The 288,358-nt window shown below is 39.6% G+C and overlaps 12 protein-coding genes and 3 long non-coding RNA genes across 29 annotated transcripts in view; 8 read left to right on the top strand and 7 right to left on the bottom strand.

The window, feature by feature from the left end:
- The window catches only part of kcnd3 (potassium voltage-gated channel, Shal-related subfamily, member 3), a 142,373-nt gene extending 115,011 nt beyond the window's left edge, over positions 1-27,362 (top strand). For 2 of the 3 annotated variants that reach the window (XM_012876502.3, XM_036138509.1), the window contains exons 4-8: positions 17,023-17,124; positions 21,219-21,251; positions 21,374-21,466; positions 23,228-23,490; positions 25,696-27,362. In XM_012876502.3, coding sequence (XP_012731956.2) covers positions 17,023-17,124; positions 21,219-21,251; positions 21,374-21,466; positions 23,228-23,490; positions 25,696-25,870 — 666 coding nt within the window. In that variant the 3' untranslated portion in view covers positions 25,871-27,362. The remainder of the gene's footprint in view (positions 1-17,022; positions 17,125-21,218; positions 21,252-21,373; positions 21,467-23,227; positions 23,491-25,695) is intronic. The other variant, XM_021323532.2, reaches the window with a different exon arrangement.
- Positions 27,363-34,401: 7,039 nt separating this feature from the next.
- ddx20 (DEAD (Asp-Glu-Ala-Asp) box polypeptide 20) lies at positions 34,402-45,389 on the bottom strand. The gene is made up of 11 exons (XM_036138522.1): positions 45,161-45,389; positions 44,486-44,580; positions 42,087-42,255; positions 41,886-42,000; positions 41,660-41,802; positions 41,422-41,560; positions 41,274-41,332; positions 39,469-39,551; positions 39,244-39,349; positions 36,713-36,814; positions 34,402-36,615 (listed from the first exon to the last, which is right to left on the bottom strand). Exons 1-11 carry the CDS (start codon positions 45,354-45,356, stop codon positions 35,513-35,515), a joined length of 2,310 nt encoding a protein of 769 aa, XP_035994415.1. The 5' UTR covers positions 45,357-45,389; the 3' UTR covers positions 34,402-35,512.
- A 2,235-nt stretch (positions 45,390-47,624) lies between these two features.
- Positions 47,625-50,557, top strand: parapinopsina (parapinopsin a). Its single transcript, XM_012876455.3, has 5 exons — positions 47,625-47,952; positions 49,501-49,591; positions 49,689-49,926; positions 50,009-50,251; positions 50,334-50,557. Exons 1-5 carry the CDS (start codon positions 47,625-47,627, stop codon positions 50,466-50,468), a joined length of 1,035 nt encoding a protein of 344 aa, XP_012731909.3. The 3' UTR covers positions 50,469-50,557.
- Positions 50,558-51,532: 975 nt separating this feature from the next.
- Positions 51,533-110,671, bottom strand: LOC105935881 (cyclin-dependent kinase 17). 8 transcript variants are annotated; one of them, XM_036138542.1, is made up of 18 exons: positions 110,241-110,671; positions 96,896-97,051; positions 92,710-92,871; positions 74,624-74,757; positions 68,933-69,058; positions 62,627-62,683; positions 62,426-62,540; positions 62,173-62,267; positions 62,031-62,093; positions 61,550-61,673; positions 60,828-60,948; positions 60,042-60,139; positions 59,828-59,933; positions 59,622-59,664; positions 59,430-59,520; positions 59,273-59,350; positions 56,863-56,909; positions 51,533-54,455 (listed from the first exon to the last, which is right to left on the bottom strand). In XM_036138542.1, the coding sequence occupies exons 2-17, from the start codon at positions 97,023-97,025 to the stop codon at positions 56,878-56,880; spliced, it is 1,575 nt and encodes a 524-aa protein (XP_035994435.1). In that variant the 5' UTR covers positions 97,026-97,051; positions 110,241-110,671; the 3' UTR covers positions 51,533-54,455; positions 56,863-56,877. The 8 variants fall into 8 exon arrangements, with proteins under 8 accessions (XP_035994435.1, XP_012731936.2, XP_012731937.2 ...); XM_012876482.3 differs by lacking the exon at positions 56,863-56,909 and adding an exon at positions 57,326-57,447; XM_036138533.1 differs by lacking the exon at positions 51,533-54,455 and adding an exon at positions 57,326-57,447.
- A 1,840-nt stretch (positions 110,672-112,511) lies between these two features.
- Positions 112,512-128,554, top strand: LOC105935882 (transmembrane prolyl 4-hydroxylase). Its single transcript, XM_021323552.2, has 10 exons — positions 112,512-112,624; positions 112,833-113,279; positions 113,567-113,648; positions 120,058-120,254; positions 120,679-120,769; positions 122,129-122,291; positions 122,404-122,589; positions 122,754-122,844; positions 124,228-124,351; positions 126,642-128,554. The coding sequence occupies exons 2-10, from the start codon at positions 112,914-112,916 to the stop codon at positions 126,854-126,856; spliced, it is 1,515 nt and encodes a 504-aa protein (XP_021179227.2). The 5' UTR covers positions 112,512-112,624; positions 112,833-112,913; the 3' UTR covers positions 126,857-128,554.
- Positions 114,719-117,467, bottom strand: LOC105935883 (secreted frizzled-related protein 5). The gene is made up of 4 exons (XM_012876485.3): positions 116,046-117,467; positions 115,425-115,600; positions 115,224-115,310; positions 114,719-115,085 (listed from the first exon to the last, which is right to left on the bottom strand). Exons 1-4 carry the CDS (start codon positions 116,582-116,584, stop codon positions 114,766-114,768), a joined length of 1,122 nt encoding a protein of 373 aa, XP_012731939.2. The 5' UTR covers positions 116,585-117,467; the 3' UTR covers positions 114,719-114,765.
- A 3,369-nt stretch (positions 128,555-131,923) lies between the features above and the next one.
- On the top strand, positions 131,924-153,683 carry si:ch211-117c9.5 (sodium- and chloride-dependent creatine transporter 1). Its single transcript, XM_012876466.3, has 14 exons — positions 131,924-132,530; positions 133,735-134,037; positions 139,738-139,869; positions 139,948-140,272; positions 140,583-140,715; positions 143,338-143,472; positions 143,616-143,719; positions 146,651-146,775; positions 146,864-146,976; positions 151,564-151,704; positions 151,913-152,015; positions 152,106-152,206; positions 152,285-152,455; positions 152,610-153,683. The coding sequence occupies exons 1-14, from the start codon at positions 132,500-132,502 to the stop codon at positions 152,736-152,738; spliced, it is 2,046 nt and encodes a 681-aa protein (XP_012731920.1). The 5' UTR covers positions 131,924-132,499; the 3' UTR covers positions 152,739-153,683.
- Positions 153,684-155,609: 1,926 nt separating this feature from the next.
- On the bottom strand, positions 155,610-180,921 carry si:ch211-117c9.2 (solute carrier family 26 member 6). 3 transcript variants are annotated; one of them, XM_036138601.1, is made up of 19 exons: positions 180,814-180,921; positions 164,834-164,973; positions 164,591-164,701; positions 164,324-164,496; positions 164,076-164,240; positions 163,732-163,884; positions 163,407-163,489; positions 162,986-163,133; positions 160,394-160,507; positions 159,982-160,059; positions 158,802-158,897; positions 158,612-158,718; positions 158,430-158,499; positions 157,402-157,494; positions 157,147-157,257; positions 156,779-157,054; positions 156,619-156,673; positions 156,165-156,298; positions 155,875-156,030 (listed from the first exon to the last, which is right to left on the bottom strand). In XM_036138601.1, the coding sequence occupies exons 2-19, from the start codon at positions 164,847-164,849 to the stop codon at positions 156,004-156,006; spliced, it is 2,010 nt and encodes a 669-aa protein (XP_035994494.1). In that variant the 5' UTR covers positions 164,850-164,973; positions 180,814-180,921; the 3' UTR covers positions 155,875-156,003. The 3 variants fall into 3 exon arrangements, with proteins under 3 accessions (XP_035994489.1, XP_035994494.1, XP_035994485.1); XM_036138592.1 differs by lacking the exon at positions 180,814-180,921 and adding an exon at positions 165,588-165,927; XM_036138596.1 differs by lacking the exons at positions 156,619-156,673; positions 156,779-157,054; positions 180,814-180,921 and adding an exon at positions 165,588-165,933 and having other exon boundaries at positions 155,610-156,030.
- LOC105935856 (kelch repeat and BTB domain-containing protein 12) lies at positions 174,045-185,532 on the top strand. Of its 2 annotated transcripts, none has more exons than XM_021323535.2 (10): positions 174,045-174,179; positions 179,966-180,163; positions 180,300-180,481; positions 180,583-180,715; positions 180,875-181,108; positions 181,217-181,575; positions 182,777-183,047; positions 183,661-183,808; positions 184,488-184,685; positions 184,824-185,532. In XM_021323535.2, the coding sequence occupies exons 2-10, from the start codon at positions 179,993-179,995 to the stop codon at positions 184,970-184,972; spliced, it is 1,845 nt and encodes a 614-aa protein (XP_021179210.2). In that variant the 5' UTR covers positions 174,045-174,179; positions 179,966-179,992; the 3' UTR covers positions 184,973-185,532. The 2 variants fall into 2 exon arrangements, with proteins under 2 accessions (XP_021179210.2, XP_021179211.2); XM_021323536.2 differs by having other exon boundaries at positions 184,793-184,898.
- Positions 185,533-185,574: 42 nt separating this feature from the next.
- Positions 185,575-196,530, top strand: LOC105935861 (bone morphogenetic protein receptor type-2). Of its 3 annotated transcripts, XM_021323538.2 has the most exons (12): positions 185,575-186,936; positions 188,431-188,625; positions 188,749-188,913; positions 189,410-189,514; positions 190,739-190,762; positions 191,259-191,329; positions 191,459-191,680; positions 193,607-193,721; positions 194,243-194,400; positions 194,578-194,734; positions 196,095-196,216; positions 196,323-196,530. In XM_021323538.2, the coding sequence occupies exons 1-12, from the start codon at positions 186,906-186,908 to the stop codon at positions 196,419-196,421; spliced, it is 1,464 nt and encodes a 487-aa protein (XP_021179213.2). In that variant the 5' UTR covers positions 185,575-186,905; the 3' UTR covers positions 196,422-196,530. The 3 variants fall into 3 exon arrangements, with proteins under 3 accessions (XP_021179213.2, XP_035994519.1, XP_035994523.1); XM_036138626.1 differs by having other exon boundaries at positions 185,575-188,625; XM_036138630.1 differs by having other exon boundaries at positions 185,575-188,625; positions 191,292-191,329.
- A 2,203-nt stretch (positions 196,531-198,733) lies between these two features.
- LOC105935890 (NUAK family SNF1-like kinase 1) lies at positions 198,734-212,960 on the top strand. The gene is made up of 7 exons (XM_012876492.3): positions 198,734-199,331; positions 204,533-204,653; positions 205,471-205,622; positions 206,691-206,756; positions 208,702-208,821; positions 210,234-210,366; positions 210,474-212,960. Exons 1-7 carry the CDS (start codon positions 198,987-198,989, stop codon positions 211,640-211,642), a joined length of 2,106 nt encoding a protein of 701 aa, XP_012731946.2. The 5' UTR covers positions 198,734-198,986; the 3' UTR covers positions 211,643-212,960.
- LOC118563515 lies at positions 211,479-215,032 on the bottom strand. Its single transcript, XR_004931271.1, has 3 exons — positions 214,892-215,032; positions 213,094-213,193; positions 211,479-211,579 (listed from the first exon to the last, which is right to left on the bottom strand). It is a non-coding gene; the product is annotated as an uncharacterized LOC118563515 (long non-coding RNA).
- A 1,293-nt stretch (positions 215,033-216,325) lies between these two features.
- On the bottom strand, positions 216,326-229,077 carry samhd1 (SAM domain and HD domain 1). The gene is made up of 16 exons (XM_012876489.2): positions 228,737-229,077; positions 228,575-228,641; positions 228,364-228,436; positions 227,814-227,974; positions 226,854-226,969; positions 226,146-226,216; positions 224,663-224,821; positions 223,054-223,154; positions 222,844-222,952; positions 222,658-222,749; positions 222,440-222,555; positions 219,641-219,780; positions 218,774-218,869; positions 218,547-218,651; positions 217,396-217,533; positions 216,326-217,151 (listed from the first exon to the last, which is right to left on the bottom strand). Exons 1-16 carry the CDS (start codon positions 228,921-228,923, stop codon positions 217,002-217,004), a joined length of 1,881 nt encoding a protein of 626 aa, XP_012731943.2. The 5' UTR covers positions 228,924-229,077; the 3' UTR covers positions 216,326-217,001.
- Positions 229,078-255,178: 26,101 nt separating this feature from the next.
- Positions 255,179-255,722, bottom strand: LOC118563593. The gene is made up of 2 exons (XR_004931290.1): positions 255,621-255,722; positions 255,179-255,480 (listed from the first exon to the last, which is right to left on the bottom strand). It is a non-coding gene; the product is annotated as an uncharacterized LOC118563593 (long non-coding RNA).
- A 26,891-nt stretch (positions 255,723-282,613) lies between these two features.
- LOC118563589 lies at positions 282,614-283,257 on the top strand. The gene is made up of 3 exons (XR_004931287.1): positions 282,614-282,704; positions 282,778-283,114; positions 283,187-283,257. It is a non-coding gene; the product is annotated as an uncharacterized LOC118563589 (long non-coding RNA).
- Positions 283,258-288,358: the final 5,101 nt, after the last annotated feature.

The raw sequence follows: 288,358 nt of genomic DNA on the forward strand, positions 1-288,358 counted from the left end.
CTCTGGGAAATCTCATAAGATTGTCTGAAGAACCAGGAAGTAAACGCGTGCTACAGTCCGAACCGAAGTAGTTCAGGACCGTACCTCTAGGTTTGAAAGGAGAAAAGCATGACTCAGACATTGTTGATGAAGAGAACCAATTGTTTATAGGGAATGTTACTTCTATCCTGGGTGATAAATGAGAATGATTTTGGTTGATTTTACAGTAAATATATTACTTATAGCTCCTTTAAGCCTCTTAAGACCCCTCCCTTTTCTTTCAACATTTTTGCTCAAAATAACATGCTTAAATCTAATCACGCATTATTCACCAATTACAGACTCCGGTTAAAAAGTCTTGGTTTAATCTTAGATAATCTGTGAATACCAAAGAACATTTTTAACAAGATTCAACATATAGTAAAGAGCCTGGAAAAAAAATAACCTTCAATCTCTCCCTCAGTACTGGGGTAATAATGATGGTTGGTGCTCCTTTACTTTCCACACCATGACTGGAGGCAAGAGACACTTCATGTATCCTTACAGCAACAGTTTCTCTGAAATAAAATATCAAATCTAATCGCAAATAAAAACTTTGAACCTTAGGAAAAGATGGAATGGAAAATCTTAGTAGTTTTGAAACTATAAAAAATTTTAAACCTTGGTACCAGTAAATGTCCCCTACCTTCTCGAGACAATTGTAACATGGACCATGAATTTGTAAAAATTCAAGGTCTTCTTTTAGCTGTCCTACTGTACTGTCGTATCAGGCTCATTGCATTGCTATCTTAAACCACAATTTAATAGAGTTGATTATTTTGTTCATGGTCTGGCCTTTTAGACCAGTTCATGATAGTGTTTGTGGATCAGTTAAAATATTTTTGTTTTATTTATTGATTTTTTTATTTGTTTGTGTATGTTATCCGTTCAGGTAGTTCAGTGGGGAGCGAGAATCATGATTTTCCACTGGCTTAAGTCCAGCTTTGCTGTTGTTCTGTTCTGCTCCAAGTATCACTTAGCCAGGTGTCTTGAACAACCAGAGGCAAGGTATAATTTGCTATTCATTATTAAAGCTCTGCAGACATTGATGCAAGACAAACGTTTTTCTTTTCTCTCTAATCTTAAATTGTTTCTGTCGTTAACAGAACCGATTTAAGATTGCCAAGTAAAATATATACAAGAGGAAATATAATTCACTTCTAGTTGAAAAAGAATAATCACCAGGTTAGCCAAGACCCTTCTCCCTTAAACAGAAAAAAGGTAAACAGAGAATTTTTCTGCATCCTTAGACACGTCTGTGTTTCTTCCATTTCTCTAAGGACATTTTATGTGCTCCCAGGGCAGCTAAGGGATGTAATCCCTCAAGTGAGCTCTAGGTCTGCCCTGAGGCACTCATTAGATCCTTTAAAAAGCCTCAGCTGGTATGTTTCAGCATGAAGAAATGGCAGCTTTGTTTTCTCATCTTTCTTTTTCTTCCGTGGCTCAGTCCAGTCATCATACAAGGGAACCTCAATTCAGCCTTTTGCTGCCATCCTTTCACTTCTTCTGTCCCTACACACAACTTCTGGCCATGTTGTGAACATTGCTTAGCAGGAAAATTGAAAGCCTTACCTTGGACCACACAGCTTCTGTGGGAGAAGATAAACCATGTTGCATTTATTTTTTTAAAGGATTATCTACATTTAAAATCCCATTTTCATCAAGTAGGAAAGATAAACATGTGCCAAAGGGATTTTCCACCACGCGATAATCCATAACCCATTTGGTACAAAGGGATTTATTAACATTAATGAAGTCTCTCGATACACATTTCAAAGACAGACAGACGATCTCAATATTACAGCAAATACGGATAAAAAAAACAGCTATTCCTTCAGGTTGCAGGAACACTCAATAGAATCTGAACTAATTAGGCAGACTGTTCAATTAGAATATTTGGGCCAAAAGTGTTAATTAATCAGAAAAATACAATAACATTCAGGAGTTTCAGGTTTCTATATTTACAAAGAAACATTTTGCCAATGTTTTGTTAATTCTGTTGTCTGTTCATGAAGACTTTCAGTAACATCTCTTGCTCTTACAGCTGTCTGTACCAAAATCTGACTCGTAATTCACTTATTTCCCCTTTTTCCAATATTTCTATGATTTATATTTTAGGTGTTTTATTCATTCAAGCATGGCAACATGTTATAGTTGAAATTAGATATTTGAATACACTGTACAAAAAGACACCTAACCTTTTTTTCTCACTGTCTGATATTAAATCAGACTAAACCTTGCTGGATTTAGCAATGATAGGATTACCAAATATTATTAATATTGCTAATCGAAACAGTAATTTTATATAACAATACAAACTGGTGCTTTTCACATTTGTAGGAAAAAGAGGGGGCTAAATAGATATTGATTCTAAATGAAAATAATTAGCTACAAAGTAGCTTAAAGACAACAAAGTAAATGTTTAAAGTGTCCATCACAAAGCATTGATCAATCCTGTAGAACGTTTGTGGAGAGAGCTGAAAAGGTGTGAGCAATCTAGGCGTCCTACAAACCTGACTCACTTGTACCAGCTTTGACCAGCGCAGTGGGCCAGGATTCCAGCAAACTACAGAGAGAATCTTGTGGATGATTACTAAAATGTTAGATGGTGGTTTAAATGCAATACTCCCAAATGCTATGCAATGTATGTGAACATCTGGATTTAATTGTACACAGACAAATTTTCCACAAGATTGATAAACTTTATTTTGAAAGAATGTGAGATTTCAGTATTCTGTTCTCCTTCTGGTATATGGCACTGCCTTTAAATCATTAAAACCTCGCTTTCTTGTTGCGTTCAAGAGCCAAAAACGAGTAGTAGCATCAGCTGGCTTTCATACTAAACTGAGCTGGTAATCATAGTTTCAGGGCAGGCCTGACAGTTTTTGTACACCCGAGATGGATAGTGTGTTTGCTCGGAGCTGGCAGACGTGCACACGCAGACACATATTTTCAGAGTCCATCCTTCTCGCTCATCACTGCCATTCACATCTCTTCCAAACAAGGCTCCCCCCCCCCCCCTTGCTCATCTTCTTCCCTCATTCATGCTCCTCTGCCTCCATCAGCTGCTGCACTTCTCGCCCCTCCTCACCCCCATTTCTCTCTCACCATTCCTGTGATTAATGCCATCCATCTCTGGACATTTTCTCTGGTTGCAGTTTAAATCTGTTTAAAGTCCTGCAACTGTGACCTGACCGCAGCCCCAGTCTTAACTGAGCGTAACCTTGTCTGCTGAACAAGACTCTTTTGTAACATAGCCAACTGCTCAGGGAGGAAAAGTTGAGGGAATTATCTAGATGGAAAGTGGTTTGAAATGAGATATAAGGAATTAGATGGAGACAAACGAGAGGAAACGGAGTGATACAAGAAAGGCCAGAGGGAAGGAGTGAGCAGACGAGGCAGAGGGAGCATAGACATGGGATGGAGCTGGAGGCAGTGCATGTCCTGATGTTGTGTTCTTTCCTGAAATAGCGATCACCCAGATGAGGTGCTGGCTGGAAGGAAAGTTTATGTCTGTAGGCCTGTTTATATGTGCATATGCATCTGTTGAGTGAAAATCCCCATCTGCACCCGATGGAGGGGTGCATCTGTGCAGAGTGGTAGCTGTATGTTTTTGTTATTGGTTCAGTCTTGACCTTCTCTGTATCGCCTTCCCATGTGCGTTCCCTGAGCCGCGGTGTTGTGCAGTGTCCCAAAACAGTGCCACAGTGCCAGACACCCACCGACACTTCACCGACCACCAATGAACCGCTGTAGCTTGGTGCTGCAGATCTCATTAACCAGCACTAAATGACTCTCTTCAGGCACTCTGATGTCTCTTTGGCTTGCCTGCGGTGAGGTCAGGGATTTGCTTCAAGCGCCAGGATATCCAGTGGATTGCTTTCCTCCCTTTCATAACACGATGACTAAAACACCTTATCACCGCTTTCATGATAATGTTGCACCTGGATGCTTTGATCTTCAAAAGAGTTATTATGATGGCAAATGAAGGTCTAAGTGCCATGGATGATGGGAGATTTGCAAATGTGATATTTCAGGTCGTTCAGATTTAATCTGTGCCATTTCCAACTTTAATTATCCAGCATGATTAGGTGTTGCCACTATCCAGGAGACCTGTTCAGTGCGCTCTAAATATGGTGTTGCCCTATGGTAAAGCAAGCTTTGAGAATTGGTTTTGATAGACATTTCCAACCGCTGGATGTCTAAAACTTTGTTATTTTAAACTGTGGTTTGCCATTGTTCCATTTAGGTTAGTTTTAAAATATAATTCATAATATAAATAACCTAACTTTTATTGAGTTAATGAATGCATCTGCCTTACTGAAATGCCTTAATCCTCTTCGCTTTGTACAACTACACCTTGCCGGGGATTACACAGTCATATTCAATAAATTTGAATATTATTGAAAAGTACATTTATTTCAGTAACTTTTTTCCACTAAGGGAACACATTATACAGATTAACACAGACTGACGATGTTTTAAAGCCTTTAATTCTGTGAATTATGTTTTTTTCCCTCACCTCCAGCTAATAAAAGCAGCATCTAAGATTACAATATTGCATCGGACCAATAAAAAGGCAATACCTTTCATGCAGAAATAGGAGCTTAATAAAAATTATGTTTAATAACGTTTTAAAGGTTGTTGTTTTTCTAAAGGTACTTTTAAACTGATGAACAAACTAAACTTAGACATACATATTCTAATTTCTTGAGTAGGACTTTATTTGTGTGGCTGTTGAAGGAATTCAAGTATTCCCTGTTAATGTATACACTTTAAATAAAACTATGTCTAGCTCTCTTACACCATGATCTGATTCCAACTTTATTCTGACATAAAACGTTTGATGGCTAAAGACAGAGTAAAAAAAAAATGACCTATTCCAGGTACCCACAAAGGCATCAGCTCATCATCTATGAAAACTCACCAAATTAAATACAGGAATATGCTGATTAAAATCTTCTTGATTTTTAGACATTTCCCCCTGTTGTTAATAAATGAATATAAACTCCTTTAGATAGTGCTGACCTTTTGGACTTAAGTCTGTATTATTAGATGTTGCATAACTTAAGTCTGTTATTTATTTTTTATTTTGGAGCAGTGAGTTGGCGGACAAGAGTCTCTGCTTGCCTCTAAATATGATGGAGCCCTTATCCATTCACTGTCTGCCTTTTCACTGCTAATGACAGCTGTGATTCTTAATGCCCCTCCAGAACCATGAATCACTCAGGCATGCCATAGTCTTCAACACCCCATTACTGCCCTCAGCAGAACATGTAGTGTTTTTTTAATGCTCAATAACCTAAATGACATACGACCTTCCCTGTTATTAAACCAACCATTTGCAAGTGCCACTAGTCATTTACCATAGCAAAAACGTCATTTTCTTCACACTTCTCACTAACAATTGGTTATGTTTCGCGGAAAATTCTTTCCTCCCGAGGTGATTTCTTAGAATAAGTCAAGGTTCAACTGAGAGCTAAATCTGAAAGCAATTTTTAGATTGCCTTTCACTTTATTGAAATGACGAAAGGAGAACAGATGGGACAAAAGGGAGGAGGAATTATTGAGGGGAGGATGTGCAGCATTAGTCCCCCAGCATTTTCCTGCCTCCTCTCCATCTCTCTCCCATCCCTTTTTTTTGCCTCCTCATCACACAAGTCTTACCGTCCTTCCCACCGCCACCCCCCACCCCTCCCCTGCTCACATCAATCTTCATTCAGGTCTAATTGTTAGCTGTGAGCCGAGCTCCCCTTACAATTAACCATCCATCTGGGTGGCGGTGAAGAGACAGCCCCTGATCTATCTCACTGCACAGAGAACAGCTACATGAGGATGCCACCAGTTGCTGAATCCGTCAAGGGGAGCAAACACAGCAGAGGTGTACTCTCGACTCTGCCTCCCATAGTCTATAGAACAAATGTGTTCTTTTCTCCATCTTTATTGAAACAATTTTAGCTGCAATACAATCACTTTTGCCTAAGTTGAATAATTGTGCAAAGTTTATTTTGGAAAAGATGGTTTTAAATGTACAGGTGAAAAGGGCAAGTGTTACCAAATAATAATAATAATGATAAAAGAAAAACATCTAAATGAACTGCAGTTTAAAAAGTGAGCCACAAATGGGACTCCTAGATCTGTTGTGCTATTATAGCTGCAGGTAAAGTTAATTTACGTTTATGCTTGAACTGAATGTGGATCATGCCTAAAAACTACATGGTCTTTATCTTTATTGAAAAAAAACTGAACTGGACGCATTCCATATTTGTTTATACTTATGATATTTACAGCCAGAGTAGCAGGTGTCCAGTTAGGGGGCCAGTGTAGTTAAAACATTTAGTTATGTAAGACATTAATACTACAATAAATAATAAGTTAATAATACACTACACAGCCAAAAGTATTCGCTCACCCAACCAAATAATCAAAATCTGGGGTTCGGATCACTTCCAGGGCCACAAGTGTATAAAATCAAGCACCTAGGCACGCAGACTGTTTCTACAAACATTTGTGAAAGAATTGGTTGCTCTCAGGAGTCTGTGAATCCCAGCGTGGTTCTGTGATAGGATGCCACCTGTGCAACAAGTCCAGTCGTGTTATTTCCTCAAATATTCCCAGGTGATTATCAATGGTATTACATGGAAGTGATTGGAAACAACAGCAACTCATCCATGAAGTGGTAGGCCACATAAACTGATGGGGCGGTGGCAGCGGTTACTGCATGGTGCATAGAGGTCACCAATGTTTTGCAGAGTCAGTCGCTACAGACCTCCAAGTTTCATGTGGTCTTCAGATTAGCTCAAAAGCAGTGCACAGATAGTTTCACTGAATGGGTTTTCATGGTCCAGCAGCTGCATCCAAGCCATACATCCACTGTCACTGCATGCATGGTCAGCTTGAGGGATTGCTGCAAAGTCAGTGACAATGCAGCCCACTGTCCACTGTGGCTACATGCTCAACCAGGAGGAGAGAATGCTGCAAGTCAATGAGTCAATGCAATCTGTTGGGTTTCTTTAGATAGAAAACTTTCTAATCACTCTGTCTGTATGATTTGATTGAATCGACTTTTTAAAGTGCCTTGAGATGACGTGTTGGGAATTTGTGCTATATAAATAAAACTGAATCAAATGGATTATTCCCTATTGCAATGCAAACTGTCAGGTGCAGTGATGTAAAGCGCACCGCCACTGGACTCTAGCACAGAGGTACATTCTCTGGAGTGACTGCTCTCGCTTCTCCATCTGGCAATCTGATGGACAGGTCTGGGTTTGGCAGTTGCCTAGAGAATGGTACTTGTCTGGGAGTATTGGACCAAGTATAAAGTTTGATGGAGGGGGGATTCTGGTGTCTGTTTGTTTTTCAGGAGTGTTCAGCAGTGCCAGCCCCTTAGTTCTAGTGAAAGGAACTCTGAATGCCTCAGCATAGCTAGAGATTTGTAAATGGTCTCCTCCTCTCCTAACTTGAATCTCCATCAGTGCACGAAGCTCTTGTCCTCAAAGATTAGGCCTGGACAGAGTCCTGACCTCAACCTGATAGATCACATTTGAGATGAGGGTGGAGAATGAGTGGAGACTGAGAGCCAGGCCTTCTCATCCAACATCAGTGTCTGATCTCACAAGTGTGCTTCTATAAGAATGGTCAAAAATCCCATTAACACTGTCCAGAACCTTGTGGACAGCGTTTCTAGATGAGCTGAAGTTGTTTTAACAGCAAAGGGTGGACCACTGTCATATGGATTAAAATGGGATGGCACTTAAGTTCGCATGCGAGTAAAGGCAAGTGAGAAAATACTTTTGGCAATATAGTGCACCTTAGCTGATTGAATTTGTGTTAAAGTAAAATTCTTCAGTTCTTTTTATTAAAAGATAATTTACTTTCAGTGTTTCAATTTTTTAGCTAAATCCTTTACAAGCAAAGAAAGAAGAGTTCCTATCTCTCTCTACTGCCTTTCTCCTCTTCTCACTGTTTTCTCCAAATCACATGACTATTTTTTTGGCCTTCGCTCCGAAGGCTCAAGTCAAAAGTTGAGGTGACCTTTTTCTGAGAATGTGTGTTGGCTTTCTAGACAATCAATGAAGTTGTTGGTGTGTTGCAATAAGATAGACCAAAAGAAAAAAGGAGGCAGGGAGGCAAGGACGCATTGACGGGCGGCTTTGTCGAGTACAGGGTCAAGAGAAACGACAAAGAGAGAAAACAAGACCATCTAGCAGACAGGGGTGTACTTTTATATATGAAGGAGAGCCAATCCTTAGACAAATGTTACTTTGAAGTCAAGCTGTCCGCAGGCCAATAGTGTCACCAGACACAATTTCCTTAAAATCAATCTTACTATTGTGCAGCGGTTCCAATCTGCTCCCAATTGGCCTAACACTGTATTCCTGTTTCCCCCTTATACTGTATGTGCACAGAATAGTGCACATAAATGGTGTAAGTACAGGTGCACGGCAACTCATGTGACGTTGTTTAGAACTATTTTCTTTTGTCAGTCTGTATAAAAGCAACTCTTAAGATGAGTGGCAGCTGCCTGACAATATAGGCTCTCTCACAGTATTTATGTGAGGTTGTGTAGGTGCTCTTCCTCATCCGATGGCCTCTTCTTTTATGTGCATGGTACTGAGGCAGGCCTGAGGCAAGACCTAAACTCGCCTTAAAGCCTAATTACCTTACTTTTCATGTAGCCAGATCCTACGCACAAACTGTTGCACCACCCCACAATGTGCCATGAATTTTTTACCTTTCTTTGGACCAAAAGAAATTGCTTCTAATATAGTACATATTTTTGTAAATTACATCCAGGGTCAATACAATTCCATTCTTAAAGAACAGTGATGTATATGACAAGCAAATCACAAAATAAATATGATCTCCTGAAAGTTGGAGCAAATTTTGAGGCAGGAGAAGAAAATCAGGGGGGGAATTATTTGCTGTACTGCTGGCTTTAGAAAAAATAGGTGATGGAAATCATCCTTACTCCCAGTAAGGTGGGCTGGAGAGTATTGCATAAGATTGTATAAATTTAACTGTCAAAGCTGTGTTTAAAAGCCACTTGTTGGTTTTTCCTGATTCCGTGTTTTGGAACATTTGAAAATGGTTTTGCATGAAGAGGTTATTGAATAGATCTCAAATCTGTAAATAAGGTCCATCCTCATTTCACAATGATGGCAAGGCGACCTGAAGAATCTTTCCACTGGTGTTGAGCTATTTAATTAAAGTAACAGGATGTAGTTGTTTAAAGGAAAGCACAAGTTTTTCTTTTTAACGCCGCAAACATATCACATATTGTTACAGTGCAAAACATTTCATTGACCAAATGTTATAATTCTGCATGCTGCATTCTCTCCCTTTTATCTCCTGATTCTTTCACCTCTACTCTTTTTTTTCTTTTGTTTCTCTTTCACTTCTTGTTCTTCCTTTACTCTCCCATTGTCATGTCCATATAATTTGAAATTCTCCCTGCAGGAATCACAATAAAGCTATTTACAAGCATAAATCAAGTGGAGCACTATGGCGAAAGCTGTTCGCTCCACTTGTAAAAGCAAAATCTGTCGAGCTCTATCTGGCATTGAGACATCAATTCCTATTGCCACATTGCTAGACAGGACACTGGGGGAAAAAAAATAAAATAATAATAATAATAATTCTGCATGCTTTTTTTCTAACCTCATTCGTTTTTTTTTTTTTTTTTTTTTTTTTTTTTTTTTTTTTTTTAAGGAATTAGTTAAATTAAGGGAAAAATAGTTTGCATCTACTGGGCTTATTTGCATATGTTTATATTTAGTGGAGCCTGATTCATGGCTATAGTGGTGAAGTGACACAGGAAGTATGCACAAAGCATAGGAAAAAAAATTAAAAGAAAAAGAACTTGGCACTGGGACCAACCTTCATTGAGAATACACTGGTTGCCGAAGTCAGTTGCTGGTCATGAAACTTAATGTAAATTTACATGGCTCTTTTTAATAGGCTGGCACTGTCCTTACTCTTCAGCACTTCTGTTAACAACATACCCTCTTTCCTTGCTTAAAAATTATAGCACAAGGTTGTTTGCTGGTCCCCAGCTGGTGGGCTGTGCGCCAGCTGGGGACCAATCAAATACAGAAACTTGATGTTGCCCTCCAGGCAAAAAAAGAAGAGGAAAATAACATTCTTAATTTTTCTTCAAAAATATTTATGTCACTTGTACTACAAAGAAACAAACGTTAACTGCACTTCTACGATTTATGATTACAGTGGTGACTATTTTTCCTCCTCCATTACAGCAATCAGACAGCTTTTGTTATCAAAACCATCTATTTCATTTATTTTAGCTACTTTTATGTGATGACTTTTCCTGGCTTTCTTCTGTAAATCTCTTTCTTAGGGAAAATGCTGATCGATCTCTAAAGGATTATTTTCATTTCTCAACAAATGTTTTTTCAAGGTTCCCACACAGTGGTGGAAAAGAATTTTTCAATTTCTGGAGATTTTTCAATTTCTGGAGATATCCAGTATGATAATGCAGAAAATAGAATCCCCTTGTATAAAAAAGCACACCCTTTTATCCATCCAGCACTGTCTAGTTTTTGCAGTTTTCATATTTGAGATGTGAAACTTTAAATAAAATACCAGTTGTAAATTCATCATGAAGTTCTGTAAACATACTGCAGAAATTTGCTGAAATACAAGCAGAGCACTGGAAATTTAAACCTGTAAGCCCTGGAAAAAACTGTTTCTTATCTGAATATAATAATATAACTCAAGCACACACCCTGAAAGTAGAACAGGAAAAAAAAACTTTAATAAAATGACTTAGAAAGTAAGTGAAAGATAAATTCAAGTTTGTAACTAATAAGTAAGGATTCCTTTTTCCAATGAACAGGTTCATAAATGAGATTAAACTTGTAATCTCTCGTAACGGGATGACCTCTTAGTGTAGACATGGGAGTGAGCAAGGTTTTAATACCAATGATATTGCCTATTCCTCAACATGACAGAGATTTTTTAGTAAATGAATAACCCAATATTAGTTGGTCATGCTGTTATAGTGAAACAAAACCCTGGAAATGTTCTTTTTTCATTGATCATATAATGTGCATATGTAAAACTGAATATTTTATCTTTTAATATGATGTATTATGTTCTCAAGGAATCATTGTTAACAAAAGTGAATGCCTGACAAAAGCCTTTTTCCCTAAAAAAATTAGGTTACCATCTGTTTCTGCATAGGGATATTTCATTGCATGCATTACAATTTTCATGGTTTACTGCTCATAAATTAGCTTGTTGAAGGTAGTGCTTCAGGACAGTAAGACACAGTCCAAAATCCTCCATGTGGTCTGGATTCTTTATGTCAATTGTTAAAAACCAAGATTTTATGGTGAATTAAGAGACTTTTTAAATTAGATGCATTAAAGCGTAATTGTACCTTTTTGAAAACAATACAGAAACATCAAACTCCAGCTCTCACACTTTCTGCTGTTTTCAAATGGTTGGATTCTTGAAGATCGTTTAACACTGAGCCTCAGTATGTTTACATGTCTAATCAGGGATTTACACGCCATCTTTGTGTGTTTGTGTTTGTTTGTTTGTTTGTTCTGCCATGTCCACTTGCACTAGAGAAAGTTGTTTTTGTCAGCTAACCCTCCACCTGACAAGATCGCTATATGTAGGTGTTAACTTTAACCCTCTGCACTCTTAACAACGCTTCAGCAAGAATACAGCCTCAGTGTTCCGGGTTGCAGCCTGAGACAGGACTGCCCTGGACCGTGAGGTCCCGGGAATCAATCAGAGCTGTGAAAGTGGATTTGCTCTGGCAGGACATGTTTTAAACGACCCCTCTATTACCTTGGTGCTGCCTAGCAACTATTGCTGCACTCATAGGCTGCTATTTGCATGGTGACCCCGGCTGAGACACTTCTATTGGCTGAGCAGACAGGAAGGTTATTCCAAAGTCCTTTGGGAAAGCTGTGCCAAAGCTAATGTTCATAGCGTGTGAGGTCACAGAGAGGAGACAAACCTGTCAAGGACTGCAGGAGGGATGAGATAATGATACAGGAGACGAAGAGATAATAAACAATTTCAAGAAAGGTGCTATAGGTGCTTATGTTTAGATATATGGTGACACGCACACCTGTTTGTCTTTTTTTTCTTTTTTCTCTTAGCATTTTCTCTAAATAATGCTAACATGACCTTATTTTTAATAGATGTCAAGTCAGGGTGCGACCTTGGGTTGTCATTCGTTACCATACCATTTTGCAGCAGGTAGCCTACTTACATTCATCACTGTTGTTTGGCTGTATGGGTATATTTACATATATACATATACATGCACAGGTACATCTAAAAATGTAATGTTGTAAAAAAAATATATATATATATATATTTTTTGTCAAAGTGAAATTCATTCATTATACATATTCATCATATGAAATGAAACAAATCCAATTCATTACAGATAAAGTGAAAAATCCCAAACTTCCCTTCCTGTAAATTATCTCTAGATAGATAAAAGTAAGTTTCTCTGGTTAGATAATGCTTTAATTTGAACACACATGGAAAATTATGTGTAGAGGACTACCAAAACTGAACACAACAACCCCCTCAGTTAAACATTGTGGAGCAGCGTCATTGCTGCTGGGGTCCTTTTCCTCCATTTGCAACACAGGGTAGTTGGCTGAACTAGGTGGGAAGATGGGTGACGCTAGATAAGTTGAAGTCGGAATGAAAAGCTGTTTTCATAGAGTTTTTTGTTTTCTGACCGAAAGCTGGGTTGGATGTCCACCTTCGTTCAGGAGACCAAACTTAAATGTAAAGCCAGAACTTGACTGGAAAGGTTTAGATCAAAGAAAGTCATTGTGTTAGAATGGTGCAGTTCAAGTTCAGACTCCAAAGTACAAAAGGGTGGGAATACTTTTATAAAGCTGTGTAACACTTTTAATCCTCAGAAATGCATGAGGCCCCTTGTAAAGTCATTTTCATGCCCTATATTTTACACAACTGATATTTTTTTCTTCATAACGTCCTTCACCCTAAATCCATGCATATAAAAGGCAGCAGAATGCAACCTTTGTAAATATCCTCAGTTTAACATCAAACTCTTGACTTTGATGGGAAAATGGCAGGTCTTTGAGACCTGAGTGACTCACCTCATACTTTCCCATTAGGTGATTCTGTCCATGTTACTCTACGGTTTCTTGAGAGTAGTGTTAACACTCTGTGTAAACATGCCAGCGTGCATGCTTGAAAAATTTTTTTTAATATGTTTTGTGGACAGGGACTGGCAAAGCTCACTACATTCATGCAGGAACGATTCAAAGGTCAATTCTTTTATTGGGTTCATGAGTTCCACAGTTCTTGATTGGGTGGTCCTTGCAGTATAATGGTTCTCATTTGTATAGATAATTAGAATCTCCTGGGACCCCTTCGGAGCAAACCACATGCAGTTTAAAAGTTTGTGACTATGTGGACTGAACATTTTGACTTCTATGCCCTCTAAATAATAATCTACATGAAATGTTAACATAACAGAAGCCAGAAACCTCGCAACAGCCATAAAGCGCACATTGACACGGAAATCACTAAGTCAGCATTCTGGGTGCTCAGCACCTGCACGACAATGTTACCTGCAAGCAGTGCCCTACAAAAGTGTTTTCTGCAAGACTGCATATCTTACAACAATAAATCGTGTTTATTTACACTTCTAATACTTTTAATAAATCACTAGGAAGTACTACACACAATAGAATTGCAGAACTGCATGCACAGCTAGGGAGCAAAAAGTTGTTCTCATCTGATTTGTTTAGTAGATCCAAGTTTCCAAACACTGATGCATTTTTTCAAGTTTTGCAAAATAAAGTTGTGAGTTGTGTGATATTGAGAGATGTGAAAAGATGCTATAAAAATAATAGGAAATGTCTTATACTCAATTGCAATTCAAACAACAAAGTCTTTATTCAAAGCCATAAAATACAAGCAATAATATTACCCGTCTGGGCTACTAATAGAACCAGATTATTTTAAAACACAGAACTCTGATCCTATATAATATGGATTTGTATTATAAAATAAATATGAATATGGATTTTAAAACAAAAAATAAAGAACTTTGTAAAATGGTCACAAAAGTGTGCAATATGGTGTTTTTATATGTAGTGTTGTTTCTTTGCTAAATATGTATTTTGGAATCACGGTTCAGGTTTGGTTACCTTCAACCATAAAAAAAAATTGCACACAAGGTTTGGGCTTGAAATAAAACAGGAATAAAACACATTATCATCACATGAATAACACAACCAGTTACCTGTTAGCACTTGTTTTAATATCTTTTTTGCACTAATTCTGGAGAAATGTCCACTCTCATGTCACAACTATGTCATATTTTCTCCATATGCAGATCGGTGCCCCTAACTGTGCTGTGGTATATTCATGATGCCATGGATCTTTTAGGCTTTTCCTGATACATTTGTACAATGATTAAATAATTGTGTATTATTTTGATCCTTTTTAGCTTAATTGCAAGCTACAGCTTTAAAGGATACAGAGAAGTAAATGTCAGAAAAATCCTACATGGATAGCTGAACTTTATACCAGCTTCATCCGACTAATTATAAATGATGATCAGTTTGAAAGAACACTGCATGTTGGAATTCAAATTAACAGAGTATTGGTTTAATGGTGTGAATAGGCATGCAACCAGCTTATTTCAGTTTTTAGTCCTTTTATGTTATCTTTTAGTAGATTTAAATATATTTTTGTCACGCTTTTAACATTTTGAGCCCAGTGAAACAATAACACAGAGCTATTTTAAATTAATAGAAACAAGCCCAACTAACATCTTAAAAGGGGATTGAATAGCTCAGAATTACAGTCAGTTTATGTAATTTTGTCAGTCAGTAATTTATACTCTGAACATCAGAAACCATCTTACAACTGGTGGCCATTTATTCCTCCTTATCTGTTCAAACAGTCATGTATAAACAATAAACATGTATGCATTTCCAAAGGTGTGTTACAAATGGTGACCAATTGCATCTCTGCCCTTGTGTTGGGTGTGGATCTCATGTATGTTTACCGTTTCTGCAAAAACTCAACTCAAAGAAATGTAGGTACTGTTATCAAATAGACACGAAGATCTAAACTTCATAGAATCCCTTGTCTTGTGGTGAAGACAAAAAGCGAACCATGAACACTATACCCCCTGTATGAACAATGAAAGGTTGTATAAAGTGGCATGCCACAAGTTTAAGCTGGTGTTTTAAATATATTTTATAAAATCAAGCTCAGCTTCAGAAGGGGTTAAACTTATTTATTCATGTATGGATGTTTCCTGCATAACAGCAGTGAATTTATTTTAATACAGTCTGAGGATTCTACAGTTTAGAGATTCCCAGCTTTGACAATTTTTTTTTCTGAAAGCAGTATTATAGATCACAAGTTTTCACAAATGGATTAGTAAAATTTATTTTTCATATTTGCAAAGTATTAACATAATTTATTGGATTGTCAAATGTCTGGGCAGTGAATAAGTGAACCAGTCTTTCAAACAAAGATCATTTATGTATGGAATTGCATTAAAAAGAATGGATGTAAATCAAGAACATTTTAAAAGCAGCGGATGGACAGATGGTGGAACACATTTACTGTACCCATGCAAAAGGTTTTGGATTGTTCAGAGCAATGCAACACACCCTTTTTAGGCTGTTTTCTATTTCAGCTCCGTGTGTCACTCTGAGACTTTGGCAACAATAAATAGATGAGCCCTGAAGAAGCTGTCACCAACATCACACCTGATATCTCCTCCTAGAATCAGCCTGAGGTGGCTTGTAGTTTTTTTTTTATGGAAAGAAAAATGTTTTTTAACAGCTTTCCAATAAATATTACAGTGTGTTCCAGCTTGCTATTTTTTAAATGTACAACAGTGCATACAAGGGTGTGGGATTTCAGAGAAAGTAGGTTAGAAAACATTGGCAGAAACCACGATTTAAAGCATTTCTTCTCTTGTAACTTTGGTCAACTATGGTTTGCCTCATCTTTGCTCTCTCTCTCTTACTCTCTGTATATATATATATATATATATATATATATATATATATATATATATATATATATATATATATATATATATATATATATATAGTAACGCTAATAAGGTGCAGATATTTTTCAGTGGTTGTCCTTGTAGTTTAAGCCATTAAAAAAAGACATGCATTACATTTATCTTGTTTTTTTTTTACTTCTTTTATTCTGGTTTTCTTTTTTTTGACAAAATTATTTATTAATTCAAGACTAGAAAACAACATTTTAATAATGATTCTTTCCAATACATCCATTCTTTTTGTGGTGCTAAATTAAAGACCATACTTTTAAAGATGTACTTCCTGTAAACATTATTAAAATAGTCCTTCCTGCAGGATGTTTTCACTGTCAGAGCCACCCTTGCATAAGGGCAATCCTGTCCAACTTCTTCCTTGCATCCCTTCTCTGTCTTGATCATCTCGGTTGTTTTGTGCCTAACACAGAAAAAAATTGACAGCCTGAGAGAAGGAGCTTCTTCACAAACCAGAACCTGTTAGTCTGATGACTAAACCTGCACTCAAGACAGCTCTCTCATGGAGTTGAAAAGTAGTACAGTGTGGCAACGAACTCTTACATAATTTATGTAGCTGGACAAAAAAAAAAGTTGCTAACATGCTTTGAGTACATTTTATTCATTGTTTTAAATGGTCCAAATTACAACATGAACCTTTAGGTGCCTGCTTTAGGAAGCATTTATCAACTCTGCTACCAGCTAGTGTACGATCCCCAGAAATGTTTAGTATATTTGGAGATCAGAGTGAATTTATCACTAGAGATCAAAGAGAATGCAGTAGTAGCTCATGTTTGGTGCAATCAATGAGTTCACAACCGAAATATTAAGCATGTTGAAGCTTAAGTCAGTGCAATGTCAGGGATCCACATCTATCTTGTTATTGGATGTGGTATATCCCCTCACTAACAGGTGATTTTTTTATACTCTCCTTCCCTTTGCAGAAAGCTCGCCTGGCAAGGATACGATTATCGAAAACAGGAAGCACGAGTGCCGTCCTCCACAGCAAACGCAACGGCTTATTCAATGAAGCTCTCGAGCTCACGGTAAGACTCGCCTCAGCACCACCTCATTTATTATTCCAAAATATAACCAACCACACAGGACCTACTTAAATGTGTACATATTTTATGTGGTGACACAAAAAAAAACCTTACCGGTGCTCTAGCTGAGATTCTGAACTCCAGCCTTGCGCCTCTATATCCTTTAATTATCCCAGCGTCCCATCACAGGGGCTAACTGTGTTCTCATTTGGCGAGCGGCACATTTAATGTGAGCATCTCTGAGCCCAGCTGAGGAACAGGCTGGAGGCGATGCGGCAAGAAATGTAAACACAACACAAGGATGTTCCCTGCCTCTCCAAAACCTAGTGGTTTACAAGCAAGCACTATAGTGGCCCCGGGGGCTGACAGAGCACAAAAACAAGTGTTTGGTCCACATCTCTAATTCAGTCTTGCAGCGTCTTCTTTGCTGTATCTCTCTCCAGCAGAACTGGTGAGGACACAATCAGATGGGCACCAGTGAGACTTGTTGGATAAGAAACACGACAAATTTACACCAAGGAATAGGAGACAGTAGACCCGTAACCATGTCTTGGATGTATGCTGTATGTTTTTGACTCTATTAATTAGAAGAAAGTCTCAAAAGGGTTCTAGTTATATACAAACAAGAATGCATTTTTACAGTTTAATCAGTCACAGAAAATACTGCACGTACCACAGTGGTCCTTGTGTCCCGCAAGAAAAATGTGTTTATTTTTCTTTCCTTTTGATTTACTGTTGCATAAAATTATATAACAGAGAGGGCATAATAATATTCCATGTGAGGATTACACCACTCAAGTATAAAACCTGTTACAGAAGCAAAATATCCACTGCTTCAATAGAACCCTTGTTATTGTGTATCTGTTGTATTATTCAATTGAGAAGATCTGTTGCTTTATATGTGCATAGTGCAAGTTTTGAAGTTAAATATAATTTATTTTCTTTCCCATACATGCCCTTACTATTGTCCAACATGTAAAATGAGTTATCTTGCATTTACCGCAGTTGCCTCGATAGGCTGGATTAGGCAGTTCATGACAGAGTGACTTTAGGCAAATCCTCTCGGTGTGTGTGTGGGTGTGACACGCTGAACACTCTCATCCCCCTGGCTACTTCGTTAAATCTCAGCTACAATCAATGCATTACTGAGAGAACACGGGCTAACTTCAGTATTTATAACTTTCTTACCTCAGAAGCCATCATGCTTCTAAACAAAAGACCTGTGCTGTTGCAGCTGCAGATGCTTTTCCTCTTCTCCCATGCACGTGCACAACACTGGTGTCATTTCAACTTCTCGCCAGAAGGGGCAGGCGTTTGCAAAAATCCTGGAGCCTACACTGTGCTCCTTTAAGTAAATAACACTTCGATGTTGCTTCCTGCACAATAGCAAGTGTGGCATAAACAGTTTAATTACCAACTAAGTCAGTCCCAACATTAAGGTTTTGTACATGTACAGTGACAAACATCTTCGCCTTAAAGCAAAATGTTTGTTTAGGGTGGTCTTTCTGATTTTCTAAAAAACACCTCAGTTATACCCATTCAAACTCCACAATACTGATACACATTTTAAACTAGTAGTATGACAATGCTGTGAAATTTACATTTTCTTATGTTGAAAAATGTGTAATGTGTAAATGTAACAGAATAATAACAAGGAAACAGCACTTGCTCCTGGTTCATCTTTGATTGCTTCAATTCATACCGAGAGTGGTGCACTTCTATTGTGCAAAGTTTCTGATAAGGCAGACGAAGACGAAGGTGCTCAAGCAACTCATCTATTTGCCTAGCTGCTCTTATTAGCTCTACATCACAGTTTGTGTTTGCCTCTCATGTCATTGACATCTCCTCATTGGTATCCGCTGCTAAGGCTTCTGCACCACCCTCCCCAGAGGTCTTACCCCAGCAGTTCAGGGTTGCTTTAGCAGCATGAGGGTGCTGTATACAAGGTCAGACAGATGGTTTTTCATTACTGTTTCTGATAACTGTATGAAAGTTAAACAAAATGTTAATCGCTGTCAAATGTTTAATCGTTAGGAGGCTATTTACTCACAGCATGCCCGGCACCACATAGAGCAGCACAATGTGTTTTGTCACCCGGCAGTTCAAGCTGTTTCCACTCCACAGTATGGTGGCCACCTGGGTAGTGAGGCATGGCCGCCTCCAGATATATATACTGCTGATACGCTCCTGTAGACACATGTATGGAGGGGGGGGGACAGAAATAGCTCAGGTCTAAACACCTGTGACCTATTGCTGCGTTAGCTGCAGATAAGAAATCGCGACCCAGGTGAGCCGAGGAACACTGAGTCATCAGCTCAGGAATATACCCTCTCAGCAAAGAAAGCCTCTTCTTTCAACGCCGGCGACATGCTGAACAAGAAACTGCTACTACAACTCTAAAGCCGCACTTTGCTTCCTTCTCACTGTTGCTGTGTGGTGAGGGATGAAAGCAGCACTTTCCGCTGAGCTACAGGTACTTCTGAGGAATATGGATGGAAATTATTACAATTGTGTAAGTGAAAAACAGGACAAGAACACTGATGGTGCAGTAAACTGGGGATACAGCTTTCCAGGTTCAGTGCGAAGATATTTACAGTCTCTTTTGGTCTGATAATGATTTTTTCTTTCTTTCTTTTTTTTTTGAGATGGAGATGAGTTAATTAAAAAAATGTCTTCAGGTGCATCTCAGTAAAAAATAATATGACTACCGGCTTAATTTATTTCATTAATTCAAATCAAAAGGGGAAAGTCATATATTATAGATTTGTTTCACACGGAGTAATATGTATCAACTGTTTGTTTCTGTTAATTTTGTTGATTAAGGGTTACAGCTAATAAACAATCTAACTTCAGTTTCTCAGAAAGTTACAGTATTGAAAAAGGCTGGAAGAAAAGGATTTTTTGTACAGTTTAGTAGATTCACTCAATATTTGATTGAGAGCCTTTTTGCATGAGGGACTGCCCTTTGGCACTTCTGTGCTACCTGGAATTGGTTGTTTTGAAAACAGCCTTGCACTTACATACATTGGTGGTTCTCATGTCTTTCATCTTTTACATGACAACACATAAATTCTCATGGTTTAAGTCAGTCACCTTTTTCTACAATTTTTTCCTTCCACTCAATTTTCCTTTAATTATTTAGTGATTAACTTTGTGGCTTCTTTTATAAGGTGTGCATGAGTATCTGCTGTCAAGTTATCAGTCATCCCCATGATTTTGTAGGCCATAACATGGCCATGACATAAAATGTATATAAATATATATTTATAGATAGATAGATAGATAGATAGATAGATAGATAGATAGATAGATAGATAGATAGATAGATAGATAGATAGATAGATAGATAGATAGATAGATAGATAGATAGATAGATAGATAGATAGATAGATAGATAGATAGATAGATATGAATTGAATTACTAAAATAAATGAGATTATTCAAATTGAGGGACAAATATCTTTTTCTAATGATGTAGTATTTTTTGTTTTCTTCAAAGAGGATATATTTTGTACAACCTCTATCCTTTCTCATTTTACAGACCTTTAGCATGTTCCTACGAAAAACAAAGTGAACGGGCAAAAATTAAGCGATCACTCATCAAATGTATTTAGCTGTTTTTTTCTCTTCCTCTTCATTAGTGTCTCTGACTAAGCTCAGCTCTGACCCAAACTTCCTCCAAATGTCTGCAGAGTTGGAAGTACCATCCGCCTTTTCATGCAAACTTTTTTTTTTTTACACAGACACATAAACGTCAGTTCAGCGGCATAAAGCATAGGGAATATGGTAAACAAGTCATTAGAAAGTTCCCCTGAGCGAGCACAGACAAGTAGGCAAAATGTCACAATGGAAATTTAATGTGAACTGTATACTGAGCGACTATTATGTGCCTGCAACGCGAGACATGCCACCCTCCCCACACACGTCTGTGCCCTAGATGTTAGAAAAGTTACCTCTCGGGTTTTGAATAGTAAATATTCTCTGTCTGACTGGCATCACTGCAAACCCTGACGGCTGTCTGTTCTCAGCGCCGAACTCTGAACATGAGTAAAACTCTACCTGTCTTGTTCTCCTTTTGTCTCCTTTTCCAATTCAAGAGACTTCCATACAAGATGAACTTTTCAGATCAGGTATGCAGAAGGCAGTCGGCAGTACACCTCCCACATCACATGAGCGTCTTCCACTCAGAAAGATATTAGAGTCTAACATGCGTTATGTGGGTGTGTTTGTGTGTGTTTTTGTTTTATTCCAGGGTTCCACTGGGGAGGAGAAGCATTTAAGCAAATCTGCCTCTCTAATAGAGAGCCAGCACCACCACCTGCTGCACTGTCTGGAGAAAACCACAGTGAGTGCATGCTTGTTGGAGCTTTTTAGCTAAGTATACTTTCTTATAATGGTCTTTTTTTTTTCAATTCACTCAAAATCAATCAGTGTTCCCTGTAAACTGTTATAAAAGCTGAGCATACAACCATAAAACCGACCAGCTTTGCACAGTACAGTACATTTCATTCTGGCTCACTTCATTTACCTTTTGATACACAGTTTTCTTTTTATATCTCACTAAGCACAGGTAGTGGTTCTAGCGGGCGTTGATCCACAAGAATCCAGACTCATATTTTATATATATATGATATTGTTTTGCTGTATTATTTATGAAAAAAACACACTATCCAATGATCAATAAATAAATAAAAATTTTGTTTATCTTACAGGGCAAGCATTAGCCTGAATACAGTCATTTGAGCATAGCTCAAAAGCTACATTATTTTGTTCAAAAGCAATTTTTTTTTCATTTACAGTGGCACTCAGAAGTTTCCAGTCACTCATCATTGTCCTAAATGTCACATTCTTTGGGTCTTCTAATGGACTGATTTTACATAACCCTGATGAACCACATTTTAGTGGTTTCTTTATTGCGTTATAGAGAAAATACTTTCATACTGTTTGTAGCCATCAAGAAACTTGGACAAATGTGTCCAAGTTTCTTATCAGAAACCATAGAGCTCTTTCAAATTGCTTGGCTTATGGCACCAACTCAGCTTTTAAGCTTACTAAATACATTTTCAGTTGGGTGGGGTCGGATCCATTCTAGAAGCCCAGTGTTAATGTTATATTGTCCGTTTTAAAACCGGTTTTAATATGTATTATATATATTATTGCCCCTGTTCTGTCCAAGTTTGAACACTGTTTTAAAGTTGAAGAATGCAGAGGTAGTCTTCTACTCAGTACCACTGTCCACTACAAACAACCCCCATAGCTTAATGGTATTACCACCATGCTCGACATTTTACATTATGTTCTTATGTCTGAAAGGCTCACTTTGGCTTCGACGGTCTTTCTTCTTGTCACTGTGGACAAAAAAACTCAATCTTTGACCATCAAACATTTCTCCAGAAGACTGGCCGTTTGTCTATGTGGGAAGCTGCAAAATCAAGCTGTCGTTAAACTCACTTCACTGTCCCACTGCTGTTTCCGCAGTTTCTAGATTATTATATTCTAAAGGTATACATGGTCATTCTTAAACATCCAGTTTCCTTTCATCAGACGGGGGACATATTAAACTTTAGGGATTTTGCTTAAAAGTTGGGTCAATAATCACAAACCGAGCACTTTAAAACTGTTCAGTTCAGCTGCCATTTCTGTTAAGAAGAAGGGGCAAGTATCCAGCTAAAGGTATAACCGCAGTCAAGATGCCAGCTGGAATCATACAAGTTTATGATTTTGTATATAGTTTAGTTTGTATGTATAATTTTATAACTTCAAAGTTTGTTGGTGGTAGATTAAAGAAAGATTTAAAACCATTAATAAAAGCTCAACAGTTTTGAAAATATCGCCAGTGATGAGTGTATTTAAACTTCTGACCAGAATTGTGGCTTTTAAGTGTTATTGAATAAAATAATTCTAATTTGCTGTATATTTATCACTATGATGGACCCATTTTATGTGCATACAGTTATATGCACCTTTTACAAAAAGTATTGTTTACATGTTTGTGAAAATCTCTGTTAAATATTTTAGATTATAAAATAGCCAATCACAGCTCTGCAATTTGAGGAGTCCTTGACTTAGACACAGCTCATGCATTCTTTCCGTTTTTGCTCTGCAGAACCACGAGTTTGTGGATGAGCAGTATTATCAGCAGAGCTACTTGGAGGCGGGGCTGCAGAACTATCCATCTCGAAGCCCCTCGCTGTCCAGCCAAGATGGCGTGACGGGGACGTGCTGCACCCGGCGAAGCAAGAAGAACCATCATGCCCCTTTAGCGAACGCTAATGCTGCAGCTCACATGCAGCCTTTGAAACACACGCACACACACCTACAAGGCTTGCAGGAGCTCAGCACCATCCACATCCAGCCGCTAAGTACCAGGTAAGGTCAGAGTTCCCAAAAGACCCAACAAAGAGATTCAGAAGGTGTTATTGTTTTTCTAGAAGTAAAAAAAATGTATCATACTCAGCAGTTCTGTTTCTGCTGCATTGCGTTTTATTAAGTTTGACATTTCCGACTCCGCTCATGGTCTCTTAGTTCCTCGCAAAGATGTACTCATTGTGGAGCCTGATACTGGCAGTATTTTAGAATATTTCTACTTAGAAAACATCTCATTGTTTACTATCATAAAGCAGGAAAGAATAATTAAATTTATGAATTAGCCTTTTAGTAAATTTACTGCACTTCATAATTAGATCAACATCTGAACAAAAATAATCATGAGATAATTAAGACGATGCAGTGTCTGGCAAAAATATGCATACCCCTGACTATTTCATAACGTTGTTTTAGGTCAGTTACAATTAACAACATAATTTTTTACTTATTATGAATGCCAGAATAATGAGAGAAAAACAATTTTGTTTCTTTCTTCACACTCAGAAGTTTGCCTACGCTAAATTTAAACAAATCGCTTCTGTGTGTTATGTCACTGAAAATTTAGACAAATACAACAATCTGTAAACCACCAGAAATTTGGCCTGTCCCTAGATCCAAATTCCAGATGCCTGAGCGGGTAAAACCAGAATGCAGATGTGCAGCAGTGAATGGAAGCAGCTAAAAGTTTCACTTTGCTACACTATCATGCAGTATTTTACTCATGAGGGTTGACCAACACTGCAGTGAGTTATTCTGTTAAAGAAGGTGACAGGTTTTGTGTTCCCAGAGATTGTGTGAAATCTGCAAATTCAAACCAGCACAAATAGACATATTTGAAAAATAGGCCTTGTGAATAAGTTGTCTGATGCTGGTGAGAATGTATTATTATCCACAAAGCCTAGAGCAGGGGTCACTAACACGGTGCCCCCAAGGACCAGGTATGGTGCCCACGAGCCCGCTCTAAAAACAGCTCAACCCACCAGTGAGCTGCCTCTAAAATTTTATTTTATTTCATTGCTCTTCCGTTTTAATAGCACTTGCATTTATATAGATTTAAAAATGACAATTTCTAAAAAATAAAATCTAAAAAAGCATTAAAAATGTGTTTACATAATGTTCAGGGGAGCTCGGACTCAGTACTGGTAGCCCTTTGTGTCACAGAGTACCAGTGAAGTAGCTCTCACTTTCAAAAAGGTTGGTGACTCCCTGGACTAGAGTAATGTATCGATGAGTAGGCTGAAAAGAGAGGTTCTGTATTCTGAATAAAATAGATTTGATGTGTTGTCACATTTGAAGTGGAAATTGAGGTGCTTGCAAGCCTGAGGGCATTGTCCCAACGGTGATGTACGGGCTGGCAGCATCATGAGTGTTTTGCTGCTGGAGAGGCTGATGCACTTTACAAAATAGACGGCACCATCAGCGAACAATCTTATGCTGGAACACTGAAGAAAAAACTCAATGCTTCAGCCAGAAAGTTAGTCAGGGCATAAATGGGTCTTCCAAATGGAAAATAAACATAATGATGGTGCTAGATGAGTTAAGTGGTTTAAGGATGATAAATTGTTTGGTTACCTTCACATTGCCCTGATCTTTGTCCTACAGGAAAACTGTGGTTGAAGGTATGTGCGAGAAAGGTGGCATACAAATCTGATTCCGTTCTCTCAGGCGGAAAAGGTCAAACCTCCAGCTAATCAGTGGCAGGAGCTTGTAAAAGGACACCCAAAAACATTTGACCCAAGTCATTTAAAAGTCAGTTCTAGGAAATATTAAAGAAATGTGTGCAATCATGTCAATTTGAAGAAAGTAATAAAAAACGTGTTCTTGCATTTTAGCAAGTGATCCTTTCTTTTTACACTATCTATGCCCATTTACTGCATATCTTGATTTTTTGCAATTTTTTTTTACATTTGCAAATTCAAGGAAAAGGATTCCCAGTTTGTGGGACATTAGCATTCCTTCACCTGTTATTAGTTGTTTTCATGTCTTGCTAAAAACCGCTGGAACCAATTATATGCAGCATGAAGGATGTGTGGATCTGCCAATATGGACAATAGTCAATGACTATCATTGTTCAGGACTTCAAATGGAGTCCTGAACTGGTCTTGGACAAAACCCATTCCCCTGAAGCTTTGTTGATTTATGTTAGCAAAATGTTTTCCTCAGATTGTTCTAATCCATGATTTCCCATCATCCCCCCCTCCCCAACAGCCGCTCCAGTCTAAACATGCGCGTAGAGGAGCCAGCTCCTCTGAACTGCCAGAGCAGCCAGATCACAACAGCAATCATCACCATCCCCACACCGCCAGTGACGACTCCGGAGGGCGACGCTCACCTGCCCGCCGCTCCCTCCCTTCAGAATGTCGTAAAGGTGTCTGCGCTGTGAAGGCTAGACTGCAGCAGCAGCACCGCGCAAACAGACAGAGAAAGACTCACAGAAACAGACTGAGAAGAACTCACGGTGATGGAAAGAGCTTTCAGAGACATAATGTGGCCCTGGTGGAGCCTGCCCTCTGCTGGTCATGTGTTACATTTGGCAGGGACTCCCAGTGCACATGGAAGAGTGATTCCAGAGGCAGCATCTTCATGTTGGTGGTCGGCAGATGTGTGTTCATATGTGAATGTGTGAGTAAAAGAACAAAAAAAAAAAAAAGATTAATAGGGAATCATTTAGTATGAGGACTGTGTGCCTCTACGTGTCAGAGGTAAGTACCCAGAGTTACTCGTGTCACTGTGCACAAAAGCACCTTTTTATAATTTATGCTTGAGTTTGACTCATTTTGGTCAGAAAATACAAGGGGGGAAAGAGGACAACTCAGAGGGAAGGGGGTAAGAACTAAAAAAAAAAAAAAAAAAACATCCCCCATTGTTTAATGCCTTTGAAATAGAATACTGCCCTTTTCAGCCATTTTGGTCCACTAACCTCCTTTTCAGGTCGAGTATTATTCCACTTTAGTATAAATTCTTAAAATCCCAAAAAGCAGTAGGAGTCTGTGCAATGGTGTAATCAGTGAGTGTTTGTGAAGGAGTGTTTGTAACTTTAAGATAGATTGGAAGTTGTTTTGTTTCTGAGAGGAAGTGTGTGAGTGTGTTTGTGTGTGTTTTTCTCTCAGTTGATTGAAAACTTGTATTTCAGTTCTTCTGGAAGTATCTATGGCTCAGTATATGATCTATATGACTAGCTGCCACTCCGATGGGTTCTTTGCACATACTTCTGTCAAAAAATTCTCAGCTGCCAGGGTTTCACACAGTTTGTGCTTTGTTTGCAGGACTTAAATACGGTTGGGATTTTTTTAATGTTTTGAATCACTTCCCGTTTATTTTGGCTCCAGTTGCCCAAATGGCTTCAAGAAATCCCATTTATTTTACAGACACACCAAAAAAAGCATACCTTAAATCCAAATCTCCACAATGAAAAGCACAAAGCATTTGCTGAGAATTTGCTGACAAAAATCTGCCCTGAGCCCATGACCTTTGTGAATATTGTTAATAGAATATTTTGTAATATTTGACCATGGTTTGGCAGAAGCAGTGAATCTGTCCTCTTGTTCTCGCTCTCCTCTTTACATCCTTTTCTCTCTCTCTTGTTGTTGTCCTGTTGTGTTCCTGACTTCTGTGTAAACAACAGTATGCTTTCAGTAGTTTTTATAGCTGTCAACATTTTTTTCCTTCTTCCCGAAACTCAGCGAGCATTTTTCAGAGTTGTTGAGTATATGTACGTATCCTGTGTGGTTAGCAAACTTGGTGTTTGTACTTTTTGTCCTCCTCGATGTTTTAAAGGACTTCTTATTTTTACGTTATCTTCTGGAGACTTTAAAGTAGGGAAATCTATTGTAAAAACCACAGGGACCTAAAGGATACCAGATGAACACAATTTACCAGATCTCCAAACAAAACAATATGCCCACCCACACATACACAAACAAAAATATACCTTAACATTACTCCCTGATAAAGTCGGGCCTCTTTTTCCATCTCGACTACATTTTAGTTCCGTCAGTCCTGCCTTCAGATCAATGAGATCCCTGTAGCGAGTTTGTTAAAACAGAAGAGCAGTTACAGTCGCAGCAGGATTAGTGCCCACCTCTGTTGGTTAAGGGCTTATCTCATTTTTAGACTTTTCCTTTTAAATTGCGTTTAGATTTGTAGCTCACAATAGTCATCGCATTTGTCAAGAAACATAATTATTTTTCAGTTTTTCCTTTGGGTTTGGGCTTCAAAGTTATCATAGTTTTAGTCATTTCCATTTATGAAGTTGAGAAATGTGCAGAATAACCCAACAGATGGAAAGCTTTCACAAGGCAGTTGGGCAACTAAAGCCCAGTGCACGCAATGGGCCATTGAAAAAGCTATTATTTTTCTATTTCTGCTCATACATATACATGCATTTAATTGCAATTTTTGTGCAAACACTAGTAAAAATATTAGAATATTGTGTAGTTTCCCTACCATGCTACTAATAGGCGGTATGTTCTTTGAAACTTAACAACAAGCACATGCGTAGAAACACTCCCTGCTTAAAAGTGAGCCATCACTAAGGCTACGGCTCCACCCAAATACCCTTTATAATAGCTCCTAGCTTCTGCTCCTAGCTCCTATTCTGTAATCTTTCACAGGGTCAACAGTAAGAACTCTATCGTGGGGAGGAAAGGAGCTTCGGACTGCTGAGTCAATTTCAGACAGCCTTTAACTCCGACATCATTACGTGACGGAAACACACATGGTTGATGCGAGTCAATTCCGGGCCTACAGCCTTCCAAAAACAAACTACAAAGTGCCCACTCTCTTCTCGCCGGACATTTTCATCGATTTCCGTGAGGGGGCTGTGCTTATAGGTCATGTCACACAAAGCATTGTGGGCTATCTTAAGGCTCCTTAGTGCCGGTAAGGGACGTTGTGAGGTTCCTATGCTAAATTAGCCACAGGATGAAGCACACAGGCTCCTTTTCCTACCTCCTTCCTTACTGACTGCACTGTTCGGACAGCACTTATCATGCTGACACACTTCCTCTTTGGACAAAGAGCCCTTAGTCAATAAGGGTATTTGGATGGACCCTATGTTTGAAATGTTCTAATTATAGCTCCTAGCTCCTGTTCCTTGACCTTTCATGAGATCAACTGCAAGAACTGTTGTGGATCGAAAAGGAGCTTCGGACAGCCTTTAACCCATCTAAATCATTACGCGGCGGAAACGCACATGTTATATGCTACTTAAATCTGGGCCAACAGCCTTCTGAAAAATCACTACTAAGTGTGTGCACGCCCTTCTCTTCAGAGATTTGTGTTGATTTCTGTGAGGTGGGCTGTGCTTATACGTCATGTCACGCAAAGGATTGTGGGATTCGTTATGGCTCTTCAGCACCAGTGAGGGACATCGCAAGCTCCCTTGTTCGATTCAATGAAATTTTATTTGCACAGCACCAATTCACAACACATGTCATCTCAAGGCACTTTACGAAGTCAATTCAGTCAAATCACACAGACAGGTTTTCTAGGGAAAGCCAGCTGATAGCATCAAGTCATTGACAAGCAGCATTCACTGCTCCTGAAAGAGCGTGGAGCCACAGTGGACAGCCGTCTGCATTGTCGATGGCTTTGCAGCAATCCCTCATACCTTGCATGCATGTAGCACCAGTGGAGAGGAAAACCTCCCGTTAACCAGATAAGATCTCCAACAGAACCAAGCTCAGTGTAAACGACCTTCTCCCATGATTGACTGGGGGTTTGAGAAGACAGAGCAGAGACACCAAAGGAACACAGAGGCACTGATCCACAGATACTTTCTATGGTAAAGAGGGTAATGGCAGATGATGTGCCCCCCAGGATGGCTTCACAGCTTAACAGAACAGCAGGTCAGATGTAGCTACTATGAAGATAAAAAAATAACAACGTTAAAAGTTGAAATAATAAAACAAATTATGCAAAATTGCAGAATAGTAGGATAACTCAGCAGAGTGAGAGTTACAGATCTTAATGTCCTCCAGTAGCCTAAGTTCCTATCATCGTTCTTATGCTAAAGAAACAATGTTAGGAAGCAAACAGGCTCCTTTTCCTACCTCTTTCCTCACTGACTGGACTATTCGGACATCACTTATCGAGACAAATGCTGACGCACTTCCACTTTGGCTAAAGAATCCATACCAACTATACCTTTTCTGATGCAGCCTTAGTCATACCGCACATCTACCAGGGCTTCCCCATGATGGATTCTGTTTTTCCTGCACACATGACAATAGAGACCAGGATATTTTCAAAATGTTACAATCTGAAGCCCGTTTTCATGTGGTGCCATTTTCGGAGAAAACACATGATTATGCTTTGCATGTAGTGTACATAAACAGTATAGGCAAAGCAAAACTTTTTCCCTTTTCACCATAAAAGGGCCTAAACACAGGGGCAGAAACTTTCATACACAAAATTTGTTTGTGCTATACTCATGAGAATATAGTATAGGTTAAAAAAAATTGCTGTATTCCAAGGACACCATCTGTCCTGTTACAGTTTTTCTTTTTAGTTACTATTCAGGCTTGTATCTCATCGTAGGTGTAGTAGTTTCTCTTCCTTGCCTTGAGAAATATGTTTTGAAAAGGATACCAAGAGCACAACGGAAAGTTGGCAAAACATTTGTTTAAATCTGGTGTATGTAACACCAAATTAGAAAATTAGCAAGCAGAGCAGCGGTTTTATAAAACAAAGCAGCAGTGAATGGAAGCAGCTAAAATTTTCACTTTGCTACACTATCATGCAGTATTTTACTCATGAGGGTTGACCAACACTACAGTGAGTTCACTGTCAAGACATATTAAAGTTCAAAGTTGTTGGTTTATTTTACAAGTTTATTTTTTTCCGAGAATTCCCTTCAAGATAATGCTGCACACGAGGTGGTTGAAAAGTAAATAAAATTACTGATATACAAGCTCATTCTAATTTGGCTCAGTTACATAAAAAATAGTCAGTGCTGCAGTTAATTATTTTGTTCGGAATCCAATAAAGCAGCTTGTTAATATAATAGTAAAGCAATCCATGAAAATAAGCGTCTGTTTTGTACCCACAGACAAATTTAAATCAATAGTTAAATAATGCCGTTTCTAACTATTAAGGTAGATGGTCTGGCTGCTAACTCTACCATTGCTGTCTGTCATCATGTAGCATGACCTCTCTTCCCTTGAAGCCAAGATCAGAGTTGATTCATAATACCGGGGTGAAACGTCTTTTGGTGGTTGATTAAAATATGTCCTAGTTACCCATATCATTTCCCAAGTTTTGCCAACTTTTCTTGGTAAGCAGGATCTTTGGGGAAAGTATGAGTGCTCACTCTGTTGTTTTTGTTTCCAGTAGGCAACCACACTTCCATTTGACAGATTATTAGATTTTTTTTTGTCACAAACCCATTTGTTTTCTGAGGTTTTTGAAATATTACCAACCATATGCAATGTCCTTTCGAAGGGGAGGCTCCAAAGGCTCATTTTGTTAGAAAAGTGTGCTTTTAAATTATTCATCTGCTTAAGAAAAAAAAGAAGAAGGGGACATGGTGATTGTGGTTTTGTTATGTTTCATATTTTCAAAATTTTTAAGTTTCCTGTTTATAAAATATTCTGTTTGCCCTTTAAACATGGCGATAAGAGCACACAGATTGAGCTACATATGCATCAGCGTCTGCCATTCTAAAAGCAATACTATAATTGGTGTAATGTCTGCACTTATGTAATGTTTTTGTTCTTTTTCTGCAGACATGAACTCTTTAAGATCATTAATAAGTATCATATTAGAGCATTACTTTAAGAAACTTTAAGATCATATTGACTCCTCTGTTATACTCCAGTTCTCATTCATCCAGAGGTTAGTAACAACCCAAAGAAAGCTACAAGTAATGTACAAAAATACTTTTGGTTACTTAGTACACAGTGACAACTGCCTAGCTCCACTATTTGCATTTAGTCAAAATGCGCAAATTAAAAATCACAAGCACAGAGGGGGAAATTTTTTGTTGTATTAAAAAAAATAAAAAAATAAAGATATAGAAATTGACTTTATACTAAAAAGTTTAGACCTGACTGAAACCAGCCCTGCTTTGGCTGTTGGGGAAACTTTCTTTTTTTCCTGATGCTTGTTTTCAAAAGGAGTTATTTTACGTCGGCGCTACTTTGAATTGACACAGTTTGAAATACTATGTAAGCATATAATACGCTAAAAGTGTTGAAGGGTTGCATTTTTAATTACAAACAACAAAAATAGGTCTGTGGTTGTGTTTGTCTCTGTTATGTACTCTACTTTGACTGTCTCTCCTTCTCTCTCTGGGCTCAGTCTCCCCTTACTCTTTGCTTTGCCCTCCTATGCCACCTGTCGTTGTTGAGACTACTGCTGTGCGTATCTTGTCATGTGTTGGATATTATTTATGACCTTGTCTTGTGTCCCAACTGTGAAACGCCTGATAAAAACATCTATATCTGCCACAAAAAATGTGTAGTCTGTGGGCTTTTTTTTCTTCAACTTTATATTCTGTCTATGCATCCAAGTGTAAAAAAAACAAAAAACAGGCAATGCCACGAAGACATTTACAGCTTCAGGGCTTTTTTTTCTGGCCAAAAGTGAAGAATATGTGGTGACCCACATCTTTTAATCAACGCTTTGAACCTTTAGGCTATTATTTTTAAGTGGTTTCTTTGGAAGGAGTCGGATAACCGAAAGTTCATCAAACATTTCTGGTCATTTACTTCATACAGTCGCTGCACAAAGTGAGACACACAGACACAGTGTACATGAGGAAAATTTATGTAAAGAACAAAATGTTTTAGATTTCTTGATGAAGGTGTGTAAAGGCTTTAAAAAAGAAATTAGTCTTTAACTGCAGTGCCATAATTTCACCCTAGATAAAATGGCTTTATTGGGAGGCATTTCAGGAAAAGGCTTTTTCTGTTCTGACATCACAACTGTTTGCTAAATACTAACTGGAACCATATTCTTCGTTAGGCTGAGCCAATTACCTAGCTTTTCAGAGACAAACACTCCAGCATGAAATGAACAAATATGTAGATAAGCGCCTTATAGGCTACGATTGAGGACTGATGACGCTATGGGATGGTTTCTCTTCCAAATGGCTCAGGATCCTTGCTGGTGAGGGACTATGGGCTTTACGAACTTTATGAAATGCTATAGGGGAAGAATAAACCCTGTCCTATTGTGGCCCTAGTAAATCTGCTAAGAATTATTTTGTAAATATTCTAGGTTAAAGGTTGTATTTCTTCTTTTCAAAGTCTTTTAGCCTGAGGTTAATCTTCTGTAATATTTATATTTTTATCTATTATTCACCAGAGGTACCAATAAATGTACATTATCTGCTATGGGCTTTATTGCTGTGGGCTACTGTCCTGAACATTATGATCTACATTAAGAACCACTGAAGCTCTTGTGGGTCATTTTAGAGAACGATTCCAATCGGGTAACGAAAGCTGATGTCTTCAGGTTCTGCAACATCCTGGAATAACATCAGATAAAACCATCACAAAACAAAAAAAAAGTATTTCATTGGTTTAGATTTTTACCTTGAGTTGCTAATAGTTTGTGTTTGATTTATGAAGGAAACTATTCTCAATATATACTCTTTTCTTTTTGGAAAGCACATTTGAATCTTTACAACTTTCTACTCACTCTCACCCCATGTATGAGGCTGTTGCAGTGACAGACTGATGCATCCTGGGTGCACAAAGAAGTGTTATGGTAAATGGTACAGCTTTATCAAGTCTGATGACCCCAAAGCACTTTACACTAATCAGTTATTCACCCATTGATACACACATTCACACCCTGACGATGGTGAGCTCTGGGGCAGACTGACAGAGGCGAGGCTGCCACACATCAGCACCACCGGGCCCTCTGACCACCGCCAGCAGGTAATTCAGGTTAAGTGCCTTGCCCAAGGACACAACGACTGAGAAGGTCAGACAGGGGTTTGCACGGGCAACCCGATAATTGCAAGACAAACTCCCCATCTCCTGCGCCATTGTCGCCCATTATTGTCGCAGATCCTTCCACCCAGCAGCTGATAAATTTTATAACCATCGCTGCTTCTAACAATAAGTGTTTACATCCCTGCTGTTTTTCCATATGTTGTAGTTTGTGTACAATACATAAAATATTCACATTTTTTAATTATCCTTCTCAGTTGCACATTTCTGCAAACATTAAATCTAGGCGTGCTTTTCTTATCAACTACAGATTTTTGTTTTATTATTATTTTCACCTTTGGATGAATCTGAACGGTTTTGCCTTTCACTTTCCTGCTGGAACATCTGAATTTACCCTGTGAGGGACAATAAAGAACATTTTTACTGCATAGGAGCTTTCCAGGACAAGGAAGATCATCCAGCAGCATCCCCCAAAGCAGAAGACACATTTATGTGGACCAATCGTTGTCCAGCAGGGAAGCAGCAAGCTACAGCAGCCCACATCAGACCTGGAGGAGGCCTGCTGAGATGACCCTGTTGATGAAGGAGTGGGGACACTTCCAGCCTCAGCTGGACTCCTCTTTCAACGTTGCCTTAAACCTTTGATTATGAACAGAGTGCACAACAGAAACAGAAGAGCAGTCAGCAGGATCCCTGTTTGTACATGGCTCAGTGTGTCATGAATGATATATTTAGTTACGATTTGTGTCTGTTTGCCAGACTAAATAGTTTTCTTTTGTCTCCCAATTTGTTTCTCTTTCGGAATCCTCTTTTGAGACAGCCCAAACAAACTCATAACAAAACACATCCTGTCCAAATCCATAAAACGAAAAGGACAATGGGGGACATAGAATAACATTCGGGAATCTAAGATATCATGACTAAAAGTTAAGCTGCATTGCCAAAATCCGAACCCTGGCTTTCCTTGCTCGGTTTCATAGGAAAGGGCAGTTGCTTGGAGTCGCTCCATGACGATATTCACCGCTAAGCATTTTGACACAACTTCATAGATGAAATGGTGCACGCCGGCCCCTGCCGCTCTCTCCCACAGAGCAGAAGAGAGTAGCAGCAGCGTGTCTGCGGAGCACTTCAGGAAGTTCACAGCGGCTAAGATGAACAGCAGGAACCTTCGACCCCCATCCCATTCATCACCAACAACCCGAGGATCCTTTTTGCTTGCTTGTGCACTTCAAAGATCCCGTCACATTCTAAAACGTAAATCCCTTTTTTTTTTACCTTTGCCGTCAGGGGGTCATGACAACGCGGATGCCTGACAGATAATGACATGAAAAGCACATTTATGCAGACTTTGACTTTTTAAGGCTCTGGATGCTTTTAAAAGCAGTTTTGAATAATTTCTAATTTCTTCAACTTTTAGTTTCGGTTCTTACCCCCACGGTTCTTTTTTTCTTATTGAAGCTCCATTTACAACACGGCTCTTCACTCTTTATCTATAGACAGGCTACATTTAATCCAAATTTTGCACACAATCATGACAAAATGTGGTATTGTGCGCATAAGTGTGATCATCTCTGCTTCACTTTGTGCATCCCTGACCTCTAATTCGTAATCTCTTTCACAGATTTCTAAGAAATCTCCTCCTGGTTACCGCTCACTCCTCCGCTTGGCCTGAACTTCAGAAAACATTTCGCTTTCATCTGATTTAAATCAGAAACAAATATGCTACGGCTGAAGGAATTAGCTCAAGTGTTCCTCCAGTTTATTTATTCGAGTGCTATTTGCCGTTTGTGTTGCCTAGCGCTGATTGGGTGAATTGGCACTTGGGCTGATTGGCCTGTAATCAGGGGCAGGTGGAGAAAACATGCAGAATGCCACTGTTTAATCTTGCTTTGGAAGTATTTGCCCTGCATACAAATCATACACTGATACGATGAATTCAAACGAACCTGACAGAAAAGAATAGGATCTAAAATATAGTACAGTGCAGAGTCTGGGTAATGTGTTACAAAGTGGTTGTAAATGAGTAAACCTGCTCTTTGAATCAAATACATGCAGGAAACAGCAAGAAACGAACGATGACTGAAGGCATTTTCTAACATATCAGAATGACTTGAAAAGCTGAATTAGTCTTTCATGAGTTCCTGCATGTAGACGGCATTCATGCGGTAAGCGGCCATCCAGTTGTGAGCTACGCTGTAGTAGCTCTGGTAGCCGTGCTCTGGGAAAACGGACATAGCAGAGTAGTAATCGCTCCAGGCTTCGTAGCAGGCTTTCCAGTACGCCTCAGCGCTCCTGTCCTCCTCCGTCTCCATGCACTCATCTTCATCAGTCTCCCTCTTTGGCTCTCCTTCAGTCTTGAACAACTTTCCGCTATCTCTTTTCATTTTTTGGGACTTTTCCCTGTGAGTCTGAGCAGGTGTGGTCTGCTTGGCTTGTCTACTTCTTAGAAACTCGTTGCCCTCAGGCTGAGATGGAGCTCCCCCGCTTGTTGAACTGGTTTTCTTGTCGTATATTGTGGGTTTAATGCCTTTGGGCACAGCAGATGCAGTTCCAGCCACATGTTTGATGAAAACCGCCTTTTGTTCAGCACCTGTGGACTCCTGCGAACCTCGGGATTTGGCACCAACGTCCGGATCAGAGTGGGAGGAATCAGAGATCGGTTGCAATCGTTCGCACCTTTGGTTCAAAACTACAGCGCCCTCGTCCTCCAGCGTGACGTACTCGTTGTGCCCGTTCTCGCTCTCATTCTCATCACCGCATTCCCTCCCTCTGAACTCTCTGATGATCTCCACTGTCCGGCCCAAACCTGTGGTGATGAAGGTCTGGAAGTCCAGCTCGGCCTCCTCAAACGTGACAAACTTCGGCCGGCTGCTCTTGAATGCGGTGAGGGGGGGGATCTTTGGCAGGGCGTCCTGCAGCTCCTTCCTAGTCGGCGGCACTTGTGGGGGACGACGCTGCTGACTCTCCACCCTGATGGAAGCCACCTCCCTTTCTTTTTCCTCTTCGACCTGTGGTGTCAGGGTTGCTGTTTGGGTTTTATCTGGCCTCTTCTGACCGCTGGAGTCTACAGCTTTGTTACCGATGGGATCAGACACCGGCGCTCCGGCCTTTGTACGCTTTTTCTTCACAGTTCTGGAAATCAGCTGAGATATATTGTCTGGAGCGGTGGCCTCGGAGCACACGTCCCAGTCACATTGCTCATCCATCAAAGCAGGCTCTAAGGTGGCTAAAATGAAAGTAAGCACATGGGATGAGAACCAGTTCACTTGATCTGCTTTAAATTAGCGTCTTAAAAAGTAAGGAAACGACCCGCAGGGACTCACATGGTAAAGCAGACAAACTGAGCCCACACTTCTGAGCAATGGCCATCATCTTGTTCTCCTCTTCTCCATGGCAGCAGTAGGTCACAGCCATCCCCTGAGTGCCTACAAACACAGGCAAATTATGAAGAGGAGCCCTATAATGGCAGAAGAGGGTCAAAGAACAAGTGAAGGTTGGGTAAAGAGGGACACCGACAGCGCATGTAAGCTAAGATTTAATAATGCTTCCCTCTACAGCACAGCGGTTGGGTCAGGGTAATTTTAATTAAATGCAGATTACTCAGAACCTTTTGATCTTGCTCTGCGTTTAAAACCTGCTGATACTGAAGGGAACAAAGCTAATCTTCAAAAAGAGTGTTTAATGCAGCCGCTGTGACGCGAGTCAGGCAAATTAAATTCAGAAACGTACTGCCGTCGGTCAAAATGTTTTGCAAGCAAAACAGAAAGCAAAATTAGTTCCACAAACCTGCATGTATCTTATAGGGATTTTATGTGATGGTAAATGGCAAACATAAAAATTAAACAGGAACGTTTCACACATTTCTATTCCTCTGTTCACTTACTGATACAACTAAATAAAATACAGTAAAAGCTGTTTCCTTCAGATGTCACACAACCAGTATATAGTGCAATTTAATCCAGCTGTTCTGTGAGTTCTTTTAGTTAGCAAACCGCGTCGTGAAGTTTAAAGCTCACTTTTGTAATAAAACGATGTTCAAACCTTTGAAAATTTCACATAGCACGGTTCATTTCATCCTTCAAAAATTAAACAAGTATTACACAACTGCAAGTCAAAGAAGATATGGCGCTCCAGCTAAACTAGCAGCCCAAGCAAGGAGAGCATTCATTCACGATAATTCTGGAGATCCACAACTTAGGTGTGGGAATCGCTGGACACAAAAACTATTAATTGTGCATTCTGCAATGCTGGTATTCATGGGAAAGTGGCAACAAGACCGCCAAACATGTCCCATTTGCAGTTTCCTCACAAGCCATGTAGGTGACATGTGGAGCAAGGAACTGTGAGGAGGAACCTTTTGGCCTAAATGCAAAACCTCTTACATGTGGGAGAAAACTAGAGATGCACCGATCCAGTTTTTTCCATTCCGATACCGATACCTGGGCTAAGCATATCAGGCAATACCCGATACCGATACGATACTACTGTTGAATGAATTAATCGTATACCATGCCATGTGAGTGAAGGCATCAGACTTGACGTACACATTGTTATATAAAAAAAAGGTCTGCATGTTCTTTAGCATGGTGCTTTAGGAGGTGCTTATTTAAGTTTGTGTTGTTGAATTTAACAACTTTATCACCACCCCTTGCAATTTTTATGTTGCAGATATTGCATGTTGCAGTCAGACTATCATGTCTGAAATGTTTCCAAATAGCATACTTTGCTTGGTCAGGTGCTTCCTGAATGATGCTCTGTGTTTGTTGATAACTAGCTGCTGTGCGTCCTCTGTGTGATGACATAACCAGCGTTGCAAATATAGAATTGAAGTGACTAGATCGTTGTTACTGTATTGCTGTGTATGATATTAATTTAAAGAAAATTAAATGACGGGATGGGAATGGTGGATCGGTGTCATTCATCCGATATCTGATCCAGCTAACTAGTCAATATCGGAGCTGATATCCGATCCAGGTATCAAATCGGTGCATCTCTAGATAAAACTAGCACTGTATATTACCCCAAACACACCTTCCTCATGATGGTGGTAGCATCATGCTGTGGGGACGCTTTTCTTTAGCTTGGACACTGAAGCTGGTCAAAGACGATGGGATGAGGGTTGATCCGAATACAGAGCAATCCTGAAAATAGGCTTGAAAATGGGATGGAGGTTCACCTTACAGTGGGACAATGATCCTAAATATAAAACCAGAGCTATGATGGATGGTTGAGATTATAGCATATTCATGCATTTTTAAGAACGCCAAGTCCAAGTTTACATTAACATACTATTGAAAATCTCAAGGAACACTGGACTGTTAAGCTGCTCACCATCCAATCTGACTGTGTACAATATTTTGCAAAGAAGAATGGGTACATTTGTTTTTGTCTCTAGAACTGAAACACTGGTTCTACAAATTATCAAATCATCAGAGCTGAATCCAAATTGCATGCCACCCTGTCATGATTTTTGATTGTAAAAGATGCTTCATTTTCATACAACTTGACAACTGTGCACTATTTTGTGTTGATCTATTCCATAAAATCATGATAAGATACAATAATGTTTGGGATTGTAACGCAACATAATGTAAAATGAATACAACGGGTTTGCATGTGTCTCCAAGTCACTGTAAAAGTTATGTTTCGTTTTTGCAGGTCTGCAGTGAGACAACCTGTTTCCTAAAAAAAATCTGAAACAGAGTTGTTAGTGCAGAAATGATGCAACCTCTCAGCAAACGGCCCTGTCGGCTATAACATCATTAACCACCTGGGCCGACTGGATGGATGATGTTAAAAAGCTGGAGGTCAGACAGGAAACCTTTCTGGTCCTCTTTAATTAATGGAGACATACCAAACCGCCCAGCCCGTCCGATTCTGTGCATGTAGGTTTCCCAATCCTGTGGCACATCCAGGTTGATCACCAGGTTCACTTTCTCTGCATCTATACCCCTGGAAGTCTGTATCAGGGGGAAGGAGAACAAAATCAAGGACATTCATGTTAAAAGGCAGCGCAATCTTAACTAATAGGTACAAAATCCAAAGGGGAAAGTAAGTCCTGGAAAACGGTCCGTCTCACCAGGTCGGTGGAGATGAGCACCCTGCACTGATACTGCTTCAGTTTGGACATCGCCTCAAGCCTCTGGTCCTGACTCAGACCACCTGTATGGATCATCCCTCGTGTTATAACTCATTTTACTTCACATCATGTCGGTTCTTTCATTTATTTATTATACTTTTCTTAATTTTGATCATATCTCACAGCACAGCTTCCAAATCAGCAATGTAAACAAAGGCCGGTACCCTGGGAAATGGCGACCGCATCCCACAATGCAATGCAAAATCAACTGCCCTTTCTCATCCCATAGTTTTAACTGTAATAAAATGTTTTTTTTTCTTTTTTTCCTGCTAAGATGGTAAAAATGCACGACATGGTGCAGTCAGCTGTAGATCTGTGTGTCGTCTGCTCAAATCTCCACTTCGACTTAAAGATCGACTTCTTGTGGCAAAGCGATCAAAGCTTTTGCCATTAGCAAATGTGGACCTGTCTTAATCAGCAACAAGGGATGTGACCTAAAAATACAGCCAGGTAAAAAAGAAAGCACATCCTTTATTAATTTGGGTGTTTTAATGTACAAATTATCTAATATTTATTAACTTCTACATTTATTTTAATCCAACCTTAAAAATATTATTTGCTAGACAAAGATAAAGTGAAAACAGAAACCTTAGGATTTAACTTGGTTATAACTTCTTCTTCCCTCGACAGTCTCTGGCTTTAAAAGGAGCCTTATAGTCATCCCACTTTTTTATGTTCCCATTAGGGATGGGCAATATTCTAACAGTCAATACTGTTTACAATTACATTTGATGAGGGCAATAATAAATACAATGTTCGCATTTTAAAGACCTAGACATTTGGTTTGAGTTGTCCTGTTATATTGAGAGTTTAATCACATCCTTTTGCAGCATTTATTTATATGCAACTATAAACAATATCACAAAATCCTTTTTGTAATATTGTTGATTTATAGCAGAAAATATTATTTATTTTTGCCAGATGTCAGAGAATCACAAACACAAATATTGCTCTAAGAATATACCTTACCTAAAACTAAAATCGGCTCCTTCAACACGTATATAATAGAACTTGGTTCAACTCTGCACTAATTAAGGATTCTGTTAGATCCCAGTTTGAAACATACATGTTGAATTATTTATTTTGCACGAAACCATTGAAAGAGAAACCAAGAAAAGTTTTCATGGTTTGCAAATACAAACTAAAGTTTATTAATATTATTACAGAATTATCACAATTATTTTTTTTCTCTTCTAGTATGTACAGTAAACTATGGTCCAGGCTCAAGATAGTTTAAAATTTTCCCTTTCCAAAAGGATTTTTCATTTAGCTAGCTGGTGAGTCCTCACAATAACATCAAGTGAACTGTTTACAGGAGCAGGTTTATCAAAAATAGAAATAAACAAAAGACAGAAAAGACATTTGTGTCTTCAGACAGAAGGAATAAATGCTCATGAGTCACATCAAAATGAAACAAAAGTTAGCTGGTGTTGAATAAACAATAACTTAGTTATAATCTTAGTTAAGACAGACTGTGCGTCACTTTTAAACGCGTCATTTCTTTTTATTGCCTACTTTAACCTCGTGGCTTCAACTGAAGGAAATCTTTTTTGCATTTACTAAACAGATCGCCCACCAAGGATCTGTGTCGTAATCAGTCCCTTTTAATCACCGGTCGCTTCCATAGACTAAACATTCTGACCGATATGTGAATGGACATATGCATTACTACCGGAGTAAGGAGGAGTTTTTCAATAATGAAGAAATTTTCTTCATTTTATTCACTATTACAGTTTTAACCTCACCTGAAATACAAACAGCAGGCAAGCCTTTGGAGGACAGGATGTCTGCCAGGTGCTGGGCCCTGAGGGAAAAAATCCAGCATGTCAGGAACACATCTTAATATTCAACAGCAGCTGTGAAAGGGAATATGAGGATTAAAGCTGCTGTTACCTTGTGTGCAAGTTAGAGAACACCAAGGCTTGGTTAAAAGGGACTTTACTGAACAGCTCGAGCAGGTGCTGCACTTTCTCCTCAAAAACTTTGTGAGGTAGCGGATGGGACTGCACCAGCTTGTAATACTGCTTTAGACCTAGAGCAAGGATAGCAGACAATCCTCACATCTCAATGTTTCAGAAGCTAGGGTAGAAACCCAGTAAATTTAATTTATATCAATTAAAAAGAGTCTCACCTTTCAGGCCCATGTCACTTGGATTGAGTCGGACAAAAGTCGGTTCATTCATGTAGCGGGTAAGGTGATGGGCAAGGGATTCTGGGTAGGTGGCAGAGAGCGCAAGCATTTGTTTGTTGGCCGGCAGAGAGGAGAAGATCCAGCTGGGAGAGAGCACGGAGACGGGTAAATGCATGAATAACGGGTTTCAAAATCCTAGCAGCAATCTGCTCCGTTCTGAGCTCACTTTATCTGGTCCTGAAAGCTGCCCTCCTCCAGCAGCTTGTCCGCCTCATCCAGAACAAAAAGCCTGACGCTCGCCGTCGACAACATGCCTAGCTCGATTAGCTGCTTGATGCGACCTGAGAACACAAACATGGAACAACGTCTCCAAAAGCAGCAGACATCCCCGCGACAACAACATGGGGAGATCCCTCAGGCCTCTTACCGGGGGAGCCCACGGCGATGTGGCACTTCTTCAGGTGGGCTTTGTCTTGGCTCACAGGCCTGCCCCCGATGAAAACGTGGCACTCCAGGCCTTCCATGGAGCAGCCGATGGCCATCACCACCGAGTGGATCTGCACGGCGATCTCACGTGTCGGAGCCAACACAAGAACCTGAGGGGGAAGAAAAATGATTGTGGTGGGGGGATAAGAGAAATCATTAGCAGATGCTGGATACGTCTAAAGCGGTAAGACCCCAGAGCTAATGGTTGGAGGAAAGAAGTGCAAGCTGATTCTAACCAGGTGGGCTTTCAGATTATTAAAAAGGCTTCTCTTTCATGATAAGCAGCTTATAGTCAACAGATAGAGAACTGAAATCAACGCTTAATGCCTGTAACCATCTGTCTATGGCTACAATAGCAATAAGAATTATTCCGACAGTGGAAGTGTTATTAGTTTATTTTCATCCACTAACAAAATTGGGCGAATGAGCAAAGGAGAGATCTAAAAACAAATCAATAATTTCTTTGACCACCATTTGCCTTCAACACAACATCCGTTCTTCTCGGTACACTTGCACACAGTTTTTCAAAGAAACTCGGCTGGTAGGTTGTTCCAAACATCTTTAAGAAATAACCACAGATCTTCTGTGGATACGGTCTTCCTCAAATCCTTCTGTCTCTCATGGAACCCCAGACACACTAGATGGTGTCGAAATCAGTGCTCTGGGGAGGCCATGCCATCACTTGAAAAACTCCTTGGGCTTCTTCATGATGAAAAATCAGTTCTTAATGTCCATGGCTGTATGTTTGGGTTCATTGTCCTTCTGCTTAATAGATTTGGGGTCATAAGCCTCCCTGCTGGCACTGAATCATAGATAAGTATCTACTTACATTTCTCAGCATTGAGGACACCACTAATTCTAACCAAATCTAATAATAATACATTTTATTTGTAAAGCACTTTTCATTGTTAAAAGCAATCCCAAGGTGCTACAGAGTACAACAAGTTTAAAAACACGTTTAAAAGCCAAAGTACAACAATACATTTAAGAAAAGACTTTAAAAAAAAGATAGGTTTTTAGGCTTTGCTTAATAGAGTCTGGTGTTTGAGGAGCCCTCAGGTGGTCTGGAAGGGAATTCCAGGGCTGAGGAGCAGCTGAGCAGAATGCCCGATCACCCATACTATGGAGCTTTGTCCTGGGGGGCTGTAAGGTGGCTTTGTTTTTTGAGCGGAGGTTACATTAGGAGGTTTGTGGTGTGAGGAGGTCTTTGAGGTAGGGCGGGGCATTTCTATGAATTCACTGATGGGTTGGTAAAGCAATTTTGTAGTTGATCCTGGATGAAACAGGAAGCCAGAGGAGTGAGTGAAGGATGGGTGTGATATGGTCCTATTTATGCACCCTCATCAGGACCCTAGTGGTTCTGTTCTGGATGTATTGCAGTTGTTGTGGGCTCTTGCTAGGAATCCCGATGAGGAGTGTGTTACAAAAGTCGAGCTTTGAAGAGATAAACACATGGACCAGTTGTTCTGCATCTGACAGACACTCGGTCTGTCAGATGCAGAACTACTAGTGCCTCTTCACTTGCAAATTCATCCCCAAACTTGCAAGGAACCACCTCCTTTGTGCTTCAGTGTTGCCAGCAGACACCCATTACTTACGCTCTCCAGTCCACCAGCAAACAAACTGCCTTCTGCTAGAGCCAAAGATTTCAGATTTTCACCCATCGGTTCAGATCACCTGCTGCCATTTTCTGCCCCCCAGTACCTATGTTTTTGTGCAGTGTTGAGTTGGTTGGCCTTGTTTTCATGTCTGAGGTATAGCTTTTTGGCTGCAACTCTTCCATGAAGACCACTTCTGGCCAGACTTGTCCAGACAGCAGATGGGTATACCTGGGTCCCACTGATTTCTGCCAGTTGTGAGCTGATGGCATAGCTGGACATCTTCCTATTTTGAAGGGAAATTAGCTTAACATGTTTTTCATCTGCTGCACTATTCTTTGACCCACCACTGTGTCTACGATCTTCAGCATTGTCCATTTTTCAGAAGGGATTGAACAGAGCATCCTGAAATGCAGGTCTACTTTTAAATATGTCTAGAAGAGATACCGCTGATGCAGTATGACTGCCTTGTGTGTCTTGTTGCTGTGCTCAGTCCTGCCACAGTGCTATGACCTCTGACATGAAACCATCTTCCTCAACCTCACCTTGATAGCAGAGTTTGTCTGTTACTCACCCAGCTTTAGGATGGGTGCAGGTATGAAGGCAAAGTGTGGCAACATCAAATCATTTAGATGTTTGTTTTTTCACTCACTTTGCCATTTGTTAAAAATAAGCAATTATTCTTTTCACAAAATGTTTTCATACCACCCTAAAACTTGTGCACAGTACTAATATCACTAACCTGAGTGGCAGGATTGTCCAGGACAAGAGAATCCAGGGCAATGGTGACAAACACACATGTCTTCCCTGTTCCAGACTTCGCTTGTACAATCAAATCTGAAACAAAATGAACAATTAAAAAAAAATATCAAAAGCAGTACAGAACAAAAAATTAAATAAATTACAGCTTTTTCACATAATATTTATTAAATGTGACTAGGTGCATTTTTCCTCAATTTAGCACACAAACACACACGCACACACACACACATACATACATACACCATTTTATATATTTGACTCATCTGTTTGTAGAGAAAATTATAATTACAGTAAATATCAAAAGGATAATACAGGTAACCTTTAGGTTATCCATCCATCCATCCATCCACAGTATCTATCTATGCACCATAGCTACTCCTTTAACCCTTTTTATATAAAAAATATTATTACTGATTATCCAACAGGCATGAGTTTGTTGACCTTCATTTTATATCTCTAATAATCAGAGTCAGAATAATTTTCACACAAAAAAAGAAAGAATGTGGTTAGCGAGAGCCCCAAAGTATCGGCCAGGTTGGGTTCTGTAATGATTCGCAGATCAGACATACTGGATCTCAGCCTGTTTCTGATGCTGACAGATCCCCTCCTGTTTGTCATCTGCTGCACACATGCGGACGGAACCGCTTCCACCTACCGAGTCCGCAGCGGCCCAGCGGGATCGCCTTGAGCTGGATCGGGGACGGTTTCTGAAACCCCGCGGAGGACAGACCGTCTAGCACGGCCTGAGACAACAGCAGGGAGCTGAAGTCAATCCCCTCCGCCAGAAGCACATCGTCGGTCCTCTTTCGCGTTTCTATGTCGTGAGCGGCTCTCTTCATGGAAGCCGCCATGTTTGCTGTTTACCAACTGGCGATCAAGCCGAGTTAAAAAGGAGCCTCTGTCTGGCGCCCCCTAGTGTTGTGGAGGTGGGGTAAGAGGAGCCACATTCAAATAGATGCCAGCGTCACAGCTTGGCAACTGGCAAGCCAGACTGATCCTACGCCGTAAACATATCCCATAATATGACAAGCTGTGTGTTGAACACACATGGAAGTCAGTCTGGCTTGCCCAGCTACCACAGGTCAGCTACGGACGAGCTCTTTCCTCTCCTGGTCCATATGCTGGTGAAGATTTTCAGTCATCCAGGTCATGGACATGGCAAAAAATGTAAAAAAAAAACAACAAAAAAACAACTGGACTTTTTTACGAAGTTTGAAGACTTTTCGCTTCCCATCCAGAAAGCTTTCTCAATTCAAAATGTCTGGAGTATTGTGGGGTTCCACACTACTGAGCGGAGTGGTGAATGCAGTTCAGTGCAGTGAGGAATATTCTGATCTTTATATTGGAGAAACCAAACAACTTCTCCACAGACGCATGGCTCAACACAGGAGAGCTACCTCCTCTGGACAGGACTCTGCTGTCCACCTACACCTTAAGGACAAAGGACACTCTTGTTCACATTTTGGACAAAGAAGAAAGATTGTATTGAAAATGGTATTTGTATGTGTGTTTTGATTGGAGAAAAAAAAGTTTTACAAATCTTCTATAGTCCTTAAAATAATCTTTGTTTTGTGTAGAACTATCCAGTTAAGCTCTGGCCAGTCTCTGTATTTAAGAATTTGAACTAGAGGTACTCAAATGCAATCCAGATGCCATATAACAAACACCACTCATTTAGCCCTTTAATCTACCGAGTCATGTTTTATCCAATTAGTTATCTTATAGTTATGTGTCTTCAGTCAGAGGCTTTTTCAAATTTGTTGCAATACAGAACACTACAAGAGATCTTTCCTGCCAACAGCCATCACTGTCTACAATAACTCTTTGAAGAATTTGGATCAATAGGAGTTACAACATTTAATTTACCTTTGAGATCAATAAAGTATATTTGAAATGAATGGAAATTATCAGCCTCAGTCATATCAGTCACATGCTGTGTACAGCTTTATATTTTACACTGTGTGCATACAACTGGGGGCATCTATTTCCACAGACTCTAAATACAAACAAGAAATAGAAAAGTTTTTTTCTGCATGGTTACCTGGTTGTAAAACAATGTAGCCCATTCTCAAATACTCCCACTGATTTTATTTTACAAATTAGATTTTTCTTGTTAGTTTTTTTTTGTGCCTTTCCAAACTGTATCCTAACTATCCTAATTATTTATGTATATTTAACTAAAAGCCTGTTTGGTTACCAGATGTTATGCTTTACCATTTGGTAAAAATCACAATAACTACACTTTGTAAGTTAAAAAGGATGTAAGACTCTCAGTCCCCATCAGCTATAAATCAACATAGGAAGAAAAACTTCACTGTTAAAGATCTTTAAGGGTAGTTATTCAAAGAAAGAAGAAAACACATATCATAAACTCTTATTATTATTCCAACACGGTTCAGGGTCTATAGCTATATATTCTGTTACCAGGCACTCTATTTTAGATAAAACAATGTGTCTGTTAACAGAAAAAAAGATTATAAACTCTTATGATTTATTATCATGTTATCATATAACTATCAATCAAAATTATTGGCTGCATGTCTGCATTTTAGCAGCCTGAAAAAATATCATCCAAACATGTTTGTTGTGAGAATGTACTAAAAAAATATTATATAAGAAAGAAAAAAATTGCATTTTTAAAACGGTGTGTTATTTGTGGGGAGAGGTTAATTTAGATTTAGATTTCCCTACACAGATAAAGTTTGTAAAAAATCTAATTGTTTGGTAGGAAAAGCCATTCTATCATAAGCTAAACCTTTGCATAATTTCCTTGCAAGCAGTTTATGGATATTGGAGTAATAATAGAAAGTGCTGTCTAAGAGGATAGGGTTATCGCTATCTTTATAATCTGGTTTTACGGATTTAATCAACAAGAATTATAGTTCATCTTATTAAAGCAGCTCTATCTCTGTATCTTTACCGAAGATGTTGCAGAGCACCTGTTGAGTAGATGATGGAGTAACAAAGAGCAGGCACTGTTATTTCTCCTTTGAGAGCCTATTTGTATTTAAAACTTCATATCTTGAAAGTTTTGGATTTGAGCTGCTGATTAACCACATATATTTCTAGTCTTGTTTTTATTTTGGGGGTTTTCATTCTGTTGAAACACCGGGTCCAAAATGGAGCACGCTACCCTCAGTGGAAACAGCTCAGCTAATAGTTTTAGCCGCTCAGAGCTCCTGCCTCAATGGGGATACACACTACTGGCCCTTATCATGGGTGTTTTCTCTTTAGGGGGGATTGTCCTCAACATCGTTGTGATTGCGGTGACAGCAGCTCACAGAAAGCTGAGGCAGCCGCTGAGCTATGCCCTGGTTAACCTTGCTGTATGTGACCTGGGCTGTGCTGTGTTTGGAGGCCTGCCCACCACGTTCAACGGCGCCATGGGACGCTTCAGCCTGGGACGTTTGGGCTGCGTGTTTGGAGGCTTTGCTGTTTCCTTTTTTGGTGAGTCTTTTTTATTTTATTTTAAGTTCCAAAATGTTATCTGCAGGTTTGTGTAACACGGATTTGATTTTAGGGAGGATGCCTAATTTGAACCATGTATTTTGATTAATAAAACAAGAATCATCGCTGTACTACATTTCATCTTGTAATCCAAATCTATTAGTCAACAAAGACGTGCATAATAATGTGTCATTTGTTACAATATCAATTGCTGTGTATTATTCTTTTATAAAGCAGATTCATAATATTATTTATCTGCCAATTCATGTTCACCAGGATAAACACATTTTTATTCACAATATATAAAGTATATAATGCATAGAAATCTTGTAACAGAATTTTAAAATACTCTTTTAGAGTAACTGTTAGCTTAAAATTATTATCATTATACACTGACCATACTGCTATTTCATTAATGTTAAAACACTTTTATTTAAGAAATAAACCAATCTTACATCTGGGGACGTATTTGGAAATACTTCAATATTTTAAAGATACTAAAGATATTAGTTGTTTTTTGTAAAGGTTAGGTTTAGTTTTTCACAGAGGTCTGACCCTAGTCCATTGACCTTTAACCTCCATGTGTTAGTACTTGTTGCCATTATACAAAATCAAAATATTAAGCGAACATTCAGATATTGATGTTCCTTGTTTATGCAATTCAGTTTCCTCCATTATCTAATTTCAAATTAAATGCTTTAAGCTGCTTCAGAATTTAACTATAATATAATGCTGAGATGGTTTTAGAAAGAAAATTTACTTAAAGGAAGGACCCCTGCCTGAAAGAGCATTAGAGTGAAGTCAAAAATATTGCTTTTGCCGTTATCAAATTGCATCGCCAACATCAAACAGAAAGATTTTAACATTTAAAAAAAACAACACAAGTAAATAAATGTTACATAAATAGTATTTTTAAAGAGACTTAAATGTTGGTTTTAATAATGTCATATATGTTAAGATCACTAAATTATAAACACAGCAGCTCTGTTTAAAAAAAGATTTGCAGAAAGATTCAAATTACCATAAAGAGTAAATTAACTGACTCTCACAAAAATATAGTATTACATTCCAACCTTTTTTTCAAGCCATCGAGTACTTAAATGTCAAAATAATGTCTTTCGAGCTTGAAAACTAACCTTGTTTGGATAATACAATGGTTTGGAATACATCAGTAAATATAACTGAATAGTTTGTGAAGTTTCAGAATTTAAGAACTTCTCATTCTTTTCTGAATGAGAATCTAAATATTTACCATTAAGATAGTCATATGAGCAATGCAGCAATGTAAGACGTTTATTATTATTATTATTATTATTATTATTATTATCCTAAAATCCTATTTAATTTTTTCTGGAAAGATCATGTCTTGTGAGTGCGTGTTTTGTGTAATTATGTGCGTTTTGAGTCGGTAACACATGATGACAATGAAGATTTTTTGATTGTTGATAAGAAGGCAAAATCACGCACGAGAAAATTTCCTTCTATGTGAATTACTGTATGGATAAATAAAGTTAAAACACGCTTTTCTTTCTCCTCCCCCACACACAGGTATATCTGCTCTCTGTACAGTGGCTGTCATTTCTGTTGAGCGGTACATTGTGGTGTGTTATCCCATGGGGGCTGTTCTTTTCCAGACCAGGTGAGATGTACTAATATACCTCAACGCACTCAACCTGCTACAAATAGAACACCGTTCCCTTTGACAGCATGTGAGATGGTGTTCTTGTCATCCGCAGGCATGCAGTCGCAGGTGTGGTCCTCTCCTGGGTGTGGTCATTTGTGTGGAACACCCCGCCTTTGTTTGGGTGGGGAAGTTATGACCTAGAAGGGGTTAAAATTTCCTGCGCACCAAACTGGTACAGCCGTGATGCTGCTAACATGTCCTATATCATCATCTACTTCTCTTTATGTTTTGCGGTGCCTTTTTCAGCCATCATGGTGTCCTACTCCAAACTCTTATGGACCCTTCATAAGGTGAGCAACGCACATTCTGCATGTGCATTTTCGCCATCCGTCCGTTCCGTCACAGTAAAAATCATCTGTCTGCTTTACGCAGGTCACTAAGCTGCAAACGTCTGAGAGTAGACGCACTTATCATGTGGAGAGGCAGGTTGCCCGCATGGTTGTGGTGATGGTTCTGGCCTTCTTGGTCACTTGGCTGCCTTATGCAGCAATGGCCCTGGCTGTCATCATGGACCCTAGTCTTTATGTAGACCCCGTCATTGCCACCATACCCGTTTATTTAGCCAAAAGCAGCACTGTCTACAACCCCATCATATACATCTTCATGAACAGACAGGTAACCCGTCATCACCATTCATGTGCGCACTCGAACGACCGCACAGAGGCAAACCGTGTACCCTGTGCCTTTTGTCTTTCAGTTTCGGGGCTGCGTTGTTCCTGTAGTTCTGTGTGGATGGAGCCCGTGGCCCGCCGAAGCCCAAATATCTGATGCTGCCACCACTGTAGCGTCAGTACACAAAAACAACAAAGTTGTAGAGGAGCCACCTTCGTAAGAATGAAAATACTTTTAAAAGCTTTTGGTTTTAATTGTAAGGTATACAGTTATACAGCACTGCAGAAAGATGTCTGGGTGGTGTATTGTGAAAGAAAGCTGTGAACAGAAACCAGTCATTTGTTTCCATGTTTTCATTCTGTTTTAAAATGTTCAGACATGAACTTGATTTTTGATCCCATTTGTACTGATGTATTTCTCTGTGCTTTGTTGCAGGGTGTATTTTATACATTGTCTGAGTCTTAAATGTTTTTCTGTGAAATTTCTTGGTGTCTTTAGATGCGTTGTTAAAGTACAGTTATTGTTAGTTTGTACCATTGTGTCCTGTCCTCACTGCTTAAGTAGAGAATGAGGTGGGTCTGGTTGCCTTGCGGTGTCAGGCCAGCTGTGCGTGACAGAAGGAGCCCCGTTTGTGCAATAAACTTTATGAAACGCATGATGGACAGCGTCTTGCTCAGGCACCGAGTGACGCACACATAAAATTAAATCAATCATTTTTTTCTTTTAAACATTTCAGATCTTCAATTCCAGAAACATTTATTTCAATCACTATGCTATTTGGCTTTTTTAACAAGTTTTAACGGCTGTAGAAAATAAAGTAACATGTTTCCTAAACAATTTTTATTTCAGAACACCACACTTTTCTGAACTTAAGATTTCTAAATTTGTTTTCAGTTTTTAAAAAATTCTGAATTTTGTGTAAACTTCAGAATTTATGTGTACTACGTAATATTTTACCTGCTTAGAGCTCATCAGTAGGTCGCAAAGACATCATGCAACGCAACTACGCTGCACTTCACTAACTTCACAATCTTTTTGTCTAGGTTGAATAAAGTTATAATTAAGAATATATACAGTATGTATAAATAAGATGTTCCAACCACTTTGGCTGATGTTATTCAATTTTAATAACATTCATCATGCTGAATAACTTTTGTCTCATTTATATGAAGTTTCACTTTGATTTTTTTTGGGTTTAGAGTGTTGAACTGGATAATAAAACCAATAAAACCTTTATCAATTCAGGAAGTCACGTTTTACCTTCTCAAATAAACACGTATGCAGTCAATTTCCATGGCTTTTTATTGATTACAGAAATATTGCTAAGACTTTTAATAAAGAAAAGCAAAAAAAAAAAAAAAAAGGAGAAAAATCTAGAATGTGAATAGCTGTATCAAACCTGTACATTTCTGTATATACAGAGTGAGGGATCATCTATGTACATGCTACATACGGTCACACTCTAGGAAAATAAGTAGTCCTTATTACAGGCAGAGGCATGGGATCAATTGACTTGAAAATGCAGAAATGACCTGAGGTCAGAGTCGGAAGCAGATGAAACCCTGTCGTACACTGACAGGCCTTCTGACCGGATACAGTACATGTTGCTATGTCAGCTAATTGCCGTGGAAAAACAGTTGTGTGCTCGGGAGGAGTGACTATGGTTGTCCAGGCTCTGGCAGCACGGAATACCAAAACGGATGAAGGAAAGAATGCAGCGCCCTCCACACTTATTGGCACCAAGTAAAAAAAAATGGAAAAACTGAGATGATTAAAGTAAATATTTTTTTTATTATTATTGCAAGGACATAATGTCTAAATGAAAAATCTGCAGCAGCTCTCCAATAGAGAGTTTTAGAGATTATGTTATCTCCCTTAATATCGATCTTGCTGTGTCTTGTGACAAGATGAACTCTGGTCCTTGTTTGTAATTTTCAGTTGTTTAATGAATAAACACCGTTAGAGTAATTTCTCTTACCTAAATGACATTATCTTGTGTTTCACATTTTTGAAAAGTGGCTAAGGGGGCCTGTGTCACCTTATATTTATAGCTCATGGAAACAGGACATCACAGATTAACAATTACTATAATTAACTTAAAAAGTGAAAAGTTGTTCCATTTACATTTTACTCATTGAAATTGCCAATATGTTTTTATATTTATTTTTGTGGGGAGTAATAAAAAATGTTTCGTCTTTCCACTAAATATGATAAATATATGATAAATAAAAAATTCTACATTTTCCAAATTTCTGAAAGATTTAATCACTGTAATAAAGACGAACATATTTGCTGTATTTTAATTAATTTTTTTATTGATTTTTCTTTTCACACATCTTTAACGAGGGGGTGGCAGGACATATGGAGGGCGCTGTGTGTTTGAGTGCCTGATTACTGTTTCTGCTGACTTAGATTTGTCATACAACACATCTGGTCCCAGTCAGGGCTTCACGGTTATTTTACACTGTGTTGTCCTTTTTATTGGGTTGTTTTTGGTACAGTCGTTAGGTTCATATTATGTGTTGTGTGGTGTAATAATCATGTCATAAAATTATGTCCCATGCAGCACTTGGAGGTATTCCTCTTCCTGCAGCAGCTATTCCACATACCAACATAAAAACACGTGTTTAATACAGAAAACATGCTTAAAAAGATGACGAGAAAGGACATAATGTAAGGTAGCGTCCAAACAACAGACTGAAATTCTTTAAATACAATATAAACCAGCATTGCAAAGGACTTCAGACCATGATTTGCTCTACTGGGGGGAGACACGCGATCACCTGCACCTCACAGCATCCACTGAAACAAAACAAGCAAAAAGTCCTGAGCTCAAGGAATGTGCAACATGCCCCCAGCTAATCACCCACTGTTAAGACTGAGAACGGCATCCTGGAATAATCATTGTTTCTTCTGAAAAAGTAAATCTCATGATCATATATACAGATTTATTTTATTTAAAAAAAAAAGTAAAATAGTAAAAAAAATAAAAGAAACAAATGAAAAGCACATAAGGTTTGACAAAAGATTAGTTTCTTAAGGATCTACTCATGAGTTAGAGGTAAAATCAGATACAAAGAGGACAGTTTAACATCAACAACTGCACATGACACAACAAATAACTTCTCAGTCAAGGCAAAAAAAGGATGAGGGGAGGGGTTTCCTGGAATCAGCAGGTGAGGATTTGTACACTTCCTTTACCTCTTCAGTGTTATCCTTCTCAAGAAAACAGCGTACTGTTCTTTACAGCATCGAGGGAATGCAGCGTGTTTTCAAATATAGAGTAGTGAAATAGTGCAAAACAACATCTTATCCATGTCCTATGATTTTAGTGGGTTCGTTTTTGGTTTTTCAATTGATTCTTGTTCAGTCATGTACGTGGCATCCTACTCTGCTGGAGCGACTGATGAGGTAACAGAAACAGCCAACCTGACCTCTGCTAGGCCATAAGGTGCAAATGTTATCTCTGTAAACTCCATTGTCCACACACTCGCCATTTTCAAGTGAGTCATCAGTGTGAGTCAGTGTGTTTTAAGATAGATATTTTAAAAAAAAAAAACAAAAAAAATAAACAGAAAGATCATTTAAGGGGTTAGGTCAAGGTTTAGGGTTGAGGTGCAATGCTTTAGAGTTTGGATTCAGGCTGAGGTGTGCTATGAAAAAAGCAAGAGTTCTACAGCTTAGTCTATGTACAGCAATAATTTGAACAGAGAGTGGACACCTCTGACTCTTTGCTTTTGATTCATCTTCACTTTGACTCCTTCCTAGAGCTCACTGATACAGCAAGTTCTGTTTCAAATCTGAGTCAGCTCACATCATAACGCTGCCCTCTTCTGGACAGCAGTGGTAGTAGCAGCAAGGAGAACCATATATTCCCCCACTTTTCTTCCAGCATCACACTTTTTTTTTGTAATTACTATTTTCATCTTAACGTGTTGAACTGAGTCTTTATCTATAAGTTAGAAATCTTCAGCCATGGTTTTGTGTGGTTTTGTTATCACATTTCCTGCATGAGTGTGCATGTGTATGTCTCTTTTCCTCTAGTAGGAGTGTGTGACTTTATGTGGCATGGTGTGCGTTGCTCCTTCAGAATGCGTGTGGCGGGGTCGGGGTTTTGATGAGACGGCTCCACGTGTCACTGTCCTCCGCATCTCACCGCCACACAAGCACTAAAACAACACACTCTGCCTCCTGTTCTTCCCCTGGCCTGAGGGAGACACAGACAGACAGAAGAGAGGGATTGATAAAAAAAAACACTGGATTAATGTTTTGACAAACAAACCACACTGCAAGTTTGCAAATTTCCCTTTAAGTCAGCAATCACACCACTATAAGGATTTTAAAGATTAATTTAGCAAACCATTTCAATTTAAAACATTTTTAAATCCCACTGGAAGGCTCATTATTCTGATTTCAGAACGCCATCACTTCCCAGTTTTTCATATTTGAATTTACAATATTGTAAAAACAACATCATTCAAGTTGTATCTCCTAAAAAAAAAAAATCAGTTGAACGAGTGATTGTCAAAACTTTATCTTGACAATTGCTGACCTTTTCTGGGAGATACCACAAGGCTTCATTCTTGGACTTCTTTTTTTTATTGCAACCGTTTTCGTTTATCAATTTGAAAATCACTGCCAAGTCTATTTTCCACTCTAGATTGTTTTGTCCAGCCTTGAATGCCCTTGTGACATCAGGGGATTGATGGCACTTAATTTTAACAAGAAACAGAAAACTCAAGTCATGCTGTATAGGCCAAGCAGGAACCAGCTGGACCCCCTTATTGACCTTTCATTTCAGACCTCATATGGGAAAGTCTATATTTCAAATCTAGGTGTAATAATGGACCATTCTCCCAAAGGTGATAATCGGGTAAACACAGAGGTAGAATATTTCTTTTTACAGCTGAAGTGATTAAGAAGGATCAAGCTTAGTTTCCCTAAAAGAAAGCTTGAAACAGCAATCCTTGCTTAGCCCTGTGTTTTAGAAAGAGTGGTGCAGTAAAAAGAAATATATTGTAGGTAATTATATACAAATACGTTCTAGAAATACATTACATTGGTGTCTTAAATAGTCATCACTCAATTACCATAGTAATTTTGTTCATATTGTAAAATATTTAAATTATCTTATACTATATAAACATGTTGTTGCCATCCCAGTCATATGCACTAACTGTATAGCATTAATACAGAATAGTGTCAACAAAAGCTGCTAACTTTATATTTGACTGCTTTCTTTGAAGTGTACCTTGTAAAATGGTAACCATTCATTTGTGTTTATTAAAGATTTTCCATTACAAAACATCAGTAATAAAACTAGACTTTCCACCGGTTTTTAACCCGGCTACTCGAGTTTGCTCAATACTTAAAAAAAAAAAAAAAAAAAAAGAGCAGTGATCATTCTAGGGGGAAAAAACTGGATCATATAAAGGTGACAAACTCTTGTTTACTTCAATCCAAATGTAGGAAATTGAAAAATGGCTAAATGCTGCCAAAACAAAACCTCACAATGGAAAGCAGACACAGTGCTTTGCAAAGGTAGGAACTTTGAACCGAGGAGAAAATTATCCATGATTCGTATTTATGAAATGATAAATACTCTAAAATCTCCAAACAGAATCCAGTGCAACCAACTGCATTTCAAAGTTTTGAAGTAGTGTGTCTGCAATCAAATCTGTGTTAAAGCTTCAGTATTTTGACAAAGGTGAGCAAACTGCATCAAGATGACAAAGGAGCACGCCAGAGAGGTCAGGCATAAAGTTTAAAGCAGGTTTAGTTTATGAAAAATATTTCACTATTTGAAAAGAGTATTCGTGAATACATCATCTGAGAATGGAAATTGTTTAATAAAACGGCAAACCTACAAAGACAACGCTGGTAATACCAGCCTTGTAATAAAAATGATACATCCATATGCTGATTGCCAAAAGAAATGCAAGAGACACAGCAAACGTGGAAGAAGACACCATGTGTGACAGAAAAATAAACCCTGATAAGAATGAGAGCTCTAACATCATTCTGTGGTAAAGCTGGGCTTGGAGGAACTATGGGAAGAGACCTAAGGCTGGGATCTAAGTTCATCATCCTGCAGGACACAAGTCCAGACCTGAGTCCAAGTCAGAATTTTTCACAAGACTTAAACTATTGTTCACAGCTCTCCATCCAATCCGACTGCAATTGAGCTATTTAGCAAAGAAAAAATGGGCAAAGATATAATGTCCAAAGGTGGTTCTGTGAACAAGCAACTTGCTAAATGCAAATGTTTACTTTTCAGATTTTAGCTGAAAAAAATTATAGAAATAAAAAAAGTATAATTTTCCATCCTCTTTAGAATTATGCTCTCCCTACAAAGACTTTGAAATCTGTGGTTGCAATCTGAGTAAATGTGGAAAAGTTCAAAGGGTATATATACTTTTGCAAAGCATTGTACTTAGCATACATGCATTACATCCACGGCAAAGAAAAGTCACTCTGTTATTATTGTCATAGTTTGCTCATAGAGTTGCTCATACTTACCAAACGTTGTTAAACACAGCAATAAAACAGTAAAACACACATTTCCATGCTGTTAAAAACAAGACAAATCCACTCGTTCTAAAATCTAAACTCACAGACTGCCGAATATGCTACATCTCCCGCTGAAGAAACCTAAACAGGACTGCAAATGAAAACAGTCAAGCAACACCCTGATCACTGATTAGTCTTTTTATACCGTGGCTTCACTGGATCCTGAAATAAACACTGCGTGTGGCTCAAAAGGGAGACACATTAAAGAGGAAGCTGAGATGATGCTTCTAGATTCAGAGCAAAATAGAGGAGAGAGGGGAAGTAAAATGGCGGAAGAAAACCTCTTTCAAGAAAACAAAAAGGTGAAACTTTAAGGTGATCAACAGCTCAGAGAATGGAATTGGGGAACAAAAATATGATGGAAAACAGTGATGCAGTGTGGTGTAAGGTGCACATGAAGTAGATATGCAACAAAGACAAGGTGCCGCAGGAAGAAGAAATGCAAAACAGTAACAGGAGAAGGGTAAGTGAATAGAAGACAGTCTGAGAGAAAGAGACAGTATTTACCAGATTGTTAGGGCCCAGTCAGCCAGTGGAAGTGGAGGAGAGATTGTGACTCTGAGCCCTGGGATTGGCTGCCTCTCTCTGGAAGTACTGCGAGGGTGCAGAGCCTAGCTTATGGGCCACCGCTTTTTTAAGGGACAGGGAACAGGGAAGGTTGGGAATATTGAGGTGTTACGGAGGAGTTTGAGGCAGGAACACAAGGGAGATTAGAGAAAGGGTTAAGGAAAAGATGAACAGAGCAGAAGAAGAGCGCATGGGTACCAAAGAGAAAAGACAGTTTACTTGAACAGGACAGAAACGGTAAAAAGAGACACACAAACAGAGACTGAGACTAAAGGACAGAAAGACTGGAGAAAATTAAAGCGAATGTTGGAGGCATTAGAAAAGTAAATGAATCAATAACACAACTTTGGTAATGTGTTTGAATGTAGTAGTTTGTTCATCTATTATCAGCGATTAGGTTTTTGGAAGTTTAATTAAGAAAATAATTGAAAAGTAGACAATGTAAGCAATCAAAACTAGCAGAAATATTGGACTAATTTTGTTTAAAGCACAGGGACAGTAATCTAATAAAAAAAGGATTTTATTTCCTGGTAGAGGGATGAAAGAAAAGGATAATTTATTTCATTGGATAAAAGGTTTCATTTAATGGCAACAAATCCCTTTGGACAATTAAAGGTTTTTTAATATCCAACTTAATGGAACAAATTTGAACACAGCAGATGCCAACACAGCTTCACTCCCACTGCAAAAATTAGGGCCAGAAAATAACAGAAAAACACACAACCCTCCAATGGATACCACTCGCAGGATTTTTGTCTCATTAAGCTTTTTATCTGAAGGATTTTTTAGCAAGATTTATAAGATGTGGGGTAGCAAGGACTAATTGGCAAGACAGTTTCAATGCCTTGCAGAAGCATTCATGTCATTGGAACTTTTTCACACTTTGTCACATTACAACCACAAGCATCAGTTTATTTAAAGTAGCACAAAGTAGGGGACATTTTTTAAGTGGAAGGAAAATTATACATTGTGTAATATTAGCTTTTTTAGTTGCACTTAATTTTATTTAGAAACATTTGATTGAAAGAGGGCTAACTAATGTATGCACACATCACACTTTTTAGAACACACTTTTTAAAATATAAATTCATTTTATTCTCCCTCCACTTCATAATTATGTACTACTCTGTGTTGGTCTTCCACCTAAACTTCAAATAGAATGCATTAAAGTTTGTGGTTGTAAACATGATTAAAAAAAGTAACAACACAAGGGGTTTGGCTACTTGTGCAAGGCACTGGAACAGATTGTCCGCCAAAAATAACTGACTATATGAAATCCCACATGTAATAAAATGGGATTCATGATATGCAAAATAAAAATTGTGTTAAAAAAAAATTTACGAAGAAAGTACAGCTGAGGCTACTGACCAAGCCTTTACATTTACTCAGTCACAATCCCAGCTCTGACTAGGACTTAATAATTAGCCTCCATCTAGATAGACAGAAGATCAATCACTAAGGTTATGGCAATGAATGTATGACAGGATATGAATCTGACAACTATATATCTCAATCCTACATGTATAGCAATGCAAGATAAATGTCAAGTTATCATCAAAGTCTAGACAAAAGCCAGGATTGTTAGAATTTGAGTTGTAGAGGACTAAATTCACAGTAACTGTCAAAGTAATAATACCCATTGCACCTATTTTGCTGTATGACTGATAAATATTGACAATTAGGGTTTGGAGAATGGAACTCATGAAGAAGAAAACTGTTTTGCGACATGACTGCAAAGTGTTTGGAGACACAACATTAAGGCAACACGTACAGAAAAGCGGGAAAGCGTAGAGGGAGAAAGACAGGGAACACGTCCTGTTGTCCTAATTAAGTAAAGGAGTCCTAAATCTTTTTCTTTCCTCCCTTAGTTTATTATGGGGGACTTACTTGACTCCGGGTGAATTGAGGACCTCTTCCCTGGATCTCTATGCAATTGGATGCCTTTTACAGAGAAGATGGAAGCAGCTAAAAACACAAATACACAGAAATGATGAGACAGTTTCCACTTTAAGGTAATTATTCAGTTCATAGTATTAGCACTCACTGTCGGGCAGCGATTGAACGTGCTCCCCTAGAGTCCTGAAATACGAGTGTCTTAGAGCCTCTTCAGCAGATACACGATCCTTTGCTTCAAACTAGAGATAAAAAGACAAAGATGTTAATTATTTATCGCGTTCTTGCGACTTCTTTTACTCTGAGGTTCTCCTCATTATTAATAAACAGAAAGGTACTTCACCTGTAAGAGCTTCAGCAACAAGTCCAGACCATCGCTGTCTATCCTGTGACACAGAGAGGAAAAGTGGTTCAGAAGAAGAATGAGTGGAGTGATTAAATCTGTACAGATAAGCCTAATTATTATGCCCTTTTAAAGAAAAATTACACTTAATAATTTTATGGTTAAAATATCACATGAACTTGAACTACAAACAGAGCACTTTGTACCTGGGTGCATGGTTGACAATGGGTTCTGCATGGTAGCGGGGGAAATTGTACGTTTTAAACTCTTCACTTGTAGCGATCCCGGGCCAAGTCTCTTCGGTGGGAGTACCTGTTTGGGGAAAGTAAAGAGGAATGGTTGAGATCAAATGCACAAAAACACATAAGCAGGACGGGTCTGCACAGAGCAAACACTCGTCCGGATCTGAGGATTTCCCACCAAGAATGCGAAATATGAGGTGCAGTTCATCCTCCACAGTTGACCCAGGGAAGAGAGGCCTGCCTGTGATCATTTCATAGAAGATGCAGCCGACACCCCTGGATGAGTAAGATAAAATGATGCAGGTAAAAATTAGAGCACGCAAACCGAAACAAACCAAACGTCACACGAGACAGCATGAAAATGTTAGGTGGGACAATTTTGTTTTAGTATTATTAAACCATTGCGAACTGACTTTATTAGATTATTATTAGAAATCCTGCAGAAAAAAAAGCCTATAAGGAACACAGTCATTCTCTGGATGGAAATGCCAAAGGAGAAGAGTTCATTAATGTTTGCATCATTGCAAAAGCTGTTTAAACAGACCTGAAAGCCTTATGAATCTTACATAATGCAATTGACTGCTGAGCGTGTTATTTTGCAACTTTTTGTAGCCTTTGTCTGTTCACAAGCACTGCGCTTCCAAACAATACAGCCTTACAATGCATCAGGGTAAAGATGTGCAACATCAACAGGAGGAGTGATGAACCTTAGATTTTGATACCAAATATGTCTACGTGCGCATCGAGTATTTGATATGAACAATGAATTTAAGGTAACCAAAAATCAATACTAATAAAACACACGTGAATGAGAAAAGTTTCCTATTTCAGCCACGTTTTCAAAACTTTAAGCCTTTAAAAAGCTTGAAATTGTTTGGCATTAGAAACAAAACAAGCATAAAAAGACATGATAAACAGCAGTATTGATTATGTCTGTATTTGTTGAGCTTATATAGTTTCTCACCACATATCAATAGGTGTGGAGTACTCAGTCGAGCCCAGGAGAACATCTGGGGGCCGGTACCATAATGTCACCACTTCATTTGAGTACGTCTTTGTGGGGACAGACTTTGCCCGAGCCAAACCTAAATAAAAACACAATTTTTAAAACATGTTAGCACAATTCACAAAAACAATGTTAATTAAGATATGTAGCGACCTTAATACAATTACTTTAAATAAGATTCCAGTTGTAACTATTTGGAGATTACTTCCAACAAATGTCCTTTAAGTCAGTATGTTATCGTTCATGTTATGCCATAGGAGGGCAGTGTTGGGTAGTTTTCTACAAGCAATTCCTTCTGAACATGGAGGACGTGAAGATACTGTAGAGGGCTGTGTTTGGGCTAACCAACTTGTCATATTAAGAAGTCCAAATTGGACTTTTCACAATAATAGTTCCAATTGTAATCTTGCAAATCATATCACCATGAAACATGGTTATTGCATCTCAATAACAAAATGTACTAATTAAGTGCAGCATTTGTTATCCTACATAGGAAGTTCAAAATTTCCAGCCACTATTCTTCACTTTTGACATTAACATTCCGGCAAAAAAATATTGGAATTACCTCTGGCAATTTAATAAAGTTACATGCGAAAATTTTATTTGAGGACTTTTCAGAAGTAAAAGTGCCGTGAGGTGAAACAGGGAGAGACCATATAGTTAGTTAGAAGATGCCTCACCAAAATCTGCCAGTTTGAGCTCTCCTTTATCATTGATGAGTAAGTTCTGGGGTTTAAGGTCTCTGTGGAGAACCTTCCTTTTGTGGCAGTAGGCTAGACCTCTGAGAAGCTGGAACAAGAAGATCTGAAGAGGCAGCAAAAGAGCATTTGACTTAATGGTGTTAGAAAAACAATCTTTTTAAGGCACAGCACAAAACGCTTGCACCGAGTGCCATTATTGCGATAAACACCGGCAGGTATCATTGCAACAGAGTCTTCAAGAAGCAAGTAATAATTTAAGTACAAATTAATGTCATTAATTTGAAACACTAGTTTATGTCACTATATTAGTAAGTTTTGTCCTTTACCTGTCATTTACACTATCATGGTAAAACCCCTGCTAACAAAAAGAAAGCTATCTTCCTTCAGTAACAGAAACATATGTTGTGGGTTTTGTTTTTATACTTTTCTGTACTGATCAGATGCAAAACTTGGAATTTACCTTCACGTTGTGAATACTCATTATGCTCCCACAGTCATCCATATATTGCTTGAGGTCTTTTTCCTGTTGTGATATACAAAGGGGTTACGAACATTACTGTATTTAAAATGTACAAACTCTTTAGGCGTTAGGAGACACTTACCAGGTACTCAAACACCAGAGTCAGGCACTTTTCAGTGTGGATGATGTCATGGAGAGTGACAATATTGGCATGTTTCAAGTCTTTCAGTAGAGACACTAAAGAGTGGAAACAAAATGCATCTTAAAAACCTCCGCTCAAATCTCTTTTAGAAAACAATGTTTCATTTTCCTATACCTTTCTCCTGACATACATTATGTATCGTATAATTTTTTATGCTGAGGGTAGCATGAAATTTTCGACTGGAGTGCAGTACCTTCTCTTATGGCTGTGCAGGGTGCGCCCTCCTCGTGCTCCAAGCGTATCTCTTTCAGAGCTACCAAATTATCAGTCAGCTTGCTTCGGCCTTTAAACACTGTGGCGTAGGTGCCCTGCACAGATGGAAAGCATGTGAGTGCATTTTGTGAAATCAAAAAAGCCGACTATTGATCGAACTCATTTTCATTATTGATCTAACCTCGCCCAGCTTGTCCAGTTTGATGTACGTCTCAAGTTTCCCAAAGCCAATTTCAGACTACAGGAGGACAGAAAACATGGGTTAAGTCAGGCCGGTTCACTGGATCTTGTCACATTGTCACTGTGCCAGTTCGGATTCGTTTTCAGCACAGCTTATTTGTCGGTAAAGGCAGCCTTTAGCAGTTCATTAAGCTAATTATCTCTTAAATTCCTCCGTGTCATGGTTGCTGGAACTATAATTCTGCTATATCTTACTTGTGGAAGGAATCTGAGTCACCTAGCCCTACTTTTTTGTGCCTAAATAAAAGCTCAACTTCTACAGGACCTGAGATCAACAGAAAATTATATTTCAGCAATATTAAAGAGATTTGTCAAACTAAAGATTCCCTGGACACTTTATTGCTAGTACTCGGTTGGAACCCTTTGTTTCAACTGCCTTAATTCTTCATGGCAAAGTGAATTGTTCTACTAGAAGAAGCAATGAAAGGAAGGCTACCACTGTGGTCTTAAAGTGATAAATATGATCAGCAACTATGTTCAGGTAAGCTGCGGCGTTTAAACTACACTTAGTTGGTACTAAGGGGACATGGTATGCCAAGAAAAGATCCTCCTCACCACTACACCGCTAGTCTGAATCATTGATACAAGGCAGGATGCTTTCATGTCGTTTACCAGGAATTAATGCCGTGCCATCTCAATGCCACAGCTGAAATCAAAATGCATTAGACCAGGCACAGTTTTCCAATCTGTTATCATCCACAGAAGTACTGCTACTATTCTCTGTACAGCATGATGATGGTTGAGTTTGAAAATCTTAGTAGATCATCAGTTTCTGAAATACTCAGATCAGTCTGTCTAGTATAAACAACCATGTCTTTCTTCACCATTATGACGCTCAGCTTCAGCTTCAGCGAGCCAACTTCACCATGTCTAGTGGCCTACATGCATTAAGTTGCAGACACACTGTATGATTGTCTGTTTCGCCATGTGCGTGAAAAAGCAATTGAACAAATGTACCTGTTAAATTTTCCAGAAAGCGTAAGTGTATTTATTCTAACACGCCTTTTGTCAGTCTTTTATATTTTAGAACAAGATCAGGTCTTCAGGCCTCACTTCTTTTTAGCTGAACAGATGCAGAAAAAAATACATTACACTATATAGATACATGTTTTCAGAACTTCATAAAATTTAATTTTCACAAACAACAACACCAAAAAGAAGATGAGAGGACTGGCACTGCATCTTTAACTTTAAAGATTTCTATAGAGACTGACAGGGTAATTTCCCCCATCTGAATAAACTCTGGATTAATCCTGTCTTTAGTTAATATCCAACAGGTTCGACTGTCACTGTATGTCACCTCTGGGTTTCCAGGGCATGAATTAATAATGGACGAAGCTAGATCAAGCTGTGACAGCCACAGGTCTGTCAGGGTGTATCCCTCTGTCTCTTGTGCTTGGTTATCTGTTGACTATAACTAGACTTTCTGAACCTATGAGTTTTGACTCTAAGCAAGCAAATTCTCTCTTTGAGTGTTGAACATCCTCTGAGAATTTGCTGCTGACTAAGGCTGCACAATATTAGAAAATCTTAAAACGGCAATAATATTGATAAATATTGCAATGAAGATATAAGTTGTGATATACGCCTATGTTCTTCTTTCCTCTCTTTCTCGTCTGTGCTTCCATCACTCTGTGACCTTTAGCATTTTGAGCAACATCATTTGTGTCCAGTGTGAACTTCTGCTGCCACCAAACTCTGTCCAACTGGCTAAACATTACATAAGCATGTAAAACTGAGGTTCTGGACACGTGGTATACATTAGCAAACAACCATTGCACTCCAAACAGTCCTTTGCAATATGAATAGTGCACACACTGATATTGTGGTGGTAAACTTTTGTGCTCTATATTTTGCAGCCCTACTACTGGAATACTTTTTACCCCTCCCTGACTCCTGTGATGAATTACAGTGGAGACTGTGAGACAGGAGTTCACTTCCAACACCAGTGTCTGACCTCACAAATGCACTCCTCAAATGTACATTCCCATAAACACACTCCTGAACCTTATGGAAAGATTTTCCAAAAGAGTTTAAGCTGTTTTTAGGTGCGAAGGCTTCTTATAAAACCTTGTGGATTAAGGATGAGATGTGAGTCAGGTTCCAGTGAATGTAAGCACAATTGACCGAATACTTTAGGCAGTATAGTGTATCTGCCACTGTCAAGAAAAAGAAGAATAGGACAAACTTTGGTGTCTGAAATGTTAATGCTGAATGAGTTGCAATGCATGTGAAATGTAGCATATTGTTTTACGTTGTTTCTAAGATCTAGACTTGTCAGACGTTTATGCCATTGATTTTAATGTTTTTAATTATTAGAACAACATCTCCGTCTGAGACTCTGTATTGGAAGAGGCCTATTCTGAGATTACAGATCGGCATCAGGGAGAAAAAAAAACAAACAGGTCTAGACATCTTTCTCTGTAGCCAACGATCGCATTTTCTAGCTTTAGTTATTATACACTATCAAATGAAATGACAAGTAGGCACAAAGAAAAACACGCTGCTCCTATCTCCCAGTCAGCAACAGTCGCTGTCAGAAACCATGCTTATACATGCCCTACCCTTTTAACCAAGTCATCTTCGGGTGCAAAGCTCATCCAAAAAGTGAAAAAAAAAAACTACATTATGACCTCAGTCTTACCCTATTCCAGCCCTATTTTATAAGTAAAAGAATATTAATACAAATAGTAAAAAAATCCACTATGCTTCTTGTCTCATTCAGGTGTCTCTAAAGAAATATCTCCCAATAAAGACTACGCTTTTTGTATGAAACCTAGTTTCTGAAAATGTTTTGCCCTCCGAGTACGTAATGCTTTGTGCACTTGCAAGCAGTATGTGAGTGAGTGTGTGTGTGAGTGTGGTTGCATATGCTTTCGATGGCAACGGGTTCATTTCTTTCTCAACGCTCCAGTGAGCTTACTCAGCAGAACTAGGTCAGAACAAGTTTTAGAGACAAAATTAAAGTAACAGGAACACAGGACGACGTGGATGTGCGTGGTTTGCATAAAGCTGTGCATAGACAGTCGAGACTGGCATATAGATGGACCTCAGGCAGGAAATGTGAGAGCTAAAATGTCTGCAGCTTTAATAAAAACGTGTACTGAGAAGAAAACTCCATTACTTCAACAAGATTTCATTTGCAATTACGGTTCTTTTATGTGCTGCTTGTAGGAAAGCTTAATGCTGTGAGAGAGACAGATTGAGAGTGTTTGAGTGGGAGAGAGAAAATGACAGTTATCTGCAAAGAGAAGTGGAGGATGGCAATGAGAGGTGGGAGTGAAGAAAAGGCCCTTTATTAACATGACGTGGCCAGGTCTCAGAGGTATAAGCAACCAAACCTGTAAACATGTTGAATTAAAGCTTTTATTCAAGTAACCACCCTGATATCGTAGAATAGTTTTAGAAATAAAGAATCAACTTCTAATCCATGTTATGGCTGTATCTTTTAGTTTTATTTTATCGAATGAAGGACAAATGGGTCAAGTTGTTTAAATTTGATCGTGGGGGGGGGGGGGGGGGGGGGGGTGTATGCTGCCCATACGATACAGTAACATTTATTGTCAACCTTGGCAGAAAACTTTAAGTCATCTTTTATTTCAGCAGCAAAATCTCAAATGACAATTTTAGTCTGAGCAGATTTTTTTTGTTGTTGTTGAAAAAACATCCCATGATAAAGAATATATATATTTTTAAATAAATTAGAAGTGCCATCATCATTTGGCACACCTAACATGTTCTATGAAATAAATGTGCTCTAACCGAACCATTTTGTTTAACTATAGTTTACTTTAAAGTTAATCAGAGTGTGTAGAAGCTTTAATTGGTAATCCACCTCATTCTGTTAGCCTGGGGTAAGAGTATAGCAAGATGGAGAGACAAATTTATTTTAGCCACTCTCAAAATGGAAAGGACAGGAGAACATGCCATTCAAATAAGGCATACTTTCATAATTCACAACATCGCTGTGAGAGCTATTCTCCTAAAACTGCTCATCTCTACAGCTGGCGCAATAAATAAAACATTTAAAGCAGCTACAAATGTGACAAAAAAGGAAAAGTAAGTACAAGTGGGCAGCAAAGCTCACAGAGAGCTGCAGGAAATAGTGGCAACTTGTGGTGTCCCCCTGACCTCCAAAAGGTTATACACTCTCCACATGCCAGTATGTTAGATAAGAGGCATGCCTGTTCTGTCCTACCATCTCATGGAGTGTGACCCACTACATGTGGCTCCAACTTTAAAAATATGAATGAATGTGTGCAAACGGATCCAAGTACGATGGAAGATCTATGATGCTGTGGGCCTGCTTCTTTGTCAAAGCCCCTGGGAATTTTAGTACAGTGCATAACAACATTGACTCTTTGAAATACCATAAGATTTCAAGTAAAAGCTCACTAGCTTCTAAAAGACAACTGAAAGCGGGGTCATCAATTGGTCCTTTAGCAGAAAGATCAGCTAAAACAAGATAAAAATGGTTCAACACAACTAAAATCAATCTTTTAATGCCTATTGCTTTTGAACAAGGCAATTTTTTACTTTGTAGAATAAATACACTCAAACTAAAGGTTTAATATTTCAAAATTTTTTTCAGTGGGAGATTATGTAGAGGAAGGAAACCTGAATTTTTTTTCAAGACTTGCTACCACTCTTAACCAGTTGCAATAGCTGTGGGAGTGCACGTTGAAATAAAACACCAAGTTATCTCTCAGCACCATGTAACACAGAATCTCCCTGCCCCGGTTTAAATTATTGATCATCTACGGGCAAAAGCTATGACCGAAAACTGATCCCAACCAAATTCACTTGCATTACACAGGAGACGGCTCTGTGATCAAAATACAACGTTTCAAATAAGGGTATCTGTTACGTGACACCAGACACATGGTGTCTGCCTTACGGTAACAGATGACAAGCACCCCAACAGCCCAACGACAATTACACCCATACTTGAAAACACAATAAAGGCTTGATTTAGAGTATGTGTTTATGTATAAAAGACCAATGATCAAGCTTTCATTGCACATTGCACAAGATCAGCAGTTGGGATAAAACTTTTTTTTTTTTTTTTTTTTAAACAGAGACATCAAAGTCTGTAAGACTTAACATTCCCCTCTCATCCCCTTTCTGTATTTTGTTTCCTCTTATCTTTGCTCAGTGGCTCACTTCAAGGTGTCCCGGAGTGAAATCCTATTCAGGAAAGGAGCTGCGGCAGATGAGTCTGACAGTGCTGCTGAATTATTGATTGATCTATTACATCACATACAGTTAACAACCCAGAGGAGCCACAGTTACACGCACAGGTAGATGAACCCAAAAAAAGTTCACATCCAAAACAGTCCAATTTTACAGCAAACTCTTGCTACTATGATCTCTCTCTACTCGCGATATTCACCTCCTGCAGGGCAGATTTTATTATTTTCCTGCAAACCTCACCTCAACTAGTCTTTTCTTTCATCTGTGCAAGAATCCGGCACAAAAGCTGCCTCGTTAAAATTGCTTAAAGGAAGGAGCCAAAGGCAGGGTAGTAGCCCAGTTTAATAATTACCGCAAATGGGATCGTTGGGGAACAAATCTTCTCAAATTTCAAGACATTTAGTAATCTGGTTTGAAGATATCCATCGGTGCAGTAGACTGAAATTGATTTAAAACACATCAAATGTGCGGTCAATAGGCTGAGTGAAACCCAGCGAGGAGCGAGGAGGGGAAACCTGAAAATGTTAACGATGGCAGAAGCATAATCTAATATAAAAACCAAGATGACAAGTACTAAAGGGATAAAAAGGCACAATGTATAGGAGCATTTTGCATATGAATACTTGTTTTTCTGTTCTTCCCATCATCCCTTGCTTTGTGCATCCAGCAGTGAACTCCTCCCCTCTAAAGCACCCCTCCCTTTATACCCACAATGCTCTTGTCCTGGATACATAATGCAGAATATCTCATTCATCCCCCCGCTGAGGCATTGTACATCCTGTAGCATAACTCAGTGTGTGTTTCAAACTGCGCTGCGCCTCTCTGCTTGCTTTCTGTGGTTATAACATAACAATGTTGGTCAACCATTACAGTGGCTCACAAACCCTTTGGAGTAGCAAATCTAACTTTATTTCCAAACAATACAGGATAATATGAAGCAGCTGACACCCGGGACAACCAACGACAATGTGTGAAGCTGGCATGTATGGACCTAAGAAGCCTCTTTTTATTTCATACACACAATAAAACGTATACAACAGTATTTTATACTGACCAGTGATGCGCGTCGAAGTCTGCGGCTCATGGGTTTGTCAAAAGGCGGGCTGTTCATGGCAAACTTCTCCAAGTAGCCCTCTGGCAGTCTGATATCAGCAGGGAGAGACAAGCGCTTGTTTATGTCCTGTGAAAAAAAAAAAAGAAAATACAAAAAGAGACAAAAAATTAAATTAAATTAAATAATTAAAATAACAAATTTATAACCTTGCAATAGTGCTTTTTGTTTTTACTGAAGAGTTTCCGTAAGGATTTGACTCCGATTACGCATTAAAACTAAAACTATGAAAACTCACAAACTATGGAATATTTTGAGCTACTTGAAATAAATAGTCAATCTTGAAATGAAGATGCAATATTCAGATTTCTGAATTAATCGTGGATGTTAACACATTACCAATAACAAAGAAAAACTTTTAATAAAAATTATAAAAACTACCATAGTGTACTTTTCTACAAGTGTACCATGTTGTCGTATAGGGATAAGAAAAATTGTACTTTAAAAAAATGTATAAAAAAAATAATTATAAAATGTATTTTGTGTTTGAAGTTTGAAAGGCTTAACCTTTTAAAAGCCAAAACAGGGATTGTCCCAATGATTATTATTATTATCATAATCAACAATAATAACAATATTAATAATAATTGAAAACTATCATGTTTGATAAATATGGTTAATATGAAGTTTACATTTGGGATTCATGAACTGGTCTTAAATGCTTTAAAAAAGGCTTTATCAAAAGAAAATAAGGGTTTCAAAGTTTATAGAAAGATTAGTTAAAAAACCTTAACAGAAACATTTTAAAGAAATTGCTGAATGCATGCCAACCACTGTAACAAATCAGAAAAGCACAGAGAAGGAATGTTATTCAGAGCATTTAGTACATCAGTAAAATTAAACTGAACCAAGATAAGATCTGTGCGTTTGGGTTTTGTAAACATTCCCCTTTTTTCTTTTATTAAAGAAGTAAACACAAGTTGATAAACTCCTGTTTTTTATCAGCACTGAAAAAAAAACAATCTCATTTGGACATTCATGGTTAAATAAAGGATAAATAAATAAATAAAATTGAGCAACATTGCATCACTGGTGTTTTAAATTGCCAAAAATTACACTCTTGAGCTAAACAAACATGTTTTATGAACTAACAAATGTTTGAACTAAACATTTCCTATTGTTTATAGATTTTAGTATGTTCTCATAATTGTTAAGGTGTTTTAATATTAACTAACAGTAGTTTTTTGGTAAATGTTACATCATGCTGTATTGTCTGTGTGCCTACCATTTGTCCTTTTACTTTACTATCAACCTGCCATGAGACTGCAGATAAAAATTAGCCCTTGTGGCAAAATCTGGTATATTTAAATGACATCTTAATGTACTCGTGTTGATTAATATGCAGTCCCTTATTAAATAAAATAAACACTGGTCAATTGTGATTTTCAGTATATTTGAGTATGACTTGTGGATTCCACTTTTGACCTATTAAGATTATTCCCCCAAACGAGTATAAAAGCTAAAAGTGAGAAATAAAAGACAGTTAGTACTTTTGAATCCAACAGAAAATAAAGTCATCAAAATTTTATCCCCATTTGTGAATCAAAGCATGTGTTTTGGACATTGATCTGATTTTCAGTAACATGAAAAAATGCACAGTAAATTGAGAGCTTTAGTTGAAGGACATGTAAACTCACAATGGTATCAGTTATCGGTTTAAATGTTTTTATTGAACAGGGGGCAAAAACACATCAAGATTAATTACAATCTGACCAACGGTTTGAATAGATCAAGGAAAAGGTTTTGATCTTCCATGAAATAATTGTTTTGTTTGCTTGTTTTGGTGTAATTTATGATGAACTACACTCTTTAACATACAGTGATCACTGCATTTGCAGAGCCCAACAATTTGGAGAACAGGGTTATACTTGATTGTTTCAGTTAAAAGGTAATTACACTGCAGAGGGGGATTGTGAGATTTCTAATTAAATGATAAATCTTTTGACCTACTTTTTATTATAAGTCAGGTCACTAGAAGTGCTCATGAATAGTCCTTGCAGCTTAAACTACTGGAAGCACTTGTGCTTTCCACAATGAATTGCCTCTTACATGTTCCCCATGTAGAACATGTTCACCAGTGCCAATCACAATTTGTTTCCATGGCAGCTGTGGCCGACTGCCCAGGTCCCAACACCCCCAAAAGCATGACTTCTTGAGCCTTCAAAACAATCCGAGTAAATTTACATGAGAACTTTAGCTTCAGGGTACATGAGTGTTTATGCATCTTTGATGATAAAATAATAGTAACAGGATTTCAGAGCTTTTTCAACTTTTATCTGAGCTGATGCAGTATTTACCAAGCACAGTAACAGCCGGCATCTAGATAGCACAGATGCATTATAGACATGCAACGGTGTCCGTGATGTATTAGCAAATGCTAAATAATTATAATAAAAAAACCACTAGATATGGTTAATACATTTTTGAACTTCAACAAACATTTTCAGGAAAACACTGAAATAGAAAAATACTACAATGTCTTTTATAATAGGTGAAGCCTTCATTCATGAAGGGGTAACAATGATCACAAGTTCACAAACGCACTGGGTTTCATACCCTCATTCACTACAGATTCAATCCCCCCCCCCCCCCCATAAACACACACACGCACAAATACACAAGTGCGTTCCCCATACTCACAATGCAGATCAGCTCTCGTAGCTCCCTCATTGTCTTCCTCAAATGTGTTTTTCAATGCACTTACACACACATGCGCTTTCAACAATGTATATGTCTGTGACCTGATACATGACTGCACACGCAGTGAGGGAGAGAGACAGAGAGAGAGAGAGAGAGAGAGGGCTGGCACAGTGGTAGTGTGCCATCCACATGCTCAAAAGAGAAGGAGGAGGGGAAAAAGGAGCAGAGGAATGGACAGATTCCTGAGGGTGAAAAGGCAGAAGAGGGGGAAGGGACAAATAAAGGAGGGGGTAATGGATATGGAGAGAAAGCAAGGCTTTTATCTGTCTTTGCCCTTCATTTCTCTATCCTCCTCTGTCATCCAAAGATCTAGACTTGTATTCCTCTGCCTGTCATCCCTATGGCAAGGAATATTCCCACATCCATAATTACTCTGTCACCCCAGCATGTTTGGTTCCCACTCTATCCCCTCCATCCACTCCCTGCCTCTCCTCGTGGTAAACATGCTCTAAATTAGTCCCTTCCACTGCTCACAGCAGTCAGAAGCTGGGCATCCAGAGGCATTTCCAGTAATACCGCTGTGCTCATCAGTCTGCGGATCCTTCAGGAAAACGCAGGCCGACTGAGGCTTGAGGGATGTGCAACATTAAAAACAAGGTTCAGAACAAGAATCTTAGCCGGACACTGTGGACTGTGCTAAATGTAAAGTCTGCATCCAAGCTTTTTATTGGTTCTGGGGTATGCATCAACATTTGAGAGAAAAATAATAAATTATGCTACTTTCTTTTTCCTAATTAAACGAACCCAATTAATACATTGCAAAAACAGAACTAAAAACAAGTAATATTTTCTTAAAATTAGTGTATCTCTCCTTGATTTGAGCAGGTAAAAAGGATGATCTGCCAATGGAATGAGATTTTTGCACTTAAAATAGGAACAACTCATCTCCATCATCTTACTTCAAGTGCAAGATGTCTAATTATCTTATTTTAGGGGTCAAAATACTCATTCCATTGGCAGATCATCTTATTTAACTACTCAAATCTAGGTCAAAAACACTAATTTTAAGAACATTTTACTTATTTTTAGGTCTGTTTTTGCAGTGTAAGTGATTTTGTCAAAGCCTTTGGCATCTTAGAAGATGTCTAGGGACATTTGTTCTTCATGTAGCAGCTGCAAAATTCTGAAAATAGCCTGCAGTTTGTCGGTGATGAAAGCAACAAGGTTCTCTTAATTTGGCTGCGAGGGTGATGTGCGAAGTCATATGATCTTAAAATGTTGCAACTTATTATTTTCTTCAATAAATGCATTTAAAATTGGCCGGAAAAACGAATTTGAGGATTTTTTCTGATGACCGGCCCATTAGAAACCTAAAAAAAAAAAAAAGAAAAAAAATGTTTTCTGGTAAGCTAGTGCTAAGAATTTGCGCTAACAACAACATTCTGCGATGCTGATGTTATTGAAGAGCGAACAATTATAGTTAACTATTATTTTCACTACAAGCAAGGTGGGTGATCAATATTCTAACGTCGGTCAATAATGTAACATTTTCCAACTAAAATAACATAATAAACTGCCAATATTTTTTGAGCCAACGTTGTAATAACAATTTAACAACCGTGTAACAAGTTATATTACTGGTGTAACTTAAAAAATGTCTTTGCAAAATGTAATAAGTGCTGCCCATAATATTATATTACACAAATAGGGCCGTATATCATATACATAAAGCATTTTCTTGCCGTTTTTGTGGAGTTTACATATTACATAAAGCATAGTGGCTATCATAATTATCATGTCCAATCATGAGTGCATACACAGTAAGCAGCACCCTACCTCTTGACAACTTAAGGTTGAAAAGCCCAATTGGAGAATTACCTATCGAATACAAAATCTTTACTAGGAATATTGTTTCATTGTTTAGTCACAAGTGTTTTATTTATTGTATGGATGAATATTTCATTATTCACTTAATACAAGTTAAGGTCATTTTGTAGTTGCTTTACTCCTTCGAATAGGCCATGATCATGTGATCTACAGGTATTACAGTTAATAAATTTTCAAAATGACAAAAAAAAAAAAAAATATGTGAGAAGCTTTAGAAAATAAAAGGCTAAGTATATTATAGCAAACTAGCCCTATTTTATCTTTTAGATCTTTCAACCTCGGTTATAAAACTTGCTATACGTGAAAATGTTTGCAACTTAGAAATAGAAATCTCAGAGTTAATGCTAGGATACACTGCTGCTGCGTGTAGTTAGTATTGCTAGCCTCTCTAATTATAATATTTTAATCCTACAGATGATGTAATACAATATAAACAAGACAGAAATGTCCACTTTGTCACCCTTTTGTTTAAAATAACAGAAAATCAGATTTACTGTGACTCCTTTTCAGGACACAGTGTCACATTGCCTCTGCTCTAATTATATAAATAATTTGTGACTGCTATAAAGAAATATGCTACAAAACTCTTATCTATGCATCTCTAATTTTTCTTTAGTTTTTGAGTCACTTTAGGATTCTATTTATTTTAATCACTAGAACCCATTTAAATTGATCACCCAATTTAAATGGGTTCTAGTTTGGCAAAATTATTGGCACTAAAAGTGCTTAATTAGGCTTAAGAACCAAACCTACTTGGTCAGGGAAGGAACAGGTTGGTAACTAAATGCTTTGTTAAGCGACAGAAGCTTAACAGAACAGTGTTAATCCATGCAGTCTAAATAACACGACTGGGTACCAAGCTAACATTAACCACACCGGTACTGTTGTGATTTATTAGTGGGCCCAAGCTCTCCATACAGCTCTGCAATCTGATACCCTTTTCAAGTTCTGTACAGAGTATAATGGATGGTGGCTTTCCTACAGCCTCTGGTGTCAAATCTCAAAATGAATAATACGTCCAGGTGTTCTTTCCTCAGGACCGATTCCTAAGAGCAGTCCGACAGGTGTAAAAACGTTAGTGTGTTTGTGTCTCCGAGCTTCATGTACCTCATTAGATATGCGCCGATGGTGATTGTTCCTCATGCGGACCCTCACTGGACTCTGAACCTCATCAGAGGATGTTCCAGATGCTTGATCACTTTCACCATCCGAACCCATCTTCACATTTTCATGGACGATACCTGCAATACACAAACGCAGGTAAAAATTAATCAGAAACAAACAAAAAATACTTTATAAACATAGACTTATAGTCTTCTCTGTTGAATTACTCATTAAAACAAGCCATTCATTGCCCACCATTATTATAATCATAAGGGGCCTTGCAAAAGAAAAGAAAAAAAAATCTATGGATGTGAAAACTTACTTATTTCTTTCTATTATGGGTATTTTATTACTTGAAAGTCCTCTTGACTCTATGTGATGTCATTGAAAACATCCGTCACACCTTTTTCTGTCATGATGCTGAGGATCCAACCTGCCCAGCCGGCCAAACCAGTAAGAACTGTACTGGCTTGATAATTTCAATGATACTGAAATATACTAATATCTCAGTATTAGTAATAGTTGCTCTATTTATCTAGTGAGCCAAATTCTATACTACCACCCATCTCCCTCCCCTCCAGCCTATCTAAAAAAAAAAAAATCTTGGTTCAGCACCACATTCTTAAAACTAAACAGTCTCAAAACTGAAATCCTCCTTATAGGAACCAATTCTGTGCTAATGGTAGTTTCCCTCTCACAGTTGACGTCTCCAAAAGTAAAAAAAAAAAAAAAAAAAAATCTATGGATTTGAATAAACAGTTTTTAATACTTTATCACATTACAAACACAATGTATTTTATTGGGATTTTACGTAATAAACCAACAACAGTGGCAAATGACTGAAGAAGAAGGAAAATAATGCAGGGTTTTATAATGCATTACCTGGAAAGTGTGGCATGTCCTTCATGCATCACATGATTCGCAAATTCAGTCCCATTTGTGTAATTTAATCGGAGTGCTAATAAAGATGTTTTATGGAGGACTCTGAGGTTTTTTTTTAGATGAATTGTCAACAAACAGCATCACGGAGACAAAGGAACCCAGCAGACGGGTCAGAGATAAAGTTGTGGGGAGGTGTATGGCAGAGTTACAAAGCTACCAGAGACAAAACCCCAAAATAGTTCTAATTGCAGCAAATTGTGGCGTTATAAAATAATTGACTCAGGATGTCTGAAAGTAAATTTATATTTTGAAAATCCTGTTCTTTCTTTCCATCTGCTTTACAATTATACTCTTCTTTGTGTATTTCTGTCAGTTAAAATCCTTAAAAAAAAAACACTTTCAAGTTTGTGGCTGAAACATGACAAAACGTGAAAAACGTTCCTGGGGTGTGTATACTTTAACAAGGCTCTGCTGAACACAGTCTTCCTTAGATTTCACTCGCCGCTCAACGAAAGCCAAAGACAAATGATTGATTGCGCCACCAGTAATAGGGATGGGTGTAAGCCAAGTGTGTATAAAATGGCACTCATCAGATGAGAGGGGGTCAGAGATCAATGCAACTGCAAGGAACGGCAGGTCTCCCGTCTCCGTTCGCCACCCCCAACACCTTCATCTGGCCTGGAATCCATCTGATTAATGAGTCACGGTGCAGCTGACAGGACCGCCTCCATCATGTTGGTTTGTTTGGGAGGTAAACGTGGGGGAAGGGACCACGCGGCCTCAGCTCCCTGTCAGAGTCTGGGTCATGTACACTGCATACGGTGTGTGTTTGACCTCTGCGCTTGGGTTTATGTTTTCACTGGGTTTATGCAAAGAAAAACAAAACTTATGCAAGAAAGGGCAAGTGTTTGAAAGCAATCTGCCGTAAACTGCTCTGTTTACCCTTGAGAGGCGAGACATGAAGACACAACTTAGGAGGTTAGGGAGAGAATGAGCATGGAGCGAAGAGGTGATTAGGGAGAAAGAAAAATAACTTCCTTGACCGACTGTGACACCTCAGCCATGGGATATGAGAACTATGGGCCAGAAAAGTAAAGCAATTTGTTTTTGGACGCTGGGCTGTCAGCTGCAGACCAGCTAAAGCTTTTTCTGGGTTATTCGTTTCTATCTATTCCTGTAATAAGGATATAAGAAAGACAAGCTGCATACTTGGTCATAGAGTTTGAGAACTGAAAATGTAGAGCAAAGCAGGAAAAGAAAAAAAAGGTTTCATCTGAACCAACGTAAAACTGTTTTAAACATCCCTCTAGCAATAATTTAATGAAGCTTTGTAGACTTTAAATCTGTCCCTTTACTCTTTACTCTTTTACTTATTTCTTTCTATTCTTGGTATCTTGTCTCTATGTGATGTCATTGAAAACATCCGTCACACCTTTTTCTGTCATGATACTGAGTATCCAACCTGCCCAGCCAGCCAAACCAGTAAGGACTGTACTGGCTTGATCATTTCAACAATACTGAGATATACTAATATCTCAGTATTAGTAATAGTTCCTCTATTTATCTAGTGAGCCAAATTCCCACCTCCGTCCCCTCCATCCTATCTGAAATAAAATCTTGGTTCAGCTCCACCTTCTTAAAACTAAAACAGTCTCAAAACTGAAATCCACCTTATAGGAACCAATTCTGTGCTATTGGTAGTTTCTCTCTCTCACTTGACGGCTCCACAGTCTCCCCTTCACCTCGAATTATTACCAAAACCCCCTCATTTCAACAGATCGCCCCAGTCGTACAGCAGATCCACTGGCTCCCGGTTAGATCAGATTAGCACCTCGCACTCCCTAACATCTCTGATCTCCCTAACGTCTCTACTCCATCCTGCATCCTTAGATCTTTCTCTTCCATTCACTTCACTGTTCCTCCTTTCTGCCTCAGCACCATGGGGAGCAGAGCGAGAGAAAGCTCTGTTCCCAAACTCCTGAACGCTCTCCCTCTGGTCATCCGCCACAACACCGATACTTTTTCTAACTTCAAGAATGCCTATGCGCTGTAATTGTCAGTTTTCTGAAACCTTTTCATGTGTTTTGTTTTTAATCATGATTTGTTGTTATTTTTGAATTCGCACAGTGTCTTTAAAAGGCACTTTCAAAAAAATGTATAAATATTATGAGTTTTATGTAATTTCTTAGTGATTAAATAATCACCGGCAGAATACAACTTTGTATTCAGGTGTGGCACGTGATAAGCTATAGCAGTGTTAACTACATTAATGTACATGAATAATCAATATCACAATCAGTCTAATATGTTATCAAAATGTACAACTTCAATATTCGTTCATTTCTTCCTAGTAAGCGATCTTATCTTATCTTATATTTACTGATTCTGTATATTTCTCAAATAAGGATTTATTTAGCATCAATCGGGCTAAATAGATGTAACCATGAAATATATTTATTATTAATCATCTACGCTATAATTCCTAATTATTTAAGTAAAAGAAACACAGGGATAACGTGTGATAATTAATTCTGCATATTTTCTGAGTAAGAATCTGTGAATGTGGTTCTAGCGTAAAGTGCATTGGGTGCTCAGTATGACTAGAAAAGTCCTACATAAATTCAGTCCATTTACCTTTTAAGCATTTTCAAAATATCTTGATGCATCAGTAGTATAACCATGATAGAAAATGGCAAGTTGTTGCTCGGACTACTACTTGATCAAAGTATTTTCTGTAGCTGGGAGTCTGTATTGTGCTGGTCTGATGTGTACAGAGTGAAAGCAAATGGTGAGAGTACGATCCCCTGTGGTGCTCCTTTGCTGCCGAATGCTTGGTTAGACATGGACGAATTTCCCCATTGTGGGACAATAAAGGATTTTTTTTTCATCTTCTTATCTCATCCTATCCAAGTCTCAAACTGTGGGCTGTCAAGTAGTTTTTGATACGTACGATTGTTGAGGGCACCCCTGAGGTTTCTGGAGTTTCTGATAAAGCAAATCAGGCTGAATTGTGTTAAATGCACTGGAGAACTCAAATAACACGATAGTCGCAGTGTTGCCCACTTTGTCCAGATGACAGTGGGGTTGTTGAAGAACTTTCATCTCCAACATATTGAGCAAACTGCAAGGGGTCCTGATAGTTGCTTGTTTGCTTACTCGGAGGCCAAGAGGAGTCTCTGTAGGACCTTCATGATGTGGGATGTCTGGGCAACAGGTCTATGGTTGTTGAGGCCTGATGGGAGAGTTTTCTTTGGTACTGGAACAAGGAAGGTGATGTTCCACAACTCTGCAACCTTCTTCTGGGTCAGGCTAAGGTTGAAGAGGTGCTGCAGAATCCCACAGAGTGCATATGCACAGGCCTTCAGGACTGTGGGGCAGAGCCCATCTGGACCTGCAATCTTATTGTAGTTCAGTCTCCCAAGGTTCCTATTCTATCTAAATTTCCACTTAGTTTAATCAAGTTTAATCTTTGTTTAACACTTCTGGAAAAAAAAGAATAGAAGTAATAATAACAGTGACAAAAGTCAAGCAACTGAGCAGCCAGTTGTTACATAATCAAGAATTAACTTTCACAACCCAGATGGTGAAACCCTAGACTGGAGGTAACAGATACCAGAGTCAAGGGAAACTGATCCTCTATATCCACAAATGAACAGAAGCCGACACAATTCCACAAGGTTGTGACAAGAGCGTATCCAAGCACTCCCAATATAACAATGAAGGCCCTCTCTTACTTTTAGAAGGCCCTGATCTGCCATGTTTGCATAAACAGTCAAGCAGATGAGGGTGAATGAGATAAGACAACAAATTTTGGGAGGAAATTTCCATCAGAATGCAAAACAACCTTAAAATCAGCTTAGGTGGTTTCACATTCGGCACAAATGTCCTCTCTCGCTCGCACACTTCTAGTTCCACCAAAACATCACGCCAAACATCTCCTGCAGCTCCCCTTGTTCCAGTTCCTCCGAAGACAAAGAGCAGACTGTAAATGTCACAAGTTGCTGCTGCGTCCCTGCATGCAGCCGGCTTGGCCTAGTTAGGGTTGCCGACTCCCTGCTAGAAGACTGAGGGCGCTACTTTTAGGACTACTTCACCCATCTCTGCAGGTGGTCCAGGAAACTGAAAACTGAAAAATGTATCCAGCACACATAAAAAGAGTTTCAACAGAGGGATGCAAAAACCTGCCTGAAACTGCAAAGTCAGTCCAATATTTGCTTAACTAACACAAATATTTGAGCTCATCTGTTTAACTCAATATTTGTATTTATTTATTGCTCCTACAGGCTTCGCAAACTTTTCAAGTGCAGGGCAGCACAAATCTCTGATTTGGCTGTGTGCGCTGAAACAAATATACAAAAATTTTAAAAGAGAACCACTTCTTCTTTAGGGGGTTAAGGATATCCCCAGGGACCACAGTGATACGGAGTAAACTATTGCGTCTTTAAAGATTATAGCATCCCTGCATATAAATTATATTGTAATTGTAACTAGTTCCATAAACTAACTTTCATTTTACGTTCCCAGCAGTAAAATTAGCCCAAACATTGCCAGCAAGGATGCAGTCAGAAGACATCTACACCTTTGGGCTGCAGAAAGACAATTCTTTACTTATACAACATTCCTCTATATTTAAAAAGATGTATACAGTTTAAACACATTCTCAGATATTGCCTTAGATTGATGGCAATGCAGGATCAGGGTCCAGTTGAACCTCTGAGTGAAAATGGACTTACCGATCCGGTTTCCTGGTGGGCGGCATGAATCCAGCATTCGAAGCATACGGAAAGGCGACAGCCTCAGTGGGGCGTCTCTCTCCCCCATTCTCATCCCCTCTCCTACCTTAGCCTCCCCCGCCTTGGGTTCTCCCATCCTGGGAGCAGGTCCAAAACACCCTTGAGGATTGTCTGACATGTCCGTTCTTGAAAAAAGACTCACGGCACTAGCGTTTGAAAATACCTTCAAATGTTCAGAAATGCATTTCACAAGGTAGAAAAACTAAATCCAGGCCTTTCAGAGAGCTGGGTTGATGTCGGATGAGTTTTTAGTCAATAGATCCAGACCAGAGTTGCTTGTAGATGATTAAAGGTCCAAGCTTTCAGTCGGACAAAAATCCAATCCACAGTATCGCTACAGGAGCTCCAAGGAGAGGCGAGCAGGTCTAAAAATTGTAAGGACAGCGCGGGGCGCACTGATCACGGCAACAACTCCCTCAGCTGCAAGTCCACTTTAACACTTTATCTCTCTTTCGGGGTGTTTTTCTGTAGGCTCGCCTTCCCTTCGCCGATCTTCCTTTCTCTCTTCTTTCTCTCTGCAGTCACACTCCTCCTGCTGACTAAGGAAGGTCAAACAGCGTGCAGATAGGTAAAATGCTGCAGATATTGCCCACCGTGTGTAAGCTCTCAGGATAACAGGTGCTCCGTCTTCATTTGTATCTTCCTGACACAAGCATGCAAACACGTGCAGAGATTCCCAACACAGTTATCTTACGCCTCCCAGGGAAAAAAACAGTTTCATCGGTCACATGCTAAACTGTCCGACACCATGGGCTAGTGATCTTCTCCTTCCCTAAATCCCCTCTTACTTTTCTTTTCCTGTGCAGTCCAGATGCCTCTTTTCCTTTATTTAATTCTCTCTCGTCGTTTCGGCTGTTTTACCTCATGTCCTCTGCGGTCCCACTCTCGTTCTGCACACCACTCTATTCAGGCTGTTATGCTGATTTCTCCCTTCCACTTCCCTCTCTCGATCACTCCCTCCTTGCCTGTGGCGCTCCTATCAGTGCTCCAGTCCTCTCGCTACCTCCCTTCACCTTGCCATTACTCCCCTCCCTCTCATGTGATAGCAGTCGCTTTCTCTCCGCCTCCTCTTGTTACCATCTTTCCCTCGCTCGCGCTGAGATCGGAGATGGTATTGAAGATCAGTCCTGTGTTTCAAGCCATGAGCTGATGACAAGATTTTCTGCATGATCAGCCTCTTTCTCAATCTCCTCCCTATTCTCCTCCTCTCTCCCAGGTTCACTGGGTTTCTGCTCTTCAGCTCCTTGTTCTTATCACTCTCTAAAAGAGAAAATGAAACCCCGAGGCTTTTTGATAGATGCCTCTGGCATCCTAGCTGCTTTTCCAGTTCGGCTCCCTGTACTTCTTTGTGGGCACTACAGCCCAGTATTCTAGCACAGAGTATCTCAGATCATGTCCTTAACAGGTCTTACGTCACATACAGAGAATGTTCATACCTAAAACAAGTCGGTCTGACTTAGTAAAGGGACAACAAAAATTTTAGGCCTGCACAATATCAACAAAACATGCAAATAAAATATAATTTCTGATGATTAGGACAATATTCAATCTTTGCAACTAAATATACGTTTAGGGATGTAATTTGTCATTTTGTCAGCCCGTACGCTTTTTGGCCCCATTTTGTGCAACCATTTTTTTTTTAAAAGATCTTGGCCTATTTTTATGCACACTGATTATAAAACTGTGCCCATTCTTTTGGTAATCTCATAAATCTATTGTTTTCCAACAGCACTTTCTTATCTTTTCAACTGTGTTTTTAGTGAAAGAGACACTTGCTTTGTACTCAGATTTCAATGTGAGGGTTGAATTTCATTGGATCTTGAGAACTTTCTGCCCCCAATTAACTGGAAAGGCAGGGAAATACGCAACGAACATGCTACGGTTAGTGTTGGACTTCAGAAAACTTAATCAGCACAACAAAAACATCAACAGATTAAACAACTCCGCAACAAATAAAGCTATAAAACTATTCCTTATATGAAGGCATGGGTCAGTTAGGATTTAAAATGGTGTGGTTACAAACCTGCTAAAATGTTTTCTTATACTTCTTCTATACTTGAAATACTAAACTGTCAGAGTAACCAGAGTTTTCTTCAACTTTATGGAGTATAGATATCCAAAGCCTGCTGTTGCCCCACTACTGCTGCACAATAACGGTCAGCTGGAAGAAAGAAGGCTTTCTCATGCTCTCTTATAAAGATAAATTTACAAACAACCAACACTAACAAACCAACCAATAAAAAAAAAACTTATGCTAAATTAACATTTTTTAATTTAATTTTAGACTGAAAAATGAAGCAAAATATGGTAAATAGAAACTCAGGGTTTCCTACACCGTATCATAAGCCTGGCGGGCCGCCAGACGGTCATTAAAGTTCCCGTCTGGGAGGAAACCTCCCAGTCAAAATAAGGTAACACTAGCTGTTATTAGCTTGACGCACACTACGGTACCCAATTAATGGGCTGCGCCCCTCCTTCGAGCGGCATGGCGCAACACTCCTCACGCTTCGCAGTCCCATTCCATGTTCCCGTGTAAATATCTTGAGAACTAATCTGTTAAAAAAACTTTTTTCTGATGAAAAATCTAATACATATACAATTGATCACAAAAAAAGAATAGTTTCGGAGGAAAGACTGGGTACCTTTTTGTCAAAAACAACTTAAATGTTCAATTTAGAAGAAGATCTTCCTGAAGGAAGTGTTTTATTTTCATTGCGGGTCGTTATGGGGGCACATATTCAAACAGAAGACTACCTGTGTGGCAGGTGTTTATATATTTTTTTGTTTTGGGAGTAGACGCCAAAATGATAGCCTCACACCCAAGGTAAGGATCTCACTACACTTTGCAGGTGTGTAATTGAGTCTTTGCAAGTAGATGTCCCTTTGGAGTACAGAGCTTCTATAATAATAATAATAAGTGTTGATGACTAAATACTCACGGGTGCTAGTTTGTTAGCTGTAAGCTCTTCTATTTCTCATATTGTCATGTATATTTCTGTCTAGGTTTTCTTTGGAAGATAGCTCCTCTATGTAACACAAGATAAGACCTTGAAGAAGTATTCAGACAAAGCAAAACATCTTGCATGGATCCTGCCTCCAAATGTCAACAAGATAAAAGTCATAAAAGACCATCTTTCCTCATAACGATTAACACTTTAAAGAGCCTATCCACAAACTGCTGGGAGACAAAGCCTCACATCCTCCTTCACGTCGGTCTTTTAAACATTAACTAAGAAAACATGCTCATGCAGAGGCTCACACACCCTGCTTGTCAACAGTGATGAACCCAATATCTATCCATTCGCAGCTGTAATAGGTTTGCTTATTGTAAATATTCGGGCTAATTCAAAGCGTTAGCTAAAATAACAGAGAACGGCATTTAATAGAAGCGTGAGCATTTTGGTGTTCGCTTTACCTAAACCTGCATGCAACGTTTCATTAGTCATACTCTTAGATTAAAGACTTAGTCAGTTCCAGTGCACTGCAAAGCAAGTGATGGTTTCTGAAGATGAATCCTTTAGCTTCAGGCTGGATAAAACATCAAGGACAAAAAGCTCGCCACTCGGCCCTTCACCCACCATTGTTTCCATGTTGCTTTATGTTCATAGACACAACATTAAGACTTGAAAGAACCTCCCCTTGAGCTGCAGCCATTCCACATAGCTTCCTACTCTCTTATAGGCCTCTTTCCCCATCATTTCTTACTGCCTCTTACCTTTAAACATTTCCATAGTCAATTTATCTTCACATAAAACAGTGTTGCTACATTTTCATTCTATAAATAATATATAACACAGCCCGTCTCTGGACTAATCCAACAATAAAAAAATCAAAGTGCATCCCTGAGGAATATGCATAAAGCAGAAACATACACACAAGCATTGGAGGGGGTGGGTGATTTTTGGACTGCGATAATTACCTCTAAACCTCTTATCCTCATCTAAGGAATCTTATTATTCAATTACTGGGACTAGAGTGCCTCCTGTAAGCTTCTAGCTCTGTTTACACTGATCCCCCAATATCCCAAACCCCCAAAGAACACACTTTTCACATTCGCCTTTGGAAATTACCAGCATTCATTAGCAACATCTTGCTTAAGCCTCAAGCGACCTTCTGCACCAACCACAGAAAAGGAGTCCATCCCATTGTTCTTATCAAATCAAACGCAAGAATGTGCGAATGGATAGCAGGGAGCTCAGAGTATGAGTGAGAGGTCTCCAGCTAATGCAATATTAATGTGTTACATTTAATCCATTTTACTGATGAGGTCTATCAAGGCGTGCAAATTGCAAGGGGGGGGGGGGACTTATTTTTTCTTTGTACTTAATATTTCAATTTATAATTTTATGTACACAGAGCATGAGAGAGAAAGAGGAAAAGAGAAGCAAAGAGGGAGAGCAGACATCTGTGACGTTATCGAAAATAGCAGCTTGCGACGGGTTTGGAGACGTGTCGGCAGCTTTCAGCGGAGTTGTTCTCTCTGTGAAACCGACAGGATGGCCGACTAATCCTCAACAGTGTAACTACAGGTTTTGAACAAACAGAAAGGCAGAGATGAGGTTGAAAACTGCATCGCTAATCGCTCCTCACTGTATGCGTGGGTGTTGCCCCATTTAGCAACAGATTAATGAAAACCTGCGAGTTGGGCACACACCTCTAAAGAACACAGCATTGCCACGAGTTCCCCGTTGTTTACAGGCCTACGCCTGTCCATACAGTCACGGTAAAATGAACACAATCTCTTTTGGTTTTAAGGCTTTATAATCGTTTTTACCCAGCCTAAAATAAGATCCATACGCATAGATGGTTAAGAACAACAGACCTTTTACACAGTGTCATTTATACTATAAGAAAAACTGCAGAAACAGCATTAAAAGCTTATCGCATTCAGTGATTTAATAAGTTGTCAAACCAGGTGCAGAAGTATTATCTTATGGGTCTTTCACAATGTCTGACTAGTTTGGTCCTCCTCTTTTTTTAAAATCTTGCTTCAGTCGATTAAACTTGACAGGCCATTATTTATGCAAAAACCCCATTGATAAATGGGATGCTGTATTCCGGATAAGCATTCCACCAAGATCTCATTTGAGAAAACGCCATGGTGCCAGAAGAATTTAAGGTTTTCTCAACGTGGGCCAGGCTTCTTTGTTCTTTAAAGGGAGAGCTATGTTCTTCCTGCTAATTCTTCAAAACGTTTTAAACAGTGCCGTCATGAAGTCTGACACAGGGTTCCGACATATTTCTTAATGTCAAAATGCCGCAATTTTTCCAGACTCAAACTTCCAGCATCGGCAGACCAGTATGAAACCTGCAATGGATGCAGACTATCATCAGCAGCAGCGGCTCTGTCTCCAAGATCACTGTTGATGTCTTTTCCCCTTTGTGTCACAGTAACACACACACACACACACACACACACCTAATGCTCCACACCTGAAATCTGCCAAAACTTCAGATTTAACAGATGATGAGGGTTGGACACGATCACTAAATCATGTGCATCTGATTAGCACCACCTGGCTGCAACCAGTTCTCCTCATTCCTATGAAAGCAGAGCGAAGTGAGGTCATAATCATTTAACATATTATAACCACGTTTTGACATGTACAACGTAGAAAAGAATGAGACTGTGCTCTCCTTTTACCTTGACTCATACAGATAAATAGAGAACGCTGGTTAAATTATGATGGAGAAAGTGAGAGACGATGAAAGGGTGGGTTATCTCCTTAGTGCAGCAGGAAAAAGAGATTGCATCATGTCGCTCAATTAAAGGATGCGGCGTGCTCTGACTGTCGATTGGCACACAGTGAGTCAGCGGGACCAACCAGTGGGCAACACACACCCACCCCATAACATTTCAAACTACACCTTATCAAGATTTTAATAATAGAGTTGCATCTATTCTAGGTTCTGAGTCACGCTCCGGGCCTTTTGGGGATTTTCTGAGCTCAGAAACAGATGTGGAGTTCAAAGTCACTCAACCAAACCAATAATCTCTGGGCTCTGGTTTATACTTGCCTTTCTGCATGAGGGTTAGCCTAACCATTAGTTTTTTGTTCCAGGACACACAGATGTAAATCATCCCTCGTAAAATATAGCTTGAGTTAATGTAAAGTGCCATGCAAAAGTATTCATACACGTTCAAATATTCCCATTCAATTTATTTTACTACAATTTAAATTGTGCTAGACCAACACAAAGTAGGGCATAGTGGTGCAGCAGAATGTACATTATACATGGTTTTAAACATATTTTACAACCTAAAACCTAAAATATGAGGCTTGCATTTTTATACTGTCCTGATTAAATACTTTGACACCAACCCTTGTTGTACATTTTGGGATATGTTTCTAAAAACGTAATTGTTCACATACTGAAAGTTTTGTCCATTCTTCTTTCCAAAATAACTCCAGCTCAGTCAGATTGAATGGATAGCACCAATATTTTGAGTTTTGCCATAGATTCTTTGCAAGATTAGGTCTGCATGAGTCACTGTAACACGTGAACACGCTTTGATCTAAACCAATCCATTGTACCTCTAACTGTGTGCTTAGTATTGTTGTCCTGCTAAAAAGGCAAACCTCCACCTCTGCCTCTGAAACGCTGTCTTCCAAAGACTGTCCTGTATTTAGCTCCCTCCATCTGCAGTATCAGTAATTTGCCACACATAGTGTTTTGCATTCAGCCTAAAACTTTGAGTTTTGGTCTCATCTGACTCGAGAACTGTCGTCCACAAGTTTGCTATGTTTACACATGGTTTGTGGGAAACTAAAGGTATTTTTGTGCTATAAAAAGCAGTTTTAAAGAATGATTATTTAATAGCTTTTCTACCAACATGATTGTCCCACCTGAGCTGTGAATCTTTGCAGCTCTTCCAGAGCTACTATGGGCCCCTTAGCTGCTTTACTGATTAAGCATCTCCTTGCGCAGCCAGGCAGTTAAGTCATACTCCGTGGGCTTGTGGTTGTCCTACATTACCATTTTTAGATGATGGATTAAACTGTGCTTCGTCAAAGAAGTCCAAAGCTTTGGATATTTTCAAAAACCAAACCATCATTTTAACATCATTCTCTGATCTATCTGGTATGTTCTTTGGTCTTCATGTTATCGTTAACAAACTCAACTGAGTATAGGGAACTGAATACAAATGTCACACTTTCCAGAGGTTTATTTTAAAAAACATTTCGAAGTCCGTTTCCTTTCGCGTTACAATTATGCACCACTTTATATTAGTCTGTCAAAAAAAATCCCAATAAACATAGATGTCCAAGTTCTATAAATGCAAGGCACTACACGTGTACAAATGACATACATTCTTTTCAACACAAAATATTTAAAAAATTATGTTAGATAACTATTGTACATAGTTTGATAGTTTTAGTATATTGGTTAAAACTGTATCATATCGAAAAGCCCTACTGTGTCTACTTTTTTGCATTTCTACACACTGTACCTTAAAAGGTTTATCAAAACTTTATTCCCATCTGGCTTTCACTAAACCCCCAAAGTGCAGAAACAGCTTTAAATGTTGGCCTGCATCTGCAGTCCATTCAGGGGATGCAAAGCAAAAAAGCCAGTATGATTTTTACGGTAGTAGATGTTGACCTCTCTCTTGCAGATCAACAGAAAGGGAGCGCCTCTTCAGCATTATCATCAGTTCTTCCATTTCTCTTCATCCTTTATTTTTATTACTGTACTCTGCCCTACTGCTCCTGACATAAGCCATCCAGCCACACTGAGAAATGAGATTACTAGGATCCATAAAGCCTAATGCAATGCAGACAGAACACAGAAGGAATGTAGACATTATGTAAGTGCTTTGAGTAATATTTGCAGGATAGTCAAGCTCTGTCACCGGCACACTGATCTATTCTGATAAGAAAAACTGAAATCATGGTGTCAGTTTTCCACCCACAGGTGGCGGTAATGTCCAAATCCCCAAAATTAAACACATGGATCAGCCACAACAATAAAAGCAATGACAGGTTTACAAAAATAGGAGTGTTTATCTCATTATGTGTTCTGCTGGGAATCCTTGGCATTGAATTTAGATATGAACACACTGTCAAATCTTAAGCAGTTCTCAGTAAATACAAACACACAAGGCTACAGAAAGGGAGTGAAATGGGGAGAAAAATGTATAAATATAGACAACGCTGAAACTGTGCGGTAACAGCTATCTGCGTGGCGGGGGAGGGTGTTAATGTCACTTTTTTTTTTTTTCCATATTTTTAGATCCAAATACCAATACCATCCAATAGCTTAATATAAGAACTATGACACTCAATATAAACATCTTACATAATGTTATTACTATAATAAAGTAACTCTTGTAGCACAAAGAACTAAAAATACAACTAAAACACAGCTGGTAAATGATAAGGGTGCAACAAAATATCATGTAAATAACTTGAGTTTGCAAATGAAAGGAACACTTTTGTTTCTAAAATGAAAGTTATCTGATTATCTGCAGGATTCAAATGTAAATGTCTCAGAAAACCTTTTGAGTAGAAAGACGTAGCACACAGCCGACTGTAAGAGTGGCTCTGTTATTTTACTTTGCAATTAGACCCGTCGCTAAACATTAATTAAGGAATGTGTCAGCAAATCAATTCACATAACTGATCAGGTGGATTTACCCTAAAATAACAACCAGTCCCATTATGAACTATTATTCCTTCTGTTTGTTAAGATATCAATTGGGTCAGTGGAGTGATCAGCTTGAAGTAGGAGCTGCATAGCACACTTAGATAGCACCGACCCAAAGATTGTCACATATCTATCAGATACCACCCCAGAGGTGACACCGTTTCTCTACTGATGTCACAGTTTGGATGTGTACACCCTTGCATGGGTGTGTACCTAGATCCCTATATAATGTTTGTGTGATGAGCAATCGGGGCTTCTTGCCGATCAAGAGCCCATCAGCGCTGATGTGTCTGTAACTGTTTCTCTGTCTAAAGTAGATAAAATATAACTATAAAAGTATACTTGTCTGTTTCATGCATCTTGCATCCAAAGTAATATGTAAGTGGGGGTCGCCTGAAGGGTACAAACGAGCTGGGTCCACCGAAGGTGTTTCACCACAGACAGGGTGCAGTAGCCTTTAACATGTTCATGCTGATACTACAGTATTTACTATAAAAGGAAATAACGTATATGCTTAATGTGTTTCATCTTGCACAAAGTTAGTCAGCGCTTAAGAACCCTTATGGTGCGTTCACACTGAACACAGTGTCCACAAAATTTTCCGCCTGCACCTCGCGGTGCTGACCGCTGTGCATTTCACATGCACAATAAGTGGCACCGGCTTCACCACTCGTCACCATGTCATCAAATAGGAGAAGCGTCTATCTGCTTGTCTGTCCAACTCAACACGGAGGACCGGGATTTTACCAAGCGAGTCACGGTGCTGCATTTAATGGGGAAAGTCGAACAACGGCGGCGGCGTCCCTGCAGTTCTACCAGATCCTCTAGAGAGGCTCCCAGTTTGTAGAGTCCCAGCGCTATGGCTGAATCACACTCTTTTCCTGCGGTGCTTTTGTCTGTCCAGGATCCAAAAGCGTTTTCCTGCTTCAGGGACGGATCACCCGTACAATAGAGGTACGAAGAGCAGGAGATCAGAGAAAGAGGGCGGACAAATGTGGCGGCTGGCCGAGGCCTCTATGGAGCTCAGACAGAAGCAGCGGGAGAGAGGCCGAGAGACAGAGCACCCAACCCGCCCGCTGGGCCAGGCCTGTTCTGGGGCTACAAGAGTATAACAAAGGATTTAACAGTCCTTTTAAAGGGGTTAAATTAAAATGGCTTTTTTCAAAGCCACCCACAAACCTCTAAAGAGCATACTTTACTTCATCCTATGTCAACATTAATTTTTCTGTCTTTTATTTTGGTTGAAAAGAGCTTTGTCTCCGCTGCCCTCCATGTGTCACAACAACAACAATCAGTCTCTGATTGGTTGCTGAGACACGATTTGACAGAAAAGTTCAGATTTTTGAATTTCAGCGAATATCACTGCTTCCCTCGTTCCAACCACACCGCTCTAACTCCGCGGATCGCACCGAGGGCCCGCTTCACCGCTCCTGATCACGCTTTTTGCATTTGGACGTGTAAATCCCCGCTCACAGCGCCTCAACCGCATTCGATGTGAACGCAGTATAAAGATGGTTGTTTAGCGGAAGTTCCCAAAGTTAGGGCCTGTGACCCCCAACAGGCAAGGCCCTCTTCAAAAATCAAATGTTACAGCGTATTTGGTAAAGTTTTAAAACTAATTTGCTTCATCTGTTTAATTGTATGTATTGTTTTAAAAAAACTCAATTAGCTGTAGATGTCGTTCGTGTTGTCATTCTACTGTTTAATTTACTTTTCAGTATACCTGACTAAAGGCTCCAACACACCAAACTCTCCGATCCGACGGACAGATGCGTGCAGATTTTTTTCCCTGACCTGCTTGCTGCATAGAGGCTCTCTTTACGGACCGCCGGACTCGCGAATCATACTGCAAATTCTGGAAATACCTCCAGCCAGGCAGTAAAAAGCTGGAAAAAGCTGAAAAAAGATTGTTGTTTCACTTTATTTGTTTTGCTGTCCCTCTGAGCTCCTACCATGGGTAAGTACACGGTTTATTAAAATGTTTTATTGACTATTTATTGAGCTGTCGCAGTTCGGCATTTTTATTTTGCATTTTACCCAAAGCAGACGTGTTTTACCTTGACGGGAAATCCATGAGTCAGGCAGGAAGAGAGACACTTTGGCAAATTGCTGTGTAGCTCCAGCCAAGACAGAGCAGGGGTCTACCTTAGTTGGAGCTACGCAGTAAAGCTGCAGAAAAAAAACACAAGCTGGTCTGCCTGGCCCCATTCACCTCAACCAGATCTAATTGCAATGACGCGATTTTCCGTCAGATCAACAGATTAGATGGTTTGGTGTGTTTCAGCCTTTATAGTCAAGGACAGGATTGGATCGCCAGTCTCTTCCACTCTAATTTTGTTGCTCGGAAGCTGAATAATTTGGAGCTCCCCGGTTTAAGAAGTTATTTTACTTTGGATGACAAAATATTGTCATGGCAAAAAAAGGCAAAAGAGTGAAGACTGACTAAGTGTGATTATCATTATCATTAGAAAGACCATCATTGAATCTGAAACACTAAACCCATTGAGAACCCTGAAACGTTGGGAAATAAAATGAGGCTGCAGCAAAAAACTGTTACAGTCGAAGCTAAACTTGATCCAACCAAAAGGTGACAGAAACCAATCCTAGCTGCACGAAAAGAAGACATCTTCATCTTACCGAACTTTAGAATATTTACTAATAAAACAGAGCGTATGACATATTATCCTCCCCAGGCAGCATATAAACTCATGAGATTTATAGATATGTATCAGCTAATCTTACGAATAGATAAAACAGGCTGTCGTACAAGCTCATGAAATAATTATGCTAGATGAATGCTGCAAGTCAATGATCCAATGCAATCCGCTGGGCTCCCTTAGATAGAAAACTCTTTAACCAATCTGTATAGATGATTCGACTGAATTGACTTTGTAAAGTGCCTTTAGATGACACGTGTTGTGAATTGCCGATATATAAATAAACTGAATTAAAAAGAAAAAAAGCTAACTCAATCGAGCCCTACTAAAAAATAGAACCCCCCCCCCCCCTTGTTAAATCATGAATTACCCGTAATTAACCACATTTTATTTTTCATTCAGTTTCACTAGCCACACCCAGACCTGATTAATACCAAACCTGTGCGCTCAATAAACCCGTTTCAGTCATATTCTGATTTGCTCCTTCGAGACCTGGACGACTTGCTGTAATTGATGGAACCACCAACTCTGCTCTTTACAGTAAAATCTTGAAGGAGAATATCCGGTCGTCCGTTAGAGATCAACATGACAATAATCTAAAGTACACTAGAAAGCCCCCCTCTGAATGGCTTAAGCAAAAAGCCTGGACACAAATCCAGATGAGATGCCGTGTCAGGAACTTAAACAAGCCATTCCTGCTCGTAGGCCCTCCAAAATGGCTGAATTAAAACAATTTTGCATAGCTGTAAGGGCCAAACTTTCTCTATAGCAATGTGTAGAATAATCCCCAGTTATTGCAAATGAAGGATGGCACCCGGTTATGAGATTTAGAGGGCATTTACTTTTTCCACATAAAGCCAGGTTTGTTTGGATTGCTTCGTTTCCTCTAACAAATTCAATCGTTACTTTAAAACTGCTCTTCACATTTACCCAGATATCAACTGTTTTTAAATGAAACATTTAAATTTGACAAAAACAGTAACAACAGAGGAAACCTGTAAGGGGGCACTGTAAAAGTAACTTAATGTGCGTGTTTACCTGTATGCTTATGTGTGTGTGTGTGTGTGTGTGTGTGTGTGTGTGTGTGTGTGTGTGTGTGTGTGTGTACCCAAAGATCCAGTCCTGTGCAGGCTCAGTAAGGCTCTTTCCCTCTCCAGCCCTCCGCCTGGCTCTCTGCGCAAGGCAGTGCGGCCCAGATGACCAGCATATTGACGCAGGAAGGAGGGAGCACTATGAGAGGCAGGGGGGTGCGCTGAGCACACCACCGGCACTGAGATGCACGACACACACAGGCAGGCATGGAAAAGAGAACGAAAAAAAAAAGGGAAAGAGAATGGAGGAGAGGAGAGAAAGAAGGAGAAATTCAAAAAGCAGGACAGGTAGAGAGGACCAGAATACAGGAAACATGAGCAGTTGGATTAAAAAAAAAAAAAAAAAACAATGTCAGAGATGACAGGAATGGGAAATAGAAAATGGGAGGAAAAAAGAGGGGAAAAAACATATGACACTAAATAACACTGAGACCAACACAGAGTCACACCGAATACAGAACACATAGGAACAGTAAACTATGGAGCAGCAGTAGGTCAAAGGCAGAGGACACGTGAAGTGGCTGTGTTCAGGTTAGAAGATCAAGCAGCAGTGGTACACAGTAACTTGAACTTGAAATGGAAAAGCGTGAGGCGTGCAAACTGGAAAAGACGTTGAGTCACAAGTGATACAGACAGATGACAAAAAAAACAAGACATGCAGACAGAGAAGCAACCCAAACACTGAAGAAAGCAGGCAGGGAAGGTGGAGCATGACAGCCACAAAAGCTACATTTAACCGACTGTTCCTCCTTGGAAAGCAAAACCCCTGAACCGCCCTATAAGATGGCATGTTTTATCATTTACACATCAGACTTCCAAGCATTAACACGTGTTTTTGGTAAATGTGAAAGCCCAAGGAACACAACTCCTACCTTCTTGCATAATTACTGCCAATAGACTCAAAATGACCACGTGATTATAAAAGAAAGATTTCTTTACAAATTCCTTTCCACCCTCCCATGGTAATTATTCCTCATCGGTTTTGCAAAGATGTAGAGATGAAATCATGTGGGAGTTTCAGCTCGTGTGGGCAGGGAGGTGTCACAGCGCTGCAATAGGCCATGCGAAGATGGCGATGTAGAGTAGTTGTTAAAGTTTAATGCCCCTTCTTTTCTCATCCTCTACATTACTTCCTCCGACCTCTTTGCACCCGCCAGCTATGCTCTCTGGAAATGAACTGACACAGCTCAAGCTCTTAAAGACCGGGGGGAGAGGCATGTAAAAATGTAAAGCTAGAGATAAGAGCAGAGGAATGGCGGTGACTCAAAAACTACCAGGTAAAGCAAATAATGCTGCAGCCTTGGAGCTCCAAATCAACATGTTTGCCTCTTAAAAAAAAAAAATCAAATAGCACAGCACAATGCAATTGTATATTCTGGCAGTGCAAAGCATGCCGCATGCCCTTTGTAGATTTTTGTAAGCGTTTAGTCCCCAATCATCCCAGGTTCTGACCCGATTTTGTGCCTGGTGCCCGGGCTAGGATGCAGACACTTACAAAAACACCCATGAAAGCCTCAGTGTGAGGTCTTGCATTTCTACAGAGCAGGAACTGTAATGCTTTAAGATGCCCAGCAGATGGCATCCAGAATTTCAAGTAAACACTGCATTCCTCAGTCTGAGCAGAGACAGTGTTTAGCTTGTGTGAAGACACAGAATATGAGGTAAAAAAATAAAATAAATAAATAAAAATACTTGGGAGACTTTTAGCCTTGATGACACAGTGAACTGAACAAAGTTAATTGTGATGAAGCTGATGAAGGCGTGGCAGGTGATGAATGGGAAGGTTGCAATCGATTAACATGGTGTTGTAAGAATATCTGCAAGTTTGTCACTCCACCTTTATGACTCCTTTAGATATACGTCACAGTTTTACAGCCACACTTTGGAGCCATAAGCACATATGAGATACCAAATTTATTATTTCCGGCAGCAATGATAAGGAAAACCTTCTCCTGTAAGATTATAATGCTTAAAACACTATCGTTTAAAACACAAACATAGCATTATACAAATTCTTACTATCCTATGAATATTTCTAAGATGTCAGATCATGAGCTTATTGAAAAAAATAAATAAAAATAAATAAAAATACCAGGGGTTTTGCTTCATACAAAACCCCTGGTAAAGATATGCAAAGAAAATTTACATTTTTCTGCAGCTCATTTAAGCTCAGTTGCATTTATTTTACAAGAATTATTAAGGGTGCCATAAGTGATTCTACACTCTATTCAAAATAAATAAATGAATAAATTATTATGTTTCTTTAATAGATTGTTATATTTTAATCTAGGATTATTTTAGTGTAAACTTTACCAGGGACACAGAAATATGTGGAGGACACTGTAAATAGAACCATATTAAATAGTAAACATGCGTGTTTCAGTTATTATTTTTTATCTGTAATGGTATGAATTTTTTTATTGTCCTGTTGTGATTAATTTTTGCAGCTGATGAATCCTGATGAGTGATTACTTTAAAGCAGTGCTGTCCCCCGCATTATAAAGCTTACAGTTATGTGAATCTTGTTTAGTTGTGCATTTCCCAGGCTTGGGTTAAATGTATGTTGGGGTAATGACAGAACCTAGGTTTGTTTGTCTTCAAGTAATCTACGTGAATTCTTAATGGGACTTTTGGAGCAACTGCACTGCTTGCAAAATTTGTTGTAATGTAACTGAACTTTTTCTTCCCTCCACAATATAATGTTTTTTAAGCAAGAGCCAAAAAGCCTTTTAGTCTAGTAGTTATTACTAGTCTTAGTAATGATCCTATTTTTAAGCTCATTAGCTGGAGATGTCCTTTTTCATCAAGTCCATCTTTTTCTCCAAACCTTCTCATTCCGGTCAAGGAGCTCTATTTTTTGCATTTGCTATCCTCGGGTCCCTCCTTTAGGTCATCTGCTTATGAGCTGGGATTTAAAGCTGCTTTTAAAGAAGCTTGGAGTAAGACATGCTGATGTTTCAGAGATCAGATCTCTTTGTTATGCAAGTAATAAAATAGATTATTTTCATTGATTTCTGTTGTTTCCATTGCCTGAAAACATAAGAAAGCAACATAACAGAGACTTTGGCTGCTTTGGAAATGTTAAGAGCTCTTCTAAAGAAGGCTGGGCTCTTTTGGAGAGCAGGAGCCACTTCTGAAGATCTCCTGCGACTCTGATGGCATCAGCCATTTTCTATGCTGTGGTTTGTTGGAGCAGCAGCTTATCTGTAGCTCAGAGGAAGTGGCTGGATGAACTAAATAGGAGGGCCAGCTCTGTCCTGAGATCCCCCCTGGATCCAGTGCTGTAGACTGTAAGAATAATAACATCACTGATGGTGCATGTCTTCCACCCCATGCCAGGAGCTGCTGCGTTGCTGGAGAGCTCTTTCAGTGGCAGACTGCTGTGCCCCAGATGACTAAAACAGCGCTTCCGCAGGTCCTTTATCCCAGCTGCTGTTAGACTTTTTAATCGCGGCTGCTCACGGCAGACTCAATAAGTGTTTGCAACATGCAAATGGTTGAAAAGGTTCTTGAGTAAGAATAATTTACATTGTCTCTCAGATGCTAATGTCCTTTAGCTTCTGCACAGTTTTTAACTTCTCTGGGAGAGTTTGTTTGCGTATTGCACAGTTTTCTTACATCGCTCTATAAATCAGCTGCTGTCATATTTCTATTTTAACTTGAACATTGCTTTTCAACCTGAATATGCCGTAGCATCAATTATTATATAATGTTTTCCCCTTTTTGATAAGTTCAGTCTCTTCTGCTTTACAACTCAACTTTAAAATAGCTTTTTTTTTATTCAAAACTACATAATCTAGCATGTAAGTTTGGTGTATCCTGTCTCTGTGTTTTTGCCATTGTCACGCCTGATTTCCCACCTGTGGGACACTAAAGCCAATTTTAAATCTATAGGATTTGCATTATAGTTGCAAACAAAATAAATTCCCCAAATAAAAGCATTGATTTAAGGAGAGCTATGATCTGCTTACATGTGCAAACTTTGGAATAACACTTCTCTCGTGTTTTCTATTCTATAATTGGTTTACGTTTTGAAGTATTTCCCCTTTTAGCCTAAATCCCTGACTCTTATTAAAAACTGTTCAAACCATTGCACTGATACAATCTAGGATTTATTTTAAACACTGCTTTCATTTTGGCATGTCAAGGTGGCAATGTTTACTGAAGTGTTTGTCTGCGTGTATCTGAGAGGACATGTCTCACCGTTGTCCCTGGCTGTGGATGGCTCATCCAGAGCCATCTGCTCTGCCAGTTCAGACAGGGAGTCATCGACAGGCCGAGCGCTTCGGAGAGACATGGAAAGCCTCCGCTTGATTATCTTCATCCTGTCCATCTTCACAGCTCCACCAGCTCCTCCACCTAAGGAAGAGGAAAAAAAAAAAAAAACAGCACCAACATCAGGATTATCCTTAAAAAAAAAAAAACATAACCAGTAACTTTTATCTAATAACAACCAATAACAGCCTGATCCTCGCCACCTTGTTCATTTTTACTGTATGGAGAAAATGCGGCAGTGGAGCTTATACACGATTTCTAAAGTTCTTTGGTGTCCTGATGATTGTGTTTGCACGTGCAGCGTGAGTTCTCATTGTTATGTATCCCAAGTGCAAACACTGCAGAATAAAAAGACAAAGACTGAGAGGCAGATGCACCCAGAGAGGGAAAGAGAACAAGAGGGAAAGAGAACAACAAACAAAAATGTAAAAAAAAAAAAAAAAAAAAAAAAAAAAATATATGTAAATGGCTGACTGTGCAGCTCAGAGATTTTAGACAACAGCACCCTTCCCAGACAAGTTGTGATTGACACACATAGGCATGGACCATTCCCTCAGCAACCAGGAGCATAGCTATAGCATACAAACTATTATCTGATGTGCTTAAAACAAAAATTAAAGCCAGTTAGTTTTTATTATTTACATTAGTAGTACAGTCTAAGCAAGGACCCGTGCAACATCACCTCAGTTACAACATGAAATAGATCTTTACTCATTTATAATACCGAATAATACAATGAATATACAGCTGCATGAGAGAAGCAACCTATTATTTAAATAATAAGCAGTGGGTAACATGTTATTTCCCAGCCATGAGCTTCATACTAGTGACCTGGAAGACAAAATATTTTTCTTACCCGAGAAAAAAAAAACATTTTTGACGTGTAACTTTGTATCTCTGACCTGTTTGGTATTTCGCTTGTTCTTCATGATGGTATTTGTTGCCAATGCTCTATGAAAAGCCTCTGAAACATTGGCTTTCTGTTCATCTTTAAATGGAAATCCTAATAAAATGCATCAATATTTCTTGGATGTGACTAAATATGAAAGGTTTAAGGAGTATAAATAGTTATTGTATGCGTCTATGCATGCATGTGTTTTGAGCTGGATGGCATATTGTCATACTCCACTACACTCAGCTTTTTTAATAACTTACAGCCTAAAGGCAGTCATGGCAGACCATTTCTGTCTCCATTCCACATCCTTTTCCCTCTATCTAATCCAAAAAATTTTCTGGTGCATGATAAACACACACACACACACACACACACACACACACACACACACACACACCAAAATACACACAAATATGTTCAGTGCCCACTGTCCTTCACTCCGAATCCATCCTCGGAGGCTTCAACAAAAGCCATTCATCCTTTCAAGCTCTGAGTCTGTCAGGCCTATTAGAGACACACAGCGCTTCGAGGGAACTCAAACATTCACCGAGGACAACTGGCTTTTCTCCGCCAGAAGACGCGCACAGGGAGAGTCTTTATTTCTAACGACATTGTCTCCGCCAGTTCAGATGACCACGGTTTGGTTTGTCAGTCCAAGACACAAAGTTTAAGAATAGAACAAAAGGAGTGAAAGCAGAACAAGCCTCCTTTATTTCACATTTTCCGTTACTTGGATTATCACGGCACCAACCTCCCTCCCCCCACTGTTTAGCATATTTTGCCAGACTCCATTAAGAAAGCAGCCTCATGCGAACTTGAAGATATCATCCACAAATTATCAGGAATAATGAGTCACATAATGAGAAACAGCTGGTACCCATGCTTTTCCTATTACCTAGGTAATACATAGAAATGTTATCATCAACACACAAGAGGTGCTCCTATTTCAGTGTACACGTACGCACACACACCATAATAACTAATTTCACAGTCTTCATCTTATCTGCATTGATATAGCACAGAGAGTAATAAGAAATCCATCCAACAGTGGGTGACATGATAAAGGAGCACCAAAGATTGCAATATTAATTGATCTGTGTGCAAATGGAGTGGTGCTGTCTAACAATCTTTAGTCATCCCTCGTTTCTTTACTTTTTGCTTCCGAGGATTTTCTGAAAGGAGGCTTTCTGGAGGTTTTCAAAGGGTCAAACTTTAGGTATGTTTTTCTATTCCACTTAATTTGGCTCAATAACTCATTCAGGCATAAAAGGGCTCATAAACTTTTTAACTTAGTTTACAAATGCACATCTCAGCAAAGCACCTTTTTTAAAAATTGCTCCCTATGCTCTTTGTTAGAAGCAGCCTGGTACAAAGATGATCATAAACTTTACTGGAAATCTAAAAAAAAACTATATAAATCAAACACTATGTACATTTAATAGACTTCTAAATATAGCAAAAAAATGTTTTAGAATTATCAACACTCCAGACATTGTATTATTAATTTATTATTCCATGCCTGACTTGTGTAGTGGTATGTGGCAATACATTTAAGACCAATACTAAACCGTCTGTGATACAAAGGAAAGCCGTGAGAATTTTATTTATGCATGTATTTTTTCAGACATAATACAATAAAAAACTAATTATAGTAATATGCAAGAGGTGTACTCAATACTAATTTGTTTCTTTTACAGAAAATATATGGGTGTCAGATATATTCTCGCCTTCCAGGCAAAATATAAATTCTCTATTTCTCCCATATTTTATTGAAATTGCCCATTTGATGTCTGTTATTAAATATCCTCATCTATGGACTACAAAGTACCAAATAGTAATTTGTCGCAATTTAAAGTTATCTACGAATTCAATATTATTTTCGATTCAATTTGGATCGAGTTCAAGAAGGTTTTGTTTTAGCCATGCGATTTTTATATCAAGTAAATGTTGGATAATATACTAAAAACTAGTTTATTCAAACAAATATCTTGAAATTAAGGGACTTGGTTAATTTAAAATTCTATTCATTATGTTTAAAGCTAAAAAGAGATTATTGCCACTTAATTTACAAAAGGTCTTTGTTTTAAGATCGAGAGATAGAAATAACAGAAGTATGATTTCAAAAGCACAGTTGTACGTACCACTTTAAAACAGGTGTTTATCAATTCAAAACACTTTATAAAGAAAAAATGTATAGATTCTTATGTACTTCCAAGTTAATAATGACGAGACCAATATTGTTTGCAACTTACACTGCAAGTTAATTTAATGTATACAGCTATGAAACTGACATTGTAACCATTAATAAAGGGGCACGGCTATACACAAGTTTTTCTTCTTACTGCTCCTTTTTTACTTATGTACAGTAAAGTATGTATGTAATTGTGACCAAATGACGACATTTGTAAAATTGAGTGCAAATTGGATAGAGAATGCATTTGCTCGACAATCGCTTCATAACGTTTCCGAAATATCATAACATTAATTTCCATTCAGAGTTGTGAATTTCTCAACAAGATCTTGTAGAAATAGTCAGACAGCTACACAAATTCTTTTTCCAGCACATCCCAAAAAGTCTCAACGGGGTCAAGATCTGGACTCTGTAGTGGCCGACCCATGTGTGGAAATGATCCTTGAACCATTCTTGCACAGCTCAACCCTGTTAAATCCTGTCAGTGTCATCTTGGACGGCGTCTGTGCCATCAGGGATGATTACATTCACTGATAGAATAACTTATACCTCATTCGCTATAGTCGTGTAGTTAGCTGACCTCTTTCTTTGGCCATATAAAGTTGCTGAACCTAGACCGAGCCAACTGCAGCAATCCCAGATCACAGAACTGCCAGAACAGGCGTGTACAGCAGACACTGTGCAGAATAGAGATATCCTTTATGGTCCCACAGTGGGGGATTCAGGTGTAACCGCAGCAAAGAGACAAGCACATGGATGTGTTCAGTATACCATGCACCTCTCTTCCAAACCTGATGTACCCATCACTCTGGAACAGGCTAGCTTGGATTCATCACACCACAGAACCTTCTTCCATTGCTCCTGAGACTAATCTTTATGCTTGTTAGCTTTTCCCTACCTGATAAGCTTCTCTGATCAGTTTAAGGAATGTTTAGGAAATTTGGTAAATCACTCCATCGGTTAAGAGTAAAATAACTGTTTGCCAACAGTAACATAATCGTTCAAGCAGTAATTATCCACTGGGTGGCTTTTAGCTATTTGCTTTGTTTCTTTGGAGAGGCAGCATATCTGCAAGTTTCACTACGTTTGTATGCCAAGAAACCAGCTTGGATTCTGAGCTCGGAAATGCTGGGGCGACCAGCTTTTAGAGTTTTTTTCCGATTTCAGGGGGCATTCTTGGGTTTCCGACAGCAAACTCTGGGAATATCATTTTTTTTAAAAGAGTGTGCTATAACAGCCTCTGTTCTGATCGTTGGATAGAAATGCATTAATATTATAAAATTATTTAGCAAATTACTAAAGCACAATAAACTTGTGCAGAGGCTGACTGAGATTTTTTTTTTCATGAAATAGAAAAATCTACAAAAATGCACTCCTCAAATATTAAATGTTCCCGTACCTCCTCATGTTTAACTGCATCCTCGTTTTGAATCCATTATTTCTTGAATATTAAATATTTCAGGCAAAATGGCCTTTTATCGGACAGGACAGAATTGAAACGAATACGCTTCTTTTTATGAGACCTGTATCTGTGGTGGTTCATGGGACATTTCAGCAATAATGAAACGATAAACATGTCCACAGGATGTTTGGTCTTGTCTGGTGCAGATGGACATCGAGAGAGTGGGGAGCTTGGCAGCGGCACGCCAACCGAGACATGTGGCTGCACACTGCCAACATGTGCAGACCACACTCACCAAACGCCGCTCAACCCACGGACGAACAGAAGAACACAACAGACGAAGGAAGTTACCTTCACTCTCTAAAACGTTCAAAGGCTCTCTGCTTTTCAGATTAGTTTAATAAGCAGCGCACCAGCAGTTCACCACTGTTAAAATACGAGCATCATGACAAAACCAAACACGGGAGATCAAAGGTCACTAGGTTAAGTGACACAAAGTAACAGGATTAAAAACCTCTTTGTACCCAACCATTCATCTGTGTCTGTTAACAGCCTGCGAACATGTGTGGCAGAGCACATGTGTGGGGTGGCTGCAAAGTTGTGGTATTTTGCCGAGTTGAATTGACACAACCCCGTGGAGGACATAGGAGAGGTAAAGGCGAATTTATTCAAGACACATACACACCATTTGGGTTGCTAGGTTACAGGCCCAGGCCGAATCTGCAGATTCAAGAAGAGAAGAAGAAGAAAAAAAAAAGAGAGAGAGATGAGAATTACTTCTCACTTTCACCTCATTCTCCCTCTTTCTCTCTCACACATACACACTTAAATGTGTTCACGTCTGCTTTAGAAACAACCCCCTTTCCAGTTCTCAGGCCTTCAAAGACCCTTGCACAATGCATTGCTGAGAACCTGCCTCCTGACCGACGGCGTGTGGGTGCCACACAAACCAAAAGCACACAGACACTATCTATATAGTCAGATTACAGGCATGCATTTCCACTGTTTTAAAGGTTGCATCTGGTTTCAGCCTTCCTACTTTTAACATTGTTCCTCCCATCTTCTGTTCTCCCCACAACCCTGCATTTTTATGTAATTCACTGACACACAAATCACACGCATGCTTGCACATACATGCAATGTGGCAGAGTGGAGCGGGCAAACTGGGGTGCTCCAAACACTGCTTTTTGAGTAGCAGCCTCGGGATGCATGAGTAATGCACAAATCTGCCCTACTACAGAATCCCACACACAAACGCACACATAGCCAGATAATCCAAACAATGGTCCATTCTTCTCGTAAGCCCATTGGCTTCTCCTCAACGTTTCTTCCCCCACTTAACCTAAATAGTTGGACATTAGATAGGAAGGAAGAAATAGTGGAGAAATCCAGCGAAAGCAAATGATATACTTGATGTTTACATAATCTTTAGACAGAAGAAAGATTTTTTTCTCTTTTAGAAAGTATACTAATTGCCACCAATATAGTTGCATTCATTTTAACACAGACATAAAAAGGCTATAACCGGGCAAGCCATACTGATAATGTGTAGCACTGCCCCTCAACAAACTGGGATTGCTCCCATAAAATCCGTTGGGGGAAAGAAGAGACATTCAGCAGAACTTTACGAGCTGATTGGACGAAGTGACACCTAGTGCCCGCCTACCAACGGTTGGTTTGAGCCAATCACAGTATCAAATGAAAATGTGATTGGCTTGCAAGGAAGGTTACAAAGGCCAAAATCTGTACCACAATATTAAAAAGGGTAAATTATGTGCCCTCATGGCTCAGGTATGGTATAGCAAATTTCAAATAACAATTTTCTTAACTTATAGTGCCTTGAAAAATATTCATACTTCTGCAGGATTTTACATTTTGTTTCATCACATTTCCCCTTCACCCCATCAGCTCTAAACTGCTTCTGACGATGAAAAAAATAAAAATAAACATCCACAAAGCATGATGCTGCCAATGCCAGGTTTCAAGATGAGTATACGGTGTGCAAGATATTATGCAGACTTAGCTTTCCTCTATATGTAGTCTTTAGCTTGTGGGCCAAAAAAATATATATATATATTTCATTCTCAACCCATCAGAACTCTCTTCAAGGAGTCTGTTGTGTCCCCTGCATGAATTATGACAAAGTGGTCTTTTTTTCTTGCCACTCTTCCATAAAGGCCAAATTTGTGGAGTGAAAAACAATCAAGTGTTTTGTGTTATTCATGCTACATGCAGTGATCAATAATGAGACCCAAGCCAGAAGCCACACATTTATATACTGCCCCCACCACTTTTCACAGATGCTCTATGGCAGTGGTGTCCAAACTTTTTGTCCCATGGGCCAAAGTAGGTCACCTTTAAAAGGGATCCATGAGTAGTTGTTGGCCTATATATGCTGTAATTTTCCTATTAACTTAAAAATTGCTGTTTGTGATCCATAAAAACTCATAATTACTTAAAAAAAAATTATATTATTATATTTTGTGATATTTTTCACCTATGGAGGTCACAGTTTTTTACCTGAGCAATGCATGCTGGGTTGACAACGTAGTTAGGTCCAACTGGACTAGAATCTACAGAGTTAACACAGGAAAGTTAACATTACCCATGTTTTTTGTCGGATTGTGTTTGACTGGTGTAAATTTAGACAATGCCACACTATATAGCTGTTGGCTGTAATTTTAAAACAAAAAAAAAAAAAAACACAACAGAAAAAGTGAGGCGAGTCTTCCACTTCCCACATGAAAAGAAGAAGAGCACTGTTGGAAGAACACAACTTCCGAAGGACCCACCTTTGTGCTCTCAACACTTCTCTCCAGAAGACGTTGAGTCATTTTTACCAACAAAATGACAACAGATGGATGTTACCCTAGCAAACTAAAACCAACTGCCGTGCCGGCTATTTCGATCCATAAAGCGCCTAAACCCTGCGGCCTTATGGACAAAAGACATTGGTAGAAACATCGGAGACAGACCTTTTAAATAATGAAGCTACTGCCAGCCGTATCGAATGCAAAATTACAAACCCAACACTTGACCGAAGGCCAGACCTTAAACAGATGTTAACAGACCGAAGACCGGACCGATCAGATCAGATCATATGTGTTATTGGACCTGACACCCGACACAGAGCCCTACTTGCTGGATCACACAGTTCTACAAGCGATACGTGATTTTATCATTCATTGTTTTATTATCATCATCATCATCATTATAATTATTATCATTATTATAATTATTATCATTATCATAATTATAATTATTATCATTATTATAATTATTACATTGTCATCAATTTCAACACGCTCCAGCTCAAACTGAAAACATTTAATGTTACTAATTGCTGTTTTCACTGGATGGAGCTAGCTAATATATGTAATTTACCCAGAATGCATTGCAGTGTAAACAACATGGCGACGTCCATGTAACAATATCTTATTTCTATTTATAAAAACTAAACAGCGTACAGTATTTTTTGCATTGTTTTTATTTCTCAAATTAAGTCCATTGTTACAACTAATCGTGGATCCCTTTAAAAACCATAAAGTTTAACATTTCCCCTAAATTCAGCTCCTGTGTATTTTCTGGAAAAATCTCCATTTCATGAGAAACGTTTTTTCTGGCACAGCATGAAGCTATTTAAAGGATCCTCTCTATATATAATGTATCAATAATCTTTGTGACACTATAAACACATACTTAAAGATCATAGCTACAACTTTTTCATCAAAACAATTCATCATTTAAAAAATAATACATCCACAGAATGCTTAGATTAGTGCAGAATAAAAGTATTAATTTTACTGAAAAATAAATATATAGTAGGCCTATATAAATAATCATTTTATAAAATTGAACATGTCCACAATATTTAAATATTTACTTCTGGTTAGAATGCAATTGATTGCTAATGATTCTGCGCCAATAGGATTAGTAGGTTGAAGTCACATGAGACGGAGCTGAACGCTGCCAGATCATAGTAGCTCTGTGGTAGTGCTGAGAAATGGTCTCTTCTCAACATTGGAAACAACAATCTACAGGAAATAAATGGTCCACATACAGGGCTTTATAAAGATATTCTTGCTTTTTAAGAATTCTTATTTTATAGTAACAACTTTGCTAGAATTTCAAACAGCATATAGTTTGGGGTTTGTCACTTCCATCTAGAGGCAAAAATTTTGTGCTATTTTTTCTTTGAAAAATAGCTCAAGCTAAGTTAGATTGGATGGAAAGCACCTGTGAACACTAACTTCTAGTCTCGCTGTAAATGTTCAATAAGATTTAAGTCTGGACTTTGACTGAGCTATTCTCACACGTGACTATGTTTTGATCCAAATCATTTCTTTTTAGACCTGGCTTTGGGGTTGCTGTCTTGGTGGAAGGTAATTATTCATCTTAAGCTCAATTCTTTTGTGCCATCTAACAAGTTTTCTTTGACAATTTTCCTGTATGTAGTTACTCCCTGTTCTCATCAACTCTGACCAACTTAACTATTGCCCCCGTTGATGAAAAACAGCACGATGCAGCCACCACCATTAATTAATTTACCTTTGGAATTACTACAGTATTTATGAATTCAACCATGTTTAAACGTTTAAAAGTTGGCGTATAAAAAGCTATACATTTTAGAGTTATCGTGTTTTTTTTTCTTTCAGCATTGCTTTTGTTTTAGGCCCTCCTCCATAGAGAATAGATTTGTTGAGTGCATGTCTAATTATTGTCCTGTCAACAAATTCTTCCTCCTGAACTTTGGATCTCTGCAGCTTCTCCAGTTACCGTAAGCCTTTTGGCTGCTTTCCTATTTAATGCTTTCCTTGCATCTAGCCAGTGAGTTTAGGGGGATGAACATGTTTTTGTAGCTGGCAGTTGTGCCATTCTCTTTCCCTTTCCAGAATATAGTTTAATAATGGTTCATAGTATATTAAATACCAGTAAAACTGAATGTTGTCTGTGTGACAAAACATGAACAATTTTTTTAAGTAGTATGAATAGTTTTCCAAGGCAGAGAGATATGCATTGTTTTATTTATTAACCTTGCTGTCAGCAGTGTGTCTGTGCTATAGAAAGACCAATTGTAAAATCATAATCTGAAGTCAAAATGTGTGTATGCTACCAACTAAAAGAAAGTTGGCATGTCTGAATATTATAAACATACTTAATGGTGGAATTCGCCAATTCAAGTTATCTGAAACAGACATGCCATTTAAATCCCATATTAAACAGGTTTCCAGGGTTTCCTTTTCCACCTCCAAAATATTTACCTGACTCCGCCGGATAGATTTGCTCCGCATATCCATCTGGAAACCTTCCGTTGAAGTAATTTTGGGAAGGGGCGAAAATACTGGTTAGCTGATTGGCCTATGTTGGTGATAGACGGGCCAAATGAACCAATCAGATTCGTCGTCGCACGTAACAGAGCGACGACGAAAACACAACCACAAGCCAAGCTGCTCTTGCTGCTGCAGGTAAAGGCTCGTTAGCTCAGCAAAGAAATACTCTGTAATTCCGATAAAACTTGCTCGATAGCCACGCTAACGCTAGTTTCATCGGCTGAAGCCACCATGTTGTTTAGACGGAACTGACGCGCTTCCCGTTGCGTCACACCTCAACCCGCCTCAAAGCCAACGCTGATTGGACGTTCGTTTGGTGAACGGCTCCAAATTTTCTTTAACGGAGAGTAGCCAGACTGATCTGCGAGTGAAACCTTGAAAGCTCGCGAGATCAGGATGGTCTCACGAGGCTACCAAAATATCACCAAAATTTGAAATATTCTGTCCAGGGGTGATGCTGAAAAACTAGTCAATGCAATTGTTACTTCAAGGCTGGACTATTGTAATTCTTTACTATCAGGAAGTCCACAAAATGAAGTTTGAAGCCTTTAGCTGATCCAAAATGCTGCAGCAAGAGTTCTGATGAAAATCAACAAGAGGGATCATATTTAATTTCAGCTGTCCGACATTGGCTTCCTTTTAAAATCAAGAATAGAATTTAAAATTCTTTAAAATTAAAGCCCTTAATAATCAAGCTCCATCATACATTAGAGACCTTGTTGAAAACTTTGCTTTTTGACAAAGCTTATAGTTAGAGTAGCTTAGGTTACCCTGAGCTATCTCTGCGGTTATGCTGCTATAGGCTTAGGCTGCTGGAGGCCATCGCAATCTATTTTTCTCACTCTGCTGAATTCTCCTACTGTTCTCTAATTTGTATTGTTTGTTGTTATTTCAGCTTTTAACTTTTTGTTCTCTCTCTTTTTTTCTCTTCATAGTAGGTACACCTGGCGTTCTGTTAGCTGTGACATCATCCAGGGAAGATAGATCACCCGTTACTACCATATAACATAGAAAAGATTCCTGGATCTATGTGTGCTTCTGTGCTTTTTGTGTCTCTGCTCTGTCTTCTCTAACCCCCAGCCGGTCGACTGGTCGAATGATCATTCACACTGGTTCCTAGGAAAACACTTCATAAATTCAACTTGAACATTTAGCTAATGTTAATATCCAGGTGCAAAACAAAGGGAACAAAAATGTTAGTCTCTTAAAGCTCAATAACATTTCATCTTAAATCTTTTAGTAGTATGGTATTATTTGGTTAACACACATATTTAATGCATGTTTGATTTCAGAAACAGCCATAATCCTTATGAGGGAAAAGACATATCTAATGTGAAACTGGAGTACAGTATAAAAAGGAGATTTGGAGGCTTTAAATGTCAGCCATTAAGTACATTTTCTTTTTTTTCTAAATAAATTAAATGTCAACAAAAGATAATAAAAAATAATAAAAGTATTCAACATGAAATTCATTACATTTATTAAAATGTCAATCAGTGATCAGATGTGGCTTTCTGATCACCCAGAAAAGCCAGGTCACTGGAGGGAATACATATCCCATCTGGCCCGGAAATGCCTTGGGATCCCTCAGAATGAGCTGAAGGATGTCGCTGAGGACTCGGAAGGTGTCTGGATTTTCCTCCTCGACTTGTTGCACCCATGACCCAATCTCGGATAGCTAAGCGTAAGGATGGAGTGATAGATGGATGAATTAAAGTCTAACAACATTAGCTAGCGTATTTTGGTAAATCATTTGCCTTGTACAGTATGTTGACCAGCAAAAAAAAAAAAAACATTAAGGCTGGTATGTTTGATGGACTCTATAACGCATGCGCATACAAACTTTGACAAATTAGGAAATGATTTGTAATTGAGAAAGTTTCGTTGTTTATTTCAACTTTAACTAGTTTAGCCCCAGGGCAGATGCTAATTTTGAGCAAGCTAAACTTCCTCTTGACCCTGAAGCATTCATCATCAATGAAAGGTGCACATTAGCTGTAGTCGGAGGAACAAAATCCACCATGCCATCCTGTTAACATACATTTAAGAAAACAAAATGTATTGCTATTCAAGCAACATTTTATACCATAATCACGCACCAGATATTTTTTTTTCTGTTTTGACGTTGAGCCAGACATCTCGACAATAAGACCGAATTTAACTTAACGTTTATTTGAGTAAGTATATTTAAATAATTAAGTTAACCGAGCAGTTAAACTCACTAAATTTACACTTACTAAACTGTTTTAAATGTGGTCAGGTAAAATTTGTGCAATACACAAGAACAAGCACAGAAAAACAACAAATGTTAGGTTTAAGATAATATGGACAAAAAAAAAAAAAAAAAAAAAAAAAAAAAAAAAAAAAAAACATAGCTCAAAGCTTTCAGAAACCGCCACTGATTATGGATTCTAGATCTAACGTGTTTGGAGGTTCAACACAAGGAGGAGTGAACTGATATTTGCGATCTGCGCCTCCCACAGTCAGTGGGGTTGATATAAATAATTTACTGCTAAGTGATACCGCCAACTCGCTTCAAAAATGTTGTTGTTTTTTTGTTTATTTATTTTTCTTTTATTTATTTATTTATATAATTTTTTTAAGTGTTTTGTTTTTGCACCGATTCAGGCAAACGGCATAATTACACCGCCCGGGTTTAGCTGACGATGTTATTGAATGAACCGCAGGACTGCAGCACCGGACGGACAGACAGACGGGCTCATTTGGAAGCGCGTGTCCCGGTGATTTCCGTGTGACACGCGACACGAGAGTAGGAAGGCAGCGCGGAAAATTAGGAGCAAAGAAGACCGAGAGAGAAACCAAACGCATCGTTTCGGGGGTGGTGGTGGTGGTGGGGGGGTTTCACTTCGGGCCAGGCTGGTGGAGATTCCTCCTCCACCTTCCAGGCCTTTTGTGCTTTCGGTCGGTCCCTCTCTCCCCGTGTTTTCCTGACGCAACTATCCGGGAGGAGGAGAGTCTAGTAGGGCGAGGGAAAAAGTTACACGGCCGCCCAACCGGTTCAGGAAGCAGGAGCAGGGAAAACCCTAACGTTGAAATATATACAGCACTTTAAAAGAGGCAAAAAAGGGGGGTCGTGCATTCAAACACAATTCCGTGGGGACTTTGGATTTTGACTGCTGTAGTAACACAGTATCGCAGTTTATCGAAATCTCTCAATGGTACGACTAATTTGACCCGATTCACGTTTCTGCTGTGATTTAGGGAGAGCCATCAAAGTATCCGCAGTAGTCACACACACATACATACAACCGCTTACGCACTGTCACACCATTAAAAAAAAAAACATTTGTTTCAGCGAGTCTTAATAATGAGCGTACACCTGCAATGTCAGTGAGGGGGGGGAGGTGGACAGAACTGGTTTCCCATCTCGTTTTGACTAGTTTTAAAAACAGGCACCGAAGGCTGGGGGCCCGATATAAACAAACCACACCGACCTGCTTTGCGTTCCTGCTGCGGGAGACTTTGCTATTGTTCCGCTTGTATGTGGTAATCCCGGACGGCAAGCTGGGACTGGAGCCACTGCGACAAGTTCTCCCAACTACTTGGCTGTAAAATAAAATAATAATAATAAATAAAAAATAAAAGACTCCGTCCGGGAATTCCTATCCGAACGTCAGCCGACGCGTGGCAGCGTCCCGTCTCCCGACAAAGTGCATCGTGAATCCGTGATAAACCATGTTTCGGGTCAAACTTTCGCTCATATGCTGCGCCGTCCCGTCCGGTGATGATCAGCCATATCGCTGCTGCTGCTGCTGCTGCTCCTGCGTGGATCCGAGGCAGTGGCGTGATCCCGGAAAACACCGCAAGGGGGTTGTATGCGTGCCACTGAGTGTGTTTGAGGGAGAGTGCACTAGATTAGACCGTTTCACGTCCTCCCCCACCTCTAACACCCCCTTTCTCATTCTTAAAAAGTGAGATCAGAAGGAAGGACTTGAAATAAATCGTCTCTATATAAAGATGCACCTATGAAAAGATTGCAAGTCAAGAATGCACTGAAAGTAGGGAAGCACTTGGATCCACAACTCGGTAGGTGCTGGCATGAGGGAGAAACAGCAGCTGCCAATTTGCGGCTGCCCCATTAAAAGCCAACTCAGACTTTAAAGTTGTTTTTTTTTGTTTGTTTGTTTTATTATGGGGCCCATATTGTACGAATGAAACCGTACACGCTAAACGAGATCTTTTATTTTATCGTGGAATCTTGATTGCACAATTTCCTTATTGCTGCTTTTGTTCCAGAGATAATTATTATGAGGATCAGCCGCAGCTCTGTGTCAACAGATTACGTCGGGATTCACAAATGACACAGCAGTCTGAGAGGTGTCTGATGCGTGTTTTTGTCGCCACCGTGTGGTCAAATAAGAGAACTCAGCTTGTCGTGTGTGTTGCATTGTTCGATAAATGACCTTAAATCTGTCTGTATGATTTGATTGACTTCACTTTTTTGTAAAGTGCCTGATAAAAATAGTAGTCGGGAATTGTCACCATTCAAATAAACTCAATTCAACTAAATGCATTCTTTGTGGTCTACTCAAAATTATTTTGAGAGTAGACCACCTATTATTATTATTAGTTGTAGTAGTAGTAGTAGTATTATATTGAATAAAACTAAATGGTTTCCTTCCCTGTAGAGCAAGGGAGGGTTGGTTGGAGTCCATGTGCTACAATATGTCATATTGAAGAATTACCATTTGAACACACTTTCAACTATATATACAGAATTAATTAGATCAGAAACAGATTATGGAAGCATTGTTTATAATTCAGCAGCAGACACAAATTTACAAAAAATAGATTGTATTCAATACCAAGCATTGAGAGTATGTAGAGGAACAATTAAAACTACTTCAACGGCATCATTATTGGGAGAAATACCATTTAAATTTTTAGATTTACATTAACATTAAACTATTGGGCTAACTTTAGAGGTCGTAGACAGGATCATCTAACCCAAAAAAAATAATAAAACCTTGCTGGGAAAATAAAATGTTATTAGAAGTTTTGGTTGGATTGTGAATAAGAAAATAACAGAATTCAAAATAATCAGGTAAATATAAGTCAAACAGTTCCAATATCAGTGATTGAGCCTTGGATAATTTCAGATGTCTTGGTAGATTTTACTTTGTTGAAAAGGAGAAATGGGGATAGGGAATTTATTTTAAATTCACATATAGTACAGAATCATATCAATAAATATTATAGCTGTGTTCAAATTTATACCGATGCTTCTAAAATGTATTAAATGCTTTCATAGCACCAGAGTTTAATATTAAAATGAAGAATAGGAAGGATAAGGAGGGAAGAAACAATAATTTTTCGTCTCAGATTTGGGCACACTGGGTTAAATAGTACTCATTTATTTTAGGGAAACAATGCAATGGTAAATGTGAATAGAGCATGTTATGTTGCACTGTAAAAAATATGAGGAAGAGAGACAGCAATTAGTTCAAATTTTAAATAGAAGTAAAGTTAAATTAGATTTAGTTGATTTATTTAGAAGTAATTCAAAAAGTAATATTTATCAGCTAATATTTCTTTATCTAAAAATAACACAGCTGTACATAGAATTTAATTCCTGAGTCATTCCGCTCCACACTCCATATCAGGAGATGGCGGTAATGCACCTATTTTGTTGTTTGCCAACCGCCAAAAATATAAAAGAAGAAGAACCTACAGTCAGTTTGGGCGGTGGCCAGTAGAGGTCGCTAACAGTTTAAGGCAGCCCCTGAACGACGGATGTCGCAGCCCATCTTGTTGTTAGGGCAGGTTGTCAGGGGCAGCGCATCTGTCAGTTAGCTAACAGAGGATTAGGGGCTTTTAGGTAATGACGACACATGTATTTATTAAAGAAACGGATCGGAGTTGCATTTGGTCAATCGGTCCCGTTTCGTTGGGCCCACACGTCAGTGTCGTTTTTTCTCCAAAATAAACTGAAGTTTGCAATGGGGCTAACTCTGTAGCTAGCTGAACAGCTCAGGTATGCTAATGTAAATAGCTAGCTAACGTGTTTTGTTTTTTTTACAACATAGGTCAAGCCTGTGTGGTTTGTGTCGTGACGTCACCCTGCAAACATCTACATTAAAACAACATTTAACTGAGTGCGGTAAACGATGGATGATCAGGAAGATTTCTTGGAACACGAAGACTCGGACATGAGCGAGAAACCGTTATCGCCGCCTTACAATGTTCCTTTTCGGTCTGCTCGGATGCAAGTCCAGAGGAGCAATGTCTGCTCTCGGGCTTATTTCGTTGTGGTCATGGTCTTCTTCCACGTTTACATCCTGAACGTCATTGCCCTGCTGCTCTACGTGCACTACAACAACGGCCCCGGGGATTTAGTTAGGGGAGACGGGGCGTCCCCTGCTTCAGTCATCAGTCCTGACAGCCGCTTGCCCCAACCCGCTCCAACGGAGAGAGAGTTGGATGTGGAGGACTACAGTCAAAGCTTCAGCCTACATCGTATGGAGGGGATACGGGTAAGAGAAGGCTGCAATATTTGATTTAAATGCACTAATCTAATGCACTCCAACACTGATCATGGACATTGCTGCCTCACAGTCATTTCGGTAATACTACTAATAGAGAACAGATCAACCAAAACACTTGCAAAATATACAGGAGATGCATCAGTTGAATAGGTCAACAGTGCAATAAATACATAAATAAATCACAAGATTAAAATAATTTGCATGCAAGGAGAGAAAACAACTGCAAGTACCCGATCACTCTTTCAGCATTAAAGCTATGTTCTCTACTCCTGCAGGTCGGACATGTTCAACACGTGTCTATTGTACCAGACAGAACACACGAGATGAAAACACTCAGTCTGAAACCTTTGCTCTTCGGTAAGTAAATTGCACTACCTGGATGAGACTCGATGTTTTCTGGGGGGGAAGAAATGGGTTGTGTGAGATATGTGTCTTTTTGTCTGATCCATAAAACTCTTGTGTGCGTGAAAACTATTTATACAGTTGATAATAGCTGTCCTGCAGCCAATTGTGACGTCTGCAAAGTAAACAAGTTATAGTAAAAAAAACAGCAGCTGTTGGAAATACGACTGACAGAACGCCTAGAAATGCTGTCGGAGTGAGCAACTTGAGTGTAGGCGGCTGCTTAGAAGCACTTGCTGCAGGATGCTGCTCAAAGAAGAATGGAATTTCCCCTGAACAGCAACAGCCTCAAACACACTTTAGATCTCAAAAAGGTTGCTGTAGGGAGCAATGCAGTTTAAAAAAAAAAAAACAAAAAAAAAAAAAAACAAGGTGTTCTTTGTGATCTGAGCCTTACATTTAACACTAATCTTAATGGGAAGGCAATGAGCTTCTGGGTAATAAATAAAGATCTATTAGCGTTTGAATAAAGTGAATGTAGAAGTTAGATTTCATGGATTTAATGGAAGGTGTTTCCAGACAACATAATTTACTTTCTCATTTGATGAAAAATTCTATAAAAAATTTAAAAGGACTATGAACCTAGTTGCCCTTTCTATTTATTTTACATTATTAAACAGAACCTATCCAAGAAATAGATAACTTTTTTGTAATTCACCTCAAACCTACAGAAACATAAAAAAAAAAAATCTGAAATGGATTGATATTTACTTTGCCTTTGTTGACTAGAAAAATACAGGTAGCAGATTTAACTGGAAAGAAAAAAACGAAACCCAGTCAGAAAATTTATTAGAGATACACAGACCAGCAATATTAAGTTAAAGTATAGAAACACAGTATGTACATTTCTTCCCTATCAAGCATCTTTCGTTTCTTTAGTGTCCACCTCTACAGCCACAGTCTCTCAGTCCTTGACGCACTAAAATGACCTATTTCAGTCCTAAACCGCTTTGAACATTTAAAAAAAAAAAGTTGAGCACATATTTACAGCTTTGTAGCTTTATTGTGAGTATCTAAACCCCCCCCCCCCCCCCCCCCCCCATAACAATGGTTGCTCTCACGCTTCAAGACGTCAGTTCCTGCATCTGTGACTTTTCCACTTGCGCACGGCTGCAGCCAGGTTTCTGTCCCGTTTTGGCCAAGCGTAAGCCTTGTTGACCACCAGCCGCTCCCCCTGGACCGTCCCCGTCACCAGGAAGGTGCCGCCCCGGGGATGCCGTCGGGTCATGTTCCGCACGCATGTGGCGTCTCTCTCCAGCCACAGCTCGATCCGTGAGCGAATGTGCCCGCCCAACAGGGGGCCCCGCTTTAAGACGTCCAGCTTAGCCGCCAGCGAGAACTGCGACAGGCTCACCGGACTGTACTTGAGCCTCGTCAGACGCAGCTTCACAACTGGGAACATAGATGAGCAAAACGGCTTTATCGACTTCTGTTTATGAAACGGCACAATATTTTTTTTTTTTTTTAGGAGAATCGTGGACAATAAAAGAAACAGAATATTTTCTGAGAAGGTGACAAGCTGATCCTCACCAAAATCACTCCGACAAAAGGTCTCCAGTGTCTCTTTAGAGGAGGAGGACTCCTCCAGCTCGCAGTCCCGGCAGCTTGCCTGAGGCACTGAAACGGTTTAAACCACCAATTGAATAATTGGTTTAATGAAGTCAACTCAGTGTGTGTGTGTGTGTGTGTGTGTGTGTGTGTGTGTGTGTGTGTGTGTGAGTAGACACTCACCTCCGCGGGCTCCCGTGTAAACAGTTGTGTTGGTGACCGAGGAGATGCACACGAGGTGGTCGGCGGGGTACTGGTCGCAGCGCAGGATTTCAGGCCAGGGGTAGCCGTAGCAGCTCATGATCGGCGCACAGCTGTCCCGCACGGATTCACACAGACTTTTGCAGGGGGAGATAAACCTGTCAAAGACGGCACGGAGAGGAAAATGGACAGCAGTGATTAGATGAAGAAAAAAATAAAATCAAGAGCACACACTACTGGATCCCCCCCCCCCCCCATCCATCCATCTGCAGCATGCTAATGTGATAAAGAGGAGATGATTGTCCTCTGATGACCTAAATTCTCTGTGTGAAACCCGAGCCGTTTCTCTGAGACTAGCACCAATTTGCATAGCTTCTAAACGGCGTTACCCTTTGATGACCCTGGTCCCATGTTTCATCGTCAGTAACATTTTTTTTACTTCAAAGCGTCGGTTTCTGTTGAAACAAGTGTCATTCTTTTCTCTCAAGAAACCCTCATTCTAGGCTGCAGGTGGCCGCGACGCCGACGGCTTTATGAAAGTTATGCCTTTTGAGTCAGCTGGTTCGACGCATTTGCATCTGTTCTTTGCGTAAAGAAACTCACCTGTCGAGGCAGATTGGCGCGAAGAGAGAGCAGAGGAAGATGCGGGCGTCAGGATGGCACTCTCTGGCGAGCAGCGGTAACCAGCTGGCGCTCTGCTGGACCGCCTCAGCTGGAGAATCGTGGCCCAGCAGGTTCGGGATCCGCATGGTGTCGTAGCCAATGTCGTGGCACAAGGCCATGCCGGAAGGGACCGGCACGCACCGAGAAGAGATGCGGGGCTCCCAAAGTTTACTGCTGATTAAATGTGTGGCTCTAGAGTTAGACGGAGTACCGGGCTCTCCCCACCCTTCTCCGTCTTTGTCCGCTGCTGTCGGCCCTCGTTTTGAAGAACGAGAATCTCCAAATCCAGTTTCTGTCCTGCCGTCCTCGCCCGTCAGGCCTCTGCCCTGTTCCCTAAGTAGAGATCGACCCGCGTCGTCTGTCCTCACGCGTCCGTCCAGCTGTGCCCGGCCTCTGCCAGGACTCGCTGGTGTGCCGGGCCCAGCGAGCAGCAGCAGGAGGAGGAGGAGGAAGAGCAAAAGAGCTAAACGGGGGGACATTATGGTTCATAAGGTCTGTGATGTAGAATATGCTGTACTAGAAATGAGAAAACGGGGAGAAATCAGGAACTCATGATGATCTCTGGGTTGGAGTGGAGGAGATGTTGTCAGAATAGATGTATTTATAGTGGGCAGTGAGCAGACTTGCATAGAAATGGGAAAGGGGAGGTGTGGAGTGCTGTAGGAAGTGGGGGCGGGGTGCCAGGAGAGAGGTGCATTAATCTATTGGGTAAATTTAATAGCCTTTGACACATTTGAGGTTTTGTAAAGTCGCTGTTTTTTTTAAACAACTTTTTAATTCTTGATTTTTTTTTTTGTTGTGTTGTTGTTGTTCACTCCTCAAATTGAGGACCAAATTCAATCGTCTGCAGAGAATTTCCTTTCTCCTTTCTAAAGGCGTTTTGCTTTTGCTCCAGACTGCCAACCAAGACGGTTTTTTAATCTGCAGAACTTTAAAGAACTGCGTTTACCCAGTGACTAAAATGCATTGGAGACATTTAGCTCCTCGGAGGTCATTATTGACCAAGGTAATACCAAGTGAACTCTGTAGGGGCAGCTCGACGTGTGTGTGTGAGCATGTGCAGAGGATATAAACAAAAACTTGTGCTGTGTCCCGCTGTGTAGCCATGGCCTGATTCCTGCTGCGACAAGCAGGTCACTTCCTTTCCGGGGGAGAAAGACAGACGGCCATGGGAGGGGAGAGGAGGAAGCCTCGGTCCCTCTTCATTCATATCAGTTCTCCACATTAATGAGGCTTGACTGGACAATGGCGGTTAACCAAGGGTACAGTGTAAACGACAAGGGTGACAAACAAGGCTCCTACTGTACGAGCATCCAACCTGCCGGAAGCCCCTTTTATATGAAGGGCTCACGACAATGGGACACAGACGGGATGTAGCAGGGAAAAGGCAAATCATTAAACAGCACATTATAACTTTGTGCAAAATTCAGCAATCATTAATATGCGTGTTTACGAGACGACTTCTAAATATTTTGGTGCAGCTTTTGGGAATTAGAACAGGGGGGGGGGAAGCTGCTTTAACGTTTAGCTTGCCTTGATTCTACATAATAAGGTAGTTGAGGTATGTGTAAAATCAAAAGGAACGTAGCAAATTAAATTACTGCGTCATGTTTGATTGATTTCAACAGTTTGTAGTTCCTTGAAGCCGGCACTGCCTTTCTCTGTGAAGATCAGTGTTGCCAGGCGTTAAAGCTGCCTGAGGGACAGGCCATACCACAAGTGACTAACTGGAGGGAGTACCCGGCTCTCATTAGACGCACAGTTCATTTACTCTGCCTTTTAGGAGGAACCTTTCTCCTAGTGATATCCAAGATCATTCTGATATTGCTTTATTTTCCCGTATCATGTTTTTTGTTTTGTTTTGGGTGGTTTTCACATAAAGTGCCAAAAGAAGCTTTTTCCTGTTTTGTTTTTTTAAAGGCGTTTGATTAAACCGTCTCAAAATGCGTCTTCAAAGCTCTTTTCAGGTACTTTAAATAATCAGTTTAGTTGTCTGACAGATCAAGTCACCGTTGACAAATTTCTTTAATCCACTTAAATCCAGGCACTCAGTTAACAGAGCAGTTCTGCAGTAAGGCTTTGGCGCCTCCACCATTTGTGAGGTTTTAATTATTATCATGCTAATTGGTTTAAGTGTTATAATACATGTTGATACTTTCTGGTTTCAGCATTGAGGCCTGTAAGGTGTGAGGCATTGGGGGGCGGCCGCAAGTCCATTAACACAATCTGCATTTTCAAGCACACTCTACAAGATTAGTAAAGCCTAATCTCCAACCTACCTCCTCCGATCCTCACTTTCTTCTCAAAAGCGAAGTCATCCATGTTTGGGCCTTGGATTATATTAGTGATCACACAAAAGTAGAGCGTGCGGGGTTAATCAGAGGGCAAACTAAAAGGGTCCAACCAGTAACTCAAGAGGAGCTGCAAAGATCTACACCTCAGGTGGGAGAATCTGCTGACACACCCACTATTAGTTGTGCCCTCCACACATCTGGGGCCACTGGGGAAGAAAAGTTCATGTCGGCATTTTGCCACAACCTGTCTAGGGATGTAACAAACACATGGGAGAAGCTGCTTTGGCCAGATCTTGCCAAAATGGAAAGTTTAGGCCTATCTGCAGGACACTGTGTGGCTGAGTCCTAACTAGGGCTGAACAATTAATCGCATTTTCGATATAATCGCGATTTAAAAAAAACGCAATTTCCGAATCGCAGAGTCTGCAATTTTTGGCTATGTAACAATTAGGGAATTAGACACGTCCATTAGGCGATGGTAAAATGTTTAAAGTGGGTTTGCCTCCACATGGAAGGGAAGACAGTTGCAGCAGTGAGATAATCTAATTTTATTACTTGTTTTAGAGTTTATATAATCATACATAGCATTAAGTTCTGGTCAATCAGTTTAATACTTAGACTTGCTTGTTGGTTGCACTTTATGTTCAACAAGGATTGATGTCCAAATCTACTAAAAGCTGTTCTCTTGAATAATATTCTGATTAATAGAAACATTAAAAATTCTTGTTTAAAATAGTCCTTGTTTACAAACATCTTTATCTAGAGGCCATTTTTGTTGCTTGTGGTTAATGCAGAGAAAAGTCAAAATTGCAATTTTGGTTGAAATATATCGTAGGCAGAACGCAATCATTTCTGCACCGAGTTTAGATGCTGTGGGTCTTTTAGCAACTAATTTGCACAGCGAGGAAACAAGTTAATTTATTGTTTGTATATGTTTAAAAGGACATGATAAATTAAACTGGGGAAAAAAATCGCATTAAATCGCAATATTAAGAAATAAAATCGCAATTATATTATTTTCCAAAATCGTTCAGCCCTAGTCCTAACACTGTACACCGGTCTGAGCGCACCATCCCCACAGGGATACATGCTGTAAGGTTGCTTTTTTTCGGATGAAACAAGGATGAGTTTAAGGAAAGACGGATGCAGATAAACACGGGACACACACACAGGCGGCCAGAACAAAGCATATTCACGTGTTAGAATGGCCCGTTCAAAGTTTGGTCCCCAAGTACGTCACAAGACTTGAAAACTCATGTCCACAGATGTTCTCCAACCAATCGGATTAACCGTAAACCATTTAGGAATAGGCAGAAATGTCTGTCTTTAAAGCCGGGAGAGTTGTACCGAAAAGACCCGCTGCTGTAAATGCAGCAAAAATGGTTCTACAAATTGTTGTCCCAAAGGTGGTAAACACAAATAAATTAGTTTATCCTGTAAACAATATATTATTAAATTAAAACATGTATGTAGTTTCCCCTCCATCTCACAATTTTGCACTACTGTACTTTATGTCTTATCAGACTAAACTTTAATACGTTGGATGAAAACATGATTGATCCTTTGGTATAAAACTTTTTGCCGGACATTGTGGCCGTATGCTTTTGCCCTTTGTGTAGCCTGATAACATTTCTTGGTGTTTTTTGCGTTTTTGACAGAGATTCCGGGTTTCCTGTCTGAGGAAGAGTGTCGCGTGGTGGTGCAGCTGGCCCAGCTCAAGGGTCTGATGGATAGCCAGGCGGCAACACCTAGCCAAGAGCAAGCGGAGTTAAACCAGCCTCTGCTTTCTCTAAGCACGGAAGAGGTCTTCGGTCTTTTGGACCTGAACCAAGACGGGTTTCTTCAGAAGCAGGAGGTGTCCATAGGATAACAGTGCACACACACACACACACACACACACACGCACGTCCTTGCTTAAAATACAGAGTGAGGACCGTGCCTTGACTTCCATAGGCTTCCATTCATTCAAGCCTTTCTATGACCTGACCCTGACCTAAACTTAATTGGCACCTTAGTGCTAAACCTAACCCCTAGCCCGGAAAAAAAGCGAGAACCAAAAAAAAAATGTCCTCACTTTACATCAGTGTTCTCACTTTGCTAGTAAAATGAGCAGAAAATGTTCTCGCTCAGCTGCCAGTACAAGAACACCCACATGCGTTCCATCCAGAGGCAGGAAGAAAACACATGTCCAAAAATGATTTGATGAATTGTAATTTTACAGTTTTCCTCTTCTTTTTTTTTTCCTCATGAAATTACAAAATATTTTGTTTTCCTTCCAGATTGTGAGTCATTCACGTTCTCGAGACGGGACCTGGTTAAGCCCAGCTAGCTTACGGCAAATACTGTCTGGTCTGGAAACCTCTCCAACAGGTCTGTCTCTCTGTCCTTCAGATACGTGCGTATAGTTGGAAGTGCTCTTAGGGACTCGGTAAAGTAAAAGCAGGATTTTATATGCACTTTCGGTTACATTTATTTGAAGGAGTGTACATTAGACTGGCATTACACTGTCATAAACATGCCATAACACCTGTTATGAACATAAATGACTCATTATGAATGTTTAGGACTGATGTCATTAATTGTCATTAGGTAAATGATGACACTATTAAAGCAAAGTTGACATTGTTTAAAATGTCTTTGTTATGACAACTTGACATTAACAGAAGGTTAAATTAAGGGCTTGACTTGGGGTTTTGTTAAGTTAAGGGCTTGTCATAACAAAGACATGTTAAACAATGTCAACTTTGCTTTAATGGTGTCATAATTTACCGAATGACAATTATTGACAAAAGTCCTAAACATTCATAATGAGACATTTACGTTCATAACAGGGGTTATGTCATGTTTATGACAGTGTAATGTCAGTCTTATGTACACCCCTTCAAATAAAGTGTTACCACACTTTCTATATGCCACTTTCTTACAGTGCTTGGTTTTTGCAAGTTCTGTTTTCAAAGCCTGACCTGAAGTTTTGTATTTAGACTTTAAAAATTGGTTTAAGAAAAGACTGAGAACTCCCTATATTTTAGTCTTAAAAATAGAAAATTGTGGCATTAAAGATGTGCGAGAACCCAGGAAAGCTTTTTGATTCCTCATTAGAACTTTAGCCTATTTGTGTCCAAATGCATCCTAGTGTCTCTGTATAAATTGTCAGAATTCTTGAAATCAGTCCATGTGTATGTGTGTTTTTGTGTGTGCCGTCCATGTTTTTGTACTAGTAAAGCTAATGTGAATAGCTGACTTGTGGCGGTGGTTGCGTGCGAGTGTTTGCGAATATTAGGGCAGGAAGAGGGGTGACACCGTTTTGACCCGTTACCATTGTGGCAGGCGTTTTCCACATCCGGAGGGGCCTCGTCCTATCTCATTAAAACCTGATTGTCTGCCAGCCCTTTCACTTAATTTTCCACCGGATAGCCTGTATTCCCCAACTCCCTCGTCCTCCAGTCACCTCTGCTCTGGCACCCCGGAGCCATTGTTGTGACTGGGACCGGGGTCTCCCGGGGGAACTCATGACAATTTTAGCTGGAAGAATCGGCACATGGTTGAACAAAGAAGAGACGAGTAAAAAAAACAACAAAAAACAAAAAAAACAGGGAAACAGGAAGGCCGTCCACTGAACAGGAATTCAGGAATACATTCCACGGAGCTGGAATCTTAGCACTACACCCTGAAAGGCTTGTTTAATAAGATCTCCATGTTTTTTTATTTTTTTTTGTATGTGCCTTGCAGCGACGCTGACTCTTGGGGAGTTTAGGCGCGTTTATGATGTGTCCCAGCGTCAGCGACAGCAGCGAAGTGGGACCCTGCACAGTCACTTTAAACAGAGAAACAGGCACACATGGCTATTTCAGGGGCCGGGATCTCACCATGTTCTGCAGACTCTCAGGAAAAGGTCACTACTCATACACGCTGCGCCATGTTCTTTTTCACGCTCACAGCTGTTATTAAAGTGGAGCGTTTTTTTATTTAATTTTTTTATTCCTTTTCTCTTGTCTTGTCCTCAGAGTAATCGCTCTGACACGTCTGCCCTCCTCACTGGTTGAGCTAAGCGAGCCACTGCAGGTATCTCGCTATGAGCACGGAGACTTCACTGACGCTCACTATGACAGCAGCTCCACTCACTCAGAGACCACCTGTGCGCACACGCGGCTGGCAGGAAACACGTCTGCTCTCACGGAGGTCTCCTGCAGGTATGCGACTAAAACCTGTGCTTTCTTTTCACATTCGGTTTGCATCTCGGATATAGGGTTTAGAAATGCGTGAGGCATTATTTAGGTTTATTTGGCTGAAAAGGTGCTCTATGTATAAAAAATTAAAAAGAAATCAGTAATCAATGCTCCTTTTGTTTTATCAGGTATCTGACGGTGCTATTCTACCTCAGCTCCGTGGAGGACGGTGGTGAAAGTACTTTTCCTGTGGCAGACAATCGTACCTACGATGAGCGGGTGAGTTTGGTTTGTGTGCTTCTGTTGGTATAAACAAGCATGATCTGCTTGCTCTGTTCACCAGTGAAATGACGATGACGTCAAGGAAACTGATACCGACGCGTTCCTAAACAGATAATTACACTCTGCGCACACATTCGGTTTGTTATACAATATTTGGCAAGGAAACATGCTAAAATAAGATTACCGTAAGTCAAAAGTCAAACATTTTCTTTTTTTTCTCCATGGTTTAGTTAAAGCTGTACTATTTTAAAAAGTAACACAGATCAGCAACATGGAAAAGTTAAGTTTACTTGAACCCGTTTAACATATACTCAAATCTATAAAATTACAAGCAGGTGTTCTAGATTAGTGTGTAAGAGATGGAGGATTTTAATTTTTTCTGATCATTATGTCATGAAGCTTGGTATTGTCGTACAAAGGGAATGTCAAAAGAGCTCTGAAAGGCCGAAGCAAAGAGGTGGGGATTATCACATCAATAAACTCTACTTGAACATAAATCCGTTCATGGTCACTTGTCTGCTGCCGGATATTTAGGTCTGGTTGGTCCGGTCCAAATTCCTTTGCCTGCTTTCTTTCTCAAGCAAAAAAAAGCCTTGTGAAATTATTAGTTTCTAAGTAAATGACTATTCTCTCCTGTCTCGTCGTTGTTGTCGTCTGATTCGTCCATTTGCGTTAAAACATCTAAATGACTTGCCTGCGCCTCCGAGTTGCCAGGGCTGTGACTGATTGGCAGGTGTCATGAATTGATCTTATTTGATGGAAGAATGAGACAAACAGCGCTTATTGGCCACGGGCTCAGAGAGCTGCACTCAGAGGGTTCAAGTAACCATTTAGAGAACAGCATGAACTCACGTGAAAATGGAAGTTTAAGATTGTACATACGTTCTCCTCTGACTGATGCCCTTCTCCATTTAAATGCGTAGGTCTACTCAAAAAAGCAAACAAATAAACCAAAATGAAATTGGAATGCTAAAACAAAAAAAAATCTGTCATTTTGAGAGAACGGATGGGATGATTACTTAATAAATGCTTTTTATTTCATGATTTATGTTTACTGTGTATACTTCATGCCTGCAGACTTGATGGGGGCGGTGAAAGGGCGCCCCCTATCAACAAGCCTCCATGGTTCTGAATGTGTGTTAAGCAAACTATGTGTAACTGAAGTCTTTTTCCACAGAAAAGATGTCTAAATTTGAAAGAGAAAAAAAAAATAAAACAGTATTTTTTTTTCCAGTGTTCAGATGTGCAACAGTTATGTTTCTTTCAAAATTATTTTAGATAGGATTTAATATATTTTTGCTGATGTTATGCCAAAAAGTCTTACATTTTTATAGAATGCAGCTAAGCTTAGACACGCTCTGTTTATCGTGTGTATTTTAGGCCCTGGTCCAGGATGGCGTTGATCTGACAGACACCCAGCAGACATGTGGCAAAGGCAATCTTAGAATGACCCCAACTGCTGGAACGGCTCTCCTCTGGTATAATCATCTCTCTGATGGCAGAGGTAAAAAAAACTGTCAACTTTTACTATATACGTAAGCTTTAAAGTATTTTGCTTTTGGTCTTTCTGTTGTATAAATCTGTCATTAGTCCGTGTTGCTCAGATTTAGACCTGAATTGAAGCAGATCCGAATATGAACAAGTTCTTTTTTGGAAATTCCTTGTGTGTATGCAGGTGGTTATCTCTCCGCACATACAAGCAATTTGCATATCATTTAAGGTCTGAATTATCCGTCTTTAACACAGTCCAGACCAGACGAATAGAAGAAATTTCTAAACTGTTGACCAAGAATGGATAATGAATGCAAGACATAGATGCCACACTTCTTGTGTCCAAATGTTCGCCTGTTATTAAAGTGTAACCCGCCCCCAGACAAATTTTAAAAACGCCATCAAAGTGGGCGGGGATACGCGGGAACTGGAGGGGAGGCAGCCGCAAGCTTGGTTTGCCACATTAAATCATGGAGAGTGAACAGAGTAATGCTGGTAGTTACGCCACGGTTCAGTCTTTGGAGGTGGAGGATTTTTTTACCCCCCCTCGTCCCCGGAGGATGAGCCCAGCAGGGCAGAGCATTATTACTTCGAGCTGTTGGCTCAAGACGCTGACTCAGTGATGCTCAAACCCAATGCTGCAGAGGCTGTGGAGGACATGATCGGTCCAGTTATATATTATATTTATTTCCCACTTTGTAATCCAGGTGGGATCACCGGCTGCTTTGTGCAGCATGATTAATTTGTAATGTGGACATGAAGCATGGTTGATGTTTTTGGTCTGACTGCAGGTGGGTTTCAATACGAGGGAAGGCAGTGACATCCAATATCCAACCTGATACTAACTTCACTGCGGTCTCACAGCAGCGCCTTTCTGGCTGCCTCAAGACACTGAGAGCAGAACAATTAGTTGCTTTCGTGTAAATTCACCAATAACACATAAAAAGTTGACAGATTGTTTCTAGTTCATTTTTTTTGAAGAAAAAGTCGCTACAGGATTTGAAAAGTGCAACAGTGCACAGAGCCATGTGGGCACAAGATGGAGCTGTGTTTTTTGTGTGGGACTGAGCTGCTTTTATTCCCCACAGCAGCAGAGCTACCTACGTCACAGTCTCCGCTCCGAATTACGTCACAGCAACCGAAAGCAATGTTAATCAGAAATCCAATGCAAGACCACCGTTTAACCCCAGGAGGGCGCCACACTGATTATTTTAGACACAAAAGCAGAATTTCAACAAATATGCACACATTTATTTTTCAAAATGATGACCAGGATAGACAATACTTAATTTACTTGTAAGCAATAAAAGTTGGGCTGTTGGGACGTCTTTCTGGACCCAAAATACACCGACACCCCCGGTGTGAAACCAAAGCAGCGTGACCCAGCGTTCTGAAGAGAGAGCGAGGAGCAGCATCTCATTTAAGTAGCTGACTGCAGGCTCTACCTGAGCTGACAGCCTTGTTAATTGACCAGTTAGTATCAATCTGTTTTACCTCCAGTGTTAATCCATAAAGAACAGAACAACACGGTATGATATTCTGCACAGTAAGAACAACAACTTGAAATCTACAATATTTAGCAAATGTTTACACTATACCTTCTAACATCAGTGGTGGGATTATTTGATTAACAAGACATTATTATTATTATACCTTTTTAATAATCCGTATGTTAAAACATTTCTAAAGCAGTGAAATTAACTGTTGCTTATCTGGTTTGAATAAAAGCAAATGTATCGTGTTGTAGATATTTTGTTTAAAGTTTTTAGGCGGTACCAGGACACTATGAAACAGTATATTGCACTGGCTTATCTGCACAATATATTGAATGCCAATTAACATTGCAATATCAAGCCGCACAATATCCCAGTCGCTATTGAATGCTTGGATACGATATTTGCTGTTGTTTGTTTTTTTTTTATTTGAAAGCACATGCAGTAATAGCCTGAATGCAGGTACGGTAATATATTTGATCAGGTCAGTAGACTCCCACTCTCCTTGATGTAAAAGCTAGAAAAAGATTTTTCTATTTCTTTTACAACTTGACTTCCTGTGCAGAAACAACTGAACTGAAGGGAATTGCTCCATTCTTGAAGAATGGTCAATTCAGCCACAAAAACACACAATTGCACTTTGAGCTTCTAAAGTGATTAAATTTTAAACTTGAGCTTCATACGGGACCTTTTTCTTCAAATATGCAGTATCTGTATTACTTACGTTTCTTCCGCTCACTGCGGCGGCTCCACCACTTAGCCGACTCCCCAGGCTGTAACGCTGCTCTTCTCTCCCTGCTGCCTTCCCAGGTTGGATGGGCGAGTTAGACGAGTACTCCCTGCACGGCGATTGTCCAGTCAGGCGAGGAGTAAAGTGGGTGGCCAACAGCTGGGTGAATGTGGACCCCGATCACCAGCAGCAGGCTCGCTACCAGAGACTAGTTGCTCAAAGGCATCAAGCTAAGTCGGCTATGGACGACCATTACCAGTCTCTGTCTCACAGTGACCTCCACCTGGATCTATAGCCAAGCCATTATTTGATTAAACATTAAACCTTTGCTTTTGAGACGCAGTCATCCCTTATAGTGAGGTCTGTTTGACATTTACACAATGTCAAATATTGTGGAGCACTTTGCAAAAGTCATGAGCCACCCTGATTATTTTATAGGTGTTGCATTCAAGGGTCGAGGCCTTCTGGTCATTTTGAAGCTGTCTTGAGCAAAGCTTGTCAGGGTTTCTGAAGGACTTTCAAGGTGCTGCTCTGGCAGTCCTTAAGTTTCGAAGTGCAACTTTTTGTCACTCAAAAGTGCCAAACATGTGTCTGACAGGCACAACAGCATTTTTGCACACAAAAAAAAAGTCTGAGTCCTAAAGAGCTAGCAGCTGAAGACTCACACAGTACACAGATTAGCTGAAGCATGGTGCATCTCTCAGATCTCCACTCTCTTTTTTCCTGAAGATGAGGTTAGCAGATGGTACTCACCTGCTTTATATCATTTTATAGGCCTTTAGCTCCTATTATGCAGATGTATGCTATAATTTGGCCCAGAGCACTTTGTGTTCATTTTTCAACTATTCACAGCTCGAGGTTGTTGGTTCTTAGTCAAGTTGTTTTGTGTGTAGGTCAAACACTAAGTCTAGATGCCTTCATTTGCTCTGATTCCCCCTATTGATGTTAAATGGATTTGTAAGATCAGAAGACATTTTCTTGACATTCCTTTCAATTTGTGTACTTAAGGTACAAGGATTAAACTGAAATGTATTTAAATCAGCCAATATTAGAAATTTTAAGATCTCTACATGATCACTCAAAAGTTATTGCTCAAGACCACTTCACATCAGAACTGACAGGTCAGGCCTTTTCTCTGCACAATTTAAGAGATAAAGGGAGGCTCTGGACTTTTGCATTGTTCTTATACTGCATGAAAATTGCACACAATAGCTTCACATATCTCTTTTTGTTAAATCTCATTTTTATTGTTATTGGGATGCATTCCCTGTAATTTAGTTCATAATTGGGAAGCAAAGACATACAATAAATATACTAGTGTAACTTTTTTTTAACCATGAAACTGCACTTTAAAGATGTATATAACATATATAGAGTGATAGGCATTTATAAACACAATGAATAAAGATGCAAAAAAAAAAAGATGCAGTCACATATAAGCGATAGGCCTGCTGACTTGCATTCTGTTTGGTTTTGTGAGGCTTCTGCACCTGCTTCAGGTCATTCTCATTTATCGGTATGAAGTTGAAGCCGTTTGCTGCGGGTCTTGTCACAACGGTTATCTGTGAATGTGTTCCTGAGGGAAAACGTCTCTCAGATCTTCTGTGTCAGCTCTGTTCTTCATCTTTGTGTCCACAGATATTGATCTTTTATCATGATGTGTTATTTAATAAGACTATGTTGTGCCTGCTGCAAACGCAGGGCTCGGGACTACACTGTGCTTTACAGAATAATACAAAGCCAGTCCTTCAGGTAAAAGTCTTTGATATGTTTTGCTGAGTGTTTATATCCGCACAACACATATTTATTTATTTATTGTCGAATCTATTTATTTATATATTTATTTATTTAATTAATTATTATTACTGCAATTTGGTCATTTTAAGTTAAAGACAGGGATATTTATAAATGGTTGACATCGCAGTCACTGTGTGTGTGTATAATGTACTTGTGTGTGTTAAGACGTTTAATGTATAAAGCTATGTTTTATGAACAGTGTTTGATTGTTCTTTTGTGATGACGTTGATGTACATTTTGGCCACTAGATGTCGTCCAACATCATCAATTATGAGGCGTGAACTTTTAAAAGCCAATTCAAAGATAACAGCTATAATACAATTAAAAAAGACTTCATAAGATACTTTTATGTTATGGACACACATTTGGCAAGGGCCTTTACTGTTATGTTACTGAAGGGTTCTGTTCAGATCTCTTAAGATAGAGGGGGTAAAAAAAAGAAAATGCTTACATTGATTATTGTGTTAAATTGTCAATGTCAGTAATAAATTATAATTGTTTAAAACCTAAAGTTGAAAATGGATGCTACCTGTTTTTGTGCTACCGTATGATAAAATATAGGTTAGTGGTCTGCAGACTCTTCAGATTCTCTCAGAACAACAGAGGAAAACTTGTGACCCTGAGTTTACCAGGATTATTACAAAGTCAACAACAAGGTTATCACTACTCTAAAACACTATTAAATACTGTTGTTTTGTTTTTCCTCTTGTTTTTAGACATTATTTTTGTCCCTCGTAATATTTCCAGCACAAATCTATCTTCTTACTGCGTTTATATTTCCTTGGGTTCCTAAAAAGGTTGTCAAGACCCCTCACTGGGACTGGTTTCCTTCCCCAACTTAGCGCAACCGCAATATTTTTAACAACTATCTGCTGAAAAATACCATGTTGACAACGTTCAAATGGTTTTCTAACATGCTTTCACCCCTATTATACAATCTCAGTGAAATAAGATATCATTTAAACGTTTCTGTTAGTAATTCAATTGAAAAAGCAAAGGCTGTATATAGATTATTTAGTGATACATTTAAAGTTTTTACTTCAATAAATTTGATGATTTGATCATTTTGATTGCAGATGAAAAGCAAAAATGCTGTTGAAAAAGACATTGTAAGAGCAAAGAAAAAAAATTCTAGAATTATTTTTTTTAACAAACACCAAAGTCTTGAGCAAGGCTGTTGATTTGGGTGACAGTGACGAGCAGGGCAACCTAGAAAATGTTCTTACTAAAAGGTTTGCTAGGTGCTGTAGGACAAGCATATTAAGGTAAGGTTCAGTGGAAGGAAAAAGTGGTAAAAATGTCCTTGATAAGTGCAGCCTTGGGAAGGTTGTGAACCGAACCATTTCCAGTATTTGGGTTTCAAAATGGCACGGACAGCGAGTGCAGGTGGTGCAATACAGCTCACCACAGACAGATGTTTCCAGGACGTGGGCTTTAACTGCTGCGCTCCTCGCAATAAACCACTCCTGAATAATAGACAATGTGAGGAGCTTCTTACCTGGGCTAAGGAAAATGACTGGACTGTTGACCAGAGTTTGTTAATTTTCTGATGAAAGTAAATTGTCCATTTCATCATGAAACCAGGCCCACACAGTGAGGAGGAAAGGTGCAGAGTGCTTCTGTATCATATGCTTCTGTTTGTCCACTGTGTTTTTATGAATTCATAAGACAGGGCAGCCATCTACTAGGACATTTTAGCCCGCTTCGCTCTACTGACAAGCTTTATGAATATACTGATTTAATTTTCCAGTGGAACTTGGCACCTGCCCACACTGCTAAAAGTACCCTGAGGGAGAAAGTAATCTCCTCCTAAAATAAGAACTAGCCTACGCCACCCTTGGCAGCAACGGCTGCCATCAAGCATTTGGGATAACCGGGACTTGTGGCCCACTAGTTTATAGCAGAAATATAGTAATACATTCACTTTAGAGCAGTGGTCTCAACCTCTAATCCCCCAGACCTGGTGTCCTGCAACTCTTAGCCGCGTCTCTGCTTCAGCACACCGGGCTCTCACATCAGCTCACCAGCAGCGCCCTGTGGAGCCTGTCTGCCTGCTAGTGAGGCCGTTTAGTCATTGAATTGAGGTGTGCGGGGCAAAGGACACATCTAAAGGGTGCAGGACACCAGCCCTGAAGGACTGGAGTTTGAGACCAATGCTTTTGAGGGTTTAACCTTCTAAAGCACCGTGATCATGTTTAAGATCCGGTCACAGGATTTCAGTTGGGTTTAAGTCCAGACTGTTATTTGGCCAATCCAAAAGACTCATTTCGGTTTTGTTTTTTCATGCATAATGTAACTGTGCTTGAGCTTAAGATCGTGAACTAATAGCTGTAGGATTCTCTGTTAAAGAGCATTGTTTAAGTCATCCGGATCCATAGGCAGCAAAGCAGCCACACCCAGACCGTAAATTATTGTTCATGTGTTAGTTTTATGTCATATATCAAGGGTCACCATCATGGTGCCCACGGGCACCAGGTAGCCCCTAAGGACCATATGTGGTGCCCACAAGCCTGTTAAAAAAAATAGCACAACCCTCCAGTGAGCTGCATCTAAAATTGTATTTCATTTAGCTGCTCTTCCTTTTTAATCATACTTGTATTTACATACATAAAAATGACAAAAACATTAAAAACACATTACGTAAAGTTAAGGTGAGCTTGGGTTTTTGTAGTTCAAAAGTCTGTACAGGTAGCCCTTCATATGACACAGTACGGATGAAGTAGCTCTCAGTTTCAAAAAGGTCGGTGACCCCTGCCACATATAATTGGACGCACACCTTCCAAAATGTTCCACCTTAGTCTTGTCACTGAACATTCTGTTATTGGCTAAACCAAATCCACTTAGCCTGGCAAGCCAGTTTTATGTGTAGCACTCTACGTTCTGATTTTCGTGTTTGTGAACGCACAAATACCACGAGAATGAAGTTTGCTGGCAAGGTTAAACATCTAAAGGTAGTCATTGTCTTACAAAAATCTCAGCAATACAACACATTATTAAAGATTGTACCAGCATTCATCCTGTTGACGTGTTAAACAACTGAGAATTAAGTGTGCATTTATTGCGAAAGTAAAAAAAATAAAAATAAAATACTGTTTATGTAGCAAATTACTCAGGTAGCCTCATCTTAATCCAGTGACCTTACAGTATTTTAGCCAGGGTGATTTAAGAGAAATGTGTGCGATTATTTTCTGTCCAAGTTCTTATGTTCGAGACACTTTTAATATAGCCATGGACTGTTTACTTGGCAACGGTTGTGTAGCTATATATAGTCTAAATAATCCCAGCTACTGTCAGTCGGAAAATTCTAACACATTTCCAGGCGCCTTGAGACACGGAACAAAGAGGAAACCAACACGAGACGGCTTCAGACTGCGCGTTGGGCTCCTATCCGCAATCATTTCCAGCGATATCAGGTCAAGGACGTAATAAACGCATCCTTGTCGTGACGCGTCCTGGCCGCGCGCCGCTGATGATGATGCTGCCGCCGCTGCTCGCTCACCGCACCGGGAACTCCCCTCAGCCAATCACGTCGACCGGCCGGCAGCGCGAGGAGGCGGGGGTAGAGCGCCCGTCACAGCTAACGGACCGTCGAGTCGAGCGGATCTCACATTCTCCAAGCCGTCTAACCGCGGCACCTCGCAGCAGAACAGGAATCATGGACATCTGACCGAGCAGCCGAATCAAACAATCAAACCAACGTACTCACCCCAAGGCGTAGTATCATTTTTCATTTAAGGGGTTATCCATGAGATTCTTCAGGCTTACCTTTAAGTGCTTCGTCGACTGCTTTTGAATCTCCTCCTTTTCAACGGCTCAACTGACCGCGGTGCTTTGTGACGTTTTTTTCCATCTCTTTCGGCTGAGCTGAGGGGTTCCGACGTGTGATTTGTATATATATATACATATATATTTAAAAAAAACTGATTTTTCTTCAGAAAGAATAAACAACAAACTCAGATAACAAGAACAATTGGAGCAGTGTAGCCTACCTTGTGGCTACATCTCTCTGTCTCCCCCCTCTGAGCCAGCCTGGTACGTTTTTGTTTTTGTTTTTGTTTTTTCTGAACCAAATATTAAAACTTAAAAGCTTCCCCTTGTCGTAACAAAAAAACAACAACAACCAGCTCACCCTTCACCTAATATGTCCCCTGAGTTGGAAGAGAACAGCCAAGGTAAGTGCCGCATGAAAAATCCTCCTTGATATGTTGTGTTTATTGATTTTAACTTTGCAGCTGATTTAACATTTAGCAGCTGGACTAACACACAGAGAGAGAGAGAGAGAAATGAATGCATCTGAGACTGAGTCACCGCTTGTGTTATATTCAGCAGGGATCAAACAGCCTCACAGCCTGCGCTCCACCGGCTTCTGCCTTTATTGCTTAATGCATCATGAGATATGACAGTAAATGTGACACATGCAACCTGCAGGCACATTGAAGCTGAATAGTTGCCCCCCCCCCCCCCTCCCCCTGAAAAGATAATATACTTGTTTGCAAAAGAAAATGCTTCATCCCTCGGCCTGGTAAGGCTTATTCTGCTTTCCCGCCTCAGCCCTCTTGAAATAGTATCTTTTTTTATTATTATTATTATTTTAAATAAACCATTGCGTCTCATTAGCTTCCCCGCCAGGCTGTTGATCTGTTGTGATAAACTGACGATACGCCGCCGGCTCCTCAGGCATCCTCTTTCCACACTGACGCTTGAATCATCCCCCGTCTATTCCTCCCGCCTCATCTGTTCACACGCCCTCGATCTGCTCCGATCTGGATCTATCTGCCCCGCTTTGCATCCATCTCAGGGCGTCTGACACATATCGTGGAATGCCGCTGACGAATGGACGTGGCCTCACACCCCCACCCCTCTCTCTCTCTATGTATAGCGGGTTATGTAAAACGGAGGAGACAAAAGCTTTACGATTATAAGAGGAGCTGCAGCGTGGTCGGCTCTGCTGGGCTTGTGTGCCGCAGCACAGCGATCACGCCGCTTGTGAGACGCAGGCGGAGGATGAACGCCGGGGGAGGGATGAGTGGAGTGGTCACAGTGCACTCAAAACACCGTACGGGTAGCATTAAAATATAAAATAGCAATATAGAAGAAGGTATGTGGTGAGAAGTGCTTTCTTTTTATTTAGGTTCTCCTGCTTAGTGATGGTGAGGGATCTTGTACTGAATGGGAAGCAAACTCCTTCAGTTTTCATTCATTGTACGTCTGTTCCAAGGAGCAGTGGTTCATCGGCGATGACGCAGAATGTGTCACAGTCCTCTCTGCCGTTTTATTTGGACGCTGATCCGTTTCAGGTCCATTCATTGTTTCACCTCACCTCCATCTCCCCATCTTTGTCATCTGACCTGCCCCCCCCCCGCTCTCTGTGTTCAGATGAAATCAGTGTCTCCCAGATGGAGGCAGGGGCCCTGTCCGAGGAGGAGGGCGGGGGGTCGGCTCGCCCCCTGGTCCCGGTTGTCGGTGGCGACCCAGGGTGTGGAGAGGGCGGAGGGGCCGGCCCACCACAGACCCAGGACGGGGCCGCGGCGGCGACCGGAAACGGGGCCGTGGCGGGACAGGAAGGCGAGCGAGAAACCTGGACCAGACAGATGGACTTCATCATGTCCTGCGTGGGATTCGCCGTCGGCTTGGGCAACGTGTGGCGGTTCCCTTACCTCTGCTACAAGAATGGGGGAGGTGAGCTTTTAAGGCCTCTATATATATATATCTCTGTATTGACTGCACCTCAAACACGCACACTGACATACAGACCTGACGAGACATGTCTGAGCCCTTCATTTACATGATGCTCAGGGTTGTTTCTTCAGAAACTAGGTGGAAGTTTGGGATTTAGACACAGGGAGATGTTTTTGGGATTTCAGATAATTCAGTATCATGCTCCGATCAGTGAGCCGGTGTTCATATGAAAGGCTCTGAGCAGTGGTCGGCAGGCCAAATAAGAACGAAAACCTCATTATTTCCTTTTCATGAAAAGCGTCAAATCTGGAAACACTTTTTAACTGTAAAACACCCACAAATGGCAAGGTCTTTGATGCACTATTTTCTTTAAGATTAGTAAAAATCAAATAAAGCTTATGGACCTACACTTCATTTATACCAATGCAATTAAATGAAGATAACGTCGTGATTTGTTCCTTTCTTCCTGCATTCAAAGTTCCTACTTCAATCAAAGAACCTGTAGCACATTTTTTCCCCTCTGTACTGGCCACAGAGGGAAAAAAATTGTGTTTTTATCTTTTAACTGTTGAGTTAGATGACATTAGTCTAAACACACAGTTTTGCCTATAGATGACGGTCCTTCAAATAAAAAAATAAAAAAAGTTATAATCGTCCACAATTAAAATCGGCAGGTCAGACATGAAAAGAGTCGGAACTTGATACGGTAAAAGCCTGATCGGTGCATCTCTAATTAAATCTAAGTATATCAAAATTTGATTGTGCACGTCTTTCTCCAATGTGAGTCTGGGACAGACTGTTTTAAAGGAAGAAAACCAGACGACTAAATGTGGAAGAGTACTTTATTAAAAGACACAGATTCTGACTCAACTCGCCCGATTATTATCATGACACGTTGAGGGTTCGCTCCCACACGGATCTGTATAATATGAAATTCATCATATGAACGCAGGCCTGTTACTACAGTGCCACAGCTTTGTTTAGAAAGGAAATTAGTTCGTATTTGTTTCACTTTTATTTATACCAGGTTGCAGTGATTGATGACGTGTTGGTTTTTAGAACAGATACACGGACTGTACTGCAATGATTATCATTTGATTATCTTGCAGAAACACCTCTTATTCCTGCAGAATTGGAAATGTCATATTAATAATCTGGGTCTGTGCTTGGACCTTTCAAATTGTTTGTATGTGTGCTCGCAGTTGATGGTAGAAACACATCCGCAATGAAGCAAGTCATGCAAATAAACCCTATTAGTTTTGATATTACATCCAGCTGGGTGCTGTATATGGAAAACGCAGCACTTGCACTTCAATTTGCTTACTTAGCAGTCGTCGCCACCTGTGTTTTCCTAATGAGAATAAACTCCTCGATGCAATTAGCACAATTCCTGATGAGCCCTGTCAGCAACTAATCTGCACCTCTTTCTGCAAGATTTTCTTCCCCATCAACCAACATCAAATTTGTAAAAAAAATATTTGGATTAAGAGTGAGTCCTTCCACAGTTAAGGTAAAAAAATATTTCACATAGGGTTTGGATTTTGAGGTTGTGATTGGTTTTTCACAAAAAAAAAACAACTTTTGGTTTTATCTTCCTTTGATAAGTAATGACATGGTGGTATCTGTGGTATGTCGGGTGTGTAGACTTGAGATTATATTTTATAACCCTCTAAACGGAGAATCATTCATTCAAAACTCCGGAATTGATATCGACAGCGTTCTGTTCATTCAGGAGTTTCCTTTTTACCGTGACTGTACGGGCAAAGGGATTCAAATATCTTTATTTGTGTATATATTCTGGTGGTTTGTGCAGCCTTGAGGGCTTATCTGGCATGTTATCTGTTTCAGTTTTAAGAATCTGGAATTCCACCCTTGTGACTTCTGCTTTGTGTCAGCGATCTCCAACTGTCTGTGTTGTCGATGAGGAAGTCTAACATAAACTGAGAAGGGACTGAACTAAGGCCTTGAACGCTAACCTAATCTACTCAATAGATGAACAACAAATCTTGACCTTTTCTGTTCTTCTAAAGTATAAAAAAACATTCATAATACAGTTTAGGCCAGAATTCTTCATACCCCAGGCAGATTTAGGTTTAAAGACTTTTTTTTTTAATTTTATTTTTATTTTAACAACATGGTCTTTTGAATGGGAGTCATGTTAAAGTTTTTGAGCGGACTAGCCAGATTCCTGGTTTCAATCGGATAGAGAATCTGTGGAGGGAGCCAAAGATTAGGGTGATGATAAGGAGACCTTCCAACCCAGAAGACTTGGAGCTCACGGCCATAGATAAATCCTCAGAATACCATTGGGAACGTGCAAAAAGCTGGTCAGCAATTCCAAGACTGCTGTAAAGGCAATAAAGTTTTCTCCTCTGGTTATTAAGAAGAGATTAAATAATTTTAATCTGCCGTTTTAAAAAAACAATCTAAATTCTACTGTCTTTTTTTATCTTTTGTGAGAGATTGTCTTGTTTCCTATGAGAAACACACTTCCTGGTTCACTCAAAATACATTTAGAGTCAAATCTACCAGGGGGATGAATAATCTTCACCCTAAGCGCATTTCCCAATATCTTAGAGCCATTTCTATTACAATGTAAAGTCAAAACCAGATGCTTAAACGCATTGTATTAAAAGACCTTACCATATTTCTCTCTTTAACTTAAATTAGACATAAAGGTTGTTTTAATTTAAGGGCAGTTAGGATTCTAATAATTATGCCTATCAGCACAATAAAATGTATACAAAAACAAAACCAAAAAAATCCTCTTTTTTGTTACTTTCATCAAAGTCAGAAGTGGCAGATACACTCAAATTTCCATGTCTTTAATCAATTTGAGAACTCCTAGCTGATTATGACATAGCATGACATAATCCCACTTGTCCCAAGTCATGTAGATCAAAAAACAATTCTGTCAAATAATAAGCAAACGTATGCAAATGTCGGAATTTAATTAGATACATTTTCGCAAATACAAAATCTCTTGCTCTTTATTCAGCCGTGTAGAAAACAGAGTTAATTTTGGTCCATTTAGGTTAGGTGTTGTTTTTATGGCGTACATAAACATCTGGTTTCAACTGTAAATTGGATATCCATTAAACATAAGTTGCTCTAAGCTGAGGTTTTATCAATAGGTGGACCTCAAACAGGGCACACAGTCTAATGCCAACACGGTGAGCTCCACTCCTGGAAGGGCAGGCGTAGAGAGGCACGCGTGCCTCTGAACACGTAGCTGCGAACCTCTGCCTCCCCACGTGATTCTCTATTTATTATAGTCATCCGCCGCTTAACAGTCAGACTTAGAACAAATAGTCCTGCTGCATTTCTCCTCTTCTCATTTGCCTATGAGGCCTTTGCCCTGCACTGTGTCTGCTTCGTAATGTCACCTTGCCCAACAGTCACCTTACCTGACTGTGACTTTTACCCTTGATTCTTCCTTATCATTGCCCTACCCACTCTTCTGGGTTTTTTTTTTTTTTTTTTTTTATGAGGCGTTTCATTGAAATAAAGCCGGATTTGAGTAAGCCCAGCCCTCCGCGCTTTCTGTGTGTGTGTGTGTCTTGTGACCGTGTTGCTCTGATACCCACCTACTGGTATCATATAACAATAGGCTGCCACAAACAGTCCACCCCCCCCCTGCGTGCCTGTCCTGCAGTCCTGAGGTGTTCTCTCCCAGCCGGCTCCTGTCCTGATAAGGAGGCATATGGATATGTTACACAATAACCCTTCTGTGATGGTGCCCGTCCGTTCGCCCTCTTAGCGTCAGCGCCGTTGTCCACCCCTACCGTCCCTTCGCCCTTGATCGACTCGGCGTACATTTTGTTACATTGCAAAGGCGCCGTGCGAAAACCTGCCCGTAAATGAAGCCAACGGGCGCTCCGCTCGAAAACAAGGAAAGACTAACTAACGCGGTGTAAAATTATATAACTAATCCCCTGCAAATCAGATGTTTGTCTGTAAATCAGCTGATGTGTCGCGTCCTCTTTAGGATTAAAGGGGATTTATTTAAGCCTGTCAGAGGCCCGTTCCGTGATAATTTGACCAATATGTGGAGATATGTCAGCGCAGGCTTTTGTCCCTTTCTCTCTCCTGCACTCCCAACCTTTTTTTTTTTTTTCCTCTCTTTGACACGCAAATGTTTCCTTATATGGCTAAAGCCCTCTTCTGTCAGAGAAAGGGCATAAAGAGAGGGAAGCTGGATCAGGCATAAGCGATCAACCAAACCCCCAAAGTTGTTTCCTCGGTGTGAGACATTTTTTTTCTTCTTCTGTTTGTTTGGTTTGTGCGTCGCTCTCGATCAGAGCTCCACGGCGATGTCCCAGTTCTCTGCCTGCCCGCCTCGTGTAATCTATCCATCTTTCCCTCCTTTCTTCTCAGCCTCTTTCTGCTCTGCGTCATCGCCGTCATGTGACTCCCGCCCATCTGCGCACTATGTTGGCATCGCTCAGCTCCGCTATTAAAAAAAAAAAAACCAAGGGGTTGAAATTCCATTTAGTGATTTGAGTTGCCCCTGCCAGGTTTCTATTGTTTTTTGTTTTTTTTCTCTCCCCTGGCTGATCAGTTCAAACTTCTGCTGCTGTATAAGAATCCAACACAGAAACCCATTAGCACAACCACGTTCTACACGTCTCTGCTTCCTGTGTTTATTGTCCTCTTATCGTCTCTGTTCCGTTGTCCTTTTTCTGCCTTCTCACCTTGCAGCTTTCAAGTTGAAGGCTGATCCCGCAGCCCGCTAACGTGTCGAAACGCTTGTAAACTGGGACACATCCAGGTTATCTCACACAGAGAACCGCGATTTTCACTTATTTTGTCCTTTCTTCCCGTTTAACCTCATATTGGTCTCTGTGCTGCTTCTGTCCCTAAAAGTTTAAACCTGACTATAGCATTCAGCGTTACGCTTCTTTCCCCGCGGATGCGTTTCTATAATGTATCTTTTTGTGGAAGAAATACACATTTAAAAGGAAAATGACAGAACTTAAGTCAGACAATAGTGATAAATCAATGATTGCTGACTAGTGTCCAATATTGGGGTTTTCTACATCTCTCAGCTGCCAAAAACTAGTTTTAACCTCCTCCAAATTTCTCTCTGTGATCTTCAGCAACCTGACAACACTCCAGATGTTTTTTTCTTGGCTTCCTGCCATGAGTGGTCAATAATTATCTATATTAAAAGAAGAGACAAGAGCAGACACTGTAAAACTGGATGTTGCTTATTAAAAAAAAGAGACCAAATAATTTGGAGAAGACATTATAAACTGCCTTTAGTATCTTATCTTTTTATTTTCATCGATATCTGGAATAAGTCTCTAAAATAAGTGCATTCCCTAAAGAGTGTAGACCCTTACTTTACCTCTGAGATTTCCAAAAGACTGCCAACATTTCCAAACCTGCCATGTTTGACTAAAGACAGTGAATGAAAGCCACACAGGTGGCGAGCAGCAACGTTTCACTTGGTTCAGCCTTGAAGTCAGATCCAGGTCAATAGGCTGCTTTGTTTCCTCAAAGTGGCTACAAGTTAACGTCCTCTTACAGACGGGGCCCTTTTCGCACCTAAAAAAGCCGGGTACAAAATGACCACAAGTACGAAATGTTAAAGGAGACAAAGTGAAGGTAAATTTATAGGGGTGAAGTCATGTTTGTGAGTTGCTGTTACCTCACACACAATGAGATGAATGTGTTTTGTTTTTGTTTTTTTTTAAGGGGTTTTCTTGATCCCTTACTTGCTGATTGTGTTCATCGGAGGAATCCCTGTCTTCTTCCTGGAGATCGCGCTGGGCCAGTTCATGAAGCAAGGAGGAGTCTCCGCGTGGAACATCGCTCCCCTCTTCAAGGGTAATTCTTTGCAATTCTCTGATGAACTCTGACACTCGGTTCAGCTCAGGAAATACCAAACTTTCCTCTCTTCCTCAGGTCTGGGACTAGCATCGATGGTGATTGTGTTTTTCTGTAATACCTACTACATCATGATACTGGTGTGGGGTCTCTACTTTTTCTTCCACTCTTTCACTGACCCACTGCCGTGGGCCACCTGCGGACACCCTTGGAACACCCCCAACTGCACGCAGGACTTTCGTCGCCCCTGCAACAACCGCAGCGCTCTGCAGCTGTCCGCTGCCAACACCTCGAACCTCCTGTCTACCCCGCCCCCGCTGAACCTGACCTCCTCCCTTCTGCTGATCAATAACAGCTGCATGGAGACTGAGGGCCTGCGCTCCCCGGTCATCGAGTTTTGGGAGTAGGTTTCGATTCTTCAGTTGAGCATGGCCAATTTTAGAAGCTAAAACACAAAGGGGAAAAAAAAAAAATCTGCATTACTAACTTGATGTATTTTGAACATTTTGATGCCTTTGTGCATTTGTCTTGCATTTGCAAAGCATTTATCTTTTTGCGTTCATCCTGAATTTACAAGCCATTTTGGTAAAAGCACACCTCAGATCTGTCAAAGTGCCTAACTTATCTCGCTTTGAGTGGGCCTTTGGTGATTTTGGAAGCATTCTGCTTTTTTTATTTGCCTCATTAGCCCACTTTCCTGCTCCTCTCCCCAGACGGAAAGTGCTTCGCATCTCTGGAGGTCTGCATGAGCCTGGTGTCATCTGCTATGAGATGGTGCTGTGTCTTATGGCCACCTGGGTCATTGTTTACTTCTGCATGTGGAAAGGAGTGAAATCTACTGGCAAGGTAATGACATATGTAGAGGCAACAGGCCAGCACCTAGCAAGCACCACATGTCTCTATGTTTATAGAAAGCAGATGAATAATATGTATCCCCTCACTGACATACTGTGTGAAAGGTGAACACAAATATATGCTCTGAATGCGAAAGGGAAAGTGACTGCAGCATTTTCTTTCCCTTTTTTAGCTCCAAATCAGCTTTAGCCTAGATGAAGGATCAACGTCTGGGTTGAACCAAAATAATCAGTTTAAACGCCCCTGTTTTCTAAGGGTGTCTGCCTATTTCTTAAGATCCGTAAGAGAACCACAATATTTAAATGATCCCCAAATCTTTTTTTCTTTTTTTTTTTATAAGATAAAGAAATATGCTCTAACCAAATCCTTAGATACGTAATTTGTTTTTCTAATTCTTACTTTGAAACATTACCATATAAACGTAATCCTCGTTTTGTAACACACAGAAATGTACATTCCTGTCTCTCCCTTGCAGCTAAAGCTCATAGAGAGAGGGTAAAAAAAATAATAAATCAGATTTAACCGGCCTGCTGTAAGCCGCTTATTACTTTTCCACTATGTACATGTTTGCAAGCTGAAAGGGGCCTTTTCCTAAGCCATGTTTACCTCACCTCAAGACAAAATGTTCTCTTTCACCAATTTATTGCCACCAGACCACTTTTACTTGGTGACTGGCAGTTTCCTCCCCAGAATAACTTGACAAAGAGTACTTTCAGAAAAGGCCTACCTAAAATACCTGCTATTGCGGGGGTTGCACATGTTTTTTTTTTGGCTTTCCATCAACAGACTACCTTTTCTCCTATCTCAATCATCCATTTACTAAAGGAATGGCCTAATGTGCCTCAGCTTGTTCCTTGAGTATTCACGAAACTGGTAATTTCCAAATCGATGAGACAAAGTAGTCAGTGGCAGTTACACAACAGCTCACAAGAAGTTAACCGGCTAAACTATCCTTCAGGGGCGGACTGGCCATCAGGAGCACCAGGAGTTTTCACGGCGGCCCGGCCCGCTCAGCAATCGTAAAGGTCCGGGCTATTAATCAAAGATAATCCATGGCATTCATGCGGCTCCTTAGGGTGTCTGCCTGACTGAAACTCCCACACACTGAAGTTGCGAAAGGGTAAAGACAAACACCCCCAACCCCCACCCCACCCCCTCCAGTCATTTTCTGAGGAGGCTGACGCTCTCTGTCACAGCAGCGCTGTTGCCAGAGACTTTTCAGACCACCGACTTATTAATTTTCCAAAAAGCAACTTCTCGTCTTTTTGTCTGTGTTATTGGCGACATTCACGTTGAAAGCGCCGTTCGTTCTCCAGTTACTCGAGGGAGCCGTGATTCCCTTTCCACTTGTGTAGTCAGTCTCACAGCCAGCTGCTGCTGCCTCGTCCTGGCTGCAAACCCCACTGTGAAGCTTCATGGCCGCCTGCAGTTGGAGCAAAGAGATCAGATGACCCACTCCACTCCCTTTGCACTTTGCAAATGTATTAAAAGCAGTGCAGACAGATGAACAGCAAGTCGCGCGCTGGACCCCTCGCAGGCCATGTAGAATGGAGCGAGAAAGACGTTTAAAAAGAAAGGAGGAGCAGAGAGGGGGAGGCTGAAGAAGAAACAAGCACTGGCCACTGATGCAGCAAAGTGCACTAAATTGACTTTTAAAAAAGAATTTAAAATAAAGGCGCAGGTAAGATGAAAACACTAGTGGCGAACCGTGAAAATGGTAACAGCCTATCCTGCACAATAGTTTAATAAGGAGGTTAGTCACACGCTGAAGAACCAAGGGGGTCGAAAGTGACTCAGTTAAACAAAGGTTTTAATGTATTGATCGTTTTAAAATATTGTTTACAAAGAGTACATGAAAATATTTAATGCTAAAATGTCCTTGAATTCGGATTTAGAGTACCCTGCATGAACTCAAATTCAAAATTCTGTAAATATGGAACTCATTGTTATGTTATTGTATTTAGCTTTAGTTAACCTGGTAAAATCCCAGAAAATATTTGCTGTTAAATGAATGTAGCCAATGCATCACATAGTCAGTTAGTAAATGTCAAGGGTCAATTCAGCGAGCAGCAGTAGTGGTGCAGGAGCTCCTGCTGGCATGGAGGAGGTGGAAAGCTGCAATAGGGAGTCAGGGCAGGAACCTTCAGGTACCGTGATAAGAGCACAAAACACACCTGTGGGGTAATAAAGTTATGCTGGTGGTGGCGTGGCCCCTGCTGTCCTTTAAATGACCAAATATATTTAAACCTCCCAATGTTCTCACCCCCTTTGAACATTTCCACATTTTGCAACCGCAAATTTTAATGCTTTTGACACTCTGAGCTAAAGTTGTTAACGCCTAAAAACCTGAAACGTGGGCTGTTCGTTCATATTCAGCCCCCTTTACCCTGATACCTTTAAAAAAAACTCCAGTGCATACAGCTGCACCGGAGGACTAATTAAATCCATGTAATGTGAGGGGTTCCTTACCTGCAACACAAGAGAATTAATAATGCTAATAATGCTAATGCTACAAATGTTACCCACCAATCAAAAGGTAGCATAAGAAAGGGTCAGATTGTAGAGAAGTGCACTTAAAGCTCTCCTATTTTTTCCTGCCTACAACTTCTTTAGGTTGTGTACTTCACAGCACTGTTCCCCTACCTGGTTCTGGTGGTTCTTCTGGCTCATGGAATCACCTTACCTGGAGCTTTGAATGGGATTGTTTTCTACCTAAAACCAGACTGGTCCAAACTGGGCGAAGCGCAGGTAAAATTCTTACATCACGCACTTTTCCTGTTTTGTTTCCCATTGCACTAAGCAAGCATCATAACAGAGTTTGAAAAAAAAAAATAGACATCTTAATAAACGAATCAGAACTGTTGGAAATAGTGTCTTAATTTTTATGATAGGTGTGGATTGATGCTGGCACTCAGATTTTCTTCTCCTATGCCATCGGACTGGGTGCCCTAACTGCGCTGGGCAGCTACAACCGCTTCCATAACAACTGTTACCAGTGAGTTTATACACAGCATAAAAAATTCCAGACACCACTGATGCTGAAAAGAGGCGAGGTCTAAGAAAAAGCCATTACCTTAATTTTCATCCCCAAATACTCTCATTTGGCTAAATATGCCAGGTTTACACTGTTCTCTGGGCACCGTAAACAATAAACTTGCAAATGCACTATAAGTATAAATGGAAGCCAGAAGGCTTCCAGACAGACTGCTCCCATTTCCTGTAAAGAAAAATTTCTTAGCGTATTAACTTTAAAGTGTGTTGGACTCCTGAAAGGTTGCGTAAAGGTCAAAGTGCTGTCCTGTTTTTAAGATAACCTCAGTTCTTTTGTTCTTTCGCCTGTTTCGGTCATGTTTCTGACATTGATGTTCTGAAGCTTTAGTTTTACGCAGCTCTGCAGAAGCACTATGGACTGCTGTGGTAAATCTCACAATGCAGCCTGCGTATCAGGAATGCTCATAAACCAAAGGATATCATAAATATTGTGTCCTTAGACATTTTCTTTTCTTCTTTAACCTTAATTGGAAGTTGCAAGATGGGGTTCTGTTATTGCAAATGTTAGCTCGCACACGATGCAGTAGGTCAGAAAATAAATACAGCGCCTTGCAAAATGATTTATCTCCATTGAGCTTTTTCACATTTTGTCACTTTACGGCAACAAACCTTTTTGTGTGTTATTGTGATCTTACCGGCCAAATCAACACAGAGCAGGGCGTAGTTGTAGAGTGGAAGGAAAAGAGAACAGATTTCCAAATAGTTTACACATAAAACCATCACTGTGCTTCTAAACACTGAAAAGTTTTCCAATTCTTTTGGTCAGATTGACAAGAATTGCATCTTTGAACAGCAAATTTTAAATCTTCCCACAGATTCTCAGTTGGATTTAGGTTTAACTTGTGACTTCCACCACATGATCTAAAATTACAGTAGCTCTGGATGTGTGTTTAGGGTTGTCCCGCTAGTCTTAGGACCTTAACAGCTTTTGATGGGGTTTTCTTCAAGGACTTACCTGAATTTATCTTCATCCATCTTCTTGTCAGCTCTGCCCAGCCACTGAATACCTCTTGAAGAAACTAGTTTCCCTCAGCATAATACTGCTATCCCCATCTACACATGCAGGATATAAGTTTACATTTTTGTCTTAATCTGACCAAAGTACCTTTTTTTTTTTTCGAAAATATTTCTTCTGTCCCATACATTGTGGCAAACTGAAAATTTGACGTTTTTTATTGTAATAATAATAATAAGCTTTATTGTCATGATATAAAAAATATTGTTATTGCATTCATTTTGTCACATCTCCATAAGCACTAGATGTTTAGGGTGCACAACGAATAGTTTTCCTGTAGTTTTCCACCTGAGCTATGAAAGTCTGCAGCTCCTCCACATATACACAGGCCTCCTTCCTGCAGCTGTGATTAATCCTGCCCTGTCAGTATAGGTGGACAGCCAGGCCTTTTTTTAGGTTTTTACCTGTGCCATTCTCTTCTCTTCCCATTGTTAGCTAATGTGTTGAACAGAGCTCCGTGAGACGTTCAAAGCTTAGGATACTGCTCTACAACCTAATTTCCCTTTAACCTTAGCACAACTTCATCCTTTACCTCTCTGCTGTCAGGAACAGGTCAGGTCTTCATGATGCTGTCTGATCGTAATGTTCTCTAATAAAACCCCGAGGCCTTCATAGGACACCTGGATCTATGCTGATATCAAATTACACTCAAACAGTGTCTGTTTACTTACTAGGCGACTTCTGCAGGCAGTTGGTTGCGGAGGATTTCATTTTCGCGTTTGAGGGTAAAAAAGGCTGAACATAATGTGAATATATTGAAAAAAAAAATCTTCCTTTTCACAGTTGAGCACTATGCTGTGCTGTTCCACCACATAAAATTGCCATAAATTAAAAAGTTCAAGGAGTATGCAATAACTACTTTTGCAAGGCAATGTAGACAAATAGAGGACAGCCATCTCCAATGCTGTGTTGGCCGTGGTGCTTCAGAAATCTAAATATTAATCGATCTATCTGTCAACACTGTTGTCCAGACTGAAGTATTCAGAATAATTTGACAGGATACCTAAAAATGGACACATTAGCTGTATTGATGGGAAGGCTGCTAATGTCCCAAGTATTTTAAAGCATGCTTTCGTTTCTTTAAAAAATCAATAAATTTCCCCGAACTAAGCTCCACTTTCCTTTAAGGAATTTCCTATATTCCTTGTTTGAATGTTGTAATAAATCAGGATTATGACAAACATTCCCTGCCAGTCTCAACTGAAAGGGATTTAAGGTGTTGGCTCCTGTTTGTTTACAGTAAATGTCACAGAAGCGCTTGTGGAACGAGCAACAAAACAGCATCGGGGAAAGAAAATCTATTCCTAGAGGTTGTTGACATTTTCCATAGAGGAGCGTGCTCCAGCACATGGCCGCGTAACAGAGTTAGAGCAGATGTTGTTTAGACATTCCTTGTTTCGGAGTGGAGATCCAGTTTGTGTGGTCCATAGTTCTACTGTAGACCTCTACGGCTGTACATAAGTCCAAAAACAAGCACACCGGTTTAATTTCACACATTCCTCAGTGTTTCCAACAACAAATGTTCGACAGTCTATAAAGAGAGCATTCTCCAGCCGTAGTCACTTGACTCAAATGACTGCTTATAAATGCAGACAAAATGAAAATATAGAATTGAAGTGCTACATGTCTGGTTGTCGGGGGCATTAGCTCTCTTTTCTACCTGCCAACAGCTAAGACAGCTACATCTTTTGGAGATGGCTATTGATCCCTCATTTACCATCCCAGTCCATCTCCTCTTTGCCTGGGTCTGTCTTGAGTATGTTACATAAGCCTCAGTTACATCATATGCTCCAGTGTATTTTCCCCACATTGTTTTTTTTCCCTTCTAGTTACATTTTTTTTTTGTTCCTTTTTCTGTAGGGATGCGTTTGTCCTGGCTCTAATCAACAGTGGAACCAGTTTTTTTGCTGGCTTCGTTGTGTTCTCTGTTCTGGGCTTCATGGCTGCAGAACAGGGAGTGGACATCAGTAAGGTGGCTGAGAGTGGTGAGTGCGCAGCCTCCACCTTGTTTGTTATGAGTCACTGTAAGTATTGAAGGGATTTATTGCTCTAACTGTGGGTCTTTGTGTGCAGGCCCAGGCCTGGCTTTCATAGCCTACCCCAAGGCTGTGACTCTGATGCCTCTGGCACCGCTTTGGGCAGCGCTGTTTTTCTTTATGTTACTCATACTGGGCCTGGACAGTCAGGTAATGCTGAGATTTAACCTTGATGAAAGTCGTTAACCCAGAAGGAACGAAGCCAAACACAGTCCCTCCATTTTACTTTACAACACCTACATTATCAAAAGTTTGCTCAGACTCACCACGGGCACAAGTGTGATAATCATTAAGTGCCTTTAAGGATGACTTTAACCTTTTCATTATCAGAGGGTGAAATTATTTAAAACAATCAGCTTCAATGAGTTTCAAAAACAAGAGCTGAGGGCACAAGTTTAAAGTCAGGAGATTTTCTCTAATTTATATAGTTGAAATGACACACACACACACCACACACACTGTGGTGTATATATATACACCACAGTGTGTGTGTATATATATATATATATATATATATATATATATATATATATATATATATATATATATATATATACACTGTGGTGAGAAAAATTATTTGTCCTCTTACAGATGTGTCACTTATAAATGTTTCAGATGATCAAACACATTTTAACGTCAGAAGATGATAACTTAAAAGTTAAAAAAAAAGAGTAAAAAAAAAACATTTTTAAATAAGGATTTCCTTTTTAAGGAAAAAAAAAGCTATCCAAACTAACCTTGCCTAACAGCATTTCTTTAGAAGATAAGATCAATTTCACTCATTGAATCAACAAGTCGGTCAAATACCTGTCTTAAGTAAGCTAACAGATCTCAACAGGCCAATGTCCAAAGAAACACTGGCCTGTTGAAGCCAGTGTTTCTGTTGAGGCCAGTGTTTCTGGTCTCTGCCAGCATTTCTGGTCAGAAACATTTTTAAACACTGAATTTTGTTTTACTTAAATAAATGTGCTCTAATCTCAAAGATTGGACTTTCCTGTCACAGTTCCAGCATTTTTTTAAATGTTTACTTATTAATACGACCGTGGATATGAATGAGTTTAGGCAAGTTACGATTTCCCAATCCCCACTCATAAAAACGTTTTTTTAAAAGGCACGGTCTCTTGTCTTTCCCATTCAAAAGTGGATGAAAAACAAACATGTTCACATCTGTCAGTCTGAAAGCTGTCTATAACATTCTTGGACTCCAGTGAACCAAGGGGAGATCCATTTTCATCAAATGGAGAAAACATGGAACAATGAACCTTCCCTTTCCAACCTCCTGGGTTTTGCTGAGGGAAACTATTTTAAGCACACCAATAAGATCACATCTAAAATACCTAAAAAAAAAAAAGAGGAAAAAGCTAAATGCAGGTTTTGGAGTTCCCCAGTTAAAGTCTGTACTTAATTCTGATTGAGTTGCTGTTACATGGCCATAAACAGACCATAGACACCCTCCAATACGGCTGAATTACAGTAACTTTACAAAGGAGAGTGGGTCAAAGAGCTACAACAATGTAAAAGATTCATTGTTAGTTATCACAAACTCTCTGCAACTAGCTACTAGATTTAGGGAAAAAACGAAGAAATGTGTAAGGTGGTATAAACTTTTTTATACCACAGTTGCAATATTAATCCTCACTAATATTTGGTCAAATAACCCTTAGAGAGATGCTCCTCAACCACATAGTTTCTGGAGCTAACAATTAGCTTCTGGCATTACTCTGTACTGATACTGGACTGCTTCTCTTGGCATATTTCATACAGTTTATTAAAATTGTTTAATTTTTCTAATATGGACAAGTTATTAATTGATTTAAGGTTGGGTGTTTGGATATGGTTTCAGAAGCTATATATGTCACTTTTATTAACAGCTCTGATTAGTCAAAAGAGCTCATTGTACTGTTGGAAAACCCAATTCTATCCCAGTTTTAACTATCTGATCTAAACTTTCAGCCTCAGATGACAGATAAATGCTTCGAATGAACGGAACTAATCCTAAAAACCACCAAAGCCTAACGTAAAGTAATTGTCACCGCCTACATTTTGAAATCACCGTGAACTGAGAAGGAGCTAACCAAGAATGAAGTTCCCTGATTCAATATTCAGGTTCTAAAGCTTGACTGAATTTTGCAGCTGTCCACATCTAATCGTTTCTAGAGAAAAAATGTATGATCAAAGGAAGAAAAGTGAGCTAATGGGCCAGTTTTGGAGGAGCCAAGGTTAGTTTGTCAAACCAAAACAGGGTTCCAACCTTCAGGCATGCTAGTGGTAGTATCATGCTCTGGGACTGTTTGGCTACCAGTGGTACTGTGAAAGCAGCAATGAGGTCTACCACCAAATTCCTCAATGTCCTCTCGACTCAACAGTTGAAACTTGGACACAATTGTTTTTTTCCAACAAGACTTTAATTTTAAACACACACCAAAACCTTTTGAGTTGATAAAGCAGACTAAAATTAAGCTTGCGAGGGGGGTCTGCGCAAAGAAACCAGTCAACTTAAAATATAATTTGCCAGTTCTGCTAATAGGGGTTAAAAATCCAGCCAGAACTGATTTAGAAATTGTTGAGAGCTCCAACCAGTATGTGGTTGAGGTGTTTGCAAAGACACATATAATCATGTTAATGGGTGTTTTTCTTGGTTTAATGAATCCACCCTGAAAAAAGATTGCTTTTTTCACACAGTGTAGCTGATGTGCTTTTTTTTTTTTTTTTTTTTACATTTCATGTATATTTCTGACTCACTTCTTTTCACACAACCAACTTAAACACACCACATCCATTTTAATCGTGGCGTTTCTTAGCACCCTCTTTGTTATGTGCCTGTTTGAACCAGTGCCTACATCTATTGTCTGACGGCCCAGAGATTTCTCAATGACCTTCTGTCTTGTTCACACAGAGAGTCTGTCTGCTCTCAGATCCATTCATTTGCTCTCACATTCCTCATTTCTTCTCCATTTGTTTTCATTTTCTCTTTCTCCTCCTGCCATTGCCACGTTACACGATAATGTGCTGCCATACCATTTATGTTCTGAAAGTCAAACTGTTTCCTGCAAGCATACTCATACATGGTTGTGCGAGGCAAGTTTATTTGTATAGCACATTTCAGTAATAAGACAATTCAAAGCGCTGCATGAACAGAACAGTAGAAAAGAAAACATTACAGAGGAAAGTACATTGCAGTGGAATAGTAGCAATAGGTCAAGATAAGTTGGACTGCAAACTTAATCTAATGACATTTCAGTGAACTGCAACAGTTTAAACCAAACATTAACATTCAAAGGCAACTCTAAACAAATATGTTTTCATCCTTGATTTTAAGGAACTCAGGCTTTCCGCACTTTTACAGTCTTCTGGAAGTTTGTTCCAGATAAGTGGAGCATAAGAACTAAATGCTGCTTCTCTGTGTTTGGTTCTGGTTCTGAGTATGCTGAGTAGGCTGGAGCCAGAAGACCTCAGTGATCTGGAGGGTTGATACACTGATAACAAGTCTGTGATGTATTTAGGTGCTAAGCCATTCAGGGATTTATAGACTAACAGGAGTATTTTAAAGTCTATTCTCTGAGATACAGGGAGCCAGTGTAAGGACTTTAGAACTGGGGTGATGTGCTCTACTTTCTTAGTCTTAGTGAGGACGCGAGCAGCAGCGTTCTGGATCAGCTGCAGCTTTCTGATCCACTTTTAAGGCAGACCTGTGAAAACACCGTTACAGTAATCAATTTGAATAAAGATAAACACATGGAATAGATATCAAGATCATGCTGAGACATTAGTTCTTTAATCCTGAAAATGTTCTTTAGTTGATAGAAGGCCGACTTTTTTATTGAAGGTTCAGCTCTGAGTCCATCACTACACCCAGATTTCGGGCCTGAGCCGTAGTTATTAGCTGAAGCAGCTGAATCTGTGTGCTAACTCTTGACCGCTCCTCTATCGGCCCAAAGATTATTACTTCAGTTTTGTTTTAATTCAAACTGAAGAAAATATTGGCACATCCATGCGTTGATTTCTTCTAAGCGTTTACTCAGCGCATGAGTGCAGGGAAACTGGACATTGAGACCATTCAAATCTCCAGTGTATAAAGCAGTTCTTCAGTTAGATTGGACATCTGCAGTCTAACAGGGAGGGTGAGCAGTGAGTGGATTCATACAGCTGTCAGCTGGAAACAAAGAACTCTATATTCACTGTAAAACTTCATATTATCTTCTTGGCAATATACTGTGAAGATTTTTTGAGTCTGCACCTGACAATGTTACTTCCAAACAGGATTGTTGTGAGAGATTCTTACTATATAATATTCCCAACGTTAGGTCAGAAAAACACTTTAGATTTATACACAAATAATTATAGCAAGCTAATTATTTTCTTGTAAAACAGTGAAGCAGCTTTTATTCCTACTGTTGTTCATATAATACAGCATCATCAGTATTACAGTTCTAATATTGTTTTCAATAATACTTAATTATTGTACTTGACTTTTATCACAGACTTTAGTAAAAAACAAAACAAAAAACAAAAAAACAAATCAACCCAAGGCAAAGTTTATATCTATCTTACATTCAAAACAATAGTTGGAACAGTTTGGCCGTTTGGAGATCTTAGCTTTGTAAGACCTTGACACGAATCTCGAACATGCTTTCCACAAGTAAAACATATCTAATTATGTTTCCATCTTCCTCTTTACCACTCTGTTGTCCATTAGATTCTCACAAATGTTTCTCTTTTCTTCTGTCTCCTGTTTAGTTTGTAGGGGTGGAAGGCCTGATAACAGGAATCATGGACATGTTGCCTCCTAAATCTGCCATTGGCTCCTTGCGACGAGAAGTAGTTGCTGCCATCTGCTGCATCATCTGCTTCTTTATTGACCTGTCCATGGTCACAGAGGTACAGAACGACGTGTTTGTGTCTTTTTAATGTATTTCTGTCACAACTTAGTATCATTGTAAGAAAGTTACACAGTTAGAACTTGGCACATATAAGTAGATTCAAATGTCTCATTATAATACTAAGACCTGACTCATAGTGTATTGGCTGTATAAGTAAATAAAGTATTTCCAGGAAAGATTTTGACCGCTTTTTCTTTTACTTTAAGGGAGGGATGTATGTGTTCCAACTTTTTGACTACTACTCCGCCAGCGGCATCACTCTGTTGTGGCAGGCCTTCTGGGAGTGCGTTGTGATCGCATGGGTTTATGGTGAGTCAATACCTCGCGCTTCCAGCAGAGTCAACAGCAACGACGCAGCGGGGCGGTTCATAGCAGCTTCCTTGTATCGCCCCTTGGCAGGCGCAGACCGTTTCATGGACGACGTGGCCCGTATGATTGGCTATCAGCCCTTGCCCTACATGAAGTGGTGCTGGTCCTACATCACGCCTTTTGTTTGCGTGGTACGTGCGGCTGTGTATCCTCACTATTTGGCTTGGCCTGTTTGTTGTTAGTTAACGGGGGCATATGTGTTTATTCAGGCCGTGTTCCTGTTCCACGTGGTGAACTACAAGCCTCTGACCTACAACACGGTGTACACCTACCCTTTATGGGGCGAGGCACTTGGGTGGGCCCTGGCTCTTTCTTCTATGCTCTGTATTCCTGTTACTGTTCTCTACAAGCTACTGCGATGCAAAGGATCTCTGCGGGAGGTGAGATGTTCCTTTTGGAACAGCAGTTCTTTCTCAGTTATTGATAAAGTAGAATAATTCTGGCACCTTGGATATAAAAAGAAGCTAGGACATTTCCCTCATTAAAAACATATATTTTTTTCTCTCTCTCTCTCTTTCTCTTTTCCTCCTGCAGCGGTGGCAGCACCTAACTACCCCCGTCTGGGGCAGACACCACCTGGAGTACTTGGCGCCGGAAAGCGAGGCCAAGCTGCTGCCCGCCGCAGAGACAAAGAGCACCCTCCTTTTCGAGAGTGTAATCTGACTAAACCCGTCAACAAGTCCACAAAGGAAACACACACATGCTACATTGGCCTTGTCTGAACTAAACACAAATCAGCACAACACTCTACACTGTTAAATTTCCAATAAACGAAAGAAAAAGATCCTGGGAAAATGGACCAAAGAAAACACTGGAGAAGAACCGAAACACACCTGCATTCATGAAGTTACACCCTCTGCTCTGTTCTTTCACTCTACCTCGATGGCTTTCTGCTCTCTTTCCGTCCCCCGTGTCCTCCCGCCTTCGTGCTGTCTCGTCCTCTCTCGTGTCGTGGATGTTATCGTGTCTGCCATAGCTGCAGTAGCTCCCCTTTCTGTCAGTATTTATGAAGCCTCGCTTGGCCCTCGAGTCAACGGGCCGATTTATTCCACATGAGCAGAATCCTCTGGTTAAAACTTTCAAGACGAAAACCCATTTAGTCCGCTGCTGAAACCCCATCGTCTTAGTGTGTGTGTGTGTTTGTGTGTTTGTGCGGCTGCATGTTTGCCCATGCCTGTGTTATCCATACATGTGTGGGCATTTGCATGTGGATGTAAGGAGCGCGCGCGTTGGACCATGGCAGTGTTATCTTCAACTACATATCACATTGCCTTTGGACAGTAATTGCTGCCAACTATATTCACTGCTTTAAGTGTAACAAAAAATACTTCCATTTGTAAAAAAGAGAAAAAAGAAAAGAAAAGATGTAATCACAACAAGACAATGCCTCACCACTTCCAGCTGTGTATTACAAACTAACTTAATTCTAATTATCTTGTGTATTGTAGGTCTGTGAATTAGTGTTATTTTTCGGAGGGGGTCTATGGTGATCATTTTCACGTTTAGAGAAGGAGAGAACCGTCCAACTGAGCTGTGTACCAAGCACGAGACAGAGTCGTGGGGATGGAACAGAGGGAAGCAATAAATGATCAGATGAAGACAGATGTACCGTGTTGTTAAGGGTCTTTATTTCCTTGTTTTCATTTTGTAAAAAAATGTACAATATATACAAACAATATACAGAAATATTGCTTTGGTTTAGTCACTGCAGGTATCTGAATGGGACAGTCTAGAAAGTGGAGGTCAGTGGATTGTTATCCTTATGATGCCAAATACAAACTTCTGAGGGCCTCTGTTTTAACAAAGTTGACATTTTCCATCAAAACCTGCGGTATCGACTCTTATGCTGGTCTTTTACCCTCTGCTGGAAGAACTGATTCTAAGATGGTGCACACCCTCTGAGAAGCAGAGTACAAAGTCTGTCTTTTTAAAACGGTAACAGGAAATAATGTAACTCTTATTAAAAAACAAAAAATCTTTAATGCAGTCGTAAGACAAAAAATATAATTTAAATGTTTTCCATAAAAACTGGCAAAAATGTGTGTATCACATGTCATACTTTACCTATTCAGGTATATCTTATGGATCAGTGTGTCCCTTGTCCTTTCAGTGGATTTCTGCTATGAATCTATTTTTCATGTATGCAGTTTATATGATTTCAGTTGGCGATAATGCGACACATTTATAATCATGAATGCCTAATGCAGACATTATGATATTAAAATAATGACAAGTCCAAGAGATACTGTTAAAAAAGTACATTTAAATGTAGAATATTCATTTTAATTCTTGTATCAGGCTTTAAAAGGTGAAGATGGCCAGATCTTCATTGTAAGTAACGTCATTGAGAAGACAGAAAGGATTGTCTTCTGAATTAAGAAGATCCATCCATTTTCTAACACACCTATCCTATATGGGGACGCAAGGGGTGCTGGTGCCTATCTCCAGCTGTCAATGGGCGGTAGGTGGGATACACCCTGGACAGGTAGCCAGTCTATTGCAGGGCAACACACCTAAGGAGAATTTAGAGAGGCCAATTAACAGTCATGTTTTTGGACCGTGGGAGGAAGCCGGAGTACCCAGAGAGAACCCACGCTTGCACTGGGAGAACATGCAAAATCCATGCAGAAAGACCCAAGGAAAGGACTCGAACCCAGGACCTTCTTGCTGCATGGGTGCACCCCCCAAAAAATGAATATGTGTGGTAAAAAAAAAAAATGACTCTTGTATGATGTCTACATAAAAATTCCTACTTAGACTAAATTGGTTGAACCATTGTTATGGTTGATCTAATGGGCTTACAAAGCCTTTTAACACCTTTGTACAACGTTTGAACTGGACTTGTGAAATAAAATAAAAAAATGCAATTGTCTATATATTTTCTGGGCTAAATAAAAAAAAAATGGTTGCCATTAAAAAGATGTCTGGATATGCAGTGTTTGGAGGTAGAATTCTGTATAAATTACTACCTAAGTGACAACATTTTTTTCTTTCTTTCTTTCTTTCTTTCTTTCTTTCTTTCTTTCTTTCTTTCTTTCTTGCTTGCAAAACCCACATTGGAACAAAGTTCTGCAAGTAAGATAGTGACTGCTGACAACTCCAGAGGATCCATTCTATACAGTTACGCTATCCTTTTATTACCTCTGCAGTTGTTTGAAAAGAAGCAACCTGTAAGTTGATCATTCATCTGACAGATGTGGCAAGGGGGGGGAAATTGTCTTGCTTAGAAGACATTCCAGATAACGTCTGATCAATGTACTTTTTTTTAAGGTACGTGCTTAATTGCACCTATTACTTCCGTGCTCACACGCGTGTTCTAAAAATAAACAAGGAAGTATATGACTCCTCTGAAGGTGAATACTGATACATGTGCTTAATGGAAGCTGCCTCTGTATTTGAGTGTAACAGCGATCAGATTTAGACTAGATGTGCTCAACGTGGTAGGATCAGTCATGATGACGGTTTATGAATGATTGGCAAATGCCGCGCTTTTCCTTTGCAAACGTGTCCGCTGATGGACAGGGACACACACGCTTTTTTTTTTTTTACACCCAGCCTTTCGCTCGTTCTCTGCTCCCTCTTCACGCATGCCATAAATACAGCCTCATTAGTCCTGTGTTACATTCTCCCACTCATCCCCCACCCTCCGCCATCTCTTACACTCCACACAGCGAGAGAGAGAGAGAGAGAGAGAGAGAGAGAGAGAGAGAGCCGCAGTGACGTATTGCTGGCCATCTCATTATACCATATCATAAAAAGCTGGTCGCCACGGCAACAGATCCCTGTGTTTCCCTGGCAACCGGCCGCCATGTCAAGGTGGCGCATTCTGCCCCGCTGAAAGGGGGAGGGGGCGGGGCGTGTGGTGGTGGGGGGGAGGGTGGAACATTGCTTGAGTTGAAGAAAGACGAAAAACCACGACTCCTGCTGGTCACATATGGGTATTGCACGAACTATCCTAAAATACAAAAATAAATCATAATTTAAAAAATAGAACAGTTAGACCTTAACAAAAATGAACATGTGAGTGTATATTGCAGCAGTGACGACAGACGTGATTTGAGGAGTGTGACGTGACGTGTATCCACTCACAAGCATGACATCCGTCTCCGGCTGCAGTGTCTGGAGAACACGAAGGACTGCATCATGAACTGAGACAAACAACCAGCTCTTGGGGATGGAGTCCGAGAAGAAGTTTGCCCTTTCCATCTGCTCCACCACACAGGCTATGTTCACAGCACATAAAGACATAGAAGGGTCCATGATTTAAAAAAATAAATAAAATGGCTGGAATGATGCTTGAATCTAAGCTTGTGTGTGTGTGTTATTTATTCATTCATTTTTACATGTTTTTTTCCTATTGACTTGTAATGTGACACATGATCATGATATACAGTAGTTCTGCTTGACTTGCATGCACCACCACCACCCGGAACAATGTGGCACCTCAGAGGCTGGGACCTTGATGCATTCACTATCAAAACCTAGTGCCTTGATTTTGCATCGACATCACCTCTGTCCCAGTTTAGTCTGCTGCATGTCTTACCTTGACAGCCAGCTAGATAGATGGCCACGCCGACTTCTCCAAAGTCCCTAAAAATCTGAAATGAGAGCAAAAACTTCACTGAATCTTTCTTGTGCTTCTTTTAATTAACTGCAAAAAGGAAATTATTCCCATATCAACTTTGTGACGTGTGCAGACATACGTTTTTCAGTGTCTTCACAGTGACCGTGTCCACAGAGCTGACCATGGAAACGTCCAGAATGATGCTGTGGGTGCCAGATCTGCAGTTGCTATGTTTCCCAAGTTCATGTTGATGTGAAACCGTTGTAATTTCCTCATACGTGTTTGAATCAGAGTCTAATGTAACTCTGTCAGGATGATAAGCCCAGTTGACCTGACCTTTATCAGGGAAGTTTGGATCTACATCTGTCATGCTCAAAACAACGCCATTCTGGCTATTCTTCCTTTCATTTAGTTTCTGCCAAAAAACAAAAAAAGGAGGGGAGGGTGGGCAGAATGATTATAAAATTACTAGCTGAGAGCATTAAGACATTAGTTAGACATCCATACATTTTTCTTTGCTTCATCCTTTTCTCTTTTTTTCTCTTTCTTTTGGTTACGCTTCTGCAGGGCCTCCCGTTTCTTCTTCTCAGTTTGCAGTTTTCCAATGTCGATCCCACTCTGTACAGAAGGTCCACGTGTCGCAATCAAGACATTCAAAGAGAAAGTGAAGCAAGAGGGGAAATAATGAAGCCAAAATGGAGACTGATGTCCCCAGCAGAAAAAAAGATTGCATCACACTTTTATAGATAGACACGTACGCACCTTCTCTTGCAGGGACTCCAAGTAACTTTCGGCATTTGTGAAGTTGATAGTGGCTGATGAGCGGAAGATTTTTATTCCTGGGATCTCTTTAGCCTATATGGGTGCGATTAAAAAAAAAAAAGAAAGAAACAACATAGTTTATAATTTTCGCTTAGTGTGTAGAGATATACAAATAAGACGGTTGAGAACATTAATCTATCGAGGGGCATCTAGATATTGGTCTCTCAAACAACCCTCTCCTGCTCATTCTGGTTAATTCTCAGGCGTTCAGTCCAGTGGTGTACTTTTAATGTTACTGTAATTTGCCCCCAAAGGAAGCTGTCCAGAGGACATCATAATGAATGACTAAACCACCTCAGTGGACTTCTCCAGATGTGGAGGAGTAGCAGCTTTGCTATGAGCTCCCCCTGGATGACAGATGTCCTCGCCCTTTCTCTAACACTGTGTCGTCCCTACAGAGGAAGTGCAATCAGACACTCGTCTCCAGGATCTCGGTCACGGGGTTAAGAACGTAATGACAATAGGAGAGGGTCAAAATCTGGATGGACAGATAACTAGCTTCCTGTGCTGACTCAGCTCCTTCTATACCATGAAAGACCAGAGCCGGACTTTATCAGCTTTCCTGATAAAGTTCTATCCTGCCATCAGTCGTGAACAAGACGCGAGGATCTTTAAGCTTCTTCGCTTGAAACACCTTTTTCTAATTTTGAAGCGTCAGATTGTGTTGAAATAATTCCATAGCTATTGATTTCAGTTTGTTAACAATAGCTAAACTGACAGTGCTACCGAGCTAATATATAGCAGAGCTGCTTTACATTTACGCCAATTTAGCTCAGTGCACCAGCAGGGTCAAGTGTAGGTGAAAGATATGTGTTTAGAAACTAAAAATGCTAAACCATTGCATAATTGTTTTGATAATTATCAATGATCATATGAATTAAGCAACATCCATTTCCAAGATTTCACAACTAAAGAGGAGTAAACTATGAGTGAAACTCAGATGATTAGTTTTGGAGCAAAGGCGTTACCTCTCTGTAGGCCTCCGTGTCCAGATACAGGTCCGTGCCCGGTACATTACCCAAGATTGAGTAGCTGGGTCTGAAATGTGTTAACACGACATGGTAAGAACAAGTATTCCCCCTGCAGTGTTGCACCAATTAAAACATTGTATGGTCTTTTTGAGTGAGTACGATCAAAGATGCGTTATTACAGTTGTGTTTTGAAGAGGACTGTGAGCATGGAAAAGCTGACAGAGACAGCCAGACCCATGTCCAGATTGAGCAGGATGGTGCTTACGAATGTAACCAGCCACACAAGCTGCATGACAGAGACATCAGCAGTTAGCAGCGTCAGCAGTTCAGCAGACAGTCATTAAACGGAGCAGGGAGAGCAAGACTCACCAAGTCAACCTTGTTGGTCCTCCACAGCATGGGCACGTCAATAAACTGCTTGAACATCCCTTTTAGATTCACAAACACGATTGTGGATAAAACGGCCTGAGGAAACGCACAACAACCCAAAGCTTTACTTGGTATGAATTCAGACGGATTACTGGTGACCATTAAAAATCTAAGTCTGTGCATAGGTTTAGCAAAACCAAAGAGTTTTGTGAAGAGCAGCGGCGTTGCTGGTAGGTGTAGATTAATTCAATCCAGGTTTGATGCGTCTTTAATTGCTGTTTGTATATTTATTTCATTCTAAGGTTGTGTTGATGCCAAAATAGAAGGACTTTCCGCTGTTGTCCATTTTAATTTAAGTATGTATGATCAAATTCAGTCTTTTTTTAAAAAAGTGAAATGGCCCTGCATCTTAAAGGTATACTATGCAACCGGGGTTGATTTTCTAGCGAGGCTCCCCCCAGAGGGCGAAAGTAAAAGTGCACTGTCATAAAGATGCTCAGCTGTTCTGGTTTCTCCGTCAAGCCAGGCGCGGTTGTTTTGAGTTTAGCAGACAGGCGAACGCAACGAAAAGTCAAAAAAACGGCAGTACAAACAATGACTAACACAGTGAAAGTATAAGCATCAGGGTTTCCCGCAGCGCTATCTGCCGTGGCCACCACGCCGCGGCCGCCGTGGTACCGCCTCGCCAACATTAAAAAAATAAATAAAAAATACTAAAAAAAATATATATATATATATATAATAATAATAATAATAATAAAACTTGATATACTTGCATGTTTATTTGACGTTAACACGCGGTTCTTTGTTGTTGCTTTCGCGCGTGCATATAGTGAATGGCAGGGAAAAAACACATGGAGTTCTCGCCGTAAAGCACGAGACTTCTGAGCCTGTGGGTGCGGGCCGAGGGCTCTTGAAATTGCAAGTACGGTATTTCCCCCACAGACCACCAGGGCGGCCGAGAAAACCTTTGTTCGACCTGAAATGACTCATTTAATCATCCAAAACGGTATGGAACACATTAATTAACTGAAAAATGTTGCATAGTATGCCTTTAATTCTGACCGGGAAACTGACCTCAAATGAGTACGTACAGCTGAGCTTTAATGTGCACTCAGAAGGGCTGTTTCAACCACAACAGAAACCACTGTTAGTGAGAGAAAAAAGTGAGCAGTAGTACCTTGGGAAGATCTTCAAAAAGAGAGCCTATTTTCAAAACTGTGATGAGCACAATAACAGAGGAGATAATCCCAGCAACCTGTGGAACAGACAAAAACCAGGATCATGTGTAAATCTGCAAGAATTATTTTCGACAAAGCACCTGATTGCTCCTCGATTCCACAAAGGAGTCTCTATTCCCAAATTATATAAGCACTGATTTTTCTGTGAGGTAGTCTAAGCCACAGACACACACATATCATATATATATATATATATATATATATATATATATATATATATATATATATATATATATATATATATATATATATATATATATATGTATAATTGTTCTTAGTTATTTAGATTTTTTTTATATTATTATTATTTTTTTTACTTTTACTTTGTGGTCAGATTAAGATAAGCCTTACTTGTGTCTTGCCCCCGGTGCTCTCCTGCACAAGACTTCGAGACAACGAGGAAGTCACAGCGTAACACCGGAAAAAACCACCAATGGTGTTACAGAGACCAGAAGCAACAAGCTCCTTGAAGAAGAAAAGCAATAAGATAGGGGGGAAAAAAACATTACTTAAACGATAATTACATTTTTGTGATCAATAATTAAAATTTTTGATCATATTGTGGTTTGCTGTAAGGCCTTTCATTTGTTTACATGAACTGCCTCCCCATAGAGTTCACAAGTTTTGTGGATCAGTTACATTAGAGTTGTTTTCATCCAGATGTCTTGGTCCGGCCGAGACATCCGTATCGCTCTGAAAGCATGTTTTTTGATCGTGTAAAGCTTGTTGAGCATGAAAGATTTAACAGGCCCATTTAGAGGTTCTGAGTGCTGCAAATCCATTTCTCTCCACAGCGGAAGATCCAGAGACCTTACATACATTAGAGTGCATGGCCATGCTGCCTTTAATGTACAAATATGATTTTGACTAAAAGGACATGGAGACAACTTGCTTAGGTGGAACAATAAGGATTTCTTCAGTAAATTAACTCAATATGATTGTTTACTTTATATGAGGAGTCAACAATGTATAAGCCCTGGTCATTGTTTAGCTTTTTGACAACCAGGCGACAGTAAAAAAAAAAAAAAAAAACTGGTATCATACCAGTTGGGAACTCGCTCTTGTCTTGTCCCATTTATAGCCACTTTATCGAATGAGCCTTCTATCTACCACTTATTCAAAGTTCATCTGTTGTCTTTTATTTAGACTAAATCACTGAAAGCATAATCTCAATTTATTCTCAGATAAATTACAACATTTATTACTTGATAGCGTTCTGAAATACGGGTTATGTAAAACAGTATTTATACAATGCAATGCTGTCCAAATGAATCCCTCCAAGGGTTTATTTTTCGTTTTTATCTAATAAATAAAAATAAAATATGTGAAGTTAAAGAATTTAGTAGTGTCAGCAACAGAAACTCCCAGGTATTTTATTGGGATTTTATATGACAGACCAACAGAAAGAAGAACCTAATGGTGAAGGCTAAGGAAATGTTTTCAGGGTTTCAATTTATTTATTTTTTGCATGCATGTGTTTACATTCTACCCCCTTTTTGTCAGATGCGCCTGGCTATGACTGTGTTGAAAGTCTGTAAATAGCCTGAAATAACAAAGTCTGTTACGTTGACTGATTGATGGGACCGATCGATGTGATGCAATATTATCTGCCCATCTAACATTATTATTTACATCAATGTAAATTCACAAAAAAAAAATAAAAAAACACTTAGAGGTATCAGGCATTTAATCAAAAACAGTATCCTTCTAATTTTAAAATAATAATCGATATGTTTGGATCGTTGGCTACAATGAAGCTCACCACCATCACTGTGAATGTGTGAGTGAATGGGTGAATGACTGACTGCAAAGTGCTTTGGGGTCTTTGGGCTTGATAAAGCACAATACAAGTACAAGCCGTTTATCATTATGCCTTATTAAAGTAAGGTGGACCTCCACACAAATTTTCCTTTATCTGCGTCTCATTCATGGGCGTAACAGATGCAAGGTACGTGTGGGACACGTCCCCCACACTTCCTGTATCTGTGCCCTGTGTCCTCGCTCCTTTTTCAGCCTGTGCTACAGTTTAATCCACTAAACGTGTGCAGTAACGTGGTTTTCCAAGCCGTCTTTAAACGCACCACGAGTGTACACATCGGTGGATGACCGACAGAAGACGTGCTACTGAGCAGTGCTGCATGGTGTGAGTCAGAATCAGGTTCAGCAAAGCAGCCACAGTCAGCAAAAGACAAAGAAGATAACATTTCTTTTCAAACAGACGGTGTAAGTTTAATTACGCTGCTGCATGCAATACTAGTGAACAAACGGCATCATAAAGACCAAAGGACACAAGAGACAGGCCAGTCAAGTAGTTTAAATCAAAGTTAGGCTGTAAAACAATATTCCAAGCATTTAACATTTTATGGAGCGCTGTGAATTTATCACTCATAAACGTAAAGAATAATGGCACAGCTGCGACCCAACCAAGAAATGGCAGTTCATCTAAAGTGGCAGGCCCAGCAGCGAAGCAGCCAAGGGCCCCATCGCACACGCTCTTCACCTAATCTGACTGAGCCTGAGCTATTTGGCAAAATAAATAAATAAATACAAATAATAATAGGCAAAACATTTGATCTCCAGTTGGGCAAAACTGGCACAGCAAATACAGCAAAACCTGGTCCCAGATTTTTCTTTTTGCACAGCACTTTGAAATACATTGCTTTCCTTTCAGTCACAACTGTGAAACGCTTTCTGTTGGTCTGTCAGATAAAATAAAGTGTGCTGTAACAGGACGAGATGTGAAAAATGTCAAGGTTTATAACCGGTTTTGCCAGGCGTTGTACACAAGTGGAGTTATTCCTGTCTCTGCTGTCAGGAAGAGGCCGGAGCAGTCATTTTTTCCACGAGTGTGACAGTCAGGAGCAACTGTGCGTGATCAGAGGGCAAACTCTAATTTCAGAGCGGTGATTCAGCATCAGTTGTCGGCTGTTATGACCTCCTCACCTGGTTGCTGTCCACCTTGTAGCCATGTTTGAGGGCGAATGTTTTGCCCAGGGAAATGTTGATGGCGTAGCCCACGATGGCCACAGCAAAAGCGTCACCTATCATCTTTGAGAAAAGAGTGGTATCAGGAGCACGAGGGGGCTTGAGCCTGAGGAAAGAATCATGTTTTTTTTTAGTTGCCTCTGTAAAATAAAGACTTGGTCACTTTTGCTTTTCATGTGGCCTTTTAGGGAAATATGCTTGTTTCGGGTTCCCCCCCAAAGTTTCATCTGAAACTACCATAGTGCATTCTCATCATCTGACCACCAGGACATGTTCAAATATTTTCATGTCTGTGCCTTTGTCTTCCCTTCTGACTTCTTCCCTCTCTCTGTTCTGCCCAAAAGGCCTCCACATTTGAAAGCCACAAACACAAACTCACCCACTGGGAATCTCTCCAACCACATCGATGAAATATTCACTGCGGAGTCCACAAAAGTAGGTTATGATAGTTGCCGCGACGATCTGATGGAAAGTAATGGCAAACAGGATGCTAGTTTAAAATTAGTATATTTAGTAAATCATTACTTTGCACACATATACACCACATCTATTTGGAAACTTTTATCGAGCCTTCAGTCCGCCCAAATTTAACAATGTACCACCCCCTAGTGGTCTTTGAAGAGAAACATCAACAGATTAAGAGAAAATGAAAGAGAAGATTTTAGCGCGGTGGGGAGGAAGGGGAGGGGGGGCTCAGTACTCACAACTATAAGCTCTATAGGGATTGGTAATGGCAGCTTCTGTCTGTAGCAGTCATTGATCTCTTTGGCAACAATGAGAACGGAAAGAGCCACCACACTGACCACCAGCTCTGGGACCCTCGTCTGGGGCAGAAGTCTGCAAATTTCCACCAGAGTCTGCGTGGAGGAGAGCAGTCAGCATAGTTAGTACAGCCCCTCAGGTTTTTGGCATATTAAAATCATCAGGTAATGACGGGATAAAGTTTGCATTAAAAATATATCACACTGGAAAAGGAGATCGAAGCACTGATTGCATCCCTGACTTCAAAGGATAAAACTTGGGATCTATTCTCATCTCTCATACTCACATAAATGAGGGAGAGAGGGCCAGCGAAGCGAGCCGGTTTGACTCCAAACAGGTATTTGAGCTGGGAGACACACACGTGGCACGCTGATGCTGTGGTGTAGCCTCGAATAAGCGGCTCAGAGAGGTAGGTGACCATGAAACCAAACCTCACCACACCCAGGAGGATCTTCAGATGGGAGACAATATCACCATACGGTTATTCCCATTGTGATGCCTGTGGTCGGACTGAACATATCCAGAAGGACTCACCTGAAAGATTCCCGTCAGCACTGTGAGGGAGCACGCTATCTGTGTTCTGGACGAGTCCCTCGCAGCGATGTTCACACTCTCTGTCCCATTGGTCCCATTTACCATAAAGTTGCTGTCTGGTGCAAGCCTCTCTGTCACACTCCCAACCATGATGCTGATCACGGCAAATGTACCTTGATACACACGCAAGCAAAAACTCAAACATGTAGGCAAGCATTTTTCACTGTGGGGTCAATAATGACTCCTCGTTCACGCGTTTCTGCTCACCCAAAGAGATGTGCCTGGAGGTGCCAAAGATAAAGTAGACCAGCACCGGGTAGAAGGAGGAGTAAAGTCCCAAAACGGGGCGTAAGGAAGCCAGAAGAGCATATGCCATACCTGATGTAACAAAAAATGAATAAAGTTTCAGAATATGCTAACCGCTATTGCTAACATTTTTTTTGCTCCTGTATCTACATATTAGAAATCAAGCATCATTTCCTTTGAGTGTGCATATGCACAGATACAAACCCTGTGGCAGATGCATGATGCCCACGCTGCAGCCAGAGATCACGTCACCAATGATATTTTCTCGAAATGAGTATTTAGGCAGCCAGGCGAGAACGGGTATCCGGGCCAGGAGTACGTCCTTCAGGCGGGGAGCAGAACACCTGCAGTAGTCAGTGCAAAAACATAGAACTTTTTCCATTGTTTTGTTTGCTTGCAGGTTATACAAAGACATAATCTTGTCTTTATTGACATGCAAGAGCATGTGCACATAAATGTTTTCTAAAGGATACAGACAAATAGGAGTTGGGAAATGCAGCACCTGCTGCGAGGTTTATCAGCTGGCCTTGGAAAACAGTGGCCTTCAGGATAAAACTTCTGCTTTTCCATTGCATTAGAGAGTACTTGCAACCTAGCTTAGTTACTGACACTTGGAAATGTATAAGCAACCCTACATAAACTCAACTATATGACTCGAAAATGACAATATTTTATGTTTCCATTCTTTTCTCAGAAAATTATGATAATGTATTTTCTTCCAATCCTGTTTCTATTTATTAGTTGTTCAATAGTAACAAACCACCTAAATACAACTAAATGCACAAGCAAATCAAACCCATTTCAGGACCCTACACTCATATTAAAGTCCTTTAGTCCAGTGGGCACTTTGACACTGCAAAGCAAAGCAGATCCTACTATCTAAAACAAATGTATCTTTTTTTCACAATGTCCTTGGAATACCTTCTCCCTCACATTTCTTCTTCTCTTTTGTTTTTACCTCAACATTTCCTTCACCCGGTCACCCACGGTTGGTTTGATGGACCACGTCCCTTTTTGTGCCACCACATCCAGACGGGACTCATCCAGAACTTCCCTTCGGACAATGTACTCCCCGGGAGACGAGTCTCCATACTCCATGTCCTCGTCCTTTTGGGTAAACTTCTGGAACTTCTGTGGAAACTGCCGCTTGTTTAAGTTTTCCGCTCTATGCTCAAGGGTCTTCGCCAGAGAAAGAGATGTGTCAAGTGTCACCATGCTTCAGTGCAGACTAATGGCGCTTGTTTCTTTTTAAACTGTGGGAGTGACTGTGACAGAGAATCTACATCGGTGTGTGGGAGTGACTGTTTCTTTCCTGTCCTCAGAGGAGAAACCAGGACTCCACACAACCCTGACACACACACACACACGCCTGTGGTAATATGTGTGTGTTTTACGTGAGCACGCATGTGTGTTACCTGATAGAAGTGGAACAATATGGCAATATGTCTGGCCTCGTGCTGCACAAGCTGTGTTTAGATCCTGTAGACGGCATCCCACAATCCCCATTGCCGTCCTCACCCCTCATGCTAAGACGTGCAGCTCCCGGACCCCGTTGTTACACACGAGGCACAGAATGCGTTCAGTTGTGGCTCTGTAAACGTTTATGAACAGATGAGTAGAAAGACCAAGTCTATTTCAACTTCCTGAGAAAGAAGAGCCATTGTTAGGCTTTCTTCACCAGTTGGGAGCTTCTCTCAGTACATGAGAGGTCTGAGGAAATAGGAATGCCCAGTGTGACCAAAATCTTATCTTCATGACGTCCTTAATTTTTTCACTCGGCAAAATAAACCAAGGTTTGCATGGCAGGAAAGTAACAGTTGGCCCACAAAATTACTCGTGAGGATTTTTCATGATGACCAAAATGCAACCAAGAAAATGGAGTCTTGGAGTCTATGTTTAACTGATTCTCTTATCAATATTCTTGCCACAGCCTTTGGTAGCCATGGGGCTATCTTTGCACAGTTTGGTGATGTTAGGATCAAATCACAGTTAATGTGTTGTGCATTCTCTCTGCTGCAGTTTTCATCAAATGTTAAATGACTTCATTCTTCTTTTTGTCAGATTTGAACCGCAGACTAACATGGATAATAGTTTTGACTTCTTTACAACCACGACAGGACTTTTTTTTTGATTATGTTCCTGCAGTTCATTTTCTGTACGCTGACTTCCTAGTAAATAAAAAAGAAACAGGTTGTTGTCCTCTAAAAGGTTTCATGTTTTTTTGGCTTGAGGCATTTTCATGTATTTTTAACAGGGATTTCATGAAACTGGTCAGTTGTGTTGACTTTAAAGCGCTCTAGTTCTTAGGGTTGCTTATTGCTAAAACATATGGAGTAAAAGTAGCTCAAAATCAGTCAGGTTTGGTAGGAAAGGATCTATAAAATTCAGATTATGCGACACATTCTCCTGTTAATGTATGTCTGGACTTTTGAATATGTCTGATCTAAACCATTCCAGTGTACCTCTGTCTGCATGTTGAAGGTTGTGCTGCGGGACAGTGAACCTTGTCTTTAGTTCTTAACAACATCTTAACACTATTTTTTTAAGGGATTATCCTGAAATGACTTTTAATTCATCTTCTCATCAGTCAGCTACCATGTCTTGCTGATGAGCAAGCCACCAGAACTGACAAAGGCTCCTGGATAGGTTTTTAAACGTTTTCAGAAATAACTTAGCGAAAGTTTGGTCGTCTTCGATTTAAGCCTGGTTGCTCTTGGTGAAGAAAAACATGCACACGTCATCATGCTGCTACCACAACCATGATTCAATGTGGGTATGGTTTGTTCAGGTTGTTGAACAGTGTTAGTTAACCCACACTCAGTTTTGCATGTGTGCCAAAAAGGTCAATGTTGCTGACATCTATCATATTGCCTATATATGTTCAGAATTAGTAGATTTCTAGTCAGTTTCTTCAATGTCTCATAAATTGACTTGTATTTTTTTGTCTGACTTCTTTATTTATTTTAGAAAAAAAAATCACTTTTCTAATTTTTTATCATCTTCTTACTAAACTATATACAATGTGAAAGGATTTCATTAAGGACAATCATTTGGATAAAAGTTGAAAATTGAAACAAGTGGCATCTCTCTGACTAGCTCATACATTCAGGAAAAACGGAAATAGTGAAATAAAATGCTGGAAATGCCTATTGTTAATCTCAGAGCAAAGATTATTGATTTTATTTAATTTTTTGCTGATTTTTGCACTTAAAGAGTGTGTGCAACCTAAATTTGTTGATTCTTTTGATTTAGGGATCAGTTTAACAAAAAGAATGACAATTGATAGCATTGCTAAAAGACTACTTTAAAATATGTAGCTTCAACTCAGTAATAATATATATTGAGAAATTAGGCGTTTGACAAATGTACAGAGGTTTTGATTGAGATTAATTTTGTTATTTAAACGGGCCTATTCATGTACTATGACTTCACGATTTTCTACACCAGTAGCTCCGTCTGGTTGCATACAAAGGTTTTCCGATTAAATGATAGCGCCCTGTTGGCGTAATATATTTTGTTTTTGTTTTACACTTTGTTTTCGCGCTATATCTTAGTAAACAAAGCACTTTTGTGTATACTTACCATAACAAGACCACATGACCAGAAGTACATTATTGCATGCGTGCAAAGAGTAAACAAAAAGAAGCAATTGAGCTGAATGACTCAGCAATATCAAGCGGAGGTGCGAAAAGAAAGAGTAAGTAACTCTAACCCCATAGTCGGGTCCATCTTTGACCACCAAGCTGTCTCTTTACTGCAAGGCATTTAAGGCTGGTCTACTGGCTCTTATAGTAGCTGCGTTAATCGTCGCCATGTTGTTTTCTGATAGTTCTGCGGTACTGCTGGCAGCAATGTTTATGTCTGCTGGTCGCGCCAAGTGCAAAGTTCTTTTCATGCTCAAAAAGGACTAAATAAACACTAGCAGGACAAATGCTTGGCATATATTGTGTTATTTTAAGATGTATATGTTTTTTATGTGTTTTATTTTTATGGTCAAAATAGGTTACTAGGCTCATGGTATGGGGCTTCACCAATGAGCAGGTTAATATGCAGCGCGGAAAAACACTGTGCATGTCTGAAAAAATGTCCTGGGGGAAAAACCCGAATTGTTTACATCTAGTTGTAGTTTTTAATTTATTTTTTTTTAACCACTTTTCCTTGAATGTTGCACAGCTGGAGTAAAACATTACTAATTACCATAAGTAATGTTTTACAACTTATATAATACATTTGTGACTGTATAGGTTTTGCAGCCTGGTTAGATTTATCTCTTTTTACTGTATTTAGAAATTCCCATGTTAATATATATATATATATATATATATATATATATATATATATATACACTATATACACACACACACACACACACACATATATATATATATATATATATATATATATATATATATATATATATATATATATATATATATATATATATACTTTTTTCTTAGTTTCCACAGCACTCTTCAAGAAAACGTTATTAATATTTCAGATACTTTAAACTACACCATACAGCATTTACTGTATGTTATTCTATCATGCCTTTCTATTTTTGTGTTGCCTCTTACTCAGTGACTACTAGTAAAAACAATCATGTATTCAGCACTCATCTAAAGGAACAACTAACTTATATGAGGAAATTTCACTTAAGAAAAACAAACAAGAACGCCGAGCAAAGGATCAGTGTTAAAGGAAACATTCCTCCACATATTAACCCTGGCCCTGTCACACACATGTAAATGTGTGATGTTAAAATCCCGGAACATTTTGATGACCAAGCAAAGCTGAAAGAACAACGTGTTTGAACTGAGAGAACATTTCACCAAGGGACTGTTATGCAAAAACAAGGTTAGATGTGAAAATTTTGTAATAGTAGTTCTTAACATGTTTTTGACTGCTCATTTCAAACATTTGATTTCTGAAAAAGCACATCCTTCCAACTTTCCATGCTGAAATCAATAAAATGGAAAATAATTTAGTTGCATCTAAAAGTTGCATTTCAAATCATTTGGTCATGTTTATGCGTTATTTAAGTTTGCTATGTGTTTATTTCAATCTTTTGTGTTGGTAAATTAAGATTGTTACATCAAGTTTATATTGCTGATGTCTACTTGTTTATTGTTGATGGATATTGCAGAGGAAATGGTGGATGTAAACTTTTACTATTTGAGAATCGAGTTTCTCTTTCAAAACACCTCGTTTTTTTCCTGAATGAAGCAGCATCTGCGTAGTCACAATGATGAAGCAAATGTTACTTATATGTCTTCACCTTGGAGAGCTTGCCAATCATAATTGCAAGGCTGAACAAACACAAACATCCTTAAAAACCTCTCTTATCTTGAGTTAGAGGGTTTCACCTCTATGTGAGTCTTAAGACTTTAGGATGCAGCCATCCGCCTCCATGCTGTTATCAGCTCTTATCTAAAGCTAAATAGTGGCTTAAGTCTATTGTCTGCTCTGATGAGTTAAATAATAACATTTTAAAAGTCCATCTGTTTCTTCTCCTAACCTTGAAGCTAAAGAAGTTATTTTTGCAGATAGATAGTAAACATAGTGACTTTCAAAAGTATTTATACCCATTGAACCCTTTTATATGTTGCCATCTAACAACCTTAAACTTTTATATCTTTTATAGAGACAAAACTAAACAAAGTAGTACATAAATGGACGGATTTTTTTCTTATCAAGTAAAAGTCTCAGTTTTCCTGGATTGATACTGCAGTATGTTGCATCTATTCTTCCATCGACCGATTAGTCTTGCTTTCCTCTCTGAAGTGGGATGCTGCCGCTACCATATTTTATTATAGACACGGTGTGTTCAGGAGGTTGTGGTGTTAGTTTACAGCCACACATAAAATGTAACACCTGCAGTGACGTGAAGAGGCCAAAACAGCAGCTGGCTGCAGTGTGTGAATTCAGGCTAAAATTGACAAGTTCTTTCTCTGACCACGCTCTGAGCCCCATATGTCAGCAGCCTACAGTATCTGGAAACCATATCTAATGAGTGATATGCCCAAATAAGTTTGTGACGACAATTAACTATCTGAAACAATGGGGGTCTGACCTAATCTGAAAGCTTCACCCCCGGAATCCACATCCCACCCTCTCATAATCAGTCACTGTGATTCTGTCACACGTTATCTGTTGTAGAAAACGTGTCTGCACTGTATGATCATCGCTTCCTTTGGGTGTCCTTGTGCAGCCGAACCGAGCCTCCCGTAAATTCTCAATGACAAGATGCAGAATGGGGATCTGATCCTCATATAAACGAAACCGAGTTATTTTAAATTCCACACAGATTCTCCAAACTGGCCTGTGAATTTCTGCAGCCCCTCAAGAGCTTCCAGGTTGGTAATTTCTGGGCCAGTTTGGGCCATTGGGCGGATCTTGGGTTTTGAGTTGTTGTTGTGTTCCTTACATCTTTTGGTGATGGACTGGCCCGTGGGAAGTCCAAAGTTTGCATTAAACTTCTCCACATCTGTCTCCCTGACCTTCTGTGCCCTTTGGTCTTAATAGTACTGTTTGTTCTCTAATGGAGTCTGACAAACTATTGTATGTGGAGGACATCAGGGTCTAATTTTCTCACTGATTTCTACTGTTCTTCAGTCTACTGTTCTCCGGTTTTGCATTGTATTACATTGAAATGACAGTCGTCATTTCAGCTTTTAACTTTTTGCTCTCTCTCTTTTTCTTCATAGTAGGTACACCTGGTCTGGCGTTCTGTTAACTGTGACATCATCCAGAGAAGACGGCTCACCCGCTACTTCCATCTAATGTAGAACAGATTACTGGATCAATGTGTGCTTCTGTGCTTTTTTGTCTCTCTTGTTGTGTCTCTGTTCTGTCTTCTCTAACCCCCAGCCGGTCGAGGCAGATGACCGTTCATACTGAGCCCGGTTCTGCCGGAGGTTTTCCTTCCCGTTAATGGGGAGTTTTTCTTCCCACTGTCGCTTCATGCTTGCTCAGTATGAGGGATTGCAGCAAAGCCATGTACAATGCAGACGACTCTCCCTGTGGCTCTACGGTTCCCCAGGAGTGAATGCTGCTTGTCGGGACTTTGATGCAATCAACTGGTTTCCTTATATAGGACATTTTTGACCAATCTGTATAATCTGACCCAATCTGTATAATATGATTGAACTTGATTTTGTAAAGTGCCTTGAGATGACATGTTTCATGATTTGGCGCTATATAAATAAAATTGAATTGAATTGAATTGAATTTATACTGAGATTAAATTACAAAAAGCTGAACTCGATTTGCAAAATGATTGCTTCTGATCAGACATTTGTCAGAGGCAAAGTCTTGATAGAAACCAAGTGGAACACGCCAACTGACATGGAAGAGACAACTTTATTTATTTATTTTTTCTCTGTTTTTGTTTTCTGTTCATAGTAGGTACATCTGGTCTGGTGGTCTGTTTAGCTGGAATGTCATTATGGGAGGGGGGGTAGATCGTCTGCCTATATCACATAAAGTATTTCTGGATTCTGGAACAAATTCCAGAAAACTGCAAAATCGCCAAAACACTGACTTCCTTTAAATCAAGACTAAAAACTCACCATGTTTAGAGTAGCTTTGACTCATAATAACAGAAACATTGACCAAGATTTTTGATGTGTATTGACATTTTCACTTCATAAAATGTAATGTTTGTTACTGGTCTCACAGCAGGTGACCGTTTCAGTGTGTTTATGATGTTTTTATGTTTTCATGATGTAAAGTCCCTTGAACTGCCTTGCTGCTGAAACGTACTATACAAATAAACTTGACTTCACTTAGACCTTTTTGTACCTAACCCTAACTGGGGATTAGAGAAGCTCTGGCTTCTCTAATCCCCAGTTGGTCGAGGCAGATGACCGTTCACACTGAGCCTGGTGCTACCAGAGTTTTCCTCTCCACTGTCACTTCATGCATGCTCAGTATGAGGGATTGCTGCAAAGCCATCAACAATGCAGGCGACTGTCCACTGTGGCTCTACGCTCTTTCATGAGAAGTGAATGCTGCTTGGAGAGACTCAATGCAACCTGCTGAGTTTCCTTAAATAGGAAAGTTTTTGACCAATCTGTCTGAACTGACTTTGTAAAGTGCCTTGAGATGACACATGTTGTGAATTGGCGCTATATAATTAAAATTCAATTTAACTGAATTGAAATTTAATTCTGCCTCGTCATTGTTGACAGGAAGCTATCTTAACTTCAAAGTTAGTGCGCCCAAATCTAGTGAGGCCTTCTTGATTTTAATGTGTTCAAAGGTCCTGATGCTCACAGGCTGGAAGCAGTTTGACTAAAGGACGCAGACAAGTTTCGTGTGTCCACTAGTTCATGCCTGCAGAGTTTGAAAACGTGCCACTAGCTAATTCATGATACAAACTTTGCTCCTGTGGTTGTGTACTATAGCATGCTCAACTGTGCATGAAAACACTGTTAGCAAATAGTCAGCCTGTAATGACAGAGTGGAAATTCACGTCACCTCCATTAACCTGTCGGGAAGACAGATACACCCCCCGTCACGTGAAGTCATGTTTCAGCAGCGGAAAAGTGCACTTCATCCACAAATATATTGTGAGTGTTGGTCAATCTGCTGAGTCCAACACTATAACTTTAGGTGTTTACACAGTACAATAGATCTAATTTTGTTCAGCAAGCTGTGACTGTGGCAGTTTAACATTATAAGAGCTACGTGATGTCTGACCGGCTGTCTGCTGCACTATGACAGCCTGTAAATGTGTAAATGAGTGTCTCCATGTGAAAGTCTCCATAACTTTATCCAACAATCTCGGAGGAGTTCATGCTTATGCGTGCATGTCCTTTATTGCCCCTTTCATCCACACTGTGTGGATCCACCCATTCCAAATCACCAGGCTTCAGGTTTCGGTCAGCTGACTTTACAGGCCGGGTCGTTTAATCAATCACTTCTTTCTGTTTTGGACAAAAAGCCCTCATTAAGCCTGAACATTTACTTTTCATGTTTTAGAGTTTTTGTAAAACACACAAAAAAACACACAAATCCTTGTATGGATGAGCATGTATGTATGTATGCATGTATGTATGAGTGTGAAAAATCGGCCCTCATGTCTAAGTTTCCTAAGATTATATCGCCATTCATTGAGAACGTTTGATTTTAATGTGGGCAGCTATGTACTGCAATCCAATCCAGATTGAAAACTCAGCCACTTTTTTTCTTGAATTTTTTTTTGCCCTTTCCCAGACTGATGAACCTAATCTTGAAAAAAAAAGTCACTTTTAAAGTTGTAGACTTTAAAATTAAAACTGAGCATTATTGTTAGAATGAGAGGTGGCAATTACATAGCTATAAATATAAACTACACTGCAGCTCTGCTACCGGTGGCTGATCTATTTTGAACTCACTTCATCCATGAGCCTGATATTGCCCCCCAAGCTGCAAATAGCACAGAGCACGAGTACAGCAGACAAACAAAAACAAGCTCTACATGTAGCTTGTAATGTGCTAACTTATGTGATCTAAGCTGAGAAACTTCTAGGTTTTGCCCTGAATTTAGGAGATCCCTTGGAGACCCCTGGTATGATAACTATTTTTCTTATTGTTCTTTTTAATAAGTTTAAAATGTTCTTAAAAGCGTTTTTAGCATTAATGAACTGCCTGTGCATGTCCCTGGAATTGATTTGTGCACTGGCTGTCCCACTGTCGGGTTTGGCAAAGTGATCAGTTTAGAGCGGCCAGTAAATGGAAAACAAAAACTTTCTCAGTAGCCCTCAAATGTGTGCAAACGCCTGTTTTAAAATGCCAGGTTTGTGGCATAAATAAATGAGACCATAATAATTCAGTAGCCTTGTTTTACGTTTAGGGCAATCCAACAGAAAAACAATATGAGAGTAGAAGCATAATGGTCTGGGGTTACTTTACTGCATTTATAAACCGGGTTTTTTTTTCAAGATCAATGAAATTATGAATTATTCAAAAGAAAACAACAAAAGCCGAGTGGGGTTTTCAGCTGACGTCACGCTCACGTGACTACTCAGCGCGTCCGCCATATTGGGTGGCAGTCGTTTCGCACCGTTGATCTGCATTGTATTACGCCTTAGGCAGTATTGGAAGTGAACAATGGGGAAAACGTGTTTAATGGTTGGTTGCACGGCCCATGGAGGTGGAGATCAACGCTCTTTCTATCGCCTACCAGTCGTAATAGTGAATCAGTGTGAAAAAAAAAACAGCTGTCTGAACAACGCCGTCACCTATGGCTGACACGGATATCCAGGTCCGATTTGGACGGTGTTAAGCTGGAATACGCCAGAGTCTGCGGTGCTCACTTTGTCACAGGTAATTAACTGTTAAGTATTTAAAACATATAAGAAGAATATATTAATAATAGGGCTTGGGCGTTATGACTTATTACTTTCCGCGGCTGTCATGTTGACTGCCTCCGCCGCCTCTACTGCCTATTACTACCGCATACTGTACTCCCTCTCTCAGCCGTGTTTTAATTTGATTAATTTCACCTTAACTTGATTTCAACCATGGTAAACCGTTGCTGTATTGTGGGCTGTAACAGCGCAACACATGATCGCCATGGGAAAAACATAGAAACAGATTAATTTTCCACCGCTTTCCTGCCTGGAGGCGCAACCACGGAGAACAACTGTTAGCGATAACAAAGAGTCGTCGGCTCGCTTGGATAGCGGCTGCAAGTCGACCGAACATAACTTTCCACAGTATCCCGATGTCAATGAGAGTGTGTTCTAAACGTTTGAAACACATAGCAGCAAGTTAAAAGTACATTACATGCGCGAGTGGTTGTTAGCACTGACGGTTAGCAGCTACTAAACTAGCATGGGCCAGAGCCCGTCTGAGCGCAGCTTACCTTTGAACGAGTTGCTGTGTTCCCACTGTTTGCTGGCTTTATGATCTGCAGCTCCTACCGGCGCCAATACGGTAAATACAACTTAATTTTGCACTGGTCATTGTTCTGCTTAAATAATTAAAGCCGCGAGCGGCGTCGATCGGCCCTGCAGCCAAGCGCCTTCGCGCACCGCCCGCCGCCGGCCGCCAGCCACCGCAGAAGCATGCGACACATTTGCGTCGGATTGTTTACATTTTTACCATCTTATTAAAACTCACCCGTCCACGTATGATGGCGATTTCCTTGATGTACATAACCAGATGTGAACTGGTTGTGAGCCTCTAGACCCTTGTAAGCTCTCATTTCCTCAAGAGTGTGCAGAGGGTTTTCACCGAACACCAGGTAATGCATCTGGATTACGGCTAAACAAGGCACCGTGGAGGGCATACGGGTCCATATGGTCGATCACGGAACATTTCCTCAGATATACGTCCTTATCTGGTCGCTCTAGCCCGCTGGTGTACTTATCCATTCGCGATACGAAAATACGTGTAAGACAACTAGAGATAAGGAAGTGTGCCACCCAATATGGCGGACCGGAAGTTGGCCAGTGACGTCAGTGAAAACACCCTATTCCACAAAGTTGGGCGCAAGACTAAATAAAGTTTCGGTGAATTCAGAATAAAATCACCCAACCAACTTACGCTAACTTGACTAGTGTTAACAAAACAGCAACACAGAAACATGAGGAAACAGAGGGGCTGTTGGAGGATGACATGGAATATTTTTGCCTTAGAAAACAAAAAACATAGCAGATTATTTATGAGGGACAGCAAGAGAAAGGACCATGTTAACTTCGTTTCTCGCGAGCACCCTTTCCGAATCTGGAGTCGCAGCTGGGCACTGTTTTTCGGATGGGCAGTGTGAGTGAGGGTTTGTGGAAAGCCCGCACTGGATCAGAACCGTAACCCACACTGGAGTCAGTGTGAGCCCAGGGTAAAGGCTCCCAAATACTCGGGTGTACTGTACGCATACTGTGAGCCGCGCAGAAGCTCCTCGCGTTTTATCCTTCATAGCCGAGCGTAGCTACTGCCTAAATTTCTTGTGACAAAATCCTGCATTTCCCACACTTTCTGCCTGTGGTATGAAGCGGGGGAAGGGAGGGTGGCATGTTTGATTAGTTAGTTGAGCACCAAGAGTTGTTTCTTTTCCAGCAGGCACCCACTGCGATGCTGCACGCCCTTGCAACCGTCTGCTTGGAGCAGCTCAGTGTATGAAGCTCGGTGTCACATATAAAACACGTCTTGCGAACGAGGAGTTTACAGTGTGACTCCATGTACGATGGTAGAAATTGAGCTCTGCACATACCTGTCTGCGCGGACCCCGCACAAAGTCCACTTTGAGTGTGCACAGACTCCACAACCAGTATGTGGGAGCCTTATGGTTTAGGTTAGAGTTAGAAAATAGAAAGGGTTGAAAATGAATAGAAGTCAATGGACATCAAGCCGTGGCTCTCAGCAAGTATATGTGTGTGTGTGTGTGTGTTCTTGTACTTGCAGCTGAGCAAGAAAATGATTTGGTCATTTTACTAGCAAAGTAAGGACTTTGAGGACCTTTTTCTGAGCTAGGGGTTAGGTTTAGCACTAAGGTGTCATTAGATTTAGGTATATGCCGGTAAAGGTTAGGGGAAGCGGACTGATTACCTCTCCAAATGGAGAGAGGAGGTGCACGGTCCATCCTCTGGGGGACCCTAGGAGCTTGGTTCCAGGAATGCTGCAGTCGACGCTGGCGCTTTCCATAGCAAACCGTAGTGCACTGGTCCTCATCCATAAATTCACCCAGGATGGTGATTGAGTAATGTTTTTTAGCTATTAGCAAGAACTAGATTATTTTCTATCCGTAAAAGAAAAGCTTAAATTCTTTTTCTAAAACAATGTAAAATTAAATGCTTATGACTTGAAAAAATTTATGTAAAATATCTGAAAAGTAAAAGTTAATAAAAAATCTTTTTTATGTTTTTATGTTATTTTTGTAAACTAAAGTAGCTCTGTTGCTTTGTTAAGCATTTAAAAGAAACAAAAAGTGTGCCCACGCAGCGTTTCAACTCCAAAACAGCCTTCTTCAGGCTTTGTCACACTCAAAATGTGTTGTTATACAGTCTCTGTGATGATAAAAAATGAATAGGTTTGGGTCAGTTGGGTGTAAGATTGAGGGTAAGGATGAAGGATAAAATCCAGGTTAGGTTGAGGTATGATGGGTAGGGTTAGGTACAAAAAGGTTTAGGCATAAATAAATGAAAAGAGTTAAGATTTGAGAGAGAGATATTTAAAAAATAGCAGTTAAGATTTAGAAAAGAGGTGGGTTAGGGATACGGGACTCACACAATTCAGAAACACACTCCAATTTAATGATTAAAGCCAATATCAAATCTAAAATCCCCATCCAATTTAGTTAAATCTAAGATTTAACCCATGGCGTTCTTTAGTATCCAACTGAAAAAATATACCTCCTTTCCAATTATTTCCTTTCTTTTTCTATCCAAAGAGAAATCTTCTGCAAGCCAGCGACTCTGAAAGACTGCAAACCATGTGAAATAAAATGCTTAACTAACGGAGGATTTGTTTCTCTTTTGATTCTGATATCTGAGTTCAACCATTCAAACTGAAACTAAATTTCTGGTTTCTCCAACACATTGTAAACCACATTCAATACAAACTATTATACAAACATTTTTTTTTTAGAATGTTCAGAGAACCTCTGATGAACTGGAAAGATTGTGTTCTTCAATCTGTTCTTCACAGAGGCAAGGCAAGGCAAGGCAAGGCAAATTTATTTATATAGCACAATTCAGTACAGAGACAATGCAAAGTGCTTTACATGATTAAAATATAGGAAAATAAAACAGAATAAAAGCAAGTAGGGATAGTGTAGAAACAAAAAAGAACATTTGAAAACAGTAAAACATTTTAACTTGAACATTCAAAGGCAATTCTAAACAAATGTGTTTTTAATCTCGATTTAAAGGAACTCAGGCTTTCTGCACTTTTACAGTTTTCTGGAAGTTTGTTCCAGATAAGTGGAGCATAGGAACTGAATGCTGCTTCTCCATGTTTAGTTCTGGTTCTAGGTATGCAGAGCAGGCTGGAACCAGAAGACCTTAGTGGTCTGGATGGTTGATACGCTGATAACAAGTCTGTGATGTATTTAGGTGCTAAGCCATTCAGGGATTTATAGACTAACAGAAGTATTTTAAAGTCTATTCTCTGAGATATAGGGAGCCAGTGTAAGGACTTTAGAACTGGGGTGATGTTCTCTACTTTCTTAGTCTTAGTGTGGACGCGGGCAGCAGCGTTCTGGATCAGCTGCAGCTGTCTGATCCACTTTTTAGGCAAACCTGTGAAAACACTGTTACAGTAATCAATTCTACTAAAAATAAACGCATGGATTTGTTTTTCCAGATCCTGCTGAGACATTAGTCCTTTAATCCTGGAAATGTTCCTCAGGTGATAAAAAGCCGACCTTGTAATTGTCTTTAGATGCTTTTGAAGGTTCAGGTCTGAGTCCATCACTACTCCCAGATTTCGGGCCTGATTGGTGGTTTTAGTTGAAGTGACTGAAGCTGTGTGCTAACTTTTGATCTCTCCTATATTGGTCCAAAAAATATTACTTCTGTTTTGTTTTTATTCAACTGAAGAAAATTTTGGCACATCCACGTATTGATTTCTTCTAGGCATTTACTCAGTGCTTGAACTGGTTTATAGTCACCTGGTGACATGGTGATGTAAAGCTGTGTGTCGTCTGCATAGTTATGGTAGCTGATGTTGCAGAGGAGGCAAAGGAGGTTTGGGAGGCTTGAGTATTGTCAGTCTGGCTTTAACCAAAATTATCTCTCAAGTTCTTGTAACTTCTGTAGGCAGAAATGACTCAACTTTCTGGAAGTACCTCTGCATTAAAAATCAAGCGACTGAAATTATCCTTTATTTTCCTGTTGACTGTTGTATTAGTAGAAGAATAAGTGGTGATCAAGGGAATCTTTTCAAAACTTAGAATCTTGTTGTTTTTTTTATCTTGAAAGGATTTCAAACAGTGTTTTACTTTGCAGGCATGAGTAACCTTTGTTTCTCAAAGCAATGAATAAAGTTTTACCTGCGTTCGAAAAATCCTCTGTCTACAAATACGGTGAAACCTGATTAATTGAGATTTTACTAATCCACGGCACGTGTGTTTGGGATTTTGGGTGAAAGCTCTTTTTTATGCAGCAACACATGCATATCTGTGCTCTTAAAATATACTTTGATGTCCAATTTATTGTCTTTTTCAAATTTAGGGCCCTTATACACTGTGGTATCTAAAAAAAAAATTTTTTTTTTTTCATGAATTGAAAAAAAAAGAAAAAAAAAAGAAAGTCCAAATGTTTTGTTTTTTTAATTTTTTTGGAATGACCATGACCTGGCTGACTGAGAATCTTCACCAGCATTAACAAGTTCTATTCTCAAACCTGACAAAAGTGCTGCAGACATTTACAAGAAACCCCTATGGAGACTGAGGTGCAGCCGTCTGCCCAGGAGCAGCTTGGGTCGTTTCTGCTCAGGAAGCTTGACAGAATGAGAGCAGCTGAGGAACTCACTGATGTCGTCTTATTAGCAGAGGGGATTCCCTTCCCATGCCACAAGGTGGTGCTGTCTGCATTCAGCCCTTACTTCCAGGTGAAAATGCCTTTCTGCATAGATTTTACAATGCAAGTTGACTGAAACAGTTTTTTTTTTTTTTTTGCAAAACAGATTGCAGCTGATGTCAAGAGCAGGTTGTAAAAAAAATGACTGATTTGTCTTTTGGTTGCAGGCCATGTTTACATGTGGTCTGAAGGAAACTCGAGGAGGAGAGGTGCCTCTGAGAGACACTCCTGCACAGAGCCTTGAGCTGCTTCTCAAGTACATGTATTGCGCTGAACTTCCCCTTTCCAACGACAACATCCAGGGAGTGGCTGCTGCTGCCTTCCTGCTCCATGTGGATGGAGCTTTCAGGTGGGAGAGGAAACTAAAATCAACCATTATTTTTTTTTCCTTCAGCTACTAACCATTACAGAAAGCTAAACAGCTTTTGCTTCCACCGTTGCCTTACTTAGGTTGTGTCAGAACCACATGGAGGCCCATATGGACGCCTCAAACTGTGTTGGTCTGAACTACTGGGCCAGAGACCTTGGTGCTACTGATCTAGCTGACTGCGCTTTGAAATATATCTGCCAACACTTTGCGCAGGTGAAGAAATTAATGTTGAATTTCTTCATTCATTCATCAACTAGAGGCTTCAAAAATTGCATTTCTTTCTTGTCATATCAGCTTTTCTCTTCACAAACCTTGGCTGTTGTCTTTGCAATGCTCCTTCGCTTCATGCCGTCTCTCCCCTGCTCTTCTAAGGTTTGCGAGGAAGAAGAAGTGCTGGACCTGGATGCCCAGTGTCTCGGGGATCTTTTGAGCTTGGATGACCTCAACATTTCACAGGAGGAACTTTTGCTTGAGCTGGTGCTGCGGTGGGTTGAGAGGCACAGGAACAACCCGCAGAGCGAAGCCCAGGCTGTGGAGTTGCTCAGACATGTACGCCTAGAGCTGGTGGACCCTGGATTTCTCCGGAAAGCAAGGAGGAGGAACCCGGTGAGGTACAATTGGAGAAACTTAACGTCACTGGTGGTAAAAAACAAACAAACATAAAAGATTGTTAGATGAATAGACTTTTTCTAAACTTAGAATTAAACGTGCTAGGTACTGCTGCGGCATGCCGAGTGCTTTGGGATGATCGATGCTGCCCTCCAGACCGCAGGTCTCTGTGAGACGTCCGCTCCGCCTCGCCCGCCTCTTCGTTATGGCATGGAGACGACGGATTTGCTGCTCTGTTTGGGTGGCGTGGACGCTGAGGGTGTGCCTGCGAGACGGGGAGGACTTGCAGACCTCAGCTTTTGTTTTGCACCTCGTGGTAGAAGGACCTGCTACATGCCGTCTCCACTGAGAGACTGTGGAGGTCAGGGCCAGATCACAGGAGGGGCAGTGGCCCGGGGCAGCAGCATACTGCTGGCTGTAGATGCAGAGGATCAACACAGGAGGAAGAGGCTGGATATTTACAAGTTAGGACACTGACTTGGAAAGAGTATTCATATCTCTTGAACTTGTTTACAACCACAAGGTTTAACAAAAGAATCTGAAAAGTGTGGTGTGCATATATTCTGCCCCTTTTTATACAAAACCCCTGAATAAAGCCCAATGCAAACAATTGCCTTCACAATATCCGACTTATAATTTAGCAACATTCCAAATGTGTAAATTGATATCAGTCTTAATTAATATCTTTTAGATCCATCATTTAAAGATGGATAGAAAACAACATCATTAAAACAACCAAGACACTACTATCTACATAAACTGACAGACTGGGAAAAGCGAGTATTATTCTGAGACACAGCCAAGACATCCATGGTAATGGTCCATGGAGCTGCACAACTGCAAGGGCAACTATAGTTATTCAACAAATCTTGAAGGATTTTCTTCTTGTTGAAAGAAAACTCATTAAAAATCACATTGGCGGTTTGTCCCAAGCCATCAAGGGACACAACAAACGGGCAAGGAACGTGCTCTGGTTAGATCAAAAACTGGACTTGGGAATTTGAATCACTGAACATCACCCTAAACACACAATCCCTAATTGGTGGTGGCAGCATCATGCTGTGGGAACACTTTTCTGTGCCAACAGGAGCTTAATGGAGGTTGAATGAAGCTAAATACAGACTAATTCTGTAAAAAGCCTTTTAGAGCTGCAGACAACTTGAGACGTTGTGGTTTATCCTAAACTTGGAGCCAGAGCTATAATAGAAGTGTTTAGATCCGGCCATATTCATGTTTAACAATAGTCCAGTCTTAAGTCCAATTCAGAATATGTGACAAGACTTGGAAACAGATGTCCACACATGCTCTCCGTCTAATGTAACTGAGCTTCACCTGTTTTGCAAGAAGGAATGAGAAAATTTTTCATTTCCAGATGTTCTTAGCTGGTGGATACATAGATCAAAAGATTTACATGTCTTTAGGGGAGCTGAATCAAAATGCAATCTGAAAACCATGAATCCTTTTCTTTCCTCTTGACAATTTTGTACCTTGTGCTGACCAGTTACACAAAATCCCAATACAGTACACTGAAAGATGGGGTTGTAAAGAGACTAACTGTAAAAAAAAGAGATATGAATACTCAGCAAGACACTGTATGTGGAAACATCTGAAGACATTTCAAAGTTTTTCTGCTCTAAATATCTGCACTGCCTGTTTATGTTTCAGATACAGTTTAAAAGAGAAAATCTGGGCAAAGTTGTGCTCTGCACCCTACAGAGACATGTATGCATTGGGGTTGGTCGAAGATGCTCTGTACCTGATTGGCGGTCAGATGAAAGTGCACCATCACTATGTTATAACGGACAACGTGGTCAGATGGTCACTGAAGAGAGGAGGTAGCTGGCTCACTTTCGCTCCTTTACCACTTGCTTTAGCCTGCCACTGCACCGTGAGCCTGAAGGAGCATCTCTATGTGCTGGGAGGCTGGACCCCACAGGTACAGGATGAAGGAAGTGTGCAAGGGATGTATGAACTAATGTATCCCAAAGATGCATTGTGTGGGCATGGACAAACTTTAAAAAAATGTTTTAATAATAATAATCATAATAAATATGCACACTGAATTAGCAGTGAGTAAAAAAGAAGCAGGATTATAATGATGATAAATACTGATTCAAAAGTCCATTCCTGAATTGGCTCCTAGTTGACTTTTAACTAATATTTTTCTAATTTTGAATTTGCCATGGCTTGTTTTAATGTAAAAAGAAACCAGTAAGAACAATATAAAAGAAGATACTGAAATAAAAACTGTTACTTTAGTAAGTGTGGCTCATTTTAAATTCCTCATGCAGATTAAAATTTGAGGTAAAATTTCATATCATTCTCTCTATCAACCTCTATGCACTTGAAAATGCATTGGCCCCCTCTGCTGGTAGCAATAAAGCATGTTTTAAAAATTGCCGAGCAGTCCATTCCTTAACTGATAAAATTCAAGCAAACATTTAACTTTCCTCCATAATTTAACAGGAAAGGTCTCTGATTTCTAAAGCATTCCCCTAATTTCCCTATTTTAGCTCTGATTTGCCTCTCTGTTCCCTCTTGTTTTTCAGGACCAGCCGGATGACGAGCCGGACAAGCTGAGTAACAGAGTGTTTCGATTTGACCCTGCCAAAGATAGGTGGACGGAGTGTGCCAGGATGAAGTACTCCAGGTACCGCTGCGGTACAGCTGTCCTCAACGGAGAAATCTACATATTAGGTCAGCTTTTGGAAGATGCTACCTATACACATTATTTATCCTAATTCAGTTATATTTATTTGCATAGCATCAATTGATGGCAGAAATAATCACCAATGGCCCTGCCAAGGTAGGAGACCTACCTCAACTGTACAATGGAATAATTAAGCCAGGAGCCCCTTCTGTGGGAAGGAATAAAAGTAAGGTAGATGTAGCAAATGGCAACTCAGTCAATGGCTCTGTCCTGAAAAGAGAGACAGAACGGATCCTGGTGACCTTTCTATGAAAGCTGAAATAAAAAGAGCACACACATTTAATGGCAGAAATAGCTCTGTCAGTGGCTCATTCCGTGAAAGAAGCAGCTTAACACAAATGCATTGGGCCAGGGATACTTTCTATGGAAAGTACAAAAAAAGAAACAAGCTTTCGATTTCTCCATCCCAAAAAAATTCCACAGCTAAACATATAGATGCTCTGGATTCAGGAACACTTCCTATAGAAAAAGGAAATCAAATCAAGCATGCTTTAGTTCCAGCATCTGACTTAGTTGAGGAAAAGAGGCACGGCTAACACAGAATCACTGGACCAAATATCTTCAGTGGAAACGGTTAAAAAAGGCATACAACAAACTTACTTGATATTTAATTTAAGTTTTCTGAATGTAAGTAGAGACTTTTTTTTCCATTCTGTGTGTTTACAGGTGGTATAGGATGTGACGGTGAGGATTGTGGACAATCGCGCCGCTGTCTGAGCTCTGTAGAAATATACAACCCAGTTACAGACACCTGGAGGCCCGGTCCAGCACTGCCTACAACCTTACTTTCCCTTCGAACCAACGCCACCAACATAGGAGAGGTAGAAGGAAAGCTCTACCTTTGTGGCTACTACAAAGGGGTCGGTCAGTGTCATTTCCTAATCTGTAGGAATGTGGTAAATCCTGGATGTATCAGAATAGATGCATTTAAGACAATGAATGAAACAGTGTTTCTGTAAATTAGATTTTAGGTGAAGCATCACCAGAATCCGTTTACTGCAGGTCGCCATGAGATCATCACCAAGGAGATTTTGGAGTTAGACCCTGCAGACAATGTGTGGACGGTTGTGGAGAGACGAGCTGCTATGCACGACAGCTACGATGTCTGTCTGGTGGCTATCCTCAACCCTCGGGACCTCCTGACGCCCTGACGCAAGCGCCTCCTCATGACTCTCAGGGCAGCAATGCGGGGGCCTGTGTAGGTGATGACTGCTTAATGTTTCATTTTATACAAAGCTTCATTCAAACATGCTTTAATCCCACATGTTATGCATCTCAAAATGAGTGAAATGAGCTTGTGTGCATTTTGTTCAGGTGAGTCAGTCTGCTGCTAGACAGATAAATTGGTACAATTGTATTTAAATTGCTTCACAATAAGAACACTGTCTCAGAGACTTTCAGAATAGTTTACTTTCTCAAAAAGTGGTCTTTGTTGCTCATCAGCACAAAAGCAGATCATGGGAACCTTTTAATAACTTCCTATGCACAAAAACACAACAATTTCAGGATAAACTCATATATGAAGTTATATAAAGTGAACTGCACGCTTATTAGCACCCCTGGAAATGGAAGGGATGTGTAAAGACCATCTTGCATTGCAGTAACATAGTTTTGGAGAAACCTCACTTCTGAATTTAGAATATGTATTCAGTGAAATCAAGTATAATACTTTTGATCAGAATTTCAATCATATTAAAGCCCTGCACAACTGTTTTTTTTTTTTTTTTTGCCAAATAGCTCTTCACATGTTCCTATACAATTTCGTAAGGCTTGAGCATACAAATTTTTTTTAATTTTTTTTTACTTTTTACAGATTGTTCAGATTCCGGAGTCTTTTCCTTTGGCATTTAAGTCTTGAAATCGTGATGTCCGTGAATAACGTTTTGTGTCTGGAGAACAGTTTCTGTTGATTTGACAATTTTCTTCTGCTAATTGACTAATTGTTTGATATTTTCATTTAAAATCTCCTGATGATTTAAAGAATCCCTGTTGCCAGAAACCTTTTGAAAGAGAAACGTGCTCATAGGTACTCCACCATACTTTCGGTGGACATTAGGTCGTTTTCCACATAGGCATCCTTTGTTTTACCCATTATGGTTGTAATGCAGAACTGGTGACCACAAGATGCCAGTAGTCTTTACTGCTGTTCACGGTCAGTGAGCTGTGAATTGTTTTTACCTCCAGTACCATCCTCTTATCTGTGAGTCAAAATAAACTTGGTTCCTCATACAAGCTGACAGCACTTCATTAGAGAAATGGTTCTCAACAGCCCCTTTTGTGTAGCCACTCAAAAGCCTGGGGCTTTGCAAATCCAATACACATTTACCCGACTGATTTCACTTTCTCTGAGTTTTACTCCCCCCCCCCCCAAAGCAGGTTGGAAATTTGTCTAAAGAATAGCTTTTAACTGAGATAGAAATAATGGTGGTAAGAATTGTGTTTTTTGTTTAATTAAATGTTATGTTTTTACCCTCCTGCTGATAAAGGTTTATACATGTTTATGCTGTGGCATTTTGGTTTTTATGTTGCTGTTATTTTTATAGAAATGTTTCTTTGACATTATAATTAAAAGCTTACGTCTCTGAGTCGGACGTTACTTTCTTTTTTCTGTGAACTAAAAATTAGCTCAGATTTGTTTCCTGCCCAGAAGGGCATAAGAAGTACAGCGGACTGCTCATCATCCAGAAGTGACAGGTAATTAAGATCTGCAACTAAATAAAGTAAAAAATAGAAACCTATTTCAAGCAAATACTATTCATCTTTGTCCGGCTGCATACTTTGAACATAAGTAATCCTGCAGTTTTTACAGCTTTTGTGTTTAAAAAAAACAAAATATAAAATCTGGAAATTCATTCTGTAACAGAAATCATCTTCAGATATTGTGAAACTCTCTTGCCAGCCCTAAGTTAGGTAGACACACTAGGAGTATTTTTCAGCAGATCTTAAAACAGCTAGTGTCCTTGTGCAAGGACAGCAGTGCAGGTGTGTCAGTGGGAGTGATGAAGGCTAACATGGGAAACTCCTCTGAAATTCCCACATAAGATACTTCAAGCTTCCCAGCCTCCAGGCTGATACTCATCCACCATGAAGCAGTGGTTGTTAGTTCTGGCTTTCGGTGAGTGAAGTAAATTTGTTCCTTTTAGCTGCATTCTTTCATATTGCTGTTCATTTACAATGGATATTTTACGTTCATCTTTTTTAATAACTGTTTGCAATGATAAATCTTTCTACGTGTGTCCATTATAGAAGGCCTCTGTGTATTTTTGTTTTGTTGCCTGACACACTGTGTGAAAAACCCAGCTAAACATGGTGCATGAACCTGGATGCAAAAGTTTTTTTATCTTTATAAACAATTGTTAATTTTTTTTCATGGAGTAAGGAAGTTGTCAAAATTAAGTGTGCAGATTCCAACAACTCGTGTTAGTATTTTTTATGTCAGAAAAATACTGTGCACACAATTCTGCTGTCATATATGAGTCTAAAACATTTTGTGGGCCAGGATAGTTTTTATGAGAGTATGAATCTGAAATCTGTGAGACCAAAGTCTTTTAAATACAACTCTAATTACTACGACTACAAGTCTTCACTGCTGGGGACACAAATTCACATTTGTGGGTATGAGTAGAAATGTGATGAAATAACAGTATAAGGGGGCCTTATCGAATGAGGAGAAAGTATCTGCAGCAGTTATGGCAGGCCAGATGGATGTATGGATAATGTGGAGCAGCGTGGAGCTTGGTAAAAAAAACTACATCCATCTGGCGAGAGTCAGGTTAATGGCAGGCCATTTTAACATATAGTTGGCTTTACATACAACAAACATGAAAAACAAAGTTCCTTATAATGCCTATGTTTGTCTATCTATATCCTATAATCAAAAAAAATGTCAATACCAGTGTTACAGGCAAGATATAATGTTACATTATTACTACACACAATTTTTTTTTATTCACCTAAAATGATAATGATAATTTACAAGATATTTTTTGAAAAAAGCATAAACAAAAATATATCTCATATATAGATCATAAAAATGCAAACAATTCTCAAACTGAAACCAATGAATAACTCTAACCATAACACATCGGGCAGTCACACGCTTTTATGTTCAGATCTGAAATTTCAGCTGGATCCATCTGCAGGCATTGTTAATGCTACGACTGAATGAAACAGGAATCACAATGAATCTGAACATTGAATCAAACTCTCCATTGTTCTCCAGAGGAAGCCGTGTTTAAACGTGGTCAAATGCCATTTCTTGATCCAATACTATCAAGCCCATTTCTAGAACCAGTGAACCGGAGACCTCCAAAACATCCCGAATTAGGTAGATGTTATCTAGCATGGATCTGCCGGGGATGCGGTGGGCCTGGATCTTGTAATCTGTGCAGACGAGAGACACAGGACGGCAGTTCTAAATGTCCCGCAGGCTTCCTGAAAACAACTGTAAATATAAAAAATTTAAAAAACCTGGTTGAAATTCAATATGTATTTTAAGAACAAAGTTGTATGTGTTTATTCTCTTTCAAACAGGAAAAAGGCTCAGATAGATATCTGTTTGAACTTATTCAGTTATTAATCAAGGCTCTTGTATTTCTTCCTCATCCAGAATGTCTCTTTATGCACATATATCACCAGTCCTTGGTCCCAAAGAGAAGCTGCGCTTTCGAAGTGAGACCCTTGTGGTACCACAGGTACTCCGCTGCAGGCCTTGTGATGGGCTCCAAGCAGCTCTGTAAAAAAACCCAGTGCTGTGTGGGCATTTATCAGGTCATCGATTACCAGCTGAAGGTCAACACTCTTGGTATGAAAAATGCATGGTATCAGATCCAAGAATCATGAGCTTAAAATCATCAGGAGGAACGTTTCTTTCAAAAATCAAGGATGTTCATGTCTTCTCATTTACCCTTTTTTTGTTTATTTTCAGCATGCAATGTGGTAAAAAAAACTTGCCTGGAGGAAACCTGCGATGTGCAACTACCCTTAAAATCTCAGTTTATTAGCTGTATATGCAGAACAGACATGTGCAACCGTAACATCTCATTGATTTCAGAACCAGAGCGACCTCCAAAACCCCGCATGTATGCTGCAGGTATTTATTAAAGCCAGTTGTTCTTAACAATTACCAGTTTATGTAGCTGGGAAAATAAATTAATTAAAAAAAAAAAAAATCTGTCTTTTTTGACTTGAACATCAATTAACTTAAACATTTATTTTTTGCCAATGACTATTTGCACACTTCTTAAACTTTTCTGGGAGTGTTTGTCTGATACACTCATGCAAACGCGCAATAATTTGCATAATTTGGTAAAGTGACTGCTCTCCGTCTTCTTTGACTTGAGCATTTAAATCTTATCAGATGGTAAGGCCTATTTGCACACTTTTTAGCTTCTCAGGATGAGTTGTTGATACTTTCAACTTGAAAATGTATATCTTTGATTTGTTTCTATGTGTTATATGTGCATTCTGAGCCAGAGTCTCATCAAAATTTCATAAAGATTCCTAATGACAGTAAAGATTCTTGAATTTAAGCAAAATAAGTAACTAAATGAATTAGTTTATATTTGATTTTTTACACTGTCTTTTAGGAACAAATTTCAAAGCAGCATTGGTGGTGGTGGTGGTGGTGGTGGTGATTCTCTTCGTTTCTGTGTTCATCATTATTGGCATCAAGTGGAGAAGCAAGGAAAAAAGTAAGCTTAATTTTCTGGAATATATTTATATATTTTGTATGAGGTTTTGTTTTTGGAAGCAAAACTTTGGTTGGTCCAGTTGACTATTCAAAATAAAACAAATTAAACAAAATAAAATAAACGCTGACTGCAAACAGAGCATTTTTCCCCCCACGAAACCCGCAATGTCTCATTCTTTGTTCAACCTTGACAGAAATACTTGATCTTCAAGCTGTTTGCCAGCGAAATGAGGTTCAAGTGCAGCTGAGGCCAGAAGATTTGGAAAAACACACAGAGAAAATGTGTTATTTTGTTAGTGCAACCCAATCGCCCTTCTAACTGATTAGTGAGAAATCAGGGAATAAATTAAAAATTTTTCAGAACTTACAAACTGCTGCCCATTTGGACTGCTTCATAACCTTCTGTAGTTTAATGATAGATTTTCACAGCCATCAAAACCCTGTTTTCTTTTTTAAGAAGAACTGCATGTCATGAACACACACACACACACACACACACATATATATATATATATATATATATATATATATATATATATATATATATATATATATATATATATATATATTGCATCTCTAAATAAGCAACTAATTACTTTTAACGCATTGCATCACAAGTGGTACATCTGAATAAAACTACAAAATATTTTCTAATCTATTTTGCATATAGTATTCATAAAAAAGTTATTTTACTTTAAAATAAATGTCATGCAAAAAGATACTATGAAAAATACTTGCAGGGAGCTTTTCAGTCATTGTTGGGGCATCTGTTGGAGTGTTTGTCACAATATCGCACAGGTTTATTAAATTATTAAACACTTTTATCTGAAATTACATTTTGCATTTAAACATGCCATAAAAGAAGTGTCTTTATTTAATACATTTATACATTAATTTTTGAACAGCTGAACATGAAAACTAGCCTTGCTGTTGGTTAATGATGATCACCAGAGGAAAGAAGCATGTTTCTTTGGAGATAAAAGAACCCCTCGAAATATAACGTAACTTCAGTGAGCTCTCAGATGCAGAAGCAATGTAGTTTTGTTTTCTTTTTTTGTTGGATGAATAACTATGATAAACTACAAATTCTGTGAAAGAGCTTCAAACATTCGTAGGTTTTTTGAGGTTTTGAAAGAATTAGGCGAGATCTACCAGAAGTGTGAAACTATGTCTACTTTTTTGTCTAATTTTCTACCGTACTTCTGAATTTTATCCTGTTTTTCAGCCAATACGGGGATCCAGAGTGAAGGTAGGCTTGTGTTTCAGTTCGATCACTAGATTTGTTGCAGAAGAATGCTGATAAAGCTCCAAATCTCTTTCTTTCATAAAGCATCCCAGGGTTGGACCTTGGTGGCCATTTGTGTAACAAATCAGTTATAACCTTGATCTCAACTTTGTGACAACCTCATCAGACAAACACGCCTGCTTTTTTGTGCCTATATCACACAACCTGAAGAGAGCACAAAAATGCTGCCCTTCATGATTGTTTGAACTTTTTATCCAATGATGACGTTTTCACGACATCTCCACTCATCCTTGGGCCTCTTTCATCCTCTGCTGAAGCTGACCTTGGACTTTATCTCTGACACATAACTCCCCTTTGCTTCCGCTACATCTTCGCAGATGTTAGTTAGTTAGGCCTGTTTGAAAAATAATATATACATTTGTGTGTGTCAGATTAATCTTAAAATGTTTCATGTATATTTTAGAATATTAGAAGATATTCTGTTGTCTTGCTTGTCAAGATGTCCAACACATGTGTTCCTGTCAAATAAAAGCTCCAGAGAACCAGATTACTGACATTGAACTACAGGAGGTAAGTCTCACTGTGAAATTGAATTAGATAGAATTAGGTTTTGTTTCATGAGAATGCACGCTGTTGTTCAGATACGCTTTTATATCTTAAACGCTTGTAGATTTATTAAACATTTTTTTTACTTTACAGGTTCTGGGACGGGGGCAGTTTGCAACTGTTTATCAAGGGAACTACGGGAGATCGGTAGTGGCTGTGAAAGTGTACCCTGCAAACTGGAAGCATCGATATTTTAAGGAAAAGGAGGTTTATGAACTTCCAATGATGAAGCATGAGAGGATTACGGAGTTCTTAGGCACGGGGAGGAAAGCAGACGATGGCAGCCTGCTCATTGTGCTTCAGTACGCTGAATATGTGAGTCGGCACTGGCCCTTTATTGTTATAATGCAAATAGCAAAATAACATAAACTGCATAAAATTCTCGTGTACCCTGAACACGTTGGGGGTAAATTACTTTGCTTATTTTCATTTTTCTGATGGGGCTGCAGTAGGCGAACAAAACGGAAAAGATCTCAAATTAAAACAATAATTAACAATAACAATATTAAAATGATATAGTGGGGTTTTTTTTGGTGCTAAAAGGCGGCCATAGGTGATGAGCAAAGGTTTTACTTTGTTATGGGAAAGCCATTCCAATGGAAGCTCCTGTTTTAGTGAAGGTTTAGCAAATGGCAACTAGATGCAACAAAACAAAGTCATCGTTAAGTTCTAGACATCTAAAATGCATTAGTTATGGAGGGGTTTAAATCTAAGGCAAAAAAAACCTGACAAACAATATGGATCTTTAATTTATTCGGTGTAGACTTTCGCTCAGTGAGTAGAGTAGTTGTCTAAACAACCGGAAGGTTGTGGGTTTGCTTCCTGCTCCCCTCTTATCACATGTTAAAGTGGCCCTGGGCAAGGCACTTAACCTAAAAAAATGGCTAAAATCTGTGTATCGGTGTGTATGAATATGTGCACATTAGTTTGTGAGATTGAGAGAATTTAGTTGCAGTGGTTTGAGTGGTCAGTATGACTAGAAAAGTGTTATATCAGTCCATTTAGATGCAGAGATCTTAGTAAAAGATGGTATTTACAGAACCATACATTATCTGATGTGAAGTGTCGTGCTTTTGACAGTACTTGAAGGTAACAAGCTTCTCCTCGTCTCCTCTAAATGTAACAATGGTCTTTATGACCAAGTAGCCTACTTACATTTTCTTTTCATCAGACCACAGAAGATATCTCTAAAAAGTAAGTGTATCCCTGAGTGGATTTGTAAACTCTAATCTTGTTATGCACCGGCACAGACAGGGAACCTGATATTCTAACCAGACATGGTGTTATGCTTAAAAAGATTTATTAATAATAACCGGATGCAGACAAGAAATCCCTCTCCAGGAGCGAACAATAGCCTGGCGTTGCCGAGTGCAGGCTGCAGAAGGTCACAGGCAGGTTGGCAGAGGCTGGAATCGTTTCCTTAGGACAGGCATATGTGTCTAGCCAGGAGGGACAGATAAAGGCAGACCCGTAGGGCTAAGCAAGGCTCGTAGTCATGAGATGAGTACAGATCAGTACAGCTATTGTCCAGTAAAAATAGAAGGCAGCGTAGATGTCTGACAAGGGCCTGGCAAGTTAGAGAGATACATAGAACAAGGTTTTGGACACGAACAGAGATCAGGCAGGGTAAGCACCGCTGGATATCTACCAAATCCAAGGATTTCAAATAATCTGGCACCTTTCTGTCTGCTGAAGTCTTGTGTACATAGGCAGATGATCAGGTCAAGTAGATTAGCTTGATTGATCTGCCAAGGGAGGCTGCTCACAGGTGTCTCAGACAATCTTGATTGGAGAGGTGCCAGGTGAGTGTGGCTGCAAGCAGACAGAGACCAAAACATGACAAATCAGGCTGTTTATGTTGCTTTTGGACTTTTACTCTGACAAGGCCGGACACTCTCTTACCATGCTTCCTTTTGGAGATGGTTCTGCCGGCATCTGCACAACGTCTTTTCCTTTTGTTTAAAGGTTGATACACACCTCAGAGCCTGTTTGAGCAGAACCTTTTTTGATCATAATGCCCCCTCTGCCAGGTCGCAACAATTATCAACCTGCATTTAAATACAGTTTATAACGAACACTGTGGAAGCTTCATTATTTCTTCTTCTTTTTTCTTTTTTTTTTTTTACATGGAGAGTTTATATTTCTTGAACTGAAAGCTGGATTTACATTGTGTTTTATGCTCACCGCACTGAATGACTGAACTTTTTGAGTGATGGATTTTCATCCCTTATTTGATTTCAGGGTTCTCTTCATTCTTTTCTGTGTAAACACACCAGCAGCTGGATGCTGTCCATGAAGCTATGCCAGACCTTATCGGAGGGACTTTCCTATCTTCACTCTGACCTCAGCAGCAATGGTACTGGCCAGCATCCCACACCACAAAAATGTGTTTGCATCTCTACATTGTAGCGATCTTACTTATCACATTATAGAAGTAAAATTAAAAGTGCTTAACCGATGAAGTATTTCTTTTGGTAATATAAACTGTAAATAGAAAAAGAAGAAAAAAAGGGAAATGAAGTAAGGATTTCTACTGCAGGAATTAGCGAAATGACGACGTTTTAAAGGGCGTGCTAAAAAGAAAAGAAAAAATTAGCAAGTTGTGTCCAGAAATCCAGATGATTCTGCTTGCATTGCCTCAATAAGCTGCGTTAAAACAATGATGATGCAGCCATTCTGCTGTAGTTTACGCATGTTCGGGGTTAGACACCGTTCTTGCATACGACTCAATCTTTTATATTTTCAGCCGTGCAGAATACAAGTAAATCTCATCGCAGGGAAATGCAATCAAAAGGTTACAGATGAAATGGAAAATATACAGTCATTTTTCCCGGAAACATGTAAATAACTCTGTCACTGAGGTTTTCTCTTGCACAGACATGCACAAACCTGCTGTCGCCCACGGAGACCTCAGCAGCTCTAATGTACTGGTGAGAGCTGATGGGACCTGTGTCCTGTGTGATTTTGAATCCTCCACTATCCTGCGTTCTTGTTCAGGGCATCAGCTCTGGCAAGACCACTTCACAAACATGCAGGTGAGATGTTCTGGTTGGAATCAAAAGTCATACTACCTAGAAAATTATGTAATTTAAAGAAAACTCAGTTGGAAAGAGAAAATCTGCACACTGTAACACGTGAGGTTGTCTTATTGTGTGTCTACTAAAACTCCAAAAGGAATCATGCATCTGAAATCCCCGTTCAAATTCTCCCAGGGTCACCCTCAGTTTTGCACGCTCAACTACATGTCCCCGGAGATCCTGGAGAGCACCGTGGATCTCAGAAGCAGCTCATTTCGCCTGCAGGGGGACATCTATGCTTTGGGTCTGATTTTGTGGGAGATATGGATGCGCTGCTTTGATTTATTTAAAGGTAATTCACTGTTATTACACAAATTGCACACTGTGATCTGTGTATTTTCTGCAGTTCTACGTTCTTTAGATTGTTTGCGTACCAATTCCAAATGATTTCCGATTTTTCTGTGCTTTAAAATGAAAATTTGCTACCAATTGTTTGGTTTAATGTATGCTTCTAAAGGAAATGTAGATCTAACTGTCTAGATACACGTCAAAGCATCAACTTTGACGTCTTAGTGCAGTTAAAATATTTTGTAACGGTAAAGTTCAGTGTCCTTGATGTGAGATTGAATTAAGCACTTAACATGTTACCTGCACTAATATACCAGCTTCATTTTGTATAGATGACTAATTGGTCCTGGAGACTGAAGCCAACGGCTCGTCAAACAGGTGCCAAAACTAAAGAAGACTTCTTAAAACAACTAAATGTTCAAAAATATCACGGTGCTATGTGCAAGCGCTGTTTGTAAACCTTTAAGTCTTCATCAGGCTTTATTTTAAAGGCTATAGACGAAGAAGCCTGACAGTTTAAACGAGAATTGGAGGTAGGAGGTTGTGAGCCACCAAGGATCTTCCATCAGGTGCCTATTTTAATTTTTGTTTATCTATGTTTCATCCAGAAAGATCATTGCTGGCACACCATCTCCTACGTCCCTTTCTTAATGAATAAACTGTTAACAGCTGGGTAAATAATCACCCATACAACTACGACGGGAGAGTAAAACCTGATGGTAGAGCGTTCAGAAAAATGATATGATGTTTTTTAGACAGGCTAACCCTAACCATATATACTGCAGGAAAGATATTAGCTGCTTATTAACTTTGTATGGAACCTCACTACAAAAATTCTGAACTATCCCTTTAAATTCTGCTTGATAGATAAAAAAAATTGTGAATGACTGAGATGTTGATGCCATTAGATGTTGACCAGATGGTGGCGCTACCAGACTGAAAGGTAGAAAGGTATCATAGGAGTTGAGAATACTATAACTCAGCTTCTTATGTCTCAATTAATGTAATAAAAGCGTAGATAGAAATAGAAATACCTTCTAAAGACCCCCCCACGAAATTTATGTGCACAAAACTGGTCAGTTTGGCCAGTAATCAGAAAAAAGTGTGTAATTTAACATTGTTTTGGCAGAGTTTTAAACTGATTCAACACATCCATCTTTTCCTATTACCCTGTGAAACCATGTGAAATGCCAGTTTTAGGATTGTGTGCTGCTAAGCTCGCAAAAACCCGACACTGTTCTGTGCTATTTTCAATATAATGTGCTTCAAATTCCCAAAGTACGAAAACAGGCCATACAAACAGGCCATATCGTGCATGCAGATTACATAAAATTCTGAGTTTGTGATAACAGCTCCATCAACAGGTGGCGATGTCCCACAGCATCTCCTGCCTTATGAATTGGAGTTAGAAGCCAACGTAACGCTGGAGAGGCTCATCTTTCACGTGTCTGAGATGAACAGAAGGCCCTCCGTACCTGAAAACTGGGTAGGTGTTGCCACAGGTATTTAATGGAGCTTTGCTCTTGATCGTGGTTGTGTGGACTGGATATCAACAGCATGCTTATGTTGACTGGATGCTTAATATTTCCCAGGGACCTGCTCTGAAGGAGCTGCTGACAGACTGCTGGGACCAGGACACTGATGCTCGACTGACAGCTCCATGTGTCCTAGGCAGATTAATGTCTCTGTAGCTAGGGCTGGACGATAATTCAATAGCAATATATATCGATCAATAGACGTGTAGTTCAATTGAAAAAAGGGTCAATAAAAAGTTCAATGGAAGAACAGTATTCCTTCCTTCTGCATTCTAGCCTATCATGTAGGATAATACTACAGAGATCACATCCTCCCAACCAAATACAAATGCAGACCCAGGAACACTTCATCACCATGTTTCAAAGAGTTCAGAGAGCACGTGTTGTTTTTTTGGGGGTTTTTTTTGGGTCACTTAAAATATATGTTTTTATTTTCTTTGATAATTATCGATATCGATCAAAATGATTTCTATTTTAATAATATGCTTTTTTTCTCTATATTGCCCAGCCCTTTCTGTAGTCTACTTAACATAATGATTTTGGTCCCTTTTTCAATTAACACATACTGTATATATGTATATACAGTATGTATAAAAATATTAGTACTCTTTTTGTCTCACCACTGTGTGCTGAAGCTTTTAATTTTTAACATACTGGTTGGCCACATACTAACAATTCACATGAAGTCTGTTTGTACAGTTAAAGACTCTCAAAGATAAAAAGTCACGTTGTGACTGTTGTTCACTATTTTTAGGTGACAGGGATGGTAGCACAAGCCGCAAAAGGCAAAGTAAAATAAAAAAACAACGTGAACATGTTCTGGGGAACTTGAAATAATATGGCTGTTGAAGCATCAGTCACTAAGTTTAAATATTATTTAAAGAAAATGTCTTGGTGTGGTGCAATTCTGTCGCTTACTTCACTGTATGTGCTGTATTATCTATTAATGATTGTGCAGTGTGTTTTTCCCCTTTCTGGTAAGCTTTTTTTCATATCATCTAGTGTGCCTGTGGTGTATTCTGTCACACCAAATTTCCCCATTGTGCAACAATAAAGATATTTTTATTTTAGTATGTTTGACTCATTTGCAGAACAGGCTTAAACATCGATGCAAATATTTAATGTCTTCCACTATATTTAATTCAATTTCAATTCAATTTTATTTATATAGAGCCAATTCATGAAACATGTAATCTCAAGGCACTTTACAAAGTCTAATTCAATCATATTATACAGATTGGGTCAGATTATACAGATTGGTCAAAAATGTCCTATATAAGGGAACCTGTTGATTGTATTAAAGTCCCAACAAGCAGCATTCATGAAAGCCAGCTATATAACCAGAGTACTTAGTGCCCTGTGTTGGCCTGGGGGCCACAAAAGCACTTGAATTTACATGTGTTTATACACGCAAGTTGCACATGCAAACCATTTCATTAGAGTCAGGTTTTAAAGGCAATTTGAATCATTTCTGCTCCTTGATCGTTTCCGAGCTGGTCACATTCGCTTAGTGCGTCATCCAACTCTGCATCAGTTGTGTGTCAAACACTTTGTGCCACATCCTGTGAACCGGTTTTAAGGAGGTACCCTCGAATTTTGTTTGTGTGACAATTTGTCCACTGTGGATTCATTTTGGGATAATTGAGCAGCAGTTCTCTAAGAAAAAGTGAAAGATTTAAAGCTGGTTGGAAATATTAGATCACTAATAAAAACCTAAGATGGAAAAAGTTGGTAGATTTAATGCAAATTTGAAATATTTTTTTTCGGCAGCAAAATGACAAGACTGTTTAATGGATATATCACACAACCCCTTTAGGTGTATATTCCTTATGAATTATTCATTTAACGTTTTATTAATTCTGTGTATTATTATAATAAATTACTATGATTTGCTGAAGGTATATAATTTTGAAGAGGTGAAGAAAGTAACATTTCTGATTCATTTCAATACTTCTGATTTTATTGAAATAAATATTTTTTCATAGTAAACCTTTGTTTTATTATAAGGCATATTGTTTCACAAGAATAAAAAAAAGGGCTAAAGCTGGGCTTGTCACCGAATGGTAAAACATCAGGAAACTGACTGATGTGGTGGAAGCAAGTTCAATCTAAGTGATGGGGCAGTACATTCCGGACATATTTTCCCTCTCATATGCTGCTCAGTCAAAAATGGTATGGAAGCCCATTTATGGCACTCTGATGGAAAAAACAAAGAGTTTTATCTCATTCATAATTGTGAGATAGCTAAGCCATAATTATGAGATACTGTCTCAAACTTATAAAATAGTATCTCATAATTATGAGATAGCTAAGTCATAATTCTGAAATACTAAGTCATAATTCTGATCACCGGAGTGGCATAAATGGGCTTCCATATTTCCATAAATATGAGCCCTTGGAAAACCCAAAATGATCCCCACAGTGACCGTGACGCGCCGGGATGTTGGAGGCTCCACCCCTCGCCCATGTGGTTCACGTCGCTCCTGTTGCTGAGCTCATAAGTAGCAGAGAGAAAAGGCGATAAGAGAGCAGCTGCTGTCAGGATGTCTCAGATCAGCTTCAACGGCGCGTTTATTGCTGCAAGTTCATTCTTTATCCTATAACTCTCTATATGGGCAACTTCAAGCGTCCCTCTGTCCGCTTTTCCAACAAACTCAATACAATTTGGGGATCCGGGGAAGGCTGCTGCTCCTGACAGGTGCGCGCCGTGCCCAGGGGAGGATGGGCAGACGTGAAGCGCACAGCAGAGGCGCGATGAACCCCAGCCACCTCTCCGAGCTCGGCTGCCTGCAGGACTCGGCATCCAGCGGCCACCACCAGCACGGCGGCGGCAGGGAGCAGTTCCGGAGGACGGACAGCGGTCATCCGTGTGGCGCAGACAAGCGACAAAGAAAGCCGGATCCGGTGGCCGTGGGGCGCGCGTCGTCCGCGGGGGCCGCGCCGGCGGAGGTGAAGAAGCACCAGCATAAACACAACTTGAAGCACCGCTACGAGGTGATGGAGACGCTGGGGAAAGGCACCTACGGCAAAGTCAAAAAAGCGGTGGAGAGGGCCAGCATGAGAACGGTGAGTCCTGTGACGTGGAAATAGCTGCAGGATTGGTTATTTATACAGGAGTCTGTGATATCAGTTAAACGTAGGAGTGAAGGAACCAGTTTCTGAAAATTAATATAATGAAATGTGCAGGGGCGTCCTTAGGAAGTCTTGTTAGGGTGCCCAGATTTTTGTTTTGGGGGGGCGGGGGTTCACTGATAATCTTGGGGTACAACATAACCAACAATAACAATAACAACTTTTATGTCGGTTTCTTGCTAAACATTAAAATAAAGGGTTGATAAAGACTAATTGTCAAAAAGTCATGAAACTTTATCCCCTTTATAAGTCACTAGGTTCATGACTTTAATAATATATATTTATCAAATAATTGCTGATTTGATATGTTGAAACGTACTTTTTTAGTCCTTGCAAAAGTCAAAGTCCTTTTATTTTTTTTTATTTTTTTGTTTTGGTCCTAATATGTGATCCTGGCACCACACAAACTTGGGGCCATTTGCAAGTGATGGAAATAAATAAAAGGGTTCGATCTGTTCTTTTCTCTAACAAATTTGTGAACCAGGGTTGTGTGTCGCCAAATGTATTTCCCCCCTTGCTGCTGGTTGTACCATGTCGCTATATACTTTGGTTTTTAATTATTTATTCCGAGGTTGAAGTAACCCCTGTGGTGCCATGTGTATTTTTGATGCAAAAGACTTGTTTCCTCCTCTGCCAGGCTGAGATGCCTTTGCTCTGAGTCACTCTGCTCTTGGGGGTACGAACCTTACAAAAACTCTCCAACAGCAGTTTGACCCAGTTCACTGGAAACCAACTCAAACACATCTTATACACAGACAACTAGGAGCTTTTTTTTTTTAGTTTTGAACTGTAGATTCTAACTATCCAGGTTTGGGTTAGCAAAACAATGGGGAGATTATTTGTTTTAATATTGGATTTTACAGCCTTTTCTGATGACTCTCCTGTTATCTGACCACTAAAAGACACACACGGCTGCTAAGCTTTGATGCTATCTTCTGTTTTAGAAAACAAACACATGGCAGTAGAGTTAATCTTTTGGGAAATAAGAGCTTGGCTCTTGTGCTTGTTGCTTCGTCCCTAAACATCTAATTGTGAGGACTGAAGAGCAGCCCTGGAGTTTGTGTGTGTGTATGTGTGTGTGTTAGAGAGCAGGGTGAGTGTGTTTGCTGGGGCATGGGGAAAATGCAGAAATCCTTGAGCCATTAGCCAGCGCATACCAAGGATTCTTTGAAACAACGCGGATCTTATTTTTGGAAACAAGGCTCAGGGGCTGTTGTTTGAGTTTAAGGAAAAGGGAGGCGTTGGAGAAAGATGGTTTTAGAGCAAAGGTAAGATGGGACAGGGGTTTTAGATTCTGGATCAGAAAATTATTTCAGGAGTTAGAAATATTTTTTTTTAAATGAAGGATTCTTATTTAGATTTGGGTGGAAGATTATCTATGGGTCTTTTTCTCTTAATACGTAATTCTATCGGACGTTATTATCTTATATGTTGTTGTGCAACATTTCAAAATAAAACAAGTTTCATCATTTTTGCAAAACTGTTAAAAGCCATTAAACTTTTCTTCCTTTTTTTAAGGTTCAGCAAGCACATATTTAAATCTATTTCACTAGGAATGAAAAACAGAAGTTTGCACATAATTGTTTGGTGAAACATCAAATTGTACATGGTTTACTTTTTTTTTGTTTTTACAAAGAAAAGTCTAAAAAGCATGGTGAACATTAGTATTCAACCCCCTCATTGGTGACCAAGTTTATTGAGTCGCCTTTCATTGCAGTTGCAGGTATAACACCACACCTCCAACTTTGACTGTGGTGTTGTGATTTTAAGGCTGTGCAGTGTTAGTCCTACATATAAACACAGTAAAAATATAGATGATGGCTATTTACATTTACTGCTCGTTGCATTATGCTTTTGTTTTTTGATTATGAAAAACTGTGGGCACCTCATATTTTAGTAAAACGTATTGAAATGAAAAATTTAAACCAACATCTTTTAGGATTTTTAAGGCGTTTTTTAAGCATTATTTTAGGAGCTATCAGAGGCCAGTCCTCTGATTCCTCACTAATAAAGATTAGGATATATTTTCTGTATTGTCGCATTACTACTTTAACTATAGTCTGTTTGTCTTGGTCCAGATCCCTTTCGGCAGTGCATAGCACAGTTCTGTAATTGTTGGCTATGAAAGGAACAGCTTAAGGCTCTGTGTTTAGCTGAACACTGAGGTCCAGGGTCTGTTTGGCAGGGATCCCATCTAATCCCAAGGCTAAATCTTACGCAGATGCTTTAGTGACTCTTGGGATGCATATGTGTGCTTCTGCATGCATGTCCATGTCTTTCTCAGGACAGCTTAGCCTCGAATAGTGACTTGACACACACTCACTTTGAAAACACTGCCAACTTCTCAGCATCCTGAAGATTCGCGGACATCATCAACAGCAATCTGTCAGGAAACAATTAATTTCCTGGACTTTCTGTAATGAACCTAAAGAAGAGGAAAAGCGGGAGGGGAATGTAAACCACTGTTACTGCCCCTAAATAACCTCAGCATTCCTCTCCTGCTCTTGCTCTCAATAATACAAAAGAAAATCTGATCACTTTATCATGATTCATGTAAGTTGCAGCTTATGTTTCCTGTGTTTGTAAAGCAGCGATTATTTGGCAAGAATTTGTCACTCGGCTCATTATGTGGAAGAACAATGAGACACAGCCGTACTTCTGATATTTGTACACAGCAGAGTGAGCTCATACAAGTGCACGCATTCCCAAACTTCCCCCACAATGAAACCTGTGCCAAAGCGTGAGCAATACCCTTTTTTATGCAGATTTTTAGGAGGGTAAATTAAGGTTTGTCATGAATAAAAATAAAAATAAACGTCAGCTCTGTAATTTGCAATTCCTTGTCCTTTTGTTCTGTTAGCAACATTATTTCATGGTTCCATTTCATCTCTGCTGCTGATCTTTAGCAGAACTCTGAATTAATCTGTGTCCTTTCAGTGCTTCTCTTTTATTAAAGATACTGTTCACCGGCATGTGTTTTTTTATATATATATACCGACAAATACACACTGACAATAAAACACAGCTGAGTTGTGAAGTATGTATTTTCACAACAGAATTTCACAACGATCCAAAATGTAATCCTGATTTGTGTGCACCGGTGTTGACGGCGTCGCAGGAGGCCGAAGAATCGAGCGGCTCAGGGAGCGTCGGTAAACCCAGTGGTGGAGGAGCAACGTCAGACATATTTCAACATAGAGATTCTGCAGCTTGCAGCTTCTTCCCAGTTTGCCCTCTGCCTCGTCACAAACCACTTCTGGGTTTTATTGTTGTCACATTTTCCTGAAATCCATGCCGTGTTCTCCCATGCTTCCCAAACATTTTGCTGCAGCTCTGAAAAATACTAGTAAACGCGTTTTTAAGGAGTATTTTTGATGAAAAATGGGTAAGAGAAGACAAAAAAATAAATCATAGTTGGACATTTTAGAAAGAACTGTGATCAGTTGCCTTATGTGATGTCACAAGAGGGAGGGGCCTGTGGAGGCTTGTTTTTGTCTTGATTAAATTTACAAGAACATTGCAAAGCATACAAACACAAAATAAAAACATAACGTGGTTCTGCAGGTCACAAACTATATCTACAGCGAGTCTATTTTTTTTTTTTATAAATAATCTGTCTACTTGCTTTAAAATGAAGAAATGAAGGACTATGAGTATCACTTTAACATCACACTCTTCCCTTTTTCCCCTCATGTTGCTCCAGGTCAGGAAATGACTAAAGCTAACCAACAGCAGACTAGTACCTTTCATCTAATAACTAGCTTACTGTCATATTCAATAAATTAGAATATGAATTTCTAAGAGGCTTGTTTGTCAGATTAAAAGTACCTTTTGGAAAAACCAACCTCTAAGCCGGTATTAAACATACTTTTCATCAAGCCTCCATTGCTTCATGAAAAATGTTACCCATCTTATTGGTCTGTTACAATATTCTAATCTTAAATGCTGTATTTTTTTTTTATTAGCTGAAGGTTGAAAAAAAGATAATGGAAATAAAGTCTTTGAAAATTCATCAGTCTGTGTTAATCTATATAATATGTTTCCCTTTAGTGAATTGAGTTATTAAAATAAATGGACTTTTCAGTAATATTCTAATTTATTGAATATGACTACATGCTTCAAGCTGCAGCCCAGCAAAGGAAAGTTCACATAAGCCCACAGTCCCAGTTTATGTGGGAACATTCCCTTAAATGCCTCTAGTTTGATTGTAGAAAAATGCAAACCATTCCCCAAAAGCAGCAATTTTCCTTCATTACATGTCTTCCTCATCAATTATGGAAGGTCAGTCCGGTCCCAGGAATTCAGTGGCTTGTGCTTGCGTTGCATAGCTGCCTGCAGTTAGCGTAGTGTGTGAACTGTGTCTTCTCGTGTCCCTTAGACGTTTTTTCCAGCTGCTGAGAATGCTGCGGCAGTGACCTTGGGACGGGGTCCAGTACTACCATAAGGACACTCTGGGGGCTGCTGCGATACTGAAGCAGCAACACAATTTCTGTGTTTTAAATGTCAGCTAAACTTGTACAAGTGCTGCACGGACGTGTTGTACCACACTTCATTGTGTATTTTAATCTAAAGTTAAATTTGGTGGTCTGCTTTTTGCCTCTGCTCTTTGTGCTAAATGCGGATGATGTCCTCTATCTAGGTTTAGTGGCTGATGGTGTGGGATATCTGTTTTGGTGCTCCTGCATGTGTGGATTTAGGGGGTTGGGGGGAGGGTTGCATTGGGGTACAGCGAGTGCCAGGGATTAAAGAAGACAAGAGCTAACACTGCAGCTGTCAACCTTCTGCTCCTGAGCGTGCACACTTCACTGGACAGCAGCCTCTAAAACCAACATAATCACCTCTAATACCCAGAGATTTTGGTAGTGCAAGATAGTGTGTGTCACTGTGCTGACAGTATGCATGCAGGTATGTACAAAAATTATTGATTTCAAGGAGATGTTGAAGAAAAATAACCAGCAACTTTACCAAGCTTGTAATGGAAACTCATTTCTGTGCTTTCATTTGAGCTTCTCTGAAAAGAAACATTTACCAAGTATCACCAAGTTCCCTGTTCCATGTAATACTGCCAAACAAGCCATCTTTGATTTGATTCTTTTTAGTAATCCACGCACTTTCTTGCATGTTGTCATCCCCAGGTGGCGATCAAGTCGATCCGAAAAGAACGCATTACTGACAACCTGGATCGAATTCACATCCAGAGAGAGATTGAGATCACCTCCTCACTCAGACATCCAAACATTATACGCTTCCATGAGGGTAAGACTGTGTTGCATGAGAAGAAGAAGAAGGCATAAATATCTTTTATTCAAGTCATATCCGCTCAGTTTACATGAATGTCTAGGGATTAGATGGCTCCCTGCTCAGTGCAGTCAAATAAATTTAATTTTGTTTCTCACCTATCACTTAAATCACAGCAATAATTATTACTACATAACTAGAAATATATGCAACTGAAATTAATTTCTGGCCAACTTTATCTACTGCTCATCACTTCTCTATTCAAATACCCAACATGCACCTAAACATTGGGAAAAGTGGTATTTGGTTCAATAAATTAGAAACTGATTTTTTGTTATCTGCTTTCAAAGATGTCTATATTTATATTTCAAGATGAGTGCTGTCAAATATAATTCAGTAAGTATGTAAAGCTTGACAAACCTTTTTCCTGAATATTTTGCATTTAGTGCCCATAACTGAAAATACATTTTGTTTATATTTGACAATAAACAATAGTCTTTTTCATCTGTGTTTTTAAACAAACTCCTGATAAAGGTGTGAATTAATCCAGTACAGTAGCAGAAAAGCCACTCAGCCACACCTGAAGACATTTAAAGTCATCTGAAAAAAATTCACCCGTCTGTTCATCCATCCCTAGAGCCAGCCGTCTGGATTATTTAGCAAATAATAGTCGTAAAACTTGAGCTCAGCAGGAGTGCCTGCAGTAAATTCGGTTAACATCTGTATTTATTCTATTAAAAGTAGGTCAAAAAGGCACTGAGAACTCTCCTAATCTCCTAACATAAAAATGTTCTGAAACAGGCTTTAAAATGTTCCTTACATACTGTGTTGACAGTGTTTGAGAGCCGGGATAAGATCGTGATAGTGATGGAGTACGCCAGCAGAGGGGAGCTGTACGACTACATTCAGGAGAGGAAGCGACTGCCAGAAACAGAAGCCAGAAGCATCTTCCAACAGATTGCTTCTGCTGTCCACTACTGCCACAAGGTTAGCAGACACGCATACGCTCTGCAAATGTGAAACAGAAATTGGGTATAATCTGGGGCACCACATGTAGGCACGTGCGGAGTATTCAATTGAGCATTAGTAAATACTGTAATGCTAAATCCACTAAATCCTAATCGTAATACTGTGGTGAAACCTGACTTCAGTTTTCTGATCTCTCTGGGTTACGAGCACATTAGGCTCTAATTGCTGTTTGCAGTCACATATTTATATATTTCCCAGCCTCCTTTATGAGTTGGCGGAGAAGCAAATCCTTCCTTTCTGTTGTTTATGTCAATATTAAACTAGCAGCTTTGCCAAAAAGCAGGAATTACCCAGGAAATGCTTAAATCCTGTTAATACAGAGCCGCAGCTAGGCGAGGAGCTGCGCCTGACAGTCAGCTGAGCTGGAAGTAACAAATGTGTTTTGTTTGTTTGGATTTTTCAGGAGTTCAACATATTAAACTCAAATTAACATCCAGCTCCTGCACTTTGCTGGGAGGAGGGATTTTGCTCTCTCCCGCTGCTCCTGAATACTTTCTCGAAATAGAAACAAATGTTCTGGCATGAATGAATTATTGAATGTGCTGCAGAGGTATGCAGGGCAGACTGAGATGTTTTCAGTACTTCCAGTGTTTTTTTCTGTTATACAAAACAGGCCATGGGAACATAATCTGATTTCCCAAATATACAAATTTAGTTTTTCTTTTTTATTACAAAAACTGATATAGAAAGATGGATAGAGACTTGGACTGTGTAGGGAAAACCTGACCTCTTGGAAACAAGGGTCCCGTTCTACACAATAGTCCACTGAAGAGGATGAAATCAATGAAAGAATGGACTCTCTGAGTTTTTTTCCACATCACTAAACTTCCTGGGTGGCCATACATACTGGGCTTTGTCTTTTCCTGTGAATCACTGCCAACTCAGTGTCTGTGGAAATATTCTTCAGCAAACCAATCAGGAGATCGAGTCATCATCTGATTTAAAAAAAATAATAAAAATTGTTTTTTTTTCTCCCACTGATAACCTGCCTTAATGTTCTTATGTTCTGTGTCCACTCTCTTGCAGAATGGTGTCGTGCATCGAGACCTTAAGCTAGAGAACATCCTTTTAGATGAAGATTTAAATGTAAAGGTAAGGCTAAAAAAAGTTTAAATATTTTAATATATGGTGCTTAAGATTAGAGGAAACATTTCTGAGTAGATAAACATGGTGTGGTTGTTATTAACATCACAGTAAGTTAGGTTGGGCCAGTTTTCTAAGGAAAAAAAAAAGAAAAGAAAAAAAAGTGGGGGAAAAGTGGACATTCAGAACATGCAATGAAAGACTTTCTGCCCACCATAATGATAGCGCTATTTATACTGCCATCCACACTGAATCAAAGTAAACATAGTGCACGGTCCCATAAAGTAACCCTGGGGATATTTTTTTTGTCTTGCCTGGATATTACTGGCCTTATATGGGAGCTATGCATGCCCAAAGGGGACCGCAGAGAGTCCTGCAACAATCTGGGCAGACAGTTAAAAAATGTTTTTAAAAAAAGCACTGTGTGCAGACTTCCCATAAGCTCTTCATCCATTACCTACCTAATCAAAACAAGTTCACCACACTGACCTCCCACAGCATCTCTTGCAGGAAATGACCAAGGCGCATGTGTTTGTTTTATGTCTGCACCACAGAAAATGCTTAACGGCATGTGTAAGAAAACAGGAAAACTGGGGCATGTTTTAAATAACTTTGAGTCTGGGTCAGTTTATACTGTGTGCGCATTGCTGATTCTGACTTTAGTGAATGTGTGAAATGGCTTGTGAAAACCAAACCCTTGAAGAAAAACATTTTCCAGAGCATTTAGGAAAAATAACATTGCTGAACTATTTAGCAAACCTGTTTCAAGCACATTAAGATTTAATAGATATGTTGACATATTCAAGACTTGCATTACACTCATTGTCAAATTGTTTGGACTATCTCAAAAAATAGTTTGGGACCACTTTACAATAAGGCTCCCCTTTTATAGATGCCTATTGAATAGTTTATAGATGTGTTATTAATTTGTAAACACTTTGTAACTCATTCAAAAGTGTTTATTACGCATTAAGGACGAGCAAGAGACAAAACTGGCCGGTTTGTGCTTACAAGGTAGTGACTTAGTCTGAAATGCTAAATATAGGCAACTCTAGATGAAATATATGTTTGAACAGATTACGCTCACTATTTCGCAAGAAACCGGTCAGTTTTGTCTCTTGCTCACAAGAAAGTGTTGTAACAAGTAAAGGGAACTTGCATAATAATAATACATTGCACTTCACATTTGATCTCAAAGGCTACAATGGCAAACTGTTAAAAACAACAGCATAAAAATTAAACATAAATATAACTAGGCAGGGTATGCCTTTCTAAAAAGGTAAGATTTAAGTTCCTCACAAACACACATTGTTATTGCCACTGTATTAGTAAATACAGACCTCAAGGCTACATTGCGTACACAATGTCACCTTCTGTGTATAGGTCTCTTATGTTGTGTGATGGAAAAAATGTTGTCATGTATTTTTAACACCAGAGCTTCTGATAGAGGCCTGGCGCTCATGTTAATAATCTCTTCAGATAGAGGTGAGGTGAGGCATGGCATGCGTGGTTATGTCTCCTCGCCGCCTGGAGTGAGTGATTGCTCCGTTACGCAAGCGTGCAAGCAGCACCAGCCTGATGTTTTTGGCTCTCCTCTTTCCTCGCTTGCACAGGAACTGACAAAATCTTCACAGACCTATTTTTGGCTCATTTAAAATAGCTGTGAGTTGTTATGCTTTCAGCACACGACTTTAAATCTGCATAGCCCAGTCACTGAAAAGGAATCCAGATCCCAGACTGAGTGGAAACTTGAAGGAGTCGACTAATTTGGCCCAATGTTCAGCGTTTACTGATGTGTCATGGAGTCTGGCATTGTGTGCTTTAGATAAAGCAACAAGTTGTTATTACAACGTTGTTTGTATTTAGGGTTTGTTTTGTGTATAATACAAGTAGGATGAAATATAAACTGTTATAATCAAACTGTGCTGCTCTGTTTTTTGTCTTTTCTCTGCAGCTGGCTGACTTTGGCCTTTCCAATAACTTCCAGACAGGCTCCCTGCTGCAGACCTACTGTGGCAGTCCTCTCTATGCCGCTCCTGAGATAGTGAAGGGGCTGCCGTACACGGGGCCAGAGGTGGGTCGGTCAGCACAGTGTCTTGAAAGACGGTGTCGAAGTTATGCTGGGAGTGTTTGGCTCGCCATCCCAGTTCTCCAGATTACATTGTGATGAAATGGAAGAGTAGAAAGTAATTTTCCTTGATGAGTGTCAAAGTGTTTTCAGAAAACGTACCCTGTCATCTCTTCATTTGGCAAAAAAAAAAAATTACGTTTTTCATGAATTGGTCAAATGAGTTGCTTCTTTTTGGAGTTTGGGCTAAAAGTAGTGACATGTTTAGAGTTTTTGGTTTTCTTGCTCACCGCTTTTCTCATTACTGGACTTATCTTGGAGTTTTATTCTTATTTTCCAAGCTGTAGTTGATTTATATTCATCCTGATAAGCAGTACAATCGTTTTTCAGATACTTCAACTACAATGAATCAGTCAGTATCCTCCCCGTGTATAAATACTCCCCAGTTTCCTTTGTTCCCTTCCCTTGCCTTTCTTCCTGTTCTGTTCCTTCCGTCTCTTATTCTTGGTTTTGCACCACGTCAGCTTTTGGTCATCCGTAGGACTTCCTGAGCTTTGGTTAACTCATTTCTTACCATCCGTTTTTCATTAAGTGTTTCATCTGCATTTTACTAGTGCAATATACTTATTTTTTAATTAAAAAAATATATAAAATGTGCAGAATGCATGCATTGATACCAATTACTCTTACTGGATCATTTAAAAGGGAAAATCATGGACTGATAATCAAACCTTCACAAAGCCACTAATATCTTTTCAGCTGAAGCAGAGTCTGTAATGCTTAGAAGATTGCAACCTGAAATATGAGCTGGACACAGAGTTGTGCTTAAAGTTTATTATAAGAAAAATGTAACTTAATCAAAAACAGGCAGGCAGACAAGGAGTGCAGGAAGGATTACTCACACAATGGCTTTCTGACAAAATGACAGCAAGCGACTGTGGGAGGCAGGGATAAATAAGCAGAGTCCCAGTTGAGAGAACTTGATCCTAATTAACAGCAGCAGGTAAACTGAATGAGATAAATTTGCTGGAGCTATGGTAGAGGGTGACAGACTGAAATAAATGTGAATGGAGCTGAATAAAAATACAAGGACATAATCTGACTGGGAACATGAACACACGACTCCAAGTACAAATGAATGTAAGAAATAACTAGAAGGCAAAAAGTAAAGAAATGCAGTAATAAATAAAAACATCTAACAAACCTAAAACATGAAGTGAATTGTACGGCAAAACCCTAACGGCAAAACTAATAACTAAATATGGCAAGACCTATAGAACACAAATGTAAATCAAAACCATAACCAGACACCTCCAAATCATGGCAGTCAGGATATAATAAGAATATTTTTCACAGTGTTTACAATTTAGTAATCTCAGTTTTAAAACAACAAATGTTTTGTTTTTTGTATGTTTTAGGTGGACTGCTGGGCACTAGGGGTGCTGTTGTATGCTTTGGTGTACAGCAGCATGCCGTTTGATGGGGCCAATCACGCTAAACTAACAGAGCAGATCTGCCAAGGCCGCTACCGCAGACCCAACCCCCCATCAGGTAAACCAATAAAACGTCTGCGTCCATTAAAACTGCCCTAACGTGCATCTGGTGTGATTTGCTCTCTGTTAATCTGGTGTAAATAGCCGTTGATCTGCTTCTCCCAGACGCCTGTGCCCTCATCGACTGGCTGCTGACAGTACGCGCGGATGAGAGGGCCACCATCGAGGACGTGGCACACCACTGGTGGGTGAACTGGGGCTATGAAGAGAGCGTGTGTGACTGTCCCACATCTCCACACCAAGAATGCCCTTCCCCCTTGCTGGCCCGCTACATCGACTGGCAGAATCAGGTCGGCCCTGCTGGCGATATTACAGCTCACCCTGGAAGCCAGACTTCAGATTCCTCCTTTTGTCCCCAGCATGCATCAAACTCTTTTTACTTTGGTTTACCTTTAAAAAATGACTGCGGAGGAGGAGCAAGGGTCCGCGGAGGAATTTCAAACCTGAGAAAGTCGCGCAAGGAGAATGCGATTCCACAGACCGCCATGGGACCCTGCGCTGACGTTTATTCAACAGCTGTTTCTCCCGCTGCTCTGGCCACTTCCGCTCCGGAACGAAGAAAACCCAAAGGCATACTGAAGCACCAGAGGAGTTTGGATTCAGTTTTTCACAAATCTCCAAAGGAAAGTTCTTCCTCGCAAATGTGCAGCACTCTCCCTCACCCGACGCGGGCGAGGGAGAGCGCTCACACGCGTGCCGATGTCTCCTCCAAAACTCTTCCACATCCGTCTACATTCAGTCAGCCTTCATCCAAGATGCCAAAGAAAGGGATACTTAAGAGCCGGGAGTCAGGTTATAACTTAGCCCCTGACGGAAGCTGTTCTAGAGAAGGAAAAGAAAGTGATTTAAGTCAGTCGGGTTCCCCAAAGACTTTCCCTGCTGCAGAAGACAGTCCCACCATGCGCACAGAAGCAGTTAGGAGACGAAAAGGTATTCTGAAACGTAACGGTAAGTTCTCTCGCAGTCTGGATCTTCCTGACGATCCCAATTCCTCTGACTGTTCGGCCCCTGCAATATTCCCCGAGGTGCTCCAGCAGCTCCTGCGGGCCACGGGGGACGCCGAGGGCCGACGCAGCCGCCCTTCCAGCGTGGTCAGCGAGGACAGCCTCTTCTCTTCTGATTCCTTTGATCTGCTGGACCTCAGCGCTCAGTCACAGCGCAGGGTTTTCTCCCATGGGAGGCAGGGCAGTGGCTGCAGCTCAGAGGAGAACCTAAGGCAGACGGGAACAGAGTCGGGCGAGGTCGAAGGACACAGAGGACGACAGAAAAGCTAAATGTGAATAATGAATCATTAAATCATGCAACATGCACCGGGTATGTTGAAAGGAGTGAAGGACTCTGCTCTATGGAAAAGTTACGTTGCAATGTTGGCTATTATTGGGAATGTGAAGCGCCATTTCTGATCGTATTTGCCCATGTACCCTTGTAGATGAGCACATACAGGGAATTGGGGCCTATGTCCAGCGATCATCGGGCAAGAGGCAATGTACACTCTGGAAAAGTCGTCAGTCCATCACAGGAGACACACAGGACAGACATCCATGCACACTCACACACACTCATGCCTAAGGCCAGTTTAGAGAGACCAGTTAAACTAACAGCCATGTTTTTGGACTCGGGATGAAGCCAAAGGACCCAGAAAGAACCCGTGCATGCACGGGGAGAGCATGCAAACTCCATGCAGAAAGACCCCAAGCTGGGATTCAAACCCAAGACCTTCTAGCTGCAAGGCAACAGTACTGCCAACATGCAGCCCTAAACACAGCATGGGAAATAGAAATAGGACCAAGAAAATGTTAGTTTTTAAAATATTTTTTAAAATTTTTACACACAAGTTACTTGTAGGTGCATAGTTCAGGCATTTGTTTACAGTGGTAAATGTTTTTAGAATAAGTGGCAACCATGTCTAATGTGGTGCACAACTCAACCTATTTACATAATGGCATTTGCATTTGATTTAGTTTGTTTTTATTTTGGATGCAAACCCTAATAAACAGACTTCCGTCTAATATTTTATGCACACAAGTGTGTTTTTACTTCATAAGCCTTATGTGAAATGGATTCTGGCACACTAGGATATTTTTAAGCAGACTGAAGGGCACTTTGTTGTTTCTGAAGAAAACTTTGCCTTATTACAGCTAAGTTTCACCATGTTTTCATCTTGATTTTTCTTCTTGTACCATCCTGCTCATGAAATACGTTCTGACAGGAAGGAATAGGGATTCATTCATGACAAAAGCTGTTCATTCAGCTACTTTGAAGTGAGTTAAAGGCACATTATGTCTTATCCTGCTTCAAAATACTAAATAGGAGGCTGAAGTAAGTAGTAAAAGTACAGTGTTGGCTCTTTTAGCACCTATATTTATTCCTTACAGTGTTGACTTTGTGCAATTTTGCCTATTTGTACCTACACAGTTGCAGACAATTTTATTTTGTTGTGACCACACCTGTGCTGCTGTGGAAATTTAAGGTGATCTGTGCAAAAGATGTATTGAATTCAGATGTTATGTTTATATAACAAAATAAGGATATTCTTTGTGTTTAACTATTTTATACTTGTTCTGCAATGGTTAATAAATTATTTGAATCAAATCTCAAACCTTGTTGTTTTTCTGTTAAGAGAGCAGAAAAAGTGTTCGGTTAAAAATGTGTTAAGCTCCTAATTATAAATCTTAAAAGGGTAACTAAAGGAACATCACAAAAACACATCAAGCCTCCCATTTACCTTTTACTGTTTACTTTTCAGGTCCTGTGTCCCCATAAAACACGAGCTAGTCTACAGAATGGCATCATCGGGGCTCTTGTTTTACAGTAAAAGGCTTTTGCTGAAGGAAAAACAGACAGAAAAGGCTACAGTTAACATTTAAACAACTTACATTGCTTACATTTTTGGTCATTTTGTTTAAATAGGAGAAGCAACAAATCAGCAGCACAAGAAAACTGCTTAGGAAAAAGTCAATAGCTGGCCACTAACAATGATGGATGCATTTATTTTGTTTTCTCTTTCATTTAATACATTGTCATATGCCTTATCTTCAGTCTCTACAAGGCCTTAAAAAGTTTAAAATTGAATTATCCCTAATTGTAGGCCTTAAAAGTGTGAAATGTGTGTTTTTATGCTTGTACATTTTTTTTTCTATCATGAAATGATTTGTAGTTCACGTTGAGGAATTTGGATGTTGTTATCCCATAAGACCTCAGCCCCATATCTTATTGCAGAGATTGCAGAGAGGCAATAAGCTGTTGATAGGAATCTACTGCCAGACAATCAACCTCCCTGCTAATCGGCAAAAGAAATCTGCATGTGAAACTGGCTTATAATTTAATGTTTCGATAGTTCAAATTAAAACATCCTTATATTGTCCACAGCCAGTTTCTTCTTACTGAAAAGATCAGTATTATAGTGTAATATTCACTTTTATAATAGCTAAAATCCCTTGCCATTACCTGCTGAGATTTATCGTGAGCTAATCAGGAAATGTGGAGCAGAATGAAAAGCAGGGAAGCTGAGGGAGGGAGACTAATTAACATCCTTAGAGCTGAACTAAGACACAAAGAAACAGCCATGTTTGTAGAAACGCACCAAAGGAGAAAAAACTTAAATCAATTATTCCAAAAGTGCAATGAAAAGAATGCAATGGTAAACTAAGAAACTAAATACAAAGGAATGAACAGACATAGAACATAAACAAGAAAATGATGAAAACAGAGACAAGAGAAACCCAAACACCTAAGGATCACAATAGTTACCTGCATAAAATGTTTTGTTGTCAGAGGTCAGAGAGAAAGGACAGACTGGTTTAACAATAGCTCTAATCACTAGTTCTTATAACCAAGGTATGTGGTTGTTATCTATTTGGCTAAATATGAAGCACGAGACAAAAAGTATGTGATACTTCAATTTAGGTGAATATTGTATCTATATTGTAATTAATTTTTATCCTAAAAAGCATTGTTATAATTGTAACAATTTTGTTAACGAATGTTTAAAAATTGTAAAAAAAATAAAATAAAAATCTTTTTAAGACAGCTGATTAAAGTACTGCAGTTCCTACATTAGACATTAAAACATAAAAAATGTCTTTCTCTAATTAGACATTAAAACCTCTTTACAGCATTATACTCAAGCAGTTTAAAATTAAGTTTATTCAGGATCTCATATTTTAGCTATTGACCGAATAAATAGTACCCTAATTGTCCCAGATGTTTTAAACTGGAACAAACAAAAAACCTTTCTACTGAATGATTCATCGAACTGTAGGATAAAAAGGTTTTTGATGCATAGTTGCAGTTATGTGTGAGATAACTATTTCATACTTCCTATAAAATATTTAATGTATTACTTTAAACTTTAAAGAGATTGCTCACTGACACAAACTAATCCTTAAATGGATAAAAAAAACTATGTGGTGCAGCAGCTCTGAGATTTAAGGAAATTGCAGTTTTGAACAAAGCAGTAAAACCAGAATGCGGCCCGTCTCCAGATACATGCTGTGAAGCAGCCTGCCCACAGCAACACTGACCCAGGTCATGGCAGAGTCCAGCGATCTGCTCACAAAGAATGTCCCTGTGAGAGATGAGGAGCTTGGGCTGCTTCTCATCGAGAGCTTGAACAAGTTGTCCAGCCAAGTTACCAACCCTATAATCAGCCAAAAACACAAATAAGACATGAAATCAAAGTGTAATGACAGGCTAACAAGGTTTACACTAGTTGGCCAGCTCAGTAGCATTAAGCTCCGACAAGTCCTGTGTGAGAATACATTGCTTTAGAAAAGTATTAAAATCTGTTCTTTTTTTCCCCCTTACATAATAATCTATGAATGTATTTTATTCAGATTTTGTGACAGACCAACACAAAGTAAAGCACAATTGTGGAAAGTTGAAATAAAAGAACGCATCGTTTGTAAAATGTTCCATTAATGAAAAACTGAAATGTGCAGTATTATCCGTATAGTGTTCAGGGCTCAACCTACAAGTTAATTAGGTCTATGTGAAAATAAAATAGATTGTATTACTCACTGAGCATTGTGCTGCTCAATACATTTAGAAGGGTTGCGGTGTTCAACTATATACCATCCGTTTGTCCTTCAGCAGGTTGATGAGAAAGATAATTTCATGTCACTATAAAAACAAACATTCATGATTCTTAGTAAAAGTGTCTTTAATGATTGTCAGGATGTGGAGGAGTAAAATAAAATGTTTGTTGAATTTACATGCAGCTTATAAAAGGTAAGATTTAAAAAGGAAAAGAATGTTTTTGGCAAACAGGATAAAATCCAGCACTCTCTAGGCACAGGCCAGTATATAGTAGTTTGCCTTTTAACATCTCTCATGCGAGAAAACGTCTACAGCAGGTAAAATAGGTTATCGAACTTCTCAACGTGTTTCGTATACATTTCTAACACGACCACAGGCATTACATTCAGCATGGACCAAAACAGGTCAATGCTTCAGAATTAACCCCACGCCACAAAGAATTAAGTTCTGAAGGCATGTTTATAAATTAATACAAAACCCCTTTTTAGCTCCTGTTCACCAACTATGAAAGCATAATAAGACTTCCTGCTTAAGCATTTTCAATGGCAGAAATAATCGCAGAGGGCTCAACTCTTTATCTGCTTAAGGAGAATAATTATTGTCACCACCTCCTATAAATATATATATATGTAAATAAATAATCTAACCTGAAAACAAGGCATTTGCTGCCCACCTCATTAAAAACTAGCATTGAAGAAATGTGATTCAGTTTAAATGCTGCTATTCTTGATTCTATACAATACGAAGTCTTTATAAATTACAAACAGAGAAATCCTGCACCCATACACATGGTATAGTTCCTCTGTGGCTTTTAGTGGACGTGATGTAAAAGAATCTAGCTAAATAAACTTCTGTCATTCATCTTTGGCTTTAGCTGACTGCATGGCGCCCTCTGGTGGGAAACAACGTGAAACACAGGATGACTCCAAAAAGGCTTTATTTCAACAATTTTCTCAAACGTTTACAAAGCTTACACTCAAAAACCACAGCAACCAACATTATCAGATGTTTTTAATCCCAAATAAGCAACGATCTGATGAGGCCACCACATGATTGGGATGAAAGAAAACAATTAAATGTTTCAATCATACCTGCAAAGCAAAGACGCCGAGTAAGCAGTTGTTTTCTAAAGATAAATAATGTAACAAAAAAATTCAACCAAAACCAAAAAGAAAAATAAATAGAAAGGGAGTTTCCCCATTAATCTCAAATAATAATAAAACGTAACAGCGTTTTAAACATGTTGAGCTGTTTGTTTAAATATGGTGGCTGCCTTAAAAAGGCAGTAAAATGAGATGACGGGGACCCTGCTTTGAAACGTATAAAAAGGAATTTAAACAGCTTAAGGAACTCTTGACAAATAAAACCTAATTAAAATAAATCACAATAAAAAAATATATGTATGTTGAGAAACTGAGCCTTATTTTTCTGGAACACCTTTTCTAGAAATGCTTCACTGCATCCTTTTTTTTTTTTTTTTTGTAAGGCTATTTGCTGGCCTCATCAATGCACTCGCCTCGTAGAAAAATACACTCTTCATGTAACATTCACCTCTGTTTACTTTTCGTGTGCAGGAAGGGGCTGTCTCTCTCCCTTCTACTCAAAGTTAAGGTGAGTTTTAGCTTTCTTGAGTCCGTTCACAAGAACGCTTGTTTCTTTGGAGTTGCCCTCGTCGCTGTCCTCGCCTTCGTTGTTGCGCCAGCTGGGTTTGAGAGGAGTCAGCTCAGGTGCTATGATATCTCCATCCTGTGTGTAAAAAAGAAAGCAAATGTTTGTAATGCTGTATTCTGGGAGGTCTCATAACAGATAAAAGGCTGGGTAGTTTTACGTTTAAAACATCTGGCAGATGCATTTAACTAAAGCAACTTACAGTAGTTGGGGTGGGGAGGTACAGGGTAGGTGAGTAGGGAATACTCTCTTTGAATAGCTATGTCTTCAGGAGTTTCTTACAAGACAAATAACAACAACAACTGACCGACTGCAGGATTACCTGAGGCTTCGAGAAGTTCTTGTCCATGCACCACTTAACAAAGTGTTTCTTGGCAGCCTCCAGGGTCTTCTCGTCTGTTTTCTTGCAGTACACCCTGATCAGCTGCTCAGCAAAGTGCTCTGGGAGAAGTTTAGATACCTAAAAATAATTGCAGCAGCACATAAATGGATGGAAGCGGAGTAAATTTCAAGCGTCTGAAGCAGGGGTGTCAAACTGCAGTCTTCATGGGCCAATGACCGGCAACTCTCAGAGCCGTTCCTCGTCCAGCACACCTCAATCAAATGGCTGACCTCAGCAAGCAGTTAAGATCTACAGAACTCTGTTAATAACCTACCGTATTTTTCGGACTATAAGTCTCTCCGGAATATAAGTTGCATCAGTCAAAAAATGTGTCATTAAGAGAAAAAAAAAAACAAGTCGCACCAGACCATAAGTTGCATTTATTCAGAAGACTAAAAGGTAACATCTAATCTGGTAAGGCAACTTATTCAATTGCACAGCTGCATCCAGAATCGGCTGAATAATATGGAACATACCTGGGAGGTTGATTGAGGTAAATTAGCACAACAACCCACCAACTCCAACCTGGGAAAGTTCTCGCCAGAGCATTTCGGTCTAATTACGCTGAAATTAGACTGCGAGCGTAACGGTGCTACGTGCTAAGCTAATAGTATGACACAAATATTTCAGAGCAACATAAAGCTGGTGCGCATCAGCGACATTGTAAACATCCGGGCCAACACAGCTGTAAGCTAGCGCCAGCTGTCATTAGCTTCATGGACAGCCCAATAACAGGGTTTTGTCGTTTCCTTCGAGGTGCACCACGCAACGCTTCGCTGCATGAATGCATATTGAAACAGCGGGACAACATATGTACATGTGTTTAGTCTTTGTTTTAATTAATTTTTAGGTGGTGCAAGAGCAGCATATAGTTTTCATGGGCCTAGAGTGCCCTCTTGTGGCTATTAGACGGAAATGTTTACTACTTGGTTCATGTTGTTCCGTATGATTTACCATTTAAAATTGATATAGTCGCAACTGAATATAAGTCGCAGGATCGGCCAAACTATGAAAAAAAAGTGCGTTGCAATTTAAAACAGGATTTTTTTTTAAAGAAAAGTAAATTAATTAATCTTGGTCTAAATTCTTACCTGGTTTTTGCGGATCTTGATGGCCCTTGTCGGGTCTTCCTTGCAGTAAAAGCGCACATTATTGATGGGGTTCTTTTCTTTCATACCATAGTCCATCGCTATTACCTAAATTAAAACAAAAACAGGAAAGGCAATATTTCACAGCCCAAATCACCAGAGAAATAAATCAAAACTGCTACTCAAACAAATCAAACTCTTGACGTTTTGCAGACGTTGATAAAACTCACATTGACTACAAAGTCCTCCGGCTGCAGATCGACATCATGAGAGCCACCCTGAGGGCTGGAATTTGCCAACTCTGCCTCCCAGCTGCGAACGGCTTTCTTAAGGAAAGAATTGGTTCAGTCAACAGACGCTTCTCTGATCATTAAGCACAAACACTACACCGTATGGAGCTTGAGCCTTTAAACACGTTTTTAATCACCAAGAACGCTTAATTTTAAATTATTTTTTTTACTCTAGGCAGCTTCTTTCCAGAATTTAGCAAAATCCAGCAAAGCCCTGGACATGCAAACAATTCAGGTATCTCAACCCTCCGAAAACATAACTCATTTCCTATAATTTAGCCTTACGGATCAAATTATTCACAGAATACCATGGATGTGTATTATGAAACAGCTGTCCAATATTATGTGAATAAAATTCCTGTATACAGGGCTCCTCAGTAAGCGCCAGACTTATCACCATTTTGGTCGCCCCTATGAGCCACCTGCAGTGGGGAGGAGGCAGGAGAAGGTCGAATCACTGGATAAGATCCCAGGACTGGCATAATTGATAACAAAAACAGGTTCATGGCCGTCTTCAGATCCCACTGCTTCACAAGCCCTGTCTTGAGTTTTTCAAGGTTGTTTTAAACTTTGTTGTGGTCTCATGTTTTATTGTTTTATGCCGTGAAGGAGCAGTTTGCCAAATCAGGGACAGAGCTGTGTCTTAGGAGCAGAACAGGGGGCATGCAGCTGCTGCGCAGGTCCTTTTGTATCTCCTCTGTTCCCAACAAAGTGCTGGAAATTGATCAGATCGCCGTTGCCCCTTATTTAATCAATAATTCAGTGATCAGTTATTATCATTTCCGACTGCACCAATTACAAACAGACCTGAGTGACAGTCAAGGGTTTGTCTGGCCGAGTCTGCCCCAGACACTTGTAGAGGTGCCGGCGGATGATGTTCTGCAGGATAAGCCTCGCTTCTTCCAGCTCCTTAGAGGAAGAGTTCAGGATCTGTTCAAACACATGATCTGCAAGGCAAACAAAGATACAAGAGATCAAAGCAAAATAAATACATAAATAAAACTCAGATTGTTTAAATCTAAACAATAAGTAAAAAAGGTCACCTTTAAGATTAGTACTTAAATTTTAGACATGGGATCTCATTTACATTAGCAAAGTAATATATAGCATCCCTTAAAAATTATGGTGTATAATACAAGCATATTAAAAAGGTGACAAATGCTGCAAACCATATTTTGCGTTGACACTTCAATTAAAGAGTCACATATAGGACTTGTTTCCTACAGTTCATTACAACAGGCTGCATGGAGATTTGAAACAGAGGGCGTCAGCTCTGTAAATGGATAAAAGGTGCATAACAATACACAAACTTTACTTTTTGATGATCTGCTCCAGCAATTTCGTTCAAATGGTGATTCTAATTTTCTTTCCTCTAAAATGACATTTTTTTCCAGCTAATGAAAACCCAAATTTCTGTAAATTTGAGAAGAAGCAGAATCTTGAGCAAGATAAGCAACAAAAGCGTTTACATAATGGCCACCTCATAGCCGAGGCAATCATGGGGAAGATTGTCAAACACTCATTTTCACCATCTACAAGGAGGGCGAGCCACAAAAGGTCTTTGCTTCAACAAAAATTGTATGAACACACCACTTCAAGAGCCACTACACAGACATATCCAGTGACTGGGATACAGCTGTTGTTTTTCTGGTGTTAAGTTGCTCCTGAACCAGAAACCTTACCTGTTACCTGGACTTCGAAACACTGAAAATATTCAGTCCTTTTTCGTCAAAGTTCTCTTTTCAGTGAAGAGTTGATTTTGTGTTTTATTTGTGTACCAGGTTCATAGTGTGTGAAGGAAGAGCAGGAGGTTGTTGCAGAGCCGGAGAGCTCCTTCGGTGACAGACTGCTGCATCATGATGTCACCAGGTGACTATGAACCCATTCAAGCGCTGAGTAAATGCTTAGAAGAAATCAATGTGAGGATGTTGCAAAATTTTCTTCAGCTGAATAAAGACAAAAATTAAGTAATTTTTGTACCAACAGAGGAGCCGTCAAGAGTTAGCACACAGCTTCAGCTGCTTCAGCTAATGACCACTGATCACGCCCGAAATCTGGTTGTCTTGATGGACTCAGACCTCAGCTTTCAAAGGCATCTAAAGATAATAACAAAGTCAGCCTTCTATTAGCTGAAGAACATCTCCAGGATTAAAGGACTGATGTCTCAACAGGATATGGAAAAACTAATCCATGTGTTTATCTTCAGTTGAATTGATTACTGCAACGGTGTTTTCACAGGCCTCCCAAAAATGTGGATCCGACAGCTGCAGCTGTTCCAGAACGCTGCTGCGTGCATCCTCACTAAGACTAAGAAAGTAGAGCACATAACCCCAGTTCTAAAGTCCTTACACTGGCTCCCTGGATCTTAGAGAAGAGACTTTCCCACCAGCTGCACCGGATCCATGGGGCATCCCAGGACAGAGCTGGCCCTCCTTATCTTAGTTTATCCAGCCGCTTCCTCTCAGCTACAAATAAGCTGCTGCTCCAACAAACTACTCAATTTAGAACCCCCCCCTCCCATTTTTTGCAAACAGTCTGTTGATGTTTTTATTCACAAATATACACGCACATTGTGTAAATTTTTAAACCACCTGACTCAGTTGCACTTTCAGACGAGTATGCTATTTTTAACAACTGTACAGTACTATTTACTCTTATTCATCTTTTTTTCCAATAGTATTTTTTACCTTTGGTTTCATCTACATGTTTCCATTTGCCTTTCACGTTGCTGCTGGTACCCCTAAATTTCCCCATTGAGGGACAGTAAAGGATATTTCTATTCCTATTCTATATTTTCAACTGTATCTCAACATCAGACTCACTGTTTTTAGTAATGACAAACAGCTCCTGTAAATAAATATCCTTGACCTATGCCCACATAGACGTGCAGGTTCACCAGTCCATCACAGGGCAACACACACACACACACACACACACACACACACACACACACACACACACACACACACACACACACACACACACACACACACACACACACACACACAAACCAGACCAATTTACCAAACAAACAGTCATGTTTGTGGACTGTGGGAGGAAGATGGAGTACACAGAGAGAACCCATGCATGCACATGCAAACTCCGTCCAGAAATACCTTTTTTCTAAAAGTGCTACAAACTGTGTCACTGAGCAAACTAGGACATTACAGGGTACATTCAGATTTACACATCCCAACTCAAATAAATACTCTTGGGGTTTTTTTTAGTTTTTTTTTTAATCTATGTATCAATTTTGTTTATCTAAAGCAAACAGGAAACAAAAATATTGATGTATCCACTGAGCTAATAATGTAATCGGCTGACAAATTATACACAGCAACAGTAGCAGCACTGATGAACACCAAAAGATGCAGTAGCTTCAATTTAAAATGTATTTTAAGTAGAACGGCACAAGATATCGAACTGTAACCACCATAAGACCCATGTGTGAAATGCAGCAATCACAAAGGAGCCATGCACTTCAATAATGGACGGTCCCGGTCAGATGGACTTTCACCGCCTTCGGTGCCAACACTGGATATTCATTTTTAGTGGCTGAGGTGTCGTGTTATTTATATATAAACATGCAGAAAAGCTTTTACTGACCTGTCAGCTTGGTGTAGGCCACCATGTCATCAATAGCTGTGGACAGAGTGAAAGTTTTTCCCTGAGAGCCTTCGATCTTTATGTGTGAATCTGCTTTTAAAAAAGCTTCTGTGATCCTGTGGAGACAGATCAAACCTATCAGGACTTCTGGATAAAAAAAAAAAAAAAAAAAAAAAAAACGGCTTCATGGTCCAAGAGGGAAGAGAGTAATGATTTACATTGTCTCGATGATGTTGCCCACTTTGTGCTGGTAGGCTCTCCTGTGGAGACAGTTCCTAGTGTGGAACATGTCGTACAGATTCCCCACCTCCTGTTTTAAAAGCAGATCCTGAATGTCAGTGACCAGGTCTCCCCCGTTTACAAATCTGATAATTAGATTAAACGAGAAAGAAGTGAAATTACACCTTGTCTCTTGTGCAGATGTTTTTCTGGCCATCCACTTCACAGACCCTTGCGAATTTTAGGAAGCGCCGATAGTCAAAGTTGTTCTGGATGCCCAAGTGGTAGCAGTCCCTGAGGAAAAGATTAGAATAAAAATGTAATGTCATAGAAAGAATAAATACAGACTAAATGTTGATTTATCATTAAACCAATAAATCCAAATTGTGCCTCACCTGGCAAAATAATCCCACTTGTCCACATCGATACCGTTTCTTTTGTTGGCAACAATCTCGTAGAGGAAGGACTTGTCTTTAGGACGGCCTTTGTATGGCCACTATGGGGACAGAAAGAATAAAATGTCTGTCAAACCTTTAACTCAGGTGTGGTTATTTACAGTAGTCGATCCCTCTTAAACAAACACACTTGACGTGTGACATGGAGGTGGTGTTTGGTATTGCAAACAATAGACGTACATATATATGACATTTAAGTTTCGTTACTATTGTGTGGTAACCTCTGTACCTTGGACAGAGCAACTGCTTAGATTTTCACGTACTGGAACTTTCCTGCCGATGTGATTCAATCACGCGACTGTCACTCGTGATTTAAGATGGTGCTGTGCAAAGTTTAACTCGCTGCTGTAAATGTCACCTCGGTGATTTGCAAGCAATTACATTTTATTGCTTTGTGAATTATAACTCCCCTACCCAATGGCTGATGTTAAACCAACTTTAAAATCTAAACATATTAAGTAAAACTTTATTCACTGGAATTAGTTTATTTTAGCTCTAGCACTGGATTCCAGTGCCCCCCACCCCCCAAATACGTTGCCTACCCTCAAAGGCTTCAAACACAGTATAAACCAGTGTTATAACAGGCTATAATTGATGCTTTTTTTAACTATTAAAATCTCAGATTTCAAATGAACCTTTGACAAAAATGCCCCCCCCCATCCCCCCATTGCAAGGGAGCTTAAATAATTCATAATAATTTTTTTTAACTTTCTAAATAAAAACAGCAACAGGCCAGTTTTTAAAAGGAGATCATTTTCAGATGTTCACAAAAAGTCAAAAAGTCATTTTTTTTTTATTTCTTCACTCTTTAGTGCAATACCTGTAGGGTTTTCTGGTTTAGCCAAATCAATCAACTTTTATTTATATACCCCTTTACAACACACAAGGCGACCAAAGTGCTATACATAAAATTTTAGAAACAGAATTAAAAACATTAACATAAAAGGCAAGTACAAAATAAAACTACACAATATGACACCATGCTACTGAATGTTAAAAGCCATTCTGAATAAATAGGTTTTAAGCGTGGCCTTAAAAAAAACACCAAAGTCAGTAGTGGTACCAACATTCAGAGGCAATTTGTTCCAGAGCCTGGGTCCAGCGACTAAGAATGCTTAAAGCTTAATAATGCCCTAAGTCCTCAGATTAGAATTAGATCCTAAGCAACAAATTAATGCAACTAAAGTATTCCACAAAAATGAAAATTAAAAAAAGTTATATATCCTGATCATACTAAGAATAAGAATTGGCTAAAAAGAAAATTAACAGCAGAATAGAAAACTGTGACCAAAAAATAAATATGGGGTAAATGTATTTCTTTCTCTAAAACAAGTACTTTGTTTAAATAATATATTGCATGTTTTGTTAATTAGTGAGCATATAACGATAAAAAAAACACACAACACCACTGCTGTCTAGGAAATATGGACCTTAAATTGAGAAGGTTAAACAAAATTGTATTTAGACTATACTGAATGATGCAATAAAAGAACCAGACTTAGAGTCCTGGAGCGTCGGTGTATTTTAGTTTCCTTAAGACAACATTTACCTTCTCTCCTTGACCTGAACTATTCTCCAGCGGTCCTGCGATCTGCTCTTTGATAAACTCCAGGTCCTCTGGCAGCACCAGGCCGTGCTCCTCCATGACTGGCCTCAGGTTGTTGTCATCCACAAGGTAGTCAAACATTTTCAGAGAGGCAGCCTCGTGCTGCAACAGGTAGAAAAGTATAAAAATCAACAGAAAGTGAGAGTATGAAAACTTTTGAGTGGGACAGAAAAAGCTCATCGTACATTAGTCCCAACAGGATGTTGTAAAATCTTGTTTTAATTACGTTTGTCAGGCTGCACGTCTGTGGTCATAACTTACATAATGATACCGTGTTCAGAAGGTTTTATTGGTCTTCTTTATTAGTCTGAGCCCTAAACTGTGTTGTTATCACATCAACTGACATTAACAGCTCCGTGAAGAAGTCAGCTTGGAAGGAAAAGCGGAACTGTATGCTGGGCTGATCACATTTCATTTAAACCGCCTGTTGGTAGTTTGAAAAGGGCCGAGATTGGTCGTTTAAAGTACAATGGAGACCACTAGAGCCTTGAGAGGAATACACGGTTTTGCAGAGAGGGGGCATGCAGCAGAGGCGGAGAAAACCTGGGATTTCTAGTGTTAAAGGAGCAATAAGCGAAATTGCATTATTTCAGGTAGAAATAAAAAATAGTTTTGTGAAGAACGAAAGGTATCTTTTTACATGGACTATAATAGGACATCACACACCATCTCTCTATGCGATTCTCCAGTTTTTTGTTTACACAGCATGTAAGTGTATGTGAACACCTGCCACCCAGGGCTTAGCCTCGCCCCGCCTGTAAAATGCCACCGTCCGAGCAGCGTAGCGTTGGCACAAGATGGCGGAGAGCACATCCAGCAGATCGAATTGTTCTCTTGCCAACAGCATTATGAAGTTATGAGTTACTTCATCGCTAGGCGATGCTGTTTTGCTGTGAATTTATCCTTTGCAAATCGATAAATCGCTTACTGCTCCTTTAACATGCACTACTCTTTGGGGACTTGCAGTTCAGTAGTGTGCAACCCTGACAGCCAAGCCCATCTGATCTCTGATTGGATTGTTTTATTTGTGACCAGTCAGCTAAAAGGAAGAAGAATCCGGTCTTAATCTGTATTTGCAAGCTGAAACAGCAGAGTTTTACGTATACATTTTTTGCTATGCATCTGTAAACAGCCTCAATAAATAAATGAAATTTATTTATTGACTTTAAGCACAGATATAAATGAAGTTAGGATCTTAAGTTTCAAGAAGTTAGATTCAGAGGAAGTAGCCAAACAAACAGTTTTACAAGTCTGAACTAGTATATAGCAGCTTTCCTTGTGGCGGCACTTTAGTTTCCAAATTATTTGGCAATGACTCATGCTTAACATTCAAAGCTTCAACCAAACAAGAAACACTAACACCAAATGTATTTGTGGGGAAAAAAAAAAAAAAAAAAAATAGATGAGAAAGTATTTCAAATCTTACTTTCCAGTTAATTCCTGGACGTGCTTTGGGTATGAACATGCCATCAAACATATGGGAGAAAGGTCCATGTCCTGGAAGGGGAGGGAAACAGCCGTATTGGGTTTAAATGTATTTTCAAAGGCAATTTAAATTATCTTAAAAAAGGGATTATAACCATTTTGAAAGAGATGATTAACAATTCTACTTCTGTTCTTACACACGGAAACCCAAACTGAAACCCAACAATCAAGGATACGTCAGTGATCAAACCTGTAAGTAAGATCAGTGTTAGACCTAAAGTAATTATTTGGGTTATACTTAGGATGCTAGAAACATTTTTTTGATATACAGATAGTTTTATCCACTAAAACCCAGGGGCTCCATTTATTTCCTTCTTAAAGCCATAATACGTCTGAAAAAAAGGCTTATTTTTACCAGAACACACTTGTCATTCTTTGCTTTAAGTGTCTAACATGGCTTTATAATTGTATTACATTAAAGTTGAAAGAGATTGCTTCTGAAACAAACTAATTCTTCAATGGACAAAAACAAGTGATGTGGTGGAGCAGCTTTAAGGAAATTACAGTTTTGAAGGGAGCAGTGAAACCTTCTCCTTTCCTCATCTAAAAATAAACGGTCAACGTTCGGTTGGAGCAGTGGAAACACAAAAACAAACGGCTCGTCTCCAGATGCATGCCGTGAAGCATGCCTGCCCACAGCAACACTGACCCAGGTCATGGCAGAGTCCAGCGATCTGCACACAGAGAATGTCCCTGCGAGAGATGAGGAGCTCGGGCTGCTTCTCATTGAGAGCTTGAACAAGTTGTCCTGCCAAGTACCCAACCCTGTAATCAGCCAAAAACAAAAATAAATAAATCAAAGTGCAATGACAGACTCACAACTTTTACACTGTTGGCTAGCTTTGGGCTAGCCAACAGTGTTTATTAGGATGTCTTCAAATCCTAATATTTTTTTTCCCTGACACAAAGTAGTGCATAATTGTCAAGTGGAAAAAAAATACTTTGTAAAATGTTAAAAAAAAAAAAAAACTGAAAGGTGCAGCATTATAATTAATCCAATTGTGGTCAGGTCTTAATTTACAAGTAAATTGGGCCCACGTGAGTGCAATCCTCTCTTATATTAAACCAGCTGTTCTGTGAAGGACTCTGACTTAGAGAACATCAATGAATAAACAGCACACTGTTTAATCCATTATCATCCCTTAAATCACAGCTAGAACATAGAGTTTAGGCCAAATTACAATTATGAGTCAAAAGAAGTGAGAATCTGTAAAAAAAAAAAAAGGCCTGAAAATTGCTGTTTACAGACACCACGTTCAATCTGACTGCGCTTTTTTGGTAAAAAGCATTGGCATATTACTATCAGTCTCTAAATGCACAAACCAGGTAAAGGTGCATCACATCAGACATGTAGCTGTATTTGTAATCAACAGCACAACTCCAAGTTATTGACTCAGAGTGTCTGAATACAAAAGTGCACACTAGAATTCATAGTTTATCATTTTTGAAAACCACATTCCTTTTCTTTTCACTTGAAAATTATAGACTACTTGCCATTGGTTTACCACCTAAATAAAAACATTACAAAACATGATAAGCGTTTCTCTCCTAAATCCATTAAGTTAAGTTCATCAACAGCAACTAAACAACAAAACACACGTATCTTTACCCAAGGCTGTGTTCAAAGCGGTTGTGGGAGGCTCCAGGAAAAACGTAATAGGTCCCTCCAAGCTGCCTGATGTTTCGAAGTCGCTGAAACTGAGGCGTGTCGATGATCTTGATGAGAAGTGGGTGCAGCTCCACATGGCCGTGGATGGGATCATTGAAAACCTGAAAAACAGGGGAACAGGATCAGCTCAGTATGGCTGCTCAACGGCAACAGAAAAAGGGCTGATTTGAAAATAAATAAATAAATGAAAATAAAACTACTAAGGACAAAACACAATAAAACAATGGAGTGCAAAGCTGAGTGTCATAAATCCAAAAAAATAAAATAAAAAAATCAGATTAGTTCTTGCTTCCTAAAAGTCTAATTTTAAAGAGATGGGAAGAGGAGATGTTTCTTTTGCTTCACCACACCATCGTCCTTATCCTAATATTTTGTCTCTGGGGCTTGTGACCCTGAGGGGATGTTGTGCTTCCTTCCTGCACGCATTGCCCTTGCACCTACAGTCTTCCTAGCAGCGTTATCTGAGCAGCCTTGCGGGGGAAGCCTTCACCTTGTTGGGCTCCGCGTCGATGTGCCACAGCTTCCTCACTCTGTGCAGGATCTGCAGACGGTCACCGAGGCACCTGAGGGGAACAAGCCCACGTTTTACGCTCAGCCGCGCCTTCCGTGGCGGCAGCCTCAGCGCCGAGGAAGTGTTTTGGTCCATTTCCACGTCGCGTTATATTGTGGAAACATCACGTAAAAAAAGAAAAAAATCTTACTTTATGCCGATCTTCTCCAGGTTTTCATCCGTAAGGTACCTCAGCCCCTCGCCGGTAATCTTCTCAGCTGCATCGCACCAGAACCGGCAGCCCGATGTCAGTACATGTGCAATTTTTAAATTAATTTAATTTGTAAACAACTGATTAAAAGTGGCAACAAACCTCTGAATATATCCTCCCATTTTTCAAGCCCTTCTCTCCGCAGGTACTGACAGGTTTCCCCGACTCCCCACCGCATGAAGTCCGAATCGGGCTGCCAGACCCGGACCTCCGACACTTTCTTCTGCGGCGTTTGGAACTCCTTGTCCGGGCTGGAAGCTGGCTCCATGGGTCGCTTACGGCTATCCATGTCGATCGCACCAACAGGGCGCTTAGTTGGTTGGCTGGATAAAGTGAAAGAGAAGAACAAGAACCGCCGGTGGTGGTTTCTCCACGCTGTATGAAAAACAGCTGATCCAACCCAGAGACCGGCGTGAAGAAAATACCCGGGTTCTTTTCTTCTTCTCTAAATTTTAACGGTGGTTGGCGACCAAATTAAAAGGGGCATTACCGCCACCTGCTGTTCCGGAGCTTTAAGCTCAAAATCTAAGCGTATATATATATATATATATATATATATATATATATATATATATATATATATATATGTATCATACATACATACATACATACATACATACATACATAATGTATGTATGTATGTATGTATGTATGTATGTATGTATGTATGTATGTATGTATGTATGTATATAGATAGATAGATAGATAGATAGATAGATAGATAGATAGATAGATAGATAGATAGATAGATAGATAGATAGATAGATAGATAGATAGATAGATAGATAGATAGATAGATAGATAGATAGATAGATAGATAGATAGATAGATAGATAGATAGATAGATAGACAACAGGCTCTGTATTCAACAGGCTTTGAGGTTTCCTAATATCATATTCCAAGAATAAAATAGGATCCATTGCTCCATAGGAACCGCTCTGATAAGAAGCAATTATATTTATTGATTGCAAGATTGCATCCATCTCTTATTAACCATCATTTCCATCAATTTACACATATTAAAAGTTGAAGCAATTGGTCTGTAATTCCAAGGATTACTATGATCTTTCCCAGGTGTCTTTATCTGTATAATGATTGCTTATTTCCATCTACACGGTAAACAGCCCTCTCTCCATACCATGTTAAATAATGCTAATAATTTATCTAACATCTCATCACTCAAATGTATTAACATAATGTTACACATTTCATATTTTCCCAAGAGCACTATTCCTAGTTCTACCCAAAGCTCTTTTCAATTCTCCAATAGAGAAGGGACAGTTCATAAAAACTACAGTAGTGCTGGTTTTCTCCCTTCTCTGTATTTCATCATCTGATAATCTTTTTCCACTATGCACTGCCACAAAAGTACTAGCTACAAGAGCAGCCTTTTCCCTATCAGATACTGCTACTAAATATTTTTTCTTTTTATTAAGTATTGGATAATTCCACTCTCTTCTATCTGCCATATTTTCTTGATCATTTCCCAAACTTCTCTTATTTGTGTATATTGCTATGAACTGTGTCACAGAAATCTCTCCAATATGTTCTCTTTGCTTTTCTTATTGTACTTCTTACATTTGCCTGTTTTTTTTTTAATAATCAATTAAATATTGAAAATTATGAGACATTTTAACCAATTTAAGTGCTCTATTTCTTTCTCTTACTACCCTTTTACTCATCATTCCCCAAGGAACTAACATTTTCCTATATTTCCCTGATGTCTTTGGGACAGGCTCTTCAGCAGCTGTTAAAATGCTTTGACTAATCTCTCGACTCATTCTTTAAACACTCCAATCATATTGTATATTTAAAATTTTCTTTTTTATGTAAATTATAAAATTTTCCTAGTTTGCTTACTCAAATACCCAATTTTCTCCTACAATTTCAGGAACCTCTTATCTGTCTCATACCTATATTACTAACTATAATATCTTATTTCTTACTTGATACTCACTTAAAGGTGCTAAACAACTAGAAACGAATCTTAAATCTAAGATTTACCAGAATTAATATCAATTATCTTCTTCCCATTATTTGAAAATACAAGATTTTTATCATCAAAAAAGTAATCCAATACTTTACCATAATAATCTTTTTTCTGACTCTCCCCTAGGCAATGATGTGCGTTAAAGTTTCCACACAAAATAAGGTTTCCTTTCATATCTATCTTTACTTAATTTAAGCTTTTTCACAATGATTGTAAAAATTCAAAATCCTTATTACCTTCCCTTCAATCCACATCTCAATTGTCACATTTTCCAAATCCCCTTGCCTTTCAATTATTTTAGATAGAATAACTCATAGAAAGACCACCTCCATTCTCTTCTTTTCTATCAAATCTAACTGCAAAAGATCTATATACTCTAAAATACTAAAAGGTTTCAACCATGTTTCTTGTTTACAAATTGAAAACTGTTTAAAATATTGACCATTTGACAAAAGACTCCTTGAATGTCACTGTAAGATTAAAAGTGTGATAAAATTTACAACTTTATCCTTCTTGACTTGCTTGATTACATAACTCCTCTTACATCTTCCCACCAGATATTCTTTATATGTAAACTGACATGCTACCTTCATAATAATCTGAATTCATTCTGTCTTAGATTTCATATCAGATGTTGCCTTTATCACTACTGCAATACATGTCACCATCTTCTTTTCTTCCTCTGTTTTCTTTTTATCCATTTCCACAACCTTTTGGATTACTTCTTTCTCCCCTATCACATATTTTCCCATTCTGTTTCTCTTTTTCAACCATTTTTCATGCTTCTGTATATGTTACTGTCTGCATAGCTTTTGTTTTCTGCACAACTATTTGCTGCTTCATCACTTCACACCCCAAAAAGCAAAATGGTGTAACACCGGACTTTATTGACAACACCCTTGCTTCATCAGCCATTTCTTTAATTCCCTCAGCACATGCAATATTCTATTAAAGGCCTTTCTGTCAAACTCAGAACAATAGCACTCTTCGAAAATACAGTTGAACAGTAACAATGCCAACATGGATAGTAATAAAGTTAATAATGGTAAAGGCTACCATCATAATTTTAAAGTAATTATAGTACTTGACTGAATATCAATGTGTATCAATGGTATTTTACAGTTTTTATTGGTTGCTTTGACCTGTTTGAGGAAACTGGCAACCTCTCAGTTTTCAGCATCACCGTCTCTGCAGAGCAAAAGACACCTCTTGCAAATGAGTTAACCCATTTTCATTGGTTTGACTCATTTTCCCCACCCTTTTGCAAAACAGTTAACGCAGTTGTCATTCATGCAGTGCAAACTCCATTGCTTTAGCTGTGGTAGCAAAACAGAAACCATATGTTCCAAGCTCTTAGAAACTTCTTGCTCAGAATGAAATCACTGAAGCACCTGATTGACACTTCTTTACACAATTTTTCAATTTGCAGTCAGTTTGCAGGCTTTATGTAAAAGGTGCCATGTTGTGTATTGTTCTTTGCAAGCATGAATGGTCAACGTAAGGCAGATGAGAGTCACAGTAAGAGGTAGATGGGTCAGGGGAAGAAGATTATGAGGAAGAGGAATCCATGTGTGAGGTGGCAGTGTAGCTGGAAGGGCTGAAGTTACAGATGAAATTCAGGCAACTATGATTGACCATGTGGTAAATCATGGCCTTTCACATAGAGGTGCGGGACAAAGAGTCCAAACTTTTCTCAATAGAAACAAGGTTGCATCCATGGTAAGAGTTTTTCGACGGGACAGCAGGTATTGCTGCTATACAGTGTATACATCTCTATCTATTCCTATAGAGGAATTCTTCAGTGCATGGCGATGGAAAGTATATGATCACCGCACCTATGAGCAGATGCCCTTGCTCAATGCAATGACTGCTGCTGCACAAGATGTAGATGCAGAGGCATGCTAAGGATGGATCAGGCATGCAAGAAGATTTTTCCTTAGGTGTATCACAAGGGAAAATATTGAATGTGACGTAGATGAGGCCATGTGGCCTATTCGTCAGGACAGAATGGACTAGAAGGAACAAACAGCCCTAGTATTTTCTGTTGGAATCTTTCATTTTTTGGAATATTTCATTTGTTTACGTATCTGGAAAAAAAGAATGAAGAATCAATAAAATTTGCATCACAACATATTTGCTTCTGGATCCATTTTTTTTTGCAAAAAGGCAAATTTGACTACAAATGACACTGCCATGTAAGCAGCGTACAGTCTTTGGCTACAATGACCAGCAATGCTGCACTGATTCACATTGAGTGTGGTTTTTTGTATTTTGTTGCCCCTTGTGTAACGAATGATTGGAAGGGCTCAAACAGTTGTGTGCAAGTTGTGTTGTTTGAAGGCAAAATGTGCTTTTGGATCATATGTTAAATGTTTTGGCAGAGTTGGAGCCTTTTGCAAACAAAATGTTTAATTTTGACCATTGGTGCCACTGTTTAGGCCAATGCGTTAACTGTTTTGAAAAATGTGGGTTTTGAGTTGACTGCTGCGTCAAAGCAACCAATAAAAACTGTAATGCATGGTGATGAAAAAAAACAAAACAACACACAGATAAGGAAACAGAACCACTGACTGGTTTCTGATCAGTGTTTATATCTGGACCATGACCATAGATGATGGTCGATCTACGTTCCTACCCTCATCTATGGTCACGAGCTTTGGGTCGTGACCGTAAGAACAAGATCCCGGATACAAGCAGCCGAAATGAGTTTTCTCCGTAGTGTGTCTGGGCTCTCCCTTAGAGATAGGGTGAGGAGCTCAGTCATCCGGGGAGGACTAAGAGTAGAGCTGCTGCTCCTCCATCTGGTCAGGATGCCTCCTGGACGCCTCCCTGGTGAGGTGTTCCAGGCACGTCCCACCGGGAGGAGACCCAGAGGAAGACCCAGGATACGCTGGAGGGACTATGTTTCTCGGCTGGCTTGGGAATGCCTTGGGATTCCCCTGGAGAAGCTGGCCCAAATGGCTGGGGAGAGGGACGTCTGGGCCTCCCTACTGAAGCTGCTACCCCCGCTACCCGACCCCGCATAAGCAGAAGATGGTGGATGGATGGATGGATGGATGGGTTTATATCTGAATACTCCTACTTCCCAGGTTTGGATTTAAGAATCTGCAGGTGCCTGGCCTGAAGACCTTTTTGGTATTTTTTGGTTCCAAAGAAATGCAAGCCTGTATTAAGTTTATAATTATTAAGCATTTATTTACACAGAGAGACCGTAAAAGTCGGATTGGATTTGTCCAGGGTGGATCTGCCTTTTGCCCATTGGCTGTTGGAGGAGGAAAAAATATGGAGTTGAATTCTACAAGTCAGTTTATCTTGAATGCTTGTTTAAAACACATTTACATGTTAAAACAGAAATTGAACGCATCATTTCCTGTGTAATGAGAGCTGCCGGATGTATTTTCCACCAGGGGCGGGGATAAATGAGGCAGTAATGATTTTTCCTCTCAATCAGGTTGATTGAAAAACTAGAAGTGAAGCCTCTTCCTCCAGCTTTGTATTGATGGTATTAGGGGTGTACTCGAATATACTCGATGTATCTCGAGTTTTCACTTTCTGTTTTTAAATTTTTTCTTAAAAATATTTTTGGCTTTGACCCAGTTTAAGATGTTAGCTTTTGAAGTTTTTAGTGTTTGTTTTTGTGTGCCTGTATTTTATTGTATTTTCATTGTATTTGCTGTCTTTAACTTTTATTCTGTTTTGAATGGGATTGCTGCAAAGCCATGGACAATGCAGACGACTCTCCCTGTGGCTCTACGCTTCTCCAGGAGTTAATGCTGCTTGACGGATCTTTGATGCAATCAACTGGTTTCCTTATATAGGACATTTTTTACCAATCTGTATAATCTGACCCAATCTGTATAATATGATTGAATTTGACTTTGTAAAGTGCCTTGAGATGACATGTTTCATGAATTGGCGCTATATAAATAAAATTGAATTGAACTGAATTGAATTAAATGACAAATTTATAGAGTGTATAAAGGACTTAGGCAAATGAGTTTAATTTCAAGTAGATTTAAATAATGTTGTGTTGAGAATAATAGTTATTAGTTTGTGTAGAAATATGGTTGGTTTGCAAGCAGATGTTCTTCAAACACAGTTCAGCGGTATAAAAACAAAATCTTTTCTTTTTGTTTACTGCCTTTAATAAGAAAATTTTAATAGTTGAATATAAAATGTGCAATCTGAATAATCAGATTCACATCCAGGTAATGAAAACACCCCATATTATCATTAATCTACAAGTTCATTCATCAATGTAGGCATATGGCTTCATTTGTGAATATTGCTGAGTTTCATCAAGCCTCACTCAGGTCAGACATTTTCTCCTCAATTGCGGGTGGTACGTTTTTACTGTTGCATATAAACCTTCCATAAATTTGCATGGTGTGGTCATTAGCATGTGATCTGCATATTACAGTTTTTATTGGTTGCTTTGACACAGCAGTCAACTCAAAACCCACATTTTTCAAAACAGTTAACGCAGAGGTCTAAACAGTGGCACCAGTGGTCAAAATTAAACATTTTGTTTGCAAAAGGCTCCAACTCTGCCAAAACATTTAACATATGATCCAAAAGCACATTTTGCCTTCAAACAACACAACTTGCACACAAATGTTTGAGCCCTTCCAATCATTCGTTACACAAGGGGCAACAAAATACAAAACACCACACTCAATGTGAATCAGTGCAGCATTGCTGGTTCATTGTAGCCAATGACTGTACGCAGCTTACATGGTAGTGTTATTTATAATCAAATTTGCCTTTTTGCAAAAAAAAAAAAAATGAATCCAGAAGCAAATATGTTGTGATGCAAATTTTATTGATTCTTCATTCTTTTTTTCCATATAAACAAATGAAATATTCAAAAAGATGAAAGATTCCAACAGAAAATACTAGGGCTGTTTGTTTGTTCCTGGTGAATAGGCCACATGGCCTTATCTACGTCACATTCAATATTTTACCTTGTGATGCACCTAGGGAAAAATCTTCTTGCATGCCTAATCCATCCTTGACATGCCTCTGCATCTATATCTTGGGCAGCAGCAGACATTGCATTGAGCAAGGGTATCTGCTCATAGGAATGATCATATACCTTCCATCTCCATGCAGTGAAGAATTCCTCTATAGCAGGGGTGTCAAACTCATTTCTATATAGGGCCACTTTGGCGTCATGAAGTCATTACAAGGGCCGGTTGCACGTGTGTAGACGATACTTTTCATTTCATAATTTCATTCCAGTTCACATAGAAGTATAAAAAATGCACAGTAACATAAAAGTAGCAACCTTAGGCCGTTTATACAGTTTATCTGCAAAAAACGTTGATATTGGGGTGAGTTACACTTACAGGAAGCACAGATTTAGCCATTTTATACACTTTCAAAGGATATATGCCTCTACTTTATTATTTTTGGCTCTTGAGGGCCGGATTATTTACCTTGACGGGCCGGATTTGGCCCGCGGGCCTTGAGTTTGACACCTGTGCTCTATAGGAATAGATAGAGATGTATATACTGTATAGCAGCAATACCTGCTGTCCCGTCGAAAAACTCTTACCATGGATGCAACCTTGTTTCTATTGAGAAAAGTTTGGACTCTTTGTCCAGCCCCTCTAAGTGAAAGGCCATGATTTACCACATGATCAATCATAGTTGCCTAAATTTCATCTGTAACTTCAGCCCTTCCAGCTACCCTGGCACCTCACACATGGATTCCTCTTCCTCATAATCTTCTTCTCCTGATCCATCTACCTCTTACTCTGACTCTCATCTGCCTTAGACCATCCATGCTTGCAAAGAACAACACACAACATGGCACATTTTACGTAAAGCCTGCAAACTGACTGCAAATTGAAAAATTGTGCAAAGAGGTGTCAATCAGGTGCTTCAGTGATTTCATTCTGAGCAAGAAGTTTCTAAGAGCTTGGAACATATAGTTTCTGTTTTGCTACCACAGCTAAAGCAATGAAGTTTGGACTGCATGAATGACATCTGCGTTAACTGTTTTGCAAAAGGGTGGGGAAAATGAGTCACACCAATGAAAATGGGTTAACTCATTTGCAAGAAGTGTCTTTTGCTCTGCAGAGATGGTGATGCTGAAAACTGAGAGGTTGCAAGTTTCTTCAAACAGGTCAAAGCAACCAATAAAAACTGTAATGAAAGGATACATTCAAAACTGTTTGCATGTGTCCTTTGTCTGCAGAGGGCGCCATGCAGTCATCTTAACACAAAGATGAATGACATAAACTGTTTAATTTGTTAGATTCTTCTACATAGCACCTGCTAAAAGCCACACAGGAACTATACTAAATAAATGAGTGCAGGATTGCTCTGTTTTTAATTTATGAAGACTTCTTATTGCATTTAAAATGAAGCACATTTATTTAATGCTAGTTTTTAATGAGATGGGCTGCAAATCCATAGTCTTCAAGTTAGATAATGGGTTTTATTTGGGTTTTTTTAAATCATCTTTCCTTCATATATTTAAAAAAAAAAAGACACATATGTCCTAAAGGTTTTAGTAAGGGGCAACAAAAAATATTCTCCTTATCAGATACAGTTAAACCTTCAGCAGTTATTTACAGCTGGTGAAAATGTTTAAGCAGGAAGTCACATTTTGCATTTATAGTTAGAGTGAACAAGATCTATAAAGTGGGTTTGTATTAATTTATAAACATACCTTCAGAACACGATTCTATGTGGGGTAGCTTAAAGGTTTTGAAGCAATGAGATATTTTGGTCCATGTTGAGATGATGGCAGCATGGCATTGCTGCTAAGTTGTCAGCTGTACATCCGCAAATCTGTTTTTCAACTAACATCTCAAATTTGTCCTATTGGATTGAGATTTGATGACTCTGGATGCCATTGGAGAGCATTGAACTCAATGTGATGTTCAAGAAACCAGTTTGGTTCTTTATCCTCACATCAGGTAATATTAAATCAACTGAATCTGATTTGCACATCACAGCAGGAATGCTTTCTAAATTCTGTCAGATTTAAGCTAGTTTCTCCACTTAACATGGTGTGATGGAACCGTTTCTGTTCACTCTCTACACTACTTCAGTTTTTTTCTGTACCTGTCCCTCGTACTTAAAGAGGGAAAATGTGATTATAAACTGTGTTTTAAAGTTGGTTTGTATTGATCATATTTAAGTATGAGCCAATTAATGGGTTTTACTATTTGATGATAATTTTACATTATAAAGCAGTCTTTGTGTTTAAGGTACTGTTAAGTCCAGAGGGTTTTTAGGAGCAATTTCCACCTGAAATTACATATCTGATAAAAAAGTAAGTACAACTCCAAATTTATAAAGTGTAGGTATAAGTTTAAGTATTGTGTGACATAAGGCATTAAATAATATTTTTCAAGTGGAACTAATTTTACAAATGTCATTGTCTGATTTATAGGTGATTAAACAAAGAAAAATTCCAATTTTGAGGAAATTGGAAACTGAGCATTGCCTAAAAATGTTTCAGAACAAAGTGCAAAACTACGTGAAATCTCTTTTCAAAGTATAGGAGAAGGCGAACCTCTGAAATCTAAAAACAATCTATAAAAACACTCTTAATATGTTTAGAATTACAAATGAACTTTCTGAAAAAAATCATTACTTTTCCCAAACCCACACTAAATACAATAATTTTGTACAAATCAAAAGTGCAATGGAAAGATCTGGCCAAATTTTTATTTTTTATTTTTTATCACAGGAATAAAGTCATATTGCCACAATAAAGCAGTATTGATTCACCACTAGGGGGTGGTGTAGGGTCGTGATATCACCAGGAAAACAGCTGTTTTAATAAGCAGAAGGCTTCGATAGAGTTCTGATGTAATATGAATCATTAAATGGAATCTGGTGTGTTTAAAATGCTGTAAAACCAAAAACATATGTTAAAAACAGGCACTTTGTTTATAGACATCGAAGCTTCCTCCTTAGAGGTACATAGGAAAGATAAAAGCATGACCATCTCTGAGCTACTTTTAAAGCGTGATAAAATAGGCAGGACTTTGCTGGGACCCCAACAGGCCTAAAATGTTTACAGTTCTTCCTCCTCTCTTTTCTTTTACTCTTTCCCTACATCACACAAAGGCTACTCCACAGTTTTAAATCCATTGTTTTAATTTAGAGCCAGTTCCAATTCTTGAGCTTATGTGGCCTCTGTGGTGGTGATGACTGGCCAGCTAACTGGTCTCTGTTGTTGGCTGAGGCATGATGCTTAGCTAGTTAGCTGTTAAGTAGCACCTTATCTTAAATGCCACTCTGCACTCAGACACACAGACGACTCTGGTGAAGGTCACTAATGATATTCTCATGACTTCAGATAATGGACTTGTGTCTGTACTTGTCCTGTTAGATCTCAGCGCTGCATTTTACACAGTTGATCACAATATTCTCCTACAAAGACTTGAGCATACTGTAGGGATTAAGGGAAAAGCATTAGGCTGGTTTAAATCTTATCTGTCGGACAGATTCCAGTTTGTTCATGTTAATAATAAATCTTCCTCAAACTCTAGGGTCACTTGTGGAGTACCACAGGGTTCAGTCCTTGGACCAATTCTATTTACTATATGTATGCTTCCGATAGGCAAAATTATCAGACAGCATGGGATTAATTTCCACTGTTATGCTGATGACACTCAGTTGTATTTATCCATAAATCCTTATGAATCCAATCAATTACTTCAACTGCAGTCATGTCTTGATGACATCACAAGCTGGATGACTTTAAATTTCCTGCACTTAAATTCTGACAACACAGAAGTTGTAATCTTTGGACCAGAGTCCTCAAAAAATAAACTTCTTAATCAATCACTTAATCTGGATGGCATTAACTTGGCCTCTGGTAATAAAGTGAAAAATCTTGGTGTTATTTTCGACCAAGACATATCATTTAAATCCCATTTTCCTTTTTTCACCTCAGGAATATCGCCAAAATTAGAAACATTCTGTCCAGGGGTGATGCTGAAAAACTAGTCCATGCATTTGTTACTTCAAGGCTGGACTATTGTAATTCTTTACTATCAGGAAGTCCACAAAATGCAGTTCAAAGTCTTCAGCTGATCCAAAATGCTGCAGCAAGAGTTCTGATGAAAATCAACAAGAGGGATCATATTTCTCCAATTTTAGCTTCCCTTCATTGGCTTCCTGTTAAATCAAGAATAGAATTTAAAATTCTTCTTCTAACGTATAAAGCCCTTAATAATCAAGCTCCATCATATATCAGAGCTCTGATTACCCCGTATGTTCCTAACAGAGCACTTCGCTCTCAGACCGCAGGTCTGCTGGTGGTTCCTAGAGTCTCTAAAAGTAGAATGGGAGGCAGATCCTTTAGCTATCAGGCTCCTCTCCTGTGGAACCAACTCCCAGTTTTGGTCACACACCCTGTCTACTTTTAATCTTAAAACTTTCCTTTTTGACAAAGCTTATAGTTAGAGTGGCTCATGTTACCCTGAGCTACCTCTATAGTTATGCTGCTATAGGCTTAGGCTACTGGAGGACATCAGGGCCTATTTTCTCACGCTACTGATTTCTACTGTTCTCCAGTTTTGCATTGTATTGCATTGAAATGACTTTTGTCATTTCAGCTTTTAACTTTTTGCTCTCTCTCTTTTTTCTTCATAGTATGTACACCTGGTCTGACGTTCTGTTAGCTGTGACATCATCCAGAGAAGACAGATCACCCGCTATTACCATCTAATGTAGAACAGATTACTGGATCAATGTGTGCTTTTATGCTTTTTGTCTCTCTTGTTGTGTCTCTACTCTGTCTTTTCTAACCCCCAGTCGGTCGAGGCAGATGACCGTTCATACTGAGCCCGGTTCTGCTGGAGGTTTTCCTTCCCGTTAAAGGGGAGTTTTTCTTTCCACTGTTGCTTCATGCTTGCTCAGTATGAGGGATTGCTGCAAAGCCATGTACAATGCAAACAACTCTCCCTGTAGCTCTACAAGTGAATCCTGCTTGTCGGGACTTTGAAGCAATCAACTGGTTCCCTTATATAGGACATTTTTGACCAATCTGTATAATATGATTGAATTTGACTTTGTAAAGTGCCTTGAGATGACATGTTTCATTAATTGACGCTATTTCAATCTGAAAAAACTCACACAGAAAGAAAAGGCAATCTGAAGAATTTTATTGATACAATATTTTAAGAGTTTGGCGCTCAGACCTCGGCAGGAAAAATTCACGCTGAATTATACTTCAATATGCAGGCGTATGAGAATAGGGATATTTCCCCCTGGGCCTGAAACTGGTGGTGGAGTGGAGATAAATAAAGTTTGTTCAGTCCATATGATTAACTGTTTGAGCTAGATGTCCAACTTGGACAAACACAGGTTTGCATGAACGGTCCACGATGAGCAAGCACGAAGCGACTGTGGAGAGGAAAAACTCCCCTTTGGGAAGAAACCTCTGGCAGAACCAGGCTCAACATGGTGGTCTTCTGCCGGACCGTTTTAAGGAGTGACTGGGAATTCCATAAGAGTCCAGGAGGAATTACACTCTGATAGGGACGAGGTTGAAGGAGGACCGTAGGAAAGCCAGGCGAAGCTTGCTACGATGGTGGAGAAGGGGATGGAGGTGGGTTGAATCCGGTCATCAGAGTCCAAACCAGACACGCGCAGCCACCGCTTGCTCGCTGAGGAGAAGGCCGAGACAAGGATGTGGAGTTCTTTTAAGATGAACACAGGATGCTGATTGGCTTCGAGGAGGAGCAGTTCAAAGCTGATTGGCTTGCGTCGGAGGCGGATGAGTCTCTGATTGATGGAGGTAGGCAATAGAGTTTCTTCAGTTTGAATTTTCGCTTAAGCTCCATATAAATAAAATTGAATTGAATTGAATAACAGATCACTTCGCTCTCAGACTGCAGGTCTACAGGTAGTTCCTAGAGTCTCTAAAAGTAGAATGGGAGGCAGATCCTTTAGTTATCAGGCTCCTCTCCTGTGGGACCAACTCCCAGTTTTGGTCCGTCAGGCAAACACCCTATCTACTTTGAAGACTAAGCTTAAAACATTCCTTTTTGACTAAGCTTATAGTTAGAGTGGCTTATGTTACCCTGAGTTATCTCTATAGTTATGCTGCAATACGCTTAGGCTACTGGAGAACGTCAGTGTCTATTTCGCTCTCCCTGCTGAGTTATCCAACTGCTCTCCAATTTGCATTGACTGTTGTCATTTCAGCTTTTAACTTTTTGCTCTCTCTCTTTTTTCTTCATAGTAGGTACACCTGGTCTGGCATTCTGTTAGCTGTGATATCATCCAGGGAAGGCAGATCACCCGCTGTTACCATCTAATGTAGAACAGATTTCTGGATCATTGTGTGCTTCTGTGCTTTTGTTGTGTCTCTGCTCTGTCTTCTCTAATACCCAGTCAGTCGAGGCAGATGACCGTTCATATTGCAAGTGTTGTGCAATAACATATGTTTTAGGTTGCTGGAAGTTTTCCATTCCCATTAAAGGGGAGTTTTTCTTTCCTCTGTCGCTTCATGCTTGCTCAGTATGAGGGATTGCTGCAAAAACATGGACAATGCAGACGACTGTCCCTGTAGCTCTACGCTTCTTCAGGAGGAGTGAATGCTGTTTGTCAAGACTTAATGCAATCAACTGGTTCCCTTAGATAGGATTTTTTTTGACCAATCTGTATAATCTGGCCAAATCTGTATAATCTGATTGAATTAGACTTTGGAAAGTGCCTTGAGTTGACATGTTTCATGAATTGGTGGCATATAAATAAAATAAAATTGAACTGAATAGCTATCTTTTAACTTAGCTGAGAAAAAGTGACTTCCTCACATTTGTAGCTAAAGATAATGAACCTTCTCAATGTATTGAGGAGTACAGTGCTCAGAATGTGATAAAACTTGTTTTATTTTTTGGCACAGATCCTTGTTTCTGGCAGTTATGATGAAAACAAGTCTCAGTGTCAGCTGTCATTACTTTAGGAATCTATGAACGGAAAAATGAGAACAAGTTGGTCTGGATTTAAACGCGTAAAACAATCGAGGGTGTGATCAAATTTGTTTATTCATTGCAACATCGGTTGTTGGGTGTGGGTGAGCACAGCAAGGTGTGTTGACCGCAATTAGGATAGTTCATGTGTTTGTATAACTGAAGCGAGTCTGCTTAAGAGTCACAAAACCATTCAAATTAAATAAATAAACAATCTTTCTCTAAATTATATAAATCCTGTTTATGTTTCCACTGTATTTTTTTGCCAAACAAATAAAGCCTGTAAATTAAGTCTTGAACACGTCGATATTCTTCTTAGTTTAAATATTTCTAATGGGACAATTAAAGTAAAATTAGCACCAGACATGGGCAAGAAACCAAGTACTCCACAAATAAAACAGGTCAGAGCTAATTGTTCCACACATTTAGTGGTGGATAAAATTAAAATGGTACTGGAAATGGCATGGAAAAGTGTTTCTTGGTAATGGGAATTTATTGGGCCTTTCTGACAGTATTACTTTCTCTGAAATCATTTAAGAGATTTGCTGGCTGCTTTTTTAAGAGCTATTGTCTTGTTTGAAAATCCACACCAGCTCCATCTTCAGATGCTTATCAAGAAAGTCATGTTTGATTTATTTTCTATTAAACCTTTCTTTAGTTTTGAGAAGATTGCCAATAAGTACCGTATGCTGTAAGACAGTCCTCAATATGGCATTACCATCTGCAAACATTACTGTTGCATGAGGTTTTTCATGGTGTTTTTCAATGACATTCAAAGAGTTCTGCTTGTCCCTCATTTGACCAGACTTTATACTTCCAGTATTTCACTGACTTGTCCTTATCCTTAAAATTTAACCCCGCTTCAACACACTTTTTCTTCTGTAGCTGTGAATTTTGTAGTGAGTGTCCATAGAGGTCTCCGGTGATGTGCATCATTTACTGATTTCATGGTAAAAGTTATAGCTACTAGTTCCAGGTCTTACTGAAGCTCTCTGTGAGTGTTTCTGTGACTCCTCTATCAGAAATTATTCAACGGGCATCTGGTGGTGGCTAATTTAGAGTGAAATTATGTTCTGCCCACTTTCCACTTATGGTACCAGTGGCTCTCAATAGAACATTCAGAAGTTTAGAAATGCAATGGCAAACTTGCCATCCATATGTCTTACAACAATAAAAGCATTTTCAGTTCAATTTGATTATATTTATATGCCACACATTCACACCACATGTCATCTCAAGACACTTTACAAGTCAATTCAATCAAATCATCAAGGGTGACTGGTTAAAAGTTTTCTATCTAAAGAAACCCAACAAATTCCATCAAGTCATTGACTTACAGCATTCACTACTCCTGGATGAACATGTAGTGACAATGGACAGTTGTTTGCAATGTTTCGTTGACATTGCAGCAATCCCTCATACCGAACATGTAGTTAGCAACAGTGGAGTGGAAACTCCACTTAAATATGAAGAATCGTCCAGCAGAGCCAGACTCAGTGTGAACGGCCATTTGCCAAGGCTGACTATGGGTTTCATGGGTGTCTCTTCGTGTTTTCACTGATTGTTCCACTTTTTGCAATATTTGAAAATGAGAAACATTTTATAGGCCATAATTTAATGTTAAACCAGCTGAATCTAATGTGCACATATCAGCAGGAAATATTTATAATAGTGAATGAGCTTAGCTGTTTTTTCTACTTTACAAGGCTTTATTTGCACGTCCTTTTGGTCATGTGTTCAGGACTAAGTTACTATGATTTATTTGTACATGTAGGATTGGGTTGCTGCTGAAACCATATGAGAATTTGATGTGAGTCGCTCTATTAGAAATATATAAGAAATATGTTTATAAGTTCAATACTTATTTTTATTTACTTAATGTTTCTTAATGTATTTCATGTTTTACTAATGAATAATGCAGTTAGGAGGATTTTAAACAGCAAATTACCACATCCTAGCTTAGACTTGAAGATAATTTGATTTGTATTGGTTACCATTACTATGAAAACCAATGACAATTGGTTGAAGGTCTGTTATATTGGTATTTCCATCTTCCCCAAAACGGTCTTATTTTTTACTGTTGGGAAAAACATATGTCACCCTATCTTTTTTGCCTTGCACAACAAAATCTGTCTAAGTATAAGGCCAGCAAACATATACTTAAACCCATCTGTCTTCTACTAAAGCTCTACCTTTTGGAATAGTTTTGTGAATTTATTTATATGATGCTTTCCACTGACAGAAGATTTGTCTTTCTTGTTATTATGCTGTTTGTCAAAAATATTTTGAAATTTTGTGGAAAATGCTGCATGGACAAACTTTAAGTAGTACACTTCTCATGTGATGAAAGCTGTTGTTTTTATGCATGAATCCATGTGTTCCTGGCAGATGCGATGAAAACCAGTCTGTCAAGTTTTATTACTACAAAAATCCATGGACAACAAAAGGAGAACAAGTGGGTGTGGATTTAAATGTGTGCAACAATCAAGAGTGTCACCAGACCTTTGTATTCTTTGTCTCTTAAGCAGTGTTACCTGTCTTGCAACACTAAATTTAATTACTCAGTTGCGTGTGAATATTTTTCATTTTTTTGGATCACTACTTCTATTGTTAATGCTGATCAAAGAAGGTGCAGTGCCAATAGCATTTACACTTCATGTGTTTATGTTTCAGACACAAATGCAATTTAGAGGTAAGAGAGCAATGAAGATGGTAAAAATATATTTTTTTCCTCCAAATCTTATAAATGCTATTTATTGATCAAATGTCGCTTCCAGGTAAACAAATATTTCTAATAGAGTTAGTGGTGAATCAAACTTGGTATGGAAACCTGATCACCAAACGTCTTCAATATTTATAAAGAAAATATATACAGTGACATTTAACCTTTGACATATTAGTCCAACCTATATTTAAGCATGGTTACATTTTGAAGCAAATAAGTGAAAAAGCTGTAAACTAAGACATGATAATTACTTTTTCTTTTGCACGTGCCCAATACATAATGTTATGCTGCAGGCAAAGCAGAAAACCCAATATTCAAGTCAGACACAATGTTGCGCTTTAAAGGCATACTATGCAATATTTTTTAGTTAATTAATGTGTTCCATACCGTTTTGGATGATTAAATAAGTCATTTGAGGTCGAACAAAGGTTTTCTCGCCCGCCCTGCAAGAGCCCTCGGCCCGCACCCACAGGCTCAGAAGTCTCGTGCAAGACCACGAGAGTCGGTCTTGCTTTACGGCGAGAACTCCATGTGTTTTTGCCCTGCCATTAACTATATGCACCCGCGAAAGCAACAACAAAGAACCGCGTATTAACGTCAAATAAACATGCAAGCATATTGAGTTTTTATTATTATTATTATTTTTATTATTATTTATTTATTTATTTTTTAATGTTGGCGAGGCGGTAGCATGAGTTTGGCGAGGCGGCCGCCTCGCCAAGATAGCGCTGCGGGAAACCCTGATGTTCATACTTTCACTGTGTTAGTCATTGTTTGTACTGCCGTTTTTTTGACTTTTCGTTGCGTTCGCCTGTCTGCTAAGCTCAAAACAACCGCACCTGGCTTGACGGAGAAACCAGAGGCTTGATGGAGAAACCAAGGTTTTCAGTAATCTGGCAACAGCCTGTCTACTGAAGTCTGACATATAAGTTGCCTACCGAGCTGCGTCTCGTATGCTCGGTAGGCATGAATGTATGAATGTGTATGTGTCAGTGAGAGCCATTGGGTGAATGTGGCTATAGTGTACAGCGCTTTGGGTGGTCAGCATGACTGGAAAAGCGCTATATAAGTTCAGTCCATTTACCATTTTTATAGAGGACAATAAACAGGTCAAAAAATTATCGTGAAGGGAATAATTAAATCTGCAAGCAGGGTGGAATAAACCTTGCACCTCAGTGCCACTACGGCATGTGCAAGTGTTGTCCAATAACATATGTTTTAGGTTATTTAATGTGTATCAAATTACTCTCGGCCTGTTAGGTATTATTTGGTGAATACCCGACCAATTGGCTTTGATATGAGGACAATGGAAAGACTGATCCGAGCACTGGTATTCTTCTAACAGCAGACTCTGCACATTTGGAATAAATGAGTGACAAATTCTCTTCAAATATAAGCATTTATTAACAGAAGTAAATGCACATTTAGGGAACACCATGATGTAATATTTACCTGAATTAGCAATATATTTCAATCAAAATATCCTCTCTACTAGGATAGTGAAACTTAACTAAAACTACCAAGAAAAATTAAGATTAAAGAAGCTACGGAACTATGTACACACAAAAAGACATAAAGACTAATTAAAGTAGTTTAAAACCATAACCATAAGAATGATTAAGTGAATCTTGGGTTTATGGCAGATCTAAGTGAGAGAACCAAAGTATATCTTAAATAATATGGAATGTGGTTAAATTTGCTTAACTAATTTACAACAACATTTGGTATGTATTGCAAAAAGTATTCACTCACCTGTCTTGATATACATACAAGTGACAAGTTACAAGTGACATCCCGTTTTTAATCCATAGGGGTTCAATATAACATTTTTCCACCCTTTGCAGCTAGAACAGCTTCAACTCTTCTGTGAAGACTGTTCACAAGGTTTAGGAGAATTTTTGACCATTCTTCCAGAAGCTTGTTTGTCAGGTCACATACTGATGTTTGGACGAGAAGGCCTGGCTCTCAGTCTCTGCTCTAATTAATCCCAAAGGTGTCCTTTTCATTTCTGGGGGTGCCGATAAACATAGAGATTTCTCAAGAGCAATTTTTGCAGTCAGCAAAGGTACAGATAAGAGGAATATTGTAAAATGTACAAACCATTTCTTATCAGTACTGCATATATTATTGTTAATATTGTTGGTATATTATTGCTGGACTCTTATTAAATCAATATTTATTTTTTATCTTTTACACCATTAGACTGTCCATAATTATTTTTAACCAAATATCTATTTTTGCCTTGTTTGGAAAGGTGTGCACTTCTAACGCTTGCTAGACGTTTTCTGAACATCTTATAGACATTTTTGTTTTACAGATCTTCTATGCCACTCCAAATAGCTTCTCTCTTCATCCTCTCCATCTGAAATTATGACGGCATGTCCAAAGAGATCAAAATAGTGGATCATATTTTGAAAGATTTTGTTCATGGGGTGTACGAAAAAAACAGGGTTCAGATTCTGTTACCGACTTGGAATTTACTGTGTGAGGCCAGAGAGGTTTGTAAGAGTATAAAGTAAAATGACACGAAAAGAGTCACAGAAGAATGCAGAGCTGCAAAGGCTTCTTGATGATATGTGGACAAATTTTTACTCAAACCCTAAGATACCTCCAAACAGAAATTGTAAGATTAACTTAAAAGAGTCATTAACCTTCAAAAAAGTTGAATAATACTTTTTATAAACTCATAATTCATTATTGGGCACTAACAGGCAAAGACCGATTGATGTAATGTTGGATTTCTGTTAAATTAAAATGCATGACATCATGATAGGGGTAATGTGCCCAGCATTGACCCACACACGAATGCAGTTGTCCCACTTTTTTTACTTGAGATTTGGTCACCCTTGAGACAAGCCACACTCCATGAAAAGTGTGATTTTCGTCACTATGCGACACTGTAGATTGTCGTGGAAGTTCAGGTTAAAGGCTGTTCACGGTCATTTGCAGGCAACACCGAAAACTCCCATGAATTGTCAGAAATTGACGGGGCGGTTGTCCCCCCATGACCCCCCTCCTCCTAATTCTAGGGGAGGCTTTAACATGTAAATGAAAATGCTGTGAGCTATACAAATGCAAATCAGGGTTGCAGGGGGAGTTTACCCCACGTCTCACGTTCAACTCGCCTTCAACTCCTCTCGATCCACATCTTTCAGCCAGTCCGCAGACTGACGAGAAGAAACTGCTGATTGCTATCAGTGGATTGTCTCATATGAGTCAGTCGGTATTGAAGCAATGCCAAGAGCGTGGAAATGTTAAAGTCAGAAGTTTTGGTTGGGTCATTCATGATAATCCAGCACCTGGATTCTGCAGGAACCTACGCCAGGATCCTGTTTGTGGATTTCAGCTCTGTCTTCAACACCATCATCCCAGCTCTGCTTCAGGAGAAGCTCTCCCAACTGAATGTGCCCGACTCCACCTGCAGGTGGATCACAGACTACCTGTCTGACAGGAAGCAGCACGTGAAGCTGGGAAAACATGACTCTGACTCACAGCTCATCAGCACTGGTTCCCCCCAGGGCTGTGTTCTTTCTCCTCTGCTCTTCTCCCTGTACACCAACAGCTGCACCTCCAGTCATCAGTCTGTCAAGCTCCTGAAGTTCGTGGACGACACCACTCTCATCGGACTTATCTCTGATAGTGACGAGTCCACCTACAGGTGGGAGGCTGACCATCTGGTGACCTGGTGCAGGCAGAACAACCTGGAGCTCAACGCTGTAAAAACAGTGGAGATGGTTGTGGACTTCAGGAAGAACTCAGCCCCAGCTATCCCCATCACCCTCTGTGACCCCACCATTGACACCGTGGAGTCTTTCCGCTTCCTGGGAACTGTCATCTCACAGGACCTAAAGTGGGAGCTGAACATCAACTCCCTCACCAAGAAAGCCCAGCAGAGGATGTACTTCCTGCAGCAGCTGAAGAAATTCAACCTGCCAAGGACAATGATGGTGCAGTTTTACTCCTCCATCATTGAGTCCATCCTCACCTCCTCCATCACCATCCGGTATACTGGTGCGACCGCTAAGGACAAGGGCAGATTGCAGCGTGTCATGCGGTCTGCAGAGAAGGTGATTGGCTGCAATCTTCCATCTCTCCAGGACCTGTACGCCTCCAGGACTCTGAGGCGTGCAGGGAAGATTGTGGCTGATCCCTCGCACCCCGGTCACAGACTATTTCAGACACTTCCCTCTGGCAGGAGGCTGCGGTCCATCAGGACCAAAACCTCATGCCACAAGAACAGCTTTTTCACATCTGCTACCGGTCTTATGAACAAGGCCAAGAGCCGCCTGCGACACTGGACACTGTCTCTTCCCCCCGTTCAGGACTTACAAGCTTCTGTGTTACATTAACGCACAGTCTGCTGAATGTATATTATTTCTATATATATATTATTATATATTGATTTTATTCAATTTTACTTTATTTTATTGTATTCTTATTTCTGTCTGCACCATCATCACCAAGTCAAATTCCTTGTATGTGCAAACCTACTTGGCGATTAAACTTGATTCTGATTCTGATAAAGTAAATGAAATGGGGTTTAATGAACTAAAAATAAGTCCCACTGTACCTTTCTCAGATACTCCACGATGGGTTTTTAGGGAGGTGGCCACTGATTTGGGATTATTAGAAGAAAAACAAAATAATGACATGGACAAATACAGGGTGCAGAGTTATTTAATGGAGGAAATAGTGAGGATTTAACTATATATACAGATGCATCTAAACTAACTGATAAAAGAATGGGTGTTGCTTATGTCATTTCAAAATTAAACATTAAAGTTGGAAAAAGAATCAGTGATGATTTAGCAGTTTACACAGCGGAATTGATTGCTGTGTGGCTAGCTTTGCTATGGGTGGAGGTCAATAGGCCAAGGAAGGCAGTAATTGCTTCAGATTCCAGCTCAGTTTTAATCAGTATTAAAACATTTCAGTCAAAATCAAGGCAAGACATTGTGTATGATATTTTGCAAGCTGCAAATAATCTAATAAAGTCAGGAATTACTATATCTCTGTTAGGCTCAGAACAGGTGGACCCAGAATTCAAGGCAGACAAACCGTTCAAGTTTAACAGTTTATTAAGATCCGGTGCGGAGCGGGAGGCGTCAGCGTCTACAGCGGGATCCTCTGCAGAAGGAGACGGCAGGTTAGTGACCACGCTTATCTGAAGGTGTTTGCACACAAACGTGTCGGTCACTAACCTGGTCTTAATGTTCAGTTCTGTCCCAGTGGGTCCCAGCAGACGAGTCGTCAATTCGCTGCGGCGGTTGCCGCTCATGAAGTCCCAGCGGCGGGTGTTGCGGTGAAGCCGAAGTCGGGGGACGTGGTCGAAGGTCGGAGCCAGGAGATCAGAGAGCCAGTGAGGTACCGAAGGATAATCCAGGACGGAGTCGGGTCACGGTTCCAGGTTCGGTACACGGGGCAGAGATCCAGCGGGTAGTCAGGACAGGCAGAGGTCAGATCGGGCAAACAGAATCAGACAGGAGTAAGCAGGCTCGGAGGTCGAAAGGCAAACAGGTCAGGATCAGGAATCAGAATAATAAACGCTGGGATAAGTCTCACACTAGGATCGAAATAAACTGGCACTGTTGCCTGGTCTTAGAGCTGGTTAAATACTAGTGAGAGCAGGTGGAACAGATCTAAAGTGATGAGGAACGGGCGGAGCTAGAACAGGTGTGTGACATGAGAGATCAGACCAGGCAACAGTGCCGAAATCATGACAGAACCCCCCCCCCCCCCAAGGGCGGATACCAGATGCCCTTTTGGGCTGCTCGGGATGGACCTTATGAAAGGCTGTAATAAGAGTTTTGTCCAAAATGAACCTGGCAGGGATCCAAGATCTCTCCTCTGGACCGTACCCTTCCCAATCAACCAAGTATTGCAGCCCCCTGCCTCTTCTTCTGGACCTCAGAATCCGGTTGACGGTGTACACAGGACCACCGTCGATGAGTCGGGTGGGAGGCGGGGGTCTGGAGGCGGGCACAAATCTAGAAGTGTTAACAGGTTTGACCCGGGACACATGAAAAGTAGGATGCATCTTCATGGAGCGAGGAAGCTGGAGGCGGACAGCCACCGGGTTCACTATCTTAGAAATAGGGAACGGCCCGATGAACTGAGGTGCCAGCTTCTTACTCTCTACTCGGAGAGGAAGATCCCTTGTGGAGAGCCAAACCTTCTGGCCCACCTGATAATCAGGTGCCGGGATCCTCCGGCGATTAGCGTTCCGGGTCTGGCTCTCCACGGAACTGATGATAGCTCTCCTAGCCTTTCTCCAAGCTCGCTGGCACCTCAGGGCAGATAGTCGGGCCGATGGAACTTTAGAATCTCTCTCTTGTATAGTGAACACCGGTGGCTGAAAACCAAACACAATATAAAATGGGGAGAGACCAGTGGTGCTAGAAGGAGTAGAGTTCAGAGCATGTTCTATCCACGGAAGCTGACTGACCCACTTAGTGGGGTCCGATTGACACAACAAACGTAGCTTAGTCTCCACCTCCTGGTTGGCCCTCTCCGTCTGCCCATCCGTCTGGGGGTGGAATCCCGACGACAAACTGACAGAGACCCCCAGCATGGCACAGAATTCCTTCCAGTACTGTGCCACAAACTGAGGACCCTGTCTGACACAATGTCTGTCGGGATTCCATGCAGACGGAAAACCTCACGTGCCAAAATCTCCCCCATCTCCTTAGCGGACGGGAGTTTGGGCAGCGGAACCAAATGGACCATCTTGGAGAACCGATCGATAACGGTGAGAATGACAGAATTCCCTTCCGAACATGTAAACCGGTAATAAAATCCATGGAAATGTTAGACCATGGCCGGGATGGTACAGGTAAGGGTCGGAGCAAGCCGGATGGGGGTTGTCTGGATGTTTTTGCTTGATTACAATAGGGGCAGGCTGCCACAAACTCCCGTACATCGGCAGACAGAGAAGGCCACCAGAACTGTGTCCGAACCGTGCAAATGGTTCTGGTAACCCCAGGATGACAGAACAAGCGAGAACCATGACAGAAATCTAACACGTCTCTTCTTAAATGATCCGGAACAAATAAACGGTTCTTAGGACAAGACTCTGGGGACTGCAAATTACAAAGAGCCCCCCTGACTTCTCTCTCTAGGTCAAGCATTGTGATAGCACATCTTACAGACTTAGGTAGAATAAAACCCTCCGCACCACCGGTACTCTCCCCGTCCGCCTCGAACATCCGAGAGAGTGCATCTGGCTTTACATTCTTGGTCCCGGGTCTGTAAGACAAAGAAAAGTTAAATCGTCCAAAAAATAGTGCCCACCTCGCCTGCCTAGGGTTCAGTCTCTTGGCTGATTTCAGGTACTCAAGGTTCTTATGATCAGTCCACACCAAGATTAAAAGTGGGCGGGGCGATTAAAAAGGGGCGGGGCTTATTTTTTAATTGACCTTTTAGGTGACCCCACTCACATGATCGTCACGTGGCCCTGCTCGTGACCCTCATGTGACACCCTATCATTGACATTATGACCCCTACCGTGACCTCCATATGACCCCACCACGTGACCCCTCATGTGACACCCCCCACATTAATCATTATTAAATTAATTAATTATTCCTTTATTTATTGTATTATTAATATTATTTTAATTTATATTCATATCATTAATAATATTATTACTACTATCATTGATATTATTGTAATTATTTAATTCTGTTACGCATACCCAACCTTATTTAGTAGTATTATTGTAATCATTATTACAATAATTATCAGTTATTTATAATTATTTAACTCCGGTATACATACCCAATCTTTTTATTAGTATTATTATGATTATTTTGAATTATTTAATTCCCTTACGCGCACCCAATCTTTAAGGTGGGAGGAAATCAGTCTTTGTTTCAGCCGTAAAAGCAGTCAGACTCTGAATACTTAAAGTTTCAAAATAAAGATTAAAAATAAAACTATATAAATCGTTTAGACGCATAAGCTTCCCCATCCGGAATCTGTAAATAAAAAGCTCAGGGTTCTCGCTCAGCCAGAATCCTGCGATGCAACCCCTCAGCTCTCCCTGTAAACAGCAAGCGTTTAACCTCAGTTACTGACTGCTTACCAGTTGCAGCTTAGAACATAATAAGTCCATACACTCTACAGGTCACTGTCAGTTTGAGGGTCATAAGTTCACTCGGTCAGTAAGCAGTTAAAATAATACTCAACCTGTTCGAAGCGCCGCGCGGGAGGAGACACAAGGGGGGAGATCTCGCTTTCTCTCAATCATCTGACCCCTCAACACAAAAACTGTGTCTTTCTCTACAACCCTCGCGCTGTCATGCTTAGTATTTATAAATAGCGGACACCCTGTCACAAAAAAAATCGACAGGATGTTGTATTTCACGCCTTTACGTATCCTAAAAATCCCCATCACGCGGACAAACACAATGCCTGTATTATCAATAATGTATATATAAGGCCCCCTTATATATACATAAGGCCCCCTTCCCACCTAACTGAATGCATGCACGGTGACTCCTCCGAAACATGTCAAAAGACATTTATGTGTGAAATGTTTATCTCCCCTTTATTATAACTTTTTTGTTAACATCAAGGCTCAGTATAACATTAAGCATTGTAAAAATGAAAAATGATTGAACTTTTTGGTGCTTACTGCTGTTTCTTATTTTTTCTTCATTCAATTTTGCACAAATATCCTATTTCTCAATAAACTATACATTAAAAGGGTGGCTCTTTTGGAAGTGGGTTTCTGTTATTACAAGTTAGTCTCTGTCCCGCAGTATCAAGCAAATACACTTTATTTGTAAAGCACTTTTCAGTTCTGCCTCACATAGGTTAAAAACAAAACAGAGAAAAAGGTTATATGGATGACAGTAATTTATGAGGAATGGCTGAAAAACGGTTGTGGAGTTTAATGAAGAAACTGCATTAAATATGAAAACTTAATACAAGCTATCATCATGAAAAAGCTAAATGTTTTAACAAGGTCTGCTGTAAATGTCACAATTGAAAAGACATAATACAAGATGCTAATAAAAAATTATGTCTAATGATGTGTTAGTTGATTATGTCAACTTTCCATGAAGTTGAACTTATCTGCTGCAGATATCAGGGGCTTCTCATTTTACCTCACTGTTGATTAATATAACACTCCACATACTAAAACACAGTTTTCTTCTTTAACAGAATTCTTTGTGAATTTTTACAACATTTTTTGAGTAAAACGTTTAACCTTGGCTGAACAGTAGATGGGTCTTATTATCGATATGTCCATAAATTCTAAAACAAGACGATGATAAAACTGGTGCAGTTTCAAAAGCTTTTACAGTTGGATTTGTCTAGTCTTTAAAACTCAGTTTGTAAAGTTTAGTACACCTTGTTTTTCAAACCTAAAGTTTTAGTGCTCTGTTAAACTAAAAGGCACAAATTACTAAAATGCCCCATTTCTTAATTCTATAGCGTAGTCTTTGCTGTTCCAATATGCTATATGTGTGCATAACCTGCAACAAGAATTATTCTCCTCTTTATAAATAAAACGTTTTGCTTTGGACGTCATGGATATTAGTGTTACTGCAGCATGCAGCAGCATGCAGCTTTGAGTAAGCTTAGACAAGCTTTCTGCCCTTCCTTGGATCAACTCGCCGTTCATTCTGGTAATGCAAATCTTCAAATAATTGGAACGTGTTTAAGATATTTTTGGTTTGTAAATGTTTTGTTTGCTCTTTGACATGATATTTTTTTTACTGCACATTATGCACAAATATTTCCAGACAAGTAAAATGTACAGAAAAAAATGACAACTCACTGTCCTCGACATATGTTATTTAATTTAAAATGTGACAAACCCTGGCTCAATGACCAAATGCTTTCTGGAGGAGGAAGGGGTGCAACACACAGCATACACACAGCGGCGTTGGCTTTTCGATCATTAAAATTTGTCTTCAAAACAACATTCAATTACATCTTTTCAACATTGGCTACAACTGAATGATTGGTTGATCCACCATCAATCGTCGACCTTAACCAAAAGTTAATCTTTTTGACCCTAATTCCACATTGATTTAACATCTTTTGCTATCAGGGAAGATATAATTTACAGGAGACTGGTTTTGGTAAAACAAAACAAAAACATATTTACAAACACAATAACAAAACAAACACTTAAAGGATTTAAATCATATTAAATAAGACAAAATATAACCTAAAAACGCCCTGCGACAGACTGGCAACCTGTCCAGGGTGTACCCCGCCTATCGCCCTGTGAACGCTGGAGATAGGCACCAGCAACCCCCGCGACCCCATGAGGGATAAAGTGGTTCGGAAAATGGATGGATGGATAACCTAAAAACAAGAACAAGTTTCATGGCAAGATTTATTTTATATTTCTGAATATAAGCTTAAATTCTCCCAGAGGAATCAACATGGATATTTTCATATCCTGTTGTAGAGCGCTCCACGTTGATAGGACAGAGTGAGAAAATGCCTCTTTTCCAAGTCCTGTTTTTACTAATGGAGCACTGAAAGTGATAAAGTCCTGGGAAATAAGTCTTTTGCTGGACTAAATGACATATAACGGGATCAATAACACACAGGATCAGACAGCTTTAAAGATGAAAATGTACCAATGCATGAGTTTATGGGTTGATGATGATGGCCGGTTGAAATTTAAAGGAATATAAAGTACAGTGAGGTGTGAGAGATGTTGGTATGAACCGTAATTCTCCATGATAGACAGCATCTAATGCAGAGACAGGTGGCAGGTGCATTATAAGAAACATCACAGTAATCTAGGTCACTGAGACAGGATGCTACCTTGCACTGAAGTAAATTATATTATTTAGTTAATGACAGGGGAAACCCTGAGCAATGAGAGCCTTAACAGCTTGGTATAATTTCTTTAGGTTATTTACGCATTTCACAATAATCGTGTTTTACTTTCGTTAAGGTAGCAGCCAGCAGATTTTTTAATTGATGGAAATGTAACCCATCAACTTCAGAATCATTTCTTCTTTGTGACTTCCCGGAGCTGATTTCTCCTTTCCAGGAGACCTGTTAATTCAGTGTTGAACCAGGAAATGACTCAACCCTTAACTCTCAGCTGATGAAACAGAGCACATTTGTCAATACAATAGTTAAAAATATCAAACAAATAGTCCCAGGAAAAATGTATGTCATCAAACAGATAAATGAACTTCCAATTGTAATGAAATATACCATGAAGAAAAGCCTGTTCTCTAAAATGCTTCATAGTTCTTTTTTACACAAGAACAGGCTCAAAATGGAGGATTTTAGTGTTTCAAACTGCACCAACTAGACAATGATCACTTAGATCATTTACAAAAATTGCATTGAGGATGAAAAGATGGAAATTAGGTTTAGTAGCACCGTCAATAATTTGAGAAACATTAAAAGCAAGACGGTGTGTCTTAAAACCCTCTAACCGGGAAACAGTAAACCAGTCTCTCTTCTTCAACATTTTAATCAGACAAACATTAGGAAAATTAAAAGAAACTGTCAACAATGGCTGAAGGAGTTCTGTAACAAGCAACAACAGCTAAAAGCTATCCGCCACACAAGTCAATCTTCAAAGCTGAAAGTTCAAACTGCTTAGGAAGAGATTTAGAAACGAGAATCTAGACTGTAAGGCAGGATCTAACAAATAAAGCTACACCACCTCCTTTTCTTGGGTGGTCTGAAGAATAAGTTATGTTCGCTTCAATGCCATTATTTCCTTTACTGAACACCTGCATGACCATCTGGATATGAACATTTTAATGTTTTATATACAGTCTACTAGTACCTCCAATTATCCTGTGGGGCAGAGCAGAGGAGGCAGCTTCGCCTTCTGGTGAGAAATCGCTAATTGATCCTTAAAGGAACTCATAATGCTGCAGCAAACCAAGAAATCTTTGGATAATTTCATGCTCCAAACTTTTTGGGACCAATTTAGGGATGACACCTTCCTGTTTCAAAAGGACGGCACACCAGTGCACAAAGTAAACCCAGAGCAGGTTTTGGTGGGACGAATTGTACTGGCCTACATGGTCGGTTCTGACCTCTGGAGGGCACAGATTAAATGGAGCAGAGAATGTGAGCCAGGAGTTCTCACTAGAGTCAGACCTCATACATGATCTTTTAGTCCATTGTAATTAATTCACATAGGCAGACTCTAAATGTTATAGAGACCCTCACCATATTGAGACAGTAGTGTTGTAAACTTTTAGCCACAACAAGACAATAGTCTCCAGAAAGAATTTAAAACCATTTCTGCGTCCATCCATATTCTAGGTGCCATCGTTGGCCCTCACCATTGTTTTCCTTCAATTTTTTTGTTTAAATGAAAAAGGGAGCTTCAGGAGAAAGTCTAATTCTACTGAGTTTCAAAAATGTTATACGTTTACATTCATAAGTTTTTCCTGGTAAGAAAAATCAACAAAAACTGAACTGATACAAAATTGTCTTTAAAGTTTCAAATTGTATAATGATGCATAATGACGATAAATTCTTTGGTGTTTTTTTTTTTTTTTTTTTTTTCAGAAACTAACAAGATGTGTGAATAGTGCAGTCCCAGTCCGTCTGTTCATTTATTCAGTAAAAGTATTCATGCTCCAGGCTATACTATCACAACCTTGTCTACTTCTGAAAGTGTGAAGCATGTTTAGTGTTCTTGGTTTTTCCAAGTAACTAAATTATTCTACTTCAGTTGGGGTTAAAGAAGCATCTGATGTTGTTATCTAAACTTAATTGAATTTTACCCTATAAACGCTGGTACATACATTGTTGTACTCTGTGAAGTCTCAGGGTTCAGAGTTACCAGAAGTACATTCTTAGCAGCCTAAACAGTGGAAACTTCTTCAGATATTGTTGCTTTAAGTATACCGGAGTTGGCTGTCGCACTTTTTATATTCTAACGGACTTTTAAAGTCAGTCCTGTGAAAAATATTTGCCCCGATAACCCCCCTTTCTTTTCTTTTTTTCCACACTTAACTGTCTGTCGTTAAACAAAGTTGAATATTAGACAATGATAACCAGAGTAAATACAAAATGCTGTTTTCAAATGATGATTTCATGTATTGAGGGATATATAAAGATACAGCATAGACTACTGCTCATAACTGTCAAGTTTCTTTTATTTAACTTTAAACCTTTGTGATGTGCTTGTTGGTCTTAGTTAACGTAGGACAAACTGAAATCTGTGATAGTCTGCCTTTTTGAGATGATGATTTCACTTATTTAAAAAAAAAAAAGCTATACATAACAGCTTGAGCCTATGTGAAAAAGAAATGGCCTTCTGAACCTGACAAAGGGTTGTTCCTCCGTTGCCTGCCATTAAGCGTTTGTGATAACGGGCAATGAGTCTTTTACATCATTTTGGAATAACTATGGCCAACTTTTCTCGGCAGAATTGTTTAATTCAGCCACATTGGCAGGTTTTCAAGCATGAATGTTCTATTTAATGTGATGCAATAGCATCTCAAAGGGATTTAAGATTTTGCCACAGTGGACAATCGCTTGCATTGTGTCATTGACTGCAGCATGTAGCAGAACTTGAGAGGAAAAGTGGGGGTTAGAGAAGACAGAGCAGAGACACAAAAAGAACGCAGACAAACGTTCTGTGCCAGAGAGGGTAGTGGCAGACCAGCTCCATAGGTAGCTGTGCCCAGGTAAAAAAACAACATTGTGGTTTAGCAGTCATTCGTTAACCTAGCAAACTGTGTGTATTTGTAGTGCATGTATTTGTAGTTATACTGCATAAAAGGGAAAAATCCAGTCAGCAGTAAGATTAAAACAACAAATTATGCTCTGGTAAAGCTTAAAAATGCTTTCGTAAAGCGACAGAGTTCAGCTTTCAAAAAACAAACACGGATGACTAATATATGATTACTTCTGTCAGGGATGTTTTTCCACCTTCTCTGTCCCACCTTGCTCATTATTTTATAGGCATTGACAACCTTTAATTAAAATATTTTCACCGTACTAAAACCAAACTTGTTTATGTTATAAATTTATCTTTGGATGAATGCACACACAAAACAGAGTTATTTTCTGATAAGTGGATGAGGAAATCAGAATGAGACGAGAAATGTAGATGAGATGCAAGGTTGCTGTAGTACAAGGGCAGCAGGAGATCCAGGCAATGAAGCAGCGAGCAAAACTTGAGGTATGGATGAAGGCAGGAAAATCCAGCGGCTGAAGCAGGGAACAAACCAGCAGTGTTGTATTTCTACTTCGTTACTGTACTTAAGTATATTTTGGAGTACTTTATACTTTTCTCAAGTATAACATTTTTTGATAACTTTTACCTCACTATAGTTCTGATCTTAATTGCATACTTTTACTCCAATACATGTTTAATGTTTGGTTTAGTTACTCGTTACAAAAAGAGAGACTCGCCAGTGATTCCTGTTCGGAATCACAGGCAGACTCGCAAGTGTTTTGACCCCACCTACTGATTGACTGCCACAAAGTCGGGACTTGCCTGTGCTTGTTCATCACCACCAACAGGATAAGAAGCTGGTTCAGTGGTAGGGCAGGTTAAATTAACCTTGTGGTACAGGTAAAGCATCTAATAGCAGAGAGTTTTCTTAACTCAATGATAACCTGCAGGTGTATCTATTAGCAGGTTTACCACTTCCTGTTGGTTGGCTGGACCTGGTTTAACCGTGTTCTTAGTATACACCCCCTGGTCTAAATTTTACCTGCACTTGGTTGTGTACAATTTTAAAGTGCACAGCACTGACCTTACTTGAAGAAGGAAAACTGAAAGCTTACAAAAAGGTTGTGTTTTCTGTCTAATTTCTCCTGCACTTGGCTGTTTATATTATTTCAAGTGAATTTGACTTTTAAAGTTTACTAAAATCTAAAAATGTCATTCAAACTGCATTTGCTTTGTTTTACTTCTTACTTATACTTTTTATTACATTAAATACATCTATTTTTACAGTAATTTTCATACGTAAGACATTTCAGATACTTTAACTCAAGTAACATTTCAGTCAGTGACTTGGACTTTTACCAAAGTCATATTTTGGAGAGGTACCTATACTTTTACTTCTGACTAATTAGTGCCCAACAGGTGTGACAGATTGCTGAGGGAGTGGAGGGTGAGCTTCTTCTTCTTTTTTTACCGGTGTCTTGCAATCAAATAATGCATTATCACCGCCGACTTGATCTTTAGTTACTTTTCCTTAAATCGTTAGTTTTAGTCCAGTTTGTTGTAGATAAGATGACATGATCTTAAGCACCATCTTTCCGTATTTATTTGAGAAGATATTTGTAATGTTCAGTTGTTTGATTCCTTCTTGTTCCATTCCTTAGATCCATTCTTTGATTTGAGTATTTAATACACTCAAACAGCACATGTTCCACAGTTTCTGGAATGCTGAAACTATGGATGCTTCCCAATAATATGCTGCATAAACCGACAAATAATCAGTTTTAAACACCTTAACTTTTAATTTAGGAATGTCAAAAGCACAGCTTGTGTTTCCATTGTCTGTTTTTTTTTTTTTTGACTTATCCGTGAATACATGTACATAATACCCATATCTCTTCTGTATCAAAGTGTTCACATAAGCTTGTGTACTTAACACGTTATTGCTTGAACTAATCTTTTTTTAACAAAGAAAGATCAAAGATAGCAAAGATAGCCGGCATTAAGGTAGTTAGACTAACGGCTCAATTATTGATTCCTAACTCCTCAATTATCTGAATAATTCCCTTACTAAATAACTCCTTTTTAATTTTACTACTTTCCCAACTTTCAATAAGTATACTTTTTGTTAGACGTGTTTCTTTTTGACAGTTGAGCCCAATAATTTACCCTCAAGTGTTTCCTTCTAAGACTTAATGGCATTTCTCCAACCTCGATTTTACTAACCCTAACCCTTATGTCCAACCTTTTTAATGATGAACCGAATCAAAAACAATACCACCGTAATCTAGAACTGATCTAACTAATGCAATATATACATTTTTCAACGCCATACAATCAGCTCCCCATACACCTCCTGTTAAACACCTCATAATATTCAATACTTTCTTAGTATTGAATAGTTTCCACGTAAGCAAACTATCAAACCCCAAGAATTTAAAACCTTTTACGCTATCTAATCTTTGTTTATACAATTTCAGACAAATTTGACTTTCTTTCTCGTGAAAAACATTGAGGTTTCTCAACAGATAACTTAAATCCCTTATTTCAAAGACCAATCTTCCACTACAATCAATAGCATCCTGAACTTTCTTTACAACATATTCCTTCCTCTTTTCCAAATTGCCCCGTCATCTGCAACAAGTGATTTTCCTATGTCAGGTTTATCATAATAGAAAATAGTACTGGACTAACTCCCCTGAAGGGTGCCGTTTTCAACTAAAAATGAATCAGACACATAATTACCCGCACAAACCTGGAGGGTGAGCTGAGTGAGAGTAGGAACTGAAAAAAAAAAAAAACAGGAAAAAAGCCGGACTAAAAACTAAACCATGACAGTTTCTACCAAGTTTTATTTTAGAAAAGAAATATACCGTTGCAAAAGTTCTTCAACATGTTTATACACTACTTAGAAGTATTTGCTTGATTGGTTTTATCTTATAAACTACTAACAAAATTATCATAATTTGCATAAAAAGTAGTCAGTATTAGAAAAAAGATATGTAGTGTTTTCAGACATCAAGTAATGAAAGGAAAATAAGCCTATATTAAATTTTAATTAACTAATGTTTTGCAACAGGAAGACTTTTGAAATCAACATTAAAAACACATTTGTTTAGGATTGCCTTCAACTGTTCTAGTTAACTGAATCACCACTTTTTTTGTTCTATTTTCTATCTACATTTTATTCCTACTTGCTTTTATTCTGTTTTATTTTTGCTATATTTTAATCATGTAAAGCACTTTGCATTGTCTTTGTACTGAATTGTGCTATATAAATAAATTTGCCTTGCCTTGCCATGTGTTGTGATAATAATAATACCTGCGGATGTTATCTTAGTTGTCCACACAGCCTCCACGGGATTACCTAGTAGGCAACGGGCCAAGGTAGGAGTGCCTAAACTATTTCCAGGGGCCATTTAAAAAATAATTTCTCTTCAACTTCAATTCAAGAATGGTACAAATTTAGCTTGAAACTCAAAACTAGAGGTAGATGGACGCAGATTACTTACAACTCAGTTTTCTTGTTCACCAGCCCGTGAGTAATTTCCACTTGACCATTTTGACCGGTGGGGTGAAAAATCTAAGGGTGGTAACTCAGAAAGACAGGGTACAGCCTGCAAGTTTGCTGCTTAACATATAACAAATACATAGTGCTCCTAGACGAGTGGTGCCATTTTACTTCCCACGCCATGGCTGTAACAGATTTTTTTTTCTAGTTGAAAGAAAAGTGTAGAAAGAATGTAGTTGGGTTTTATATATTTTTTATTAACATAATGAGTGAGGAAATAAATGACATCTGTTTATTATATCACAAACTCATTGTAAACAACAATCATTTCATATATCACAAGCTAATTGTAGAAAATACTACTTTAATATATCACAAACTCATTTTAAAAAACACTACTTTAATATATCACAAACTCATTGTAAATAGTCATTTAATATATCACAAGCTAATTGTAAAAAACACTACTCTAATATACATTACAGAAAGATATGAGAAAACATGCATGCTTTGGTTTCAAGATCCCTGCCAGTACCGCGTGATGGCTTCAAGTTGATCTTTTAATTCATAGTTTTCTTCAACCATCTCATCATACCCGTCAAGGATTGTATGAAATAACTCCTTGGCCATCGTCAATTCGTACAGATAGGCCTGCACGACAGCATTGACTGTGTCGTTGTCTTGGTGGATGTTGTGAGCGGTTAGAAACCGTTGAACGGCATCGAAGAAACGTGCGTTATAAAGTAGTCGCATTACACCCTTGTAATTGCGTTCAAATAACCCATTCTGAAGCAGCTCCGAACATTCATGGTCTCTCTGACTAGGACGGTTATTATTACACCCATAACATTTACCGCGCATGTATTTTCCGATGGCAGCGTTCAAAAGATGAAACACCACGGTTTTCACCGCTTTGATGAACCCGAAGCGCTTCCATCCATTGTATTCATCGGCGCCGGTGTCAGCGTCTGGTTCCCCGGATGGAAGCAGCGTATCCTCGGGTTGAGAAGGGTCTGGGGAGGCTGGATCTCCTTGGCCCGAGGGAAGTTGTGAGTCCTGGAGCTGTGAGTACTCAGACTGAGGAGGGTCCGGGGAGGGTGGAAGATTCAGCGCTCGTGAATCTTCCTCCTGGGTCTCTGACAGTGATGGCATGGCGGGAAGCCTGGCTGGAAGTGTGGTTGGAAGCGGGGAATTCTCATCCCGTAAAACAAAGTACTCGGGCCGTACCTGCACGCCTCCGGGGGGTCTGGCCCAGTCGTCGATACGCCTCTGCAGCGATGTGAGGAGACTCTCGCTGTCGCTTTCATGAGATGATTCAGGGGTTGGCGAGGGTGAAGGCGGGTGGTACGGTCCCGGGAAGAATTTGTCGCTGTCCGGAGAGCCATGCTGCGGTGATGTTGGAGTAGTTCTTTCAACCACGTAGTTGCTCATGGTTTCAGATGCTAAAAGTCTGGTCAGTGGAGTTGCATAGAGTCCCGATCAGAATATATACTGAGAAGGGGTGTGGTTAACGTTGAAGGGGGCGGTATCGGCCATTGTGAGGAGGGCGGGTCTAAAAAGCTAGCACTTTCTTGATCCCCAAAACGTCTCTCCAGTTGCGACAGTCGCGAAACAGCGTTGAGATCTGGTCTGCTATTGCAGTCATCTTGTCACGCCATGCGTCGAAGGGAATGGTTAACAAGGGTCTAAACACGCCGCAGTCTGCATTATAATAATCGAGCACGAAAATAATGGGGGTTGTTTTATCTTGAGCCTGTCTCAGAGTTGCGCGGAAAAACCATCGGCCGGTAACCCCCGCCTTTGATTGCCATGTGGCTGAGAAGATCCTATTTGTCGAGTCTGTGTCAGTCTCGTTCAAGCGGGTCAACGCCCGCATGCAGCGTTTAGCGGTGGGTGAATCCATGATTCCATCCTCGGTTTCCTGATGAGCCCGCTTGCGACGTTTAGCAGCGGGTGAATCCTTGATTGCGTCGCGGGTTTCTAGATTCACAACAGGGTATGTCAAGTACGAGTCTTTGGGGCCTGCGTCGTACGTATCTTCAGGGTTTAGTTTGCGGAGCAGGACGAGTCTCAGAACAGCCCAATCGTTTGACGTTAGCAAGCACAAGGAGTGGATAGGTTGCAGCTTGTCGGTTTCTTGATCCAGCTGATACAGACACATTTCGCCGGTTTCGTACTTGAAGAGGTATCCCCATTTACCGCGAGCTCCATAGGGTTTCAAAGACCATTCTTCTTGCAGAGGTAGGGTCGGAGGCATCTGAGTTCTGCATAGAGACAGCATTACCTTGCGAGGGGTCTGCTGAGCTTGCCTATCACCATCCTGATAGTTGTAGGTCGTGACAGGTGTGTCAGAAATGATAGGTTCTTGCTTGCTTGTTTCGAACGCCATGTTGAAAAGGAGTGAATCACTATCCATGCTTGAGAAAAGGACCTTATATTATGACTGCGGCGACCGGGGGGCGGGATGAGGGTGGGAGGGACTTTTTTTTGTGAGAGTCACGTGGTGGGATCATGTGGAGGTCACGGGAGGGAAGGGGGTGTCACATGAGGGTCACGTGGTGGGGTCATATGGAGGTCACGGTAGGGTCATAATGTCAATGATAGGGTGTCACATGAGGGTCACGAGCAGGGTCACGTGACGATCATGTGAGTGGGGTCACCTAAAAGGTCAATTAAAAAATAAGCCCCGCCCCTTTTTAATCGCCCCGCCCACTTTTAATCCATCAAAATCGGATTAAAAAGTGACATGACATATGCTATAGTCTCTGACCTTGGACCCCTCAAGCCAATGTCTCCATTCCTCTAGTGCTAACTTGACAGCCAACAGTTCCCGATCTCCAACATCGTAGTTTCTCTCAGCGCTAGAGAGTCCCCTGGAGAAGAAAGCACAGGGGTGCATCTTACCATCCCCAGCCTCCTGGCTGAGAACGGCCCCAACTCCAGTACTGGAAGCATCCACTTCCACAGTGAACTGCTTATCAGGTTTAGGAGAGATCAGAATAGGTGCAGATGTAAACAAATCCTTAAGTCTCTGGAAGGCCTTGTCCGCCTGTTCATTCCAGCAGAACCTAGTCTTAGAAGACGTAAGAGCGTGAAGGGGTGAAGCTACTGAACTGTAGTTCCTGATGAATCTCCTGTAAAAGTTAGCAAACCCCAAGAACCTTTGCAACTGTTTCCGATCCTTAGGAGTCGGCCAATCAGTGACAGCACTAACCTTAGCAGGATCCATAGCGATGTGATCAGGAGAAACCACAAAACCCAGAAAAGACATTGTGGAAACATGAAACTCACATTTTTCAGCTTTCACAAATAACTGGTTCTGCAATAGACGTAGAAGTACTGACCGAACATGGCCCCTGTGGGTCTCCAGATCACGGGAATAGATGATAATGTCATCCAGGTACACAAACATAAACTGACCAACCATATCTCTGAGCACCTCATTAATAAGGTGCTGAAAAACTGCCGGTGCATTCGTGAGTCCAAAAGGCATTACTAAGTACTCATAATGTCCAGTGGGGGTATTAAATGCCGTTTTCCACTCATCCCCTTCACGGATGCGTACCAAATGGTAGGCATTACGGAGGTCCAACTTGGTAAAGATTTTGGCTCCCTGAATCTGGTCAAATGCGGAGTTTATCAGGGGAATCGGGTACCGGTTCTTAACTGTAATCTCATTAAGACCCCTATAATCGATGCATGGCCGGAGAGAACCGTCCTTCTTACCCACAAAGAAGAACCCTGCTCCGGCTGGGGAGGAAGAAGGACGAATAATCCCCGCTTTCAGGGAGTCTGAAATGTACTTTTGCATGGCCTGGGACTCGGGAACAGAGAGAGAGTACAACCTACCCCTAGGGGGTGTTGTCCCAGACAGGAGATCAATACTGCAGTCATATGGCCGATGAGGAGGTAACGCAGTGGCCCTACATTTGTTAAACACCTCCCTCAGGTCATGATAAACTTCTGGGACTTTAGAGAGGTCCGGATAAACCTCCTCAATCTCGTTCTCAGGTGTATGATCCTGCTGAGCGGAACGTAGACAAGAACCTGAACAAGCAGGTGCCCACCCAAGAACCTCCAACCTCTGCCAGTCAATGTGAGGGTTGTGCTTGCGCAACCATGTAGAACCTAGTATAATAGGAACCTGAGGTGAATTGATTATGAGGAAAGATAACTTCTCGTAATGATTACCCCCCACCAAAAACTCTACAGTTTCAGTAACGAGCGATGACTGATTCAGTTGGTGACCATCTAGAGCTAAAACCCTACGGGAGGCTGGCGATGGAAGAAGCCTAATTCCCAGTTGCCTAGCCAGACCCTCATCCATGAACTCGGTATCTGCCCCCGAGTCCACAAATGCTGTCAATTTGTGTCTCTTGGAACCGAACGAGAGAGTTACTGGGAAAAGGAGTTCAGGAGAGCTGGAAAGTCGGGTGCGACTCAGCAGAGTCTCCCTCCCCTCTACTGAGCTTGTACCTTTTAGGGAGCAGGAGCTGACGCGATGACCCTCTCCGCCGCAGTAGAGACAGAGGTTCAGTTGGTGACGTCTGCTTCTCTCCTGTGGTGTCAGCCGGGTACGTCCCAGTTGCATCGGCTCTGGATCCAGTATACGAGCGGGAGCAGAAGCTGTAGATGTGTCGGACCTCGGATGAGGACTAGCAGACATCGGTGCTCCTCGTTCTCTGCGACGATCCGTCAACCGAAGGTCAATCTGGGTGGCCATCTCCTCGAGCTGTCTCAGGGTCAAAGGGAACTCGCGGGTAGAGAGCACATCTTTAATCTTCTCATTGAGTCCTCCAATGAAAGCGTCCATGAGAGCATCCTCATTCCAGGTGCTCTCTGAAGACAGTAAATGAAAGTCAATGATATACTCAGCCACTGATCGTCCACCCTGCTTAAGCGCCTTCAGCCCTCTGGAAGCCTCTCGACTGGGAAGAACTGGACAAAAGACCCTGACAAGTTCTTGAGAAAAAGCCCGATAAGAATAACAGAGAGCCTGGTTATTCTGCCATTCAGATGTCCCCCAAATCTTAGCCTTTCCAGACAACAGCGAGATGACATAAGCCACTTTTGACCGATCAGTTGGATAAACTGATGGTTGGAGCTCAAAGTGGATCTCACACTGGGTGATAAAGGCTCGACACTGATCTGGATCACCCCTAAAATATTCGGGAGGTGACAGTCGGGGTTCCTGACAAGCTGACCTAGTAACAGATGACGCAACAGCTGATGACGTATGCGGAAGTGTCGGAGCGAGAGCAGACTCGTTGCGTAAGCGAGTCAGAATCTCCCTGACGCCTGACTGGAGTTGAGAAATGGAATTCTCTACGCCTGAACGCCACGGTTTATCTGCCGATGGATCCATGTTAGGCCAGTTTATTCTGTTAGGCTCAGAACAGGTGGACCCAGAATTCAAGGCAGACAAACCGTTCAAGTTTAACAGTTTATTAAGATCAGGTGCGGAGCGGGAGGCGTCAGCGTCTACAGCGGGATCCTCTGCAGAAGGAGACGGCAGGTTAGTGACCACGCTTATCTGGAGCTCCACGTCAGGAGGACCCAGATGAAGTTCCATCCCTGGCCGCCTGTGACCCAGCTGCCTGGCCGCCGGCTGAATCTGCTCCGTCGCTGTGGTCGCCCTCCACGGCGCCCTCCGAGGACCCTGCTGCTCCGTCGCCCTCCACGGCGCCTGCAGATATCTCTTCTACTCCGCCGTTTGCCACGCCCGGGCCGTCCTCCGCCGGCCCCATCTGGTCCCAAAGTCGTTGCTGCCGCAGTTCAGCGCTCCCAAGCCACCGTTTTGAGCCACCTGAACTCTTTGTTGGACTCTAGGACTCCCGAGTCTAGGACTCCCGAGTTTTCCATGTAAGTCTTTGGTTCATTAAAATATCTTTGTTAACCCCATGCGCCTGCCTTGTTGCCGCCTAGGTCCTCGCCACTAGCCTCGTGAGACCATCCTGATCTCGCGAGCTTTCAAGGTTTCACTCGCAGATCAGTCTGGCTACTTTCCCTTAAAGAAAATTTGGAGCCGTTCACCAAACGAACGTCCAATCAACGTTGGCTTTGAGGCGGGTTGAGGCGTGACGCAACGAGAAGCGCGACAGTTCAGTCTAAAGAACATGGCGGCTTCAGCCGATGAAAGTAGCCTTAGCGTGGCTATCGAGCAAGTTTTATCGGAATTACAGAGTATTTATTTGCTGAGCTAACGAGCCTTTACCTGCAGCAGCAAGAGTAGCTTGGCTTGTGGTTGTGTTTTCGTCGACAGAGCGACGACAAAGCATGTCATATGCTTCGTTGATCTGATTGGTTTATTTGGCCCGTCTATCACCAACATAGGCCAATCAGCTAACCAGTATTTTCGCCCATTCCCAAAATTACTTCAACGAAAGGTTTCCAGATGGATATGCAGAGCAAATCCATCTGGCGGAGTCCGGTAACCTCGCCACCTCATACCCTGACAGTTTGTTTATTTGTTTTTATTTGTTTGCAACCTATTAGGAAAGGTTAGACTCCAGTACCACACTCCAGTCCAGTTGGTGGCGGTAATGCACCATTAAAGTTAGTTGCCAACAGCCATTAAAAACCGAAAGAAGTCGACTGTCTTGTACAACATACTGCCGATATGAATGAGCGGTTCACTCAACTGCAGAATTCGGTAAACTCCAGGTTGCTGTCCATAGAGGACAAGTAGGCGGCTCTGCAGTCGAACAACTGTGTGGGAGAACTCCAAGAAGAGAAGACGGGTGCACAATCCCAAGCTTGCAGTAAGAATATGTTCGGTGAATGCTAGCTAAGCTAAAAGTAGCCTAGCCTAAAACCAACGCTAAGAATAGCCTAGTAGCCTTGCAAAAGAACAAGCTTTATTAAAGTGTATTTTTTTGTTACAGGAAGCAGTACGCCATCTTCACAACTCTGAGACAAATTGCAGGCACTATTTGCTCGGAGCAATATCTGCAAGTCCAGATTTACACGATGTTGATAAAGACAAAATTGTGTGTAAGTGACTCGTTTTTACTGTTTCTCCTTCCTTGTTTAATGTTACTGTGACTTGCGTTTGATTTTTATTCATACCACTCTCATTTAATTGTTTTCCAGCCACCTGTAAGACCTATTATAGGACGGTACGCAGACAGAAAACTCATTGTGGGCGGAAGCTGCGGTTCAGCTCGGAGTCGAGCGAGAAGAAAGAAGGTAAGACTTTATTTGGTGACTATTTTTCAGGTGCATTGATAGATGTATTGTGTCCATACACAGTGCATCCCATCGCATAGTACTGCTTCATTTGTTTTTTTTTACAGCTGCTGGAATCGAGACAGAGTGTGCTAGCGGATGACGAGGTGGAACTCTGGAAGTCCGCCACCATAGACCTCATGTCTGACGAAGAAGATGGCGTCGTTGGCGGGGTCTCTGGATGGATTGTACGGCCGCCGTCATTTCGTAGGCCGGATCTCCCTGAGCTCTGTGTGAAGCTGCAGTCCCGGTTAGAGGCGACGCCGAAGTACAAAGCCACGCACAGCAGGCGTCTGCACAACGGACCTGCCTCGGAAAGAACGCCGCCAGTTACCTACAACCCCGAGGAGGCAAACGGACAGTTCACAGAGTTGTAGTTTTTGGATAATCCCCTGCCATGTGTGGGCAGATTCTGGCGTTGTGTGTATATAGTTGTGTTTGTTTTAATAAAGCTCTTTCTTTGCATAAACATCTTCCTGGCAAATGTTCATTTCCTCTATAATTTCATTCATGTCCTTGATGGTAGCCTAATAATAGTGTAGTAGCCTACATAGGATAACATGAATATACAGCATAATATAAATATATATAAATATATATATATATATATATATATATATATATATATATATATATATATATATATATATATATATATATATATATATATAATTTATTGGGGATCTGCCAACCAATCAGGAGTGATTTTACTTGTTTGAAAGTAGTGGTTTCATCCAATACTGAGTAAGGTTATTCAGGCCAGGCCTGGCCGTCCGTGTGGTTTCGCTGCATTCATATGCTAATTAGGACCATTAGTACAACTGAAAGCTCTCAACATACGTCATTGTCTGGTTCCGACAATTTGTGGCACTGACAAACGGCGACAAGCGCAGGTTGCAAATTGTCGTCAACTGCCGAAAATGAGGGAGATCTGTGGTCGTTTATGGGGACGAAAATCTCACTTTTCATGCAGTGCCATAAACCGTGTTACCTGAACGGGTCAATAAAAAAGCTCTATGAAAACCAGACCACTTCAATCTTTTTTTTTTTAAATTACATGTTTATATTCTGTGCATAATATATTCTAAAATAAATGTTGGTTTCAATGTATTATTACTTTTGCCTTTGTAGTCTTTAACATTTTCAAAGGTTTACTTCTTTAAAATTACTTGGCGACTGAAGTTCAGCAAGGTTCACCTGTGAACACCATTAGAGGAATAAGTAAAATGGATATGTATGTGTACATTCTCAGTTAGTATTGAACGTTCAGTTCACGTCTGCCGAACATGGCCATGAAAGTCTGAGAATCATGCGTTGGACGGTCGGCAAACGTAGATATGGAAAACCATATTTACGTTTGGCCAGGGTTGGTGCTAGCCATTTCGGTGCCCATAATTTCTCTCCTTGCATTAGTAGTAGCGCATTTGTGTTGTTTTTTTCTAATTGTACTATCAGCATCACATCTAGCAATGGGGTCAACCACACCTCAAGAGCGAAATCAGGAATTCTGTGCTTAGGAGCGAGCAGAATTGCTTTTAAGCTAAGACTCCTAGGTATGTAGGAAGTTATTAGGCTAAGACATGAGCTCTGTGAGAGGACTCCAAGTTAAACCAGGCAGTTATTTCTGTAAGAACCAATTGAAAAAAAATTAGAACAAGTTGGTCTGGATTTAAATGCATGCAACAATGAACGGTGTGATCAGATATGTTTATTATTGGCTTGAGTTTGATTTGTTTGCATTTGTTATTGGGTGTCGGTGAGTACAGCAAGGTGTGTTGATAATTCATGTGTTTGCACACCAGAAGCCAGACTGTTTAAGAATCAAGAGCAATAAAACTAAATAAAAAGTTCTTCCACTTTCCAATATTAAATTTCGAAAGTGGGAAAGTTGAATAATAAAAGTGAGCTCTGCAGGTACCTGCGTGCGGACTCATGTCTAACTTAGTAAGTGGGAGCCTAGAGACAGAAATAGGTCAGTTTGTGATCTGGTGCTATTTAAAAAGACTAATAATTTTAATAAAATTAACAATAAACATGTGCAAACATTTTTCTCTCATTTGTAGCTAAAGACAATGAACCTTCTCGATGTATTGAGGAGTCATAAAACCATTAAAATGAAATAAAAGGTTTTTATATACAATGATAACACTGTGAAAAACCTCATGCAACTGTAACGTTTGCAGGTGGTAATGCCATGTTGAGGACTGTCTTACAGCATACGCTACTTATTGGCAATCTTCTCAAAACTAAAGAAAGGTTGAATAGAAAATAAATCAAATATGACTTTCTTGATAAGTATCTGAAGATGAAGGTGGTGTGGATTTTCAAAGAAGACAATAGTTCTTAAAAAGCAGCCAGGAAATCTCTTAAGTGATTTCAGAGAAGGTAATACTGCCAGAAAGGCCCAACAAATTGGCATTACCACAAAAACCTTTCCATGCCATTTCCAGTACCATTTTAATTTTATCCATCACTAATTTCGCTGTCATTCTAAGGAATGACAGCGAAATTTGGATCTCTTGACATAACAAGTGCCTTTTTAAAATAAAGTATAATAATTAAAGGCTATCATTTTGTAGAATATTCTTGTATTTCACTTTTACTTGTCCCCATGTTCTAGTGGGTCCCGTGGAGGCTCTGATATAAAAGAACAAAGTAAATATCAAATTATTAAAATGCAATAATTCATACTGTAGAAAGTGATAGAAACATCTACCATGGACAGTATTTACGCATTAATTTATCTGCTACTTTCTGCCAGCCCTCTCTCCTGGCTTTAGCAGACTTTGTGGTGTTCCCTGTCGTTTTAATTAATGACTCAAATTCGACATAACCTTCCATTAAAAGCTCGTGTTCTGCTTGGGAGAAAAACTGTGGGCGTTCTTTGGCCATGCTGAACAGCCAATAGCAGCACTGCTGATCATTGTTTCTACTATCGATACATTTCCCCTTTTAAACAAACGCATGAACGCGCAGTTGTCTCAGATAACTCAATCCAGCCATACTAATCATAAACAACAGGTGTGTTCGAAGAACCCAATTAGCCGGATCATGATTAGCCGGATGAAATCATCTTGGATGTCTCATTTGATCTCGGATGTTTTAAGCAACGTATGAAGAACGGACCCCAGAAGTCAGACTGTTTAAGAATCAAGAGCAATAAAACTAAATAAAAAGTTCTTCCACTTTCCCACTTTCCAATATTAAATATCGAAAATAGGAAAGTTAAATAATAAAAGTGAGCTCTGCAGGTACCTGTGTGCGGACTCATGTCTAACTTAGTAAGTGGGAGCCTAGAGAGAGAAATAGGTCAGGTTGTGATCTGATGCTATTTAAAAAGGCTCATAATTTTAATAAAATTAACAATAAACTCATACAAACATTTTATAATTTATTACATGTAGTGGCCTTCTTGGGGGGCAGGTGGTTTTGGTGTCGAGGTGGGGCGGGGCGCTCCCCTTGTAGAATAGTAGGGGAAAGACTGATGTTGTTCTTGATTCAAATATTTCTAATGGGACCATTGAAGTAAAATTCATAACAGACATACGTAACAACCCAAATAATCCACAAATATAAAGGACCAGAGCAAATTATTCCACATATTTATTGATGAATACAATTTTAATGGCACTGGAAATGAAATACAAAAGCATCTCTTGGTGATGTTAATTTAATAAGACTTTCTGGCAGTATTTTCTTTTGTTGTGCAATCAAGCCAAGAGGAATAAAATCAGTCTAAAGTTTAAAGCAACTGAAATGTGAGACTTTTACGGCCCTCATGGGACTATTCTCACAGCAGGGGCCACTGCATAAAACTCCCAAGCCAAGAATAAACATATCTGATCACACCCTTCATTGTTGCATGCACTTAAATCCAGACCAACTTGTTCTCATTTTTTTTATCCATTGGTTCTTACAGTAATAACAGCTGACAGAGAGAATTGTTTTGAACATAACTGCCAGAAACAAGGCAAGGCTAGTGTATTTATTTATTCACTTTTTAGTGACAAGACGATTCAAATAGCTGTACATGAACAGAAAAACATTACCGAGGGGTAAGGTTCATCCCACCACTGTCTGCCCAAGTGAATAGCGCATTCGTGTGCATTCAATCTAGGGTTCTTGTCTCAGAGGGTAAAAACAATCAGGTGCACACCAGAGGAGGTCAGTCACAGGGGTGTGTATTACAGTAAAGTTGGTTTATATTGATCATATTTAAGAGTGAGCATATTAATGGGTTTTACCATTTGATGATAATTTTACATTATAAAGCAGTCTTTGTGTTTTAGGTACTGTTAAGCCCAGAGGGTTTTAGGAGCAATCTCCACCTAAAATTACATATCTGATATAAATTAAGTACAAATCCAAATTTATAAAGTGTAGATATAACTTTAAGTATTGTGTGACATAAGGAATTAAATAATATTTTCAAGTGGAATCAATTTTACATATGTCATTGTCTGATTTATAGGTGATTAAACAAAGAAAAATTCCAATTTTGTGGAAACAGGAAACTGAGCCTTGCCTAAAAATGTTTCTGAACAAACACTCCAAAACTACGTGAAATCTCTTTTCAAAGTAGAGGAGAAGGCAAACTTCTGATTTTGGTACAATTCATCCAAATATGCCAAAACTGTTCCAAATATGTTTTTCACCTTATAAAAGGGCAGTAGGTCAAATAAAGGTGCCTATTTCCACTGTAGGACTCCTTTTGTACAGGACAAAGCAAGGTAATAAGATTTACCCTGTCTTTTATGTAAAATTGTGCAAAGCAACAATCAATACAATTAATAAAAAAAAAACATAAATCATGACTCATGTTTTTTTAGGGATTTTCTTGAATGGCCCGTTCACTCCTTCGTGTTGCTACGGTGATAGACTCGGCGAGATGAACATAATAATAAATAATAAAATAAAGTTACACTGTTAATTGGTCATAGCTGCAGCTCCCAATCAACTACCTGTGCATTGTTGCCAGTCACTGTCCAAAAAGTTGTTAGAAGTCGGTAGATGACGTCTGATCAATGCCTGATATGCATATTTGAGCATGAGCTCGAGGTTGATGGGCAGACGAATATCAACATTGGAAAACTATAAAAGTAGGAATATAAAAACACTCATAATATGTTTAGAATTACAAATGAACTTTCTGAAAAAAATTAATTACTTACCTAACCCTAACTCCAAACCCACACTAAATACATTAATTTTGTGCAAATCAAAAGTGCAATTGACGGATCTGGCCATACTTAGACATTTTTTATCGCAGGAATAAAGTCCTAATATTGCCACAATAAAGCAGTAATGATTCACCACTAAGGGGTGTCGTAGGGTCGTGATATTACAAAAAAAAAACAGCTGTTTAAATAAGCAGAAGGCTTCGATAGAGTTATCAAGTTCTGACTTAAAGTGAATCAGCCATAAGAAACTGCACACACAGCCTTAGCTGAGTATTTTAACGCATGGGGAAGACTGCTTTCTCTCTGTCTTCAAACATTGATTTGTTTTAGTGTAACAATGGTTCAGTGAAAAAATAATTAGATTTACATCCCGCTTTGTAAACCAGGGCGGGATCAGCGGCAGCTTTACACATACACGATTCCTTAGAAATGTAAACAGTAACTGCAGACCGATCAAGTCTCCAACATTAAAGAGAAAAGTCACTAGATTTGTTGCTGGTAGCTTTTCTGAAGAAAAGTCACTAGAGGGGTCTGACAACTTGCTAGATCTTGTGACAAAGTCACTGAGTTGGCAACAGCGGGCCTATGTGTCACTGTACACACAGCTTTAAAGTCACAACATACCTGGTGTACCTTTCGTTGTTAATACTGTAACTCAAAGAAGAAGGGGTGTACTGAATCTTCTTTAAAAGAAAGGACTCTCTAGTTATAATGATACTGACCTAGTGGTGGGGGGGCGCAGTTAAATGGCATCAAGTGTGTTTAAAATGCTGTAAAACCAAAAGTATATATAAAAAATAGGTACTTTGTTTAGATACATTGAAGCCTTCTCCTTAGAGGTACATAGGAAAGATAAAAGCATGACCATCTCTGACCTACTTTTAAAGCGTGATAAAATAGGCGGGACCTTGCTGGGGCCCCAACAGGCTTAAAAAGTTTACAGTTTTCTCTCCTTTTCACTCTTTCCCTACACCACACAAAGGCCACTCCAAAGTTTTAAATCCATTGTTTTCCAATTCTTGAGCTTATGTGGCCTATGTGGTGGTGATGACTGTTTCCCATTTTGCCTCAGATTATATGTTCCAGAAGCTGTGATTGTTCCTCATTGTCCAGCTTATTAATTGTCCATCAGTATTTTATTCCACAAATCACTAAGTTCAAGATCTTTGCCAAATTGTCCATAATTGTTCTGTTTCTTAATTCACCATCTCACTCTGCTCATTAGTAGTCATCAATTGAGAAATTTTGGATTTCATTCTATTATTTTTATTATTCATTAGGTTAGTAAATAGTCTATAGGTGGAGAGTTTATTGGCTCATTCATGTTGACTGTAAACTGAACAGTTAATAAATTCACACATTTATAAAAAAACTATTATTTGGTTTTATTTGTGCAAGATGATTACTCTCTGAAAGCTTGTGGTTGTATCAAACCTTTTTATTAACTGTGTGATAATACAGTTTCATTAATGGTTATTCTGAGTTAAACATTATTAATTATCAGTTTATATTATGACTAATATTCTGACTAATAATCTGAACGAATTGCACAACATGCCAATTTACTGGGCCTTTCTAGCAGTTTTACTTTCTGTTTCTATCTGTTTCTTTCTGTTAGAGTTTCTCTGGTGGTGGGTTTGGGAGTATGCTCTTTCAAAAGTATCCCAAAAATATTATTACAATCATTGTAAATGAAAAATCTTTAGGCAGGGCTCTTAAATGAGTGGGACTTTAGTTGGCAGAGTCTGATTTTGATATAATATCTATCTTTAACTTAGCTGAGTGAATGCCACATTTTTAGCTAAAGACTATGAACCTTCTCAATGTATTGAGGAGTACAGTGCTCATAATGTGATAAAACTTGTTTTATTTTTGGCACAAATCCTTGTTTCTGGCAGTTATGATCAAAACAATTCTCAGTGTCAGCTGTCCTAACTTTAGAAATCCATGAACGGAAAAATGAGAACAAGTTGGTCTGGATTTAAACACGTGCAACAATCAAGGATGTGATCAAATATGTTTATTCTGGGCTTGAGTTTTTTAAGGATGTATTCCCTTTCATCAATGGCCATATATGATTATTCTATCCTTAGTAAATAGATATGTACCACAGGCTTTTAAAGTAGCTGTTATTAAACCTTTACTTAAGAATATAATGACCTACTTGAAGAATTTCAGTCAGGCTTCAGAGCTCATCATAGCACTGAAACAGCTCTGGTGAAGGTCACTAATGATATTTTCATGGCCTCAGATAATGAACTTGTGTCTATACTTGTCCTGTTAGATCCAAGTGCGGCATTTGATACAGAAATGCTGCTATAGGCTTAGGCTACTGGAGGACATCATGGTCTATTTCTGTCACTCTGCTGAGTTCTACTACTGCTTTCCAATTTGAATGGTCTGTTGTTATTTTAACCTTTAACTTTTTGTTCTCTCTCTTTTTTTCTCCATAGTAGGTACACCTGGTCTGTTAGCTGTGACATCATCCAGGGAAGACAGATCACGCGCTATTACCATCTAATGTAGAAGAGATTCCTGGATGAATGTGTGCTTCTGTGCTTTTTGTCTCTCTTATTGTGTCTCTGCTCTGTCTTCTCTAACCCCCAGTCTGTCGAGGCAGATGACCGTTCATACTGAGTCTGGTTCTGCTGGAGGTTTTCCCTTCCCGTTAAAGGGGAGTTTTTCTTTCCACTGTCACTTCATGCATGCTCAGTATAAGGGATTGCTGTAAAGCCATGGACAATGCAGACAACTGTCCCAGTAGCTCTATGCTTCTCCAGGAGTGAATGCTGCTTGTCAAGACTTGAAGCAGTGAACTGGGTTACCTTAGATAGGAATTTTTTTTGACCAATCTGTATAATCTGACCAAATCTGTAATATCTGATTGAATTATACTTTGGAAGGTGCCTCGATAAGACATATTTCATGAATTGACACTATATATGATAGGGTTATTAAAGATAACCCCTTTTATCCTAGAATGAAAACCACACAACACAAGTTTTAGACATTTCTATAGAAAAGGACAGAGGAACCCAAACGGAGAACTACACTCCCTTAAGGTTTAGGAACGTCTGCGCTGGGTCATTTCTGTCCTCTTGCTTTTATTTTCACACATCAGGAGAAAAGGGTCAGGGGGGTTGGGTCAGGAGGTTACAACATGAGGGTTGAAAAAGGGTCAGGAGGCTTCAGGAATTTACAGCATGGGGGTGGAAAGCAAAGAAGGGAGCAAGGCACTCCTTATCTGAGTAGAATTATTTGTTATTCCTGTCTGAGGTTAAATACAACAGAACCTTCCTGAAAGCAAACTCTTAAAACAAACCAAATACCTGTAACTTGATAGAAATAAAATGATTACATTCACATTTTTCCAACAATATAAATACAATTGAATTGATTTGACTAGAATATCTATCTATGAATGCCTCACATTTGTAGCTAAAGACAATGAACCTTCTCAATATATTGAGGAGTACAGTGCTCATAATGTGATAAAACTTGTTTTGATCAAAACAAGTCTCAGTGTCAGCTGTCGTTACTTTAGGAATCCATGAACGGAAAAATTAGAACAAGTTGGTCTGGATTTAAATGCGAGCAACAAACAAGGATGTGATCTGATGTTTATTCTTGGTTTGAATTTGTTTTTGTGTTTTTTTGCGTCGGTTGTGGTTGAGCACAGCAAGGTGTGTTGCCCACAGTTAGGATAATTCATGTGTTTGTATAACTAATGCCAGTCTATTTAAGAGTCAAGGGACCATTAAAATAAATAACAGGTTTTCATAAACAATCTTTCTCTAAATTATATGAATCCTGTTAATGTTTCCACTCTATTTTTTTGCCAGACAAATAAAGCCTGTAAATTAAGTCTTCAACACGTTAATGTTTTTCTTAGTTTAAATACTTCTAATGGGACAATTAAAGTAAAATTTGCACCAGACATAGGCAACAACCCAAGTAATCCACAAATACAAAGAATCAGAGCTAGTTGTTCCACACATTTAGTGATGGATACAATTAGAATGGTACTGGAAATTACATCCAAAAGCCTTTCTTAGTAATGTAATTTCAGACAGTATTACTTTCTACATCTGAAATCAGTTAAGAGTTTTCCTGGCTGCTTTTTAAGAATTACTGTCTTGTTTGAAAATCCACACCAGCTTCATCTTCAGATACTTATCAAGAATGTCGTATTTGATTTATTTTCTATTCAACCTTTCTTTAGTTTTGAGAAGCCTGCCAGTAAGTACCATACATGGCATTACCATCTGCAAACATTAATGTTGCATAAGGTTTTTCACAATGTTATCAATGACATTGAAAGAGTTCTGCTTGGCCCTCATTTGACCAGACTTTATAGCCAGTATTTCACTGACTTGTCCTTATACTTAAACTTTAACCCAGCTTCAACACACTTTTTCTTCTGTAGCTGTGTGTTTTGCAGGGAATGTCCATAGAGATCTCTGGTTCTGTGCATCATTTACTGATTTCATGGTAAAAGTTATAGCTACTAGTTCTTACTGAAGCTCTCTGTGAGTGTTTCTAGGATCTTGGACAATTATTTGTTTGACTCTATCAGAAATCATTCAACGGGTATCTAGTGGTGGCTGGATTAGGGTGAAATTATGTTCTGCCCACTTTCCATTCCTGATACCAATGGCTCTCAATCAAACATTCAGAAGTTTAGAAAGGCAGTGGAAAACTTGTCATCCATATGTGTTACAACAATAAAAGCATTTTCAGTTCGATAAAATTTTATTTATATGCCACCAATTCACATTGCATGTCATCTCAAGGTACTTTCCAATGTCAATTAAATAAAATTATCCAAGCAGACCGGTTAAAAGTTTTCTATCTAAAGAAACCCAGCAAATTCCATCAAGTCATTGACTTACAGCATTCACTACTCCTGGATGAACATGTAGTGACAGTGGACAGTTGTTTGCAATGTGTCGAGTTTGCAGCAATCCCTCATACCGAACATGTAAGTAGCAATGGTAGAGTGGAAACTCCCCTTTAATAGGAAGAATCGTCCAGCAGAGCCAAGCTCAGTGTGAACGGCCATTTGCCAAGACTGACTACAGGTTTCATGGGGGTCTCTTCGTGTTTTCACTGATTGTTCCACTTTTTGTATTATTTGAAAATGAGAAACATTTTATAGGCCATAATATAATGTTAAAACAGCTGAATCTGATTTGCACATATCAGCAGGAATTATTTCTAATGGTGAATGAGTTTAGCTGTTTTTTCTACTTTCTATGGATTTGTTTCATATCCTTTTGGTCATGTGTTCAAGACTAATTGAGGATTGAGTTGTCGCTGAAACCGCTGCAGGTGTGTGAGTGAGTTTCCATGACGACGGAACTCTGAGGGCCAGAGGGAGACGCTCCATTGAGTATTGGCACCCCTATTTGAGGCACTTCCCAGTACAGGATTTGGCCCAAACTGACAGAGTACAATCACCTGATGATACTGAACACAACCATGCTAGCGGCTAATGGTTAGCATGTTGCTAACCGGAAGTAGCTCTAGGAAGGTCTCACCAACTTTTGCTTCACAGAGTCTGTTCGTACCTTAGAGAGAAAGCTCCACAAGAAATTTGGGCTACATCACATAAAGCATCTCCCAGCTATGAGGTGTCAAACATCCAATGCTTTTCAATGGGGGATCAAACCCCTTATGCTCCCAATAATGCATGCCCATATATGGCGTTACAGTATAGCTCAGATGGAAAGTGCAGGCCTTGCATGCAAGTGGTCGTGGAATCGATTCCCAGCGTGGGAGATTAAGAGTTTTGTTTTATAATCCCCACAGTGTGTATATCAAAACATGTGTGCTGATCCCATGAAGTATCTTTTTTTACCACCCGCCATTTTGAGTTACCATGGTAACGTTATAAACGACGTATTTTCTCCCTATTTGAGGCTCATCCCAGTACAGGATTTGGACCAAACTAACAGAGTACACTCACCCAGTGATACCAAACACAACCGTCTTAGCGGCTAATGGTTAGCATGTTGCTAACCGGAAGTAGCTCTAGGAAGCCTGTACAAACTTCTGCTTGACAGATTTGGTGAATTTTAGGATTTTCTCCCTTTTTAGGCTGTTCTCAGTACAGGATTTCAACCAAACTAACAGAGTAACATCACCCGGTGATACTGAACACAGCCATGCTAGCGGCTAACCGTGAGCATGTTGCTAACCGGAAATAGCTTTAGGAAGGTCCTACCAACTGCTGCTTAGCCAGACTTCTTCTGCCTTTACAGACAGAGAGGGCTGCAGCTGTCAGTGAGTCTCCATGACAATGCTGCTAGGCTCCTAGGAGGTCCATTGACTTAACATGGCACCTTTCAACGGCAGCTGCGAGGGCTGTGATGACCGTAGGAACCTGAAATTCGCAGTGTTACTTCCTATTAGTTTTTTTGACGGTACGGTACGCACCAAGAGGCAGGCGCCTTGCTAAATTTCTTCTGAAATTTTTCTAGTTTTACTTTATTCTCCTATGGTAATCTGTGTCTATACCGGATCTTAAAAGATTCACACAGCTCTATGAAATAATAAAGACCACAATTTTTCGATATATATAATACTTTTTACAAGTGTATATGTAAACTCCATCTATATCTTTCTATCTGAATACTTAAAACATATACACAGGGAATATAGACGTTCACTACTTTCTGCCACATACAATATGGCGGTGACATTGATGTACAAACCTGTGCCCAATGAGGCGTCTATGTATATGATGCCTATGGACTCGAGGGTATGCCGGCCCGACGTCCTGACTGCAGTCTCTGACCTGGTTGCAGTCACGATTTCAGCTCCTTTTTGCTCCCCGCTTGAGAAGTGGGTAAAGGATGCAGATCCACGGCGTCTCAAGTCAGTTTTCCTGTAACAGCTGAGGAGAAATAAACAAAGCTGTTTTTGACATGGAAACATTCTTTCCTTCATTAAACTAATTTAAGCTCATTCCATGTTCTTTAAGATTAACTTAAAATGTTATTTCATCAAATAATGTTTTGTTTGACTCATGATTTGCATTGTGAATTGGTTGAAACACATGCCAAATGTTGTTCTAAATTAGTTAAGCTAATTTAACTCCATTCCATGTTCTTTAAGTTGAACTTTGGTTCTTTAACTCAGATCTGCAGTTAACCAGGATTCACTGAATTATTCTGATGATGATCAACCCCTTTGTTTTGTCTTTTGTGTCTTTTTGCATGTACATAGTTCCTTAGCTTAGCTTCTTTTTATCTTCATTTTGCTTAGTAGTTTTACTAAAGTTTCACTAGCCAAGTAGGGGATTTGGTGATTGAAATCTAGTGTTAATTCAGATAATCAGCATTATATAGTGATGTTTTTCTGGATGTTCATTTTATTTATGTTATTAAATTGTTGAACTTAAAGAGAAGTTCTCAATACTTATTCTATGTGGGTGCAGAGTTTGCTGTTAAAAGATCGGCAGTGCTTGAATCATCCCTTTCAACTATTGTCCTGATATCAGCTCTCGGGCTGATATTTACCGGACAATACCTAACAGACAGAGAGTTATTTAATAAACATTAAATAACAGTGTATGATTGCACAACATTTATGATGTCCTTGGGTGGGCGCTCGTAAACACAGCTTGCACTGTGCACATTTTTGAAATTTTTAGACTTTTAGAAAAATAAAAGTTAACTGTCAGGATGCAGCAGGCAGCACCGTGCAGTTTTCTGCCGGCCCTGCCTTCTCTGATTTCTGAGTTGGCAGGTGGGCATGGTACACATTGGCAGCTCGTTCGGCTGTGTGCTGCTGTACTTTAAGAACACTGCTCTGACAGCTGGAGGACGCCATATTGTTAATCTTGTTTGGTACGCTTGAACGGCCCCTGGCACGTGAAAACTTGCCCTCTTCTTGTGTTAACCCTTGTCTCCTGTGCCTCAGGTCGCCTTGCGCTCTGGACTCCGTTCCCAGCATTACCAGCGTTCTGTCGTTCCAAGACGAGCAGCCCGACTCGGATCCCTCTGTGTCCTGCTCCTACGATTCCCATGTTCAAGCAATAACCTGACGCTCCCTTGGTCTTACTAAGCCGGGCTGAGGATTCCTATCGGATCGCCTTGGTTCCTCCAGCTGTCATCAGACCACCCACCAGGCTACCGCTGCTCGCACCCCACCTTCATGGATACCACCAGCCCGCTCACCGGCCGCTCTATCACCTGTTGCCATCTCGGAGGTCTGTTGCTCCACTCCACTTCCCCTGGCAAGGTTGCAGTGCACGGCGGTAAGCCTCTGGTTAGTAGCCCCACATTCCCCGCACCAGGTGCAAATCTAACTCTCTCCCTCTCACCCACAGATCGCTCAAGCTGATCCTCTCGTCTTTTCCTCAGCACTACTTGCTGAAGGTTATCTGTGCAGCCAGCGCCTGCTAAACCGAATACTAAATAAACATCTTAAACTGTGCTGCTTCTCTTGAGTGAATTCTGCATGTGGGTTCAATACCTCAAAACCATGACAAACTCTAAAAGTACTGAAACTACACCTATGGTGACTTGGGTAAAGTTGGAAAGATATTCACAGATTCGGCTTTTCCGGATTAATAACTCATCGGCGGATGATTTATTCTACAAAACAGACACCTCTCTGTGACCACAGCAAGGCAGACAGCCAGCTACAACCGTAGTTTCCTCAAAACGAGTCTCCCACCGCGCTGGGAGAATTACGTTGGACCCAATGCAGAGCTCGCGGCTCCGCAGATACTTAGGGACCGTGTGCAAGTTGCTACCCCAGAAACATAATCAAAGAGAAATATTCAACAGCGTCACCAAGGAGAGGTGGATTATTATCAAATTCATTTTATATGTATCTGATCTCATGTACATCATACCACATTTATTGGATTTGAAAATAATACATTTTTTGAGGAATTTTCCAAAGCCTGAATGACAAATGGCACCTATTTTATTATTAGACTAAGTATAAAATGAGCAATGACTACACCTTATATCATTGTAGTGCCACCAAACTCATCATACACATAGATAACCTCATCTAGTTTATACTACAAGTCTTACTTTGGGAAAATGTGCTAAATTAAATTTTCTAAGATTTTTTTATTGTTATTACAAGCATATAATAGCCAATAGGTACAGTATAGATCATTGTAGTGCCACCAAGCTTGTAAAATACATAGATAACCTCGTCTAGTTCATACTACAACTCTTACTTTGGAAAAATGTGCTTAACTTTATTTTTTAAGATTTTTTTATTGTTATTACAAGTATATAATAGCCAATAAGTACAGTATAGATCATCGTAGTGCCACCAAACTTGTAGTATACATAGATAACTTCATCTAGTTCATACTACAACTCTTACTTTGGGAAAATACGCTAAACTTTATTTTTGGACATTTTTTTATTGTTATTACAAGTATATAATAGCCAATAAGTACAGTATAGATTATTTTAGTGCTACCAAACTCATCTTACACATAGATAACCTCATCTAGTTCATACTACAACTCTTACTTTAGAAAAATATGCTAAACTTTATTTTTTAAGATTTTTTTTATTGTTATTACAAGTATATAATAGCCAATAAGTACAGTATAGATCATCGTAGTGCCACCAAACTTGTAGTATACATAGATAACTTCATCTAGTTCATACTACAACTCTTACTTTGGGAAAATACGCTAAACTTTATTTTTGGACATTTTTTTTATTGTTATTACAAATATATAATAGCCAATAAGTACAGTATAGATTATTTTAGTGCTACCAAACTCATGTTACACATAGATAACCTCATCTAGTTCATACTACAACTCTTACTTTAGAAACATATGCTAAACTTTATTTTTTGATATTTTTTTATTGTTATTACAAGTGTATAATAGCCAATAAGTACTGTATAGATCATTGTAGTGCCACCAAACTTGTAGAATACATAGTTCACTTCATCTAGTTCATACTACAACTCTTACTTTGGGAAAATGTGCTTAACTTTATTTTTAAAGATTTTTTTATTGTTATTACAAGTATATAATAGCCAATAAGTACAGTATAGATTATTGTAGTGCTACCAAACTCATCATGCACATAGATAACCTCATCTAGTTCATACTACAACTCTTACTTTGGGAAAATGTGCTTAACTTTATTTTTAAAGATTTTTTTATTGTTATTACAAGCATATAATAGCCAATAAGTACAGTATAGATTATTGTAGTGCTACCAAACTCATCATACACATAGATAACCTCATCTAGTTCATACTACAACTCTTACTTTAAGAAAATGTGCTTAACTTTATTTTTGACAATTTTCCTTTGTTATTACAAGTATATAATAGCCAATAAGTACAGTATAGATCATTGTAGTGCCACCAAACTTGTAGAATACATAGATAACTTCATCTAGTTCATACTACAACTCTTACTTTGGGAAAATGTGCTTAACTTAATTTTTTGCTATTTTTTTATTGTTATTACAACCATATAATAGCCAATAAGTACAGTGTAGATTATTGTAGTAGTACCAAACTCATCATACACATAGATAACCTCACCTAGTTTATACTACAACTCTTACTTTAAGAAAATGTGCTTAACTTTATTTTTTGACATTTTTTCATTGTTATTACAAGTGTATAATAGCCAATAGGTACAGTATAGATCATCGTAGTGCCACCAAACTTGTAGTATACATAGATAACCTTATCTAGTTCATACTACAACTCTTACTTTGGAAAAATATGCTAAACTTTATTTTTTGATATTTTTTCTTTGTTATTACAAGTGTATAATAGCCAATAGGTACAGTATAGATCATCGTAGTGCCACCAAACTTGTAGTATACATAGATAACCTCACCTAGTTCATACTACAACTCTTACTTTGGGAAGATGGGCCACAGATATTTCTAATATTCTCCATGTAACATTAAGGGCAGAAACTATTATCCATCCATCCATCCATCCATTTTCTGACCCGCTTTATCCCTCATGGAGTCGTGGGGGGGTGCTGGTGCCTATCTCCAGCGTTCACTGGGCGAGAGGCAGGTTTCACCCTGGACAGGTCGCCAGTCTGTCGCAGATAAAGTATTACCATCATCCACAAAGTAACTTTTATAAGTTGTAGGGTGACAAAAATCACATCTACACCTTATCAGATGTATTTACACAGCAACACTTGGCTTGTGAATTTTGACTCTCAATTCTGAGGAATAATTTCACATAAAAAATAATACAAATCTTTCTCCATCGTTTTTATTAGCAGTACTCAGTTTGAACTGCAGGAATCTCGAAGCCAACACTCTTGCCCTGGAAACCATTTTCACAATTTTTTTTCTTTACAGGTATAACATTAACAAATTTTTTTTTCTTTACCGGTATAACATTAACTAAAAGTCAACATAGAGTCTAAAAACATGACATTTTCATGTGTTGCCATTGATTTTTACTTTATTTCAAAGATGTTTGAGGTTTGGTTAGTTATTTCATTTATTTGATTAAATGTGCTGGTATTGAGTTTTTACCCCATGGCTGCCTCATGGCCACTGCCGTGCAACCACACCACCAGACACAATCAGACCAATTAGATGCTTAGTGTAATGAAGTCCCAGCCAATCATGATCAGCCATCAATTAAGGTCAGTAGAGCAATAATCTTTTACAGTTTAGCGGAAAAAGAGATTATGAGGAAGTTGAAATATCAACAGAATTTCCACGGTAAGTCAAACCATTTTTCTTTTCCTTGTCATTTTGATAGTTGTAATGAATGATACATGTTTAGATGCCAGGTTAAATTCAGTTTTGATTGTGAGCTGAAGCTTTTGACCTGATTCAATGCTACATAATTTAACCTTTCTTTAGCTACATACGTAACTGTTGGCCATGTTAGACATTTTAGATTTAGACTTCAACAAGCTCGTTTTCGTTTCACTTGTATTTGGATAATATTTTTAGTAATATATATTTAGTAAAATATTTAAGTACTTTTTAGTCTTTGATATCGTACAGCATTCTTGTAGGGCCTCAGCTTTGCATTTTACTTTCCTTATGTTACAAGCTTTGTGGACAATGGGTAGGTTAGGTTAAAAAAAAGGTAAGACTGCTGTAAATTTCTTTATGTCCAAAGTTTTACAATGACACACATGTTTATCCCGATGCTGTAGATACAGTGTGAAACTTGTGGATGATGGTTCCACACTGAATGCACTGAAATGATACCCGCACAGATTCCAATCAAAGACACCCCTTGGTACTGTGTGTTGTGCACCAACAAGAGAATCTCAGAGTAACTATTGCTGACTGTCACTGAGCGTGTTGTAGTGATGTGGACCTTGCAGCTCTGTTGACCTCACAGCAGGCAATTCCCACGGAAGTCTCCCTCAATATCATGCTGGAAACAAGACATATTCACTTTAGTGTGAATAATAATCTGCATGCTTTTCCACTAAAGCTACTTTGCAATAACATCCCAGGCTTTAAGATGCTATTTTTTTTAGTATGTTTGGTTTTTAATGACTAACATTTTGTTTCCATTTTGACAGTTGACTGGAGCAAAAAGCAAAACTTTTAAATTATTGCATTGAAGCAAATCTTAAAAGAGCTTTAAAAAGGCTTCGAACATAAAGAATACATGGCCAGCTATTCTTAGTGTATTTAAAATGATTCTTAAGTGTGAGTTTCAGGTACTTTAAGCCTTATTGCCTGTAGTTGTGAATGAGTGAAAGTTCCTATACTGTCTTGTAGAAAGTGCAATACTGCATGCATACTTTCTGTTAATAGAAATGGATTTTATTTCCTTTTTATATAGGACATTTTTCGACCAATCTGTATAATGTGACTCAATCTGATTGAATTTGACTTTGGTAAGTGCCTTGTTTCATGATGGTGTAAGACATGTTTGGTAAGAAATGTCTTTTCATGAATTGGCACTATAAAAAAGTTAATTATCTTATCTTTTTCGGCAAGAAGGCGGACTTCCTGTTTGCGGTAAGGCGTATTGCGTCACTTCCTGTTTTTGCTGTGTGAACGACGGAGCTTTGCTCCAGGCTCTCTCGCTTTTTATCTTTAAACCTCTTTGCTGTAACATCTGTTTCCAAACATAAGCACTTTTAAAACATTGTCTGTGGCTGCTCATCACGTTTGGGAACTCCTCGTGTTTCACATGGTTTGTTCTTTGGCGTGATAATAGGGCGCTAGCCTAGCTTTAGCCTAGCGTTAGCCTAGCGCTAGCCAAGCCTTAGCCTCATTATGGCTTCTCCGGCTCTGACTAAGTCTCCTATCTGCTGCTCTCTGTGTCAGATGTTCAGTTATTCCTCTGCCTCCTTTAGTGATGATGGTACATGTAATAAATGTAGTGTTTTTGTAGCTTTGGAGGCGAGGGTGTCAGAATTGGAGACCCGGCTCCGTGCTGTTGAAAAACCAGCTGATAGCCGCTCTTTTGCTAGCGCGGAGCCGCATAGAGTAACTTCACGTAGCGAACCTAAAGCAGTAGCACCCGAGCAGCCTGGTAACCA

This window comes from Fundulus heteroclitus, chromosome 1 (genome assembly GCF_011125445.2).
Source record: "Fundulus heteroclitus isolate FHET01 chromosome 1, MU-UCD_Fhet_4.1, whole genome shotgun sequence".
NCBI classification, from domain to species: Eukaryota; Metazoa; Chordata; class Actinopteri; order Cyprinodontiformes; family Fundulidae; genus Fundulus; species Fundulus heteroclitus.

Coding starts and splice junctions, on each gene's coding strand:
- ddx20 (XM_036138522.1), bottom strand. CDS start 45,356: ATGGCGGCTTCCATGAAGAGAGCCGCTCACGACATAGAAACGCGAAAG. Junction 41,561..41,659: donor AAGTGACATGGGCCTGAAAG/GTGAGACTCTTT, acceptor TCCTTGCTCTAG/GTCTAAAGCAGTATTACAAG. Junction 36,616..36,712: donor CAGTTTGTCTGCTTTACCAT/GTGAGTCCCTGC, acceptor CTTTCATTTTAG/CCACCTTAGAGCCTGCTTTG.
- parapinopsina (XM_012876455.3), top strand. CDS start 47,625: ATGGAGCACGCTACCCTCAGTGGAAACAGCTCAGCTAATAGTTTTAGC. Junction 49,927..50,008: donor TCTTATGGACCCTTCATAAG/GTGAGCAACGCA, acceptor TGCTTTACGCAG/GTCACTAAGCTGCAAACGTC. Junction 50,252..50,333: donor ACATCTTCATGAACAGACAG/GTAACCCGTCAT, acceptor TTTGTCTTTCAG/TTTCGGGGCTGCGTTGTTCC.
- LOC105935881 (XM_012876482.3), bottom strand. CDS start 97,025: ATGGACAGGATGAAGATAATCAAGCGGAGGCTTTCCATGTCTCTCCGA. Junction 59,665..59,827: donor ATTGTCAACCATGCACCCAG/GTACAAAGTGCT, acceptor TCTGTGTCACAG/GATAGACAGCGATGGTCTGG. Junction 59,351..59,429: donor CGTTCAATCGCTGCCCGACA/GTGAGTGCTAAT, acceptor TTGTGTTTTTAG/CTGCTTCCATCTTCTCTGTA.
- LOC105935882 (XM_021323552.2), top strand. CDS start 112,914: ATGGATGATCAGGAAGATTTCTTGGAACACGAAGACTCGGACATGAGC. Junction 120,255..120,678: donor GGTTTCTTCAGAAGCAGGAG/GTGTCCATAGGA, acceptor TTTTCCTTCCAG/ATTGTGAGTCATTCACGTTC. Junction 124,352..126,641: donor TCATCTCTCTGATGGCAGAG/GTAAAAAAAACT, acceptor CTGCCTTCCCAG/GTTGGATGGGCGAGTTAGAC.
- LOC105935883 (XM_012876485.3), bottom strand. CDS start 116,584: ATGTCCCCCCGTTTAGCTCTTTTGCTCTTCCTCCTCCTCCTCCTGCTG. Junction 115,601..116,045: donor GCGCCAATCTGCCTCGACAG/GTGAGTTTCTTT, acceptor CGTCTTTGACAG/GTTTATCTCCCCCTGCAAAA. Junction 115,311..115,424: donor TTACACGGGAGCCCGCGGAG/GTGAGTGTCTAC, acceptor AAACCGTTTCAG/TGCCTCAGGCAAGCTGCCGG.
- si:ch211-117c9.5 (XM_012876466.3), top strand. CDS start 132,500: ATGTCCCCTGAGTTGGAAGAGAACAGCCAAG. Junction 143,473..143,615: donor CCAAACTGGGCGAAGCGCAG/GTAAAATTCTTA, acceptor TTTTTATGATAG/GTGTGGATTGATGCTGGCAC. Junction 152,016..152,105: donor TGTGATCGCATGGGTTTATG/GTGAGTCAATAC, acceptor GCCCCTTGGCAG/GCGCAGACCGTTTCATGGAC.
- si:ch211-117c9.2 (XM_036138592.1), bottom strand. CDS start 165,844: ATGGTGACACTTGACACATCTCTTTCTCTGGCGAAGACCCTTGAGCAT. Junction 163,490..163,731: donor TCCCTATAGAGCTTATAGTT/GTGAGTACTGAG, acceptor ACTTTCCATCAG/ATCGTCGCGGCAACTATCAT. Junction 157,495..158,429: donor ACACGGAGGCCTACAGAGAG/GTAACGCCTTTG, acceptor GCACCCATATAG/GCTAAAGAGATCCCAGGAAT.
- LOC105935856 (XM_021323535.2), top strand. CDS start 179,993: ATGGAGACTGAGGTGCAGCCGTCTGCCCAGGAGCAGCTTGGGTCGTTT. Junction 180,164..180,299: donor CATTCAGCCCTTACTTCCAG/GTGAAAATGCCT, acceptor TTTTGGTTGCAG/GCCATGTTTACATGTGGTCT. Junction 180,482..180,582: donor CATGTGGATGGAGCTTTCAG/GTGGGAGAGGAA, acceptor TGCCTTACTTAG/GTTGTGTCAGAACCACATGG.
- LOC105935861 (XM_036138626.1), top strand. CDS start 188,331: ATGTGTTTATTCTCTTTCAAACAGGAAAAAGGCTCAGATAGATATCTG. Junction 188,626..188,748: donor GCTGAAGGTCAACACTCTTG/GTATGAAAAATG, acceptor GTTTATTTTCAG/CATGCAATGTGGTAAAAAAA. Junction 189,515..190,738: donor GTGGAGAAGCAAGGAAAAAA/GTAAGCTTAATT, acceptor CCTGTTTTTCAG/CCAATACGGGGATCCAGAGT.
- LOC105935890 (XM_012876492.3), top strand. CDS start 198,987: ATGGGCAGACGTGAAGCGCACAGCAGAGGCGCGATGAACCCCAGCCAC. Junction 206,757..208,701: donor ATGAAGATTTAAATGTAAAG/GTAAGGCTAAAA, acceptor TTTTCTCTGCAG/CTGGCTGACTTTGGCCTTTC. Junction 210,367..210,473: donor CAGACCCAACCCCCCATCAG/GTAAACCAATAA, acceptor TGCTTCTCCCAG/ACGCCTGTGCCCTCATCGAC.
- samhd1 (XM_012876489.2), bottom strand. CDS start 228,923: ATGGATAGCCGTAAGCGACCCATGGAGCCAGCTTCCAGCCCGGACAAG. Junction 226,970..227,813: donor CGCTTTGAACACAGCCTTGG/GTAAAGATACGT, acceptor GGCTGATTACAG/GGTTGGGTACTTGGCAGGAC. Junction 226,217..226,853: donor TGGACTCTGCCATGACCTGG/GTCAGTGTTGCT, acceptor CTCCCCTTCCAG/GACATGGACCTTTCTCCCAT.